Source organism: Euprymna scolopes, chromosome 10, assembly GCF_053919585.1.
Source record: "Euprymna scolopes isolate OS-2025 chromosome 10, ASM5391958v1, whole genome shotgun sequence".
NCBI classification, from domain to species: domain Eukaryota; kingdom Metazoa; phylum Mollusca; class Cephalopoda; order Sepiida; family Sepiolidae; genus Euprymna; species Euprymna scolopes.
Window position 1 is genome coordinate 55,053,044 of NC_136491.1, and position 288,358 is coordinate 55,341,401.

Below are 288,358 nucleotides of genomic sequence, written 5' to 3' on the forward strand. Positions count from 1 at the left end.
TACATAAACTATCTAAACTGGTTGTTAAAAATTATCTATTTTTTATATCTGGTGTTAATGTGTATTCACATATTTTTCAAGTTAACGTTAAACTTTGCATATTATAGGAGGAACTTTAAATTATAGTAAAATAATTTCTTTAGTGTATAAATGTAACTTCACAGAAGAAGAAAAACGAACCCAATTAAAATATGTACATATATTTTAACACATGCGGCACTATGAATCCTTCAACCGTGAAATCAACTAAACAACAAACGTAAACCGAAAGCCTTTGTCTAGACGACTCCACACATAAGATACTATCGATGCGATCTCACACGGTAAAAAAGACTTCCAACATCATGAGCTGGCAAAACCCCAAACAATTCTGTTGACAAGACCCAACACGTTCCAAAAAAACTCGGTCTACATAACGCCACACGATGCGAATAATTCCTCTCGTACGACCCAACAGGATCTTGAAAAATTCCGTCAACACGGCCTGACCCGATCCCGACCAACTCTGTTGACACGAACCGAACAGTTCCGCATATACGATCCGTTACGATACGAAAACTTCTGTTAATACGACCCGACACGACAGGAACAATTCCGTGGATGTGACATGACACACTACCAGTGCAACATCGGCAGTTACCGCTAATCGACTCTAGAGTCCTCTTTGGTAGCTCTTTGATAAATTCCTTTTCGGTCTAGATGGGTCGGATTAAGGAAGACACACATATCTTGGATGCTTCTACGCATGCTCGTCAGACTACTACCTGGCCGTTGGACGCGTAACTTTCTGAGAAACGTGTTTTTATATAGTCTTTTTTATTAGCAGAAAGGTCTCGATATCTTAAAGGGTAATCTTGTTTCGAATGGAGTAATCATTTCCGCACGCTAAGAGTACGTCTTGTATGTGGCGTTGCATTTCATTAACTAAAACTGCGGTTGCCCTATTATTTTTCGTGGCTGTACCGTTGCTAAACTGCGTCGTACATCTTCCCTGTGAATTTTTCATCCTAACAGAAGTCCCCTCTTTGTTTCGCACTAGGAACTATATTTTTAAGCGTTACTACTTCAACCCTTTGAGACAGATCTGCGAGGTGCATGTTATGTTCGTAGGCGTTGGTATTCGACGTAACGATGTACCAGTAAGATCATACAAAATGGTCGTGCAGTTATCCCCTTTATTGTGTGATAAGAGCTCCCTATTTTTCTGTTTCCTGATGGTACGTAGAAACAATGAAATAATATGCACAACCCATATCCAGCGAACTCAGTAAAAACGCAGCGTCATTGTCATTAAGCAACCCCATAGGTGTCTACTTTCAGAGAACTTAATTTCCAAGTAATTATTGACGCTAGCAGAATGTTTTCGATGCTAATGCTTACAGACAACAAAATGACTAGGGTCACAATCTATCAAGGTAAGGTACACCTGAGTGCCGAAATAGGTTATATCCATAGACACCTTGCTCTAATTTTTTGGGACATCAAACCTAACCAGCTTCCAATGCACTGGAATTGGATATGTGGATTGACATTCTTTTACAATCCAGGACTACCGTAAACATCTCGGTTTAAGTTATTGCTGGGCAGATTAAACTTCTAGAGTAGTAAGTTCTAAGTAAGGGATATCCGCTGGATTGCCTGTAATTGAGAAACGCTGTGTACTGCGGCTATGGCACACACATGTTCTGGGTTTTTTCACCTTACGGATTCATTTACCCATTGCTCTTATCCCCGTGTAAGTTAATCACCTCGGTTATCGGTAGAATTAACAAGCCCCACATAAATATTCAGGCCAACTCTGAGCGTAGGTAGGCGACCCTTAATTATCATTTCAGAAATGTTTTAGTGTGCACTCTTGTCTTTCCGGACAATGTGTCAATTATCCGCGCATATACACATGAGAAAATCGTTTGTAAATCAATGATTTTGGCTTTCGTCTGAAAAGCAAAATTGGCACCTCGCAGCATAGCATCAAGCTCAGCCAAGTTTACATGCTTGTTTTCATGCACCGCTCGGTGCCAGATTGCCTGCTCCGCCAGGAAACCATTGTTTATCTACGACCACGCCAGATGATACGGAGCTAGTGTTTATCCACACTGTGACATCTTGTCTACAATTACACCAATCAACTTCCACTAAATCCTCCTGGGCCACTCTCGAACAAATGATGTTTTTATTATCCGAACTAGGAGAAGGCATTGTAATTAATCATCCCATCCAGCTTTTACAGTGTTTGTCGCTTGTTTCACAAATGCTGTGGCGACCTGTAACTAGTCACATACCAGGAAACTGCCAGCCAATTACTCCATTCTTAATATACACTTTGACGAATAATACTGTCGAAAACTACTAAAAGGTCACTTCCACGCCGTGGTAGCAGCTTTCCTAGCTCTTTCTGGTGTGGTCCAAAGCTCGTTTACGAAACCAAGTTTGGTCCTATGCTGGTTAACCGCCTCCAAATGTGAAGCTATCCCACCGCAGGTCACCCAAATATGACCTTGCTCGTCCTTCGCAGGGAATCCTTCGCAAGGTATTTCGCCGTTGATTGATTTGGTCAGAGTCGATTTCCGTTTATATGCCACTGCTCGGTCGGTTACTCACTTCTAGCGTGCTAGAACTGAGTAAATCTGATGCACACAAAAGAAAAACCGACTCGGTTTACTATTCTACTGGTTAAGTTCAGATAAATATAAACAATATATTCTTATATACAACTGTCCCTATTTTACCAGACTCCACTGAGCAATGAAAAACAACAATACATTGATTCCCCCTCTCTCTCTCTCTCTTTCTCTTTCTCTCTCTCTTTCTCTCTCTCTCTCTCTCGCTGGCGGTAGAAGGGGGCAGAGAAGCGTGGTGGGGTGACGACCCTTCGATAATATTAGATTATCTCAAAAATCTCAGCTCGTCCGCGGCGAGGATTCGTTGAGGTAGTCAGGTGACGGGGTGGGTCGAGGCTGCTTCCTGGACCAATCTCATCTAATTACGTCACCTCAGGGGAAGCCACATCTTCTTTGGTTTGCATTTGCGATCGCGGGGCTATTTCTACCGATCGAAAGGTTAATCCCGTGACCTCGCCGGTCTGGCGACTATACTCAAAGGCCAAACAACCCTGAGTCATCACTCGTTGGCATCGGAAACGAAATTATATTTCGCTATATCTCTCAAAGTGACATCAAATTTTCGTTTTCACCAAAATAATAAAATTTATAACCCAGTCTTTTTTCAGCAAGGTTGGTTGCTGTCGCACGGGCACACAACAATACTTAACGAGTAAAACATCATATTTGCCCCGACTTCTCCAATGTGTCCGGGAGTTTCAGCCTTCCACCAGTGGGGAGCCCAATCGCTCCCTAGGACTGTCACGTCACACTGGTCCCGTAATCCCAACACATTAACGAAGACTCAACTGTTCTGAATACATTTTTCCATAGAAATCTTCTCCATAAAATCCCTTACATGGGTCGCAGAAAAAGCACACTCATTCGCAAAAATGTCATGCAATCGTAGCCGCGTTTATGATCTCATCCTGGCACAGAACGGCATTAACAATAAATCACATTATAATAGGGTCGACATTGAGCCTAAATTTTTGGTCGGTAACGCAATCTCGTTGCCCATTAATCTCCACTATTTCGAACGGCCAGAGATTTCTCAGCCTGTAATATGCTCGACGTATGACTAACACTGCAATGTTAGGCCCTTGCTTTAGTTATTCCTTTCATTGTTGTAAACAAACATTCCCGTTGGCCGTATACCCGTCTTCGTAATCATTTAGCGCCGGATAATCCATGATCGGCCGGAACCTTTGTATGTTTTGGTGCAGAACAAATAGAATAATAGAATTATAGGGTTATTAGACTCTGCTGAACCAAGGTACACTTCTGATATGATAAGAGCCAGCTGTTATCGATTCACATTTGCAATTCCCGATCATATTTGTCTGAAATGTGTTGTGGGGCTTAATAGTATTATTTCTTAACAATTGAAGGTTGATAACCGCTACTCACCATAGATTTATATGGTAATTCTTTTAGGTGAACATTTATAAACGGCAATACGCCATTTACAAAAGTTTAAGATATAGGATTGGCTCTGAATTTTTATCTCTCTACTTATTTTCCGAACAAAATCGAAGTGGCTGCGCCTATCACATCGATAACACGTGATATTTCTTAGGGGCTTGACATCAGCATCTCGAACTGTTTCAGGATCTAATAGGTTATCGATTGTCTCATGATTAAATTCATTACAATTATAACACCGAAAAGGAGTACCTATCTCGTCAAATTCTGTTGTGCCGAGCGGGCAGCTATTACAGAATGCTCTGTAAGTCTAGGGCAGGTCTTTTAAATAACGTGAGCGTTCGTCAGTACGTGTGAAACATCTAGGTTTTGCGCTCTGGGACAATGCTCGTGATACTTCTTCCGCATGTTTAGGCAATTAATGCAGATTCCATATACTAATCTAATACGTCTAACAGGACTGCAATCCTGCGTAGCTCTGCCAAAAGAAGAAAAATCTACCGGCGTGTTTTAAACTGACACGTACGACAAAGAGATCCAAAGTATTTCTTCACACCATAAAAATCAGATACTTTAACTCACTTAAGCGCTTGTACACAGCGTACTTGCCTGGCACGCATATCTGAATAACCTATTCGAAACGCTTCACCCGATACAGTTACATATAAACTCAGATATCTCTAGCCATTACACTAGTGATTCTGCGAAGTTACTACCATCAAACACTATTAACTATTATAATTTCTGGAGTGAAGGCCATTAGGATGAAATAGCTTGTAACTTCCAGGGAAGAGTGACGGACTCATGAAAAAAATATGTACGTACATATATTTTTATCATCAGCTGCAGTATGACTGCGACAACCGTCAATAAATGAAAAACAAGCATACACTGAACACTTCAATGTTGAAGACGCAATATGAACAATACAGACGATGCGATCCGACATGGTACCACAACCGTCCGTGGACAGGACACAGCACAATCTCAAGCAATTCGTAAGCGCTTCCACGCATTCCAGTCACATAATTTTTAGATAACATTCAGAGAAATGCTAGAATATTAATTTTTACAAAGGATGTTGTCCCATAGAATTTCTACTTAATATTTTTATGCCTCCTAGTTAAACAAAAAATTGCAGTTGTATGCTGCCTGAATCCTACCAATTTTCTGATGTAAAACAACGTATATGATGACTTCCTCCCAAACATATTCTGCCACTGGATTAAAAATATGAATATTTAATATTACCTTATCTCCGTGTCTCAAGTCGTAGACCTATGTGTGTAGACTCACATTAATACATGATTAATTAATACATTGTAATATAACACATGAAATAATATTTTCCGTGATTTGATAAATATTTTCGTGGTTTTTTACATACGTATATTAATGTATAATTTATGTGCATACAAAATGATTCCCAAGTTAATAAATTCAGAATAAAACGTTTAAATAAATTGCCGCATAAACAAACATTCATGCATCAGTTCTTACCATAAAGTTTCCGCAATAAGTAACGCATTGTCCATAATTGATCGAATATACAAAAGTTATTTTAGAATTTTTTATCGTCGATCCAGAATAAACAAAGACTGGCGGCCATATACCTGTTTGAATACAATACTTGTAAAATCCAATACCAAACTGACAGAAAAAATCCAAGGTAACTTTTGTCCGTTATATCGGTCAGATGACAAACGTGTGCTTGTAACATGAAAACTTATTTAGAAGGGAATCATCATTATCAAAGCCCGTATGTCACTCGTGAATACATGTTAATGACCGTAATGTGGTCATAGATACAAACGTGCAGTAATTAGTATTGGTTGAAATTAGATATAATTTAATTATTTAAGAAAACAACTCGACAAGATCTTGTTTAAATTTAACTTAGAGACGACATTATTGTAGTCAGCTAAAAAACAGGCTAGCAAAATGTATATACACGGGCGGACAGTTCTAACTTTGCTCAGATTAAGGCAAGACAGAGAGGGAAATTGTTGATAGTGTTTGTAGTGTACCATGTGTTACTTGTGAAAGTTTGGCAAGCGGGTACAGAGTTTGAAGCTCAGACGAGTACTTGCCACAAAATAACAACAGAGTATATACAGGTTCAGAACGTCTGTTGTGTGGATAAGATATTGCGTGTAAGGAGAATGGGCATAACCTACTTGGTGTCTAAATCAACTTTTAACTCTGTATCGATTGTCAGACGCATTTCTTGCCCAGATGTGGCAACAGTACCTAGAACATATCTGGCTCTTAAACGGGTCACAGATTGACAGCAGGGATGATATCTATTTTAGCGGTAATATTATCCAACTTTTTCTTGGTGATCTTGGAAACGGAAGTGGTGTATGTATTCTATTTCAAGTCAGAAATGAAGGTCACTATCAGAACCCTGTAAAAACTGATGCTTTCTAATCACGAAAAACATTCATTACATTAAGCGTCAGATGGATATCAGAGCGTTGCCGACAGAAAGAGAAAAGTTTGGGTTTAGATGCATAAAAATTAATCAACCACATTTTCCCCATTGCCCTACGTGCTTAAGATCAGACGTAAGAGTATAAGATATCTTGGTCATTACCAGCCTTTACGGTGATGCTATAGATTTTAGTGTTGTCTACATACATATCTACGAATACTCAAGAATGTGAGATTTGGAGCCATTGATGTAATTCATGAAGAGAGTTGGGTTCTGAATGGAACCCTAAGGGACGCCAGGTAAGATACTATCAGCTTCTGATTTCTGTCAATATATGACTATGCTTATCAACTTATCAGAGAGACATTATTTAATACCTGAAAGGACATATCCAACTTCTCTATAGCTGGCAATCTTAGGAAGTATAGGTTTATACTCTATAAAATTTTTCCTTTTTTTACATGACTAAGTTGTTTATTGTTTCATGAATAATCCCAGGGTGTTTAATTCTGCTCTTTTTATGTTTGCACGTTTTATGTGGCATTGCACTTACGATTGTCTAAAGAAGGCTTCTCCTTCACCATTATAAACTATTTGGCTGAGCATAGTTACCTCATCGAGTTTAAGAGTTTCTCTAAATATTTTGTTTCACATGGCTCTGTGGTTTCTTTTATCAGAAATGAGCCTTTTCATGCATCGTTTTTGTTTAAGACGTAAAGAAAAACTTTAATCTTCCAACATAACTGTAATTTATATATAATTCGGTTCTGTCTCCCGTTTATGAAATTATATTAAAGCTTTTTAATTGTATTTTCGAAACTAGTAATTTCTTTGTACTCATTGTCCATACGTATAGGATGTTAAATATGTGTAAATCTCATATGTTACACGAATGCCGTCCTTTGTAAGTAATTGAACATTATTTTACACAAAAATTAATAAGTAGATATGCGTCGATATATATTAATTTGGAATAAGTGCACATTTTCTATTATTTTTTGTAAATTAAAGAAATAAGAATAGTAGATATGTAAGGAAGTGACCGTATCGTCCATTTAATAACTGATTTGCCGGTAACGCTATCCAATGGCAAATGTTCAAGTCAATTTTTTTTATCTCCTCAAACAAATAAAATACTTGTTTCCCATTTTATCTAACACAAAAGAAGGATTTGTCTGCTATTTTCTTTATTTTTTGTTAATATTACCTCTTTGTCGATTGCGATTTTCTACCTGAAGCAAAACGTCATTAATTCTATTTAGAAATCATCATTCTGTCAACGAATTCACTTTTAAGCCTTCTCTATAGAATTCAATGCATTCATTCATCTCATGAAATGATATTAAATTTTAAACTCCTAATCCTTGCAACAGAAACGATGTTTAGAATCAGAGACTTGTAATTTAAAAATAATATTATGTTAATTTTGTTTCGATAACCTGATTTTTCAACGTGTCAGCATTATTCTGTCTCGAATAGAAGAGATTGTTTGATCTCAAGACGCTAGATAATTACTAGCTTGAAGAATCTAGCATTATATCTACAACTAATTTATTTATATAGCACTCTGTCACTACTTTATTTTACTATGTGGTTTTAATTTCAGTGACTCATTTATCCTATATATTGAAGCAAGCAGGGCACATTAACAGGCGTTGCCCAGTTGAAGCAATTCCTTGCTCGTAAAATATAAACTACGGTTATGGTTGGTGGCTAATCTCCAATATACTAATGTTAAGAACACCCCTAACCTCCTCATGTTAAGAAGGTCGTATGGAATAGACACGACGAACCTCGCAATTGTAAGAATTGTTTTCAGAATAAACATCCCATTTTATGAAAAGGGACTGCCCAGTAGTTGCCCTAAATTTAACCTTGATATATGTTGTCAGCATACCCACCCGCAACGCTTATAAACCAAATAATTTAGGAGGTGGGAGGCAGTGTCGTGCAGAGAGAAGTACACTTTTTATCGCGTTGGCGTAGAACAATGACTTACAGTGTATACTGCATCGCATCATATCTCGAAAATTCTTATCTCCGCCAAAGTTAAAATAGATTGTCGATTTCAGCATAATTTAAACCTATAAGGTCCCCAGTTAAAAGGAAACAGTGTAGTCAGTGGTAACGTAAAAAAAGTATCTAAGAAAATATTAATATCTGAGCAGTGTTGAAAATGAGTTCTAAAACGAAAAGAGAACTAAACAAAAATCAACTATGGAAATAAAGCGATAATATAACAAATAAGTATACTGTATGAATTATGCTAAACGGGGAATTCGTACTTTAGCGGCGTAAATTATTTGACAGAAAAAGGAAGTGAAAAATGTTGTAATTGTAGTGAAATACAAAACTGGTAAAAAATGATAATTTTTTTCTGGAATTAAGTCAGGCTTAGAATGTGAAAATGTGTTTTGTATAAAGAGAAATAGTGTTTTATGATTTCGAAAGTGAAAAAAGTAACAGTTTTTTGCTTAATCTAAGCAGTTTGATGTAGGAGATAACTCCCTTTATTAAGAGATTCGACCTATGTAGATGGCCTATGTAAACCCCACAATTTACATTTTTTTTTCTTATTTCAGGTTAATCTGATCATCTACTGAATTGACACGTACTTTGTGACCATAGCCGACAATAATATTGGCGCAACATTTTCTCGGTGATGGTAATACATTCCGCGTTCAATTTAGTAGAAAGTTTATGTGTAAACAATGTTAATCCAAATAATGCGTAATGACAATTGTAACTTTTAACTAAATGTTATAGCGAGTGTTTGTAAAGAAAAGGCGACGATAGTAAAGTATAAATGAATTAAAACAGTGGCGATTAATCTGACATATTGATTAAGAACTATGGTATTCGTTTTCGTATGTAAGTGTACAATCCGGATAATAGAATTTCATAGTCGCAACCAACGAGAAAAGGCAAAATGTTATTGAGGAGAAATTATGTTTTTCAAATAGTGAAGTGCAATGGTAGTTGTAGGTTTCTGGATGCTTAATTCAGTTAATAAAGGTGTCAATGTAGATATATTGGTTATATATTTACCCGGTACTTACTGAGAAAGTGGGAGTACTTTTTAGGTAAAGGGGAAAATACGAACTTCTTCGTCTATAGATCTTGGCAATCGTGATGATGTCGCTCGTAAGAAGTAAGATAAGATTTTATTATAACGAATAAATGTGTCTTTAACGGCGCTCTAAAGCTACATAAGATGGTGGGTCAAAGTTTAGGCATAATAAATTTGTATGTGGAATCTGTTATTGCAAAGATGCTGTAAATTGGCCCAGAGAAAAATTTCTGCAGGCAAATTATTAGATATAGAAGATAATATTAAATATATCTGCGAATATTACTTACTTCTGGTAATATGTTATATTCGAAAATATATAGTAAAATTTATCTGATTAGCAGTAAAACAAATAAACAGAATAAGCCGTTCATTTCTTTTTTAGTTACCTCTCTCTGTCATCTTCTAAACTACACCCCACCAGCCTGTGATTGAACCTGCTTTTGATGTTTCATAATGTCCCCACGGCCATTTATATATATGTATATATATATATATATATATATATATATATATATAGAGAGAGAGAGAGAGAGAGAGTGAGATAGATAAAAAGAGAGATGAACTCTTATTCTTAAAGCTGTAAACTGATTTATTAACGTTAGTCTACCTACGAAGAAAACACCTATATATATATATATATATATATATATATATATATATACATATATGCGTATATGTGGTAATATATAGATTAGACTGTATATAAAATAGAAATTATAATAAAGAAAAATATTTTTATATCATAATGATAATGAAACATCATAGTAATGTAAATAAGTGTATCATATTCTCTATTCTTATATATATATATATATATATATATATATATATATATATACCTATTTATTAAAACGTGTCGATTATATCCGTCTTGCACAAGGCATTATTGCTTTGAAAATTCAGAGGCAACCATAAATACTAGATGGCTAGTTTACTCGATAATATCTGATGTCGGTTTTTCGCACATTACACATCGGTTTCATGTGTTTTCAGAAATTCTTATATTAGTTCCTAAGAAAACTACATTCGAAAACAGATCATACTAAACGATAGGTGAACAATAGATACTACTTACTCTTCCTTCGAAGAGACTGCGAATTATCTAGATTGATCGCAGACTTTCACCCTCGCTTCGCCTCTTTTCCTTTTTTTTCCAATTGAATACTATTTTTTCATCTGCCAAATTTTAAAGAGTGCTCCCTGCACAATATAATGACAATTTCACTGGCTATTCGCATACCCTCAAATGAAATATCAGAAAGCATCTATTTTCAAGGCTAAAGACCAGCTTCCGCGGATTAAGCAACATAGCATTACACATCCAAACAAAACATATCCTAATTTTTTGTAATAACAAAGAAATATCTTCCAAGCATAATTTAAGACTAATAACAGCGCTTAATCAAAAGTTGACCATGGTTAGTTTATTCTTTCCAACGCTTTCGATCTATAAATAAACTTTCTCATTAATAAAGAGAGTGAAATAGAGATAGAAAGATATAAAGAGAATTGCTTTACTTTTTATTTCGTGCGCTGCCACACTTTCTTTTTGCGGGATGCACATTTTATTTAAATATTAAATAACCGGCCTCTTCATAATCTTTTGGGTAAAGATGCCATTCCGCGAATAATAATAGCTCGCCTCCAAATTGATTTAAGAAACGGGAACTTATTTAAGAACGAAAACACCGAACAGGAACTAGATAAGTAAATGTAATAATAAAGAAAGAAATCGAATCCTTTTGTTTTCCCTCTCAATTAACACCACATTCATTATTGTAACACAGTTTTACTTTTAGGCATACCCGAATTACATTCCACAAGAAATCAACACGTATACTAAAAAAATGAAACGAAATAACTGAAATAGTAAATAAAATAATACAAATAAAAACTGGAAAAATTTTTCGCTTTATTTCGTTTCAATTTTGAGTAATTTCCATATTTTTTTTAGATATTTCTGCAAAACGGAAAAAAAATAATTTTGTGATGCGATCGCTTGCCGAGTTGAGTTATTCAGTTTTTCCTGGGACTTCTCGGGAACGATTGTTCTGTCCTGGCTCCCGGCTGTTAGCGAGGATCAAATGATAGGCACATGGACGAAAAAAGCATCAAAGATGAACAACTAGGGATATTAGCGTTGACTGGACATTAGCTTTATTTGCTAATAGGACTTTTCTCTTAGCTTTTTGGTCGGCAGTATCCTGGGCAGTATTCTAACGTCGTTAATAGTAAGGACCGCTTGTTGAAATTGAATGTTGCATAGAATAAGTGAACAAGGCATTATTTTTTTTATAAAAAAATATAGCATTTTTTATTCTTAACAATTAGAAAGTAAATTTTAAATGGGTGATCGTCGACGAACGTCCTTCGTCACCTCTAACCAAAACAAAATATTTCTATCAGTGTCAGGACACGCGTTCCGTCAGCTCAATGCCTGAGCTTCAACTTGTCAAAACAATACGATCTAATTCTCTCCTCTTCTCTATTGAATGCAACAACAATGTTCAAGTGTTAGCACTTGAACATTGTTTAGTTTTTGTAGGCCTTGATGACGAGTTATTTTGGGTTTTACTTTTCAAATTCTAGTGCCCCAAATCGTTTTGACACAACCAAATTTTGTTTGTCAAACCTAGTTTATATATTCTGACATTTTGAAAATCACACTGTGCCTTAGTGATACGGGCCTGCTTTCCAACGAGGGCAAGCCTGACGTAAATGACCCGTAACATGGAGAAACGGAGTTCCCCGGAATGTTTTACTCGCCTATTGTGCCATATATTTTCTCTAATTTTCTAATTTTGGTTCAGTGTTACCCTATTTGCGATGATTCGGCCCGAGTAAGTCATTATTCAATCGTGCTTTTCTTTTTTTATAACATACTTCATTTATTTAATTATTTACTACATAAAACAAAACAAATATGCCTCAGATTACATGAATCTGTGATTCATTGAAAAACACTGGAACCAATAGCTTATAAATGATTACTGGGCTAGTAACATATGTTGTTATCAATGGGACTTCATTTCTTAATTTATTCACTACTCAACAAAACAAAACAAAGCAAAAGTAAGTAAGTCTAGAAGGATTTCTCTTTCACTGAAATTGATTAGAAATAATGGTTTTAGACTTTATTATAATATTCCTTCGCAAACGATTTATTCATTATTGGATTGTACTAAGGAGCGTGTACATATATGCCATTATGTACATTTATTTTTCGGGGTCGTTATGCACATTCTTTTGTAAAACGTTAAATCCTTTGCTATTTTAATATTTATGTTTTAAATAGTTCTTTCTTACAAGCATCACCAGCCCGATTGTGTAAGCATTTCTTATTCTATGCAAAAACACCAGAAATAATGGTTCAGTTTTAATTTAAATGTCTTTGTTTTATTCATTGTTCCTTTATTGAAAAAAAGGGAATGTATATTTACGTCGTTTTTCTCAATTATGAGGAGAAAAACCTGCATACGTTTATCAAGATGCGTTTAAAGATTTCTTAGAGTGAGCCTAGATCATTAATTTGCTGAGAATTTAATTAAACAAAACAAAACAAAATTCTCCCAGTTTACGACAATGCGCTAGATAATTATAAATTTAATTATAGTTTAATTTGTTTTAAGGCATTTTTTTTGCAATAATTTTGGTCTGGCTTTGTTTCTTTCCTTTCTCCGAGCGACGCCAATACAGGTACTTTTACATACAACGGAGGGTTGTTTGTAAATTAAAGTAGAAATATATAAATTTAGAGTGAAATCAAAGTTGAATAAATAGTAATAGTTGTTATTACACAACAGGTGACAAATGTAAATAGTATACTAGTAAATCAGTATTGATCTTTTTAGTATTTTGTTATTTTCTGTGTCTGTTCACATTTGATGACGCCCGGGAAAAATGATGATATATAATAGAGAGTTTTTAATGTATGGCGTAATCATTAAAGTAATATTTGGCATAACCAATCAGGTTATACTGATCGCATTGTGTAAGGATATCTAATAAATCAGAAATGGGATTATTAAAAACAGTGCACGTCATATGACGATTATGTCACCAAACATTTATATATAAATGAATAGATGAAAGAATAGAAGCGGGTTTATATGTGGAAAATGCATGACACTTACAAAAAATTAGGTATTTATTTTCCCACTTTTGTTTACTTAACCGATAATAATCTGATATTTTATTTTGATTACTGTATTCTCAAAATACATCTACATCAGTTAAATAGAATGCACTCATATAAATCTATATATTTTTATAATGCAGCAAAGACCAAAAGATAATGCATATTATACAAAAAATAGATTATGTAAGTAATTCAAAGTGAGATAAACTATAATTGGAATGCGAGAAATGCGAACGATACATGTAACTCAGAGTGTTTATTCTAACAGCAGGAAATAGTTTCATGAATATTTGAAACTTCAAATAGTTTTGATGTATAGTTTGAATTCACAAATAGTTATTAAAACCAATTTTAAATGCAAAATAAAAAAAAATAATACTTTGTTTTTTAATACTGCAAGCAAATATCTCCAGTCATATTTGTTATAATAAACAATATAACAGACCGAATGTACAAAAGAGATTTACTTTTACTAAGGTAACCACTGAATAATAACTGCTTAAGTGAAATACCAATTTTCATAAAAGTATATTGTATGCTATTAATCGGGTTGATATGTCGTTTATTTTACACACACACACACACACACATATATATATACATATTTATATATATATATATATATATATATATATATATATATATATATGTATATAACTATGCATGGGTGCCATAATTGCAATTAATGATAAATGAAATATATAAATACTAGTTGATAATACTTTTAGGTTTATTTTGGCAGATATTTACACTATTAGATCTTTTTGTGTCATTTTCAGAACTGTTGCTTATTTTGTAAAAGTACAGGTACATCTTTATATTTTTGACAACTGTAGTTTTTGATAACTTCGCATGAAATAAGTGAGTTTTACCAGAACATTCTAAGAGGCCTCAGTATTTTTTCATGTAAATATTCATTAATATAAACATTTGTTTTCCTTTGAGAATAAATTAATGAAACTATTATATCGTTATTTAGAAGAAATTAGTATAAAATTTTGCGACTCATATCAACCAAAATTTTAGCTCCTATTGCTTTTTAATGTGCTGGGCCCTTTGCGTGTCGTATGTAGTCTAGGGTATATATTCATTACATTATAACACATCAGAGTATGATATCCTCTTTTGTGCTATCATGAAGTCAATTTAATATGCATACATATATACATTACCTCAGACAACGCTGATGTCATCAAACAAAATTCGTTTGGTTTTGCGTGAGCATTCATGAAACCTAACTCGCACTCACTTTGCAGTATCAAAGAGATGCACTGATACCCATATTTAACTCTGTATGTATTTCAGTCAAAATTAATCGCCGATCAGCACGAATGAGTTGGTCGTGACGTAGGATGTTTTCTTGGGCATCAGTTGTGCCTCTGACAACTTTATATGAAATTGGAGAAATGATCTCCTAGCCATGCTGACAGTCCACTGTCTCAACTAAATAAATGTTCAATACTTGCTAGATTTTAGCAGAAAAGCGAAGAGCTTGTGACAGCAAATGATTTAAAAACTATGTATCATACAGCTTTTGGTTTCCATTCTAAAACTATGATACCTATTGTATCAAAAGATGTTCAAATCTATTTTTGACAATGTTGAGTGGGATTATTAAGCATTGGATAGATTTGATAGTTTATATGAAATTAATAGTCATGTTATGGACATTCTCCATCAAAAAACGGTCGTCGAAGAGATGATATCAGTATTGATGAGACGAAATCAGAAGTAAATATATTAATACAGGGAAAATACCAGTACCTTATGAGACACCTGTTGAAGTAGTGTTCTTTGGAGGAGAAATGTTGCAAACGTTATCCATGTACTCATGTTTGGCATAGCATCTCTGTTCTTGGAGATTTGATAAAGGCCATAATTATTCCATGTTATATAGTAAAAGGGAACAAAATGTTAGGTCGGTGATTGATCGAGAATTAGCTAGCTTAGAGCCGTGAAGACTTCTCTACATTCGTTTGATTAAATGGGCTACTAATATTCCCGAGAATCAATGTAATTTTAGATCTGACTGCGATAAAATGTACATAATATGCATTACGCCACAGCGAATGGAAACGTGTGGAATAACATGTGTAATTTTACGAAGTTTTTATCGATCTGACAGAAGAGTTTGAGACGATCACTCGTAAATATTGTTTTAAAACTCGACTCTCCTACAAGTTTTTGAGATGGTTCAGCGATTACACAATAACACAAAAGTCTGAATAATCTTTAATCTATCTCTCTCTGAGTCCAAATCTGTTGATGAGGGTTTAAATGAAGGTTATATGCTTGCCCTCACATTATGTTTTATATATTTTGCTATGATGCTGGTTAATGCATTTAACAATTGCGATATTTAGGTTGAAGTCTCGGTTTTGTACATCAGAAAACTTTTTACATAAGACGCAAAGTCCAGATCTTTGCAAAACGTTGTTCATGAACGTTCATACAGATGGTGCAGAAATAGTTTCATATTCAAAAGAAGACTGCAATTAATTATGAAAACGCTATCAGCAGCATATAAAACTTAGGAGTTTTACATCAGGTTCGAAATACATGTTATGTATTGAACTTTCCATTTGTGGATGGTAAAAGACTAAAGATTTAGGACAGCTGTTTATACATGTAGCTATTTTACGCCAGAGAGAAATCACAGATAGACCAATAAGTCAATTCTTTTTCTGGCAAACTAGAGATACGCATATGGCCAGATCACAGAATCACATTAAAAACAAAGCTTAGCTTAGTATTGATAAGCCATGCGTTATAACTAATCCGCTATATGCGTCAGACACGGATAGCATACAGAAAACACCTAAGCTATTGAACCGATTCTATCAAGATTGTATTTGAAAAATACTAAATATGAACAAGACCACTCTTACGCTTGACAGTGCAGTATTCGAACATCTAAATACCACATGCACAGAAGTAATAAACATTCAAAACCCTATGCGCTAAACTAGACATTTCGTTGGGAGAAAAGTCTCTTAGCAACTTTTTTATTAGAAGTCGGATAGAGGTAAATATTCAAAACATAACCGAGACAGAGATTTAATAGTACTCTGAAAAACAACAACAAATTAATTGATATCAACCGCGAACACTAAGCAAGAGATCGATCAGTGTGGCCTAAACCATCAAATAGATTTTTGAAAATAGCAGCGCGTAGTGATTGCTGTTATGAATGGTGGTCTAAGAAATGTTGATGTCAGACACTATACTAAACGAACTATAATGCGCAGTAGATGATAGATTCATTTCGCTACACGCTAAATTTGTAAACATTCTTAAATCACACGATCAAAAGCCCGGACGATAGCATTTCACTGAGGTTAGAACAGCACGAATTAAAATGCTAAGTAATCCTACTTATGGGGTAAAATGAAAATACAGAAATGAGCATGCACAGTATTCAATGATTCACAGCGAGCCATATTTAAGAAGGACATTTTCCGTGTCATATATGAGAATATTCATGTACAAAAATCTACATACACACGGCTGCAGAGCAGTTGAGTGAAAGGGCAAATTTCTGTTAAGAAAAACATAAATAAAACATAAAAGTATATATATATATATATATATATATATATATATATATATATATATATGTTAGGTCATGTTATAGTCTAATGGTACAATGTAACCCAGTACTTCTTTCCTCATAGTCGGGTCACCGGCGACTAAACTGGTTTCCCCACCAGCCTTGTTTAGTGAGGGGGGTGGTGGCTAGTCTCCCTGAAGGATAAAAAACAAGACTTGCCAAAGGGCGAATGAACCCTTTTTCGGGGTCAACCGCCAACTAGCACGTTGTGTTTGTGTGTATGAGTGTGTGTGTTGGGGTGGAGAGGGTTCCTGTAAGCCGTGGTGAAGGCAACCTTTCTAGGAGAAGCAACTCTCTGATTTAAAAAAAAAAACATAAAGCGGGAGACCAATAACCGCATTAAGCTGGTCTACATTTTAACTTGTTGCTGGCTATCTTGCTCTTGCTTGTTGCAGGATCTCAACATTTTTAACCGAGAGAGACTTAGTTGTCGTACAAAACTAAGACTCTGTAAAATCATTTGTGTACAGATACTCCCTCAGACATTTGTCTACTAAAATGGTCCTGTGGCGATGGAATCCATTTTGGGGTTCATGGACTTTAAGTGTCTGAGAGAGTGGCACTCGTCTGACAAGACGTTGCAACCATATATATATATATATATATATATATATATATATATATATGTTTTATTTTTTTTATTACCGATTTATCTGTTCAGTTACATATGTTTCGGATTCCGGACAATGTTTACGATCAAGCAGCCTCGTCAGACCTTACAAAAATTGTTGTTATTATTTGGAAGAAGCGTTTTAGAGGAAATACGAAAAAAAGGGGGATAAGAGATAAGGGAGGGAGACGGGTATCGAAAATAGTTGTTCTGAACGTTAAAATACATTAGATTGTAGTGTGTGTGGGGGTAGCAGATTCAGGACGGCGTGGGTGGAGATGTATAGATATAGGAAGGAGGGGGGGAGACGTAAAAGGGGAGAGGACAGGGGGGTGCGGAATTTCAATTTTAGGTTTTAAGATTTGGCTGCTTTTCGTTGTTTAAGCCGGCACTGGAGTATATGAAATAGATGAGAGAGAGAGAGAAAGAGAGAGAGAGGGGGGGGAGAGGGGGGAGAGGGGGGAGAGGGAGAGAAAGGACTTTTGTACGTGTCATATGCGTTTGACAAGTAAGAGGTTCCGTATCGAATGTTCGTATTAGCCACGATAAGTTTATTCGTTCATTTGCGTTGACAATGATTTGTTTTTTAGGTAGTTAAGAGTTAATACTTATGCAAACACACGCGCATATACGCATACATACACACATACGTATCTACATATCTACACATCGACACACAGATACATACTCATATATATATATATATATACAATGTACATGCAAACATACATGCATATAAACGCAGACATACATACACATACACACATACTCATATACATAAATACACACACACACACACATATATATATATATATATATATATATATATATATATATATATACATACATATATACATATACGTGGAGACATAGATCTCCGGCAAGATACTGATGTACATATACATACATACATACATGCATACACACACATGTACCCACATATACGCAAACACGATAATACAGATATACATATTCATAAAAATATCACCCAGAAAAAAGATATTGATAAAAGCGAGTTTCCTTTGAAATATATTGAGTCAAATAATTTCAAATAAGAAAAAAAAAAATTAAATTGTTTATTCAATAATCTTTGCATTGGCTTAGGTCGCTAAATGTATTATACATACGCGTTTCCATTCATTTTCCAATTCCTCAAAGTTTTTAAAACTTGAAACCAATCAAATATTCCTTTCAGCACATGTCAAGCGCATTCACGGAGTAAAAAATACATCTGTTAACAACATCAAACGGACTAATACACTTAACCCTGTCGCCATACGGCGTCCGAAAAATAATTTATTTATAAATATTTATTTTCTTATTTACTAACGTTTTAAAAACAGAAACACCAATCAAAAATTATTTTCTGCAAATGCCAAGTGCAATTCTAGACTTTATAAAGAAATATACTGTTGCACAATATGGAACCGATTCATCCCGTGTAAGCATGAGGCATAAGAAAAACGATCTTCATAAAAGCGAGTTTCCGTGTTGTATTATATTTGGTCAAATTGAAATACATTTTTTATATTGTTTATTTGATGATCGGTGTATTGCTTCCTAAACGTATTTTTTCATACGTGTTATGTGTGTATATTTCATACCTGTTATATATATATATATATATATATATATATATATATATATATGTATGTATGCATGTATGTATGTGTGTATATAGCGGGTGATTTTAAAAACACAGGTAATATCCATCATACAAAAGGTTGCTTTGTCTATAAAATTATATTTTTTGCAATAATTCCTGAAAAATCTAACGAAATTTAAAGATGTGAGGAACAAACAGCTAAGAATAATACACGAACTTAATTGATTTTTCATAGGTCATTTACGATTAGTATCTGAGACATAGGAGTCAATCATTTATCCGTCGAAAGAATACTATAATCAGCATAGCTTATCTATTCAATCTTTAAGTGGCGAAGCGGAAAGAATTATCAAATCTATTAATTGGACGGAAACGACTAGAAGTATATATATCAAGTAACTGATTTATATGTTAGTATGATGATTAATGGTGGATTGCTTATTGAAATTGATCTCATTAAAAATACGTATGAAGGAAAATGTTTAAGTCTAAAATACAAAATTAAATGACTATAGTCACAAATTAAATAAATCACTCCTTTTATAATTTGATGTTTAATAGAGATATTCAGCACAGTTTTCTTATTACTGATTCGAAATGAGATATCGGAATTAAATTGAGAAGCTGATATAACTATATACATATGCACATTCACACACACACACACACACACACACACACACACACATATATATATATATATATATATATATATACAGAGAGAGAGAAAGAAAGAGAGAGATAGGTTGGTATAATTCACTGTGAACAGACCTTTGATACAATTGAGGCAATGCTAGTAGATACTCAGAAATTGAAGTTGATACACATTCTCTCACACATACACATACATACATATGTGTACGTTTGTTCTTACGGTCATTAATCTTGTATATGATAAAAGATGTGCAATGTTTCCCCTCTGAACGAAACTAACGTATGTTGACAATAACAGATGGCACATAATTTTTTTTTCTGTTGACACCATTAGCTATTACCTTATTTACCAAACGAACGCATTTACATATACATAATTTCGTATTATTAAACATGTTTATTCCGAGGAGTGTCATGTTCATGATCATCGTAACCTATAGAGGAAGTAGCTAGATTTTCACTGCCTCTTCCGCGAGTCCTCTTACGCTCCTATCCGCAGTGTACATTTATACACAAGTAAGGGATACTGCGATTACATTGTTCTTAAAAGATTCATAAACCCAACCATTCAATCCCCGTTCGTCTATTCAACAAACAATAACTTCTCCCTTGAAGTATTCGTATCGTGAATGGTTAGATCATACCGATCTCCTATTCAAGAATACGATTGCCAAACACAAAAACGGTCACTCTATCAAGCCGTTATCCAATATGGCGAATATCGATAGGGGAGGCCAGATTTGTACATTAAGTAAAGCGATTATTTCTCAATCCCTTTCTTTTTCTCCATCCCTTCCCCCCGTATCTCTCTGGCGTGCACACGCGCTCTCCCTAAATGTCAATTACAGGGAGATAGAGAAAATGACAGAGGTAGAGATAGAAAAACAGAACCGATGCGAAAGAAACAGTGTGAGAGAGAGAAGGAGAGAGAAACAGAGAGATCCAGAGAGAGAGAGAGAGAGGGAAACAGAGAGAGATTAAATCATCGTATCGGCAGAAAGAGATAGTGAGAGAGAAAGAAAGAGACAGAGAGATACCGAGAGAGACAGAGAGATACAGAGAGATTAAATCGGCAGATTGAGGGAGAAAGTTACATTTGTTCTTTATTATTTTTTCATTGTTTTCTTACGGTGATATCTAAAACTTTACAAAACAAAAAACATAATAACTGATAAGCCGAAGCGAGAGAAACAAAGTGAAAGAAAGATAGAAAGGGATAGATAGAGAGAGATTAAATTATCTTATCAGCAGAGAGAGAGAGAGAGAGAGAGAGAGAGGGCATTAAAACAACAGTAATGTTTATGCCGTGATCCAGCGCTTTTTAACCCATAAAAATATTATGTACTCGTGCACTTATTGATCCGTGCGAAATAATAACGTTATTATTGTAAAAGCCATTCTTAACATTGGGAAGCACCAAATATTAAGATCTACTAATTTTTGGCCACGCCCTTATAAATTATATCAAAGAACTAACTTTAATAATAAGTGAAAATTTAACTTAGAAAGGTGGGGGATCACATCCCAATATATAGCTTTATCGAAAAATGCGCACCCACTTTTTGACCACTTTACAAAAATGGTAAGAGTTACATGCCTCGTTGAGCGCTATAGCGTTCAACGAGACATGCAACTCTTACCATTTTTGTAAAATTTGGTGATTAAGAGGGAGGGAAGTCAGCAAAAGATGACATTTTTTTTTTGCGATGAGGCAGGGGGGGAAGTTTACATTTGACACATAAAATAACAATAAATTATATTAATTCTTTTTTGGCGGAAGATGGTTGACGATTACTTTTTTTATGAGCCCATTCTGTACTTTTACCTAACAATTTCGTAAACAAAACTAACCCCAAAAGATGACAAATTTAATGGAGGATAGCGGATTACATAAGAAGCATAAATTAAGGAAATTTTTCATTTAATTTCTTTTTTTTTATTTAATTTTGATAAATGTGGTCTGGTAGACTAATACAAAACGCACCTTTAAAACATTGGTTTCAAGAGGAGCTGGGGGTATCTATTCCGAAAGCCGTTTGTACATTAGGAGGATGAGGGTTTGGGAGAAGCAGCAGCAGCTACAACAATAGCAACAACAACAACAACAACAACAACAACAACAACAGTACTTTAATTTTTATCGAGGGGGCACGCTTTCACGGCGCGATGCCGGTTAGCGAATACTGCTGGTTTTCATATATTTAGCAAATATTCATAAAAACACAAATTTACAATTCTTTTGGTTTCTTAAATAGCAGGTGTCTGTTCAAGTATCACGTATCAAAATCGGCAGGTTTGTGGACGCCGTTAACTAAGTGCGTCCAATAGAAAGTACGCAAGGCGGGCTTTGTTAACTGCGTCCACGAACTTGCTGATTTTAATACTCTAATTTTAATCGACCTATATTTTGGAACGACTTTAATCGATTCTATATATTTTAACATATCGCCGTTTACTGTGTATTTTAGTTTCACTTTTAATTCTCAATTCCGCTCTTTCGCATTTTTACTTTAATACCTGATGATGATTCGTGGACGAATCGACAGCGCTTGTGACAGCAACACTTATTGAACTTTTATTAATATTTTTGATTGTTATGCAAAAAAGATTATGCGGACAATCGAAAAATTAAAAAAAAAGAATCATAAACCAAAGTGTCTCCGTTCCATTTAATAATATTTGCTTGAATTAAAATGCTCAACACATTCCCACACACACACACACACACATACACACATATATATATGTATATGTATATATATATATATATATATATATATATATATATATATATATATATATATATAATAGAACCCGGGATACGGTGGGCCTGTGATACGTGTTTTTTAAGTTAAGATGTAGTATGCGATGTTTTCCGGCCCCTGGTTACGGTATGTGCCCCCTCTTACTGCGTTATTCCTAAAGTTATTTGGTTATATACATGTATAATATTTACTGTACTGTATTTTGTTACTAATTCTTAATGATGTATCCCGGATATGTACTGTATTTTGTTACTAATTCTTAATGATGTATCCCGGATATATATATATATATATATATATATATATATATATATATATATATATATACTCGGTGAACCCAAATACGAGTTGTTGTAGTTCGGTTTAGTTAAATAGTAAAAATAAAAAAGACAAAGTGTATTACTTGCATGCTTTATTTTCCAATGATTGTGGATACACAGTATTTACGTATGTTCGATTGCTTAAGATTGCCATACTTTACGACCTTATTATACCAACGCTTATTTTTTTCATATGAGAAGCAATCAGTGTACATATGTAAGTCACACACTTTTAACAAATGTCTCTTAGTTTTTATAGTGATTGAAGAATCTGAAATATATCTCTGTTGGAATTATATGTATTGGCCGAATAGGGGATTCTTTACCTTGTAAAGTCCTTCAAAGTTTGTTTAATATATGTTACTTTTATTGTTTTTTGACTGTTAATCGACAGCATTGCAATGCTCGGTGTGATTTATATTTTGCAGCTTTTGTATTGGCGCACCAATTATTAATTAAAGTGCATACGATTCAGTTCTTGGACAATATTGTAAGGTCAGAACTTATGTTGCTTAATTAACAGCATGGTCTTCTGTCACAGAAATTTGATGGACTTGTATGTGGCTCCCTCTTATTGAATAAAAAATTAAAAAAAAACTATTGTTAGGTATGTGCACATATTTGTTCTTGGCTACAAGAATTGCACATGTACTCAGCCAATTGAGATGATTTCATTAATTTGAATATCTCCAAGTACGTTTTTTTAAGTATTCTTTCGAGGTCAATAAATTACAGATGATAATTATCATGAATTGAAATTCTCTATGACGTTAGAATAGTAGTCATTTTTTCATTTCCATTTTTTAACGATGTGAAAATATCTCTGCTGATTGATATTTTTGCAGTTGGAAACGCATATTTTATTAAAATTTTATATCCTTACCTGTCGCCAAACTGAGTCTAGTTGAAGCAAGCATTTATTACATCTGCTAGTGTTTATCGAGGTATTTCACAAAACGTTAGGCTGAAATCTGCTGACAAATTATTACTGCATTCCTAAATGTGTTTGAAATTTCCGCCCAAACCTTGCCATGGTCGCTCAAAAGCCTGGAGTTATTTTTTTGTGCGCCATTTTGCATTCATGCCAAACAATGGATGTTTTGGAAATGTTGCACATGGACATTGCACTAAGTTACAAGTCTCATAGTAATTCCAAATCAGGATAAACCGTTTTTCAAACGAATAACTACATCGTGGCTCTTCCAGATGATAAAAAAAATTAAATCCATGTAAGTAATTTTGTGATTAGATAGCTTCCAAAATTGATTTTAATTGGCCTATTTTACTAGTTCCTCCTGGCGCATCTGCGATAAGGATTGTATTATTTGGCTGTAAAAGTTTTTTCGCCCCAGTGTAAACTTATGATTATTTTTAATTCCATTTTCACCTAAAAAAGCACAGTGCCACTTTGATGTGCGGGCTACTATCGAGGCCATAACTTGCAGGGAAGTATGTAGGATGTCGAACAGCAAGTTATTTTCACATTAAATTGACCTTTTGTATTTTTGTTTACATAGGTCTCACCACTTATCAAGGCCAAGATGTCACTCGAGGATAAGAGTTAAACAGTGTACAGTTGTCAATTGCACAATATACTAATCGTTAGTAATTAAATTGGGGAAATTTGTTAACTTAAGTGGAACGGTTCATCTAACTTGTTTACGTTGAACTTGAAAACAACCATATTGTAGTAAGCGCGAAAGCAAACAAACGGAAGACAGTTCCACACGTGCAGTTCTAAGAAAGAAACGTTGTTCATGGAATCTACGTTTAGGTTTTGGCACAGATAAAGAGTGGAGAAAATTACTGAGAGTTTTTTCAGCCACACGAGCGTTGATCGTAAAAGTTTGGCGCGGGAGGTATAGATTGGAGCGCAGATGGGCATAATCATGAAAATAACGGCAAAAGCAGAGACAGACTTGCAACATTTCTTCTGCGAGAAAGAGGTTGAAGGAAAGAGAAAAGGTCATCTCCTACTAGGCTTCGAATTCAAGTATTTAGACCCAAAATTGGCGGAGTTTGTTAGAGTCTGCAACGGTCAACTCTTAAAACTTTGACCTCTTTGCAGCCAAATTTTCGCCCCAAAACTCATTTAAAAGGTTGCTGCATATCTGAATAACCTTTATGTAAAATTTCAAATGTTTGGACCCCAAATTGGATGAAGAGTTTGCTAGAGACTGCAAAGGTCGAAATTTTTTGACTTAGACCCTTTGAAAGCCAAATTGTCTGAAAAAATAACGATTAAAAAGTTTGCCCTATAATTGAATAGACTTTATGTACAATTTAAAATGTCTAGACAAAATATTGGCTGAGTAATTTGGAAGAGACAGCAGGGGTCATTTTTTTTTTCATTTGACCCCAATTAGTAACCCTTAACATTTATTCCTTTGGGCTCAAATAAAATTATTAAGTTAGATATCTGTCAAAGTAATCTATAACTAAAATTTCAAGCGGAGGTGTTTGGTAGAGTTCTCAAAGATCAAATCGTTAAACTTTGACACTTTAACAACCAAATTTCTGGCCGAAAAACAATTTAAAAGATTTTCCCAAATCTCAACACACCGTATGTTAAATCTCGAGTCTGTAGATTGAAAATTGACAGAGTTATTTGATACACAGACAGATAGACACACAGACACACACACATACATTTTCACTTTTAAAGATATATAGATTATAAGTCTATATATATATATATATATATATATATATATATATATATATATATATATATAGGTACAGTTATTTGTCAATGTACGTAAAGGAAGAAATTGTAGAATAGTCAAATTCCTGAAATTTGGAGTAGAGACATTTGCTATTTATTTGTCACACACACACACACATACACACACATACAAACATACACACACACACACACATATATATATATATATATATATATATATATATATATATATTATAGAGTAATAGACTGGGGGTCTAAAAGATTCAAAGTTTAAATAATGTATGAATACTTTAAAAGTGCTGTGCCCGAATTACTGCAGATATATGGCAAACTCGATAGGTGTATTTAGCTAGTGCTATATTAATACAGAGTGTAAATGATCAATAATTGTGAAATTATAAATCAATTTCAAAAGGATAAACAAAACAAAATCATAGTAAGTATACGATCATTTCAGAACCAATATCCATTTATTTGTTTAACATTAATTAATAAATGGATATTGTTTGTGAAACGATCATACACTTACTTGAATTTCGTTTTATTTCTCATTTTGAAGCTGATTTATAATTTCACAATTATTGATCTTTTATCTCATACATGGATATGGTTGTGTGTATCTGTGTCACTGTGTGTGTTTATAAGCTCTATAATTACATTTAGCTTCATAAATTAAAGGATTCGTGTGAATGAAATATCCAAGTATAAAAGAAAAAAATCATATTTCCCCATTATATATATTAAATGTATACAAATAAGATGCTATTAGGTCCTGTATAATATTTTTTCGTTAAGTTTCAGTGGTTATATATTTACGGTTATTTGTACTGACGTATTGCTCAAAACCCGAATCTAGATAACTGGGAATTTATAAAAGAAATATTTGTCAATTAATCAACACAGACTCTTTTGCGTTTCATTCTTGTGGGGAATCGCCAAGCTGCAGATTTTCTAAGGGAGAAACGCTAAATATCTTTATATGTTTATAAATGTACAGTAGTATATAATTATAAATTATATAAACTATGTAAATTATATATATTTATATGTATATATATATACATATATATATACACACAATAATATAATATAATATAATATAGAATAGTATTAAACTCATCAATGCAGCTAGGACGTTTAGACTTAAAAAAAAAAGAGATATTACATGAATAATTATTTTGTTTGGAAAAAAGATGTATTAATATCGAGTCTATACTTTGTGAACATGGTATCACTTGCTACAACTGCAATTAACGACAGGCACTTACCGAACCATCATGCTCCTATTTACCACTACACTTTGCAAAAAATATCTTTTTTTACGATTATTCTGCCTATTTTCTCCAAGACATCGTTTTATATCTTGTCTGTTCAAATTAATGATCTTCCTATAAAAATAGCGAACGCAGGTAAACGGGTTCTTTACGTTATCCGGCAATAATTTGCCAACATTTCGTCGTCTGTATATGAATTTGGCACCAGTCGGGACTTTTGTCAGGCAATATTTCTATACACAATATTATCCCAGACCTGGGGCGTGTTTAATGTTTCGCAACAAATATTTTTCCGGTGCTTTTACATTTACAAAAATCTGCTTCGATTATTTGAGTGAGAAAAGGTCGACTGTACCGGCTGATTCTGGCATACATTATGATCAATGTGAATCTATATTTATAGTTTCTGGAATAAATTTCCTCAGTGCTTACTTGTGGGCTCCCCTATGATATTCAGAAGATATATCATTATTGTTTTTCATTCAACAAATAATAGTATCAATTTCTCACTACGCGGTCACTAAATAGCTCCGACTACCAATACGACGTAATGGCTTAGGACTATGATCGCTGCCCAAGTTATCCAGAATTGAATTGCATTCAAGTATAAATAATGCTGTATATAGATGGAAATATAATTTTGTTCTGATTGATATGCTCTGTTGTATTTTGCTATTTTTGCCCAAAATTGGAAGGTAAAATTGAATGACTTGAACACGATGATCCTTTGCTCAGATTTTGATCCTCCTCTAAGATTTATTTATGATTTCAATCTTTTAAAATATTAGGTGAAATGATTTTATTATAATTTCTAAGGTATCACACGAGGAATTCTGTGATCACTTTCTGATACGGAGAGGTGGGGTCTATTTGAGTCTCAGTGATAAGAAGTATGGTTGAATGTAGTATTACTACTTTTATTTAGCATCATTCAAATTGACTAATTTTTCTCGCATCAGTTTTTACCACTATGCTCTTCTTGATAACACCCGATGCTTGTCCATTTAAGTTAAGTCACAAATAGTCCCGTCATAATAAAACCTCTGGGCTTACTCTTATGGGTTATGTATGCTATTTGGTATCATTTTAGTTCTTTCTTATGATCAAGGAAAACACTTTTCTGGTGGTTACATCAAAGTCATTTTAAAATGTTTCAAATATAAACACTTATTTAATTATATGTGTTGTTTTGAGTATTTATTTGGCTTATTCTTTATTTACCACGCGAGACTTAAAGGCGAAGATTTCCGATTAAAATGTCTAATTATGCTGTCGGATGCAGATGCACAATAAGAAGAAATTACCATCAGAAAATAGACGAGATGCGTTTGACGTTTATCGAACAAGAAAAGTAGATTAACGAATGCTGAAGGATGGACGACATAATGAATAATTGACGAAAGGAAAAAAAGGAAGAAGGCGGATAATACATAAAGCTGCATCAAAATGCACACTTACAGACTAAGCGTGAATAGGCTTGACGTACAAGCAATTTCTAAACCTAGAAGAAACTTAAGGGAAAAAACGATACTTAAATACAATAAAGAAAAGTAACAGCACGAAAACATTCCACACTTCCGACATAACAATCATATAATACGGAGTAAAAAATATCAGAAATAATTTGAAATTTGTGAAAATGTTATTAACAATAAGAATAGTAGTCGACCTTTATGATAACCGCATAATATATAGCTTGTTTATTTTTACTGTTAGTAGCAGTTCAGCCCGGCTTCGCTCGGGCCTTATGTACTGCTCATAACTTTACGTATATATATATATATATATATATATATATATATATATATATATATATATATATATATATATATACTTTTCTTCTAATCAGAGGGTTGGAATTAGTAAAATGCGGGATCGGTTTTGCATACAAAAGTATTTGATGAAACAACAAATAAGTCAAATGCCTTACTTGATAACAAAAAAGTGAAGCAGATGGAATATGGTGGAGAAAAAGGTGATTACACTTGAATGGATAATCTGGTGAAAGATAAATAAGCCAATGACGGTAAAATCCAAACATATAACTTAAAGAAAGTAGATTGAATTTCCATTTGCACAAGGAAATGCCGTAATTGAAAGATGGCTCAAAATAATCCAAAGGCCGAACGCCATGGAATAATTCACAAATATGTACAAGGAAAAGGGGAAAATTCTAATAATATTAATAAAAGTAAAATAAGATATGCTTTTCACACTGCTGCCGAGGCATAAATATAAATAAAATTTTAGTTTATATATATATATATATATATATATATATATATACATATATATATATATATATATATATATATATATATATATATATATTTAAAAGATTAACACATGTCCAGGTAACTTTCATCTAAAATTTCAAGTGTTCAAGCCCAAAATCGCTGTACGAGTTTGGTAGAGTCTGTAAAGGTAAATTCTTCCAATTTTGAACACTTGGCAGCCAAATTTTCGCCCAAAATTGCATGTCTAAATGACCCTTATGTAAAATTTATAATGTTTAGAGCTTAATTGGCGGAATAGTTTTCGAGAGACCACAGAATTCAAATCTTTGGAACTTTGATCCTTTGGGAGCCAATATTTCGGGCAAAACCCATTAAAAGCTTGCCGTATGTCTTAATACATTTACGTAAAATTTCAAATGTTTAGACCAAATATTGGCTGAGGTATTTGGTAAAGAGCTAGAGGTCATTTTTTAAAACTTTGACCCCAATTTTGACCCTTTAACATTTATTGTTTTGGGCTTAAATTAAAGTAAAAAAAGCTTGATCCATGTCCAAGGAACATACATCTAAAATTTCAAGTGTTTCAATCTAAAATTGGCGGGGCAATTTGGTAGAGTTTTCCAAAGACAAATCGTTGAAATTGTACCCTTTGAAAGTCAATTTTTTGTACAAAAACCAATTATGAAGATTTTGCCAAAATTCGATACCCATTATGTTAAATCTCGAGTCTGTAGTGAAAACTGCCGGAGTAATTTAGTAAGGAACTTTACAAACACAGACAGACACACATAGAGACAATTTCATTTTTATGGATATATAAATTTATAATAAAAATATTTATATATGAGCTGTATATACGTTTTCGATTTCTTTCAACTAATATCGGTTTCTATTAATAATCAGAAATAGACGTTTATATTTAGAGCTGTAATATTGTAAAACGTTTCTGTATATTTATTAAAGCTGCGATTATGAAAAGTATAATTACAATAATAATATTCGTGATTTTAAAGATGTATACTGAAATAAAGAATTAGAATATAATGTATTATAATTCTAATATATAATTATATTATACATTATATAAAAATATATGAGTATAATAATAATTTACAATGAAGTAAAGATTATTATTATTATAAATTATAATTATAATAATAGTATTCGTCATTATAAAGATGTGCAGGGTGCTAAAAGTCACCGCTTTTAAAAATAGTTTAATTTTGATGAAATGTTTTTGCAAGAAATAAATCAAATAAATGTGTATATTGCTGTTGTCAATATCGATTATCTCCCTTGATTATCCAAGTCTATAAAAGCTGTGCATTTCCGCTTGTCGAGTAGTCAAGTCGTCGAATTTTAATTGAATAATAAAGATTACCATGCAGAAACTTATCCTGTTTTCATTACAATTTATTCACTTAAACAGAGAGGGACAAAGAAATGCAGTGATTTCGGTATGAATCCCAGGTTATATGAAATAAGAGGCGGATATTCTGCCTTCTTCCCAACCCCGTGTTGTTGCATCAACCCGACTCTATGGGAATATTTTCAGAGTAAAATATTAATTCAACCAATAAATATACCTACCATTTATGTGAACAAGATTTTAACCGTGAAGAGACCATGGTGATTCGAGAAAAAGGAGCCGAAGGCACTAACCATGCAAGTATCGAAAGAAATGCAGAAGTCTACGTTAAAGCAGGAACTCGTGTTCACAAAACTTGTCGGGTAAACTGCATCAACTAAAAGGGCATTGCTATTGCCTCCTGCAAGAGTGATTATGCTCGACCAGTGAAAAGGAGTGTTCGTCTTTCTCTGGGGCCATATTACAGTAGAACACATGGCTTATTCTGTGGAACTGTTACTAGGAAAAAGACGCAAAACGTAAAAGTTACGAGAAGATTATCCATGTGAAGACAGATGCATTTGTTTGATATGGAAACTCTATAGTCATGACTAATGGCCGTAGTGGCACCAAACACATTATAACACTTGGGTGAAAAAAAACCTCTGATATTCTTCCTGAATACCACAATTCACATCGGGGGGACGACAAGGAAACACAGAAACGAGCAATGTTCCAAACTGCAGCAAAACACATCAAAACTGATATTAAATTGAGTTAGTGGAGGTGTGTATCCAACAAATACAGAACTGAGACTAGCAGAGGCATTATGTTTTATGCCAGTTTACGGTTCTTGTTGCAACATCTGTTTGTTGGGAAGGACACGTCCAAAAATATTGAAGACATCGGGCAAGCAATCGTTCAAGCAGTGCGCCCAAGAACTGTTATTGCCCCTGTACAGCTAGGTGTCGCGGTGCAAATGCACCACTTGTATCGATAACAATTCTTGGTTGATAGCCTTTCAGCCATAGAATTTGCTTCATCAAATCCAGAGATATAAACGCTTGAATTGAACGCGGCATATTAACTTGCCATAAATATGAAAGGCGGTGACATGGACATTCTTGGGCGTTTCTTCTCGGAAGGAGACAACGTTGATCATAACATTATAAAAAAGGATGGAAAGGCGACCTTCCATGGACTGGGAATGATCGCAGCCATCATACTCGGGAAGCAAGTCAGTCATAGTATACCATGACAAAGTGCGTCTGACTTGAATCTTCTCGAAATGACGAAGATTGATTCTAGCGAAAGAACTGACCCAGTAAATTACCACACCATTAGCCTCCTCCCAATTTTCGTCAAAATATTTGAGTCCAAAATTAACTAAGCTCTAGTCCATCCCCTTACAAACACTGAACTTCTGACCGACCAACAATATGGATTTAGGCAAGCCCGTTCCACAGCAGAGATTCTAACTGTAACCTCTGAGCGTATATACCATTCACTGGGCAAAGCAGGGGAAGGTAGAACGGTAGCTTTAGATACATCTAAGGCTTTTGACAGGGTATGGTATGAAGGTCTTCTCAGGAAAATCAGATTATACGGCATCACTAAAAGAATACTTAACATAATTAAATACTTCTTAGATAAGAGAAAAATCCAGTTTTTTACCGATGGTCGTACATCTAAACAATATGATATAAATGCAGGCATGCCTCAGGGGGTCAATCCTTGGACCTCTAATATTCGTAATATTCATAAATTGCCTCCCTGACAAAATTGTCTGTGAGATGGGTATATATGCTGATAATACCACGCTGTATAACAGACACGACAGGAAAACAAATGAACACATATCTAAAAAATGCCTGAAACACTAGAATATGACCTCTAATCTGTAGTGGAATTGAGAAAAAATGGATATTCTGTTATATCCCGTTTTGACGGTATATAATAACATGACAAAATACGCCGAGTGGAATGCGTAACAAGAGGTTTATTCGTACTTCGATATAATACACAATACAAAATGGCTGCTCGCCTTGAAGTTGATATACGCGTAAATGAAGGTAAAGGAAAAAGGTAACTTAACGTGTGTGAGCGGAACGCTCATCCTGGGAGATTGGTTAATCCTGACTACACTTGGAGAGTGTAAGACGCGAGACGGTTGGACTAGTGCGCGCCACTGAACTGACTCCAAGACAATGCAAGACGCTCTTTTATACACCGTTTTGTATCCGGTGCTATCCGTAATTATGTCCCTTATAACACCTCCCCCTGAAGCTGAAGTCTTCCCGATTTTAGCTTTAATATCGCTTCCGTTTAGGATCAGGACTTAAACGCCTGACGACTTTCCTTTTACGTGTGCTCTTCCTTTTGGTCAGAGTTTCCTTTGGTAAAGAATTCTGTTCAGCCTGTGTGGTATGTTCAGGGGATACATTCATGGGTCCATGTATACCCACCGGTTTTGGAATGTCAAATGTGTCGCACAACGTTTCCATTGGAATTTTCTCTGTGTTTTCCGAAATTCTGGAACGGATTTGATTAACATGTCTTTTACAGACAAAACTGGGACCTTGAATAGTATAGACCATGTTCCCAATTTTTTCTTAACAATACCGTCCACCCAATAATTTTTTCCATTCTGAAAATTTTAAAAATAAACTTTATCTCCTGGGGAATAGCACTTTACATTAAAGTTTTCTTTTCTGGTAACTTTCTTTTTATCCGGTAGAAGTCTATCGAAAATAGATCTAATTTTTCTGGCGAACATAAGTTCTGCAGGGGATGAATTTACATCATTGTTTGGATTTGGGGTTACTCTGTAGATCGCTAGAAATGTTTGTATTGTCCGCTCATCCGTGTCAATGTTCATGTTTTTCCTTAATGTCCGCTTAAACGTGTCTACAAATTTTTCTGCCAACCCATTCGATCTAGGATGGTAAATAGGCGTCGTGATGTGTTGTATATCCAGTGAGTTGCAGAATTCTCTAAATTCGTAACCTGTGATTGCTGTACCATTGTCACTCACTATGGTCTTTGGTACACCAAACCGGCTGAAAATTTCGTCAAGTGCACTTACAGTATTCCTTGCTGTTGGATGTCTGATCTTGAATATCTCCGGCCATTTGGAGAAAGAGTCCACTACAATTAAGTAAAAAAAACCTTTTAGGGGTCCGGCATAATCAATATGCAGTCGTGACCAGGGCAAGTCCGTCTTTGGCCACGGGGTCGTTTTTTACAGGCGGGTCTCGGGCTGCTAATTGACATCCTTTGCACGCTTTGACACAGTTTTCCACCTCTTTATCTATACCAGGCCAATACATGTAACCTCTAATTAGGGATTTCATCCTTGAAATGCCAGGATGACCTGTGTGAAATTCGTTTAGCATTCTTTTTCTGTAATACCTGTGGAATTACGATTCTATCGGCATACATAAGCACATCTTCGCAAATGGAAAAAGGTGTAATTTCTCTTGCCATCTTATTTCTTTCCGTCCGTCTTACTTGATTTTTCATTTTCTTTATAAAAACGTCTTTTGCAGCTTCTCTTTTAATCTCTTCTAGAGTTACCGGGAGTTCACGGATCATATTGCATATTGAATTTGAGCATTCGCTTTCATCTTTAAGAGCTGCAATTACCGTCTCTTCGAAACTTTCATTTCTTTTTGGAATCAACCTTGACAGTGCATCAGCGTGTCCTAACTTTTTTGATGACACATGCTCCATCTTAAACTGATAGTTTAAGAGAGTTACAGCCCATCGCTGTAGTCGATTTGCAGTATGCGTAGGGATGCCTTTCTTCGATCCAAATATCGTGATTAGTGGTTTATGATCCGTCTGTAATATGAAGTTTCGTCCATGGAGAAAACGGTTAAACTTTTTGACTCCAAATATTATTGAGAGAGCCTCCTTTTCAATCTGGCTGTAGTTTTTCACAGCTGCAATCAAAGTTCTTGACGCGTGAGAGATTGCTTTTGTTGTTCCATCCTCATACTTGTGGAGTAATGCAGCACCAACTCTGTAATCACTGGCGTCCGTTGTTAGTACAATCTCTTTCTCTGGATCGAAATGTGCTAATGCCAGATCTGATAGTAAACATTTTTTAATTTTCTGGAAAGCAGATTCACATTCCTTTGTCTAATTCCATCTACTGCCTTTTTTTAGTAGCTCGTTAAGAGGAGCTCTCAAATTATGTACATTAGGGATGTATATCGCATAATATTGTACCAATCCCAGAAATGACTGTAGTTTTGATACTGAGTCTGGGGCAGGCATCTTATCAATTGCTTCGGTCCGTTGTGGATCTGGCCTTCGTCCATCTTCGTCAATTATTTGACCCAGGTATTTGACCCTTTTCATGAAGAAATCACATTTCTCCGGACTCAATCTGAAACCAAACCCCTCTATTCTCTTAAGTACTTCTCTCACGTGCTTCTTGTGCTCTTGCAAATTACTGCTCTTTATCAAGATATCGTCAAGGTATGCCATCGCAAATTCCAACCCTGCAGGCATCGTATCCATTATCTGTTAAAACAAAGCAGGGGCGACCTTTAAGCAAATAGGAAGCCTCTTTAGCTTGAAGATACCCTTGTGCGTATTAATGCACAGGTACTTTGAACATTCATCATTGACCTTGATTTGCAAGTACGCGTCTGAGAGGTCTATCTTGGAAAAATGTTTCCTCCGTTTAGTTTTGAGAATAGATCTTCTGCCGACGGAAGGGGGTAATTGTGGTCCTTTAAACAGTCATTAAGGCCTGTTGAGAAGTCCGCACAGACCCTGATTTTGTTATTTTTTTTCTTCACATATACCGTCGGGCTGGCCCAATCCGTATGGTCAACTTTTTCAATAACCTCTAACTGTTGAAGTCTTTCCAACTCCTTCTCGATTGCGTCCATCGATGAAAACGGTACATTTCTTTTAGGTTTGAACACTGGGGTGGCATCTTTCTTCACTTCAAATTTGGCTTCTACTTTCACACAATGTCCAAGTCCTTAAGCAAAACCCTTGGAAATTCTGCTTTTACATCGTCCAGAAAGTCTTCCACTTGGTTTGCTTTCTCTGTGTTCAACCTATTACAAAAAGAATTAACTGGTCGCTCCCATAAGTTAAACAGGACAAACCAATCCACTCCAAACAGACTTGTGTTCCTTCCTGGAACCACGTACACTTTGGGCGTGCGTGTCTGACCATCAAATGTCACGTTGCACCTCAGTTCTCCTTTAAATTCCAACTTTTTGCCGCACACACTCCTCGCCATCTTGCTGGTTTCCATTAGTTCGGGTCGACCGATCCTTCTCCAGATATCTTCATCTATGATGCTGATGTCCGAACCACTATCCAGGAGTAATGTTACAGGATGTCCATTTATGTGAACACTGACATACTTACGCTTTCGCAACTTTTCTCTTTCCTTGTGCGAAGCGCATTCACTTTGTCAGTCTTTCGTTTTTTCTTCTGGTCACAGTACGTTCCCTTGTGGCCTTTGAACCCACATTCGTAACATATCTTATTCCTGAACCAGCAGGTATTTTTGGTGTGTCTCGTACTTCCGCAACATTCACAATTTTGGTACTTGTGCATTCTAGGGGTCCTTTGTTCTTGGGTCTTGTAAGTTCTAGGGGTCCTTTGCCTTTTTACATGTTGTACCTTGTAAACGCTTTTTTCTTCAATGCGGGTGTTGTCTCTCTTGATATTAATGAGACGTTGGCATTCCTCGGTAACTTTTTGTAAAGTTATATTTGTGTCCGACTCCATAATTGTCAGGATCCGGGATCTGATATCTTTGTCCCTTGGTTCTGTGAGTCCCTGTACAAAGATTAAACATTTAAATAAATCCGCAGAAATTTCATTTAATTTAAATGATTCACATAAGCAATTCATAATACAAGCATACTCTAAATAGTCTTCAGATTCCGATTTCTGTAAATTCAAACATTTATATCGAGAGTGTAAAAGGCTATCTCTTTTATCAAATATTCTAGACAACGTATTAATTGTCTCTTCAAAGGTCACTTCTTCCGGTTTTTTGGGTAAAATCAAGTTAGCGTACTTAGTGTTTTCGTCAGTACCCAGTTTTTGGAGCAACAGCGTGACTTTTTCTTCGTCGGTCCAATCCGAACACCTCTTTGTAAAAACTGTTTCATACCTTCTATAGTATGCTGGAAATGTAACGCCAGTATCGGGAGAGTAGTGAAATTCCGACAAAGAATTTGAAATACCTTCTGCAGAAAAATTCGTTTTTTTTTTCAGTTGTCGAGGCTTGAATTAATTTTTCCAAATTCTTTTGTTGAGTCGACATTTGGCGCTGGAGTATTTTTGTTTGTTCTTGTTGTCCCTCTAAAGTTTTTTGTGTCATTTCTTGCTGTTGTTGTTGCAGCTGTTGTTGTTGCACTAAGAATTGTTGTGTCATTTTTTACTGTTCCTGAACGCTAAGAGTTAGCACTTTCGTCAACTCAGCCAATTGTTCCATATTAAAAAAAAAATGTCTTTCTAAAATTTACAACAATGATTCCACAAAATGTCGTAAGTATACGTTTTTCGCCAATTAGCAACAAGTCTTGCAAGAATAAATGTTTCCACACAGTTCATACAATTAAGCAATAGTAATTCTGCCTAAACGTAATTTTACACAATAATACTTTTCAAATTTACACAAAGAATAATGCCCGAAAATGAGCAAACTGTTTTTCAACAAAAATACGGTTGCACGAAAGAAAAAAAAATTAAATTATAACAATAATCTGTATAATTTAGAGAAACAAAAAATCGGAAAATTTTTTTTTTTCTTCCAAAAACGTTATCCAAAGGTGCCGGGTTCGAATTCCGCCTGCGTTCCTCACATATTTTTTTTCTTCAAAAAATATAAATAAAGTTCACTTTACCTTGTCAATATCTTTCAAGTACAATTTTATTACCTTTCCGAGAGTTCATATCGGAGAAATCCGTACTTTATGTAAGACAATTTCGAATAGTTCTTTGCCGTACGTGTTCAGTAACGAAATCCTTGTAAATTTGAATAGTACACAGCCCTTTTAGTACGATAATTTATCTCTGTTAAGAGATAAGAATCATCCTTGTCGCCAACTGTTATATCCCGTTTTGACGGTATATAATAACATGACAAAATACGCCGAGTGGAATGCGTAACAAAAGGTTTATTCGTACTTCGATATAATACACAATACAAAATGGTTGCTCGGCTTGAAGTTGATATACGCTTAAATGAAGGTAAAGGAAAAAGCTAACTTAACGTGTGTGAGCGGAACGCTCGTCCTGTGAGCTTGGTTAATCCTGACTACACTTGGAGAGTGTAAGACGCGAGACGGTCGGACTAGTGCGCGCCACTGAACTGACTCCAAGACAATGCAAGACGCTCTTTTATACATCGTTTCGTATCCGGTGCTATCCGTAATTATGTCCCTTATAACATATTCACATTCAGTGCTGCCACGACTAAGCTTGTTTCCTTCAATAACTACAAGAAACATTCTCTACCACCAATAGCAATATCCAAAGACTCCTTATCTGAAAGCACATATTTTAAGCTCCTCGGCCCAACGTTCACAGGAAACAGGAGTTGGAACAATAACATTGCAACAAGTGGCAAACCTAAGGAGTTGTCTGCCTCTCAGTTTAAAAAGGCTGAGATAGATCTCGAAAAATGTGCAGAAAAACTGAACAGAGTTACATCGTTTTCAGCTGATAAATCGTAACGTAACATCATCAGAGGAATGCATTCCAACATAGGCGTCAACATGCAGGACCTCTTTAAAATAAGAAGAGGCATTGCTTAAAAAATAGACGAACAATCAGTGTTTTCCTACTATCACAAACGTAGTTTGAATGCAAAAACCCGAGTACCAGCAAGAACGTTAAAGTATCTGAAGACCGTAGCATTGACCCATCACTTTTGTTTCAGAGATGTCATGCCGTATGAACTGCGTTTATACCTAATGTCTTTTTTTGGGGGGAAAGAGATCTTGCGTCAGACATACAAACCACAACTTGCCGAGCAATCAGAAATTATGTCAAAAAAAATCAGTGGTTTGCAGCAAACTCTTCCAGTCACAGAGAAAATCATATTAAACGGAGGCTCTATTCTTCGTCGTCTAAAATGGAAGGAAGGGAGCACCTACGGTTCGATTGCAAACGAGTATGCTTCATTCACTGTCGAAAATTATAGAAGGGTGACTGCGGTGTTTGATTCTTATGATGTTGGACCAAATATAAACGACTGTGCACATCAGAGGCGAAGTTGAAAGTTGAATGTAAAGAAGGTGAACATTACTGAGGAAACAATATTTTCTGAGGAAAAGGACGACGTTTTGTTGAATGGTGCAATCAAGCAGGAACGTATCCAGCTGATCATGGAACGAATAGAGCAAAATGAATGTAGGTTTATTTAAGCAGAAGATGTTTACATTGAGATTGCAAAAGCAGCCATCAGTATGTTTGCTTTCACTCTGAAAAGCCTTGTTTGAGAAGACGGATCTTGTTCTATTGCTGTTTCATGCAGATGTTTTCAAATGTACTGCACACTATTTCCGCTCTGACAAGGTTACATCCACGTCTATAATTTCAGGTTGGAAAAAAGGTGCTCGGAGAAGCAGTTTGTAGCGACCGATTGTTTCTCCAGGCCTTTACAGGATGTGATTCGGTATCCAGGGTGTTAGTTATTGGAAATAAGTTGGGGTTACAATGAATCATCAGAAGAGAAAAGACGAGAAAAGCATTCTGTCAACCAAACGCATGGTGCTGTGGAAAGCAATGGTTATAAGGCAACGAACGCACTATTCAATGGAGATCTGAAGGACTCACTGGCGTCGATTCGATACAATATGTTCTGCAAAAAGGTTTCAAGTGCAAAGATGTTTGCCACGCCAAAACGATACCATCCAACTGTCTCTGCCTGAAGACTTCGTTCTCTACGGACCTACTACGAGGTTATGGTATGGATGGGGTGTAGTGATGAAATTGCACTATCTGAGTGGGGATGGGATGTAGTAGGATGTGACGTGACCGTCGTAGGGATCTATTGGGATCCTCACTGGGACAAGTCTGAGACTCCCGAAACATTGGAGAATACAGGGCAGATATGCTTTTTTAATTCATTAAATATTGGTGTGTGCCCGGGCGACAACAACCAAACCTTGCTACAAGAAAGACTGAGTTATAAATTTTATTGTTTTGCTGGAAACGGCAATTTGATGTCACTTTGGGAGATATAACGAAACAATTTCGTTTCCGTAGCCAACGAGTGATGACTCAGAGTGGTTCGGCCTTTGAGTGCAGTTGCCAGATCGGCGAGGTCACGGGGTTAACTTTTCGATCGTGAGAAATGGACCTGCAGTCGCACGTGCAAACCGAAGAAGATGGGGCTTCACCTGCGGTGACGTTATTAGTTGAGATTGGTCCAGGAAGCGGTATCAACCAATCCCGTCAACTCAATACATCAACAACTCCCTGTGGCAGTCGAGCTGAGATTTTTGAGAGAATATTATCGAAGGGTCGTCGTCACCCAACCTCTTTTCTCCGCATCCTTTCACCGCCACCTCGAGAGAGGAAGAGAGAGAGAGAGAGAGAGAGAGAGAGAGAAAGAGGGGGGCAATCTATTGTTGTTTCTTTAGCTCAGTGGAGTCTGGTAAAATACGGACAATTTTATATATTGTTTATATTTATCTGGAATTAAGCAGTAGAATAGTTAACCGAGTCTTTCGTTCTTTTGTATACCTGAGATTTATTCACTTTCATCGTGAAAGGCCGACGAAGCAGTGGCATATCAACCCGAAGGTGAAATTTGATCCGGCCAAATCGATTGACGGGTCCTACATTTGGGTGACCGGTGACGGGGAGAGCTTCACAAATGTGGAGCCGGTATAACCAGTATCGAATTACATTTAGGTCCGTGACCGAGCATCGGACCAAAGTGGACAAACTTGTTCCAGTGATGACAAAAATCCTGCTCCTGACGAATAGATTCAGATGATTAATTGCAACTCTTTGGAAGGATGCATTACTCTAAGGTGTACCTGCAGAAAGCATGGATTAGAATGTACAAGTATATGTGGACACTGCTAAGATAGCAAATGTGCCAATGTGAAAATGCTGTAATGACACATGATGAGATTGAGGAGGGAAAAGTGTGAACAACTTTAAAGAAACATTTTAACATGTTAATCGGGGTGGGGTAGGGCATGCATAGATATGGAATAAGGGGGATTCAACATCACTGGCGTTCATTTTAGGTGAAAGATGGACACCCAAAAAATGGATAAAAATGCAAGATTTATTGGTTTATCATGGAAACTGGCCGAGTTAGAAATATAAACTTTCCGTTTTGTTTCTATAACTATTGTTATGTTTATGAATAAACAATAGTAAAATGGATGATAAAAATGAGATATATATTTAATCAGGATAGCAATATATATTATATGGAAAAATGCGCGCATGAAAAGTAATATTCTTAAGATTTTATTAAACCTGGAAAAGTAAAGGACAAGAAATTCAACCTGGAAAAGTAAAGAACAAGATATTCTAGTAAAGTAAAAAATAAGAATTTTTTAGACTTAAAATATTGCAGCTAAAAATAAAATTTGAATATTGATAAATATTTTATTTATTATTTGCATATGTCGTTGTTTATTGTTGAGTTAGAAAGGGTGTCAGTCGCTGGATTGAACTTATTTCCCCCCTATTATTTGCATATATTTATGTAGTGAAAATTGTTTGAATAAAATTAATTCATTAGTTAGTTAGTTAGTAGATGGAATTAATAATTTTATAATTTACATAAAAATTAATAATTTTATTATATCATAATTAGGATCATTTAATTCATTTTTATGTAATGAGGTGGATATACATTGCTATGGCATGTCCATTTTGTCGTATGGATGTGTTTCCTGGATCCGCGGGACAGAGAAACTGTACTTGTGGAAGAAACTCCAGAAGGCACAAAGACTTGCTTGTTTTATAACTTCTTCAGCATATCCTAGCACACCTACTGGAACATTGGAGATGCTGTTGAATATCCCTCCGATTAAAGAATTCCTGAAGGCAGAAGCGATACGGGGATCGTATAGAATAGATCTCATGGGTCTCTGGTGGTCAAGATCTGTTGGGACTACTGGAAAAGCAAAGAGTCACATGGATTTGTGTAATGAGGCTAGGAAGGAACTACCGTTCTTGCATGTGCCGGGTACCTTATGACTAAAACCAGATCATTTGAAAAAAACATTTCACATGTATGGTTTATGACAAAACACGCGCAAGAGATTATGAAAAAAAAACTGGAAAGCAACGTAATCAAATGCTATACTGATGGATCTAAAATGAATGATAGGATTGGTGCGAGTGTTTATATATAATACTCAAACCACTTCCCCTGTCAAAAATCTTATCTTGGTAAACTGAGGACGGTTTTCCAGGCAGAAGTCTTCACCATGCAGGTATCATCGGATACAACACCAAACACCAGTCATGAGCTGGCACCATTGGATGTGGTACCAAACACCACCGCTGCCTTCACCGAAGAGCAGGATCTCAGACCTTAGTCTGGCAAGTCAGCTCTAACATTCGGTAAACATCACGACAAAAACCGAAGAAGAAGGAGAGATAGCGCATGTTTAAGGCTTTTGAATCTGAGGTTCTGATCATGGAAGAGGCTCAGCAACAGGAAATAGCTATCCTTTCAGATAGTCAGGCAGCTATTAAAGCATTGGAGAATAGTATGGTAAGATCCCAAACCGTAGTGTGCTGCATTGAAAATCTAAACCATCTAGGAAAAGAAAACCGCATATATATTTCCTGTGCCCCGGTCATGAAGGGATACAGCGCAATGAGGAAGTGGATAAAATGACAAAAGAGGGATCAGAACTTCTAATAGAGAGCCCTGAGCCTTTTGCTCAAGTCCCGTATGCTATCTGTCTTTCTAGCATCAGAGAGTGGTCTACGAAACACCTAAAGGAGGCGTGGAACAAAAGGATAGACTGTAAAAAGAGAAAGGATAACGTTGGTTGGGTATCTACCTGACCATGTAAACGTATCCTAAGTCCCACTAGACAACAAAAAGATCTGGTAAATCAGATCCTTACAGGGCACTGTAATCTCGAGAAACACAAGAAAATCATAGATCTGGCATCATTACCCACGTGCCCGAAATGTGGTGAAGAGTATGAAACACCAGAACATCATGTATCTGTGTGTAAAGGTAACAAGGGACATTGATTAGCACACCTAAGCTCAACAACACATTCAATCAGGTCAGTGGTTGATAGGCTGAACATTATTTGTTGGCTACATATACAGCTACATATCTCAAGAAGGCAGCAAGACTTGTAGAGTATAATTGATATCCAGTTCAAATAAATAACCTACAGTGAATAATCGCAATGGGCCTATTTACAAGCCTTCGCGAAGTGTCTGTAAGGACCAAAACTTTATAGGAAAGTCCTTCTTTCTTTTGAGCTGTAGGAATTGAATTAACTATAATTTGTAAAGAATGTTATTCTTTTGATGGTAAAGTGTTCATCACATGGTTGATTGTATTTTCCATTGGAATTGGCAAATGAGTTGCAATTCCTTTAATAGCAGAAACCATATCTGAACTTGGTCCATTGTGTCTTTGACGAAACAGTTTTATCACATTAATAAAACATTTCGTTGTTTGAATTCAGATTTCTTCATAAATGTTCATTTTTTCCAACACTTCTGGAATTTCATCCACTCCTAATCCATTAATTGATGCTAATATAGGTATTTTATTTTTCTTCTACAACCCTCTAAAATTATTGCAAATTTTGCATGGTAATATATAATTTTTTTAATTATTTCATTAACTTCTTTTTCCCAGTCAGTCCAAACTTTCAAAAATTCATCATATTCTCTTTGTTTGCAAATGTCACATGAATTAATTTTCATTTTTTCATGTCTTTGTTAAAATTTTATATTAATGTGACAAATGTATTCACAACATTATTTTCTGAATGATGTTCTTGATTCTCTCTTTGTGCAATATTTCTATTAATTTTGAAGTCTTAAGATTATAAAATTCAGAGTCTAATAATTTTTCAAACATTGGCCAATTTCCTTCTAAGAGACAAATATCATAGAGATCCAGCCAAATGCAAACAGCTCTTAATCTATACACATGAGTGACTAAAGTTCAAGTTTTATTTCTTCATCTTCTTCATTTTCTTCATCATTCACTTTATTTTCATTTTCTTCTACAATAATATGTTCATTGTTATTATTTGGCATATTTGGTTCAGAAATTTCTGACTTTTTGCACTCACAAGCTTCAGTTTGACAATGAAGAAATTCATAATTATGCTTTGCCAAAACTCTTATAGGCACATATTCAACTGAATTTCTTGGAAACAAATAATGTTCATTATTGAATGCATGATACAATTCTTCTCCCCAATAAGTAGATAATAGTCTTTTTTATCAACTTTTTTGACAAAATTATAAACAGTGTTTGCAGTATTTTTATATTTTTGAGCAACAAATTTCTAATTCCCAAAGCATTAGAATACATTCCAGTTATTTTATTCAATCCAATTTTATAATTTTTTCTATAATTTCTCATATTATTTGTCATTTTATTATTGTAAAATAAATAGGATTTTGTCAATTAATGAATGACAATAGCTTTTTTATGAAAAAAGCTAGAAAATTTGTTTAGTTTGTTTCTCCAAGAATAAATTTTCTTCTTATAAATTTTTATCAAACTTTTCTTATAATATTTTTTCATTTTTTGTTCTTCCATTAATTTGTGTTTATTTTTATAATTAGTTTGATAAATTTTCTTTTTCTTTCTAAAAAAGACATTATTCTTATTTTTTAATCTAAAATTTCTTTATTTTTATTATTGTATTTTGCTTTATTTTTCTCTCTTAATTTTTTTTGATTTTCTTTATTTCGAATTTTAAATTCTTCTTTATTTTTATTTCTATAATTTTTTGATTTTCTCGATTTTTAACATTTATTTCTTCTCTATTTTTTCTCTATATTTTTTTGATATTCTCGTTTTCTTTTTAAATATTCTTCTTTATTTAGTGCTTTAAATTTTTTTGTCTTTTTGCATTTTTTGTTTTTTCATTTTCTCATTTTTCTTTTTCTTGTATTATTTTGAAGTTCATTCTTTTTCATTTTTTCTTCATTTAATTGATTACCCACCTTATAATTATTTCCATTATTACTATTCTCAGTCCCTGGATTTAACTCAATATCCATTGTCATCGACATTTAAAGCGACGTCTGCTTTTATCCTTTTTTTAATTTACCTTTAAAAAAATCTCCTTCAGACGTTTTTTTCTTTTTTTATAAATAAATATATATTTATTATCATTATTATTTCAAGTTCGTTGTTAATATTATATATATAAATACACGCAAAGAAAAATACAGGAATAATCGACAATGTTGTCTGTTTTTCTAAAAAAAATATTTCTCTTTCATTCCCTGAACGAATGAGATAAATGAATAATAAAATAAAAATTCAACAATCTTTAAACTATTCTCAGTATTTCCGAGTCAGTTTAAATAAAGTTGTGTTGTTTTTTTCTTTTATTTCTTCTAACAAAATAAAATAAAAACTAAACCTTTTACGTTATCCAAGTTTCATTGTCATCGAATTTTTAAGTGACGTCTGCTTTTATCCTTTTTTTTAATTTACCTTTAAAAATCTTTAACTATTTTCAGTATTTTCGATTCATTTTAAATAAAGTTGTGTTGTTTTTTCTGTCATTTCTTCTACTAAAATAAAATAAAAACTAAACCTTTTATTTGATCCATTTTCTTTTTCTGGCTTCTTCTGATTGTCTCTGCCACTTTCACTATTATTTTCTTCTTTTAGTCTTTTAAGTTTTAAGTATTATTCGACTTATTTACTTCCGATCTCACAGCAGCAGCAGCAGCTCTAAGAGTAGTAGTTATAATAATAACTTGGAACCGGCGAATTATATACCATATTAATAATAGTTCGATTTTCATCGGTTTTTAATTTTAATCGATAAATTCACCATTTTTTGCTATAAAATCATAAGGAGAGTTAAAAAAAATTAGTTATTAAAAAAAGTTCGGTTTTAAAAAAAATATTAATATACAAAAAAGTTATGCAAAATAAAAAAAAGCGTTAGTCACTTATGTACTTACTCTCCTGTTTGTGAACCCACATATTTTGTTGTAAATTTTTTTCTACTGAATCCATTTTCGAAATTTTTTTTTCAAAATGTAGCTAATGAGATGTTCTATCCAACTATATAACCTGTTTGAAATTTGGTTGCGAACGGAATTAGTGGTGGGGGTTTGAATGTGTCTCGATTCATTCAATTTCGGACTTAAGCATATATTCAACCACTACCGTGGTTGAATTATATATATATATATATATATATATATATATATATATATATATATATATATATATATATATATATATATACAACTGATTTAAGTTGAACTGCAAAAAATCCAACACAATACCTCGAACATAATTCATTCATTCTAGAGAATGTTTATTACATCATACCACTGATTGAAGACTATTATATATAATATAATGTACACGATTGCACTATATCGATTACATCTATGTAAGTAAGTTACCCAGTGTTATCGCGTCCATGAGTAAAAGTTCAGGAAATATACAGAAGAAAATTAGCACAAAAAACTGAGAATGATGAGAAAAGAGATATTAGTAATCGAAGGTAGAACAAGATTTAGAAAAAGATGAGAAAATAGCATCACCAAAAAGTCAATAAAGAGAAAAAATATAAGGAACCAAGCATATATATATATATATATATATATATATATATATATATATATATATATATATATATATATATATATATATAGTGGAATGACGAAAATGTCGCAAAAATGTCGCACTAAAGAGAGCAACACTACATCTTCATTAAAAAATTCATTGAAAACATCACGTCAGGTAGCTTGGTTATGTAGTAGAGCTGATATCTATTCAATGTAACCGCCTTCAGCCTCAATCACCGCCTTGATACAGGTCTGGGAGAGGGAGTATGTTTTTCGCACAAGCACTGGCGAATACTAGGCGAATACTCGGCGAATACTCGGCGAGTACTACGCGATTACTCTGCGAATGGTGGCAATAAGCTAACTTTGGTGTTGTGGGAGGTCATGTTGGTGATGTTTTCGGCGTATGCCTAAACGAAGTAGTCCAGCAGATTCAGGTTGGGGTGGAAGCGGCAGCAAGGGAAGGCAACTAAGTCGCAGTATTCCATCTGAATCCAAGTCTTGATTTATTTGTACTTGTGGCCGGTGCCGAGTCCTCATATAAAGAACCCGTTAAGATCTATTACGAAACACGATAACCCCTTGTTCCAGGTAATTGATTTAAACGTTGTTTAGCATTGAACTTTACACCTATATACAAAACAGAATATTTTTGCACTAAACTTTTAAAGTTCTTGCATGTAATCACATTAGAAAATAAGTGAACAGTTTTCTAGAAATGAGAGTCCTATTTTATATAAAGTTTATGTTCGTACATAATAGTAATCGCATGGTTTGAAAAACAGTCATCACTCAGCAAAATTTTGAATAAGGACTTTGTTAAGGTAAGCAATTCTATATTTACTCGTTATAAAATGATTTGTTCCAAAAGCAGAGTGTTAACGCTACCGATTAAAAAATGCGTATTAACTATGTACATTTCCACAGGTGACATATTTTTCTTAATTCCGTGTAATTAAAGGGTAATTCTTTTTACGCAGTAATAATATTTAATGGTTTGAAAATAACTAAATCGATAATAAAATTACATAGATACATAAAGTAAAGATATATACCTATTTATTTCTTAATTTCATTCAACAACAATAATTATAATTAAGGGAGAAGAAATACTGATTATTTTTAATCAAATTTGATTCTGACAGACATTCAGTAAATCATTTATTTTAAATAGCACTAAGTTATACAGATTCATGCTAAAAACACTTTAGAATATTCAAAAATGTTGATAGTATAACATAGTATACATACGTTTCGTTTGCCATTCAATCTGTAATATGTAACCGGTTTTTCAACGTCTTTTATGATGTAGATACCACACGATCTGTGTTTATATGCTATTTGATTCGTCTGTCACTCTACAGTAAAAACAAAATTCTCTAAAAATCCAGATTGAATGAAGTTCTGTATTTTTTTCTTGGTCTTTCTGCCATCCCCACTCCCACTCTCCCTCTGTATCTCCTGCTATATCTCCCGTTTTATTTCATTCATACAACGTTGTCGGGTTTTAAAACTCTGTACTTCCATCCCAGCTATTCAAAAGGATTAAATATCGTCTCCTTTACTTTTTTAACCACGCAAACACTCTCATAATACAAAGGATTATACTAACTTTGCGATATTAGGACTTATGTACAAAATACATCGTTTTGTGCGGCTAGATCGCGTCAACCACCTACAATAAGGAAGTATTTTAATATTTAAATGTTATCTTCTTACATTATCATATTTTTACAAAATGCACGTCGGCTTAAATAGATTTTCTCCAAAAAAAAGTTATAGAAAGTAAGATCATAGTTTGGATCGTTTGAATTACTCCATTAGTCTTGGATATCTGCTTAATACCATTGAATTAATTACTCATTAAAACTTTATGCTATCATTGTACATTACTCTTTTCTGTTTCTGTCTCTTTCTCTCCCTTTCTCGCCTTTTCTCTCCCTCTGGCTTGAAATATTTCGATCAATGTTTAGATTATAAGTGTAATAACGCGAAATTCCGTCACCGATAAATAAAAAAGTCCTGTATAAAGAAAAAGAGAACAATTACGTGCACGACGTTGAGAACGATATAACGTTCGAGATCTCGTGAGAGGCATGGAGAACGTTCTAGATAACGAGGGCGACGTCACAGTTCTAAGAATGAGAAAATAAATGTTGTTGCTACAAAGAAAAGCCGAGTTGGAGTTATTTCCTTTTATTTGTCTTTTTCTCCTTTGCGATGGAAACTGAACACAATGTGTATTGATCGATGTGTATTGATTTTGGTACAGCGGTACAGAATATTTTCTAGTGTTGTATTGACTATAGTGCTTTAAAAATAATCATCCTTTTGAGAGTAAAGCGAACGAGAGAGTGAGAGAGAGAGTAACAGAGGGAGAAGGAGAGTTGGGAAGAATATATGCAGAAGGAGGGAGAGAGAGAGAGAGAAGGAGAGAGAGAAAGAAAGAAGAAAACTCTTGTAGATAATGTTGACGCCGCAATTTTTTTTTTTTTGTATTTCGGCAGAAAAAGAAATGTAAAAAGCGAGCGACCGAACAGGCGAGCGAGAAAAAGAGAGAGAGAGAGGGGGGGAATAAAACTATTGTAAGTATTATTAATGTCGTTAACTGTTTGTTTTTTCTTCATTTCAGCAGGGAAAGAAATGTAAAAAGCGAGGGAGTGAGAGATAGAGAGAAGGAGATAGAGAGAGAGGGGGAAAAGGCTGGCATAGAAAAAGTTGATGCCGTAGAATGTTTGTTTTTTAATTTCGGCAAAAATGAAATATATAAAGCAAGCGACCGAGAGAAGAGGATCGGAGAGAGAGACGTAAGACGCATTTATATATATATATATATATACATATATATATATATATATATATATATATATATATATATATATATATATATATAAAGAGAGGGAGAGAGATTGAAAGAATATACAGAGAAAGAAAGAGAGAGAGATAAAGAGAGAAAATAAAATCTGTTATATATAATAATTTCACGCCGTGACATATTTGTGTTTTTAAGCATAAAACATTACAGTGCGAACAAAACCTACGTGTGTTTTTTTTATCATATATCTCTCTCTATCTTTCTATCTTCCTCCCGTTCTCTATTTCTCTCCCCTCCGCCCCTCTCTCTCTCTTTCTCTGTCTCCCTCTCTCTCTCTCTCAACTCTCTTGCTATCTCTCTTGCTTTTTACATTTTGTTTTATGCTGAAGAAAATACATTATCGAAGTCGAAAATTACGTAACATATTCTCGTAGTAGGGCAAGTATATCACAAAAACGTGCTTCTTCACAATAGGACACATGTAAAAACAAACCAACTCTTATCTGTTGCATATAAAAAAGTAAGCACGACAGATAAGTATGTAAAATAAATGAGTAGTTTAATTTTACAATGCGAAATAAGGTACTTGTACAGTATTCTGCCTTAAAAGTCAGATACTTGGGCAGTAAATTTCTCATCTACTTCCTTAAAGTGTGCCGAGCCGCGCTAAAACGACTACCAATGTCCAGCAACCTTGTGACTTAAACCGTAAGGAACTCCATAGGGATCTAGTGAAAGGGGGCCGACGACCAGCTCTGCGCGCATTTGCAGCAGAGTGAGATCCGATCCGCATGGCGTTGGGCGCTGGATTCGAGTCATCTGAACAATTCAAAGTTGTCTCTGCCCTGGTAATTGGCCCGAAATGCACTTCCCGTTAACAACATACAATGCAGTTTCAGTTTTTTGGGGTCTGGACATAGATAAGGTAGGAGGCGAAGCTAGGAGATCGGAGAGGTACAGGCCCAGCCTGGCTTATCAAATGGCTAGATGCGGTCTGGTCGACAGGTTTCGAGTCAGACATCTGGGGAGGGAGACGTGGACGTGGACCAATAGCGTTTACTCTTATCTGAATACCTATTGTGGCAGGATACTACTTAAGAAGAAGCCAAGTAGACTTCTTATCTTGTCCCACGTTAACTTGGTTAGGTTAGATGGATATTAAACTAGTTATTACACCGCCGAAGCTAGGAAATAGGCTAAAGTAAACAAGGATTTGAAGTTAAACACCTCCTTTCTAAGGATGCACAACTTCCGAGATAAGTTAAGGGAATTAATTAAAAAGGAACTAGTAGGGGCAGCTACCGGGAGTACGAGGGGCGTGCAATAAGTAATGCCTCTGACTCATTTCCCTAGCAGTAGAAACACAGTTATTAGTCTTTCTTTACATAGAGACCACTCAAACTTATGCATTTCTCCCATCGTTTGATGTGGCTCTGGAGACCGTTTTTGTAGAACACCCCAGGTTGGTCCTCCAACCACGATGTGACTTCAGAAATCGAGGCTGCATCATTTGGCAAACGCTTTCCTTTGAAAAACAACTTCATGACTAGGAAGAGCTGAAAGTCAGAGGGTGCAAGGTCAAGAGACTAGGGAGGATGGGGTAGGATTTCATAACCACACACCAGTGCTTCTGATCTGGCGACATGCGATTAATGTCACCGAAATTACGTCAGACTTCTTCGACGTGTTTCTTCACTATAATACCGAAAGAAATGCGGCTTTTCAGTTAAAAAAAAGTGTATTGCTATGTCTTAAATATTGAAATATCCCAGAATCGCGAGAAATGATAATGGAGAAAAAATTTTCATTGAAAATATGTACCGAAAAGAGTACACAAAACAGTTATTATGTTTAAAAAAAGAAACAATGTATGTAAATCAGAATTGACAACTGTCGAATCAATATACCTGAAATGAAGTAGTTTTAAACAAATTCAATGTACTTTATGTACACTTGAAAAATCCTGCCTAATTCTACTGGATATATTTTATTATAATGTATTTTAGTATTAATTGAACACTGAAGAGTCATTTTTTACCGAAATACCTTAGTTTCTCTTAAACTTGATTGACCATTTTCTTATGTATTAGTACAAATATGATATCCGTACTTTGCGAAAATGAAATCGCTTGAATGCTGAAGAACAGATACTACACTTTTTCTTAGCAAAAAAAAATCAAGTAACATTATTCTTTAGCTTAGTTTTCTTCCAAACATGATCTCTTATTTAAAAAAAAAATGCATAAACAAACTTTATGATGTACGATATTGACACTACATGTCTTATTCCAAAAACTTCATGGAAAATCTGCTGATTATACGAAACAGAGAAATGGATTAAATAACGCTGATGGCGTATTGTTACATCCCCAAAATCACGTTAATTGATCAAATACTGCTGAGTTTTATTTTCGTCCGTAATGTCCACTTTGCAGTAATTGCAAAAACTTTTATTCATTTGTCTTCTGTCCTTCTCCTGCATATCATCCTTCTTCCTCTTCACCCATCCTCCTTTATCTCTTACTCTCCTTTTTTATTCCTATGTCTTCTATTTCCCTTTCTTTTCCTCCCGCCTAGGAGTCAAAGAAACCGTCTAAAGATCCTGGCGAATCTTAACCTTTTCGAAAAAAACATCAAAATACTAAGGAAAAAGAAAAAAAAAACAGAATTAAAATACATAACAGTATAGGTTTAAAGTGGGCAGCGGGCAGACAAAACGAACACTTGTTGCAGATATCTATATGCGCAAAACTTAATTCTCAACCCCAACCCTACCTGCTTCATTCACAACCCCCACATAAAACAACCACACCTAATAAACCTTGTTCTCCGCACAACTGGACTTCAGCCTTTTTTACTAAAAACCTTCCTTTACTGAAGGCTGCATTTCGTTTTTCGTTAAGAATTTCGTTTTGGAATATAAGCATAGTTTCCTAATGAGGTCTCTGGACACTAAATACTAGAAGACCGAAAATGCTCATGACTGTATATCAACAAATTAACGCTTATGTAAAAACAAATTAAAAGTGTAACTTGCACCGCTTCAGTATTGAGCACTCTTGTGTTAACTTCATTTATTTTCACTGGTTTCCTTACCGCTAAAAAATAGCAATCTCATATATATATATATATATATATATATATATATATATATATTAAGAGAGAGAGAAAGAGAAAGAGAAGGAGAGAGAAGGAGAGAGAGCAATAGATAGATAAATAGATAAATATACTAGAAGAAAATTTGACGTTGTCAGGGATTAAATAAAATTCAACAAAAAATCTACATTATTAAGGAGACAGTCACTTTATTATCGACCGGGAACATATATGGTTATATATATATATATATATATATATATATATATATATATATATATATATATATATATACAGGTTGTCCGTAAAGTTACGAGACAATCTTATTTTTATTGTATTATATTTGTATTAATAGTGTATTTTCTGATATCTTTATAAACATAAAGGTAGGAGGCGAAGCTAGGAGATCGGAGAGGTACAGGCCCAGCCTGGCTTATCAAATGGCTAGATGCGGTCTGGTCGACAGGTTTCGAGTCAGACATCTGGGGAGGGAGACGTGGACGTGGACCAATAGCGTTTACTCTTATCTGAATACCTATTGTGGCAGGATACTACTTAAGAAGAAGCCAAGTAGACTTCTTATCTTGTCCCACGTTAACTTGGTTAGGTTAGATGGATATTAAACTAGTTATTACACCGCCGAAGCTACCTTTTTATTTCTTTTGTTACAAATAAATATTTTAATAAAATATCTTACTGTACTGTTAATATATTACAGGGTGTCTGTATTTTAACTTGTAAGACTTTATAGTAAATTTACGGACACCCTGTATATATATATACATATATATATATATATATATATATATATATATATATATATATATATATATACATACACATATATATTAAAAGAGAGAGATAGATAGATAGATGATGATTGCGACGTCTTGTCAGACGAGTCCCATTCCCTCAGACACTTAAAGTCTATCAGCCCAAATGCCTGAGAGAGTATCTATACAAAGATGATAGTACAGAGTTTTAGCTTTGTACGACAGCTAAATCTCTTTCTCGATTCAAAATGTCGAGATCCAGCAACTAGCAAGAGCATGATATCCAGCAATCAGTTAAACTGCAGACAAGCTTAATGCGGGTACTTGTCTCCCGCTTTGTGGTTTTTTTAAATCAGAGATTTACTTCTCATAGAAAGGTTGCCTCACCACGGCTTACGGGAGTCCTCTCTACCCCAACACGCTAGTTGGCCGTTGATCCGGAAATAGGGTTCATTCGCCCTTTGGAAGGTCTTGCTTTTAATTCTTCAGGGAGACTAGCCGCTCTCCTACCAAACAAGTCTGGTGGGGGAACCAGTTTAGTCGCTGGTGGCCCGACCATGAGGCAGGTAGTACTAGGTTACATGGTACCAGTAGAATATGACATGACCTGACACAGATATATAGATAGATACATACATACATAATACTAGCTGCTGACCTGATGTTTCCCGGGATTAAATAGGATTCAACATAACTCTTTAAATGATGGTGTTTATTCTTGACAACATGAGATTATCATCACTGTGATTGGCGACTGTTTTAATAAGAAAATTCTCGCAGACATTATCCTCTCCTTTTGGCTTACAAGTTTTAATATTATATTAAGTGTGATTTAATGAAATGGTGAGCGATTAATGAGACAATCGTCCGAGAGATTATATTCTTTTTGTTTTTTTCGAGTACGGGGTTACGATAATGTGAGATAATCCACGCTTGTTTCTCTGAAGCCTTTTAGTTTTATGTTTTAATATTTTACTAAATGAACTTAATGGATTGTCAGGTATAAAATGAGAAAGTATTCCCAGAAATTATCTAATTATTTCTTTCCATTACAGACGGGGAGCGATTGCAGGGTTACTTCGGGTGATGACGTCATAATGGAGGGACAACTGGAAATCATCATCACATGGCTAGTGTTTAAATGAGTCAATTCTCCCAAAACTTATGTCCCTTGTTATTCAATTAAAGGAGTAATAATGTGAGATAATCAACATTAGTTTCTTTTATAAATGGAAATAACTGAAAAGCAAAGAGTTATCTCCCATGGTTTCAAGATGGGTGACACAGCATTTCACATAAGTTGTTGCTTTAACGTTTTACTATTTTTCTGTTTAAATAAATAAATAATTTGGTACTAAAATGATGCCTTGTAATTCCCACATTTAAAAACCAGTTATATTTCGTGACGACATAGCAGATTTAGCGAAAAGGATGAGATGGACTTGGATTTAAAATAAAAAAAAGATCCGGGCGGACGAACCACATGGTGCCTTAGAAAAAAAATCCAACGGAGTTGTCTCTTCGAAAAAAAAAATCCTTTTGTCCACAGCACAAAAAGAACCCAAAATAAAAAAAATACACAACTGCATTATTTCTTTTCTCGTGGATCTAAATTTACTGGAGAAGATACTTAGAAGTCAGTAAGAACAATTTCTTGGGGCACAACACAAATTAATAGAAATATAAACGTTTCAATTGCAGACACAAATGGATTCGTCAACTGTAAATGTTGCACTTATTCTCAGTGCCACGGGTGCTAACACAATCTACAGCGTGACCGAGTAGTTATTTGGCCATATGCGTAGAGATACAAATAAATGCATCCCAGAATTCCTTTTCTAGATCGATCGATAGGTCAGCGTCACACAAGGCCAAACTATGTGCAAAGAACTTTCAGATAATTCTACCCTATGCGACGAAGGTCATCAACTCCCCATATTTCCTCCTATAACACAGAACACGCTAGGTAACATGCAAACATCCGTGCATGAGGTCGCCAAGCTAATCAAGAACCTAGATTCCAGTAAAGCAACTGGCCCTGATGGCATCCCAATTATAGTGTTAAAAAATCTTCAACCAGAACTTGCTCCCATACTTACGACACTATTTAAGCGCTGCCTTAAGGAGAAGTGCTTTCCGACTCCCTGGAAGACCTCATCAGTTTGCCCTGTATTTAAGAATTCCGGTGATAAGTCATCTCCCTCTCAGTACAGACAAATAAGTCTCCTGTGTGTTATGAGTAAGTTGCTGAAATCCATATTAAATAGAGAAATAGTCAACCACCTAAGCAGAAATAACCTTCTTAGTGACACACAATATGGTTTCTGCTCTGCAAGATTTACCGCAGATGCGCTGACGGTTATATCCCACAGGATTAGTGAATCTCTTGACCAAGGCTTTCCTTTCTAGGACAATTGCTCTGGACATATCAAAGGCCTTCGACAAGGTATGGCATAAGGGTCTACTTCACAAGATTTCCAGCTACGGTATAACTGGAAATGTTTTCCCAATCATTAAATCATTTCTCTCCGATAGGCTCATAAGAGTAGTGGTAGATGGACAAAAATCGGAGGCCTGCAATATAAATGCTGGAGTCCCTCAGAGGTTAATCCTGGGTCCAACTCTCTTCCTGATCTACATCAATGAAGCTCCCTAAACACATACTTAAATCATTCGTTGACATCTATGCTGATGACACGACCACTACGGCAACACATCAAAGGCTGTAAATGATAAAGTTCTCTCTGATTCTCTCTACTCTGATCTCGAGCGCGTGGTTCAGTAGTGGACGATGTGGCTGGTTACCTTTAATGCATCTAGAACCAAACTCCTATCCTTACATCATCAACGCCCTGATCCCCATCTGGCATCAATTGTGATGGATGGCTCTCGTCTGGGTAAGGCCCCATGTTTTGACAAGCTTCTGGGTTTGACCTTTACTCCTGATCTGAAATGGAACACGTACATCAAGTGTGTTGCCAAGGTCGCTGGAAAGATGGTGGGATACTTCTACCGCTCCAGAAGATATCTCACTACTGATGAAATTCTCTATCTATATAAAAGCCAATTACGTCCAAGGATGGAATACTGTTGCCATATCTGGGTAGGAGCTGCTAAAAAAAGACCATTCTGCCTTGACGGAGTACAAAATAGACTGCGTGGCTTAGTGGGTGATGCCCTTTTCTGCACCCTGCAACCGCTCTTCCACAGAAGAGACGTTGCGAGCCTATCCTTGTTTTATCGTTATTTCCATGGCAGGTGCTCGTCTGAATTCCAATCTCTGGTGCCCCATCGCCAATCTTTCACGAGAAACACCCGTCTAGCTGAATCCACTGTGAAAAATTTCCCCTACTCTATATCTGTGCCTAAATCAAAACGCGGATTCCATGAACAAAACTTCTTTCTTAGAACTGCACGTCCGTGGAACTCTGTTCTGTCTGCCTGCTTCCCACCGGACTACAACTTTGATGTCTTCAAGTCCAACGTTAACAAATTTCTAATGAACCGCCGCCTAAAGTAAACACTTCATCAAATCTCCACACTAACGTACTGTACTTGCAATAACCCTTATCCCTGAGTGGCTTCCGGATTGTCATGAGGTGAGCACGCATATTTCTGTCTCTACCTAAATGAGAGAGAGCACCCCCTCCCTCAACACTAATTAGGGTATGTTAGTTTGTTTTGAAGAGCCTATTGCCTAGGTTGAATTGCAAAAATTAATTATAATTTGTATAATGTATTATAATGTATATTTTGTAAAATAAATAATTAGGATTATACAATATATATGACAATTGTGTCGCGTGTCGTTGTTTTTGTGTCTGCCATAAATGCCTTCATTAACGAATGAAGTTGCCCTGAGTAAAAGGAAGATTCCAACCGGAATGCCACCAAAGCTAAAGACGTTTCCTTGGAGAAGTCACACGCCAACATCCAACATCTCATGTATGTTTTTCTTATTGATACTCAGGCCCTAATGACCGGCCCATCGTCACGTCATCATGGGATCGTGTTTAAGACGATTAGTGTAACAGGTGAAGCCAGTCACATGTCAGTGATTGACTGATCTGTTATATAAGTAACTTTTTTGATAATATTATAAATTGTATAACCGATGTTCAATTCAATCTAGAATTAAAACAGACATTGTCCGTTTGGTTTGACCAATGGAAAAATGCGTTTAAAATTATTTTAAATAAAATAACAATGACTGGAAAGGAGGTTATTACTTAGAAAACTGGGTTCTATTGAACATGAACGTATGTAAACTTCATTCTAGCAAAGAAACAAAAGAATTTCACATTTGACGAAACACTAACCCAGTTAACGGGCATTTTTGGTGAGCCATCATCATTGTTTAATATCCGATACAATTGTTTGAAGTTGACGAAAAGCGGTAATGACGATTTTATCAAATATGCTGGAGTGGTTAATGTTCAGTGTGAACATTTTCGACTGAAATCACTCACAGAGGACCAGTTTTAATGCATTATTTTTATCACAGGGCTACACTCTCCAGCAGACGCTGACGTTCGTACACATTTACCGTCTATGTTAAATAAAGACAAAGAAATGGCTGTGCAACTCCTGACCACAGAATGCCAACGCTTGATAAATCTTAAACGGGACACTGCCGTGGCTCAACAACAACATTTTGCTATTCCATCATTTTCCAGTTAAAAATCTGTACAAAAATTTTCGAGTAGAAATATAAAAAGCCGGTAACACCCTGTTGACCTTGCGGTCGTATGCATTATGCGCATTTTTACCCATTTAAAACACATCTGTCAACTTTATTCACGTCGTGTTCAAAGGGACGGATTTTGTGAAAAGAAAAACTTTAAAACTACGAGGATGAACTCTTCACCGACGAGAGGAAAACTCATAAGAAAATGACGGCGCGTTTCTAAAAATGTACCACAAAGTCAATCTTTGCTAATTTTTAATTTAGATTTTGAAGCTCGTAGGAAAATTGATATAATTGTTGAGATAAAGAACAAGCCAATGAAATTTCAATTCGATACTGATTCCGGCATAACTCGGATTTCACAGTCAAGATGGGCGTTATTAGGAAAATCAACGCTTAAAAATACTAAGCATGTTGCTTGCAGTGCATCTGGAAACAAAATAAAGCTAACTGGTGCAATGTCCCTTTCAATGAAAAAACTTTTCATGGTATGCTATGTTTCTGATTCATCAAGCCTGAATCTTGTTGGTTTGAATTTCATCGAGGAACTTAATCGGTTCAATGTTCCACTTAATACAATTTTCAATTCTTTCAATGTTAATGCAGCAGCAGATGTTGAACCATATTTTTAGAACATTCTAAATACAAAGTTCAGCAACATTTTTAAAGAAGGTCTTGTATGTTGTACGAAAGTCAAAGACAGTTTAAAACTAAAATCTAATGCAAAGACAGTTGTTAGACCAAAGTGTACCTTTAGCTACAGTGGACAAAAGACTTGGACTGCCTTCAACAAACTGAAATAATCGAACCTACAAATTACTCATCCTCGGCAGTACCTATTGTTATTGTGAAGAAGGCGAGGTATGTTGGTGTGAGGATTTTTTCACATGATTTAACGATGCACTGAAGACACACTAGTATCCACTATCTATACCAGATGATTTTCTCAAAACCCAACGGTGGAACTTGTTTTGCAAATTATCAACATCAACAACGGATTGTTGTGTTTCAGTCGTCTTTCAGTTTTGAGTCAAGTAAGTCTCGGCCATATTCCAACAAACCATGGATGTAATCCTTACAGGGCTGCTAGGAGTTTCAGCCTACGTTGATGACATCAGCGTTACAGGCACACCTCAAGAGGAACTTCTGCATCACTTGACTTCTGTGCAGAATCGAATTCAACAATATGGATTCCACTTAAGACCGGACAAATGCAAAAGTTTCCAAACTTCGGTAAAATACCTTTGATTTTTATTTGACAAAAATGGTCGAAAACCAGATCCAGATAGCATTCAAGCTATAAAACACATGCCACCCTCAATACGAACCTTTCTGGGCCTTGTAATCCATTATGGTTCCTTTTTAACTGAACTGCACAAATTACGTGGATATTTTTATCATCTTTTACAAAAAGATACTAAATGTTATTTACATGCAAAAAATCATTGAAAAAAAATAAAATAACTTCTTCATTCATACCTATTGCTTACACACTATAATCCATCATTTAGACATTACTGTTGTGACGGATGCTTCAGACTATGGAGTTGGAGCGGTAATATCACATATTTTTCCTGATGGACCTGAAAAATCCATTACACATACATGAAAATCATTGACATCCAATGAACGAAAATATAGTCAAATTGATAAAGATGCTCTAGCGAGTATCTATGCTGTAAAAAGATTTCACCAAATGCTATACGGCCGTCATTTTAATCTGATCACAGACCATAAGCCTCTAAACAAGTGTTTTTGATTCAAAGAAAGGATTTGGTGTTTCTACAGCAAACCGCTTACAAAAATGGGTAAGTATGCTGTTGGATTATGATTTCACAATAAAATACCAATCAGGCAGCCAAATTGGACAAGCAGATGTGTTATCCAGACTCATTTCTTCTTATCAAAAAGCTGTAGAGGTAGTGTCATCGCTCCTATATCTGTAGAACCTGAATTGTATCTGGACTTGTTTCCACAGTGCGGGCAGTAGCGGTCACATCAGAGATGATCCAGGAGGCTACAGTCGCGGACCCACTACTACAAAGGTTATGGACTTCCACTCTACCAGCTGGCCTATTAAATGCACTGATCAGCAACGTCAACACTTTTTTTACCGAATAACTTCTTTGCCTGAAACTAATGGAATTCTTCTTTTTGATGAACGTATTATTGTTCCATCTAATCTTCAAAATAGAGTCCTCAGACAATTTCACCATGGGCATCAAGGAATAAATCGGATGAAAGTCTTGACCCGGGTTATGTATATTGGGCAAGTATGGACAAACAATTAGAGGAACTTGTCCGTAGTTGCTCCAAATGTCAAATAGTTCCCCCCGAAAAACTACATTACATTTATGCCCAACTCGATAATTTCCTTGGTCACGAGTGCCCATTGAGTTTGTATGAGCAATAAATGGACAAAATTATCTCATGCTAGTTAATTCTTACAGCAAATGGCCAGAAGTTTTTCAGATTTCATCAAAAGAAACTGTAAGAAAACTACAGCAAATCTTCAGAAGGGGTGGAGTATACGAAGTATTAGTTTCCGATAACGGAACTGCTTTAACTTCAGCGGAATTCGCGGACTTCTGTAAACAGAACACATTTAGCACCTAAGTTCCCCACTTTTCCATCTTCAACCAATGGACAAAGAGAACGGTTTGTGGACACTTTAAAGAGAGCACTCTTTAAATTAAAAGGGAAAGGAACTCCTCGAGAAATAATACAAATATATTTAGGTAGCTACAGAGGTACACCAAATCCAAATTGCCCGAATGGAATGTTTCCTGACAAAGAAATTATGAATAGGAAACTACGTTTGCCAATCGAATATATTTTCCCATCAACAACTAAATTTTACAGAAGAAAAAATAATGGAAAACCAGTTTAATTGCCATCATGGAACAAACCATATATTGGCTAAGGACTACCGTAAGGGCAGGGAAAAATGGACACAAGGTCGCATATTACGCCGTTCTTGTAATGCCGTCTATGGCGTAGATGTACACTCATCTATTTGGTTTTGAATGCGAATCAGCTTCGTCAGTCCACAGCGACGTCCAAATAATGCAGGCACTCCCTTACATGCGTTACTGGACACATTTGAATTACCCCCAAAGTAGTCCAGTTATAAATAATAAACAAAGCAAGTATCACATCAAAGTCCCAACAAGAAGAACCCAGCGAATTTGTAAGTTAACGCCAACCTTACAAATAGATCCACATAAAACCTCTTACAAGGATCACATTTCAAAGGGGGGTTATAAAGGGAGATAACCGAAGACCAAAGAGTTATCTCCCCTCTATCGCAGGAGAAGACTTTTCAAGATGGCTGATAAAACATTTTACATAATCTGTTGCTCTTACGGTTTACTACTTTTTCTGTTTAAATAAATAAATTATTTGGTTCCAAAACTACGTCTTATTGAAATTCCGACATTGAACAACCAGTTATATTCCGTGTCAACACAACAGTTTTTCTTAGTATTTTACTTATAGGCTTTTATGTTAGTTATTGGTTGGCGAGTATTTAACAAGATAGTCCTCGCAGGCATTATCTCCTTCTATTTTTCGAGTCGATGCAATGATATGCATGTAGTTATTTTGATGATGATGCTATACCTCTTCAAAGTACAGTGTTAAGTGGGGGAAAACTAAAGGTTATAATCACATGGATTTTTGTATGTTTAAATGAGACAGTCCCTCAAAAAATATCCTTTCATTTTTTTTTTTTTTTTTTTTTGAGTAAGTGGGAAATTATCTTATTATTATGGTGGTAAGTGAGGGGCGACTTAAGATTTTTATCACATGGATTGGCAAGTCTTTAAATGTAACATCCTCTAAGACATTATCTCCTCCTGTTTATTTGCGCACGGGAATAATAGAAAGGCGGGAAGTAACTGCCGTTAATGACGCCATTCCTCTGAAAATTATGGTGATAAGTAGGGGACAACTTGATATAATCATCAGATGGAATGGAGAATGTAAAAATGAGATGGCAGGAAACCACTAGCTATTTTTCATGGATATCGCTCCAGATAAGGCATGCATTTCTTTGTAATCTTTTTTGTAAAGGTCGCTCCAGACAACGCAGAAAGCTACTTTAATTTCTTTCAATCGCTCCAGACAAGGCATAAAGCCACCTGAAATATTTTATAGAAAGTGTTTCAGACAAATAATGAAGCCACTTGAAGTTTTTAATAGACAAATTTCCAGAAAATGCGTGAAGCCACTTGAAATATTTAATGGAAATCGCCCTAGACGAGTCATAAATCAACTTGAAGTTTTTTTTTATAGAAACTAGACAAAGCATACTTTAATTTTTTCTCTCTAGACAAGGCATAAATCACTTCATTTTTTTTCTTGAGGTCGCTCCATGGAAGTAAAATATTTATGAAAACCGGTCCGAACAAACCATAAAGCCACTTGAGTTTTTTTTTTTTTAAGAAGTCGCTCCAGGAATTACATTAAGCCACTAGAAATGTTTATGGAAATCTTTTCAGACAAGGCATGATTCATATGAAATTGGTTATAAAAATCGCTACAGACAAGGCAGGATCCCACTTTATACTTTTCATAGGAATTACTCTATACAAAGCATGAATCCACTAGAAATTTTGTTATGGAATTTCTTCCAGAGAAGGCATTAAGCCACTTGAAATCGTTTTTGAAAATCGCTTTATACGTTATTTATTATGGTAATCGCTTCAGACAAGGCATAAATCCAAGTGAAATTTTGTATTGAAATGTCTCATGGCAAGACATAAAGCTAATTAATCTTTTCTATGGAAATTGCTCCAGACAAGGCATGAAGTTATTTGAAATCTTTTATAGAAATTGCTCCAGACAAGGCATGATGCTATTTGAAATCTTTTATGGAAATTGCTCCAGAAAAGGCATGCATTTATTTGAAATCTTTTATAGAAATTGCTCCAGACAAGAGGTAAGCCGCTTTAATTTTTAATCGCTTCACACAAACATGATGCCACTAGAATTTTTTTTTATTAAAGTCGCTATAGACAAGACATGAAGCCACTTGAAATATTTTGTGGAAATTCCTTCAAGAAGAAATGAAGCCACTTAATTTTTTTATGGAACTCGCTGAAGACAAAGCTAAATGCCGCTTCAAATTTTTTATATGAATCGCCCGAGACATGACATGAAGTCACTTTAACTTGTCACTGGAAATCTTTTCAGGCAAGCCATGAAGCCACTAGAATTTTTTTTTATAAAAGTCGCCTGAGATAATGGCACGAAGACACTTGGAATGCTGTATAGAAGTTCCTGCAGATAAGGCATGACGCCATCTGACATATTATATGGAAATCTCCCCATACAAGTAAGGAATAACCATCAAATATTTTATGGAAATCTCTCCAAACATGGTATAAAGCCACTTGAAATTATTATTTTTGAAATCTCTTCAGACAAGACAGGAAACCATTTGAAGTTATTCATGGAAATCGCTCTAAGCAAGGCGTAAAGCCACTGGAATTTTTTTAAATGGAAATCGCACCAAAATATGAAAAAGTCACTTCATATATTTATATAAATAGCTAAAAAAACATGACGTCACTTGAAATGGTTAATGGAATCGGTCTAGGCAAGTCATGAAGCAACTTGAAATATTTTATTGAAATCGCTTCAGACAAGAAAAATAGTAACTTCAAATGTTTCATAGACGGCTCTCCAGAAATAGGTAAAAAGTCACTTGAAATTATTTGTGAAAATCGCACCAGACAAGCCAAAATGTCATTGGAAATTTTGTATGAAAGTCGCTAGAGATGGGCATAAAGCCACTTAAAATGTTTCATAGAAATCCCGTTAGACAATGCATAAAGTCATTTAAATTGTTTTAGACAAAGTGTAAAGGCACATGGATTTAGTTGTTGACATCGCTCCAGACTAGGCAGGACACCACTAGCTTTCTTTTTCGGAAATCGACACAGATAAAGCATGGATCTATTTGAATTTTTTTGTGAAAATCCCTCCAGACAATGAAGGAAGCTACTTTAAATTGTTTTTGAAGTCGCTACAAACAAAGCATGAGACCACTTGAAACGTTTTATAGAAATTGTGGCAGACCAAACACGAAGCCACTTCAATTTTTTAATGATTTTTGTTCAGAAAATGCATGAAGCCACTTCAAATATTTTATGAAAATCGCTACAGACAAGACATAAATCCATTTGATTTTTTTTTTAGAAATTCCCCTACACAAAGCATTAACCACTTTAAATTTTTCATAAAATCGCTTTAGACAAGGTATAAGCCATTTGAATTTTTCTATGGAAATCGCTCCAGACAAGGAAGTAAGCCTTTAGAATATATAAAAATCGGCCCGAACAAGTTGACTTATTTTAAGACGTCGCCCCAGGCAAGGCATGAAGCCGCTAGAAATTATTTATTGAAATCGCTTCAGACAAGGCATGAAGACACTTGAAATGTTTATAGAAATCGTTCCAGACATGTCAGGAAGACATTAGAATGTTTTTATAGAAATATCTCCAGACAAAACATGAACCCATTGGATATTTTTATAGAAATCGATCTAGACAAGGCATAACGCCAGCAGAATGTTTTTTTTTTACTGAAAATTACTCAAGACAAAGCAGGAAGCAACTTGATATTTTTTTTTATGAAAGTCGCTTCAGACAAAGCATATAGCACCTTAAAATCCTTTAAGTAAATCGATCAAGACTCATTAAGATCATGAAGCCACTATTTTTTGTGAACATCGCCCCAGAAGGCATTATTCTACTTGAAATATTCAGTATGCACGATACTGAGAATTTATGCCAGATTACGAAAAAATCATAAATAAACTGCGGATTAAAAAATCATGTAAATGGATCAAGTAATGCTGAGTGCATCACGTAAACTTATCAAGTGATACTATGTCTTTAATTGTCACATTCAAAAATCATATATATGGATACAATTTTGATGATTTATTGTATGTAACATTCTAAAAAACAGATAAATTGATCAGGTAATGCGTACTGCGTTCTTGTAACATTATGACAGTCACGTACATTGATCTGGTAATGATCAGTGTTTCTTAGTCACATCCTAAAAGTCATGTACATTGTTGCACAATATTTTTCAAGAATACGTTAAGTTGTTTAATATATGTATGTACATTACTCGTTCGCGGGTAGGTAAAACTATTTTTATTGTGGTGTACATTACCCGTCACGGAAAGGTAAATTTATTTCAGATAGGTGCTGTAAATCATCTGTCCTAGATGAAGCACAATTATTTAATATATATGTTACTATCCCTGCCAGTTAACTTATAAAAGGCGAAAAAAAGAAAAGAAAGAGTAGGTCAAATAAAAATAATAGCATAAATTAATAAAGATATATGCATTATATATGTAACAAACTAATGATGGTGAAAATAAATAAGAACAAGCAAATTTCCTCAAATCGTCGGATTTTTAATTCATTTTTGTTCTTTTTTCTCCTTTTTATTTCCTTTTCATTTTGTTTTTATGTTTTTCCTCTGTTCTTAACACCTACCTTCTACCCGTGTTCCTTTTTTCTCATATAAATTAAAATCCGTTATTTTTTAATTCTTCATGGCACGTGATGTGACCTCCCAATATATATTTTGTGATGATGAATTATTGAATAATAATCATTACGGACTAACGTTTTGAATAAGTAATATAAACTGAAAGGGCCTCTAATTACTTGTAACTTGTGAAATGCTCATGAATAAGTAGCAACATATTAATGTTTATTAATAAAAGTATGCATATATATATATATATATATATATATATATATATATATACATATATATACATAATATATATATAATATAAAGCTGAACGTCTGTGTGTGTATGCCTGGTCACAAATAGGCTCCTGTATTGTTGACTATTTTAACAAACTGATTGCATATAATGATAGAAGATGTATCGAGGATCAGGAATGGGTATGTTTGATCTGGCAGAACGGCGGTTCATAAAAATGATAGGGTCTGCGTTCGCGCCCCCCCCCCAAACTATGGAAATAAAAAATGAAAAAAAGAACGTTTGCAAGTGTTTTTGATATAGATGTAGATAGGAATACTTTGATAAGTATGTTTCAACTTAAATAGGGATGATGTAATAAAATTTTGGGGTCTGCGTTCGCGCCTGTACTCCATGGAAATATGGCACAAACTTTAACAAAGGCTTGTCATATCTATTTGCGTAAGTATACTTTGATAATTATGTTTCAGTTTGAAGAAATATGGTATAATAAAATTATTGGGTGTTTGTTCGCGTCTGACCTCCATAGAATGTAAATATGTCAGAAAGTTTAAAAAGGTGTTTTTAAAAAGGGGTGAGGGCCCGCAATAACACCTAAACTTTAATCTTAATTCACGTTAGCTTTTATCTATTTTTTGAGTTGAATCATATTGTGTCAAATAAATTCACCTCATAAATTCACGTTCTTATTAAAGTGAATGTAAAAAAAAAGTCGGAACTTTAGACACTTTTCGACAAAAAGTTTGCATAAATCTGTTTTTCTTTCCTTCTCCACTTGCACGTGCCACTCTTAAATAACGTTACTTGTTATCGTATCAAAAGAAGGAAAACATCCTGCTTATGTGATTACGTGTCTTTTTAAAAAACATTTACATAACCTTTTTATTTTTATTTATATATCCGTTTAAGGTTTTTTGTCAGTATACTAGAAGGAATTCAGTTGATTACATCCCTTACTGCGTGTTCTTTATTTTACAATAGTACAATTTTGAATCCGATGGCGCAATACTACACCCTTCAATACTTTAAAACTGAAACGAAGCTGTTCTTCTTGAAAACGGCGCCGTTTTTTCTTATTCATATTTATATCGATTCTTTGCTTTAAAAACTAAATTACGTGTTTACTTTTATACTATCCCATTTTGCTGTTTCGGATTATTTTACTTAAGTAAGTAAAGCTTCATTATTTTTCAAAACTGTTTTTGCTTCTTTGTTTTTCGATATTTCGCCGATAATATTTAGTAAGAGTGTTTAGCAGAAAAGCCAACAAACGATTACCTGAAAAAATGAATATACAAAGAAATAAATGTTACCATAGTCAATAAAAGTCCAGTTCATGTTTTTTTTTTATTTGGAAATAGGTTTTAATGCTCTTTACTTGAAACGATTGCAGCGAACAGAAATTAAAACGAAATTTGAGGCGATAACTACTCAAATGAATTTTTATATAAACTACACATGCCATAATCGAATATTCCTCAAGCACAAAAAAACGGAAAACATTAAAATATGTGTATAAATATTTCTTACGTTGATGGAACACTCGTAAATTGTTAACACAGAATGCGCAGGTGCTCCTCCTTCGAATTGAAATCGGGGCTCTCCATTTCAAAATCGCTGCCATTTTGATTGTTTTTTTTAACCGGTTCGTGAATTAAAAAAAAATACAAGCTACTTAAAAATACAAATCAATGAACTTTTCTATCATAAAAGTAACTTTTATTTATTATGGTAACATTTATTTCTTTTATATGTATATTATCTCTATATAAATAAAATGAACTCATTTTTCCCGTATGATTTTGACCTTAATAGGATTAAAAATCAAGATATTTCATGCAAATATAATATGCACAAACGGCAGAACAATATCTGAGGTGTGTTATAGGCTTATTATTTCTTAAATTCCTCGATAATCTTAGATTTCTATACTTTTTCTGCTGATAAGGCACGGCCAAAATCGGTTAAGATCAATGGAAGTGGTAAAATATTTTCTCTCTCTAATAAATTCCTCCTCCTCCTGCCACCACTTAGCACCGTTTGGGGATCGTTCACAAGGAACAGTTGAGAAGAGAACACCGGTTTGGCTTCGTAGTTCTTTCATGTGAAGTTATTTAAAATCACTAAACTAAGCTGCAGTGCTCTGTGGCGTTGTGGGTAGCGTGTTGGACAATTAACATTATATTTTCACGTTCGCGCCGACCTACCGTAGTCGTTTTTTTTTTCCTAAACAACTGGAATGGACTTTTCTTGGTGGCTGAACTGTTAACGTTGCAGATGTTTTTTTTTCACACTTTATTTACCTACTTTTACTCATGACTCCGGGTTTGATCCTCCCTACGTACCTACCATAACATTTTTTAAAACTCCTCCCGTCCCGGAAACAAACACTCGGGCAACGCCGGGTACCCCCGCTAGTTATATATATAATAATTTCTCTTTGTAAGGAAACATCATTTTATTGGCACTCTTGACTATGAATGGAAACAAAGTTGATATAAAAAAATATATTTTCGCGAAAATTATCTTTACTTTCATCATATTGTGCTTAGTGTAAAACTTTTGATTATAAAAACCTATCTCTTTACAACCCCTCCTTTTCATAACCTATCATACTTTCATCAATCACAGTCCATTTTCTGTAGGCTGTTTTTGAACCCAGTCAACGACGGGTACTTCTGCTAGTATATATATATATATATATATATATATATATATATATATATATATATATATATATATATATATATATGAGATGATGTTCTATATGAGGATGTTTCTCGATTTAAGACATAAACTGAAATACAGAAATAAGATGAGCCAAAACTTCCGCGAGAATATCATATAAGGTAAAGAAAATCTATTTTGAGAAAGATTAATATCTACCAATGTTCATGCGTATTTACTGGACATTTCCAAAATATATTCTTTCCTTAGACCAAATAGATTGAATTAAAATAGGCAATCAATACGACCTAAAACAAGTAAGCTATAGGAATCAGAGTTAGAGAAATGTCCGCAAGTTCGTTTTTAATCAACCTTCCTGAACTTAGTTCAGAGATAGCGATACCAAAGATAGTTTCTTGGAAGGTCTTGGACCTGTCCAATGACATTAAATGTCCTTATGCAGAAAAACACATTCTTTCACGTTTATAGAAAACTGGCGGTAAAAAAAAGGAAAAAATAAGATTAATTGGCGATTCTTATTGGGAATTGTTATCGTGTAATTCACAAATCAAATATTCTCCTTTATTTACAGCAAAATTCGAGTAAGTCTTACGCCAGACGTTCACGAGAGAAATCATTAAAATGATTTTGTAGATTGATTTCTGGACTTGATTTTCACTGCATATCGACACGTTTAATACATTACTATCCAACACATTTTGAAAATTTCCAATAAGGGATTTCACTGCAGAAAAGTTTTGCACGTGATCCTGAAAATAGTTATTGCTTAATCACTTTCCACTATCAAATTAGATCGCAATACATATTTAATTCTCGAAATCAAAATTAATTAGAGCACATATTTGTTTATTCTGGAAGTGATTCTGGAGAGAAATTAGATACCTACTGGAGAGAGCCTGAATGCTTACTAGACACCATCCTCGAATGTGTAAGGTATCTTCGTACAGGTGTTTTCAGTTCAGCATTATGATACTTTTTATAGAAGTAAACCCAGACTAAATATTCAAAATCCCAAAGTAGTTGAAGTTCAAATAAGTTCTACTTTCTATAGCTAACCTACATTAGCTTTTACGAGGAATGGTGTATCTCTTCCAAGCGATATTATCTCAATCAATAGCAGAAAGCTGGATACTCCACCAGACTTGATAAATTCTTGTCCTAGAATCCAGTATGACCAAGAGACCCAAACCAAAGATATACGATGAAATGGTTAATTGGGGAGCCGAAAATTATCGGTCCAATTTCTTTAGTAACTCAATGTTTGAGAAGTAAAGAACTTAAATGGAGCATTAGAATATCTATGATATCTATGTATTTCATATAGAGTTCAAGTGTTAGCCCCAGAAAGGGGCGCCTTTTTTTCTGAGAACTTCGACTAAAGTAAACTAAAAGAAAAAAGGAAAAATAATCGAGTACATTATGCTCAATTGATTTATTGGCGTAGTTTTTAATATGTTGAAACAGTCAAATTAGATTGACAGAAATAAGTATTAATACTATGAGGTTAAGAAGCATTGCCAAGCGTAAGAATGTTGGTTATTTTTTATAATCAAAATTATATAATGAATTATTAAACAACTGATGTATTCTGCTAGATATAATCCCGATTACGCAATTCAAATATGTTAATACTCGTAACATAATAGATGTCATTGTATAACACGTGAAAATAGTGCTATTAGCACCTTTAAGTAGCAGCTTGTAAGGCTGAACTACTTTCATAACTGTTTGCTTACAGTAACATATAATAATATAAAAGAATCTTGATGTTACCTGGCAACAGTAGAGTAATAAAGCAGCATTTTGATCAACTCTCTTCCCTGTTTTGTTCGGATGCCATATTTTTTTTTAATCTCTCATTCAATAAATTAATATCTAATTATTTTAAAATTAATGAAAAATTAACAAGTTATTCGTTTTATTCTGTGCTTTAAAAAGAACTCGAATTTTAAAACTTGTTAATGCAAATTGCAAACAGAATATATATAAGTTTCACACATACTTTTCATTCAATAAAACACGCAAATCTTTATTATTACGCACAAGTATATACAGACGAAGATTAAAAAAGTAATTAAAAACCGATGAAAGAAAAACAGGAGATTGTGAATATAGTTAACACCTCATATTGTATAATATCAATAGTGCATTTGAGAAGTTTTATTACTCCGCAAGCATAAAAATGCAGCATACGAGATAAGCAGAAAGTGCTTTATATAACAAATTCACCATCCAAATAAACGTTATTGTGTAATGCGCACAAGAAAAATTATATTTAACCTTAAATTAAAGCCATCATGACCCAACAAGCATACAAACCAGGCATGGAAAATCGACAATAAGTTCTTTGATATGAAAGGACGCGTCGAAATCTTTCTGTTTAGAGCACAATTGAAGTATGATACTTGACATTTGCATTCCATTATTTATACATAATTTTTTTTTTATAAACTCAACAATGCCATTTAAACTAGTATCGATTGTAGACTAAGTCACTACGGGCAGGAATGTTAAGCTTCTTCCAAATGCAATGCGATGGGTCTCGAACTAGAATGAGTAACTGATCAATAAGTTTGAAAAAAGGGAATTTTACCGATTTTGATGGCAAAAAAATATATTTGAAACATACGTTGATCATCATTCAATCCTAAGCAACTGTTATCACCAATGAACGGCAACTGTTCATGGGGTTCAGGAGCTTAGGTTGCCATACAGGGGAAACTCTGAAAGTAAAGTTTTCGTATTTTTACTCAATAAGTTGAACGGAGACGAAGGTTAAAGCATTTAAAGTGACGTTGCGAGCCTATCCTTGTTTTATCATTATTTCCATGACAGGTGCTCGTCTGAACTCCAATCTCTGGTCCCGCCTACCCAATCTTTCACGAAAAACACCCGTCTAGCTGAATCCACTGTGAAAAATTTCCCCTACTCTTTATCTGTGCCTAAATCAAAACGTGAATTCCATGAACAAAGCTACTTTCTGTGGACCTCTGTTCTGTCTGTCTGCTTCCCACCTGACTACAACTTGGATGTCTTCAAGTCCAATGTTAACAAATGCCTAATGAACCGCCTCCTTAAGTAAACACTTCATCAAATCTCAACACTAATGTACTGTACTTGCAATAACCCTTATCCCTGAGTGGCTTCCGGGCCTTGATAAGTGGTGACTACCGTGTAAAAGAAAGACACTTTATGCACTAGATTCACTTTTTCTACATGATCTTCCATTCTCTTATAGTTTCATTTAAAGAGAACATATCTTCCGTACATTAATATCGGATTTACCTCTGCATTCCATGTTTAAAAAGGAGGTGTCCTCTATAGTACCAGACCTGACTGTCATGATTAATTGTAGGTATAGACCGTTTCATACCCTTGAAAAATTTCCAGCAAAAACCTAACAGCCAGCCATGGTTCTCTTCAGAAGGTACTGCTGCCATTGCGCACAGAAATCACTTTTTCCACTGCTTCAAACGTAATAGATGTATGGGAACTAAAGGCGCTTTATGGACTGCCAGCAACCATTGTAAGAAAGTAATAACGAACGCAAGAGTTGCATATTCAATTCGTCAAGTCCAAAGTAGCTGAGCAGCGGCTTGGTTCCCACCAGTTTTGGCAAATAGCAAACAGAATCCTGAACAGAAGCGTGCGCTATATCCCAACTATCATCAATGGACCTGAGGTAATCTCGTTAGCATCAGACAAAATCAAACTCTTTGCCAAGAAAGTTGCAGCTAATTCTACCCTTTGTGACCAAGGCCGCCAACCCCCAACATTGCCTCCTGTATCAGAAAGCACGCTATGTGATATACATATATCTGAAGGTGATGTTGCCAAGCTAATCAAAAACCTTGATTCCAATAAAGCAACTGGCCCTGACGGTATTCCAGTTATAGTACTCAAAAAACTTCAACTAGAACTGGCGCCCATACTTACAAAACTGTTTAAACGTTGTCTTAAGGAGAATAGTTTGACATCATCCTGGAAAATCTCATCAGTATGTCCTGTATTTAAGAATTCAGGTGACCGTTCATCCCCCTCTCATTACAGGCTAATAAGTCTTCTGTGCGTCATGACTAAGTTGCTGGAATCTGTGTTAAATACAGAATCAACCATCTCAACAAAAATAACCTTCTTAGTGACACTCAATATGGTTTCCGTTCTGCTAGATCTACTGCTAGATCTACATTGATATCTCATAGGATTAGCAACTCTCTCGACGGAGGCAACCTTTCTAGGACAATTGCTTTTGACATATCAAAGGCCTTTGATAGGGTATAGCATAAAGGTTTACTTCACAAGATCTCTAGCTATGGTATAGCTGGAAATGTCTTTTCAATTATTGAATCATTTCTTTCTGATAGGTTTGTAAGAGTAGTAGTTGGGGGGCAAAAATCAGAAGCTCGCGGTATTAATGCTGATGTCCCGCAAGGGTTAATCCTGGGTCCAACTCTTTTCCTGATCTTAATTAATGATCTTCAAAATCACATCCTTACATCATTTGTAGACATTTATGCTGATGACACTACCATTTATGGTAGCACATCTAAGACAGTAAACGACCAAGTTCTCTCTGATTCTCTGTCCTCTGATCTTGAGCACGTAGTACAATGGGGTAAAGAGTGGCTGGTTACTTTTAATGCATCTAAAACCAAGCTTCCCTCTTTACATCATCAACATTATGATCCCCATGTGGCATCAATTGAAATGAATGGCTTTCATCTTCAGAAGCCACAAGTTTTTACAAGCTTATGGTCTTGACCATTACTCCTGATCTTAAATGGAACAGTACATCAAATCTGTTGCCAAGGTCGCTGGAAAAATGGTGGGATATTTCTATCGATCCAGTAGATATCTCACTGCTGATGCTATTCTCTATCTATATAAGAGCCAGGTACGTCCAAGGATGGAATACTCTTGCCACATCTGGACAGGAGCTGCTAGAAAGAACTTGTTCTGCCTTGATAGAGTTCAAAATAGACTTCTTAGCCTTGTGGGGGGTGTTCTTTTCTCGTCCCGGCAACCTCTTTCCCAGAGAAGAAAGGTTGTGAGATTTTCTCTGCTTTATCATTATTTTAATGACATGTGCTCGGATGAGCTACACCCTATGGCTCCCTCGCTAAACTTTCATAAGAAACACCTGTCTAGCAGAAAACACTATCACTAATTTCCCCAACACTTTATCTGTGCCTAAGCCTAAACGTAGATTCCATGAGAAAAGCTTCTTTCTTAAAAGTGCGCACCTATGAAATTGTCTTCCGTTTTTCTGCTTTCCAGCTGACTACAATATGGTTGTCTTCAAGTCTAACGTAAACAGTTTTTGATGAGGCGTTCCATATAATTTAACATATTTACCCAATCTCAATTACTAACGGTTAATATATTGTCCAATTTCTACTGTAAAATCTTTAATCCTTATGCTTGAGTGACCTCTTTCTTGGCCTTGATAAGTGATGATCCCTATATAAAAACATATGTTCTCAACAATTAAAAGTAATCTCTCTCTTTCTTTCTCTATCTTACTCTCTCTCTCCTCCTCTTTATATATATATATATATGTATATATATATATGTATATATATATATATATATATATATATAAGAAATAAAAATTACAATAAGCTTACCAAGGTAATCAAAATTGTAAACTTAAAATATATTATAAATATTAAAGAGTTAATATTTACAAGTAAAGTAATCTCAACCAGATGTAAAAGCTCAATAAAACCGAAAAGAAAATAGAGCTTATAATATGAACAAATGGTTAATAAAACATGTAAAAAAGCATCTTGAAAAATGTTAAAAACATATTTAATTTTAAAAAGGAAGCACAAGATAAGTCGATAGTCCTTAATCCGCGGAGTTTCGAGGAAATACTCTCCTTCTCATCAGAGGGCAGGAATTAGCAAAATGCGGGATCGGATTTTGCATGTAAAAGTATTTAATGAAACCGCAAGTAAGTCACAGATCTTACTTAGTTAAACAAAAAGGGGTGAGGTAAGGGGAATAAGAGGTAAAAGAAAAAATGATAAAAAGATTTCACATTAATGGATAGTCCGGTGCAGGGTAAAAAATCCAAGAATGGTAAAATCCAAACGGTCGAATTAAAAACTTCCAATCCAACAGGTAAGTTCCAAAGGAATCGCGTAACTGGAAGATGGTCCAAAATGATCCAAAAGGCAGAATTCCTTGGAAAAATCACAAATGGAATGAGTTCCAAATCATTAAAAGAAAAGTTCAAATGTGCACAGAAAAAACACTGGAGAGAATATTTAAAACACGTCTTCCAAGGCCGGAAGAATCAAGTAAATTAAGGTTTAAAAAACAAAACAAAAAAACAAACAAAAAAAAACGGAAAAAACTTATGGTTTCATTAAATACTTTTACATGCAAAATCCGATCCCGCATTTTGCTAATTCCTGCGCTCTGATGAGAAGGAGAGTATTTCTTCGAAACTCCGCGGATTAAGGACTATCGACTTATCTTGTGCTTCCTTTTTAAAATTAAATATGTTTTTAACTCTTTTTCAAGATGTTTTTAACATGTTTTATTAAGCATTTGTTCACACGCACACACACACACACACACACACACATATATATATATATATATATATATATATATATATATATATATATATATATATACTAGCATTGCAGCCCGGTGTTGCCCGTGTGTTTGAAGGTATATGTTGAGAAGAAAAGGAATAAAAAAGCGGCCAATTTTTTAACATTGATCCCTATTATGACACCTTAACATTTATCATTTTTGACTCAAATCAAGTTAGTAAGTTAGATCTATGTTCAGGGAACCTATATCTAAATTTAAAATGTTTGGTAGAATTCTCAAAGGTCAAATCGTTAATCTTTGACACCTTGACGGCCAAATTTGTGACCGAAAACCGATCGCAAAGATTTTCCAAATCTCAGTAACTTGTATATCAAAATTCGAATCTGTAGACTTAAAATTGAGAGTTGTTGCGTAGGGAAATATACATACACACACACGGACACACAGAGAAACGTTCACTTTTATATATATTAGCATTTCAGCCAGGCATTGTCCGGGTGTTGGGATGTGTATGTTGAGCAAAAAAATAGTAAGGTGATAGTAAGAAGGCAGGCTCGAACGAACCCGTACTGCAAAGGAGGGAAACACCAGGGAAAAAAACCTGACGTCTATGCTGTTACGATCAACGTCAAACCGGGAGTTGCATTTTTTTTTTAAATTAAGGCTAGACGATCGGAACGAAAGGATGATATCCAAAAATATCGCCGAAACTAAGCGGCCCCGCTGTAGAAAAGTTGCCAGTTCAAGGTGAAGATATTAATGTTTTTAGCCAATTTTTCGATATGTGTCGTCTGAAAGGTCGACCTTACAAAACGATACTGATCTTGAGAAAATCCGTCGCCTCTGTCGAAAATGTTGGGCAGACATGCAAACATATATACATACATTTATATATTGGTAACTAAAAATTTTCGACCCCAACCGATGAAAAAACTTGCCTTATCTCTCAATACACTTAATGTAAAATTTCAAATGTTTAGACCAGAAATTGTCTGAGTAAATTGGTAGAGACCGCAGCGGTCAATTTTTTTTTTAACTTCGATATCTATTATGCCACCTTAACATTTATTGTTTCGGGCTCAAATCAAGTTTGATCCATGTACAAGGAACCTATATCTAAAATTTCAAGTGTTTAGACCCAAAATTGTCGGAGGAGTTTGGTAGAGTTCGCAAAAGACAAATCGGTTAACTTTGACCCCTTAACAGCCAAATTTCTGGCCGAAAACCGATCACAAAGATTTCCCCAAATCTCAGTTCCATGTATCTCCAATTTCAAGTCTATAGACTACAAATTAACAAAGTTATTGCGCGACTTGATGGGACATTGAGACGCCAAAGGTTTGACCTTTCTCAGTTGAATATATATGGTGGAATCTCCGTATTACTCCGCGGTCAACTGCGTGTTTAACGACTTTGTCCTCGATCATTCTCGATCATTGTTTATCAAAGACTGAGATACGAAGTTCTATAGAGAGTATCAGGCCGCGCCCAAAACTTTTCAATATCCAGCGACTTGTCTTTGGCTTCGAGAAAGGAAGTGCATAGCGTATGTGTTATGGTAGCCACCGACGATGATCTGCTTGTCAAGCGGTTGGTGTTGGGAACAGGAGATCCTTTTCCAGTGGTTATTTGGGCTAGAGTCGAGTCATTTAAGCAACTATCAGTTTTCGTTGACCTGGCGATATCCGTGTAACGCATTTCCCCTCAATTTTATATAACGCATTTCTGGATTAGGGCATACGCCTTAGTGCCATTGTTGCGGCATTTGCAGAAAAAATGCTGGAACACGGTTTCTTTGAATGCTGTGAACTCCGCCCGTATTGGGAGTATAACGAAATGACGGCTCCTCTCGATCCGAACATTCTCGTCCGCTGAAAATATCCCTCATCATCTGCCACGTACTGCCCCCGTTGGACAAAGAGAAAATGTTGCTCTACCTCGCGATCCTGGCCGCTGTAAAAATGGCTGTGTGAGTGTCGCGAAAGAATGAGAACCGAGCGGCTGAAACTTAGGCTGAATCACGTACTGATCACGTTCTTCAAACACCAAGTTAATGTGAGGATCAGATGTGATAGGCAAATATTACAACAAACAGTTTTTAAAGAATATGGATTAAAGTAGCAATCGTGTATATAAGCAGCCTAGCTAGGTTTGAGTACGTGTTAGCATAACGCTGGTATTGTCAGACCTCAAAGTCATTAAGGTAAGACAATTTTTGTTTTTAACTAGTCGAAGAAGTGTCCTCTTCCAGGTAGGAAACCTCCAAAAATCTGGGTCTAATTTGGCTTTCTGCAAAATGCATACATCTTGGAATGACATCACATACTCTTCGACACCCTACTTTATTTTTCCCATCTAGATTTAAACCCCAATGATAGATCGACTTCTATGTTTTCGGTTCTCATCAAATATGAAACAGTGAACGCTCTACGATTTAGAAAGGTCTGGGTGGGTTTGACGTACATATGTTTTTTATTTATTTGTTTTTTTTTTTTATAAAGGCATCACCACATTATCAAGGCCCAGAGGTCACTCAAGGATAAGGGTTAAAGAGTGTACAGTAGAAATTGGTCAATATAGTAATGTCATTCCAAGATGTATGCATTTTGCAGAAAGCCAAATTAGACCCAGATGTTTGGAGGTTTCCTACCTGGAAGAGGACACTTCTTCGACTAGTTAAAAACAAAAATTGTCTTACCTTAATGACTTTGAGGTCTGACAATACCAGCGTTATGCTAACACGTACTCAAACCTAGCTAGGCTGCTCATTAGTAATGAAAATTTGGTAAATTTAATAACTTATATGGAAGGGCTCATCAAGAACTTATTTACTTTAGACTTGAACACATCCATATTGTAGTCAGCCGGAAGGCAGGAAAACGGAAGACAATTCCACAGGCGTGCAGTTCTAAGAAAGAAGCTTTGTTCATGGAATCTACGTTTAGGGTTAGGCACAGATAAAGAGTGGGGGAAATTATTGATAGTGTTTACAGCTAGACGAGTGTTTCTTGTGAAAGTTTGGCGAGGGGGGACCATAGATTGAAGCTCAGTTGAACACTTTCCATGAAAATAACGATACATCAGAGACAAACTCGCAACATCTCTTCTGTGAGATAGAGGTTGCAAGGAGGAGAAAAGGACATCTCCTACGAGGCTACGAAGTCTATTTTGAACTCTATCAAGGCAGGACAAGTCCTTTCTAGCAGCTCCTGCCCAGATGTGGCAAGAGTATTCCATCCTTGGACGTACCTGGCTCTTATATAGGTAGAGAATAGCATCAGCAGTGAGATATCTACTGGATCGATAGAAAGATCCCACCATTTTTCCAGCGGCCTTGGCAACAGATTTGATATACGTGTTCCATTTAAGATCAGGAGTAATTGTCAAGCCCAGAAGCTTGTCAAAACTTGAGGCCTCCTGAAGACGAGAGCCATTCATTTCAATTGATGACAAATGTGGATTAGAATGTTGATGATGTAAAGAGAGAAGCTTGGTTTTAGATGCATTAAAAGTAACCAGCCACTCCTATCCCCATTGTACTACGTGCTCAAGATCAGAGGAGAGAGAATTGGAGAGAACTTGGTCGTTTACTGTCTTAGATGTGCTACCATAAATGGTAGTGTCGTCAGCATAAATGTCTACAAATGATGTAAGGATATGATTTGGAAGATCATTAATGTAGATCACGAAAAGAGTTGGGCCTAGGATGGATCCCTGAGGGACACCGGCATTAATACTGTGAGCTTCTGATTCTTGCCCCTCAACTACTACTCTTATGAACCTATCAGAAAGAAATGATTTAATAATTGAGAAGACTTTTCCAGCTATACCATAGCTAGCGATCTTATGAAGTAAACCTTTATGCCATACCCTATCAAAGGCTTTAGATATGTCAAGAGCAATTGCCCTAGAAAGATTGCCATCGTCGAGAGATGTGCTAATCCTATGCGATATAACTGTAAGGACATCTGCTGTAGATCTAGCAGAACGGAAACCATATTGAGTGTCACTAAGAAGGTTATTTTTGTTGAGATCTTTGATTACTTCTGTATTTAACACAGATTCTAGCAACTTACTCATGACGCACAGGAGACTTATTGGCCTGTACTGAGAGGGGGATGAGCGATCACCTGAATTCTTAAATACAGGGCATACTGATGAGATTTTCCAGGGAGATGGGAAACTATTCTCCTTAAGACAACGTTTAAACAGTTTTGTAAGTATGGGCGCTAATTCAGGTTGAAGTTTTTTGAGTACTATAATTGGAATACCATCAGGGCCAGTTGCTTTACTCGAATCAAGGTTTTTGATTAGCTTCGCAACATCACGTACAGATATACGTATATCACATAGCGTGTTTTCTGATACAGGAGGAAATATTGGGGGTTGGCGGTCTTGGTCGCAAAGGGTAGAATTAGCTGCAAAGTTCTTGACAAAGAGTTTGGCTTTGTCTGATGCTGACGAGATTACCTCAGGTCCATTGATAATAGTTGGGATGGAGCACACGCTTCTGTTCAGGGTTCTGTTTGCTATTTGCCAAAACTGGTGGGAACCAAGCCGCTGCTCAGCTACTTTGGACTTAACAGATTGAGCATACAACACTCTTGCGTTCCTTATTACTTTCTTACAATGGTTGCTGGCAGTCCTGAAAACGGCTTTAGTTTCCATACATCTATTACGTTTGAAGCAGTGGAAAAAGTGATTTCTGTGCGCAATGGCAGCAGCACATTCTGGAGAGAACCATGGCTGGCTGTTAGGTTTTTGCTGAAACTTTTTAGAGGGTATGAAATGGTCAATACCTACAATTAACCATTCAGTTAGATCTAATACTATAGAGGACACATCCTTTTTAAACATGGAATGCAGAGGTAGATCAGATATAAATGTACGGAAGCTATCCCAGTCAGCCTTAGTGTATCGATATACTGTACGATGAAGAGGTACGTCTGGGGACTTATTACATTTCATTTTTATCTTAATTGATACAACAGAGTGGTCGGAAGATCCAAGAGGCGACAGAACAGAAACTGAACATAGTTTTTGCCATTCCGCACGCCAATGAAATTATTTTTAACTAAAACAATAAAATATGGACATATTTATCATGGGGGAATATATATTTAGACAAAATAGAACGAACTCTACCATAACTGTGCTGTTGTCATGATTGCGGACTCGAAATATATTTAACAGTTCACAAAGTACAGTCACAAAGATGACGATAGATCGCGTTCCCGTCTTTTTTAATGGTATTATGCCGTAATTCTTCTGTATTTGTGTTTAATTTTCGTAAATAAATTAATTTTTTTGAAGTGTAGTATATCTTCTAAGAATCTCGGTTCCACCATGCATATCAATAATCCCTGGCCCTTTCACTAAGATCTGAGTGTAGTATCTGTTCTCAATATTCTACCGATCCAATGATTTTTTCTGAACCGTGACATAAGTATTTGTATTATTTTTTTACTGTTTCGCAAAGATCGAATATATTATCTGGATTCAGCATTTCAGCGAATTTATTATTTTATGGTTCTTTAAGCCTTTCGGCTGAGATCAAAGTGCCTGATTAATTTTTATATATATTTATTAAAATAGTCAAGGTAGGAATGTTAAGTAAACGACCATTGGAGAGAATATTGTATTATAGTCGTTGAATATTCTAGCAAGTAAAAATAAGGACAGATATAAGATTCAGTGACAAAAATAAATATTAGAATCAGTGACAAAAAAAAAAGACCCACACTTTTGAATGACCTAATGTCTAATATAGGAGTGTATATATATATATATATATATATATATATATATATATATATATATATATATATATATAATGTTTCATTTAATTTAAAGAATAGTATATGGGATAGTATATAGCGATGTCATTCCAAGATGTATGCTTAGGCATTCGAGCCAACATCATCATTTTATGTTTCCTTGGCCCTTCGGCCATGATCAAATTGTAGTATCTTTTTTCAGATTCCTAGCGGGTAAATTATTGTTAGTGTCCCTTCTAGTTTATGCTATGATCAAAGTGGAGTACCTGTTTCCAATATATTTATGATTCATATAGTTCGTTGGCATTTTAACTAAGCATCCATCGCCAAGTAGCCAGCGACATAAGTATTTTATAGTGTTTAAACTTTTTTCACATATCAAAGAGAAGCATCTAACATCAAGATTCCAACATCGCATGATTCCACAACAACATAATTATTATGATTCCCTGGGTTTTCTTTTCCGGTGTCATTTCCGGAAGATCACTCGGCGGTTTTTTCTAAATTACTGAACAATTGCATTGTCTTTCTTTAAAAATCTAAAATGTAGGAATGCAATTAAAAATAAATGAATAAAAAAGTACTTGAGATAGACACCGCAATCATACTGTTAATAACAATTTCCGCTAACTACAGCTTTAACATGGGAAACAATCTGAAAGCCTTGTAAATTAACTTAATATAACTCTATGGCTCGAAAGTGCCAGGTAAATTTACGCATTCAAATGAGACGCTATTTCGAAGATATATACTCTGCCAAAAAAGTATTTTAACTGGCTAACGATCCATAAAAAAAGACTAGAAAAGCGCAATCAACTGGGCCACCTGGTATTTATAGTATTGGAAATGTGTTGTTTCAAAGGGTGTAGAGCTATTAGGTTTTCTTTGTCGTTGATGCTCTATTAGATTTCAATTAAGTACTAGATTTTTAGAATTTGTATATTGTGGTTGATATTTTTACGGATATCCTTATTTAGGCAGGGAGATTATTTTTTTTAAAATTACTTGTGTTATTCTGATTTTTGTCTGCACGAAGATGTTGATAAAGTTTAGCGGAATCACATTTTTGAAATCATTTTTTTTTTAATTTGTTGGATAGTTGTCCTGCACATTGGAAGTCGCAACAGAGTCTTATCATGCGGACTATACAAATGAGGAATAACACGTGTTGTTTACGCAACTAATATTTAAACAACTAACGCTTAAGTATATACATAAACAGAATTTTTTAATAAAATATTAATTTGTTTTAAACTTCTTGAAAAATGTTTTCAAATATTGAGAAAGAAACACTCATCAGAAAAGCAAATACACTGAAACAGTCGACGTGGGAATGAGAAAATTAAATCTGAGTGGACGCAAAACGTTGAAGTAAATATTAGTTTATAGATTTCTATTTGGAGTTTATTGATTATCTTACACATGAAAATGTAGTTCACGAATTTGACAAGGAATGTTTATCTGGGAGGAAAACGACAACTATGAATTCGCTACGATTTATATATATATATATATATATATATATATATATATATATATATATATATATATAAATATGTTTGTGCGTTCTAACACGTATCTTCTGTACGTCAGTCGGCAGCGTATATTGTTTTAGAAACATTCGAACTCTATCAAATATAGATAGAGAAAAGTAGTATACATTTATATGTACACACAGAGGGGCATACACATTCAATCACAAAACCTCTCTCTCTCTCACACACACACACACAAGCACACATACGCAGACACACACAGAGACAAACACACACATTATATATATATATATATATATATATATATATATATATATATATTATTGGAGTGGATAAAATATCCCAAACATGCATTCGTATAAGCATATGAAATATTATTTAATAATTGCATTGTTTAAATTATTTTAAAATAATAATATTTACACATCGTCAGCATTTATAACGCTACTGCTTAAAAAATATCAACTTTAATGCATAGGAAAATGTCGGTTAAAACCTCGATAAAAAATATAATGGCATCTGACACTTCGTTATTTAATCAGCAATTGAATGATGGATGTTCTGTCCGTGCTTATTCTAATTATTAATTCAAATTCAGAGTGATTTAACTATAATTCATTAGTTATGCCAATCCGATGTTTCTTTTAGTTGCACATAATTTGGCATATGATTCTTCTTATTTAAATAACTTTACACAACCATTTATTACAAATCATATAAATTATACGTTGCCATAGTTGCTTATAAAATGTAATTTTCCTATTAATTATTCTATATGTGCATCATATCTATTAGTCAGTTAAAACTGTTATTCAATATTCTAATAACGGCTATCCGTGTTTCTTCTTCTTTATATACTGTAGCGAATGTGTAGTTTCTATTTAAAGACTTTTTGCTTTCTTAAGCACATCTGTAATTATTTCTGACAGCAACACTAGTATTTCCTAGAGTATTGTTAGTGAAAGAGAGCATGCATACATAGAAAAGATAAATAATTATCGAAATTTATCTTGTGTTCTTTGTTAAATATATGGTGTACTGTCTCGTGATATACTGAGCTTTAAAAGTTAGAGTAGACAAAATAGGAGCATACTACTCTCTCATTCGCCATAGTAAGAATGAAAGGAAAAAAATAAACAAAATGGATATCAACCTATTTAAATTGCCAAAACATAAACTAAGCAAGTGTCACATTCAAAATAATTTTAAAACAATCAATACGTGAATATAAATTAGTCAACTGCAAATACATTAAAACTGAAGAAGCGTAGAAGCAACGTGCTACTCGTTTTTATTGTCTTTAAACGAGGACAAATCTAGAAATATGATTGGGTTTTTATTTTACCAAAAGTAGATCAATCATAACTGAAAAATGAGCTACATAGTCGTAATGGCGGTTATTTACAATGCAAATTAAAGAAATTGTATCTAGAAGTGTAAGCCATGTTTAGTTTCAGAACAGTTTCCGATGGTTCGTTGTTCAACACAAGTCCTGATAGGTGACTGGTTTGCAGTAGACAGTTCCACAGAGCAAAAGATTCTTACCGTGTTGAGACAGAAAAAAAATGTGATATTGCTACAGAAATGGTTTAATATTTATGGAGCAATTCTGGTTTTGGATTGGTTGGTAGCAGAACGTGAATTAATCCGATTCGTCAGTTCCTTGCAGCATCGTTTATAAATAGAATCGCCCGACTGTGTGGGATCATACCGCATTACAACTCCAAAATATTGTACCCCCCCATTTCTCATAATGGGGAAGTCCCTTCTGTTCGTTCTGCTCAAAAATAAATATATATTTTCATATTCAATTATACATAAAAAAAAATAGAAATCATTTAGATCTTAAAATTTTAGCATGTAAAAAGACGCCATTTTTAATTGTGCTCAAATGTCAAAACAGATATATGTGTGTACAGAGAAGAGAAATAAAAGAAATGGGACCTATTTTTTACCTTTAAAAGGGGGTGGGTATGTGAAAAAGAAGCCATTTCTTAAATTTGATTAGGCAGTTTTGTAAAAAGAGGAAGAAAAACGCACACATATATACATAAAAATAAATATACATAAAATTAAACATACATGCAATATGTACCCGTTTGAAGGGATTTTTGTTGGTTTTGTTTTTGTTTTTCTGTTGTTTAGTATTTTTTAATTTGTTTTTCGTTTTTTATTATTTTTTTGTTATTAAAACAATGCCAAAAATATAGGACATTTTTGAAAAATAATGTGAAAAACAAAACAAAAACAAAAATAAAAGTCACTTGTAATTTATGCGCGCCTTAAAATAAGCATGCAAAAAAGTATTTGTCGAAAAGGAACATTACAAAGAATAGGTTTCAAAAAATGACTTTTTTTCTCTTTTTATTTTAGTAAAAATATTAGTTATCATTAGTAGATTAAAGTGCTAATAGAAACACAATGGATACAGTTTAACGTCTTGTCCAGGACTAATTTTTTAAATATAAAAATCTATATATATACATGCCCATGGAAAAAAATTATTCAGTCGAATCCACCAACAACTTTTGAGAAAACACGCTTTAACTTTATTCTTGTTGCAGGTTTCGTGAATACATTAGTAATATTTTCTTCTGGTGATATGTCATTCAAAATAATGGATTCCTTTTTCACCTTGTTTTTAAATGGTATTTTATGTCTATATGCTTAGATCTTTGGTTGATTATCGTTATCTCTGCTAAGACTATACTGGCTTGATTATCACAATTAAGTACAACGGCGTGTTTAGCTAATTTCGGCTCTAAAATAGTCTTTAGGATATTTTTTAAAGTGGAGTGCTTCCTTGGTCGTGTGTGTGACCGCGATAAATTCTGCTTCACACGTAGAGAAATATACAATCTGTTGCCTTTTAGATTTCCGTGAAATAATAGGTCCATTTTCTGAGAGTCTGAAACAATATCCAGATATACTTTTTCGATCTTCGCCATTCCCGCAATCTGAATCCGAAAATCCTTCTAAGTTTAGGTGATTTTGTTATTTTCTTAATCCTAACTTCTGTTCTTTAGTTCCTTTGAAATAACGTATGACTTGTTTAGCTCTGTTCAAATCCTTCATTGTCGCGCGTGATAATTTTTGTGACAGTTTTTTTTTACTGCATAGCATATGTCGGGGCAGGTCGCAGTCATTACATATACAAGACTACCAATCGTTTCGCGGAACAGTTTAGCAGTTCTTATTTCAGAGTCTGTGTGTATATTTTTATTAATATCATTTTCGACCGGTGTAGAGCGTTTCTTTCACTCTCCCATTCCAAATTTTAATAGTATTTTGTCGGTGTATCACCATTGATTATTCGTAACAAGTCATTTGCTTTGAGCAAATGCTATCCCCCCCCCCAAAGAACAGGATATTTTGCCAAGATCGGTCATTTTGAATCTTTTACATAATTTGTTCTTAACATCGGTTAACATTATGTCAGAATTTGATGTGATAAAAATATCATTGCCCCACAAAACCAAAATCAGTAGTTTATCGTCTTTGTGTCGGGTATATAAACAGGGGTCTACAGCGTATTGTCTAAATTGTTGTTTAATAATATAATCATGAAATACTGTATTCCAACATTGAACACTCTGCTTTAGACCATATAATGACTTGTTAAGTACCCACATGCTATTTTTATTTTTCATTATAAATCCCTCTGGAGGGGTAATATAAATTTCATAGTATATTGGGGAATTCAAATAAGCATTTTGTACGTCCATTTGATGGATGTTTAGGTCATATTGCGATGTTATTTACAGTAAAATTCTGATTTTCGTTAGGTTTATGGTCGGTTAAAACGTCGAAAAATATTCTATACCGTAAATCTGAGAGTATCCTTTAGCAACAAACGTAGCTTTGTACTGTTCTACGCCTGATGCGTTAGTCTTTTTTGTAAAGACTCATCTTGTAGAAATATCATATTTATATTTTGGGAGAGGCACCCCCATATAAGTATCATTTTAGGTTAAGGCATCTATTTCATTTTACATGGACATTTTCCATACATCACAATTTTCTGAATTAATAGCTTCGTTACAGGTTTTTGGCGCATTTTCCATTGAATAGAAATAGTCGATTTGATAACCTTTTATATTATCGACCAAAAAAAATCGGGTTACTTTCTATTTCTTTTGGGGTATATTACGACTTTATCATCATCATCATCATCATGGATACTCTTGTCTCCGTCATTTTTATTGTATTCGTTTGTTTAATAATTTGAAGAAATATAATTTCATCTTCTTCATATCACGGGTTTCCGTCTTTAAAATTAAACGTGTCTCTGAATTTTACACATCGGATTCTTTTTATTTTATTTTTCTCTGGAAAAATACTGAATTGGCTGGACTGTATTTATCATATCCAAGAAATATACTTCTGTCGGCTTTAATATTCAATTTACTCTTTTTAAAGTTCAAAGTCTTTATTGGTGAATTCCGTACCGTTGTCAGAGCGAATACACTTGACTTCACCATAGGGAGCCATGTTGGCTAGATATTGTTTAGTTGCTAGCAGGGTATCAGATTTGTGCTTTAAAAAGTAAACCATGATTAAATCTGAATGGTCATCTACGAAATTCAACGCATATCTATAATGTTCTCTGGCCATCGGTTCTACGGGACCGTTCAAGTCACAATGAACTATTGATAGGATTTTTTGACTTTCTTGTCTGGTATCTTGCTTCGATAATTTGTCATTTTCTCTTGAGTACAGACGTCGCAGTTGAAGTTTTTTGATGTTTGTATTTTCATTCCATCAGCTACAGTCGGCAACTTTTTGATATCAGGAATATTGCAATGTCCAAGAATTTTTTGCCATGTCATGGCAGGTGGTTTTCGATGGGGCTACGCTATTTAAATAATATAGTCTCTCGTTTTCTTTAATGTCGAATACAGTTCCATTCGGGTATACCAGTTTTGATTTATTGGGGCTAAAGTTTACATTTGCACCTTGTTTAGTAGCAGCTTGTACAGAACATATATTTTGTTTAAAATTTGGGATTAGAAGAGTGTTTTCTAGAATACAGAAACATAGTTCCCCTTTATTGTTCCTTAGCGAGATTTTAGTATCGCCTCTTTTCAAAACGATATAATTTACTCGACTCTATTTCGTGGCTTAAAGTTGGCATCAAAATTGATAAATCAGATTCCTTTGTAATCACATGTGCCGTGGCCCCACAATCGAGAAGAAAATTATTATTGTTTGTTGAAGCATTAAACATACACCAACATAAAAATGTATTCGCTAACAGAGATCTCTACATTTTTAATTGAGTCGACATTTTGAATCCTGTATCTACATTGGAAACTATTGTGATTAGGTCGTCCACAATTATAGCAAATAATTTTTGTACTTTTCTTAGGAGAAAAATTGTTTTTGGTAAAGTTCCGGTTCTTATTCTTGGCATCGGTATAATTTAATTTTAGTGTTTTTATGTGTGTATTTTTAAATTTCATGATATTTGTAGATTCGTTTTTTTCTTTGATGTTTTTTTCAGTTTCCTCGTAAATTCTGAGTGCTACCTTGAATTGGCTAAAAGTCACGGTGTTTTCTTTCTGGGTTATCACGGTGATAAATGGCTTGACATCACTCCGTAATCCTTTAAAGATCATGGGAATTAACAGACTGTCACGTATAACTTCACCATATATTGTTTTTAAATTTGCAGTCGTTTCGGCTCTTCAGCAATAGTTTCGACTTCCATTTGTTTTAGAGTGGCCAGTTCAGTATATGAAGAAATAATTTTGGGTTTTTCTCTCGATAAATAATGCTCTGCCAGTATGTTCAATGCTTCGCAGCCATGGTCCAGGGCTTCTATCAGTACTAGTGATAGACTTTGGTCATCTAAACACTAAATTCCGCAAAGACAGTTGCGTTCTTTTCAATGAAGTCGGGGTCGTTTTTGTTTTCAGGTTGCGTTTGTAGTACTTTGTGTAGCTTTTGGATTCGTAGATATCCTAGAAATTTAACTTGCCACAGTTCGAATTTTGATGCAGATCTATCGAGATAAAGAAGCACCTGGGCCCATAACCTATAGAAGTGTAAGCCATGTTTAGTTTCAGAACAGTTTCCGATGATTCGTTGTTCAACACAAGTCCTGATAGGTGATTGGTTTGCAGTAGACAGTTCCACAGAGCAAAAGATTCTTACCGTGTCGAGACAGAAAAAAACATGCGAAATTGCTTCAGAAAAGGTTTAATATTTATGGAACAATTCTAGTTTCTGATTGGTTGGTAGCAGACCGTGAATTAATTCGATTCGTCAGTTCCTATCAGCAACGTAATAAATAGAATCGCCCGACTATGTGGGATCATACCCCATTACAACTCCAAAATATTGTAACATTTTACATCAAGGAAAGTAAAAATAATGAAACCCTTTCCTCTTATAAAGAAGTTAGTGATTAGTTGGAATATTATCTAAAAAGTTCGAACATATACTATATGTTTATTTAAAGCTTATATACATGCCTTTCTCGCTTATACACTAATTGGATATATATATATATATATATATATATATATATATATATATATATCTATGCATGTGTGTGTGTACATGCATTTATGTGTGTATGTATGCGTACGTCGTATGTGTTTGTAACTATTTGTATATAATAGTTACTTTTATTGTTTATTAGATGTGGTCTATGGTGCTATAAGAGAAAAGTAGTCTCACATGCGGCCGTACGACTGCAGTAATCTTAGTAAACTGGACAATCAGCGTAAACCAAACGTGTCCCACTAGTCGATACGACTCCACAGTGTACAAAACACTTCTGTCAACATCAGCAGTCACGGTTTTAAACAATATCGTCACCACTATCCAGCACGGTCCGAAATATTTAGTCGACAGAGCTCAACACGATCTCGAACAACTCCGTCGAAACCTCCCGACACTAACCCAACAACTCGGTCGAAACAAGAAAGTAACAGAACAACCTCGGAAGTTACTCGCTGAACAAATCTTGCCTCGGCGTTTTGTAGACTTTCATGAACTCATTTCCGCCGAAAGTTGGCCTGACTGAAACATTGACACGCCATTCATGAGCGTTATCGCGAATGATTGTCACACTCCTCCCTAATCTCAAGATCACGCTTATGGACATTTGGAGTCAGCCGATATTCCTGGTATTTCATCTAAACGCTTTTATATGTCACATCATTGGACTCCTCCTGCGTTAGGTTCTTGGATGCATCAGTCTCTGAGGCGCTTTCTCAATGTGATCGTTCCTACGACAGTTCGGCTTCGTCATCTCAGAAAGTAATATTGTCACGGATAGAGCTATCATTTCGACACGCTGAACGCGCATGATTTATGTGGCCTACTATTGCAGTAACTGAGATTGAGTTGGTTTTCGTCACTGTACCCGTGGTAAACTGCGTCGTACATTTTCATTGCGTATTCTCAACTAAATGTGTCACCCTCCTTGTTCGGACTAGCAACTGCATTGGTGGGCACACAACTCACTAAAATCCTTGACATGGACCCTATAGATATATATTGCGTAGCCGTCCTTAGGCATTACGCTGTGCTAGTATACTGCCTCCAAATTCATGCATCATGATATTGCCACAGTGCTTTATATTGAACTATGAGACCTGTAGATTATTATGTTTCCCGAGAGTACGTGGGCGCACCGAGCTCGTATGTACACGCCCCACATCAATGTAAACTCAGAAAATCTCTTTCCGCAAAATATCACGCCAATGTTCGTAAGAAATTCAATGTCATACCCTTTTCACAGAAAACAATTTCTAACATCTTGATGGCGCTAGCAACGTCTTGTCCGCACGACTGCTTGCAGATGGCAAAACTGCTAGGGTAAAAGTGCATCAACGTAAAGTACAGTTGAGTGCCGAAATAGTTTATATCCATAGAAACCAGACTCTTCTTTTCCGTGACATCATGCCTACTTGGCCTCCAATGCACTGGGGATTGATCTATGGATAAGCCTTCTTTGCAGTACTTAACAACTATCCAGACGTAATCTGCAGTTATTACCGAATTGTTTATCTTTACAATATACCACGCCCTCTTCACATAAGGATATCCACTTTAACGAGGAATTGCTTGTATTTAAGAAATGTGTTTCGTGGCTACGGCACACACAGGTTCTGGATCCTGTCAATTTACGGCTTTCATTTAAAACATCCCAGTGCTATGGGTCTTAGTTGGTCAGCTCGGTTATCGTGAGACTTAATGATCATCACATTTATCTTTAGTGCATATTATAAGGCAAACTCTCGGAATGTGGAAAGGCGATACTTAACATTTCAAAGGCTGCTTTGCTATGCACTCTCGTCGATCCGAACAATGTGTGAGTAATCCATCGATATACATATGCAGAGCCCAGTTCGTTAATTAATAGTTTTGGCTTTCCTCCCCAATGAAAAGTTAGTAGCTGGCAGCACATTAAGCTCAGTCAATAAATATACTTATCTCCATGCAGCGCCTGGAGTCAGCTTGAGTTGTTTTCCACAACCACACCGGTGGCAACAGAACTAGCGTCTATCCACAGATACTTAACTCACCTTTCATATGATCGTCCTACGCTAAAAACATGTCTTCAATCGTCAGTGCTAGAAGAGAAATTCCTTCGTCATTCCATCTAGTTGTCATCGTGTCTGCCCATCTTTTTACAAACGCCGTGGCTACACGTACCCAACTATACACAGAGAGGTAGCCGGTCAAGTGCCTGCACACTAAAAATTCAATTCGACTAGTAAGAATATTAAGGACTCCTAGAATGTAACTTACATCACAGTTTTCCTTGCTTACCAACACGTGTGAGCCAGGTTTGGTTGCTCTAAATAATGCTTGTTAGAACAAACTTCTCCAAATGTTACTTGACACTGGCTACAGAGAACACACTCTCATTCACAAAAATATCGCTAATGTGTATAAACGTCGCTGCATTTATGATTTATCCTGGCTAAGGACGGCATTGGCAATTGATGTTCACAGTTGCAATCGGTACTGCGCTATTAACAACATGTTGTAGGATAAGGTGGCGCTGAATTCCCGCTCCCCTTCTGGTTATTGACCAATTTTCTCATGCCGCTGACATTGATAACCCGCGATATAGCTTCGGGAATTGACACCGGTCCATGATTTCGCTTGAGGAATTCAAAGTGTCTTTACATGGTTATTTCTAAAACCCTCTCACTTCTAGAGGGTGTCTTGATTCTAACGGAGTACCGGTCTGAGCCTTTCTGCTTCTCCCCGACTCTTCTCCCAGACTCCCAGACTGCATCTAAAAACTCTACTTATATTGAAAACTCGTCAGGTCATCGCATGATTAAACATGTGCTCAGAAAGCACATTGAATGACCTGCGTCACGTTGCCAAACTTGACATGGCCCCGTGTTCAGTAACCTATTTTTCAAATAACATTTTCACAAAATATGCTTAAAATTTCAATTGACGATTAAATTCCTTAACATAAACAAATTTCATTATTACACTCATTTTCCATATACATATATGTAAGCTAAACAATTTAAAGTCCTTATTTTAATAACATTCTGTATTTATTTAACCCTATGATTAGAATTTTCAATTCCAAATCTAGCTTTGACAGTTCGAATCCTTGACTATCCTATTTCATATTTATATTTAACTAATTCCCTATTTTTTACTTACATGAAAAGGAGACAGCTCTTTTATCATGTAACACGTTAACAGCGACAACAAAGAAAACAATACAAAAAAAAAGAAACCAAATCAAACAAAAAAAAACAACATTAAAAAATAAAAACACGGTCAGTTTTCTAGTTTTATTTATTCATTTGTTCTTTTACATTGAAACAAAGAAAAATAAATAAATAAAATATATTAAACTTATTTTCATTATACACGTAAAAAAAAGTTATATTTGTTTGAATTTTGGGTTTACCATGAAAAAAAAATAGATTGAAATAAACATATTTGCATTTTACGCGGTTAGTTTTTGGGAGGTTTTCTTTTTGTTTTCCTTTTTTGCCTTTGGCATTCTTTCACCTTCGCATCATATATTAGCTAAACCAGGGCCGGGGGCATCTATAAATATAAAAGCTAAAATGTGTGTGTGTATGTGTGTATGTGTATGTGTGTGGGTTCCCCTTCACCCTAAACTCGGCCTCCTCCTGCTACTACGACAATGACATCATGTTTGACCTAGAAAACGTTGACGTTAGTTTCAACCATCTGCAAGTGTTCTTAAAGGGTTAATTTTATTCGTTCTCAATTGTGTGCCTCTTTGACGTAAAGGGAACCTGTCAGGCATCTTTTCCGACTTATCCTCGATGCTTTGGGTTCTAGCCTGTCTTCCTACCTAACCCTTTTTTTCCTCTTTTACACCTTCTGTTTCCTTTTTTTCAACATTTGTTCGCGGTTTTGCTTTGTTTTGTTTTTTTCCCCCAATTTTTTATAACATCGTGTTTTTTTTTAATATTAACACAGGGTCTCCCCTCCTACACACACACCCCCAAACACCCGGGCAACGCCGGGTACCCCCTCTAGTTATGAATAAAGCATTACTGTTTCTTTTATTATTAGTTATATCAGTAGAAATATAATTGTAAATACTAATTTTATTGTTATACTGTTAGTAATAAAACGGAACTTTCCATTCCGATTTTTTTCTTATGCTACAAATTTTATGTTTAAATGACGGATTTGGTGAATCTCTCTTGTTAGTAATAGGAATCTTTAAATATATCGATCTTCGTCCGCTTCAAAATAATCTGTTCGCCAATCTTTGTTTTCTCCTACTTTGGCAATTATCAAGCCATCTATTTTTACTTATGTCTGGTTCTTATCCGAATTATCTAATCAAATTTCATCTTGGCAGACAAGATGAATATCGAAAAATATTTTACAAACATCCTTTTATTTTTTTGTCCGTGGAATTATCGTTTTTAAGCGCATAACCTCATATTAATATACACACTCTCTTTTCATATGTTGTTTTAGCACATTATCTCACTATATAAGTTAATACAAACAGAGAGATGTATAATACAGATAAATTCTTTCAACAATTTTTTTAATAATTTGTTTTAATGTGTCTCACATAAAATCGCAAAATGACCTACCTAAGCTTGCATGGTTTGGCTGTGGTATATATAACGAAAAATACATATTCCATTACCTAACCATCGTGGAACTAGTGCATGAGGACCTTTTATAATTGCATCACAACATATTTTACACTTTTTCCTTAAGTGCGGAACAATTTCTTTAAAGATAATTATTTTAACGCAATACATATTCTTCAAGCTAAACTGTAAAAAAATAAATTAATGCCAGCAAATAATACACCATAATCAAAAACATATACTGTACTACTCTTTATATTATAGTTAAGTCTGATCTTGAATGATTTACAATATATGTCATTGCAAATTCAGTCACATACGTAGTCATAGTAATGACGTAATATATAATGTCATAGCAAATGAGGTCATATATAATACACTTTCGATATGGCAACGCCGCATATATGCAGCTAGAGTAACGTATTAACAAGTCGAAAAATATTGCCAGGCAAAGGGGTTTATCCCATACTTATTTAGATACACCGAATATCCTAACATGTTACAATATTCCTGGAAGTGGACACTGTGTTGGGTTTATGAAAACATACAACATCCTATTCATCTCTGAAAATCAAACAAAAATACTTCTCATATATTAAAAGGGGCAAACGTTTCGTAGCTTATTTACGTTTCTTAATGCAACAGATGTTATAATGAGAAAAATATGTCAGATTAAGTATAAATGAATTTAAAATAAATATAATAAACTAACTTTAAATTGTATTCATAAATCTAACAAGTAAAACAGTTATAATGTCAATACATCTTAATAAATAAAGCTAGATTATATTTAATGCAATATGCAAATAGTTTATCTTATTTAATGTAGTTTCCTTCGAATTAAGAGTCGATATAGGAGTCCTGCTCTAAAAAAAGTGCATTAAAGCCTGCTTTCATTATGAAAATGTATTTATAGAAACACTGCCCGTTTTGTATAGATCATAAAATAGTGAACAAATAAACGAACAACCAGGAATACGAATTTATGATATATGCATTCATACATTCATTTACATTGTTCAATGTAAACATATATATATATATATATATATATATATATATGTATATAGTGAGAGGATTACAGAGAGAAAGAGAGAGAGAGAAGGAGATAGAATGACAAAGTGAGAACGAGTAATTGTTCGTCAAAGACATTGAAGATTAGTAGCTTTCTAAGTAAAATAAGATGAATGTTTCTTGATACTTTGTACTAAGCGTGATTAAACACTACTTCGATCAAATACTTCAAGCTTGCTACCAATATACAGAAGTTCCTCCTATCGTACCAGCGGGTTTTATAGTTATTTTGAAATAGAAACATAACAAATTATGTTCGATAGTAGGAATGCAGGGTAAAATGTGTATATTCAAGAAGGTTATGTTTCGACATATTTCCAGTTTTCTGATATAGCTGAAATCGTGGTGTTGTTTCAAAGCAAAACCGCAGCTTACTGCAGCAGCGTCGTCCGTCAGTACTTTCTCTAGACTCGTTTTCACCTCTGTCCCATCTACTCCAGTGGCCGGTTTTAAAGACAAAGTTCTCGAAATTTGCATCTTTGCATATATGCGCGAGAGCACACGAGATTCTGCAAGACTGCATTGCTATATAAGGCCGCAGGCGCTATCTTGGACCCTTTTCAGCATCATGACGCTGCGTCGGCGCACACCGGACCGTTTAAGAGGTAAGCCTGCGTTCCCACAATTTTCGCCACACACCCTCCTGATATCATTAACACAGAGAGGGCAGGGACGCGGTGGCCTTTTCTTCGTGTGCTTCGTCGGAGAGGAGGACTAGTGGCTTCGTTCTTACCTGTGATTTCGTCCTCGGTTTCAGGGTCGGTGAACCTAAGGCTGCTAATCTCATGGTCTCTGATCCAGTTTCGCCCTAATTGTCGAGTGTCGGCTTCGATTGTGATGTCGATCGAAGATCCTTGATGTTACGGGGCACCCCGTCAACCCGCACCGAGTACGGGCTGATCACTTCAGTAACACGCCTGGTTCCCTTGCGTGTGGTGCACTTGTCCCGGGGGTTCTTAACCCAGACGACATCCCCCTGTTTTATACTCTCTCCCGTTTCCTCCAGCTTGGGCAGTGGGCTGGTCTCCATGCCTCTCACCCTGACGTGGTAGATGTGCAGTACTTCGGCTCGCGCGGTAAGGGTGAAATGTCGTCCTTAGCTGTTATGTTATATCAATGGACCGCATCATGCACCGTACACCCCTTTCTATCTGCGATGGTCTCGACGGTCGTGTGATTTCTCTTAATAATTCCCGCTAGGCACATGAGCGCAGCGAAATAGCAGACGTATACCCCAGCTGTCTGCGAACTGTTTGAACTGCTCTCTAACAAAGGCGGTGCCATTGTTTGTCAGTATCTCAGAAGGGGGACCACACTCGAGGAAGACACTTTCCAGCTCATGGGCCCCCGCAATGCAAATATAGACGGTCCAAAATCGATGAGCATCAAAAAATGCCCGCCGTTGTAGTGAGCCTGTTTCAATTTTCTCTCACACTTAGTTTCCCCTTCTTCCACTTCAGGTGCTGGGTCGATCGACCGAAAGGTTTCGCAGCGTCTCACAACAAATTTAACGTCCCTCTTTGACACATAGGGGTCGACTAGCCTGGCGAAGTAAAAAGTTCGATTTACACCGGGGAGCCCGGTTTGGCAACGCGCATTAGCAACACACTCCGGGCTAAGCCGACGCCACACAACGGCGCAATCCACAGCTTCCGGTTCGTCCCCTTCTTTCGGTAGGTTCAGCCAAGGTTGTGGAAGTCTGGTCAGGCTATCCATGCGATTCTGACAGGACTGCAGCAATGTCACATCTACGCCCAGGTTGAATTCCTTGACGATCTCGATCAGGGTAGCAAGTAGTATCTGTATTAGTATTTCGACGGTTGCATTCGGTGTCAACTGTGCTTTCCCACTCAAGTCATCAGTTATCCACCGATGCACGCACGTAGAGCCTGTGATGATGTGTAGAACTCTGGCCTTCCACTGAAGCGCCAGATTTACCCCTATGAGTGGAGCATCAAGGTTTATGTGCCCGGTGTCATTTTCCTATGAGTGTAGCATCAGGTTTATGTGGCCGGCGTCATTTTCTGGCCGAAGCCAGTAGGTATTTTCTACGATAAATCCGTCGACCCCAAAAGCAAAGCCAAGGGCGAGTGAGGTGGAGTCCTCCCAAACTGCAAACTCGCTCCCGACGATTAACCAGCTCCCTCGCACGGGATCGTTCTCGGTCACTCTGGCCACAACTTCTACCAGCATGCATCGCAGGGCGGGATCGCGCACCTCATCATCCCATCCTGTTGACATGGAAGTCGCATGTCGATTTATGGCCGCTACTGCCCCCGAAGCAATCCACACCCGGGGAGTGGCCCACCAGTTTCCCGCAGACGGAAAAAAACGCTCCGACGCGTGATGTTAGATGGAACTTCCGGGATGCCACCACCTCTCTCACTCTATCTTGCAGGCGCTCTGGCTCCTTGCACGACAGCCCGAAACTCTAAAAAAGTTCTTTCACAGCCTGGGCCGACATAAGGCTCTCGTTCACAAAAATGTCGTAAATCTAAAACGACATCGCCTCTTGCACGGTTTCATCCTGATGCAGGATCGCCTGCATAATCGCTGTCATAATGTTCGCGTACACGGTCAGGCCAAACCCCAGCCTGGTCAAACAATAGCGATCCCCTTTTATTTCGACCGTCTGGAACGGCCACAACGATTTCTGGACGAGTATCTGCAGGTAGGCTCTTCGCAGGTCCAGGATTGCTGTGTACGACCCTTGCTGCCGCCACTCCTTGTGTGGGTCGACGTGTTTATTGAGTCCCCGGTAATCTATGACGGGTCGGACCTTTTGTTTATTCTCTTGCTTGACGGCCATCAGAGGGGTCAGTCCCCTTGGTGGCCCGAGCTCATCCTCTGGTACGGAACCAGCCAGCCATTATCTATCCAAACCTGAAGTTCTGTCTCGTACTGCCCCCTGAGCCACGCGAGAGCGGAATAACTCGTCAGAAGATTCCGCAAGGATAGTGGTGGCTGGTCGCTCGACCACTTACAGGACGCGTTCCACGCGTTTCTGCCCTTGTCGTATTCAGCGTGGAAGTGGGGTTCATCAAGAGTGATTGACGCGCAGACCTGTTCCTTGCGTTGGAAAAACCTCACATCACCGGCGCAGTCTACGGTGATTCCACCCAGCTGTGTAATAGTGTCCATTCCAAGGAGAAGGTCATATCCGAGAAGTCCATGTCGACCACCAACGCCTTCACAGCCACCGGGGGGGACATCGACAACGCTTATATAGGCAATGCATTGCTCAGTGTTGCGTATTGTTCAGTGTTGCTTTGGGGAAGATGTTGGCGCCGCAGCTTCCTTCTTTTGCCTGTTTCCCGGACAATTCCGTGCTACGTGGCATGGCTTGCGGCATCGGTGGCAGCGTCATTGTTTATGTGCTCGATAGCCCGGGGTGTGCTTCGCATCGCTTCTGCAGTCTCTGGTGAAGTGGTTGAAGCCGCCACATTTGTAGCACCGTGGGCTCTCTGTAGGCAATTCCAGTGCGTATACCGCTGCTTAGACCTGCTCCATATCGTCCTTTAGGATGGTTCGGGCTCTAATTAACAACTCCTCCAATCCAAGCTCATTGAGTGTCGACGATGGCCGCAACAACCGACTGGCGTCATTCGGGAGCCCATACAAAAAGGCGCATGCCAATATTCGGTCGCTTGCACCGCCGAAGAGAGCAGCAAGCTTCTTCATCTCGGCAAGATATACGTCCAAAGTATCCCCTGACCCAAGCCGATGTCTAGAGAATTGCCTCCAGGCAAGAAAAGCGTGCGCATCGAATGCGCATCGACAGCGTTTATTTAATCTGCTCCATTGTCGCTTCATTCCCGAGCTGCTGGTACACGACATAAGCCCCCTTAGTGAGCCTCAATGAGATGACCATGGTTAGCTCCTTAATTTTGCACAACCGGCAAACGCGCTCGGCCTTCTTCAGCCATTTATCCACCGAAGGGCCAGCCGGGGACCCGTCAAACTCTGGTATCAGCTCCAGGTCGAAGCTGTCCATGGTAAAAATGTACGCTGAAATAGATTTTGTTGCAAATGAAAAAAGAGTACACAAATCATCAGCAGCGTCGTCCGTCAGAACTTTCTCTAGACTCGTTTTCACCTCTGCCCCATCTGCTCCAGCGACCTGTTTTTATAAGACAGTCCTCCAAATTTGCATATTTGTATATGTGCGCGAGAGCACACGAGAATCTGCAAGAATGCATTGTTATATAAAGCCGCAGGCCCTATCTTGAACCCTTTTCAGCATCATGACGCTGCGTCGGTAAAGTGCATACCGAGGCCGTTTAAGAGGTAAGCCTGCGTTCCCAAAATTTTCGCCACACTGGGATATGCAATAAATATCTCTATGGATAATGTGCCATCAACAAGTAATTGTGTATTTCGATTTAAAGGTGATTGAACTGTCTCAGCCGTGAACTAGAACGGTTTAAGTGTCGCGCAATGATATTTTTTTTTATTTGAAAGGACTAAAGTTACAAGAGAGTTTGGTGCAATAAAAGATACTTTGTAAATGATGATCCATCGAATTTTCTTATAAACACCAGCATAATGAACAGAATTGGAAGTCTGTACAAACAGCTAACATATTAGTCGACACTTTCAGGTATTTGCTAAACATTCGTTCCTGAAGTCGAGATATTTATTTTGGATGAGTGACTATCCATCTAGTCACTAACAACGTAAAAAATTAATACAGAATATGTGAAAAATTATGATTAAAAAACACTTGCATATGAATAAGTTCTTTTAGTTTTGTAATAGTTAGATTAAAATAATGCTGGACTAAAAGAATAAATAATATGACTCACCGTACAACCCACCCTATGTGCTGACGCCTTGTTAATACATGGTAAACTATACGAGGTAAATTTCAATAAGTAATGCACCGGATCTACTTTTTATATTAGTAGAGCAACGCTTGGCACAGTAGTTAATTTTTCTCTAATGAGCACCCCTAATTAATACTATATAATGCAATGTGTCCCCCTACAGATTGGAGGTCATTCTCTAGTGTTTCTGCCATTTCTTTAGATATGTGTTCATTTGTTTTCCTTTCGTGTTTGTTATAGAGTGTTGTGTCATCAGCATATATACCCATTTCACAGACAATTTTGTTAGGGAGGGCATTTATGAATATTAGGAATAATACATGTCCAAGGATAGACCCCTGAGGCACTCCCGCATTTATATCATATTGTTTAGATGTACGACCGTTGAGGACAACCTGGATTTTTTCTCTTATATAAGGATTAAATTATGTGAAGTATTCTTCCAGTGATACCGTATGATCTGATTTTCCTGAGAGGACCTTCATGCCATACTCTGTCAAAAGCCTTAGATATATCAAGAGACACCGCTCTATACTCCCCTGCTTTTTCAAGTGAATGGTATATACGCTCAGAGGTTACAGTTAGAATGTCTGCTGTTGAACGCACTCTCTTAAATCCATATTGTTGGTCAGTCAGAAGTTTAGCATCTGTATGGTTATGGACTAGAGCTTGGTTAATTATGCAGTCAAATATTTTGGCAAAAAGTTGGAGGAAGCTAATTGTGTGGTAATTTTCCGGGTCAGTTCTTTCGCCAGAATTCTTGAAAACTGGTACTACAGAAGCAGTTTTCCAGCAGTCCCACTACACTATTTTTGACTGGAAGAATTTCCTGCAAGATATATGCCGGGATTCCTTTCTCAGGAATCCTTGGAAGATAGGAGACCTAGGCCATATGGTCCGGACGAGTTTGTCTTCAACCGCCGGAAACACAACGTTGGAAGATGTCTGATACTTGTTTGGGTCTTCAGTGGATACAACCCCGCAAAAAATGAGGATTTGTTTTTGTTAGCTTACCAAATAGGGATGCTGAAACCCTCCTTTCACTTATAATAAAATACATTTTGCCAGGGACTACGGTCGTATCAAACTGTTGGGGGCTTACAGCAAAGTGGAAGGAGAGGCGTATCACCATTTAGCGGTGAAACACAGCCTTAATGTTGCAGATTCTGTAACACAGGCAACAACAAATCCTGTGAGGAAGATGTGCAAGGAAGCAAAGCAGCGCAATAAAATAATAATAGTGCAATAAGCTTTTTGGGAATAAGCAAGATTCATTAAGGCGTTTGTTGTAAAGTTTGGACAGGATTGGAAGTAAGTCGGCGGAGCACAGCCGGTATGAGATCAGGTCCACATGCTTTGAAGTATCAAGATTTATTTATGATACCATGCACCTGAGAAGGGGTGATTTTCAGAACGTCTAGTATGGGGTCTGTCCGCAAAGGAAAGTCCGAGAAAGGGTGTTTCGCAGAGTCCAGTGTGGAGTTGAAGGTTCCTAATTTCTGTGCTTCTATGCCTTTTTTTGGTGGTTTCAGTAACTTCTTTCTTAGCTGTTGCTATTTCTTTCTTACAGTTACTTCTGGCTTCTATATACTTCTGTATGTTTGAACTGGATGTATGTCGGTTAAATCTGCAGTAAGCGTGCTGCCTTGCGCGATGACAGCTGCACATGTGGAAGTAAACCATTGATAAGAGTGGGGCTTGATATTACATTTCCACGAGGGAATATGTGCTTCAATTGCTGTTTTGAACCATTCAGTTTTCTCATACCGAAATCCAACAGCTTATAGACACCAAGAGGCAAACTTTTATCACCTGGCAGAATAACATCAATTGCAAGGTTAAAAGAGCTGCCCATGCCAACGCTAAAGCGGCTGTACAATCGACAGTTAGGAAGCTGAAGAACCTCTGGTGGATGAAGAAGGCTCAGGAGATCCAGCAGTTTGCTGACTCTGGGGACACCAGAAGATTTTTTGTAGCCACAAAAGTGGTATACGGCCCCAGCTACCGTTCTCTGACCCCCTTCGGTCTAAGGATGGGCTCACGCTGCTGAAAGGAAAGGGAGAAATAACAAATAGATGGAAAGAGCATTACGAGGATCTTCTGAACAGGGACACCACTCCAGAGATGGAGGCCCTTGAAAAACTCCCCCAACAGTCCATAATTGAGAGCATGGGAGAACCACCCAGTCTGGAAGAGGTGCGGGATGCAATTAGGAAGATGAAAAACAATAAGGCGGCTGGTTCTGACGGCATCCCAGCAGAAATCCTGAAGAAAGGTGGGCCTGATCTTCTCAGACGCAGTCATGCCCTGCTGCTCAAAATATGGGAACAAGAGAAAATCCCTGCACAACTTAGAGATGCCCTAGTTGTCTCCATCTTTAAGAAGGGAGACAAGGCAAACTGTGGGAACTACCGGGGCATTTCTCTCCTCTCTACCACAGGGAAAGCCCTAGCTCGGGTTTTGGCCAACAGGCTTACACCCCTTGCAGAAACCATCCTTCCCGAGTCCCAAAGTGGTTTTCGACCAAATAGAGGCACGATGGACATGCTCCTCACTGCTCGTCAACTCCAAGAAAGTGCAGGGAGCAAAATTTACCATTATACATGGCTTTTATAGACCTTACTAAAGCCTTTGACTCTGTGAACCGTCAAGCCCTTTGGCTGGTTCTTGCAAGGTTTGGATGCCCAGAGAGGTACATTCGGGTACTGAGACTGATACATGACAATATGTCAGCTACAGTCCTCAGTAGTAGTGGAGATGAAACAGAGCCCTTCATGGTTGACACGGGAGTGAAACAGGGATGTGTCATTGCCCCAACCCTGTTCTCCTTCTTCATTACTGCTATCCTCCATCTCACGGACAAACATTTTTCCCATGGAGTTCGGATTATGTACAGAACTGACGGGCGACTTTTTAACATCAACAGATTTAGGACCAAAGGTCGAACGAACACCATATCCATTATGGAGCTACAGTATGCAGACGATAACGCACTTGTAGCCCTCTCAGAAGAGGACCTATAGTGTACACTGGTTGCCTTAAGGAGTGCGTACAAACAGCTAGGACTAACAATTAATATTAAAAAAAAACAAATCCTCCATCAATCACCACCAAACAGTGGTCCAGTCTCACCCCCAAACATCTCCATCGACAACGCTAGACTGGAAAACGTGGACCACTTCCCATACCTAGGCAGCATCCTATCATCAAAAGCCAACATAGATGATGAAATACAACACCGTCTCAGCTGTGCCAGTGGGGCTTTCTCAAGGCTAAGGAAGAGAGTATTTGAGAACCGTGACCTTCTGGCAAAGACCAAAATCATGGTATATAAAGCTGTCTTGCTGCCCACTCTTCTCTATCGATCGGAGACCTGTACCACATACAGGAGGCACGTAAAAACCCTGGAGACGTACCACCAAAGATGCCTCCGAAAAATCCTCAGAATTAGTTGGAAGGACCGACGCACCAACACCAGCGTCCTGAGTGAGGCTGACATTCCCACTATCACCGCTACTGTTGCTCAACGCCAGCTCAGATGGACTGGTCATGTTGTCCGAATGCCGGATCTCCGCCTCCCAAAACAGATTTTCTACTCTCAGCTTGTTGAGGGAGAGCGTGTCCAGGGTGGCCAAAAGATGAGGTATAAGGACAACATCAAAGCAAATCTAAAGCGGTTTCACATGGACCTTGAGACATGGGAGGACGTGGCTGGGAGCAGGTTGGCATGGAGGAGCGCTGTCCACAAAGGTGCTGCGCTTTATAGTAGTGACCTAAATCAAGCTGCTGAGGATAAACGCAAGCACAGAAAGGGCAGATTATTAACCAGACACACCCAACCCCACCCTACCACCACTACCTTTATCTGCCCAAATTGCACAAGACAAATTGGGTCTAGGATTGGGCTCTATGCTCACCTGAGGACCCACAGAAGCCACAACGGAGGACAGTCTTACTCGGACACGAGTGACCGCCGATGATGATGATATATAATATACATACACACACATAGATATATATATATATATATATAGATAGATAGATAGATAGATAGATATACTGGTATAAAAAGTAAAACATAGTCATTTAAAACTTTATTAAATAAGCTGGAAATAATACTAATTTCATAGATGTTCTTGCTTACAGATACAGAACTGGTGCAAAATGTGACGTTTTTCTACCAGGGGATGCTAAATTACCTGACAATTATGCAAGTATTGCCATGTATTAAATCGGGAAGCGTGAGTTGAGGTACTTTTAGAATTTCAGTATACTTAACTCTTCTACAGAATGCGTTGAGCCATGAGTAAGCTAGATCACTTGTAAAAGGTTGATGAAATTAAAAATCAGTCCAAAGTCAATGAAAACTTCGACCCGAGGACCGCTTGTAAACCAAAGGCACTAAACGAACGACGATCTTGTTTCATTTAAAAATGAGTTTGCGAACCAGCGCAAATCGATGAGAACGTTTCGCTTTGTAAAATCAAAATGCAGAAAGACTTATTTTAAAAGTCACGGTGAAACTGGAAATGACATGTCTCAAACAGAAAATGTGTGCAAAGTTGTCGCAGTGGGCGTATCCCCCAACAAGGACAAGATAAGATTATTCACTAAACAATGGTTTCCATATATTACTCAAGCATCGTGAAGGCCTAATGTCATATTATTCGAGCGTCAAAAAGAAAAAAATACTTTCATAAGCACATACACAGTTCAATGTCTTTTGAAGATTCTTCGCCGGTTTTCAGATGATAGGGAGGAAGTTGGGTGGCGCATTTTCGCTAGTAGACTTTCTTACTCATCTTTATGCAAGCCACTGAACAAATATGTAATAATAAACAAGCAGATGCTTCAATCATCTTGATTTTACATTATCTAACCTGTTGATAAATTCGAGCTGGGGATGGATAATCCTACTGGATGCCAATTATTTTATCTGTTCTATTATCTCGTACTTTAAAATGGAGATTTCGTTGTAAAGATTCTAACCGCCCTCTTTAATACGATTTTTTTAAAAATTCTCCTGCAATTAGCGCAGCGGTGATATTTGTCAAGTAGTCTTTGAAACTTGCTCTCCTGTCGCCGGTTCTCTTAATAATCTATAGCTTGTCTTGGAGCGATTTCTATAAAAAATACATTTTATACAAACATTGTTATACTATTGTAAACTTCCAGTTAAATATATATATATATATATATATATATATATATATATATATTGTCCAATATTGAAATTAATAGTAGTGCATAACATAATACATTATTTTATGCTATCACAACGCGTGCTATACGTTTCCCGTCTTTTTACATTGATAAAATATATGAATGAAAAGGAAATTCCTAATTTTTCGTACAATATGATGAAATGCGGAAAGCATATTTTTCACCTGTCTGTAAACTCAACATAAAAAAAAACATTATTGCGGATTAGAATGGTGGTAGTTAAAGTAAAAAGTTACAGTTTGATCGTTTTCTGTAGATTCATTATAATATATTCTACTCAGATAAACATGGATATTTTCCATCATATTCTATATTATTACATTTTTCTATGGTATTGCTTACTGTTATACACCCCTGGAATTGAAAATTCAATAAAAACAAAATCGCTTCTGTTTCTGATTTAAACAAAGAAAATGTGAAAAGAATGGACCGACTTAATTTTTTCGTTAAAAAATTGGGCAATAATTCGGTTATATATATGGACTTAACAGTAACCCAGAAGAAAGTGTCTACTTAATGCTATTTAAATTTGTATTGAGAAGTCATAACCCACTATACAATAAAATATATCCAAGTGTTATTGTTGTATTTTTTAGCTGATATTTGTTCAGTATGTTTATATACAATTGAAAATTGTTCACGAAAAATGTGTGTCAACTTTATGAATACATCGCTTTTGAGAGCGAGAAAGTAAAAATAAATATTGAGTTCCAGTGTCCAACACATGATATAAAAGAATGAGGATCTATTTAATTTATTTGTTTTTTATATAACAAATCAATTGTACCAGGTTGGAAGGAGTTAATCTTTAATGATTGCGTAGATAAAAGACTAAGTGTGATATCAAAACAGATACAACACTTTAACGTAAAATCAGAAAATTAAAACGAAAGAAAATGTGATATAAAGAAGAATGTACAATTTCTCATGAACAGTAAGTCTATTCAAAACAAAATATAACGCATTTTTAATATTAATGGAGCAATAGCTCAGCAATTTGATCACTGTACTTTATATATTTAATTAACTTTATGTATTTAATAAAATAGAATTAACTTCTATCACAAAGGAGTGTTAAAAATTATATCATACATGAAAGTTATATTCAAACCTCTCGACCTTACACTCAAATGAATTGTCATAAATGCAATAGAGGATATTTTCAAGGCTGCTGGAAAGAACGTGGATTCTTTCCAACAAGTATACAAAACATCATGCTATATATATATATATATATATAATATATATATATATATATATATATATATATATATATATATATATATGCACAGCCACAAATCTCTAATGCATTCATTATTTTTGCCACGTCTGGCAAAGTGCCTCTTCTCTAACTCTGAGATTGAGTACAAACAAAATATAAAAAAAATCTAATAGATTTGGCACTGTGGCCTAAACTCGAACGTTTATCCTATCACTGCAATGTCATATCCTTGCGCTTGTTTTAGACGTACTTTATTAGAATACTATCTGATAAACTCCTAGTCGTCCCATACCAGTTAAGTGGTAATATATCTTGTTTGAATTAAAAATAGTAAAAAAAGGGGTTACTTATTTTGTAAAGATTAAATGAGTTTAACGAAAAACTGGCTGGCCGACATTGTTTTCTATTTGTGGAAACGAAACTTTTAATCTTGTATAAAATAAAGCCCACAAACGTAAGAAAAAAGCATTAAAGAAAGAAACGCTTATTCTGTCTTGAACAGCAAAAGTAATGTCAACAAGAAAAAGTTGATATCTTTTTGTTCATTTAATTATTTATTTACGACCTGTTATACTCATCTTCATAGTTGTTGTAGTTTCGCCAGGTTTCAACTAAGTATCATCTGGCCTTCTTCATGGTCGTGGCGTAGTGGATAGAGGCGTTGCATCTTTACTGTTTCAGGTATCAATTGTCTGAAGGTATCGGTTTTACTCCTACTGAAACAGGTCAGAGTTTTTGCTGGTCAAACATAGCGAGACAACATCAACTCTGGAAGGTAGTAATTGCTGGGAGTACATTTTATAGACTCATCATTACTATCCCGTCGCGCTTAATCATCTGAAGAAAACGAGACGTCAGTTGGCCGAAACGTCGTGAATCATCAACTAGGAACATGAGAATGGCAGTCCGCTAATCTATAAATGCATGTATAAATTACTTATCTCAAAGGATTCTATAAAAATATATAATACCTTTTGTTTATCTCATCATGATAGGACGGACGTTTAAGCGATACACTGTACACAGTGGTATGAGTAACTCCATGTATCTTAAAAGGAAGGGCTGGCGTAAAAAGTTTATTTAGCGTCATAAATATTTCTTAACGATTTAAATATGCCCCCTGCCATTGTTTTCTATGAATGAAAACAAAACTGATAATTACTTATAAAATAAACACGAGAAACATACGAAATTTTTAAGTAAATCATATAGTTACAAGAATGTTATCCTTTTGTCGTATGTGATCAATCGGCGTGATAGTCGCACAAATTAAACGATATTTATAAATAAATATTAAAAAAAGAATGACAACATTGTTCTGATTGAAATTAAATGCAAATTCTGTACATACACTGAAATAAACGTTCATTTTCGAAATCGACTATAAATGTATTTGTTTTTTATGATTCGAGATCTGTTACTGAAATTTAACTTTTCAATAGAGTATCTCCTAAAATAGATAGAATTTATATATAAACTCAATACGTTTACATAAAATGTCTTTAGAAATGCATATGTCACTCTTTCTGAATTAAGCAAGTTTATTTTCAAATCCATTTATTAAAGAACTACATATCTTAATTATGATATTCTCACAGAAAATTTATAACTCGACTTGATTTTTGTTAAAGGTTGTTTTTCAATTTGTAACGCTATTTTCCATTAAACTGATTTTGAAAGGATGCTTTCATCGTGATAACAGAATTGACAGAAACTTTATGCAGTAAGGTCTAATGGTTCTTTTTGTTACCGGAGTATTCGTGGCTTTTAAATATTATTGAATCTTTCTTTAACTTTATCCTGCACTTTTCGTGTTGGCTGTGGATATATTTACAGGTTAACAGCAATAAATGTGATATTTCATAGGATAAATCAGGGGGATTTCTCTGGAGATATTCGACGATGCCATCATTTTCTACTTCAGAATAATAAATCGAAACGTTTGCACAGCGATATTTAATGTGTTGTCATGGCGTTCAGCAAGAACTTAGTTTATTTTGACCAATAAAATCACTTTTCCTTGTCAGGAATATTTCTGGCAACTATGAAAGTTGCTTTGCTATAAGGATTGCCGCATGATAACGGAGAATTACTTGATCCAGTATTCATCGATTTTAGTGAAAGTTTTGGAAAGTCTATAGATACTAGTTGTAAAATTAACAATCTATATCCTGATTAGGGCGGTTATGGTCGGAGTTCCTTGAATGTATTTAAATAGGTATATTGGGCCCTTCTATCAAAAAAAGCACAGCCTATATTTAACATTATTTTTGTAAAACAGAGCGTCTTGTTACTTTTTTTTTTAACTTTGGGTCACAACTTATCAAGCTAAGAAGGCCACTTGAAGATAATGGCGGTAGTGCAGTAATCGTTAAATGCATAAATTGGGTAAAATTTAATTATTTGGAGGACAGCTCAACAAGAACTTGTTTGCATTGGATTTGATGGCTATCGTGTTGCATTCAACCGGGAGGCAGGTCAGCTCTATAGTGTTCAGACGCGGGCAGTTCTGGAAAATAAGCTTTGCATATGCGTTTAGATGTAAGCACAGGGGAAATCTTATATATTAGTTATATCTAGTCGAGTGTTTTCTGTAGAAAGTTTGGCAAAATGAACCTTTGGAATTTTATTTCAGCTGAGCACATGCCATGAAAATACCAATAGAGTTGAGCCAAGATAATAACGTCTCTTCTGTGGTAAAGAGTTTTAAGGAAGAGAAAAGGGCATTACCTACTAGTTTTGAAGCCGGTTTTGAACTTTATCTACGCTGGATAAGGCGTGCCGAGCAGCTCCTGCTCAGATGTGTAAAGAGTATTCTATTTTAGGGCGTAACTAGCTCTTACACAAACACAGGATTGTATTGCCAGTGAGGTATCTACTGGAGTCGCAGAGTGATCCAACCATTGTTCCAACGATTTTTGCAACATATTTTATGTATGCGTTCTTTTTCAGATCAGGAGTGAAGGTAAGCCCCATTCTTGTTATTTATTATTGTGGAAACACAATCTTAATAAACACGAATATAAATTCGTTTGGGTTGTATTACCAAACGTTGTATCTGCTCGATGTTTGATGAAATGTTGTGCATTAGTGTCAGTGAAAACTGCTGGTCTTCTTTAACAGGCTATTATCGATAATGAAACGTCGCTTTTTAAAGAAATGCAGCAATATCAGCTGCTACAATTGTACATGTTCTATCTCCTTCATCCTACTTACAAATTGTTATACTCGACTTAATTTTGCGATATAACTATTCTATTATTTGACGGGAGTATATATATATATATATATATATATATATATATATATATATATATATATATATATATATATACATATATATATATACTTACATGAAACTACAACTGCCCATTGGTATAATGTTTTCTTGACAAATATATATCAATAAACACAATGGTCACTAGAATTACAGTTATAATAAGAAGCGTTCAAACGTAATACTTGATATTTTTATTCCTCCTGAATTGATAAAAGAAGGTTGCAAATTGCATTTTTATAACTGATCTTATGCATCAATGACCTGCTGATCTCATTAATTTGTTGCAGATATTGACAATGTGAGACTCTTATCAGACAACCCTTGTCATGGGCGTGCATCAGGAGCAGAGATGCGTCCTTTATTGCCTGGTAAAAATGCATTGAGAACTAACTCTGTAAAAACATATTCCGGGACACAAAAGTTCGTCAGTTTTTATCGTACTGCTAGTGTCTTCGTAGCTTTTTAAAATAGCATTCTTTACTTTTGGAACGATCGTATGACAATACGCGCTCCAGCCACCCATGCACAGGCATCGTTCAACACTGACAAAAGTTCATTGTAAACGGTGATGAATATGTAGAAAAATAAATTGAGTACGAAAGGTGTTTCCTTCTGATGGTGCTGCTCATGTCTTTGTTGATTTAATCTTTTCTCAGTAAAAAAGGGAATATTAACATTTAGAACTACCCTACTGCATTTCTATAGTTTATTTAAATATACATGTTTTATATGTTATTTAGTTGAGTTGCGCACAACACTTTTTCAGTATATTACTAAAAGACAGAATTTCTACTAAAAATTATTGCACTCAACATTTTAATTCAATTCACTTTGAAAAAGTATATAGCTAAAAAATTAATACCATTGATTTCTTTGTACACTAGCCATCACAAGTGATACTATAGCGATGAAACATGTTTTTGTCTCATTTCTGAATGACCGTACATGGAACCAACTGTTCAGCACACTTGGCTGTTCTAATAGAGTTTTAAGTGGCTTTTCTGTCTGAGTTTTTTTGCAAACCAACGCTGATAACGACTTTGAATTTTCTTGAAATTCGCTACGAAATGTCTTTCTATAATTTTAATTGTGTCATATTGACGGTGCTTAGAAAAAGCCGGAAAGCAATCTGAACGATTATTATTACGATCCTAAATTGAATGTCAGCTAAAATAGGTTTTAGAAATGTCAACTGTATTATTTTCAAATAAAACCAACAAGTAAGGAATTTTAGCTGAATAAAATAACTTTCGAACCGTAAAATAAACAAAAACACGTGACACATGCCACGCATTCATCCTTACTTTCTACATGTATTGATACAGTATTTACAAATGAAGATAATTTCTTACATACACGTAGAGTTGCGTTGAACAAGGATTAATTGTGGAGTCAGTCGAGTTGGAGAGACGAAAGGCTGTCAGCTAGAAACAGGTCGTTATGGCTCTGAACACCCTAGAGAGTTGTCAAGCCAAGATATATCTAATTTAGGAAATTAACACAATTATGCAACTCCCTTGTAAAAGGAAACATCCGGAACAAACGTTCCCTAGAAAAAACAATACGAAACTTGTTAGTCGTTTCCCGGGTATGAATCTTCATTGCAAATTTCGGTAGATTCGTTGAACAATGCCCAAATATGGAAAAAATTCTGTCTGATATGTTCATAAGAATAATGATTGGTAGTCAGAAATAAGAAGCAAATAGTATTAATACTGGGGTCCTTCAGGGGTTCATCGTAGGCCTAAATATCTTCCTGATCTACGTCAATCTTCCAAATAACATGCTAAGATCATTCGTAGGCATTTATGCTGACGAGACTACCATCTATGGCAACACATCAAAGGCCGTAAATGACCAAGTTCTCTCTGATATTTTATCCTCTGATCTTGAGGACGTGGTACAATGCGGACAGAGGTGACTGGTTACTTTTAATGCATCTAAAACCAAGCTTCTATCTTTACATAATCATTGCTCTGATACCAATCTGATATCAACTGAAATGAATGTCCATTGTCTTGGCGAGACTCTTTTTACAAACTGTGTGTCTTGACCTTTACTCCTGATATTAAATGAACACGCACATCAAATCCGTTGCCCAGGTCACTGGAAAATGGTGCGATCCATCTTCCGCTCCAGTAGATGGGTACCTACTGATGAAATTCTCTACCTATATAAAAGCCAGATACGCCCAAGAATGGATTACTGTTGCAACATCTGAGCAGTAGCCTATATAAGCAGCTTGTCCTGCCTTGACAGAGGTCAACATTGACTTCGTAGCTTAGTAGGGAATACCATTTTCTCTTCCCTACAACCTCTTTCCCACAAAAGAGACGTTGCGAGCCTGTCTCTGCTTTATCTTTATTTTCATGGAAAGTGCTCGTCTGAGCTCCAATCTATGACCCCTCTCGCCAAACTTTTACGAAAAAATACACGTCTAGCTGAAACCACTAACTATATTTTCCACCACTCTTTATCTGTAGCTAAACCTAAACGTATCTTCCATGAATACAGCTTCTTTCTTAGAACTGTACGTAGAAGTCTTCTGTTTGCCTGCTTTCCAACTGACTACAATTGTGTAGTCTCCAAGTTCAACGTAAACAAATTCCTGATGAACAGTTCCCTTAAGTAATCGAATTTACCCAATTTCCACTACTAACGATTACTCCAATTGACTACTGTAAACCCACTAACCCTCATCCTCAACTGGCCTCCCGGACTAAATAATTGGTGACTCCCATAGAAAAAAGTATGGTTACACTATTGGCTATATGTAAAACTCCGCAGAACTGTTATCTGTCCCTGGCTTGTAAAGACTTATAAATTGGCATGCCTGCGTTCTTGGATTGTATCCATACGTAATACACGCGTATACAAGCACACACACACACACACACACACACACACACACACACACACACACATATATATATATATATGTATATATATATATATATTTCAGGTTGTTATTCTTCACAGGTAAGGTAACCAGCAAAGTATAAGGAGGTTAATATAAGAGTGCTGATTACAGAAGTAGAGCGAGGTAAAATTTTAATTTGTTCTAACATAAGCAGTAATATATTGCTACAGAGTCATGAGCATATTTCGGTCAGCTAGTTTTTCGAAACTGAAGACATTTTCAGGCGGCCTTTCCTATGTATAAGCAAATTTTACAATGAATAGTTCAAGCCGATTTACGATGAAACCTATTTATAAATAGAAACAAAGCATGAAATAAATTTATCAGTGTGTAAAGCATGACTAAAAAGAGTGTGGCAGTAGAGTGGGTATGCTGGTGGTCTGAGTAATAAAAGGCGGGGACAGGAACGGTTGATCCTGTCAATGTGGGTGCGTGCTACTTATTTAAGACATTAAGTATACTCGTGTATGTTAGTTTGAATTTAAGGGGATGGGGATAGTTTTATTAGTATTTCAGAATCTTTCGGAGAAATTTGTTTTAGGTTTCAAGATAGGTCATTTGATATTCGGGTGTTCGTAATATGATCTGCTGAACAGCGAGTGTGTATCTTCATCGTTCCCATCACTAGTAGGTAAAACGAGAGTGCACACTCCGTTTACAGCAGATCATATCACGAACACCCGAAAATCAAATGAATTATCTGGAAACCTAAAACATTTTGCAGAAGGATTCTGAAATACCAAGGCAATCCACATTAACCCCTAAATTAAAGCGAATATACACCAGTGCATTGGTGTCTTGGATAAGTAGACACAATGATAGAATCAACCTGTCCTGAATGTCCCAACACTTAATTACTCTACTCCCACACATTTTTTAACCATGTTTTACACAAAAGTCCGGTTTTCACGCCTAAAACCTGATTTAAATAAATTTAAAACAGGATGCATTTACAGAATGTGTCTAGGTTGAAATCTAAGTGTTAAAATAATGTTGAATTTCATACTAAGATTTTAACATAGGGCAGTAAATAAGTAAGTTTAAGACCATCAACTTTACACATAGAAACTAAATCTATTGTAAATTAAATAGGTGAACAAAAAGTAATTTGTATTTAATAATCATTATAGAAACACCCAAATTATCTCAGTAATACAAGAATGAAATAATTTAAAATAAAGTAACTGCAAGATATAAACACGAGCATATTAAATTTGATTAAAATAAATTTAATCAAAATAAAAATTTGAAGAAAACTAAATGAGAAATTGAATTGTACTTGCAATAAATATAGCTTGATCAATAAAAGTAAAATTAAATAAAGACGATTAATGAATACTAAGGTCAACATATTAGTACATGAGTGTATGAAAGTTCAATAAAGTTATTAAGTGATAAAAAATGACAAAATACAGTTATCTCCCTTGGAACATAAAAATATTACGAATGATAATAGAGAGAACGAAAAAATATAAGATGAAATTGGTAATGATGAGAATTGAAAATATGAATTTAAAATGTTAATTATTTATATGACCAGTATAAGATAGACATGGATTTTTAACATACTATTTAAATTAACCATTTAATTATTGTGCATTCTTCAGAAATATCATATTACTCGATATTAACTACTAGAACGTATCATGTAAACAACGTTTATACGAAACTATTATATATTGAGGAAGAAATACTCTTACATTTTAATTTAAACTAGAATTTGAGTGTGTAGATTTGTATTTTAGATATAAATCAACTAAATAAATAAATCTAAGACAGGAAAATTATTATAAAAATAAAAATATACAAAAGATCAAATTAATATTAAAATAGGTAATAGGATGAAATGTCATTTAAAAAGGAAAAATACGAAAATGGGGTTATTACTAAACTCTACAGGTATCGAAAAAATTAAAAATAGCAATAAAAGTAAATATATGTGTGGGTGATATGGAGGCCAAACTGCTTGATTACTTAAAATTGAGATTATGAGTGTATTTATTTGTCTATAACTAATGTATTTTGCTGTCTGAAGAGTAGCTATTTTGAAATATTTTTTTTTAAATTTGAGATTGTCCAAATGGTTATGAAACAATTGTAATGCATGAGAAAATACACAATGTACTGTTCTCATTTTATATTAAGTTGTTCGGAGATTTGCGAAAATATATGCACACTTGATTATGGAAACTGATAATCATAAGTTGAAAATATTGAGTCAATTAATTTTTACTTCGATTTTATTGGTATATATAATTTACGAAATTTTAATATATTAAAATGTCGTTAATTTTTTTATAACGTATATATATATATATATATATATATATATATATATATATATATATATAAATTATTTTTTCACTATAATAATTACAGACACTAGTGATTCATCCTTTCGGGAATCTTCAGTGCAAGGTGTCACGATTAACACCAGTCGAACGATTCGAACCCCGAAACACGAGACATCTCTGGATCGATTAGCGAAGACTGTATCAATTCGGATACCATTTACCGCGTGAAATAACGTTGAATTTAATCATTTTAATTTTAAATGTTCATTTACGTGAGTCAGACAGTGATCTAATCGTTATACGATGATCCATGTATAAAAGCTAAATATATATATATATATATATATATATATATATATATATATATATAGTAATCCACATACACAACTGTTTCATTGACAACTGTGACTAAGGGGACCCTGCGACTCACTTTATATTCAAATTTCAGGATGCCATAAAACGTGTAAGAACATCAAGCGACTTCGTACTTTATAAACAATATATATCAAGTTGGCACCAGGTAACTTGATATTTTGGAATAACATGATGCTTATATAAACAACTTAAACAACTTTCTGCAAAGCAGAAATCTATACACCAATATTCTAGTAGATACATACCTACGAATAACCTTTTTAGGACTTACATACGTGTCTCGCGCTTTTAATCATACAATTAAAATGTTATTTTAATTCGTAAAACATTACACACAGATATAATGGCATATATTATAATTGAGTTTGCCGTTGATCAATGTAGATCTGCTATGAGGTATATCAAAATGTTCTCCTTAGTTTTTGTGAGCATCTACTTAGTTACAAATGTTTTTACATCTATGTTGTTAATCTGGGTGTTCATTCTTTTTTGTGTTTAATGCTTCCGCACTGGTAGTGCCAATCGTGATCAAAAGCGGTAAATGGTCAGTGCGTAGATAAACTGAATCTTTCGTTATTAATAATATAATTTGTTTGTTTTTTTTAATTTTGTGGTATATTCAAATTCTCCCAGATAGAAAATCGAAAAACAAAATAAATTTGTGTTTAACATACTCATAAGTTAGTCATTACTCTATTTTAAAGACATATTAAAGGTGTTTGGAGAAATAATTATAAAATACGGTTTGACGCCGAAAATAATCATGAAATTACTAAGAGGATGGAAAGATCAAGGACTATAGCGGTATTCATTAGAAGAACAAAATAATTAGCGGTGCGCTTAGAAAGTTTATGTTCAATGAAACCATGTGTTTTATCAGTAAGAATCGAATTATTTAGTCTCCTGGAATAAAAGAAATAGATCTCAAGCAACAATACAAAAGAGACAATACTCGAAATACTAGTAGATGTTTGTAACTCACACTTAGGAATGAAATCCTTGATTTTATTATTGTTTGATTAATAATAATTACTCATTTGATAATTATTATTCAGTAAATAAACGGAAACGTATTGAACATTCAAAACACTTAGTAATTTAATAATTACTAATAGCTATGCCTGACTATCTGAAAGGCATTTTTCGATTTATTGTAATTGTCAAGTTTTATTGTAATGAATTAGGTTTATCGTCTTATAATAAGATACATGCAATAAAAAGCAAAATATAGCCATTTATATTTACATAAAGTTGTATGGTTGCTGGATTCTTGACAAAAGTGTGCATCTTTCCGATTTGTATACAGGCATTTCACATATAGATGTCTCGTCTTGGATCTCGAGTTGATCGAACTATTCATGCAATTCGCACCACGGTGTAACCTTATTCAATTAAATCGATTCAATATTGCACGATATTTCAATCTTTGTTTGGCTCAGGGCCCGCACATGAACGATAGATTTGGTCGGCGCCGGTGCAATTCTCGCTGTCACACGAACCTAGTTCATCATAACAACGTGCAAATCTGCCAACTTTGACTCTGAAGGCACAACATGATGCATTTCTCTGTATCGTGTTCATTTGGTTGTGTAATTAGAATGAATTTGAAAGATTCGGTCTCAAACCTGGTACAATTCAGCGATTACGCATATAACGCACGCACCCTTAAACAACTTCTTATTTTTAGTTATATTGCAAAGTTTATTCAATTATATATTACAATCGTTTATTAAAGGGGACTGGTCTAAACATGTTCACGTATAATACATTGTGTCGCACATAATTTCCTGTCTATGAAAGAATATGACCACCCGCTACAGTCTTGTTTCTATACCGTATCACTTATCATAATTTTTATTTTTATTATACCATTAATTGTAAGGCCCAAAATATATAATAAAGATGTGCATTTCTTGTGTAGATCACAAATATTATAATATTTCAATAAACCTCTTCCAATGGATACAGATTCCGTTTTATTCCGATTATAGTTCTTTTCAATTAAACAGTGGAAAACACATAAACAAAAAAAGGTATACGTACCAGGAATATCTATATTATTGATATTTTTGGAATCAGAAATCGGGCAATATCCTTAAATCGAGTCAAAAAAGAGGGATACATAACAGATATTTTTATATTATTGATATTTTGGAATATCGAACAGCAAATCGAGCAATATTCTAAAACCGAGCTGACAAAAAGGAAATACAGACCAGATATATTTATATCATTGATATTTTCGGAGTCACAAATCGTGCAATATCCTTAAAAAAAAAGGGGGATACAGAATAGGAGTATTTATATTATTGATAATTTTGGAATCTCAAATCGGTCAATATCATATAGACCAGACATATGCATATTATTTATATTTATCGAATTACAAATCGGGCAATATCCTTAAACCGAGCAGAAGAATGTGATACAGACCCGGCATATATATAAAATATTTATATTTATCGAATCACAAATCGGGCAATATTCTTAATACGAGAAGAAAAAAAAAGGGCTACAGACCGGGAATATTTATATTATTGATATTTTAGAACCAAAAATCGGGTCATATATTAAAACGGAGGAGAAAAGGAGAGATACAGACAAGTAATATTTATATTATTGATATTTCTGGAATAAAAAATCGGGTAATATCCTTAAACTGAGCAGAAAGAAAGGCATACGGACAAGGAATATTTATATTATTGATATTTATCGAATCACAAATCGTGCAATATTCGTAAACCGAGCAGAAATAGGGATACTATTCAGGAATATTTATATCATTGATATTTTAGGAATCACAAATCGAACAATATGCTTAACTTAGCAGAAAAAAGGGATACAGACCAGGAATATATATATATATATATATATATATATACATATATATATTATATATATATATATATATGTGTGTGTGTGTGTGTGTGTGTGTGTGTGTGTGTGTCGGGAGTTAAAAACCAGGAATAACTTTTTTTAAAGAGGAAACCTATCAGTATAATACAATACTTATATAGAGACAATAATGATAGATATACTTCACAATAAAACCTTAATATGAATATATATATATATATATATATATATGTATATTCAGTTATTGTTTAAGGGTATACATCAATTAGTGGTCTTAGGGAAAGACCTTGGTATTTCGAAACCTTATGCTTCTTATCAAAAGAGTATAGAAGATACCAGATAACATAATGAGGATGCGACGTAAAGCGAACGTTTTATTAGGTTATTTTGGGGGAACTATATTCATCCCTGTGATTATGGAGGATCGCATCTTGTTACATATTATGTTAGTAGTAATATAGCATGTCTATCATAGTGAGTTTAATGTATGTGGCCAGGGTGATATCTGTTTACGTCCCGAGGAGAATATAGGGCCAGTTACAAGTGTTTTTAACAATATATTTAGATTTAGCTATAGAGGTGTTTTCGCATTATATAGCGTATTTATGCTCAGTCGATATTTTATAGCAGAGGTATCTGAAACCATAACAGGTTTTTGAAGAGATATATGCTCTTAGTCGTAATATTATGATAATTAAAGTAAGGGGACAGATTATACGGAGTGCAGTCTACTTAGTTTTTAATTAAGATAGAGGAGAAACAGGTGATATAGTAAGGGATAAATTACCAGATAGTCATAAACTTATAAGCATTATAGCATCGTAATATATAATAATAGTTCGACTGGGTAGGTGGTTATTAGATATAGGAGATAAAAAGAAATGTAGGATGCTTACGATAAAAAATAGAGAAATACATTGGATAGAAGTGAATAAAAATACAAACATAATTAGGATGAAACGCGTCAAGTGACAAAGCGAAAGAAGTAAAATTAAATTAAGAAATAGAGATTAAGATATAAAATAAATAATCATAGATAAATATAGAACATACAAAACAAAACACTATGTAGAATGATATCAAAAAAATGAAAGTTCGATAAATGAGAGCTTATCCAGTTGGAGTCAGTTCTCTAAGGTCTGGTATCGAAATGTAACTGCCAAATCCTTATTGCATGCAGAGTCAGTTGCGAAATATTTTTATGAAAAAACAAAACAGATAAATAAGTGCATGTAGTTTCATTTGTGAGGAAACTGTCTTCGTCCAGTTTAGATAATAAATAAAAACAGCGTGTTACTTTGATTTTAAAAAGTGGCAGATTTTAAAGGTATTCGAATTTGGACGGAAATAAAGCAGGAAGGATGAAAATTACCCTTTCTATTTTCGGAGGACAAAACATTAGAATGTCTGCTAATTCCAAGATGTGTATTAATGTTCTCTCATTTTTCATTTCTGGATTGAGAAATAAATATTTGCTGTGTATCTTTTACATATGCAAAAGAAAACAAAAAAAAAATACATATTATGTGAGAAGTTTTATAATTTGACAACAATCTACCTCAAATTTTTTGATAATTTATCCCTTTAATATACCATCTGGTAAATCTCTATCTTATTCAACTAAAATCTTAGTACACTGCACTCCGTTATAATCTGTCCCTTTACTTTAATTATGATAACATTACGACTAATGATATATATATATCCCTTCTAACATTTATTGAAGACTCAGGTACCCCTGCTAAAAATACCAAGTTTGCATAAACCCGTTAAACACACCTACACTTACGATTAAAAATGAAACTTCTTTCAACAACCCCATATTCTCCCCGAAAGGATTTTAAATACACATACTGCCGATATACATTAAACACACTATGAGAGACATGATATATACCTACTTACATTTTATATTACAAACTACACACCTCCTTTATCTCAGAGATTATATATTTTCCGCAAACAGCCCCGGTAATTTATTTCGCTCTCAATGAAACTGTTGCTAGGCATCGCACCCCCATTATGTTATCTAGCATCTTCTCTACCTTTCTGATGAGAAGCATTAGGCTTCGACGTACCATGATATAAAGAGTTCTTCTTTATCCAAACAAATTATTTGATATATACCCTTATTACATAAATGAATATATATATATATATATATTACATTTTTTGTACTTGAAGATTTTTTTCTCTCGTTTTTTACCCCTATATATCTGTTCAATAACTCATAAACATCTGTTTCCGTTTTCTGAAATGGAACAGCGTCACACTTCGCACATCAAACATTTTCACATATTTTGTACTGGTGTTTTTATTTCTTAATCTCCTTCATCCAGAGGAAGTCTCGAAATAAAGACGTTGATGAACAAATAACACGGTTTGTTCCTTTTTATTTTCTCTCTCTCTCTCTCTCTCTGCCCCCTATATATATATATATATAAATATATATATATATATATATATATATATATATACTCCTATAAATTCGTTTTACTTTTGTGTGTATTGATATTCATATAAAACACCCTCTTTTCTATGTGCTTTTCCACCAAAGCTAAATGTGACACGAGGTCGTTTTTAAAGTGGAGTCAAACCAGAGAAAAAGGAAAAAGGGGCACTCTGGTTGGGACCAAAAATAAAAATTGTTCTAGTATAGACGGTTTCCTCTCCATTGACTGGGGCACGTTACCTTAAGTGCAGCATGCGCAGAACAGATACTACATTTTGATCCCGACTCGAAGGTCAAGGACAACAGTGTTGTATTTATTTGCTTCCCCACTGAGCAAATTAGGCACAAGGTCATTTTTTAATGTGGAGAGTGAAGGGGAAATAGGGGCCAGCTTCCTGGGGAGTAGGGGAGCTGAATAATGACACTTGGTATGAATGATTTCCCCACCATTGACCAATAACTGATTGCCAAAAGAGCAATGGTTATATATGTTGGGTTGCCCCCACATATGGTCTTTGCTAGCAATATCTGCCGGAAGAGATACTGCACTTTGATCCTGGCCTGAAGGCCAAGAACAACAGAAAAATGGCAACCCTCTATTCTATTAGTATTTATTTGCTTCCCCTCGAAAGCAAATTAGACACAAGGTCGTTTTAATGTGGGGTTAAACCAGCTCCCCTAAAACAAGCGTAAAAAAGGAACTCTGGCAGTATCCAAAAAATAGTAATTGTCTCAGTATGAAGGGTCTCCCACATTGACTAAGGACCAGTTAACATATGTGCAGCATCTACAGACAGATGCTACACTTGATCCCGGTCCGAGGCCAGGAACAAGAGAAAAAAGGCAACCCTCTTTTCTATTAGTATTTATTTGCTTTCCCACCAAAGCAAAATGTGACACGAGGTCGTTTATAAAGTGGGATTAAACAAGCTTCCCGAAAAAAAGGGAAAAGGGGCACTCTGGTTTGGACCAAAATAATAATTGCCCCAGTATATAGAGTTTCCTCTCCATTGACTGGGACAAACTACCTTAAGTGCAACATCTGCATATCAGATACTACACTTTGATCCCGGCCCGAAGGCCAAGAACTACAGGTTATTTATTTGCTTCCCCACTGAGCAAATTAGGCACAAGGCCGGTTTTTCTTTACCCTATATTGACCAAGGTCTTATATGTGGGGTTTCCTCCCACATATAGTATTTGCTTTCAATATCTGACGGAACAGATACTACACTTTGACCCCGGCCCGAAGGCCAGGAATAACAGTTTATGTGTTTAGCCCCGGCCCTGGCATTTTCTACTACCAGAGCCTTATTTGGGGTGCAAATCACTTAGGCATGAAGCCGGTAGAGGAGTGGGGGTCGAGGGTCATTCTAAACTAAGAGGTAGGTATTTGAGAATACTGTATTAGGTTCCCTACAGTACGACACTATCGCCATAATACCTCATGATTACCATGGAATTTATCTACTAAAAATCTCCCCAGCGTATGAGTCGGCTTTATATACAGTTGGAAAAATGAATATTTACATGTAAACAAAACAAAATTGTATGTACAAACAAAATGATTTTTTAATGAATAAATGAGGGATGAGATGATGGGGAGGGGGCAAGCTAAGATACACCCAAAGAAAGAAAAATAAAACAACTAAACAAAATGCCTACGGGGGCGGGTTAGTAAGGTATCCCCCCAAACTACTTCTAAATGTGGAGCGGCCACTGTCTTTCGGTTCCAAAGATCGAACGCAAGCAGGTTATTCCCTAGTGGAGAGTAAGAGATCTAGGGACGGTATTTCGAACACAAATTAGATAGGGATGGGTAACACAGGGAATGGGCGGCGTCTTCCAAGATAAATGTGCGTATAGGGGCAACAGACCGGGGACAAAACAAAGGGTGAACTGGGCATCTTTGAAAGCTCTCCTAGTGCCTATGAAAAATAAAATCGGAGACAGGATCAACTATCATACTTGCCCTAGTCTAGTACCTAATAAAGTAATTTCCACTCGAATTGGTTAAAACCTTACTAACCCTACTCAGATGAACTTTGCTCGGGGCTGAGTTCCGTAGAACCTTAGCACCGCCAGACCAATACTACTAGGATGGGAAAACAAACTTAAACCTAGCGAATCGTCGGATGCACAAACTAGTGTTGTACACCCATCTCCTATCAAAGTCTATGCAATGTAATGTTTTCTAATCTCATCTGATCTTTACTTTATGCTGATGCATACATAAGCGGCCATATCCCGATCCGAAACAGATTCAACACCGTAGACAATGTTCAGACGTGTAACCCACGTCACTAACCTATCTACAGCTAGGATCGCGAGAAACACCAACCGTGTCTCCCCAGTAAACGGCGGGTCCATGTTGTCGACGACGTACGTCAAATGAAGTGGCACCAACCGCTCGGCGTCGATGCGAGCCGTTACCTCTCCGAGAGCCTCCGAAATTTGCTTCAAAGAAAAAGGCGTGATCTCTTGTTTTATCCCCGTTATCCTCGCACCGGTGATAAAAGAGAACATATTCATCCCTCTTGCAGTCCCTGGCAAGCACGCCAAAAACTGGCAGCGCATTCCAACAAGCCTCTATGTTATTGAAAACTCTGAATTATTTTAAAAAGCTTCTGGCTGTGGGGGGACTGGTCCGTCGAGGTCAGTTCACGACAGAGTTGTTAACTGACAGCATTGGTCAGTCCTCCGGCGTTCTAACCCCTGAGGATTTTAGACCCGCTTTCGACAAATATTACTAGTTAGGGAATTATAGCAACAACCTTAAACCTAGCTTATAGGTGCCTTTTCGTCCTAGCCCTAGTTACCACGAGGCTTTGGCTATATTGGACGCAAAAATTCCTAAGGGCAGCCTTCGGTCTATCCCACCAGCTTCTCTCGGTAACTGTCCCCACAAATTGCCGGTGAATTAGTGTTGTCAGCTGTTCCCGGAAGCTGTTCATTTCCAATAAGGAGGCGTTCAACTTCCAGTAGTCATCCAACCTAGGCCTATTATCTACTCTCAAACGGACCATTACTAGGTTACGGTCCGAATGGCCTAGCCAGTGGAACGTGGGGCAAGATAAGAAATCTATGTCACTTCTTCTAACTAACATCATATCCAAGTAGGTACATGAACAAGATGCCTCACTTTTTTTGCCACTTCCACATCTCCCTCCCCGGGTGATCCAGACGGAATCTGTCGACAAGATCGCACGAGGCCATCAGGTCAGAGAGGCTATTTTCACACCTCTCCGAACCTCTACCTCCTAACCCGATCTTATCTATCTTGGAGTCCAGGATGGCATTCCAGTCTCGCATTAACACTACCCGCTCCGGAACCGCCAATATGATCACCTCCACCTGTCGAAAAAAGGAACCCCTCTCCACAGCGATATTGGGCGCATAAACAGCCAACATCCGGAACTTACCGCTTTTAACGGCAACATTGACCACGACCAGCCTTCCATGAGCGTCCGCGTAAAGTACATTAACCGCCGCAGCTAGGATGCGACTTACTAGCACAGAAACCCAACGGCTACGAGAATTGCCATATGCTGAGTAAACGTCAAAGTCGTTCACCAGCACATCGCAATCCCCGAGCCCAACAAAGTGGGTCTCCTGAATCGCAGCTATATCTACCCCAAGGGCCAAAAGATCCTTCAGCACGCGAGCAGCCTTGCTTCGGGATCTCATGACCTTTGCATTTACACTAACTAGGTTTAAGTTTGACATTACTCCTTCACCAGTAATATCTGTGGATTACGGGTCTAAAAGGCCTGCTCGATACTGCTACTTAGCAATTCTGTTTTGAACTGACAGTTCCGGGCAAGACCCATAACGTCCAGGGGAAATGTTGTTTTCAATGCTCTATACAGGGATGGGTGAACATAAAGAGGGACCCTCACTTCGCATTTGGTTACAATTTGAGTCAGTGATAGGTGGTCGTCCTCCACTAATTTGAGACCCGGTAGTACCTGCTTAGCCTCCCTGACCATCCGCCATAACGATTTTCCCGTGCCCCTTTTCCTTTCGCATGATCATCATGGTTGCATCTGCGAAATTGGTTGGGTGCCTGGACTTCTTTCTTGTCCACGTGGTTGACGTTTGCCAGTTGCTTTAGATAGCATTTATGCTTAGCATTCAGCTCCGTTTGTGCGTCGCAGCTATCCGCCTCGCAGATTCGTTTTTCGGGCAAAAATGGTGTCTTCCTGTTCTTTTCTGTTCACCTTTTCCGTGGAGCAGATGTGGGTCCGACCTCAACGACTTTCTCCACTTTTTCATCCTTTTTTCCCCTTTGCTACTTGTTCTTCTCCGCGTTATTCTTCACGTTCTTCTTCCTGTTTTCCGTCAGCTTCTTCTACTTCTGGCTCTTCTGGCCCTTTCATCTCTTCTGGGGGGTGTTAAATAGGAGTTGGATTTGTTCACCTTTCTGTGACGGGGATTGGGATGTGGGGTGAGCAATAGTGTTGTCTTTACCTTCCAATGTTTGTCTTTCTTTGACTTTTCCTTGACTTCCGAGGGAGAGTCTTCTTCTGACTCTGAGGAGTGCTGTAAGAGCTTTCTTTTTACTCCTGACTTTTCCTCCCTCATCTTCTCTATCTCTTTCCCTTTTCTTGTGGCGATGGCCTTTCTCCGACTTGCCATCTTACTCCAGCCTGTTTTTGTCTTTTCCAGTGAATCTGCCTGCGTTTTCTGCGTCTTTTCTATGGTCTTTGTAGTTTCCTCGAGAGGAGGCGCTGCTGCTTGAACTTTCTTAGGACAAACCTTCGCCACGTGACCTGGGAGGCGGCAATGTCAACAATGCGGCCTCCTCCCTTCCACTATTATAGACATGGTCCACGAGGTTTCGCATGTCGGCTGCGCGGGTTTATTCACTCGCATGTCCAACATTTTTCCTTTAGGATTCCTGCTTCTCTTCGAATGAGACTAGGGAGATTGTTCTTTCTTGCATTCTCTCCAATGTCCAGGGGGCGAATATGATATTGTTGCCTTTGGTACATATTTCTCCTTGTCTGCTTTTTTCTGCTGCTGAGCTCCTCCAGTTGGCCCTTTCTCAAACTGCCTTTTTTTGTCTATACTTGCCTGCTCGATTTGTGTCATGGGAGCTCTTACTCTGCTGGCCTGATCGTCTACAAGTATGAGTTCCGCCGACTCCCACTACCTTTGTTCCACCGACGTCTTCCTCGGGCTGACTTGGACGGACCTGGAGGCTCTCGTATTGGTTGTCCACTTCTCCCAATCGTCAGCCGAACGAGGGATTCCTCCTCGTGGCGTTTCCCAGATTCCTCCAGGGGAGTTCCTTAGACAGTTTTTGAGTTTGAGCCTCTCCTGGGCGGTTGCTACTTTTTCGGACATCAGGATGTCGCTTTACATTAAAAATGGTGGCGTTCGTCCAGGTTGCATTCTTCTATCTCTGATGCAAGGGTGTCCCCTGAAACTCTTCGGGAGGCTCCTGCTACTGCGCGATGTACTGTGGCAATACCGGGTCTGATACCCCTATCTCACCCCCTGAAGATCTTCGGAGGGTACTGACCGCTATATTGGTGCACTACTGGGTGTGTTACTCCCCATTTCAAAAAGAAATACTGTGGGTGATTCAGATAGGGTGCCACACCCGGTGGCACCCCCGACACTAACACTGGGTCACCAAGGGGTGTGGTGCCCCACGAACCGGTCACTGGGGTACTACCGGGTGTGGTACCCCCCGCCGCGAACATTGGCCCACCTCCCCACGCGATGATCACTGGGGTACCACCGAGTGTGGTACCCCCGCCACGAACACTGGAGCATTAGCGGATGTGGTGCTCCCCGCCACGGACCCTACACCAGGGGTGTCCCCCATGGTTCTAGGAGCAGAGGCCTGCTCCCTCTAGTGATAGCCCAGTCTCTTCGCTAAACCCGCCGATTCGGAAATAGGGGACCTTCGCCTAAAGAGGCACGTCAGTTTCCCCTAAACCTGCCAACTGCTTAAGTCGATCTCCAACACCGGGCTGCCGAAAAAGGAAGAGTTAGTAGGGTACTGAAGAGGCCACTCACCCAAAGAAGCAGTCGGTCCCTAGAGCGAACAAAAAACTCTTGAACTTGGCCAACGAGGGTCAAGTGGGTAAATCTTCTGCAAAAGAGAAAGCCAGTATACTGCCGAAAGAGATACTACAATTTGATCAGCATATTTAATTGATACAGTTTAAAGAAAAATTAGTTTAAATTTTTTCAGTATAAAATTAATAAATTCAAAAGCTAAAATCTACAAAATACAAAATAAATTTAGGCACAAGGCTCTATAAGATCTGGGAGGAGGTGAGTGTTGCAGGGTCATTGTAACTAAAGTAAAAATGGCGTCTTTGGTGACTTACTCTTACTGGCAACTTTTACCACAATACTTCATTCACTCTGTGGAAGCTAAACTAATAAATCCCCAGCGTTTTTGCAAAAAGCATATATTTACAATTTCTCTCTCTGTGTGTGCATTTTTTAAAAATAAAATAAATGTGTATTTGCGTGTGTGAAAAAGTTCAATTTATTGGAAAAATAAAAGTTCTTAATTTGGTAACAAATAGTTCGTGTTGAACTGGGGAAAACAACCTAGAAAAAATGATCAAATAAAATTGCGTTGTTAGTAAGGTCCCTCCCTGAGCTAATCTAAAGAGTTAGATCGCCTACTGGTTTCCGGGGTACCGAAAACAAGCGGGGAGATCCCTAGTGGGAATTGGGGTGGATTCTTATCAGGCACTGGGAGAAAAAATAAATAAAGCATCAACAAAACAAAAAGTGGGGGGGTAGAAGGTGACCCCCGATTAAGGATTGACCAGAGGTGACAAAAAAGGGGAAAGGGTAATGGCAGTGTACCCTCGGAAGGTTCTCAAGTGCCAAAACAAACAATCGGGGTACCGGATCTCATTTGTACCACCAGTCAAGAGTCTCTTTAATTTTCTATTGCTAACCTAACGAGATGGGTTCCGTAGGACCCAGTAAGGCGTGTGCTATGCCTATAGTGGTAACACGAATTAAAACTTGGCGCCTCGTCGGATGCACCCCCTCCTGTCAAAGACCATTCGATGCAACCTCTTCCAATCGCATCTGATCTTTACTTTAAGCAGATGTTCAAAGTAGACGATCAGATCCCGATCCGGAACAGATACTCCTTCGCGCACTCGCTTGAGGCGTATGATCCATATGACCATTCTCGCTACTGATAGGATCGTCAGCAAAAAAAACACTCTTTTCTCCCTAGGCAGGGGCGGATCAATGTTCTCCACAAAACATGAGTCGTCGAGTTCAAACAAGCGCTTGACATCGAGGCGAGCCAGTACCTCGTTGACGTACCCAAAGAGGGTCTTAAACCTGCTGCAGCGGAAAAAGAAGCATGACCGACCGTTTCCATCATGCCTTTGTCGAAGCGCAGACAATAGACCCGGGTCTCTTCTTTGTACATGTTGAGTTCGTCAAAAAGGGGCAGTGCGTTCCAGACAAGTCGCCAGATAAGGGAAAATTCCGAGTTGGTAAGAAACTCCCGTCCCGGCGACCATCTCTACTGGGAGCGGACCTCCTCCAAGACATCCCCATCCGCTTCAGTAGCGGTTCCTTTTTGCTACCTCCACTGGCTCCCGATAAATCCTGTTCTTAGATTATTCGAGGATACTGCTTTAATTGCGGACCGGCATTCGGCGTAGAATGTTTGTTCGCCCCTCGGTCTCCGCCAAGCTTCGACCGCGGGTCCGGGTGTTCCAACCGCAGTGACCCATGGAACGTTTACGTACAGCGAGCGGCTCAGAAAGGCCAGCAATTCTGGGTGCTTGTGACGCAGGATGTCGGGCTGCCCAAACCTCCCTCGCTCGGACTTCGAACCCAGACATCTCTGCAAACATAATTCTACCCTCGTTCCACAAGAATGAGTCGAGGTGCAGGGAGGGGAAGTACAGACAGACGGTAAAGGATGAACGGAAAGACATATGTAGCACACGCCCCCGCCCGACCCTTCAAGGACAATTTCCTTCGAACCCAAGTCTTGACAGTGGATTTGAACTTGGTCTCTACTTCCGGCCAGTTTTTCCTCAGCTGGAGACCCGGCCCGAATCACACACCGAGGATTCGGATCGGACCGTAAGTCCAACTGAAGATGCCCGAAAGTGAATTTACCCTTACACTTTGGTCTTCGCCAAAAGGGTATTTATTTGGTCCCCCACCGAGCAAATAAGGCACAGGGACGATTTTTAATTTGAGGAGTGAAGGGGAAATAGGGACCAACTCCCTGGGGAGTAGGGGAGCTGGATAGTGACAATTGGTATGAAGGGCTGCCCCTACATTGACCAAGGTTTTATATATGGGGTTTCCCCCACACATGGCCTTTGCTTGCAGTATCTGCCGGAACAGATACTACACTTTGAGCTGTTTATATAGTTTATTTCCGTAATGAAAAGAATTACAATTAAATAATGAGAAATTCAAAAAATAAAAGCAAAAAATTAACATTTGTACACAAACTTAGGCACAAGGCCATACAAGAAGTGGGATGGAGAGTGTTGTAGGGTCTTTGTTACTAAAGTGAAAATGAAGTCTTGATTTGAGCCAAAAACATTAACTGTTAAGGTGTCATAATAGGGATCAAATTAAAAAAAAAACTTGACCTATTCGGTCTCTACCAAATTACTCGGACACTTTCTGGTCTAAACATTTGAAATTTTACATAAAGGGTATTCAGTGATAGGGCAAGCTTTTTAATTAATCAGCATACACCTTCGAATAGCCGGGTAACGCCGGGGACCCATGCTAGTATATCTATAAAAGTGAACCTGTCTGTGTGTATGTGTGTCTGTCTGTCTGTATGTATTTCTGTGTGTCTGTGTACACTTCTCTACGCAATAACTCTGTTAATTATTAGTCTACAGACGCGAAATTTGATATACAGGGTACTGAGATTTGGTCAAATCTATGTGGTCGGTGTTCGGCCAGAAATTTGGCTGTTTAGGGGTTAAAGTTCAACGATTTGACCTTTGAGAAATCAAACAAACTCCTCCTTAAGTTGTCATAATAGGATTCAAAGTAAAAAAAGTGACCGTTTTTTCGTTTTTGTTTTTTTGCTCACCATATACCTCTAAACCCAGCAACGCCAGGCACCCATGCTAGTATATCTATAAAAGTGAAGGTGATTGCGTTGTTTGCTGTGCGCCTGTGTGTCTGTGTACATTTTCCTACCAAATAATTCTGTCAATTTTCAGTCTGCAGACACGAAATTTGATATACAGGTTATGGAGATGTTGAAAAATTGTGTATTCCGTTTTAGTTCTGAAATTTGGCTGTTAAGGTGTCAAAATTCAACGATTTGACCTTTGAGAATTCTTCCTAATTTCTCCGACAATTTTGTGTATAAACACTTGAAATCTTACATATATGTTCCTTGGACATGGATCTAACTTAATAACTTGGTTTGAGCCCAAAACAATAAATGTTAAGAGGTCATAATCGGGGTCAAACTCTTAAAAAATGGCCGCTTTTTTGGTGCACCTCAGTATATATATATATATATATATATATATATATATATATATATATATATATATATATATATATATATATATACGAGCATTTCAGTCCGTCGATGCCCGGTTGTTTGGATGTGTATGTTGAGCCAAAAAAAAGGGGGTAGCAGGAAGGCAGGCTCTAACCCGTACCGCAAAGGAGGAAAAGAACGGGATAAAAGCTAACGTTTATGCTGTTACGACCACCGCCAAACTGGAAGTGACATTTTTTTAAAATTAAGGCTAGACACTCTAAAGGAGAGGATAAATTTTAAAAATATCGGCGGAAAACGTGACCCACCACTGGAAAAAGTGTCTAGTTGAAAGGGAAGATAATTATGTTTTTAGCCAATTCTTCGATATTTGTCGTATGAAAGATCGAACTTTAAAACAATAGTGATCTTGCTAAAATCCGTCGCCTCTATTGAAAGTTAAAGGCAGACATGCAAACAGACATACATACATACATTTATATATTGGTAACTAAAAATCTTTGACCCAAACTGATGAAAAAGCTTGCCCTATCTCTGACGTACATACATATGGACATACATGCATACATACATACATGCATTTATATATTTGTAGCTCAAAGTTTCGACGAAAACCGATTAAAAGCTTGCCCTATCTCTGAATACCCTTTATGTGAAATTTCAAATATTTAGACCAGATATTGTCTGAGTAATTTGGAAGAGACCGCAGAGGTCATTTTTTTAATTGGCCCCTATTATGGCCCATTAATATTTATTGTTTTGGGCTCCAATCAAGTTATTAAGTTAGATCCATGTCCAAGAAAACTATACCTAAAATGTCAAGTGCTTAGACCCAAAATTGTCGTAGGAGTTTGGCAGAGTGTTCAAAGGTCAAATCGTTGAACTTTGACCCCTCAATTGCCATATTTCTTGCCAAAAACCGATTACATCGATTTCCCCAAATCTCAGTACACTGTATATCAATTATTCCGTAGGGAAATGTACACATACAGACACACCCATACACACATACACGTTCACTTATATATATATATATATATATATATATATATATATATATATATATATATATATATATATATATATATATTTGAAAATTTTCCGGAGGGTACAGAATTTTATAACGGCTAAATACAGACCAAAAAGCATGCTGAATTTAAAAAATAAAAAATGAAAATAAAGGTAAGCTTACCAGGTTTCATTCCTCACTTATCCAAGCTAAATCGAGGAAAAGACGACTTAAAACAAACAAAGTAATGAATATGCCGGAAGTTAGAAAAAAAACAAAAATAAACGGGGGAAAAATTACATAGAGACTAAATTAAGTCCTAGAAGATTTCCTTTTTCCTTGTAAAGAGAAGGTCTCAATGACTTAATAAAAAGGGTCTCCAAAATTTTCAAATGATAGGGAGAGAGCGACTATATATATATATATATATATATATATATATATATTACCTTTTTCAATTTTTTTTTGGGGGGGGTCAAAGAATTATAATTTTGTCGGGTGCCAGAAATTAAATCGCTATAACATACATAACACCACAGATAGTTTTCAACATTCTAACAGACTATAAGTGGAACTTCTAAGTGAAATTTCTAAGTGAAATTTTGAACGTTATTGCTAAGTTATTGCAGAGTGCACATTAATTCAATTTTCTATCTTTACTTTTTGATAATATATATTATAAAATAAAATAAAATATAAATTGCACAAAACCCTGAAGTAGAGATCCTTAAGTATTGACTACATGTTTAAAGAAGTAGAAACGTAGTTGGCCATTATTCTGAACACAGCGTTTAGTAGAACCTTTCGTGAACGCCAAGTATCTGAATTTTAATTACTTACGTATTACTAATATTGAAAGTTATTGATTATTCACTTAAACTTTCTTCCTACTCTTAATATCTGGGGCTTCCTCACTTATTTTTTCTTTAATAAATTATCATTCCTTGACAAAGGACATGTTTTAATATAAAACCTATACTGGCCGTAAGATATGGTTACTTATGTAGGATACTTAGATAAATAGAAGACGTATTTTCCAAATGTTGAGATAACAGGGCTAATTACTTTACGCCCAAGACGATTGGCTGTGTGTATTTTGCATGATAAACTTTATTATAAGTCCTTATCCTCCTGTATTTTACCCCAATCTCTGTGAAACCGAATGTATGCCAATAGTGTATTCTTGTAAGTTAGATAATCGCTTCTGTTCCAACAATTACTCTTCTCTCCAAGCTGCTATATAATCACATACATCACACTGTGCACATACCATTGGAGTGGGCATTTATCTTCCGGTCCTTTAATTTAGAACTGTCAAAATTGACACTAAACATCTGTAGTTATTTATATTGAGAAGGGATGCGCTGTTTATAACATACTTATGATCTATAGCTTTTCTGTAAGGTAGATACTTATTAATCATAGTTTGTACTTGTACTTAAAGTTATCTATATTAAGTAGAAACTCTATATCTTTCTTTTCTTTAAATATGCCAAAGAACTAATGATTCTTTTTACATGAAAACTAACATCTTAAGGTTTCAGCTCATTTTTAATCGTTCCCTACTCTTTATACTACACTTTTTCATTATAGTTATTAATACGCGAACTATATTTAATAGTCGTATGATTCTAGTAGATACTAGCCTTTTATCTACACTCCATACTCATACATGCTCGCCGACCCGCTCAAAATTGTGAATAACCATATCTCGTTACATTAATGATATTTAGAGTAGTTACCTCATAACAAACTAATTATCTTTGATACTAACTCGATTAAACACTACGGTCACGGAGAAATACCAGACTCTGAAACAAATCCTCCCAATGCTAACGAACCCGGAGTCAGGTCACTAATCTAGGAGAAAAAAATCCATTGCTAAACCTGCTCTATTGAGCTCATGCGTCTTGGCACCAAACGGAAGATGGAGGCTTCTTCAAGCCTGGTCAACAAACTCCCTAAAGCTGGCCAATCGACTAAATCACTGGTTTGCAGCCTTCGACTGCTTAAGAGGTAGGTAGGTGTTATGGGGTTAAATGGTAATAACAACGAAGGAACACAGAACGTTTAAGAACGAACGTGTATTTACATATATTACAGGCAAAAACAGATGGAGCAATACCCTTCCTCAACGGTTGAGTGATTGCATCCGACCGCCTTGGTCGCGTGCCAAACTCAGACTGCCGGGCACCGGTCTCGATATCGAAAGTGATGTCACCAGAAGAAGTTACATCATGAGATAGTCCATTCATCCAAAGGAGGTGCGTCTCCAACACCCCCTCCCAAGCTTTTTGTTCGTAAAAACGCTGTCAGTACCTCTTATTTATGTTTTACCATCAATGGCTCGATACACTTTCTCTTACCGAACGACCACCGTAGTTCAGCTGTTGGTTGAGGAGGTTTAAAATCAAAAGTTTCGAAGACAGTGTCTATCGGCTCATCTTCCAATAGTGGACTGTTGCTGGTTTCAACTGGTCGACATCTTTTTTTTGTTCTGGTGACGTTTGTGGGTATATGTTGGTCTTTGGATGATATCACCGACTCTCTGAGTAATTGTACCTACCTCCCAGAATGATATGTTGTTTTTATAACTTAAAAAAAAACACTTTTTCGCCTGATATGAAACGTTTACTGTGTACACAAGTGGGCACTAGTGACCTTGACTGTTTGGGTAAGAGCTTGTCAAAAAACGGATCTCACTTTCCGCGCAAACATCGTTTCTGCAGATGAGACTGCTGTTGGCGTGTTCGGGTTGGGTGTAATCCTATACATGGGTAGAAATTGGTGAAGTGCTTCATCTGTTGGGGTTGCTTGAGCCTTCTTAGGTTGCTTTGACTTAGGGAATTCTTTTGGCGCGGGTTTTTTAAATTTCGGCTTTGCAGTTTCAGTTTTTTTTTTGCCTCCTTTGGTAGATTCCGTTGAAGTTTTCTTTTTCGATTTCTCTGCTGCTGCGAATGGGGCCTTTAGTTTCTTCTTGACAATGAGCAGAACGTTTTCTTTGCGTTCGAATCTTGCTATAGCCTTTGTACATTTTCCTAGTGCTGGTGAGAATACTTCTGGCAATTCTACTTTTAACTCGTCCTTCACTTGTTGCGCTTCCGTAGATTCTACCCTAGGGCAGAATTTATTCATAGTTTTATCCCACAATTCGAATCGCTCTATCAAGTCAGTACTGAGCTGGGGTTCGGATGCCCTATGTACATCACTTTCACTTTTTTAGTAACCCCATTTAATGTCATCGGGAGTGGTTTCCTTAGCCTTTTCCACGTCTTAAGGTTAATGATGGGCAGTATGATCCGGAATTCAATTGTAGATACATAGTTTTATTTGCGATGTTAACTGTGACATATTTGCGCCGGTTCTTATCCGAATCCAAGTCAAATCTAATCTGACGCTGTTTTTGACCTTGTTATTCCTGCACTGGATCGCTTTGTGGCCCTTCCTGCCACATTCGTTGCAGTACTTATCTTTGTAAAAACATTGACTTGGCCAATGTTTCCCGCCCAGCGATAGCACGGGATTGTAGGGAATCACGGTTTTGTGACCGAATGGTACTTATTAGATGTAGACTGAGTTTTCTTACTTCCAGCTTTGCTTTTTCGGGTTAAGTTTTTTTTTTCGATCTGAAGGTCGTCCTTCTGATGAATGTTGCGCGTGACTCCTCGATGTGTCTCGAGTTGTTCCTTACGCAGACTACCCGTTGACAATCCCTGACCAACTTCTGGAGAGTGAGGCCCTGTTCGGTCTCAAGTCAATCTCACCGTTTTTGCGTGAGACTAAACCCTGCGCAAAAATTAAACACTTGAAATCATCTGCCGATAAGTCAGATAGACGGAAATCATCGCAGTGTCTATTTACCAAGGACGTGGAGGTGAGGTAATTGTTGTCGTCGCTTTTTTTTGAAGGTTAAAGCACTTCTATCTTCTATGAAAGAGCGTAGAATTCGGACTGAACAGTTCGGATAAAAGTTTGATTGCTTCAGAAAATTCCAATACACTCGTCCTCTTGGGGAGAATATAATCCACAAACTTGCTATGTTCAGTGGTCCCTAATTTCCCCAAAAGTAGGCGAAAGTTTTTAGCGTTGCTCCACTTTTGAAAATCCACGGTGAGTATGTCCTCATATCTCCGATAGAAAGCGTCAAACGTCCCCTCCAACTCCGCTTGGTAGTTGAACTTTTCTATAGGGTTCCATATTCTACTTCTTGAAAAAGCAAAACTGTCGTCACTGTGTCTCGTTCTATCTAATATTTTTAACTTCTTGTTTCTGTTGTTGAAGAAGCATTCTCTACTCCAACGCTTGTATGCTTCTCTTGAAATTGTAACTAGAGCTGTGTCTCACGTTCTTTTACATTTACCTCGGCTTTCTGTTGCTGGTACATCTGAGCCTTTATTAGCTGTATTAATACTGATTTAACGTCTTCCACTTTTTAATGGCTTTTTTTCCAAAGGAACGAAAAAATATTTCCGTTTTTGACTGGCGAAGAGAAATAAAAAATAAAAAAAATAAAAAAATGACCTTTCATTGAGTGTATGCGTATGAAAAGGGAGCAATTTATCCCTTGCTTCTTACAGATATTCCAATATGAGGTTGGACAAAAAAAATTACTAGCTAACCAAAAAGTAAAAAAAATGTACTGTGATGCAATACACTTGCAGAAGAAAAAAAATTGCGGAATTGTTTGGCAGTTAACGAAAATGGCTAGTTTTCTTTTGTTTGTTTTTTTTTGGGGGGGGTCCTACGCGGAAGAAAAACAGTTTTTCACTTTAGAACCGACAGTTAAAAATAGAATATTTCAGAAAATTTTACTCAATTAAAAGTATCTTTCTTTTATTCTCAGTAAAACTAGAAGAAAAAAACATCTCTCCAGTTAAATATTGTATAAAGTTAGCAGCACAAAACAAAGGTAAAAAACCCTTTTCACTTCATTTCAATGTTCCAATTTGCATACAAATAAACAGTCGACAGTTTACAATAGAATTATTCTCGTGGTGACAATTATGTCAACATTTTCCTCTTTTTGTCTTTCTTCTTTATATATATATATATATATATATATATATATATATATATAGTATTTATATAAAAATTTAATTCAGAAAAAATATAATTGTTTGGACAAACATTTCAATTTTTCCAAACCATACATATTTGTTTTGAATCTTATATTTTTCTCTGAATGATATGTAAATATTGAAATAGAAAATATAAATTTGCTCTTTTTAGTGTACTTAGCAATTTCATTTGGCTGCGATGGTCTCATGTAAAAATTTCCCTCACAAACTCTTTCTAAGACTTGAAACCACAAGATAATTCTGTGATCAAACTCACCTTACTATTCTGGTATATATATATATATATATATATATATATATATATATATATATATATATATATATATATACATATATATATATACAAACACGTGCATGCATGTACGTACATAACAGAATAAACACGCACGTAACCTAACACAAACATATATTCAGGCTTAAAATGCCAGAATGTATTAATATTGTAAGAAACACGAAGCTTATGTACATATATTTACGTATTTGCGTATATACATAAACGTTTATATATACATGTATTCATTCACACATACACGGGCATTCTTTCATGCATATAAATATTGATATATAATATAATATATCCACATACTAAAACAGAGGATGCTGAACAAAAGTATACATGTTTCAGTTGTGTTTATTAGGAATACTTACACTTTAAACTCATGTGTAGTATGAAATTGATCAAAATGAATTTATATACAAATTAATTTTCTAATTATACTAATATCTTAAATGATCGGACACCAATGTGACCACATAGTTTTACGAATATGACAAATATAGGGAGAATATAAATATTATTATATATTTAATGTTTACAAAACACATATACATATGCGTGAATACCATAGTTATATGCATATAGACATAAATATAACACAGTCATATATAAATACATATATATACACACACACATATATATATATACTTGAATTATTTATAGAAACACATATATACACATGAAGACAGATTCATATTAAATTTAAGTTTTTCTAAAACAAAATATTTGAAACGGTTTCACTTTCCACGTAAAACATGGTCAAATATTTTGTACTGGTGTTTTGTTTTCTTTATCTCATTCATCCAGAGGAAGTCTCGAAATATAGACAAAACGTTGATGAACACGTAATACGGTTTGTTCCTTTTTATTTCTCTCTCTCTCTCTCTCTCTCTCTCTCTCTATATATATATATATATATATATATATAGAGAGAGAGAGAGAGAGAGAGAGAAAGAGGCAGACAGACAGACAGAAAGACAGACAGACAGACAGAACAGCTTATATTGAGGAATTTACTAATCAAGAAAAAGCAAATTCAAAAACCAAAAATAAATATAGTTATTTATATTTTATTCCCAACCAAATGAAAAAAGCTCAATACATTTACTGAGGGTAGTAGTGATTTGGATAAATAATAAGAACAGAGTTGTAACGTAGAATTTTACAAAAAAGTTTAATTATGCGGTAGAATACTCCAAAGTTTGGTTTCCTTAATCCGCTGAATTTCAAATGGTGCTAGGAAAAAAGAATTTAAGCGAAATTGTCAGAAAGTCACGTTAAACGTTTTTACATTTCTCTATATTTGCTGATTGGTGCATAGATTAAAACTTAAAGTGTTTTAATTTGTAGTCACAAAATTTTAAAATAACATAAGATGTAAATATGTAAAAGAGTTCATGGTGACAGCCATTCAGAGTTCAGTGTTACAATAAAAATAACTAACTGTATTCAAAGGTGTCTGTTCTAATGGAAGTTCAACATTTGCAGGTAAATGAAACAGCCAGCGTTCGCCTCAATGGTTGGAAAGTGAAAAACAAGTCGTCAGAAAGTAGAGTTCAGGGAATTTGAAGGCAACCAAAAAAAACGCTTCCATTTTTTATGGGTTGAGGGTTGAGAGTTATTAGTCAAAAGATAAGAAGAAGAAGAAGAAAAAGAAGAAGAAGAAGAAGAAGAAGAAGAAGAAAAGGATCGGACACGTAGCGTTAAATTTGAGTCATACGTTGTCATGGCAATGATTGTCAGCGGAGTGGAAACGAAGCGGGCAGAAAAAGTTTGACATCTGAGAACGTTATGGAATAAAAGGATTAAAATGATAAAGAAGGGAAATAATTAAAAGCCATAATATCGACCGTAATGGTAGAAAGGCTAATAAGAGCTATGATAAAAAATTAGTGTGCGAGGTTGTATTCCTCTCAAGTAAGGATATCTTATATAGACAATGGATTTACGTGAATTAGGGGAAAAGACACTTATTCAAGTTAATATCAGCGTTTGTATAAGGAATAAAGAAATAGCAAAATGGCAAGAAGTGCAGGGAGCTAAATAATAATTAGGAGTAAAGAAGTGAATAAATGGGTGGCTTAATATACAAGAGCCTTATATCGCATATATCTTTAATATAGAGCTGAACGTCTGTGTGTGCGTGTGTCTGGTCACGAATAGGCTCCTATATGGTTGACTATTATAGAAAACTGATCATATATAATAATAGAAGATGAATCGAAAGACAGAACTGGGTGTGTTTGATCTGGCATAATGATGATTCATTAAAATTGTAGGTTCTGCGTACGCGCCTGGCCCACGAAATATGGAAATAAAAAAATAAAAAAAACGTTTACAAGTATTTTTGATATAGATGCACATGATAATACTTTGATAAGCATGTTTTAACTTAAATGGGGATGGTATAATAAAATTGTAGGGTCTGCGTTCGCGCCTGGTCTGTATAGAATGGAAATAGGCACATACTTTAATAAAGACTTTTATATCTATCTGCGTAAGTATACTTTGATAATTATGTTTCAGTTTGAAGAAATATGATATAATATAATTGTGGGCTGTTCGTTCGCGTCTGACCTCCATAGAATGGAAATGCGTCACAAAGTTTAACAAGGTTTTTTTTTAATATGGATCCACAGAATATTTATATAATGTTTCAGTATGAACAGGTATAGTATAATAAATTATTGGGTTTATCTATTTTATTTTTACTTTCATCATATGTTGCTTTGGTTTTGATGCCCCTACATTCGAAGCTATCTCTTTACAACCCTTCCTTTCATAAACTATCATACTTTCATAAATCAGAATCCATCTTCTGCAGGTTGCTTTTGAACCCAGTCAACGATGGGTACTTTTGCTAGTATATATATATATATATATATATATATATATATATATATATATATATATATATATATATACCTAACTCATTATTGTATCCCCCTTTGCCTTACTCACTCCTTATGTCATTATTTAAAGCCTAAATCCCAACCCTTATCATTCTTATCACAATAACTGCCAAACCCCTTCTAACTTTACCCCCTAAGCCCCTTAAGTAACATCCCCTTAGCATGAATACTATACACCTATATAAGATGCCGCAGTCATATCTACCACACATTTACAACCCATAACGTCTGGTAATATGTCTATCCTTATTATCTGCCAATTATTTAGAGTTCTCGCCTCATAGTTTCTTATTGGCTATTTCCATGGCTAGGTCTTGATTTCTAATGTTTTAATTACGTACTTATCGCAATTGGTATCCTCTGCCTTGCTTCCCGGTCTATTATCTACTTGTTAACAACTAATCATTTACTTACCTTCTACTTTAATTAATTATTTAATTTACCATCTACATATAATATATATTATATATTTTTCTTTTATATTTACCTCTCACTAATTCTCTATATAATAATTATCATATTTTTTAACACGAAGCTTATGTACATATATTTACGTATTTGCGTATATACATAACTCAAGCACATGCTCCTCCCCCATTGATGTGTGTACATATTTTGTACATATGTTTTCATGTGTATGTATTTGTTGGTTTTCGTTATGTACTTATTATTAAGATTATTTTTTATAATTATATTAATTCTTATTTATTATTTAATAAACTTATCCTTACTTATTTTTATTTTATCAAAATAAACCTATAACGAATAATTCACCTATTTACCCTCCTATTTTCCCCTTCTTTCATTCGACTAAACGCCCGACCATTAAAAAAATCATTAATAATAAATAAAACACAAAAAATATTTTTTCAATCTCTCCCTACCCGGCTAATATATATATATATATATATATATATATATATATATATATATATATATATATATGTGTGTGTGTGTGTGTGTGTGTGTGTTGTATGTGTATGTATATGTATATATATACATATCTTTGTATATGTATATATGTATATGCATGTATATGTGTATATATATGTATATGGGTGTATGTATATATGTATATGTGTGTATATATATATATGTATTTGTACTTGTGTGCGTATTTTCACATGTGTGTTTTTGTGTGTGTGCATTTTTGTGTGTATTTGTTTTATTCACTTATCACAAACATCTCCCTAATAATTTTATTAATTTATTATTTGATTAACTTACTGATTTACTACCTACCTCTGTATTATCGATATAAACCTGTAACTTATATTTCATTAACTCATCCTACTATTTTCCCTCTCTCTTTCTATCAACTACAACGCCCGGAAATTAAAAAAATAATAAATAATAAATAATTTATAAAATATTTTTCAATCCCCCCCTCCCAGCTAATTTGTATATATATATATATATATATATATATATATATATATATATATATATATATATATATATATATATATATATATATATATGTGTGTGTGTGTGTGTGTGTGTGGGGGGGTGTATTTGTATGCATATGTTTTTGTATTTATATATATGTTTATATATGTATATATGTATGTAGATTTACGTATTTGTGTATATATATTTATATATACTCAGACATGTGATTTCCCCCCATTGACGTATATGCATATGCTGTACATATGTATGCGTGTGTCTGTATCTGTTTATGTGTGTTATTTATTATCACGATTTTCCTTAATTTTATTAATCTATTATTTAAATTACTTACTGAAATTTTCACATTTTTATTTTATTAAAATAAACCCGTACTGTATAATTTCTACCTGCCCGGCTAATTTATATATATATATATATATATATATATATATATATATATATATATATATATATATGTATTTGCGTGTATGTATGTGTATTTTATATATATATGTGTATATATATGTGTGTGTGCATGTATATGTATGTATATATGTATGTTTATATTTTTATATTTACGTATCTGTTTTTTTTGTTTTTATATATATATTTAGGCATGCGTTCTCTCCCCCATTGATGTGCCTCCGTACGTTGTACAGGTGTACGCGCGCGCGTGTATTTTATTTACTTATCATTAACAATTATTAATAATATTTTAACTTTTAATTTATTTTTAATTTATTTTATTTACTTACTGATATTCTTACCTATCATTATACTATCAAAATAAACCTGTAACGTATAATTCATTAATTTATCATTCTATTTTCCGTTTCTTTTTCTTTTCTCTTTTTTTATAAACAATAAATAACTTTCAATCTCTCCCAGCCCGGCTAAATCAATTTAAACCCCATTTTCAACCCGTTCCTTCCTCTTCCCACCACACCATGCCCACTAACATTAACTCTCGAACCTGTTGCCATGATGATCCTTTAAAGTATCTGTCACTTATGCCGTTATGAATGTGAATAGCGTCTTTTAATTTTAAACCGTTATAAACTAACAAAACGTTTATAAGAATTAACACATAATTAATATTTAATTATAAACCCCTCTCTTATCGTATACACTCCTACTACTTTAAATTCCAACGTCCTCTCCCATCCAGTCCATCTTCTTTTCTAATTCCACTTCATCTACGATTTTTCCATTCTTATTTGATTTTATAACCTAGTCTATCTATGAATTCTGACGATGTTAGTTTGACATTTCCTCTTTTTGGGGATCTTCCTCTAGTTGAAACAATATGTAAACTCATTCTGGACTCAAAATAATAAATTTCTTATATATATATATATATATATATATATATATATATATATATATATATATGCACACACACACACACACACATATATATATACATATATATATATATATATATATATATATATATATATGTGGGTGTGTGGGTGTGCGTATGTGTGGGTGTTGCTTTATACATGTTTTATAAGCAAATCTGAGATATTTTTCTTTTCTCTCCCTGAGAGCTTTTGATAACTTCTGAATAATTTTTATGCACATAAAAAATGTTTAATACATATTTGATTAGAAATTCAAATATTTAATAGCACATATATATATATATATATATATATATATATATATATATATATTATATATTATATATAATTATAAATGGTATAACGATTAGTAAATAAAAAAGGAGTATCAGTTGGTATGATGAAATCAGCGTGTTTTAATTTTCTCCCGTGTATACAAATGAAAACAAACTTTGAGAGAGTATTTTAAGTGGGAAAGCCGACCTTGCCTTAGATTGAAAATGAGACAACCAATGTTTTCCCTATGATAATGTATTGCCATCGTAATTGGATAAATCGACTATTTTTCATCGGCTTGAACTTCTCAAGTAATGTGCTTCGTCGCAGTGTTTCACATGCTTTCTCTGCACTGACTTCGTCCCAAATGTATTGTAGTCTACATTGTACTGTAGAAAATCTGCTGTCTATTATCTGGTGGCAATCGTTGTACAAACTTTACAAAAGGCAAGTATCATGCTTTCATTGTGCCTCAGCAGAAACATTAAATTCAATCATCGACCGAGGATTGTATTAATTTATTTTTACATACTTACGCCGATATCATTTCTGATTTTATTTCTGTTCTAAAAACTGTTTCTAGATAATAATATATCCTCATCGAAATGGTTGTGCGAACACGTAGACTGTAATATATCTCGAAGTACATACCCATAACACATCTGCTTTACATACAATGTTATTGCGGTTTTTATTTTTAATTTCAGAAAAACTTACTTCGGCTCAACCAAAAATTATTGAGTGAAAAATGCACCATCAGAATCAACACAAATGCAATGCAAAACAAATTTATTCATGTCAGTAACGTAAGAATCGTGAGGTCTGATAACAATAACGTCGCCGAAGGCGTTTTTGATATCGCTTCGGTTTTTAAATCATTTCTCACGCGGAAACTCTTACAAGGGGTAAAAATCTAGTAGTCGGTAAGAGATAGGTCTGGAGAGTATGGCGGATGAGGCAGCGTTTAGTATCCCAATTGGTTTTATTTCTGAAGCGTCGTATTAAAAATGCGCGGTAGGGAATTATAGTGGAGGAAAATTGAGCCAATTCTGTGGACTAATGCCCGGTGTTGTCGACGTTTCTTATCTATTTTATACATTTGTTGGCAGTACTTCTCCGCCGTAATTGTTTTGCCTGTATAGAAAATACTGTAATAGGGGTGACCGGTTACAGATCACTAAAGAGCTAGCATTCAATGTTCCCAAAAGAAGGCGTACTGGTTTAGCAATGTGTGTAATTAAAACGATTCGATAGAGCGAAAAACACTCTTTTAATGATATCTAAAGTAAATATATTAGAACGAAATGTCTTTTGAAAATACGTCGAGTTAATATATATATATATATATATATATATATAAAGAGAGAGAGAAAAATAGATAGATAGAGAGAGAGAGAGAGAACAACAATATATTTAATTATTTTACATTTTAGATTTAGTATTTTATTTTAAAATTGTTTACGTAATTTTATTTTATTCATGTCTTTTTATTTAATTCTATATTTTCATTTTCAAGGTCACATTGAGATATGCACCAACTGCGAAACTAATCAAAGTGGAATATTGCTGGAGTATGATCTTAGAGTAAAGAAATCGTGCTGCGCATCTAAAGGTTTTGAGGGCATTAAACTCATAGATCTCAAAAATAAAATTTAAAAACTTGCAAATGCATGTTTAGAAACCGGTATTGAAAAATATAAAATAATATAAAAAAAGTCGTGGGTATCTTTTTCTTATCATTTTTAATTTAATGTTTTATTTTTTTTTAGTACGTGGTAAATCGTACAGAGTACTATGCATCTTTAATTACTGAGAATTATCTTTAAAAGCAAGGATTTTTTATAACATAGCATCCAATGAGTTTATGTAAAAGCTCAAAATTAGTATGTTTAATTAAATAATAACATGCTATTTACTATTAGATGCATCAGTCATTTTTGCTTGGTAAAAAATATGAAGAAATAAATATTGTCGAACTCAGCTATCGTGTTGCATTTGTCTCATGACCCGCAATTGAAGAGAAAGTTATATGAGTTCCTTCCCCATGCCGACTCTGACTAGAACTGAAAGAGAAACAGGTTCAAAAGTTCGGCAAACTGTCTAGAGTGTGGGCGTTAAAATTAACCAATAGGGATGTTCGTTAGAAAACAATATACAACATTAATTAGCCAATGGGGCGACCGGATGCATTTGCAGAATTTCTAATAGTAATGACACTTTATCAAATTCCCAATACTTACGAATACTACAACACTATCCCATTGATTACTATACACGCAGTAACCCTTCTCCCCGAGTCGCTTCATGGCCTTGATTAATAGTGACCTCCATATAAAAAAAGGTTCCAACATCTCGTTGATTGGAGAGAGGCTGAAGCTTTGATGGCAGTTTAGGAGCTATCAGGTTGACGAGTCTCTTTTAAACCATGTCCATGAGCGAGAGATTAGTAGCAGATGCATTAGCCATAATGTGACAACAACACTTCCCACAAAGGTGAATGGTGGCCTTGTAGAGATACGGGATAATTTCAGGCGTAAGTAGCTTTCTAACACGGTAGAAAGAGCCCACCTTCTTCGCAGAGTCCTTGGCCATGCTCTCAACGTATCTGTTTCATCTCGTGTTTCCAGTGAACGTTAAGCCGGAGAGTTTGAAAGTACAACTTTTAGGTGATATATCTTTAGTCATAGCTATTAGTTGTTGAGAAGGTTCGTTTAATTATTGAACGGAGCATGCTTAGTCTAACCAGCATTGAATGTGACCATCTATTTTCTCCCATTCCACTACAGATTGGAGGTCTTACTCTAGTATTTCTAGCATTTCCTTACATATATGTCCATTGTTTTCCTCCCGTACCTGTTATAGAGCGTGGTGTTATCATGAAGCCATTTATGAATAGTAGGAATTATAAAGATCTATGCTAGACCCCTTGAGCTACATCCACGTTTATATCATATTGTTTAGATGTACGACCGTCGAGGACAACCTCAATGCTTCTCTTATTCAAGAAGTATTTAATAATGTTAAGTATCTGTCTACTGATACCGTAAGGTCTGATTTTCCTGCAAAGACTATCGTGCCATATCCCGTGAAACACCTTGGATATACAAGGGCTACCGTTCTACCCTCACCTGCTTTGTCCAGTGTATGGTATATACGTTAGGGATTACAGATACGATATCTGTTTTAGAACGAGGTCGTCAACATCGATATTGTCGGTCAGTACTAACATTTAGCAGATGTACGGTGATGAACTAAAGCTTGGTTAATTATGGACTGAACTATTTTGGCGAAAAGCGGGAAGAGGTCAATGGGGCGATAATTTAATGGGTCAGTTGTTTCACCAGGATTCTTGTACACTGGAACCACAGAAGCAGTTTTCCAGCAGTCAGGAAAGCAAGATTGGTTAACGCATTTGTTGTCAAGTTAGTAGAGGACCGGAGCAACTTCAGCGGATCATATCATATGAAACTTATTCCAGGAAGTCATAGTATCACACGGTACCTGCTGGTCCCAGGCGACACCTAATTTCCACAACTGACTCAAAATAATTTCCCCCTTGATAATGACGGGCAACAAAAGACCAAGTTGATAAAACAGGGATGAATTTACTGACAACCTTTTTAACATCACTATTAATCACCCTGATCACATCCACCACATCCAACACAGGAGCATATAAGTAGCCTAAAACTTTTTCAAAAGGCATACCATGAGTAGAATTATTATCTAGGTTGATGTGATGTGATACTAATTCGCTATTACTACAATAGGTTTTCAGCTCGGACCCACCCTTTAACATAGTGGTTGTAGCTTCAACATAGAGTTGCAGCAATTCACAGGGTGACTGATGCGTCTTAACCAGGTTGTCAACATAAAACTTGTTTAACAACATACTCCTACAGGGATTAGAATCATGTCTTTCTACGTGATACTTCACAATATAACTCCAAATAAAAGGACTCGACACGAATTCGAAAATGAAAGATTTGTATCTAAAACACACCAGATGATCATTCAATTTTAGGAAAAAGCAAAATCTATTTTGATCAAATTCATTCTCCAGCTTGATCATCAGAAATGCCTTCTTTATGTCAGCTAGGAGGACAAAACGGTCAGTTCTAAATTTGAACAAGATTTCCAGCATATCCGTATAGAGGTTTACGCCCGAGCAGGCACTCTCATTCAGGGATGGCTGTCCTCCCGTTCTCAGTGAACAGCTGAAGACAGGCCTTATTTTCGTGCTTTGTAGCTCCTTTTTAAACACCGGACGACGCGGTATCCATGTGTACTTGTCCCCTGGGTCTATATTGATCATCTCTATTATATCTTCTTTTTCTTGTTTTAAGATCTTTTAGCAATAATCCGTGTACAATGCTCTATTTGATAACTTGTCACAGCCCTATCTAACACAGCCAATGACACCTGATGATTAGAAGGAAATAAGCTAGGTTTGGCCAAATTCCAAGGCAAACTCATATAATAACAGTTATTCAAGTATTTGAGAGAAGAACGAAATATCTCGATTTTCGCCTTATCGTAATCGCTAGTCACTTCGTCGATTATACCTAAAGGTTCCAAGCTAAGTATTTTATCGACGTTTCTTTCAGCCGCAGATTCGTCAAAGCAGTACAAAGGGTCGAACTATTCAGATTTCGTATCCATGACAAAGTCGATGTGCGTGATGTCGCAAGAAGAGAATTCTCCTACAATACGATTATGATTCAGCTTGGCCTGTTTCTACACATACTGACAGGGTTTAAAGTCATTTATGTCCGCGAACAAGACTATTCCTTGAGACAATTCAAACGCAAATCCGTCTCTAAATTTGATTATCTGCATGGGTCCCATATATTTTATGGTACCAACACCTACCAGACCATGCACAGGAAGAACGTTATCTCTGATATTCGAAAAATCTGTGGCTAACTTTACATTGTGATCTTTCAAGTCAGCGACCACTTTACAGCCCTTCAATCTGAAAGGACAGTCCAGACGCTTGCCTATCAGAAAAGGCACCGATCTTGATTTATCCGGAAAATTGACGTCTAGAACTATCTCGCTAAAGTGTTTTGTCTCATTACCAAGGAATGTCTTAACATTGAATTTACGATTTTTCAATGGGAGTAACTCATTAAAAAAACTCATGTAACAATTCTTTACACAAGTAAGACTTTTCACTACCTGCATCTAACAGGCAATTAAATGTAACTTCTTTGCCATACAAATTTGCTGAAATGTTAACTACAGGTAACAAAGAAGAACCGCTAGTCGACCAGCTGGCGTTAGAAGAGACGGTTAGTTTAATCGATCCAGGACACATAACACTAAGTTGAGCAGCCCCATTACATGACCAGCACAATTCAGATTTTTTTCTTTTAGATGACAGACAATATCCATATGTTTTGTGGGTTTTTTTACATGGGGGACACCACTTATCAAGGCTTGAAGGCCACTCAGGGATAAGGGTTATTGTGTGTGCAGTAAACTGTGAGATAGTATTGTAGTAATCATTAGTATTGGGGGGTGATAGAGTGTCTTAATTAAAAGGGCAGTTTGTCAGGAGTTTGTTTATGTTGGACTTGAAGACCAAGTTGTAGTCAGGTGGGAAACAGGCAAGCGGCTGAGAGTTCCACTGGCGTGCAGTTCTAAGACAGAAGCCTTGCTCATGGAATCTACGTTTGGATTTAGGCACAGACAAATAGTAGGGAAAATTATTGACAGTAGTTTCAGCCAGACGGGTGTTTCTCGTGAAAGATTGGCGAGGGGGGACGAGGGACTGGAGCTCAGACGAGCACCTGCCATGGAAATAACGATAAAACAAAGACAGTAGATTACTAGTACATCTAAAACAAATCTTCAATTCTCTACATCTTTTTATCTTGTCGGCATAGGTCACATATAAACCATGTGCCTATTAGATCGACAAAAACAACAACCATATTTAATTTTAGACGCATTAACGTGAACATTTTACAAGGTAGAGGGCTTCCTATTTTGTAAAGGAAGATTAATTTTAGGAAAAAGTGTTTCTTCCATAACTCACTACCTTATGATTTCTAGAGTCGTTCCTGCAAAAAAGGTTCTAAGGATATCGGTGCTGTTGACATAAATTTGTACAGGGGAGGGATAATTATTATCCAATTTATGAATCAACTCTGATTTAAACGAGGCAGGGAGCGTGTTAAAAATTATAAAAATCAACGAACTATTCCCTGGGGAACCATCCTTTAGAAAATCTATTTTAAAAGAATTGTTCATCTCATGTACTTGAGTTTTCACATCATTCAAGTATTTTTTCACTGGAGATCTGCCGTATAGACAGTCCACGTCTAACCAGAAGAGAAGATAGACTCTACTATACAGTTTTCATCTAGAAATTCTTTACATAGAAGATCTATAGCTACAGAATAATTCTCATCCGAAACAGAAAGATGCTTTATCAGTTGGAAGGCGTAACCCGACAAGTGTTTTTTTAATACCACCAGCTTCAACGCGTCGTTGTCCAAATTAGAAACTGTTTTGTCTACACAAATAATTAACAAGAAGACGAAAAGTAAAGGTATAACAATAATATATTAGGCAGGAATTTATATACATATTTGTCCTATGATATACTTCAGTTGGAAATATTCCAACAGGTGGCGTTTTGCATGTCTTACTGGAGGCAACATAGGCGTCTTGCCTATTTGGCAGTCGTTGCCGAACTCTCCCGGTATTGGTGATCGATACCTTTATATATCTCACTCACACACCTATGTTAATTAGTGGGCGTCTCCACAACAGAAACACAATTCCAGAACTCCCTATGAAAGTTCAAGTAGGCTAATTTGTTAGACTCCAAGTCTCTACCGTGGAATTTAGGACATTCAATTTTCGGGGTCAAATTAATCCCTTAGTCTTTTTTTAAAGACTTTAGACAGAAGTAACCATTTAACTTAATAGGAGAAAGTCCGGCCAATTTCTCTAGAGGCTGTAATTCGAATATTGATCTCTGTTTGTTGAAAGCTTCCATTATCTCATCCTGGATATTTTCTTCCAGGTAGGCATTGGCCAACTTCTCTTCAAGAAAGGCCACCGATGCCAATTGCTCATTTACTTGGGTCTTACACAATACATATCTGGATTCATCAATTTCCTTTTAATCTCCTAGAGACTCAACTATAAATCATATTTTCTCTCGGGTATACTTCAGTTGCTTTAACAAGAAGTCCACATACACAGTATCCATGTTAACTAACTAAATCTAAGCAGAACAGTGGGAAAACGATGGAATAGCGATCTGGTCAGGAAAGATCATAAACAAAGACATCCTTTTTACAGACAAACGTCTCTAAAGTTCGCCATAACCCGACACTGAACAAGACAAGATGGCAACTCAATGAGGCAGAATATAGAACCAAAATGGAGAGATAAAACAGCCACAGTCAGGTTGACATGCTTTTTATATAATTTGGATAAAATAATTAGCAATAATTACGTATAGAGAAATAGTTAAAGAAACAACTAAACTTTTGTTTTAAAAAGAAAAGAAAAAAATGGGTTTACATAAATCTTAGTAAGACCGGTGTAAAAAAAAACATTCAGGGTAGGAATACTACTAGTACATAAGACATGTAGTATTATTCACGTGATTAGGCAGAGTTAGGTTCAACGAATTTTATCCCGTTGTACGAGACTAAGAGTTCTAAAAGAAATTTAATGAAAAATAAAGAGGCCAAGGTAAACTGGTATGAAATTTTATCGAAAAGAAAAATAGAAAAGGAAAGAATGATAGAAAAGGAAATGTTTAGTTCAACTAGGCTGCCAAATCAGTCCCTTTTGTAGTTTTTAACTCGTTTAACAATTATACTTTTACAAAAAAAAAGTCGGCGTAGTTAGAACACATCAACACGTCTTACCCCTTTTTTGTGTTATTCAATGCAGAATTAAGATGCATAAATGATTATCAGTTTCCAATTGAGTTTATTTGACTTCTCAACACTAGAACTAAATCGATACAGGGGTCGTTACCAAATTTATTTCTTTTACCTTGCTTTTTTTCACGGCATATCAACCCTTTCCTGGGTTATTTAACATCGAATTAATATCAATCCTGAAATAACGTGTAGATACTATTTTATCGAGTAAAATAGTAATTCCAACTGTTGTCATGGAAAATTCAAAACATACTTTGTTTTGCTTGTTTCTCGAATTTATAATTTAATCTGATTTCGATTCCGTTCAGAATTTGTTTGGTAAGTTTAATAATCTCGATAGTTAATATTATTTTCTTCTGTATTTCAAACGTCGCAACACCGCTCTGGTGTAATTCAAAGGTCGCAAAACCGCTCTGGTTCTTTCAGTTCGTCGCAACACCACTCTGGTGTTCCCCCCACCCAGCTTCTGCTGGTTTAACCCTTTTTAAAATGGCGCGTTCAATGTTTTAACCAATCGAATCCCGCGTTAAACAGCAAGAAGTATTAGCACCAGATACATCGAGAGCGGGGGAGAAAAGAAGGGGAGAAAGACAGAAGAAAATACACCAATTAGCGGGGGAAAGAAGGAGATTGAGAGAGTAGTAATACACTAATAGTAGAAAAAAGGAACGGGAGGTAAATAGAAAAAAAGGAAAATAAAATTTCTACATTTATAGTAAAGCCCTTATGAGATCGGCTTCACATGCTTTTGAAGTGTCTAGTATTTTTATGATTTCATGCATCTGTGAAGGGGCGATTTTCAGATCATCTAGTGTGGCGTCTGTCCAAAAAGAAAAGTTAGGAATAAAGTGGTTTGCTGAGTCTAATATGGAGTTTGATGCAAATCGACTGGCAAGCATGTTGGCCTGCTCGGTTTCCGTGCAAACAACCTCCTGATTATTGTATTATTTTCAGAAATCACGGGTTCGTAATTTCTGTGCGATGCGTTTTCTGGCAGTTTCGGTATATTGTCTCTTAGCTGTAGCTATTTCTGTCTTATAATTATTTTTATCTTCTATAAAATTCTGTCTGTTTTACTGGACTTATGTCGGTTAAATATGTTGTGTGTATGCTGCCTTTGAGCAATGTCAGTTGCACAAGTAGAAGAAAACGATTGGGGAGAGCGAGATTTGCTACAAAATTCCTATGCAGGAACATGTGCTTCACTTGCCGTTTTGAACCATTCAATAGTCTTATTTGCGCATTGTTTACCGGGAAGAGAAAATATGTTCCCCCATGAGGCATCTCTTATGAGATCCTAGATGTCCTTATAAGCGTATTCGTATATACATGATCTTCTATGAATTACACACACACGAACATGCACACACATATATATGTATATATATATATATATATATATATATATATATATATATATATATCATGCATCGCGTTTTACTTCACCAGTGTTAAACACGTGGGTAAAATTACCTTGTAAGTTATGAAAATAGATAGAATTTACAATGTTACGCATTCCATCCTCGTCGTGTTGCGATTAGGTTCTGAGATGAAACTCGGATTATCTTGTATACCTCAATTGCCATATGTTTTAATAACATACATGTATATATATATATATATATATATATATATATGTGTGGGTATGTGTGTGTGAGTGTGTGTGTGTGTATATGTTATCTATCCATCTATCTATCTATCTATATCTATATATATATATATATATATATATATATATATTAGTGTAAATATTGTGTACGCTAGTAATAATATTTTTATAATTATAACAATATAAAGAATTTACTCTTTGTACTTAACATTTTTTACATATTGAAACTAAAGAAAACTGACAGTAAAATTATTTATATTTGGTCCATTGATGGCGCAGAGTGTTCCAGAATTTCAACAATATTCCCTGGTTGCAACATTTCTTGTAAGTTTATAATAAATACGAACTAACCATTACCTATTAGATACATGAAATTGGAATTCCAAACTTTATTCATTTATGTCATTTTGCTCCCAAAACAGATTGCCTTGTAGTATTGCTGAATAATTATGCGATGCAGATGTGTAATTGTACGGTACGTGAAATTATTTATAAATTTGTCCGTAACCTCACGTGATTAAGAAATTATGCCGAAAACCTCCGATGACATCAGGTTCAATACCAATTCATCCATTGCCAATTTTTGAAAAATTTTCCTATTGGTATTTTTAAAAGTATGTGCGACTAATAAACAAACCCTAAACGTAACCCTTATCGATCTGTACACACATACGAGACAAAACGTGTATTATTAACACACTCTCTCACGACTTATTTCCTTTGTAAAGTATTAATTACATACACATATTTGTATGCATATACTTTATGAGAATAATATTTAAACCATAATATGCGTCTTTGATTTCGCTACGTAATACAAGTAAAATTAAAAAGACTATACGAACAATATATTCGTCAACACAATGTCATATTCTATCAATAAAGAATGTACAATTTTCTTTTTAGTATTTATTAATTTTTTAATTCGGGCTGTTATTCTTATCTTGTTTAGTGGTTCTTTTCATCTTTATTGATGGTTATTTTTCACGACGTTTCGGCCAGCTATTCCTCTGGCCTTCGTCAGGTAGTAACCGCGACGGATAGGAACTTCGAATCTCCTTTCTGCATTCTCAGCAATCACTGCCATCCGTAGCTGTTGTCGTCTCACCCCGTTTTGGTCAAGTAAACCTCTGGCACGCTTTGGGTAGGATTGAAACCGCTATCTTCAGACAATGTCCATCTGGAACCGTAGACATTCAACGTCTCTATCAAATGTGCAAAGGGGCTCGAAGGCCGATCAAGGTTGGATTCTTTGATCTTATGAATCCACGTTTATTTATTATCTGCAGGCTTAGATAACATACCTCCTAGAGGATGGAAGACAGGTGGTTTCAATGGCATACTTTTTAATTCATGCAATTCTGTATATAATCAAAAATTATTAATATATGGAGGTAAGGATGCATACTTCCCTTCCCCAAGAAGGGTGACATAAGCATACCAAGCAACTACAGAAGAATAACACTCACTCCAATTGCAGCAAAAATCTACAATGCTATGTTTCTCAACCATATCCAACCAAGGATCGAAGAAGTGCTCAGGAAGAACCAAAATGGATTTAGAAAGAATCGCTCTACTACTAGTCAAACACTTACTGTTAGGAGACTGATTGAAGGAGTCAAAGCAAAAAACATTGAGGCAATCACGATCTTTGTAGATTTCTCCAAAGCATTCGACTCTGTACACAGAGGAAAAATGGCCAGCATATTAAAGCATTCCAAATGAAGTCATTAATGCTATCACGATGCTATATATATACATTGGAGTTCTCCAAGGAGATACTCTTGCCACTTTTTTTTCATTGCCTGTCTTGACTTTGTACTTCGCACCTCTTTTGATATACACAACATGCTAGGCTTCACCCTAAATAAATCCAGAAACAGACGTCATCAATCAGCAAACATAACTGATGCAGATTACGCAGACGATATTGATTTGTTCGTGAACAACACTGCTGATTCACAAACACTGTTACGTAAGCCAGAAAAGTCTGCAAATGAAATTGGTCTCCAGATAAATGTGGATAATAAAAAGTGTATGACTTTCAATGTGAAAGGAGGGATCAGGGCTTTGGTTGGATCAACACTGAAAGAAGTCGCTGAGTTTACATATCTGGGCAGCAACATAGTTTCCACAGAGAGAGATATCGGAATTCGCATACCAAAAGCATGGACCGCATTGGATGGGCTACATTCAGTATGTACTTCGAGACTGGCTGACAAACTGAAAAGGCAGTTCTTCAAGGCAGTGGTAGAGCCTGTCCTTGTTTACAGTGCTACAGCCTGGACACTCACCAAAAGATTGGAAAGAAAACTAGACAGCACATACACCCGTATGCTAAAAACAATTTTAAATATATCTTGGCAAAATCATCCCACGAAGCAGCAACTTTATGGCAATCTACCTGCCGTATCTAATACCATCAGAGAAAAACGCCTACGATTTGCCGGTCATTGTCTGAGGAGCAAGCATGAATTGGTGCGTGATGTATTGCTATGGATTCCACGATGCGGACGCGCAAGCATAGGACGACCTAGACCCACGTACATCCAACAAATAACACACGACGCCAACTGTGAACCTGAAGATCTGAGGCAACTGATGGAAGACAATAAACTCTGGAGAGAAACAGTCACATTGGTCCGGGCAAGGAGTCTGTCATGATGATGATGAGGATTGATTTCGCCTCTATAAATTAGACGTCAGTCAAAATATTACTTAAAATTAGAATTTACTAATAACGCAAAAAAACCTGTTGCCGAGATATAGTTGGATGTTTTATAAACTTTACATTAGGGAATAATTTGTTTTTCAATTATTATACGATGAATTTTTATTATCAAATAAAAATGTATTCAGTGTCAGTATTCTCTTAATTTCTTCTATTCATCATACATTTATATCTTTATATCTTTTTTCTAGATTCAGAGTATTTCTCTTATTTTCTTTATAGCAAATACGCCTCTCCTTTACTATATCCCAAACTACACGTGTTCTTCTGATATTTTCCATTCTTCGGAAATATCTTACAAATAAATGTATTTGTATAATCTGTTCTGCGATTGGATCATTAATTATTCATACACAGAAAGCATCAGATTATGTAGTTGCAATGGACGTCAGCTTATCTAATGCAGCTAAAAATAAACTATGAATATTTTTAGCAATTCCTTATGATTAACCTATACTTCTAACATATATGCTATCCAGCAATATCCAATTGAAAATATCAGTTTAATCAACAATACTGCCCAATCACTTATACAACGTGAGCCCCCCCCCAAAAAAAAACACAGAAAATATATCAAGAACATGTGCTGTAGAACGGAGAAAAAAGGGCCCAAGACCCAAGTGTTTTGATGTGATGTTTTGAATATAATAAACTAATTATTACCAAAGTTTCATTTCATTCGGACAAAACACTAAGAAACAGGGCTAAATTAGAGTTGGGGGCCCGTTTTTTGTGTCACTCTATATGTAATATTCTATTTTTGATATCTTACTGTGCTGAACAAGAAAAATGCGCTAATTCGAAATAAACATACGGAACTATACTAATCACTGATAAAATCACATGTTTTGCATTTAGCGATAGGACGATTTTCTACAAAACAATTGTAAATTACTTCAAGATTTGTCAAATCACGAAAAAACTTGAATTTATTCATTAATTTTATGTAATGTATTTTCATTATTTGCTTTAAGTAAAATCTAGTGTATATTCTATTAGTGAGACTCGTATCATAGCAAGGAAGTATCACACTGCGGCAAAATATTACATCCATTTTTGTATCAATATTTTATATTTTCTGCATTGACTCAAAAGGTACTACTGTAGTGTGAATGCACGAAAGTCGTTCGAAACATATTCTAACTTGATTCTCCTCCGATAAGAAGCAAAAATATTAAGTACTAATTATTTGTTTAGTTAAGAAAATATTTCATAATTTGCGAAAATTGTAGATTAAAATCAACATTAAACTCAATTAAAATATCGCTTTTTAAACGATTACGTGTAAATGTCTATGTAGTATAAGAAAATCAAACATAAATATCATTTGAGAATTTTAAAGGGGACATTAGTTTATTTTTCAGCCCTCCAAATGTATAACATTATGTTTTCGTAGTGGTATACACGTAGGATGCATCCAAGTCAACTTAATAAATGTGCCATTTCTCTTTGAAAACGGTGTGTGTGTACAGTGATTTTTGAATAAAATAAATTCAATGAATGTTTTATTTCATGCAATTTCGTTACGATTCACACTAAGTAAGCGTAATTATAAAATGACAGTCAATGTAAGCAATATTTTTAGAGAATAACAATGGATTAAATGAAAAATAATATAATCTAAGAGAATTCTCCATACATACATAGTGACATTAGATTTTAAAGATAAAACTTTTGCAGCGTGCACGTCGTATAATATTCTAGTGAGACGAAATTATTGTTGTTTATGTTTATATATTTAATTCCGAATTATCAAGCATTAAAGTGGAAACCACAATGTATGTGGTAATTGGCTTAATAAAACTATGGGAGTTATTTTTTTATTAAGAAAAGTATAATAAAAACATTTGCAGAATGTTAAGCCAAACAATTTGAAAAATAAAATCACATTCGAAATAATTGTTTGGTTAAAATTACGTTATGATATTTAAATTGAGACAGTAGGGAAACCATGTTAAGATGATTGATAATACACCGAAAGAGAATTTAAAGTGAAGTAGAATATGAAAGACAAACATTTAAAAAGAACAAGACAGACTTTTACTTTTATTTCTTTTTTATTATTGGAATTCTTTATCAATACTTTAAGTACAGAATTTTAAAAAGGCGTCATTTAATTAAAAAATATTCCAATACAAAATCTATCACATTTCTATGACCAATGAATAGAAAATACTCTGCAACAAACGATAATTACAACTTTAAGACAGATTCCTTGCAAAGGCCTGCATAGGCACCATTTTTCAGTGGTGATATTTCAACCGACTTGATGTTAATTACAGTGTCTGTACTTTAGATTAATACTAAAAATATAAAAAAATGCAATTTGATAATGAATAGTCTGCTCGAATTAGATGCATTTTTTTATGTGCACTCGATTTTATTGGGTCGAATTGCACGTATTGATTGAATGCATAAATCACTAAATAAAATAAAAAGAACGTGTAGTTAATATGCAATTCAATTTGCCTGTTTTTTTAATTAGCATACTATTTATAAACCATAATAATATACGTTTTCCAAGATTTTGAAAATTTGATGATTAAATGTATATATATATATATATATATATATATATATATATATATATATATATATATATATATATATATAGTCATTCACATACAGTACTGTTTCGCTGTTTCAAACCTTATCATGGCGGCTGTACGGGTAACTCCCTCAAGCCAGGATCGAAACCCGATTGCCCAAATGACAGTCAAGGCTTCTCGCTATTGCGCTATATGGCTGTTGATGTGTGGGTAATGAATTAACGATGTTTTAATATAGGGTAACCAGTGAAATATAACCAGGTTAATACAAGAGTGCTAAATACGAAAATTGAGCAAGTTACATTTTAATTTTTTTACATGAGCAGGTATTTGTTGCTACACAGTCATGAGAATGTTTAGGTCTTCTAGTATTTCGTAACTAGATACCTCTTTAGGCACAACGCTTATTTTCAAAAGCGGAATTCTTAATGAAAAACGAAAATCAACTTTCAGCAAAAGAAGGCTATTTTCTATAAAAGTGTCATGGGGGTGAGGGATGTGGCGTTAGTGATTGATTTCTTTCTCTCCTAGATGGGTAAAATTGAGAGTGAAGGGCGAAAAGAAAAAATTGCAGATAGGAGAGGGGATCTTACAGGCTTCCTAGTTGAGGAGGGATGAAACATTCACTCGGCTAGCTAAGAAGGTGAAAATTGATTACACTTGACGGAACTGCGCGTTCCACACCTAGGAGGGGAGCACGTATTTAAATTTGTATCCTTTTCGTACACACATACTTGTATCCTTCTTCTGTCAAATGCCGCAGGATGCAGCCTTCTTCTATCTGATCTTCACCCGTAGTTGGTGTTTAAAGAAATCGCTCAGATCCTGATCAGAAAAACACAATACCCCCAGCCATCTTGCAGACGCGACGTCCAAATCACCATTCTCCCCACAGCCAGGATCGTAGTGTAGACCATTTGTCTTTCCCTGTTCCACGGCGGTCTTAGGTTATCGACGACATTGGATAGGATAATCGGGCAAGAACGCTTGTGATCGATGTGTGTCCTCACCTACGACCAGTACTGACGGAGTTTCCGGCAATCGAAGAAAGCATGATCAGTCGTTTCTTCGGCCATTGTTCCACAACAGGGGGCAAGCAGGCGACTCCAATAATCCGGTATTGCAATGTATGTTGTTGACTGGGAGTGCATTTCCGGCCAATCGCCAGGCCACAGAGAACTCCAACTTGACTCGAATCTGGCGCCCAACTGCACGCGGAGCGAATTTCACTCTGCTGCCAACCCAAACGCGCGCATAGCGAATCGTCGGCGGCTCCCCTCACAAGATCCCTGTGGAATTCCCTACGCATAACAGTAACAAGGTCGCTGCACATTGGTAGTCGTTTTAGCGCGGCTCAGCACTTTTTCGAGACGGCAGATTCTCTCCGTTGCCTGCAACTGTTCTCGATAGAGGGGTCGAGAACAAGGTCTGGAAATACGGTAGTAATTGCGGGGAGCCACGGTTGATCCTTTTGGATATAGTGGTTTAGAAAAGACAGTCTCTAAGTGTCTCGATGACACTTCCAGTCCGGCATTCCCAAGTCTCCCTCACATAGACGTTGAATACAGACCTGTCTGCTCACCCAGTGCCTTCCAAAGGAGATAGGATAAGTGTTTGACGAGGTCTTGTAAGTGTTGTGCGGGCAGGGGAAGTACGGCCGACTGGTAAAGGATGAGTGAAAAGACGTACGTGGTGCAAGTCTCAGCTATGCCCTTTAAGACAAGTTTCCTAGAAAGCCACGAGCTGACCGCAGCCTCTACCTTTGACCGTACCTCCGATCAATTTTTATCAAGCTGGAGACCTGGTCCGAACCGGGCCATCCGTTCAGCGCATGGGCGCCGGAAAGTTTGTGTTACCACTCCAGGCGCCCAACTGCAGTCCGACCGATTGCTGCGGTTTATCTTGGCTCCTGTGATTCTTTCATACCGAACGAGCACCTCTGGCACGATCTCGATATCTCGGAAGCTCGACACAAAGAGCGTGACGTCATCGGCGAACGCAGATACCTTGGCGGCTGGGTCACCAGGTATAGAAATTCTGTTCAGGGTCGAATTTGCCTCCCCACGTCTCAACTAGAGAAGCAGAGGCTCCAACGCCGGACATATACAAGGAGCGGCAGCGAAAAACATTAACGAACCGACCGAGAAATAACAACGGGTTTTGAGCGCTTTCTGTTGACTTGCACAACGAAGCGCGGCTTCCGCCTCGTCTTCTATCCGCCCTCTAGGATCGTGCGGATCAGGTGCAAATTGCTTTAAATCGATCTTTCTTTCTCAGTATAGTTCCGCTCCGGTACGACCAGGTCGCCGATAACAACCTGCAGCCGATTTGACAAGATCTTGTCCAAAATCTTCAACTCTGTGTTTAATTGTTTCTAACTACGTGGCCTTCGTAACGCTCGTTAGTCTGGCGTAGAAGGTCCTGCTTAGCTAGTTCCTGACTAATCATACAACCCTTCCCTGTAGCCCTGGGTAGTTTCTGCTCTAGCTGCTTCTTCGTCTTGGTTTATCTGTTTCGAGGCGCTGGGCATACTAGACAGAGAAGGCTTTGGTCTTGGTTTTAAGACCTAACCACCATTTACTCACGGTAACCTCCAAACACAAGTGCTATTTTAATTAAGTCTCTTAACTGATCTTGTGTAACGTGATCGACCTGAGGATGCTCCCCATTGGGGAGGTTGATACTTCCCTGGGACCTGAGGAATATGCTAAAATTGTTAAATTAATCCCGGACGACAGCGGACATCGAAAGGCTTGAATTGAAATATATAGATATATTTTGTTTTATTGTTTGAAAAATCAGATATATTTTGTGTTCTTGTCAGACCAGAGATATAATTGTTATTTTGTGTTAGATAACAGGACATGCCAGACAATTTAGAAACGAGAGTGTACTTGTTGACTCGAAGAACCTCGGGACAGGTGTTCTGGTTCCAGACGGGCACATTCTGAATGAGGTGGATGACCTCCAATGTCATGGGGATGGATATTAATTTTGGTCCCAGATTACAAAATTGGTAATAGGGCTGAGCTGCACATTCGCAATCTGCATTTGGCGGTTTGCCCCCAGATGCGTGTCGTAATTTGATTGGCTTAGGGGATTTTTCACCCCGAGCACACACTTTACTATATAAGGCCAGTGCTGCTCAAAAATTTGTCAGATTCCGGATTGGCGCAGAATCTTGAGATAATAAGAATCTCTCCCTGGAGACGTAACAGACCCCTCTCCATTTCGCCTGAGTGACATCCACGAAGAAGAAAAACTTGAGACTTTTAAAAAATGTGTTAAGAACTTGAAATGTACATATGTGTAAAAAATCTATAATTTTTGTGAAATTAATTTTTTTCGGAGAATAGAACCCAGTTATCCTCCGTTTTTCGCTTACAGGCTAAGTTTACACCAAGGCGATCGTAATATCAATGTGACGACCTCTCGAAGAACCAGACATCACGAGCCGAAGTTTCCCGAAGACGATCAGAGGTCCTTGCGTGACCTCACCAAGAGAGTGTGTTACACTCGGAAGTCTTGTATTTTCAGAAGGGAGGTGTTTAACTTCCAGTACCTCGCTAACTTAGGCTTATTTCCTATTTCCGGCCCATAACCAGTGTATGGTCTGTCTGGCCTAGCCAAGTGAATATGGGGCAGGACAGAAAGTGTACTTCGTCTCTCCTGACTAACATCCTGTCTAAATAGGTGTTTGGATAGAAGGGAACTCTATTGGTCCACGTCCACATCTCCCGCCCAGAATGGTCGACTCGAAATCTGTCGACCAGTCCGTATTTAGTCATCAGATCAGCCAGGCTGAACTCATCCTTCTCCGACTCTCTGGCTTCGCATCATACCATATCTATTTCGGGGTCTAAGATAGCGTTCCAATCCTCCATTAGCACTACCCGCTTCCGACAATCTACAAACGCGTCCAGCTAACTGAAGAATGAGGTCCTCTAATGAACAGTGCTGGGCTCATGAACTGCAATCACCCGAAACAGAATATTTTAGCGCAACATTGGCCACGACCAGCCTGGCCTCAGCATCCCTATGAACAATGTCGATCGTCGCGAACAGGGTACGTTTTACCAGCAAGAAGACTCCCTTCCCCCGTGGGCTGCAATATGCTGAGAAAACCTCCAATCTTGGGCCAGTACCTGACAGTCCACAGAAGAAACGAAATACATCTCCTTAATCGCAGCCACATCCACTCCCAGGGACAAGAGGTCATGCCGGAGGCGCGTCACCTGGCCCGATGATCTCAAGTCCCTCGCATTCAGACTAACCAAATTTTAAGCCATTGCACCTACTTTAAGATGTGTTACACTCAGCTCCAAAATCGGCCGGGGAAAAGACGCCGACGGTGTATACAATGCTCATGGTTGTCTAGTGTGTCATGTTCTGACCTTCTCTTGCAGTGCCACCAACATCCAAAGGGAAAGTCAATGTAAGGGCCCTCTAGAGTGGCGGATGAAACAACGCTGGGACCATTCCCTTGCATTGTTTTGTCAACGGAGGGTCATTTTTCCTAATGAGTTCAATTCACAGAACAACGCCTTCAGCAGCCTCCAGCATTGCCCCAAAGTTGGTCTTGAAGGCCTCTGAAAGCCTGACAAAAGTTGTTAGCAGTGGGGTGTCCGGGAAATTAGAGGGGGCATTAACGTCTTTTCAACCTATTTGTTGACAATCCAGCACAGGTTTTTAATTTTTGCTCTTCCGGTGGTGTAGATCCGTTGCCACAGACAGGGGGTCTATAAAACTCAGTTTCTACCCCATTTCAAGGGGAAGAGTCTCTGTTGCAGTAAGTCCGTGAGCGGGAGAAGCTGAAGGGTCTCTCTCCCACCCTTGTTCACTCTTTACTTTGTGTGGGGACAGGTGTATGTGTGGTGTCTTGTGTTGGTGTTGCTTTTGGCGTTGTGTCTGGTGTTGGTGCAGTGTCTTGTGTCGGTGTGGTGCCTGGTGTTGGTGTTGGTGTTGGTGCGGTGTCTGGTGTTGGTGCAGTGTGTGGTTTGGGGAGGACCGGGTTATGTTGTTGCTCGGGGGGTCTATACACACAGGGAGTGGGGACCACCATTTCCTCCCCTTCTCTTCTTTTCTTTTTTTCTGCATTTCGAATGAACCGGGGAGTGGTGAGGTTGGTTTCCTCTCCCTCTCACTAGCTCATTCAGAGGAGCACTTTTTTCTCCGCTTGGTACTCGTCTCGATTGGTCGTTGCTGTTCCTCTGGTTGCTGTTCCTGCTGTTGATGTTGCTGCTGCTCTTGCTGCTGCGGCGGTTGTTGTTGCTGCTGCTTATTTGGCTGTTGCTATTGTTGGTATTCTGGCAGTAACTTGATACCTGCACATTTAAGTTTGTGCATGAGAAATTTTCTGCTTCATCCTTGTTGGGGAGCAGTATGTCCCACATCGCAAAGCATATACTTGGCAGGTATATTCAGTTTCTGAAAGAGCTCTGCCATCTCTTCTTTTTTCGTCCCCTTGAGACGATTTTCCCGGATGTCCGAAGTGACGAAGGACAGGATCTTGTCCTCCATGGCCTCCCAGTCCCCAGGTATTGGCTTGAGGCCGTTCTCATGAATATATATTTTATACTTGGTAAGGCACACGTATTTATATTCCTGTGGGAAGAGTCTCTCTTCAGCGGTGTTACTCCATACAGATCCCTCTGATGTCTTGCGCGAGGGGTATTTTGTGGGGTTAGATGATCGTTCCGCTGTCTTGGAGGTGCTTTGTGAGACAAGTTTCCCTTTATGAGTTGATTCGGCCGTGCTTTGCTTGAGTGTGTCGAGTAGTGCTCCCTTATTTGGAGAGTTTCCCTTTGGGGGAGCATCTCCCTTCATCATGTCTCTTGAGGCGGCTACCTCCTTGCCAGCATTCATTTCTGGTCGGTATGCCTCTTCTTTTTTGGGGGGGAGCTGCCCTCGCGAAGAGCTTCTCCCCTGGTAATGTCTTTTCGGGCTGCTGCCCTTGGTTTGGAGGATCTTGTGGGTGTGCCTTCTCAGTTTGGTTATTTGGTCCCTCTTTGGTGGGGCTGCTCTCGTGGGGATCATCTCCCCGGACAGTCTTTTGGGGCTGCTGCCGCTATTTCTATGTTTTCCGGGCGCCCCTTTGGTTTTTAGTGTTACTCGCCCATTTGGGGAGTCGTCCTTTGAGGGAGTTATCATTTCCTTGTTGGGGGATGTTTCTTTTTTCTCTCTTCCCGGATCTGTGAGTTCCATGGTCCGTCAAGGTGTATGGTAAAATCCTAAAAACTCACTGTCTTGACTGACGTGGAGACGGCGTCCAAAGTGGGGAGCCGACTTGGCGCCAAAAAGAAGTGGCGCCAAAGGCAGCAAGAGGCGAGGTAGAACTGAGAGAGGGAGTGGGAAGTTACTGGAGGGAAGAGAGAAAGTGTTTCCGAGCCTCCCTCACGGGAAGCTCGTAAATTATCAGCTCGAATCCCCCCCCCGCGAGGAGAGAGCAGAGAAAGATGGACAAAGAGGAGGTGCGGAGAGAAAGCTCACCAAAAGCTCGACAGGTGTTCCGAGCGCGAAAATGTGTCGCCAGAATAGCACTGCCTCGCGCGATGTGTGTATCAGAACAGATACTACATTTTGATATTGGCCAAAGGCCCCTTTTGATATTGACACTAAAGCCAAGAAAGCAGAGTTAAGTTAAAGTACATGTTTTGAAACACCCTAAGGCTCAATTAACTTCTTGTAATGTACTGAGAGTGAGGTATCTGTTTATGCGCCAAACCTCTGGTCTTGATAGAGGGGGGGATTAAAACTTACTTCTATGGTTTCAAATGACACCGTATTTACTTAGGCATACTTAGTTTCCGTTGTTTGCTGGAATCTGTGTTATATTCATGTAGTTTTGATTTACTCCCGATTACATGTGGTTGCTCGCTAATTATTCTAATCATTTCACTATTTTTATCATTTTGATGGTGTCCTCCTTTTTCTAGATTATAATCTGATGACGTAATTTTGCTTAGTTGAATTTGTTCGTATATTTATTCCACTATGTGATTTATACTCCGTTACCGTGCCAATTGTTTGCTTGTTTAAAGTGCAACAGTTTGCAGTTTGAACTGGAGTAGTTAAGGGAGAAATATTTATTTGTCGTTTATATAATCTTTGTGCTAAATGGCTACACAATTTTATCATATAGTATATTATTTCTTTTTCTTACCCTCGTAGTTTATCTATATTTCCAGATTCAGTTTATCTGGAACACAGTGGTTTATCTTTTCTGCGAGCAATAATTTGGTTTGTAATTATAGCTTTATTCATAAAAGTGCTCACACAAGTTATTATCAAAAATTGTCACTGATTATGAGTGATATTTCTACTGGTAAAATCTAGTTTTCCCCTAGATGTTCTATATATTATAAGATTTTCTACACATATCTGCACTGTTCTTATTGGTGCTAATATCATTCATATTAGAGAAATCAAGGGTTGTGTTACATAGCCTGCTTTATCCTCAATCAAAACCCTGTATGTGAGCACAGTATTTTTACTTCTTACAATTTCATCATTAGAATTACAAGTACGGAAGAATCAATTATTTCGCGTACGTTTTCCTACGTGTTGAATAGTGTCCAGTCTTCTTGCTTTAATATATGCATTCGTTTGCTGGCCAATTTTTCTATATTACTTTCCAATATAATATTCCGCTGGTGCTTGTGTCGTTGTTTAGATGTTATAAGTGTATTTGTTTGCATAAGTCGCACACTTTTCACCAAAAAGTTCTAAGCTACATTAATTTTTGGTGTTTGTATCCTTTTACTTCGTTGTCCAACGTGTGTATGTATGTATTTGTGTATGTATGTATGTGTGTGTGTATGTATGTATGTATGTATGTATTATTATTATTATTATTATTATTATTATTATTATTATTATTATTATTTGTTATAACACTAGTTATCCTCTAAGATTGCTCATTGAAAACAATTGTGGTATTCTCTTTAGTCTACCTATCCCCAAATTTACAGTATTTTTTAACTTTTTTCTATAAGCTTTGCCACTGAATTTGCATTTATCGCAACATTCGCTTTCCATTGATTTCTCTCTGTCAATGACTATTGGATATCACTGCCAATTTGGTGGAAATACACTTCTTCAAAAACTCAGTCATCTTTGAACTCATCTGGTGGGAGTATTTTCTCACCTGAGACTTTCCATCCCCTTCGATCTTTTTCAAATATTTTGTGTGGTCCTTGTCGAGTCAACAGTGCATAAGTGTGCGAGCGTAGTTAATTTACACGTCTGCGGTTTGAGGTACTTTGGTTGCATGTGGTGTTTCTCTAAGTTTTTTTATTAGTCCTCTTGCAGTTTTACTTTGGCCGGCCAGAGTTTAAAGCTCAAGTAGGTAAGTCGTTTCATTCGAGGTTCACCTTAACATTTTAGCCGTTTTCATCATTGTTATCCATTTTATATTCTCACCCTTCCTTTGATTCTATTCTGCTATATTCCTTTTTCGAAGGTTTTTGGAAGTGTTCTTATTGCTCCTAGGATTATTCATTTTATTTTGGTTTACTTCGGCTTCCATATTTTAAACTATTATAACATACCGTCCTCTTGTTTTTATAGGTTTATACGCATACATATGCCTGTATTTGGATACAGCTAATTTAAAATTTACAACTCTATTTGCTTTAATTGCAGATTTGGTCACTATAGGTGACAATTTCTTATGAGGGTACTGACACCAGAGCGGCGTTGCAAATTATGCAAATTTGATGAAAGTTTGCTAATTGTTCAAACATCATGAACGAATACTTTCATGAAATGAACCTAAACTGGTCATCTCGCACATGATGTTTAGACGTATTAGATTATCTTTGAAAGGGTGTGTAAGTTATCATGCCCACACTAATAAACGAGGCACAGTGCACAAAGTAGAAGAAAATATGATTGCTGTTAAACAGCCTACTTAAATTACGTCATATAAACAGACACCTAAGATGGACATCTGCCTGACATCATTTTAATTACAAATGCAGAAATATAAACTTTGTGATAAACCACATGCTTTTTATGAGTTTGTTTACAAGCATTTACGAATTACGAGTTCTTTTTTAAGTATTTGTCTGGGTGTTCATGCTGTAGGTGTTTGCATAGTTCTAAATGTACTGCTTTTTCAATTTGTTCAGATTTATGTGTATGTTTATTTCGCTAGTTCGCCGCATTTACTTATTATGTGGGTTATATGTTCGTTTCTTTGTCAATAGAGTGTGCATTTGTGGTATCCTGCGATTTAAACTGATATTGTATGTTACAGCCGTGTTCCAATGTAATAGTATATGTAGATACTAAATCTTTAGGTTAGGAGTAAATTACGTAGCCATGTGCAAATTTCTTCATTAGTCTAAGTGTTTGTCTTTTTAATAAATCTTTTGTATAACTTTTTCTCTTCCCTTGTTTTCTTTTCACGGGTTATCCATTGTCTCTCTGTTTTTTTTTCTTCTCCGTTTCTTCTGTATTGATTACCGTTTGTGCGTTCGGCGTTATGTATTTTCTAATTCATTTCCGTGTCATTCATACACTCTTTTATATTAAGTAGTTATTTTTCTCTATCTTTCCTATTCCTGTAGTGTCGCTCAACACCATCCTTTGTGTATATATATAAACAGCGCTTTTTTTAATATGCGGCGTCCTAGTGCTAACAGACCATGCTGTCTGAAAAACAGTCACTTCCTGACTAAAATGCAACGCACATGTTATTTTTCCTTCTCGTTTGCATAGCTCAGCCATGTTCTGCAAAATCCCCAAACAAAAACCTATGCCCTCTCATCTTACTCTCTTTCCACCTTTCTCCTTTTTTTCCGCCTTCACTTCCCCACTGGCGTCCTGACTCACAAAACTCCAAATAATAACATTATAACTTTGAAAGACTCAATCACTTTCAGAATTGCTGGATTCGGCATTGAATAACACGAGACGGGTTTCTATAGACTCCAAAATAACATGCGAGCTCTTTAAGAGTGGGATCTGACCCTTATACGTGTTTAACGTGTGTGTTGTCGTCTGATCCTCTCTAAAGTGTTGAGTGTATATACCACTTATGATTAAACATATAACGACACAGGCAATACAAGGAAAAGAAGGCGGTTCTCTGGGGTTTTACATCAGGCATAGGGAATACATTTTTGCCTTGCTTTGCCGGCCTCGGAAAATATGCAAGAAAACTCTACCTATCTATACATCTATAAAAGTGAAAGTGTCTGTCTGTGTGTGTTTCTGTCTGTGTATATTTCCCTACACAATAAGTCTGTCAATTTTCAGTCTACAAACTCGAAATTTGATATACAGGGTACTGAGATTTAGGAAACTTTTTGTAATTCGTTTTCGGCCAGAAATTTGCCAGTAAATGGTCAAAGTTCAACGATTTGATATTTGAGATATCTACCATACTCCTCTAACAATTTTGTGTATAAACAATTGATATTTTAGATATAGGTTATTGGACATCGATCTAACTTAATAACTGAAGAGGAGGTGTCTGTCTGTGTGTGTGTCAGTCTGTGTACATTTCCCTACACAATATTCTTGTCAAATTTCAGTCTACAGACTCGAAATTTGATATAAAGAGTACTGAGATTTGAGAAAACCTTTGTAATAAGTTTTCGGCCAGAAATTTAGCTGAAATTTTAGATATAAGTTCTTTGGACATGGATCTAACTTAATAACTTGATTTGAGTCCAAAACAATAAATGTTAAGGGGTCATAATAGGAGTCAATTTTTAAAAAAATTACCTCTGCGGTCTCTACGAAATTACTCAGAGAACGTTTTGTCTAAACATTTGAAATTTAACATAAATGGTATTCAGCGATAGGGCAAGCGTTTTAAACAGTTTGGGTCGAAAATTTGAGCTACCAATATATAATGTATGTATGTTTACATGTCTGCCTAAGACTTTCGACAAAGGTGATGGATTTTCACAAGATCAGTATCGACACTTCAGACGACAAATACCGAAAAATTGTTTAAAAATATTAATTTCTTCACCCTCAACTAGGCACTTTTCTACAGGGAGGGGTCGCTTTTTTCTGATATTTTCGAATGTCATCCGCTCTTCTCGATTGTCTAGCCTTTATTTAAACCTACGTCACTTCCGCTTTGGTGGTGGTCGCAACAGCAAAGACGACATGTTTCTTCACTTCCTTTCCTCTTTCGCGGTACGGGGTCAAGCCAGCCTTCCTACTACTAACACACACCTCCAAACACCCGGACAACGCCGGGCACCCATGCTAGTCCAAAAGAAACCTGGAATATATGTTGTATTTACAGCAACTTTATTCCAGGTATTTCCTCATTGAAACGTTGCACGCTGTCTTAATATCTACACCATATTTACATTAATCCGACAACTTCCTCGGGTATTCCGAGCCATTATCGACGAATTGCCAACTCCTACAGTCTCGACTGTCTCAAACCTGGATTCTAAACTTACTAAAAATTTATGTGTAGAAATATATATTCCTTCATATGACGTAACATCAGTCATTACCATCGCTTGGTGTCTGTCACTTATTCTTGTTTTTCAAATTATCAATACAAAATTCCTTACTTATTTCTACATCCCACTCTATTAAATTAACATTATTACGACATAATCATTCTATTTTACAAACATACGTTCATGTTACTCAACATTGGCTCGAAAACAAGAACACAACCCATAGTCTTGCCTTCTGGTTGAGATGCTTCAGTTCATTAGGTCCAGCCTAAGAATTATTCATAGTATATTACTATTGGCACTGCCCATGAGTGTATTCTTTTTATTAGGTCCCTAATTTATAAGTTATTATATGTTCTTATTCTTCTTAAGTATTCGTTTCTAATTTTGTTTTTCATTTCTATTAATTTGAGGGGATTTGCATCCAGATTGCTACAATTTACTTTAGTGTAATAACCGTGTAGTCTTCGCGCCCCCTGTTAGTTAGGTAGTTTCGTACCTCCCATTGAATTCAGTTGTCTTTTTTGCAATAGCTTTGAGTGAGCACTTTTCATTCTAAATTCTGTGTAACTATCTTGGCTGAAAATTCCGGTTCTTTTTTTTAGAGTCCATGCCTATACTTATCTGCACAAAAGTGTCAAGCCGTTCATATACATTGTTCATTCTCTGGGCTGTATTAGAAAACTTGGATCCGGCTCGGCATTTCCGTAATATATTTTATAAGGGTATCATAGCTGATATGAACAGTGGTGATGATTGGGAAGCTCTTTGAAAATGCCTCTTCGTATTAATCTCCGTTAAATATGTTATGTCAACTGTCAGCTTAGCTCTTCTGTTCTCAGTGTTTTTTTTTTCATTCAAATTTGTAATATTCACTTGTATCTTTATGCACTCTTGGTTCCATGCTTGAGAAATCCTGTCGTGCGCGTTTTTGTATTCGTCCATGCCATGACTATGTTTATTATTATTTGTACTCACAAAGAGTTTTCATGCATGCTCTTATATAAGATTACATTTTATATATTACATTTAATTTTCCTTTCAATTTTTTGCATTACTTATATTCATTCATTTTTGTGCCGTTAACACAATCTTCTATACAAACTACCTCACTTTCTCTGCCTTTCTATTCACATAAAGTCGGTTGAGTTGAACGCATTGTGCCTGATGATAAGAAGTTTCTACACATATTAATATCAGTTTTCCAATGTTGTTCTCAAAGCTTTCTTCTCAGATCAACATGGGTTCCCAAGAGTCTGAGTGACAAAAAGTATTCCCGGATTTCCAGTGTTCATCAATTACTTGGAAAACCATTATTAAATTAGTTTCCGTTATCGCATTACCGGTTTACCATTAATTTCTACTTAGGTTGCAACCATTGATCTTCAGTGGAATTTAGGTGGCAATAAGCTTTCTCAAGGTCTCAATCCTCTTCGTGCCCATTCAGTGTTTTTTTACCCTCTCCCCTGTTTCTTTGTTGCACCGCGTCATGATAACCCTAGTAAAAACATGCAATTATATAGTTTTCCAGTTGTAGTTCTCATAATTCTATGTAATGTTTTAGATTTGTAGAAAGTTCTACAGGGTGAAACGATTAAATTGTCGCCGTAAAGGAAGCATAACTCCAGCCTTATTTTAAAAGTTTATTGAAAAAAATCAATTCAGGTAACTTGATTATGTAGTAGAGCTATTAAATGTAGCTCCCTTTAGAATCAATTACAAGCTCGATACGGGTAGGGAACAAGGCACATTCCTTTTTCTACGTGCACCGGCGGGAGATCGGCGAATACTCGGCAAATTGTGATGATCAGAATGGCTTTCATGTCGTGGAAGATCATGTTGGTAATGTTCTCGACGTATGACGAAAGAGAGTAGTCCAAAGAGTTCAGGTTGGGGAAGGAGAGGGCAGTGAAGGGTGGGTACAAAGCCTTAGCACTCCTTCTGAAGCGAAGCCTTTGGAGGTGTAGGCCAGTGCCGCGTCCTTCTGCCACAGGTTATGGCAGTTGCCATATGATTGCACAAGTGTATACTAACAATCTTCAGTGTATCCACGTACACTTTGGTGTTGACTTTCCAGGCGACTTCGAAGATGTAGGGTAAAAGGATGTGGCCCTTTATTGAAACCAAACCCAAAACCATAATATTGGTTGAAATCTTAGTGTAGATGTGCCCGCAAGCGTTGAACTGTCAGGATTGTCATATTGAGGGTGGTGGAAATGGTCCTGTTGTCATAACTTAAATCAATAGAGAACATGAGTTGTACAGCGGTACAAATCGGATTTCGCTTGTTGAGCATTGTGTCATTTTCAGACTTGATAGAAGGCTTCTATCTCTCTTGAGATTTGTACACAACTGGCCAAATAGTAAATTGGCTGCACCAAAAAAAAGAAAACGGAAATTTTTCTATGGTTATAATTTCATCGTTCCACGCTGTATACGTCCCGTTTTCGCCTGTAGCTCATGAGTGTTATCCGTCGGATTTAAGGGTGTTCTTTATATGTCAGCAGTTTTTAATATTGTAATCTGTCTTTTCAGCCATACGATTATGGCAGGCTTCCCAGTTCGTTTTTCAGATTTTGGCGGTATTGTTCTAGTGCTTATTATCTTCTTTATCTTCCGTACCCCCGTGGGCTCTCTTCCTAGCTCCGTGTGTTTAACATGCTTCTCTGTCTCCTTGATCTTTACTTTATGCTCTGCTAGAACGGCAACATCTCCAATTTGGCGGGGCTTTTCCTACTTTTACACTATTACGACTTCCGGTCTTTTTGCTTGGATGAGTTTTTCTGTTTGTATACCAATGTCGTAAAATATTTTGTTAGTTCCATTTTCAGGTATTACTTCTGGTATATGCATGTACAATTTGTCTGAGTATTCAAGATGCAGTTCTCTGCATAATTCCACGCGTGTAGTCTTCCAACTTGACTGTGTCAATTTTTATATTTTTTAGGTATGTTTGATTATATGTGGCTCATTGGTTCGTCTTTTCTCGGGAAAATCTGAATTTACTGTTTCCTAGTGTCTTGTCGACCATGCTGTGATGTGGTTGTTCTAATTGCATCATTTTGTGCATCCGTTATTTAGGATTTAGTTTCTCTTTTTAGGGTTCTTCTTTTCTTAACTATGTCTAAGTGTTTTTGTTAGTTTCATTATTTTTAATCCTTATAAATCATCCGTGCAGCTGTTTCTTTTTTATTTTATCATTTCCTTTCCTTTTTTCCGTAATTATTATTATTATTATTATTAAGAAACATTAGTATATTATTAGCATTATTATCATCATTTTTAACATTATCATTATCGTTATAATTATCAACTCACTAAGAGTATATAACGAAATCATAAGTGATTGTTGACTCTGGATATTATGAACTAATATTGGTGGCTTACTGGCAACCAATACATTAGATTACCAGTACAACATATTTTTTAAGGAATTACTTTCTCTTTTGTGATTAAGACATTTAAGTTTCTCGACTAATTTGATTGACAAAGGCTTATGCAAACTTTCAGTGCAATTTGAAATATTTGGATAAAGCTCTGGATGATGCGGTTCAATTTTGTAATTCCACCTTCCTTGTCCTTTCACATGCAGCTTGCAGAGTACCATCAGATACTGTTGCCAATATACTTTAGAAGCGGCATCTACACTGGTGGGTTTTCTGAAAGTTTAACTTTTCTTTGGATTCCTGTAATTTTTGTAGTCCTATTTCTATTTTGAAGTTTAAGTTGGCTCGTAATAAATCATAGAGGTAATATATAGGCAGGTTTATAATCCTAACATATTGGATTGTTATCATAAGATAAGAAATGGAATTAGTATTAAATATAGTAGATGTATAAGCATTGCAGAATGTTATAGTAGAAGCATTAATAATACTAGTAGCAGTAGTTATAGCAGTAATATTACTAGATTATGTTTGTCAAAGTACGGTATAGTCACGTTAACACACCGGTTCCAGCGAATTTAAGCAATGTTGAACCCGGTTAATGGTTGAGAATTTGGGACTTCCAGGTGGTGTATGTACTCTCCGTTTATATCGATATTTTTTCCAGTCCTCCTGAACATTTCCTTGCCACTGAAATCAAACAGTGCCGATTCAAAAGAGGTGTTGTGGAGTATTACGCAACACTTGCCTCACAAAACAACTCGGAACTGCTCCATCAAGAGGTATTATTTGTCTTTCGAGACTGGATGTAGGCATCGATTAATCGATTTTAGTCATCTATTTACTTACTTTTCCATTGGTGAATGATTTGGAAATAAATACTCATCATATGAAAAATATACATCATGACTATTTTATCTGGTAAATATATATTGTCTCTGTTTTATATGGTAAATATATATATGTTTTATTCCATATGTAAATATACAATATTACTATCCATATGGTAAAAATACATGACGACTATTTTATATCGTTAGTAAAAATCTGTCAGTTTAATATAAAAACCAAGCATTCTGTCTATTTCATATATTAAGTATACGTTGTGGTTATTCTATATTGTAAAATATACGTTATGTATATTTAATATGATAAACATACGAAACATATTTCTTATGGTAAATATACGTTGTTTTTATCGTACGATAAGTATATATTATGTGTATTTTATTCAGTATATATACATTATGTCTATTTAATATTGTAAACACACATTACTTATATTTCATTTAGTAAATCTATTTTATGGGTTATTTCACATGGTAAATATATGGTAGTTAATACAATACCATACAGTATGTCTATTTATATAGTAAATATACATTATGTGCATTTCATATGGTAAATACACATTATGCATTGTATATAGTATGTCTTTTTCATATAGTAATTATTAAGTATACATATGGTAAATATATAGTATGTATATTTCATATCGTCAATAAATATAATATCTATAACATATGGTAAGTATATATTATGTCTATTTTATATGGTAAATATAGTTTTTGTCTACTTGATATGGTAAATATATATAATGTCTATTTAATATGGTAAATATATATTATGTTGAGTTCATATGATCAATAAATGTTATGCCTCTTATATATGGTAAATATGTATAATGTCTATTTCATATGGTAAGTATATATTATGCCTAATTCATATGATAAATATATACTATGTCTATTTCATATAGTATATGTATATAATGAATATTTCTACATGATAAATATATATTATGTGTATTTCATATGGTAAATATAGATTATGTACATTTAATATGATAAGTACATATTATGTTTATTTAATATGGAAAATAAACAGTATTTCTATTTTATATAGTAAATATGCTTTATGTCAATTTCATAATGTATATATATATATATGTATATATATATATATATATTTATTTATTAAATATGGAAAACAAACATATTTTTATATGGTAAATATAAATTATACATGTTTGCATGATAAGTATATAATAGGTATTTTTCAATAGTAAATACTTATTGTATCTATTTCATATTGAAAATAAGCATGGCTACTTAATATGGCAAATATACAGAAGATCTATTTCATATGATAAGTATATATTATTCCTATTTAATATGGTATATATAATTATGCTTATTTCATATGGAAAATATACATGATGTGTTTTTTTATATATCAATACATATTATGCCTATTTGATATGATAAAATTTTATCATGCCTACATCATATACTATTAAACATTATGTTAATTTCATATAGTTTATGTCTATTTCATGTGGAAAAAAACATAATATATCTTTTTTACATGGTACATAGATATATATATATCATGTGCATTTTATATTGTAAATATTGATTATGTCTGTTTCATATGGTGCATATATATTATGTGAATTTCATATTGTAAATAAATATGTTTATCTATTATGGTAAATATACATACTACTTCTTTCATATGGTTTGTGTACATTATGTCTATTTCTCATGGGAATAATGCACCGTGTTTAATTTATATGATAAGTATCCATTATTTGTGATGTCTATGAAATGTCGGCATGATCAATTTACATTTAAATTGTAAATCTTGTACGTCAACTTCTCGTTTTTTTATGTTCCCTGATTAAATTTGAAAAGTTATTATTTAGAAAAGCACTTTCCCATATTAAAAACAATGAAACAAATTTAATAAATCAATTTGATTACTTCATTCAATTTTCTTTTAATTAAATAAGATTTATTTCAATTTTCTTGATTCAAAACATCAATCTTTACTTTGCGTTAATTAAAACGTAAGCGTGTTGATGAAGTTTCACTGTACGCTACTAGATATCCAAGAAAATGGCGGCGTTTTCTCGAGTTAAATTATCGAACAACTTACTTTTGTGGAAAGCATGATTATCAGAAATCGTGTTCAAGACATAATTCATCACTGGTATAAGTGTATTTTTATGATCGTCTCACAAAATATAAAATGATGCATATACACATGGTAATGGTATGTGTATACATATATTTATATGAATGAATATGTGCATATGTAGTCATACGTATGCATGAAGACAAATATATATATATATATATGTGTGTGTGTACACGCAATGCATAGACGTATATAATGCTGTTTGAACGTATATGAGTATATACATGTAAATAGTATTGATTCTTATATATATATATATATATATATATATATATATATATATATATATATATACGGCCACAACACTGGACATGACATGCACATTCTTCGGAAATATTGTGGGTTAAAACCATAAAACCATAATATTCGGTTACTTTCGTCCTCAAATATAGAACAAAAAGAGGTTGCATTTACTTAAAATAAAATATTGTAAAATTACTGAAAGGGGGGGGGAGAAATTATGTGACATATATACCTCAGGCAGTGAGAACATGGCAGAGGCTAAAAACAAAAATAAAAACGAGAAAGAAGATAGAAGGCGTAATTCAAGGTTATCGGCGTGGAGAGATGGGAGCTACTAGAAAAATACTTAGGCGAAGATTTGGAAAGAGGAGTGAAGGGAAGCGGTTAAAACAGAGGGTTCTTAAGGTGTGCAGAAAAAAAGGTGGGTTCAAAGTTCCCTAAGGAGAGTCAACGTTTTTAGAAACTCCTGCATGCACAGAGAAAATTTGCAATTAACAATAGAGAAAGAGACATATTTTTTTAAATGGTTTGTTCTAATCTGCATCACGTTGTACTTCAAATCACTCCATTTTATACTTGTGCGCATGTATTGTCGAATAAATGCTGGGCCGTGAAAGAGGATAAATTCAAAGAAAACAGAAGATTCATAGATTCTAACGCATCCTTTATAATCCTAGATAAAATGTGCTCGTACACACGAGACTGCAAATGCAAGGAAATCAACTCCATATAACTGTCATTTAAATTGATAAACAGTATTCGTGTTATGGATGTAAGGTACACTATTTTTGCGAAAGAAAAACAGAACAGCTCCTGTTATATATACTGAACGCAGGGAAACAGAGTAGAATCAATTTATAATACTTTAATCATCCGTTTATTCAATTTTATGTTATTATCCAATACTCCTGGTAAACTTTAATAATCATCACATTTTAAAGACGCAATCATTTTAGAAGGTCGGGAATTTGTCAACAATTTTGTGTATATTGTAATTATGATGTGTTCTGGTTGACCATTATTAATGAAGATTCCCCGTATCTTGTCCAATTCAGAGACCAATTTACAAATAAATGTTAATTTAAAGCATTAAATAAACCAGAGATCTAAGGATGATTATCTAACTAGTATGTGCACTAATACATATATAACTCTGTGTGTGTATGTGCGTGCGCTTGAGTGTATGAAGTGATACAGTTTACGAGGTATATGTATATATAATTTTTTTTCCAAATTAAAATGTTAACAAATATCACAGCCTTAAAAAACGCAAATATAATTTATCTGACCATAAGAGAATAAATGAAAACAATTCCATGCTGTCACCTCTTTCATTTCATTAAAACATTTAATGCAATTAATCAATTATATGCAAACATCTCTTATTATTTTTAGTTTTGTATGAACGCGTAAATACATATTTATTGTGTGCTAATAGTTATTTAGAAACTAAAGAGGAATAGATAGGTTTTCAGAGTTACATATTTAGAGTTACATTGTTAGATGTCCTTCTCAAAACTATGATAGACAGTTTTTGTATTTGGTCGGTCCAATATGATGTGCCGTCTTGAGGAGCAATACTGCTCCCCATTGGGGAGGTTACAATCCCCGATAAATCCCGAGTAAGACCGGGTAAATATGCTGAGATTGTCCGTTAAACGTTAATTGAACCCCAGACAGCGACAGATGACCTATAAAAAGTGACGAGTTTATTGCGTTTGATAAAATAAAGACATATATTTTTATTGCTTGGAACAATGACAGAAACAGATTTTTTTATTATTTAAAACAATGAAAGGAATGATAGAATAAGGAGTGATGACATCCGTCTGGCCTGAGGGACCCTAACCCTAACGCGTCTGGCCTGAGGGACCCTAACCCTAACCCTAACTCCGGCTCAAACTTTCTGGGTTTCTGAGTAGAGAAAATTGACAGATTTTGGCCCTTTGAGGTCGTGTGAAAAGGATTTCATTTTAGTCGCATATTTACAAACTGCGGACGAATTGCTGAAATGCACACACGAAAAATGTATCTGGGAATTTTGCAAGAAAGCGTTCCGGACCCTGATTAGTTTATCAGACCGCCAGACCCATCCCATCACCTTAATATAAGAGCGAGTACTCGGGTCGAACGAAAGTGATTTAAGCCAGTCTCGAGAGAAGCACACGCTCCCGGAGGACGTCGAACACCCCTCAATCTACCCTTACCGCCATCGTGAAAACGAAGATTTTGGGAATATTTTGATATTTTCTGGTGTATTCGAACTGAACTTTGTATATATGTGAAAGAAAAAAACTTGAACTTTCGTTAAATGAACTTTTTTCGTAGTTAGAAACCCTGAGCCTGTCTTTCTCTTTCTGACGTGCATGCGAAGCTATTTGCTTTTCTGTAGAAATCAATACGGAGCTGAGCCGCTGAGAAACCATGTGGGGACCTTCCAGGCAGAATAGGCAGACACGAACAAGGCCAGAGGTCAATTGCTGACCTGAGCAGTAGATCCTTTCACAGCAAAAACAATATCGTTTTATTACACACGTTATTTTATATATGATTTCTAAATTAATTCATTGATATATATATATATATATATATATATATATATATATATATATATATATATATATATATATATGTATGTATGTAGTAATCTCGTATATCATTTTGAAGTGCGTTTTTCTCTTTATCGAATCGTGTTGTTCGTGACCGCTCGTACTCTCTTCATATATTTTTTCTGGATTTTAGTCAGCATGGACAATTTAAAATCCGCACCATTTTATTTTCAAGTTCAAATTAGGCCGAAATCTGCCGAGATAGCTCATGATATCAATTATACGTTTAACCCAGGCACTACTAACGAACGTGTGACACATTTGTGCCTCGAGAAATTTCGCAATGGTGACGAGAGCCTCGAAAAGGAAGACGGTCACAGCCGGCGGACTGCGATTTATAACGAACATTTGAAAGTTTTAATTGGAGCCAATCCCCGCAAAACCACACGAGAAGTTCCTGTTGGACTCGACGTCGACCACTCAACAGTCTTTCGCCATATAAAAGCAAATAGGGAAGTCCAAAAAGTTTTATGAATTGATGCCACATAAATTGAGAGGTAATCAACAAAATTGTCGTTTTAAGAGTTCGTCTACGTTCCATTCTGCCCAGTAAACACGACCCATTTCTTCAGCGGATTGTGACGTGTGATGAGAAGTGGATCCTCTACGACAACCGGCGACGTTGAATGCAAAAACACTTCCCGAAGCCGAAATTGCACTAAACCAATTAATGGTGTCTGTTTGGTGGTCTTCGGCCGGTCACATCAATCACAGTTTCTTGAATCCGGGCGAAACGATTACGACGACAAATTGGCAAATGCACTAGTAGCTCCAACGTATGTTCCCAATTGGTCAATATCAACGGACAAATGCTCCTCGATGACAAAACTCGCGCGCATGTTGAGAAAATGGCCCTGCAAAAGCTGGAGGAATTGAGCTAAGAGATGCTGCCTCATCCGCCATATTCAACGGACGTCTCGCCCACAGATTATCGGGTTTTCAAGTATCTCACCAACTTCCTGGGCTAAAAATAATTCAAAAGCCGAGATGATACCGAATCGGCATTCAATGATTTCATCGCTTTCAGAACTCTTGAGTTCTATTGTAATGGGATAAATAAACGTATTTCTCGTTGGCAAAAATGTGTTGATTCTAATGGTTTTTATTTCGATGAATAAAGTTTATTATAAAAGGATTTATAATCTTTTAAAGTTGAACGCATAAAACGACATTATATTTGCACCAACCTTATATTTCCAGAATCTGGGATTTGAAAATATTGATTACATTGTGAATTATTATATTTACAAACAATATTTTAGACATGCTGTGGCATAGATGTGTGAAAATTCTGTTGTGCACAAACCCGATATATTCAAACAGTTCTTACATGTTTTTTTCCATATTTTATGGTATCTCCTGTAATTTCCTAGCATATATAACCGTTATTTTATGTTTGCTACACTTATTAAGCCATTTTAATTTCCTTGAAAAAATAAGATTGCCAATAGTTCTTCATCTAGATATAAATAGGTATTATCGAGTGATTTAAAAAAAAAATATTTAAAAAAAAAAATTCCAAAAAAGCTAATCTACATCGTGTTTCTATTGGAAACTTGCTGTAATTTTTAATGTTAAATAATTATAGCTCAATTGTAAAAAAATCTGTTACATAAATAGTAATACGTATCACATTATGAACCATGGATTTCCTGTTTCTATTTCTATGCGATATGAGTGAGTCTAGAATCGTATGACTTTGTGTATATATCTGATCTTATGATTGCATGATTTTCTCTTAATTCCTCTTTTATGTAAATAACCATTATTATTAAAGTGTGTTTGCTTACAGAAAAATCAACAAAATAATTATTTCGAAATAAATTCTATACATATATATTGTAATCTATTGGTTGTCAACCAGAATTCCCGAGTAAAATGATGTCTGAATCAGCATTAGGGGTAATATTGCTTTATAATAAGTTTTAGGAAACACCGACAAAATACTTTCTAAACAATTACCAGACTGAAAGAATAGCAAAGATTGATAAACCATCAGTCTTTACTTAATAGAAACACATATTCAGAATATCTTATTTGATTTACTATGGAAAATCTGTTGGCGTCTTTTATTTAATTTAATTCGTGCTTTTTTTCTATTTCCCAGGCAAACGCAAAAAGTCATGTTTACAGCAGATTCAACGTGTGCTTATCTTATTTCAATGATAGTGTAACTAAATTATACAAAAAAGTTTTAACTCTGAATTATTTATCAACATTCCGTTCTTTCATTTTCTATTTATTTTTTCACATATGTTGAATCCAATTAACATTTCATTTAATTGATTAGTGACTTCATGAATAAGCTTTGCAGTTTTTAAGGAAAATGTTTTATTGAGGAGGGAATGAGCATGTTCAAAACACAGTATTTTTTTCTTATTGACCAACTTTTTGAAATAACGATTTAATTAACCGAATCACGTGGACCGTAATCATGTGGCAGGTAATCGATCAAACGTGAGATTTTTATTAGAGGTGGAAGGGTAGTAGAAATTAGTTTCATTTCTCAAATTCGTTTTTCGTTCTTCACTCAAGAAAAACAATAAAAACGTACATTATCAACATAAAAAATTGGCTCTTCCGAAAAAAATTGTTTAAGCATTTATTATTTATTATTTTCGATCCATTAGAAAATTGGTTTAGTGTTGCATTAAAAAAGTAAATGCTAAGGCATATCTATCCGATCTTCAGTTGCAATTTGTGGATAAATGGGTTCATAATTCGTTTTATCTGTTCACCGGTGTGACACGTGACAAAGCGGAATTACAAATTTGCGTTATTTAAATTCTGTAGTAATAGGTTGTAAGAAAGTAAGATCGGATGTTAGTTTTAAAAGTTTCTTGTTTTGAAATTTTCTTGTTTAAAATTTTCTTGTTTTAACATTTTCTATATACAAACTAAATCTATATACAAAGGAAGGCCATCAACTGATGACATGGTGAAGTTAACGGGAAAGGACTATGATGAAAATTATATTTCACGGTAAATAAAAGAGACAGAAACTTCTCGAACCGTAATAAGAATTACGCTTTCTAATACGTTTAAATGTACTTGACGTTATTCTCATTGAGTTACATCATGCTAGCTATTTTCTGCAAATTCACAATGAGAAAAAGACGCCCCTTTGAAATGCGGCATGTCTAATCATTCATAAGTTGAAAGTAAATTGGAACAAAACGATTTCAAAACTGATTTACAAGGAATATCGACAGGTGCAGACTGCTGTATTGATGGCGAGTATTCGATAACGTAACCACTTAGTATAAACGACTCATTATCTCAGGGAGTTAAAGTGTGAAAAACAGTAATGGGTCGAGATGATTTCTTGCGAGGAACTAAGGAATTTTACGCTTAACAAGTGTACTTTTCTGTAGAATCAAATTTCATATGTAAATTTGATCAAATTTCCGAGTCGATAGAAGTATTGCCTAGTTCTACAAATACCCATGTATTAGTTAGAGGTCACATCGACTGAACAGTTGTAAGAATAAGATAAGAACAATAGTCCGAATACTTTAAATAATAGGAAAAGTCAGAAACATAGTCCCAAAAAGCAATTAACATAATAAATTATATCGTGACTTTTTAAATTATTTTCTCATAAGTTTTATTTCCATTGCTGAGAATTAAAAGTAGCATATTTCTCATAAGTAAAATGCATAATCTCTGGCGGAACATCAACTTTATTAATTTGCTATCTAAAACAATATGATATATTTCAGAACAAGAACTATAATAATTCTATCACAACAACCGTTATTACTACTAATAATGATAATGCTGATATCGGTATTCATACTACTACTCTTACACATATATATTAGTACGAATAAATTCACAAAAAACTGATAGTGCTAATAATATTACTAATAATACTCAATAAATATACAATGATTAATAATAATAACGATTGTAAAAATCCTTACGATATTACTATCGATATTACTAAATATTAGGACTCGTAAATGGACATTGGTCACGACAATTAAATAACACAAATTCCGTGGCAATATGTTATATTTGAAGTAAATTCATACAATAGTTAACTACTTTAAAAATCACCAAATATTTTTGAATTTGGGAAATGTTTGTAATTGTTGAACAACTATTGTTAAACATCCACAAAATCTTTAATTATCAGACGTTCAATAACTATGTCTATGCCTTTGTATAAAACCTGTCTAAGGAAAATATTAGGCACACTACGACGATTGACGCTTTGCATTTGTCTCACAGTATTCATAATAACAGTTGAGTATTCAAGGAGTTATCCTTTACATGAATATATGCACATCAATCCATCCATCCATCCATCCATAGCCTTGAGCGCCTGGATACGCATAGTCCATCTACAATTTTTGTAGATGCTTTTGTAGCGAGGAATTCTTTTTACAGAGTTAGGGTGCTGGCCCCACGCCCAACCATTCCAGAAGGTAATACAGCGCCTAGCCTTCCCAAATGGTCAACCGTCTGGTACTGGACACGCTCAACTTTGCTTACCTTCGGTGATCTGGCGAGAACCGGTGTGTCAACGTGAATGTGCCGTACAATATATGCACATATACATATATTATTTTATATGATGAATATTTTAATGCTTTTGTCATGTATAAATATGTAGTATAATCAATCCAGCAAATTATCCACGAATAGTAAAGCATTTTCTTGAACTCATTTTTGGGGGTTAAATTATGGTAGGTATATACTAGCACTTAAATGTCGAAAATATTAGAGAGAAGTAAATAGATTTCTGTTAAAATCTTTTAAAAAAACAGTCTTCAAGAATTTTTTGATTTAATTGTAAAATTGATTATATATTTAGTTTAAAACAATGAATAAACAATTTAATCTAGTTGCAGTTTCTTACGATTAACGTATGTATGTAAAAATCACTTCTATTTTCTTCCAGCGCACTGATCGACTTGTGAAAACCGTCGTTTTCTTTGCTAGTTAGGCTGAAAGAAGTGATTTCTCCTCGACAATAAATTAACTGCTGCTCCTAGGAATACGCACCTTTTTCCTTCATAACGTGCATATAAACCTTAGCAGTAAATGTGATGGAAAATAGGGTGTAATGAGTTTCGATAAACACTCGAGTACCTGAGCATACAGCAAAGTCCTGAACTTAACTATTTGCCCTTGATCTAGAAAATGGCGTGTACTATTAGGTGTATCAGAATGTGTGTAGGAATCTTTGACACCCCTAACACTAAACTGCGAATAAAATATAAAAATCTCGTAATTTCTCCGTTAAAAGTGGGTTATTTATTTTCTTTATGAATTATACTTCCACAATAAAATATTCAATTGTTTTAACAGTAATAGAAATGTGTTTTTTTAAAACAGTAATGAATTTTAGGAACTCAATATTTTTCAATTTTTAAACTTTAAAAATCTATCCAAATTTTTCTATTGATTCTATTTTTACGATATTTTCAGGGTCAATGTGTAATTTTATGTTCTTTCCAATAAACCGAATATACTATTTTAGACAAACGTTTTTTTAAATTCACGCCCCCCCCCATTTTCAAGTTTATTTTAAAAAGTAAATAATTAATTTACTCACCGAAAAGTAAATAATTAATTTACTCACAAATTGAAGAGAAAAGGTCAATAATAAATATATTCAAATTTAAAGAAAACAAACGTAGTGTTTTTTTTTTCAGAATTTTACCTGCAAAGTTTGAAGTTTAAAACCTGTTTTTTTAAACCACGTTATTTGTTTTTTTCTTTTGTTTTTTTTTAATGTAACCTTGGTCCTTGCTCCTTTAATTGAAAAAAGAATTAGGGCTTTAATTACATTTTTCTAGAGGTTATAAGCTTGGAAAGACAGGGGGTCGAATAATTCACGCCTCCCATTTTGAAATGTCTATTAAAAAGTAAATAATTAATTTATGTACCAAAGTCTTCTATATCACAAATTGAAGAGAAAAGGTCAATAAATAATATATTCAAATTTAAAACAAAAAAAGAACTGTTTTTCAGAAATTTACCTGTAAAGTCCGAAGTTTAAAACCTTTTAAAAGAAAACACGTTGTTTGTTGTTTTTTTTAATGAAACCTTTGTTTTTGCTCCTTTAATTGAAAAATAATAGGGCTTGAATTAAATTTTTCGAGGAGTTATAGGCTTGGAAAAATGGGTTGAATTATTCACTATTTTCACGAAATTTCTGACACACCTAGTGTACCATCCCTAGGTAAAAGACCATCTCATGTCAGGTGTGGTCATGATCAGTACATTGGTGTGTGTTGTATGTTAGTATATATACATAAGCAATGAGCATGACCATTACATTGAAAAATAGTTGACACCATCCCTAGGTGGGGGGGGGTCATTATCATGGGGCGTTTGGTGATGATCATTTCAGGCGTGTTGATTGTAGGAGATACACACACACAAACACACACACACAAACACACCAACAAACACACACAAACAAACACACACAAACAAAAACACTCAAACAAACGTTACGATTTTATATATTGTTGCGCTCTAATATATTCGCTTGTAATTTTAATCCGTTTCATTTTGTATATTTTATTACAACGGGAATGATATGGGGAGACGCTATCAGTCTGTATTCAGATTGAAAAGCATGGTATATTTGACTCTCTCGTGTGTCCTAGAACATGGTAGCTCCTAAGAAGAACTAAGAATATATATATATATATATATATATATATATATATATATATATATATATATATATATATATATATATATATATTACCAGACCAAAAAATATACAAACTATTTATTTTTATATAAAACACATTATTAGGCCCAATGGCGGAAACAAAACGAGAAAAAAATTCATTTTCATTATTTTTTTATCATTTATATTTATTATTCGAGGCCGCTATATTGCTTTTAAAATTTGGCCATTTTCACGTTTGGCGGATTGGCCTTTTTAAGCTCTTTTATGAACTATGTTTTTGGCCGCCATATTTATTTTGTAATGAAAGAGCGAAAAAAGGCCAAATTTGGCCTTAAAATCCAATCTGCCAAACCTAAAAGGCCAAATTTGGCCTTAAAAATCCAATCTGCCAAACCTAAAAGGCATAATGTTAAACGTGTAAGGCGTGTACATGTAGTCTAAAAAAAAACAAAAAAAAAACGTTAAAATTATTTTTTTTTGTTTTACTTCAGCCTTTGGGTCTAATAATGTTTTATATTAACATAAATAGTTTTTATAAATTTTTTGTCTGTCAAATAATTTACGCCGCTAAACTATACATTCACCTTTATTTTTTGTAAAGCACTTTTTTACTGGCTTTTCGTAAATAAAGGAAATTTTACATTTGCTTTTTTAAGGGGGCTTTTCGATTTGCTTTTTATTTGTCGTTTTATGTTTCTAATGTAACCTCCCCCCCCAAAAAAAAAAAATTGAATTTGTCATATTGTGGACTTTGTTTTGTTTATCAAATTGTTAGGTGGAAGTGGAGAATGGTCTCATAACAATAATTAAATTCATCGTTATTTTATGTTTCCAATGTAATTTCCCTCCCCCCCCAGTTTTTCCCTCCCCTTCAATCACCAAAGTTTAAAAAAATGCTAGAGGTGAGATGTCTCGTTGAACGTTTGGTAGCCAAAACGTGGGTGCTCATTGTACGTTAAATTTATATAGAAAAGTGATCCCCCACTCTAACATGTTATATTTTTTCAGAATTTCTTCTTTCATAAAATTTATAAAGGTTGTTTAAATGTATTAAGCTGAAAAAATGTTGTGAAAAGATTGCATTATTGTTTCTGTTCCACGTAGGCCCCTCTCGGCAAAGAAATGAAACTCAGTTTATCTATATTCCCCACTCCCCTGGCAATCATATGAAACTGAATGTTTTGTTTCTAATTGTATCTGAATGTTTTTGAGCGGAAATTTGAAAGAAACACTAATTTTGTATATCAAAATCTGGTAAAAAATCCCACATTATAAATTATGGTTTCATTCTCCCCACTCGCTGGCGAATAAGTGAAACTGAATGCATGTTTTTAAAGATAATATTTGAAAGGAAGGAAGTAGAAAAATCTCTTCGCGTTTTTAGTCAACAGTTAAAATAAACATAGTTAACGAAAAGGTGGCATTCAGCTAGTTTGGTGCATGTTAGTGTATTTCATGAAAGAAAGAAAAACGTCAAAAATTATTGAAATCCGGCGTTCTACAGTGGAAAACAGTGAACGGGGTAAGCCTAAACGGACTATACATTTTGTAAGTGCGTTTTACGTGAATGGCGTAATCGATAGAATTACATGGAAGAAGTTAACGGTTGTATAATGAAATGTGATATAAAAGTCCATTTACCTGAATATCGGCTGCTAAGTGTTATTCGATGAGGATACGCTGAAAGAGAAACAAACGTGCCATAATTAAAATTGGATACGTAAGTAAGAGTTGGAGACCTACTGAGTTTTTAGTAAAAGATGGAATCAAAAGTTAGTTCGTTTCGGGTTTTTTAGTAAACGCGATTTTCTATGCGTAAAAAGAAGTTGTATTGCAGAACATGGATTTCTGTAAGAGAGTGGTTGAATAGTATGCTATGCAATTTGTTGAAGTAATGGTAATTAAGCAACGTAAAAGTAAGCGTAGGATAAGAATTAATGTTTATCGAAATATCGGTATCGGTTAATTCCGTGGTGCGTTTCACCCAATACGAAGCTTAGAACGGAAAGGCATTGTAAAATTCCATTTCAGGGTTTTTTAAGCAACTACGAATTAAAGAAAACACAAGCCGGTGTTCCTTCGTAACTGACCCTTGTGGTCGATTCCGGAAACAGTGTAAGTGGTGGCGGGGGAAGGAGGAATTAATTGGAGATAAAAGATTTTACTACTTCTATTGATTTTAACTGATTGTGGCAGTTAAATCTCAGCAGATAAAATATAGGAATCTACGATTATCGAGGACGTGGAGAGGTAATACGCCTATAACACACCTCAAATATTATGCTGCAGTTTGTGTATATTACATTTGCATGAAATGTCTTTATTTTTAATCCTATTAAGGTGAAAATCATTGGGGAAACATGAATTCATTTTATACATATAAAGGGATTATATAATGATCTCTAATAGTAGTAGCACAAAGAATGTTAATATGTAAGTCTCTTATTATACACCGTTATATAAAATACACTAGCAGTCAGAGTGTGTGAATTCGCTCCTATAATTTTTAGTTTAAATCTATATAAGGGAAACGCAGTCTTATTATAGCATAATTATCTAGTCTGGGAATTTTCCAGAATAAATAGAATTTATCCATATTGCATTATCTTGATACATTCCTTTTTTATTGTCGTGCAATTCAATTCACATTTACCCTTATATAACAGAAAAACTCAGAACTACACATAATACACTTACTTATATTATATAAGCAAATTCAGTGCGATTCCAAGAGAATATGATTATGGTACAAAATGTTTAAATTCTTGGCTCATCCCAAACAAATAATATACTACGTTTCTTATAGTTACAACACAGCGGTGAAATTAGATAGCATAATGATTCAAGATTCTTTTTTATATTTTTATAATTTGTTTTCAAATATGGCGAGGAGAGGGAGATAAAAAGAGTGAAAGAGAGATGTCATCTGTTGAATTTATTTTCTAAAGCGACTGTTTATTTTTAGAAGGTCACTGTTAAAGTTTTATTCTTCTCTCATCTATATTCCTCATGGAATTATTTTTATTTAAGCCTCTTAATGTTTTTTTTTGTTTTCATTTACAAATAATTGATATAGTTATTATATTACGTAAACGAACAGATTGGGAAATACCTTTTTTGTTTTTGTTTAAAAATAAATGATCTTTTGTTTTCCTCAAAATATTTATTCGTGTAAAAATATATTTTAAAAATATTATTTTTCTTCCTATTTCTTTAAATCTGAATACGTTCAAGCCAACGTATTCGAGTGAGTCCCTAATTGAGAAATACGCAGTCACTAAAATATTGTACGCAGTGCGTTGAGTCAGCACACAACGTTGTCAAAGTCAGAAAAGGATCAATCTTAGTCAAGATTTAGTTAATAAAAATGAATCCGTTATTTGAAAAATAAGATTTTGTAATATTGCGCGTCTTTTATTACATACAAGATGTAATTCATGGACTGATTTGAATTTAAACCTAATAAACATGTTTTTGTTTCATTTACATATAATTGATATTTTCTTATATTATGAAAATGAAGATTGGGAAATACTTTTTTTTTGTTTTTCTTTAAAAATAAATATTGTTTTTTTTTCACAAAATGTTACATCTGCTTATTGGTGTAAAATATATACCGCAAAATAAGCTTGTTCATTCTATTTGTTTAAATCTGAACACGCCCGGGCCGAACGTACACGAGTTAAGCCATCATTGAGAAATACGCCGTAACTATGATGTTGTACGCAGCGCGCTGCAGGAATCGTTCCCTTTCTGGTCATATCCTAAAACTGTGAATTTTTAAGTTAGTGACTCTCAAAAAAATGCAATCACAACATAAATAGGAAAGCGCAAGTTCAACAAAAAATGCAGGGGTTCAAATTGTACATAATTACTTGAATTACATAAATAAAAGATGAGAGTAAAGTTTACGTACGGAAATGGCGACTCGTATTATAGTGACAAACTGTTCGTTTAATGGTGGAATATCCGAATAGCGAAATTTTGGAATGTATACCCATCAGCCAATCAGGTAGACGGGTTTCATGACAGGAGAAATTATTATTTGTCAAGAATGTATTAGATAAGATTATGCGATTTTGTAGGAATTGCGTGGTCAGTAAATGACTAATAACAGCCAGGAGAGTAAGATATAGTATAAATGCACACGGGGTAGAAATGGGGCATAAAAGGACTTGTCGATCTGTGGGTGAAAATATAGTGACTAACTCTGTAGGTTACGACGATGATGGTAGTGGCGCTCCTTAAAATAAATTAAATGTGTTATTATTACGAAATAATGTGCCTGAAATGGCGTTCTATAGTTAAACAATGTAATGGATAATGGCGTAAATTAATAATTTTTTATGCGCCATCTGTGGTCTTCAAACAACGGCAGTTTCGTCGAGAGGGGAAAATTTGTGCCTTTTTATTATATATATACAATATATATATATATATATATATATATATATATACATATATATATACATATATATGCATATATATATATATATATATATATATACATATATATATATATACATATATATATACATATATATGCATATATATATATATATATATATATACATATATATATATACATATATATGCATATATATATATATATATATATATATATATATATATATATATAATAAAGAATAGTGAAATACAATAAATCCACTGGTGTGCAATTCAATTATTGTCGGTCTTACAAAATATTATTGCATGTAATAATTTATAAAGGACTATTGCAGCGTAATAAAAAATGTTCAATATACTAGATAGAGCAAATAACTCATAATTTAGGAATGTTAAATGTGTGATTTGAAAAATTTAATTTCAAATATAGAAATACTATTGTATATTAGACAAAGCATACAGTATAGTAACCTATATTTCCTTCAGTCATGAGTTTTCGATGCTTATACATCTCTCGGAGGAAAAATATTAGCAAATATTATAAAAGTTTGCACCTACTTTGCTAAATATAATAAACATTGAAAATTAAATTAATTTTTTTTAAAGATTTAAATCATTTTAGCTACATAGAATAAGGAAAACCGGATATCGATGCAGCAAAAAAAAGAAGGTTATTGAACTTCAAATCGAAAGTGTATGCTAAATCCTGTAATGGAAGCTCTTGGTATTCGGCAGGTAAAACGACCCAACGCGTATTGTAAAAATTTTAAGGAAGCTGGTAGCAATCCAATATATACATATTTGCACAGGTTCTTTAGTTTTATTGGATATCCAGCACATCTTTGATTATATCAATCCGGTATTTTTTTTCCACATATCAGTTTCAAAATTCAGTTCAAGTGTTCAATCAATTTATGAATAAAAACAAAAAGACATCCCTAGATAGGCAAATAAAATTAAATTGAAATTAAAATTAAAATTAGATGAAAATGCATATAAGTAAATAAAAATAAACATAAAAATAAATAAAAGAATTGCTTATCAATCCAAAGCAAAAATCGTCTTTAAAAATCAGATGCAGTTTTTATTACCAAGATTATATTTGAAAATATTATAATGTTATATTGTTAAATCTCAAGATTTAAATCCCGTCTTTTAAAATAAGGAAGGCGGATTTAACTTTAACAGATCGGGAGAAAGGATGAAAAGGAAAAATAAAAGAAAAGAAACAAAATAAAGGGGGCGTCTAACTTATTAATTTTGAATATGAAATGTCTAGACAGGATTTGACACGATAAAAAAAAGGTTAAGAATTATGCTAAGAGTTAATTGGCGGGAAGGAAAATAAAATAAAATAAAAATAGAATGAAAAAGAAAGAAAAAAGTCTAGCTATGTTAAAAACTTAAATATGTTAAACTAGTAATATTAAAGAAAGAAAGGGGGAAAAATCATATAGTGCTGAAATTTATACTTCTAATACATAGAGTAAAATCCAACGCATATACTTAATGAAAATAATATTTAGTCCAAATCTTAGACTTCGATTAATCTGTGAAAATATTACATATAGTAACAAAGTGTATTCTCATAAAAAGATGTTAGATTGAAAACTTAATACTATGAATACGAAAAATAAAAATGAAACAAAGGAACAAATTCATCACCCAGAAACCATTACAAAGATTAATTCAAACAGGGTAAAGAAAAATGCAAAGAACTGCTGTTAAATTTTACGGCCTTTAAACAAATTTACACCTACATTTAATCCGGAACTTAAGAAATTTGAAAACATGATGATAAACCTAATAAAAAATATAACATTTAAAAATCATAAATACCTACCTAATTCCACACCTAGGAAAATAAAAAATGTATTTACAAACAAATGATAATATTCAATTTTAAAATTTTAAATTATCATTTGGTTATAAATAAAATTTAATTAGAAAAAGCATGTGTATGCTATTGAGCTATTTTTATATTATTGTAAAGTCACTTCTTTTCATTTCATTAATTTAAAATATACACTATAAATTTAATTCATTTAAAATATACACTATAAATTGAATTCATTTAAAATATACACTATAAATTTCATTCATTTAAAAATATACACTATAAATTTCATTCATTTAAAATATACATTATGAACTCTCGTATATATATTTGGAGTGTTTTTCTCTAATTTTGATGATCTTATGAATAAACATTAATACGTGCATACAAATTTAACCCATTTGAATAGAAAGGTAAACCCGACATCTTGTTGTTGGTAAGCAAGAATAATTTTATCAATTCAGTAGTTGGATATGGTTTTCATTATCCAATCAGAATGTTGATAGACATTATCTTATCAGCGACACCATGTTTTGTGTTATTACCCATTTGAATATTTCATTTCCTTTTCAAAGTCTGATAGCCATGATAACGGTAGAATCAACGGGCATAATATTATATAGATGATAATATTAAGAATAGTAATAATAGTAGTAACAACAACAACAACAACAATAATAATAATAATAATAATAATAAGAAGAAGAAGAAGAAGAAGAAGAAGAAGAAGAAGAATATCTATTGGCTAATTATTTCAGAATACAACTCAGTTTTAATGATGGATCCATGGAATAATGACATCAGAAACCAAAACACCTTCCAAGAAAATTAAAAAGAAACATTTCTAAACGAATAATTCCAAAGAATGATACGATAATATTCTAAGAGCACACATGTAGGAAAAATATTCTAGAACAAAGAAACGGAATACTCAGACAGAACAGTTCCGTTAGGACTTACTCAGACAACTGTAGTATTGTCGCACTGTAATAGTGTTAAGATTAAAGTTGACACTAAATGATCAAAATCATAAAATCCTCACGCATATGGATATACAACCAATTAGACTCAACTAGGCAAGAAGACCAGATCTAATAATAATCAATAATACAATAAGTTCTGTCAAATCATGTAGAATTTTATGTCCTATTCCTTTTCAAGGTGAGGATTTAATTAATAAATGAAAAAAATAAAAACAGAAGTTATTACAGAATTGAAAGGGGTATTGAATAAAAAATCAATATAGTACGGAGAAGCTTCGAGGAATTGTCAAAAATGGGAAATACTGGGGATAATTAAATTAAAGAAAAGATTATAAAACAAATAGGAAATTTCTGAAGAAAAACCTTTGAATAAGCAAAACCAACTGGTGCAACATGTGTATATATAATAATAATAATAAAAGGTATGATTACAAGAACTTGAATTTGAAAAGTATGATCACCAAAAAATGATATAGACAGAGGTAGAGAAACTAATCAATAAAATTGAAAGACACTCTACTAATGTCCAATCAGAAACCGGAATAACTCCATGAAACATAATGTATATTTTAAAATGCTGCACATAATGGAAATGGCATCAGTCCATCCTACACAACATAGTCGTGCGGTTGAAAATATTGCGGAGAGGAGTATATTAATAAGACCTAAACTTGGAGCGTGCGAAGAGTCTGAAGGCACTGCAGAAGGACATATTGCCAGCTAAATTCAAGAAATCAGCTTTTGTATAGAGAAAATTGCAATTGTTATCGAAATAATTTTCGATTACTGAAAATCTGTGAGATTTTCTGCCACACTGACCTAATAAAAATGAATGAACACAACATTATGGAATAAAAATAACTGAAATTGCTTGAAATCTAATAAACACTAGTATAAGTGAACATACACGCTCACGTGCTTGACCTATCCTCGGATACAATCACATAACATAACTGTTAATATCAAGAGTAATAGAAATGCTTACAAAGAAAAACACCACCCATACTTCTAATAAAATTGTAATAAATCTAGGGTATGTGGCAGCGAAATCTCACTGGCAAACGTGTGTGGAAAATAACGATTTTTTCGCAAAATGCGGAGACATTTGATATCACTCTCTAGAACACAACTTGTGAACCATAACTGATCATTATTTTTGCGCGAGCACTAAGTAACAATGATGATATTAATAATATACTACTATTACTACTACTACTACTACTACAAATAATATAATAATAATGATGATAATAATAATGATAATAATAATGATGATGATAATAATAATAATGATAATAATAATAATGATATTAATAATAATAATGATAAGAATAATAATGATGATGATAATAATAATAATGATGATAATGATGATAATAATAATGATGATGATGATAATAAAATAATAATAATATAAATATTAATAATAATAATAATAATAATAATAATAATAATAATAATTCGAAGAAGAAGAAGAAGAAGAAGAAGAAATCATACTGCAATCGCAATCGTTACTCACTAGAACTAACACGCTTTGGTCAATAAAAATAACTGTAACAACTACTGTGGTCGTTGGACTTTTGTAGTTGTTTACAGTCGAGGAACAATCGCATTTTGACAAACAAGAAACATACTGATAAATATTAGGAGCCATGAAAGTTTCAACAATTAAATACTAAAAATAGTATTAATAATTCAACAATTAAATACTAAAAATAGTATTAATAATTATTATAATAATGAGCAACGGATGTTCACAACAAAAGTTGAGCACCTCATACTGATATCCGATATAAAATGCGTTTTTGCGACCTCTACTTCGATAACGATGCAAAACAAATATAAAACTTGATATTTAATCGTGATACATGGAAGCCATGATGAAGCATCAGTATAATTTCAACATTGTTTGTTTTTGTTTTTTTATTATTGTAAGGATTATTATTTTTTTTTGTATTATTTTGTTTTGTTTTGTTGGGGATAAGGGTGAGATTTATACTTAAGAGTTCTTAAGTATAAATTTCATCCTCATCCCAACAAAACCAAACAAAACAAAGAAATAATAATTCCTGACATTAATAATAATAAAAAAAAACAATGTTGAAATTATCTTAACGTGCGTTCCACTGCACGGTCGCTCCGCTAATTCTTTGATCGTATTGTTCTTTATTTGTTTATTAGTTTGGGGTTAGTGTTACTGAGAAGCGAACGAAAAATCATTTGCTCGCCAAAATGGTTTGATTATTCTGATAACATGTGGAGATAACGGAAGTATTTATCGCAGTTGATTAATGGAATAACAGACGTAAGATGTCAGACACCGAAAGATATGCTTTAATTAGCCAATGATTACAAAATCTGACAACAGATTAAACACACCGTTTCCAATTAAAATATAATGATAAGAGAAAGAGAGAGAGAGAGTAAGAGAGAGAGAGATAGAGAGAGAGAGAAGAAAGACTGTTCGCGCGTAACAATTAAAGCGGTTTTGTGAACAAGGGAATCCTTCTAGTTCATAAGAATAGAGAAGGTCAGTCAGTAAAACGTGAGATGATTTTACTTTATGCCTTTTCAAAATATTTAGACAATGTTACCTGGTGTATATATATATATATATATATATATATATATATATATATATATATATATATATATATATATATATATATATATGGGGGTGGAGAGGGCTCCCGTAAGCCGTGGTGAAGGCAAACCCTCTAGGAGAAGAAAATCTCTGACTTAAAAAACATAAAGCGGGAGACCAGTACCCACATTAAGTGGGTCTGCAGTTTAACTTGTTGCCTGCTATCTTGCTCTTGCTTGTTGCTGGATATCAAAATTTTGAACCGAGCGAGACATTTAGATCTCGTACAGAGCTAACACTCTGTAACATCATCTTCATATAGATACCCCCTCAGGCATTTGTCTATAAAAATAGTCCTATAGCAATGGAAAATTGTGACGCGTGTAGGCTTGAAATGAGGGAAGCATGTAATAATTGATCTGTCATCATTATATATATATATATATATATATCTGTGTATGTATATATGTATGGATGTATATATGTGTGTATGTTTACATATGTTCATGTGTGTGTATATGCATATATATATATGTATATGTATGTATATTACGTATGATTAATATATATATATATATGTATATATGTGTGTATGTTTATGGATATATGTGTGTATATGTGTGTGTGCATTTATGCATATATATGTATGTATGGCAATTACCGTCTTCAGTGGCATGCCTGCTTGAGTGTGTGAATTCGCCAGTAGGACTAAAAAAATCATGTTTGGGCTCATGGACTTTAAGTGTCTGAGGGAGGGGCACTCGTCTGACAAGACGTTGCAGTCATCATATATATATATATATATATATATATATATATATATATATATATATATCAGTTAAATCGTCTCTGTGTTTCGCTACAAAACAACTGTCAATTTTAAGACTACAGATTCCAGATTTGACATAACGGGTATTCAGATTTAGGAAACTCTTTTTAATTGGTTTTCGGCCAGAAATTTGGCTATTAAGTGGTCAAAGCTCAACGAACTCCTGCGCAAATTTTGGATCTAAACACCTGATTTTTTTTTAATAAAGAATAAAACGTTTTAATTTGCTTTCAGTCCAAAAACATAATTGTTAAGGGGTCAAAATTGGGATCCAAGTTTTTAAAAATTGACCTCTGCGATCTCTAACAAATTACTCAGCATATCTCTGGTCTAAACATTTGAAATGTTACATAATGTGTATTCAGAGATAGGCAACCTTTTTAATCTGTGTGGGTCGAAAATTTGATCTGCTAATTGTTCAAAGTTCACAAGATTTGACCTTTGCGGTGTCTTGTAAACTACCTAGCTAATTTTGTTTCAAAACATTTGAAATTTATGCATCACGAATATTCAGACATATTCAAGCATTATAATCAGTTTTGGGGTGAACATTCGACTGCCAAAATGTCAAAGTTGAAAGAGTTGAAGTTTGCAGATTTTACCTCATTCCTCCGCTAATTTTTGGTATACAGACTTGAAATGTTAGTAGTAGGTAACTTGGACGGGAGTAAAACTTAGTATTTTAATTTGAGACCAAAATAATATATGTTAAGGGGTCAAAATTGGGTTCAAAATACAAAAAAGTTAACCACTGCTGTCTCTACGAAATTACTCAGACAAATATTGGTCTAAACATTTGAAATCTTACATAAAGTGTATTCACACGTAGGGCAAATTATGAACAGTACATAGGGCCCGAGCAAAGCCAGCCTGGACTGCTAATATATATATATATATATATATATATATATATATATATATATATATATATATATATATGAAATTCCACGGTCTGACTTGGAAGGTATTCAGGGCACCACGGCTTGGACTCGGTCATCAGTGGATCTGCTGCACTATAGAAGGTTCATAGAGGTAACCGGCTGGTACTTGCTGCTACTTGCGCTCATGTTTGAGTCACTTGAGCTAGAGATATATTACGTAATGGCAATACTTGAGAACGAGTTGTTGTCATAATATATATATATATATTATACATGTTTATTGTTTTAAATATTGTTAATTTCAATGTATACAGTTTTCGTTTAACGGGCGGAGATTGTTATGATTAAAACTGAATCGCTGTTAATTTGGAGTTACGCTCCATGTATCTATTTAGTATGTCCAGAACATTTAAAATACAACACACTGTGGAAAATAAACAAAATTACTGAAAAGAAAAAAATGCAAGTCTTTGAATTTCAACAAGATTTTGTACTATATATATATATATATATATATATATATATATATATATATATGTATATATATATATTTAAATAGAATCGTAGAAGGCGGTACAATGCAGAAGTAACGGAAAGACACAGGCTGAAGCAGGTGAGAAATTTATTAATACAACTTATAAATACATGTGTACATATTCATATTTCATATACGCAGTATTTTTTATATTTGCACAGTGGTTACCTGGGAAAGTCGGTCTGGTAGTATATCCGTGTAATATAATATTTCGAGAAAGATCTCTTCGTCAGATATTTACTTGACTTTGACAAACGTGTTGTTGTAGGCAGTAACTATACCGCAGCAAATCATTGCTCGGGACTTGTGGGTAGTATATAGTTAGGGTTTTTTTTTCTCAATTCTTATTGTATATTTCTAAATCATTTATTTTATATTATATATTTTTTTTATTTATTCATTTATTTATTTTTATTTTTTCTCCATAATAGTTTGTCTTTGGTTCAAACGTGTTGTTGTAAACAGTAAATAGTAACATTATCGGGCTAAATAATTGTCCGGACATTGTTGGTGGCTTTTTAATTTAATGTGATTTAGTTTGTTTGTTTTTCTTTTACTTATTTTTATTTTAATTTATTTATTTTATTTATTTATTTGTTTTTTTATAGTAGTTTATGTTTATATTGAGGAGATTTAATTAAGTAATTTATTTGTTGTTTGTGTTTCTGCATTCTGTTTGGTGGTGGTGGGCGTAGACTTAGAATAAGTCGGTTGGTCAAGGGAGACTATTCGATGGGTTGCTCTAAGGGGGATATTCGTTACCGATATTTCTTCTCAGATGTATAACGTTGCATTACTTTTTGTGTGTTTATTTGTTTGCTTATTTATTTTATTTTTATGATATTGTTTATTGTTATATATATATATATATATATATATATATATATATATATATATATACTTGAAAATACATTCTTTCTTCGGTCACTTATTATTGCTAGCTTGTGAGGACAATAGTTGGTGATGTATTAAAAACTAATATGCATTACACTACTTACACCGACAACAACAATGTAATAGCGTGACTTTACTTCAACTATTAAATGGACATGGGATGCTTGCAATTATGATACTATGCTATTAAAACACATTACATTATCTAATACTCTAAACGGGTATATAAAAGCTGATCAGTGAATAAACAAATAGTCAAGCGGGTTCAAGTCTGAGAGGAGAGGAGTCAGTGAGAGAACGGTACAAAACCATAGCACTCTTTCTGAAGCCAAACCTTGGCCTCTTTGGACATGTGGGCCGGTGCACTGTTCTACTGCCAACTCATCGCTCTGTCAGCTGATTGCACCAGAGGATCGCCACACTCCTTATCACATCCAGCTACCTGTTTCTGGTGAATTTCAAGCCGATTTCGAAGATGTAAAATCGCATGATGTCGCCATAGCCTGAATCCACACTAAATACCATAACTGTAGACGGAAACGTTGTTTTCCTCACGTTGGCCATGCCCCTGTTATTAGTGGTTATCCAAGGATGCATTTTGTGGGTTCTGGCAATGGCCCTGTTGTCATAACTTAGATCAGTAGAGAGCATGAGTTGTACAAGGGTCGATCTCAAAGCTTGTCCGTTGAACATCGTGTCACTTTCAGACACGATAAAAACTCCTATCTCTCTTGGGATGTGTACAAAACTGGCCAACTAGTAGATGTTCTGCAACAAAAAAAAACGGTTTCTTCATCAAACGGAAATAGAACCATAACGTTTTTCTAGGATCATAATTTTATCGTCACACACACACACACACACACACACACACACACACACACACACACACACATATATATATATTTATATACATTTATATTTTTACCCGCTATTGCTACTTCTTTTACAATTTGATTGTATGTCTGCATTTATTGAGTATAATTACTTTCCCAATTGCATTGCGTACATGTAGTATTTTTTTCATCTTAATGTTTATATTAAAAAACTGTAATAGAAAACTATAGTAAAATAACACAATCTTCGTATTCCAAATTCTACATGCTGCTTAAGTGGGTATTGTTATTTTTGTTTCTCAGAACGCTTCAACCGATTTATTTTGCGTTTGAACACACTTTTAAATGCAACTTTCTTTGTGATGCTTTGCATATTTGTTCACTTTTTAATTCTTGCTTCGGTATTTCTGGACATATTTTTGAATTATATGCGTTATTCTTTTTAGTGTATTTCCTTAATATGAAAATCTAGAGCTGTTTTTTTTTATAAACAGCTTATTTAAAAGGAACGTCGTACTGCACGCTTTCATATTTTTTACTTATCCAAACGTTTAAAATTGTTCATTTAGTTTAATCCCAGTAGATTAGCAGATTTTCTATAACGTACGTCTTTGGCTTTTCAATAGTTCCGTTTAAATTTACAAGTACATAAGAGTAATCTTATTGCCAGTCACCTTGCGTGCTGGATTCATTTTTTGCTTCGAAGTTGTTTTTATTCGTTTTTTACTCGTATGTACATTTATAATTAAAAGTTTCGCACAATGTTCACCTGTTATTTCACATTTATTAATATCGTGACAATTCCCTAGTTGCGTCCATTCTCGTATTATTTTCACTAGATTTTGTCTCTCTGACTTCATTTTTGGTTTGCGCATGATTTTATAATGCGATATTTTGTGACAAGTTCGCCACAAATTTTACAATTTATTCGAACGGGCAGAAATTTCCCAATGTAGATCCCCGCATCGAGTACAATGTATTGGAGTTAATTTTACTTGTTTCTGACTAGTCTGTTCGTCTTAAAACTCTGGGTAGTATTTTTTTTTCTTTTTATGAATCATACAGAGATTATGAGGGAACATATTCGTACTTGGGCATTTAATTTTCTGTAACGTATGCTACGCCTCATTCATCTCTATATTTAGAATCGCTTCAAATGCTTATTTCTGTCTGACAATCCTCGGCAAGTTCTTATAAAGTCTAATTATATTCAATTTCCATTTATTATTATTATTATTATTATTATTATTATTATTATTATTATTATTATTATTATTGGCTCACATGGAGCTTTCACACATGTCAACAAACGATCTGATTGGAAACCTGTGGTGTTCTCTGGAGGCTGGGTGACAACAAGTCTACCCAGACGTCCAGTTCTCTCCACCTCCTTCGATAGCATTTGCAAATGAATTTGCATCATCGCAACAGTCTCTTAACATTGATTTCTCGCTGCCAGTTGTCATTGGTTTATACTGGAATTTGAGTGGCACTAAGCCTCCCCAATGTCCCAGTTGTCTTTGCACTTTTCCAACCGAGGTGTGACTGGCGCTCTCTCCTCGGTCTTTCAGTCCTTATTGACCCTTCTCAGCTCTTTGGTGTCACTTTTTTATTGGTAGGGGTGGTGGTGAAACTATGGGGATGCATGATGGGGGTGTAGAACTTGTAGATATGCAGCTTCGGCGTTCTTCATTCTCTGTAACGCGTATTCGTTATATTGTCTTGTATTATTCTCCGCATTCAAGGGGTTTCCATAATATTTCAGTCGTTTTCATTATCGTTAGTCGTTGTACTTTTGCAGTTATTCCTCTGATTCCAATTTCTGACATTCTTTTTTCGAAGTTTTTCGGAATTGTTCCGAGTGCACCTACTATTATCGGTATTATTTTGATTTTCTTCCTCATCTAAATCCCTTTTAACTCTCTGGCTAGCTCTGTGTATTGGCTTCGTTTCTCGTTTTCTTTCATACTCACCCTGTGGTCAGCTGGGACAGCAAAGTCTACGATTTGACAGGACATTTCATTCTTGTTAATTATTACGACATCTGGTCTTCTTCCTTGGATGGGTTTGTTCGTCTGTATGTCAATGTCCCATAGGGTTTTGTGGTTCTCGTTTTCGAGTGCTGAGGCGGGTTTATGCTTGTACCATTTGTCTGTACGCTAAAAATGCAATCGTTTGCACACACCGCCCTCCCCACTTGGACATTCCTGTTTTTGTATTCCTTTTGGGTCAGTTTGATGCATTCACTTACTATATGGTTTATCGGTTCGTCTCTTTGTCCACAGAGTCTGAATTTGCTGTTTTCTTGTGTGTTATCGATTCTTGCTTTGATATGGTTTGTTCTTATCGAGTTATCTTGTACTGCAGTTATTAGATATACAGTTTCTCAGTTTATATATCTTTTCGCATCCACGTCCAGGTGTTTTCGTTATTCTCATCGTTTGTCATTCTTATTAATCTTCCGTGGAGTTGTTTCTCTTCCCATTTCTCTTTTCTCGTTTTGTCGTTTGTCTCTCTGTTTTCTGTTTTGTTGTTTTTTTTTCAGTGTCTCTCGCTGTCATAATTATCCTTTCAGTGGTTTGCATTACGTATTTTTCTAGTTCTTTTTTCGTATCCTTCACACAGTCTTCTATACATATCACTTCTCTCACGTCGTCTTTCCTTTTCATGTAGAGTCTGTCAGTGTCGTCCTTTGGGTTTAGTGCATTATGCATGGTCATGAGTTTCCTGGTTTTCGGGTCGAGTAGTCTCAGTTCTTCTTTTCTCCACCATATAAACGGTCCAGAGTATCTTACTAGTGATACTGCCCATGTATTTATACCTTTTATTAGGTGTCAGCTATATAATTTCGTTTCCAGGAGATTTCTTGTTCTCCTGAGGCATGCCTTTCCAATTTTCCCTGTCATTTCTGTTGCTCTAATGGTGTCCGCTTCCAGATTTTCCAAGTATTTATAGTCGTCTTGTTCCCCTAGTACCCTCATTTCTGTTTGGTTGGGTAGTTCCATGCCTTCTGTCGTTTCCAGTTTCCCTTTACTTATAACTAGTTGTGCGCCCTTTTCCATTTCATATTCCATTTAGATATCTTGGCTGAAGATCCTGGTAATGTTAATCAGTGTTTCTAAACCCTAACCCGTCTCGAACTCCTTTTCGGTCCTTGCTAAAAGTTTTAGATCGTCCATGTACAGCAGGTGGTTCATTTTTTCCTCTGTATTGGAGAACTTGTATCCGGCTTGACACTTTCTCAGAATACTGTTCAAGGGTATCATGGATATGATGAACGCTAGTGGTGATAGTGAGTCTGGTTGGAAGATGCCTCTTTGTATGTTAATTTCTGTTATGTGCTGTCCATCAGCGGTCGATTCCAGTCTCCATGTTTTCATTGAATTTTCTATTAAATTGGTGATCCCGCTTGGTATTTTATACATTTTTAGGCATTCTATTATCCATGCTTGGGGGAGCTTGTCGTACTCTTTTTTGTATTCGATCCATGCCATGGCTAAATTCTTTCTCCTCCTTTTTTACCTCCTTTATGATTTTTTATCTATATATATAACAGGTCATGTGTTCCTCTTTTTCCTTTTTGACATCCTTTCTGTTCCTCTGGGATGAGTCCAAGGTTATTCAGGAAGTGGTGGATTTGTTCCCTCAGTTGATCTGTCAGTATCTTCTCCATAGTCGGTAAGCACGTGATTGACCTATAGTTGCTAGGGATAGGGACAGTTCCTTTCTCCGTGTCCTTATGTAGCAGTGTAGTTCTACCTTTTGTCATCCAGTCCGGTACGCTTGCTTCCTGTATACATCTTCTCAGGTTTGGGGCTAGTCTTTCGAGTAAGATTGTGATTTTTTCGAACCAGTATGCATGTATCCCGTCGTGGTCTTGTGCTTATTATTATTATTATTATTATTATTATTATTATTATTATTATTATTATTATTGCAATTCCAAAAGAGTTTGTACAATTAAAAATCCCCTTGTTATTGACCCTTTAGGCACATGTATGCTTAGGATTCGAGGCGAACATCGCCCATGGATACATACACTGGTCTCTTCTAGTCTTCTACTATCTCTATCTCTGCTTTTTACCCCCTCGTCGTTTCTACTTTAATCTTATATCTAAACAGCGACCCTAATTAACATCCTTTTTAGTCTTCTTTGTATACAAATAAATCTTTAAAAAAAAACATTTACCGGAACCTCCTAATATTAACCCCCGGTGATGTAGACACTCTAATATTTTAATTGAAAATATTACTTTCGTATAAGCTGTATTGCCTGAAACGGTCTCTAGTTATTAAAAATTAGCTAGCCAAAACATGTTCATTACTTTGTAGAAACACATTACTGCATTTGTAAAAACAAATAAAAAGTATAACTAGCTCTTCTTCGTGATTGACCACTCTTGTGTTAACCTCGTTTTACCTCCTTGGTTACTTTCCATATTCAAACACACGGCGCGATTCTCAGTCAAACCATTGTTTTGTTTGGTTGTGTTTTTTTCTGGTGTACTGCGTGTGAAATACCTTCGACAAGCCGACAGAAAAAGGGCGAAAAATAAAGAGTGGGGGTTGTGATTGGTATAGTCATTTATTTTGTATGTGTTTTAAAGAGAAAGGAAATTGTTATGTGAAACTTTGCATTTTTATTTTTTAATTTTTGTGTGTATTCAGAAGAATAATTGTATAACTTTCTTTTTTCCATTTTGCAAAACACCAGCCCGTTTGTGATATATTTGGCATCGATCATTCAGCCCAGATATTTGAACGTTGAGCTATAGCGTGTGACTTACCTCCGTGCTCATTCGTATGGAATGATAGTTTAAAGAGGCGACATCTAATTTATGTCTTGGTCTAATTTCCACCGGCTAGATATATCAAAAATTAACAAGTTGTGACATCTCTAACTCGTGCTATCATCCCTAAGTCGTTACGTTTAGTAAAATTTTCCCACGGAACCGTGAAATAAGATACACTCTCGGAAGTCTGTAATAGGAACATCCAGCAAGCTAAGACCTACCTAAACAACCTCGTAATTAACTCGAAGATTTCGTGATATTTGCTAGAAACACGTCCCCAAACTGACCAATATTTCAGTCGATGGTTTTGTAAAAAATTTAGCTGACTCCCTTGGTCTTAAATTTGCTAAGACAGTTTATTTTAAACAGAAGTTAGAGGGTTCGAGGTATTAGTTGTGTTGGAACAGGTTGGTTTATATAAAATCGCCAAATCATTATGGTATTCTCGATATATTATATGTGAACTTGGTGAATTTATTTGAATTAACTCTTGATCAGAAATATATTAGTTAAGGGAAATCAAGTCAGAACAATTTGAATCTGATATTTTTTTGGTGTATCAACTGTTTTCATAATCCAATTTAAACACGCGTCGTCATACAGACGTGAAAGAGAAATGTATAGAAGATGACAAAATAAATAATCTATCTATTTCTATATACTTAAATAAAGAAATATAATGTTTGTATGTCATTATACGAAAGGCAATATAGATAAAGACAACGATTTTAGTTATATAAGGACTATTGCTTTAAAAAATTATTGGTTTTAAAAATTATTTCTAAAGACAGTCGAACTAAATTTTTATCTTCTATATTATTTGTCATTGACATGTTTCAAGTTTACTAGAAAATAATGTTACGATTATTATAAAAAGATCCTTTTGACTGCATTCATATAGGTTGTTTCAGTATCACCCCAATTATAAGTTTGAATACTAGCAGAACATATCTGTAAGGTGCTCTCATTGAATCGTCAGGTTCTTCTAGGATAATACCAGAAAAAATCCGTGCCTCGTTTAGTAATATAACGGCATTATCATCAGAAAAGAAATATATTGAAAGTGTTAGCGTTATCTGCAGTAATATATTATACGCAACAATCTTTAACAAATAACGTTGTGTTTATTTTGTAAACTTTTTCAGGCTCAACAATCGAAATTCCTTGACATTTTACCTGTCTGTCTGGTTAATGTTTTGCAAAAGGAATTTCAGTTGCTGAAATGACTATCGGCTAAAATCAATGCGAATATGTAATGACAGGAATTAAAAGCAGCAACTAAAATTGGCAATATTAACGGAAAGCAAAAAAATAATCGCTTCCGGTAGTAAAATGAAAATAATTGTAAATTTACATAAACTTACAAATTCACAATTAGAAAGCGTTTACTTACTGAAAGTTGACGTTAGTTCCTTTTTTATCAATCGATAACCCATAACGCATCTAAATGCTCCTATATACAAATCAGACGAAACTGCAATATAGTTTCTGCATGTTTAGAACTGCCTATATTATACATATATGTGTGTTCATTCATAAAATTATATTAGAGGTTGAGGGAAAGACACGGGTAACCACATATAATAACTTACGAAGCAATGTTACTTCAGATTTTCTTTATGAATCGGGTAACATTAATTTATATATATATATATATATATATATAAATATATATATATATATATATATATTGGTTCAATCTCTGTATTTACAATTTGCACAATATTTACTTTATCGCAACAGAATCTGAGTTTTAAGAACTCTATACACATATATACACAACTATACACACCTATATAAATATATATATATATATATATATATATATATATATATACGTGTGTATACATATTTAAGTGGAACTTTAATTCAGAGAGATACACCTTATCCGACCGAGAAAAGAAAATTATATTCGAATATCGCTTCCATTCTAGGTCAGACGAGGTGGGCCCTTCGGAATTAAGATCCCACTGAAACATGTATGCACATATGAAACCACCAATGTATCATAAACACACAGTATACCCGCTCTGTTTCCATAGAGCTCGAGCTCGCTTATATAATCACGTACGTTTCAGTGGATTTACATGTAGGAAGTCAATTTATACAACCAGTATATATATATATATATATATATATATATATATAAGTTAACGTGTCTGCGTGTCTGTGTGAGTACATTTCCCTACGCAATAACTCTGTCAATTTAAATTCTACAGACTTGTAAGATTTGGGAAAATCTTTATACTCCGTTTTTGGTCAGAAATTTGACTGTAAAAAGTCAAAGTTCAACGATTTGACCTTGGAGAACTCTAGGCACCTCCCCGACAATTCTGGGTCTAAAAACTGAAAATTTTAGATATAGGTTACTTGGACACTGATCTACCTTTCTAATTCGATGTGAGCCCCAGACAATAAGTGTTAAGGGGTCATAATAGGGGTCAACATTTAATAAAATTGAGTGCTTTTTTAATGCTCATTATACACCTCTAAACACCCGGACAACGCCGAGATGAAATGCTTGTATATATATATATATATATATATATATATATATATATATATATATATATATATATATAACAAAAGCACATTACACAGAGTACTCGAATAAATTTATAACATTTTGATAAGAAAAAGAAACTATATTTTCATAACGTCTGCTTGGACACTGGTCAATAAACTTTACTGTATATATGGCCTACCAATACATAACAACTAAGATAAACAGTTACATGTACATTCATTCTACAAGTCTACAAGGCATTACTCAGAATATTAGAACTCTATATTTGATGTTAATAAAAATAGAATATTATTATACAATATTCATGTGAACTTGTCGCTGTGAAAACGAAGAAAACAGCACATAACTGTATTAATAACTTAAATATTATATATTATATTAATACTTATGATGATACTTTTAGGTTGGTTGGTTGTTTTTGTTTTACGGCATATCAAACCTTTTCGGGTTATTTAATGCCGAATTCAAAGATTTTGAAGAAAACTTTTTTTAATAAAATATATTTGTTGTTTTCGAGTCGGTTTCTATTTAACCCATAGTTGGCACCCTAACAGGCACTACCACTCCGGGTCAGAGTGGACCTGGGAGCAATGACAATTAAAGGGTGGCTCCACACCCCCTAAAGCCCGCAAGCTGGGGACTCACCACTGGATATAGTTTAAGGTCATATCCAGGACCGATACTTTTTGGTATATTATGGATTATTAAATTCTTTTCTATTACCTTGGATCCTTACTGAACAAAATGACCAAAAAGAGAAGCAAGAATAAACAATGTCGTAAAAAATAGAGGCATGCCTCACACAACATCAAGTGAGTTTGTAGCTACAAGAAAAAGTAATATACTCCTTGAGTTAGTTGCAAATACTAATGTATTATAAACTAAAATGTAACATAAAAAAGTCCAATCATATAAAAAAATATGTAATAAAACGCCTAATCTATTAAAAATTATATACAAAAATAAAAAAAAACGTTCACCATGCGTTTGTGAATCATATCTCTGTCTCTCCTATTTTTTTCTCCTCCTTACCGATCAATCTCTATATGTATCTAACTCACTCTCTCTCTTTCTCTCTATCTGCTTGCATTACTCTCTTACCTCTTTCTCTCTCACTCTCTCTCTCTCTCTCTCTATATATATATATATATATTTCTGGGTGTATATATGTATGTATAAAACCACACACAAACACACACACACACGCACACACACACACACACATATATATATATATATATATATATATATATAGTAAGTTATAAAATGTATATGGCGATTAAGCTACACTGAATATTCCGCGTTTCATCCACTCTAGGACTCTTCAGGCTTATGCATAAGCCATATACATTTAATCGCCATATACATTTTATAACTTACTAACTCGCTCTACCAACGTATTGAGCACTTTTGAAGTAAATACTTAAAGTTTACGCATAACTCTATACTTTCGTATATTAATTTTTGTGAGTGAATTAGGTATATATATATATATATATATATATATATATATATATATATATATATATATATATATATATATAGGAAGACAACGTATAGCAGACATGCACCTAGAAGCCTATACTCCGCCATAATAAATGCAGATAATCTGTGTTATTCAAGTTGCTCTACAATTGAGAGTTTAAGTATACCGTGTTTAATCTATCTGAAATTCGGAACCCAAATCACATTTGTTTAAGAAAATATTTTCCAACTTATTTATTAGAGTGAATTGCAAGACCGCCTTTACGAAGCCACATATTACTGCAGCAACTACAGACTTCATCAAGGATAATGTCACCAATTTTATTTGTCGTGTCTGACACCTGGTTCCTAAGTGCTTCAATATTTGATGTGTCTTCTCTAATATTTATTAAAATCAATATTGATATTTTTTCTCAATTTTCGTCTATTTACTTATTACCGCTCCTAATGACAGTTTATATTTCAACATGTGTTGGATATTTAGAGTGTTTTTAGTTCGAACAATTTTATTCGCAATTTTGTATTGGCACTAGAACGTCATAAGTAAACAACTTCGTAAAACTACAAAATCTGTATATATATATATATATATATATATATATATGTATATATATATATATATATATATATATATATATATATATGAAAGTTAACGTGTCTGTCTGTCTGTCGGTATGTGTGTCTGTGTGTCTGTCTGTCTGTGTACATTTCCCTACGCAATAACTCTGTCAATTTTTAGTCTATAGACTCGAAATTTGAAATACCGGGTAATGAGATTTGGGAAAATCGATGTGACGGGTGTCAGCCAGGAATTGGCTGTTAAGTGGTCAAATTTCAACGATTTGACCTTTAAGAACTCTACCAAACTCCTCCGACAATTTTGGGTCTAGACACTTGAAATTTTAGATATAGGTTCTTTGAACCTGGATCAAACTTAATAAAGTGATTTGAGCCCGAAACTATAAATTTTAAGGGGTCATAATAGGGGTCAAAGTTTTAAAAAATTAAACATTTTTTTGTTTTTTTGCTTTTTTGCACAGGATACACCTCCAAACACCCGAGCAACGCCAGCCACCCCTGCTATATATATATATATATATATATATATATATATATATATATATATATATATATATATATATATTGTGCGTTAGTTTTAAAAAATGGGTTTAGGACGAACGGAAACACTAAACCAGAACATAATTCCACAATTTGCCGTCCCGTAAAAGAAACTACTGGAAAGAAGCTGTATTACAATGAAACATTGACACAATGAATTGATAAAGATCTCCAGATTAATGGGAAAACAAATTGGAATACAAGAAACATAGAATAGATCAGGCAATGCTAAAAAAAAATTTAAAAACACACCGTAATAGTATTTTTAGAAAAGACTGAGGCTGGCAAAATTACGTCTGTAAAACACTAATTGAAACGAATAAGAATAAATGGGGCCAATCAAATTACATATATTGTTCTCTAATTTATCAAAAACTTTCGAATGGAAAAGATCAGCCCAAATACGACAACAGTAATGTAAACATGGTCTAATAGTAGCTTTTTAGAGATAGATAATGGGCTTAGATTTGAGAAAATGTTTAGAGCTTACCGAGAACCGGTTTTTGATAAGAAGAAGCAGCAATGTAAGACAGAAACCAATATGTGTTTGACTTTGTTTCCTATCGAGAACAAGGTCATTCATAAGAATCTCAGAAAGCGCAATTGCATAAGTATAAAAAGAACAATCTCTATATTATTAATATTTACTGAGACCTGTTATGATAATACCCTTTATATAGATTATGTTGAGCCCTATAAATTGAGAATGGAAATGAAAATTAACTACAAGCATTATCCTTATATTACGTGTTTGTTCGCAAATTCACACTAATGCCAACATTATGACAAGAGCTTCATAAGTAAGTAAATGTGCTTTCATTTAAATGTTAGTTTTTGAAGATTGGGCGAAAGAACGCTACCTTTTTTATGACTGCGTGGGAGAACACGAGTTTGTAAAGCTCAGTTGTATTTTTTGTTCCAAAAAGGCTCACGTCCCACAAAAATCAGTAATTAACATTGATTGAGAAGCCTGAAATGCTAGTGTCAGCAAGTTTATAAATTATTAATATTTATTAATATTTATTAAAAACATGTTATATATATATATATATATATATATATATATATATATTTGTTTGGAGGTGTATTTAGATAAAGTGCCGCCAAAAAGAAAGCCCTCACTTGTCATTTTCAACAAAAACCGCAAATTTAACCTAAATTGTGTAGCAAGTAACCCAACGTATACTTCATTCGATTCGTCTTTTATTCCGCTAGAATTTTACCTCCTCCTATGTGATTTATAATTTAAGTATCTTGATAATCACGTCAATTTAAAAATAATACTTTCAAATCGCGAAGGCAAAAAAAAACTTCACAACATATAAAAGTGTAATTTAAATGTAACTTCAGAACATTAATTCAACACAAATACAACAGGAACACAACGAAGTTCTAAATATTTAGTAGCATAACCCGTCTACAATTTCACCGCCTGCAATGTTTTCTTCAATCGTTTAATTAGTTTGCGGAAATAATCTGGGGAACATGCACTCACTTCTTTTTAAGTTTTTGTCCAAAGTTCTTTGAGATTTGAAATGTATCATTGCTTAGTTGTTGCTTGATACTTGCAATACGTTTCTGATATGATTGAGGTCTGGGGATTGTGTAAGCGAATTTAAACACATAATATTATGATCAGCTGTGTGAATGTGTGAATATCCTGACTGAAGATGAGATTATCGACCAAAGTAGGGTAGAAAATGCTCAGTCAACATATGAATGTACTTGGTCGAATTTATTCGACTTTGCAAGCAAACTATCGGCCCTGAAACATTGGCAGTAATAAAGCCCCACACCCAAACTTAAACTCTGCGATTTGGAGCCTTGAAATTGTGTCTCTAGAGTTAAATTCTTCGTCCTTCCTTTGACGGGTGTGCTTCGTCCTTCCTTTGACGATTGAACTTGGTTTGGTCGTTAAATATCACTTTCGACCGAAATGAAGAATCATGATTTTCATTCAAGCTGACGAAGTCCAGATGGCGTTTTCTGTTCTATCCAGAAATCATTGAGTTGCATCTTGCAACAGAGCTTCGCAAATTAATATCCTTTAATCGGCTCTTAGCTGTAGAAAGAGATTCCTTTTAATACACAAAAGTCCACTGTTGTTGGATTTAAGGAGAAGTTTTAAATCTGTTGCCGAGGCTGAAAATCTTATAGAAGTTCCTTCCATGCTAGAAGTAACTCAAGGACTACCAGATTAAGGGGCATCTCGAACACCGCCTGTGTTTTGGTGCTTTTGAACAATCATATGTATCGTCTTCTGATCGTATATCAATTTGCAACCGATTTCCCAGTTGGATAAAGCAGAAAGATAGAGATTAATGAGCTCCTCACGATCATCAAGAAAAAGTCGAAGCATATGAACTACATGTTACGTTGTATAATTCGGGAACAACAAGAATTACGATTAGAAATGATTTATTACCTAGCGAGTTGAAGTTCATTTGTTACTGTGGAGTTTCTTCTTACTTAATTTGACGTTAATTATTTTTAATAGCTGTGTACACTAGCATATTTTTATTAAAAGTCAAATATAAATAGTTTCAATTATAGAGCAATAAATGGTAAACACAATAAGGTATAGGTAGTTTAAACAGTTACTTTTAAGTCAGCTAAAATTTGCAGTTATTAAAGTGCAGACTGTATTTTTGCGCTATTTTATATATATATATATATATATATATATATATATATATATATATAACAAAAATTAATAAAACATGTGAAAAACACTTTAACAATAGTTTAAAACATTTATTTTTCAAAAGGAGGACAAAAAAATGTGAATTGTCCTTATTGCGTGGAATTTCGAAAGAAATACTTTCCTTCTCATCAAGGGATGGGAATTTGAAAAATTCGGACCCTGATTTTGCGTGCAAAGTATTCAATTAAAATTGCAAGTGAGCTTACTTGTAAAAAGCTAAAAAAAGTTAAGCAGAAAGAATGGGAAAATTAAAATAATTTAATATGAATGAACGGTCGAGTGAAGAGTTCCAAAGACATTAATAATTAATACAGTTCCAATGACGATAAAACCAAAAAATAAGTTATTAATGCCCGGTGTCCAAAAATAAAAATCCAAAGGCAAGTCGTTACTGTAAGATATTTTGAGGTCATCCATAACACACACACACACACACACACACACACACACACACACACACATATATATATATATATATATAAGTTAAATTGTATGTCAGTCTGTCTATGTGTGTGCATTTCCCTACCGAACTCCTCGGTCATATTTCAGTCTACAGAGTCGAGATTGGCATCAGGGGTATTGAGATTTCGAAAACTCTTTTTAATCGGTTATATATATATATATATATATATATATATATATATATGTATATATATGTGTATATGTATATATATGTATATATATATGTATATATGTGTATATATTCATATATATATATATGTATATATGTGTATATATATATATGTATATATAAACACAAAAAGATATAATGGACATCCCTCTGTTTTAATTATGAAAATTAAATTATGGTCATATTTTTCTTTAACAAGATGTATATTTATAATTCAATGTACGTTAATAATTTTGTTTTTATTTTACAAACTTTGAGATTCTTTTTGACATAACTACTCTTTTCAATCATGCACTACGAAAGGACAACTAAACAAATGAAACGTTTCATCGCGTAAAATTGAGTATTTTTGTAATTTTACTCTTTATAATATCATATCGGAAATGCTTTATTTTTTTCAAAGAAAATGCCATTTTTATAATCCAATCATGTAATACAATTCATTCTTAAAATTATACAAATAAAAGAAACAACTACTAAAATTTTAATAAGTTTTCGCTATCAAAAAGAATATATTGCGAAACTGCCATAAGTAAACAAGATTGATGATTTCTTTTTATTTTTTTTTGTTTTCTACTTCAATAATTCATCATCTTCCCGCTCGTCCATTCCTGACAGTTTAATCAATATCGTTTTTACCGGAAAGTTTTTTAGCTTTTTGTTACTTCCTCCAATTTCGTCATAATATTATTTGCCGTCAGAGTTCTTCAACTCTCCGCTATGTACGAAAATATAGCCAACAGCTAAAAATATTTGTTTTTTTCTGTAAACTGTAAACGCAGTGGTGTTGCCATTTATATTCCGCCAACTAGTTTCGACTTAATCAATATAATGCCTCTATTTGCAGTGAGGAATTAAAAAGAAATTTTAATTAAAACCTAAAAAGTTTACAATACATAAAGCACACACTTATATATATATACTAGCATTCAACCCGGGGTTACCCGGGTGTTTGGAGGTGTATGCTAAGAAAAAAAAACGGTCAATTTTTTTTTTTTTAATTTGCCCCCTATTATGACACCTTAACATTTATTGTTTTGGGCTCAAATAAAGTTATTAGGTTAGATCTATGTCCAAAGAATCTATATCTAAAATTTCAAGTCTTTACACCCTAGAGTGACAGAGGAGTTTGGAAGGTTCTCAAAGGTCAAATCGTTGAACTTTGACCCCTTAACAGCCAAATTTCTGGCCGAAAACAGATTACAGGTATTTCCCAACTCTCAGTACCCTTTATATCATATTTCGCGACTTTAGACTGAAAATTTACAGAGTTATGGCATCAGAACATGTACACAAGTTCACACACACACACACGTTCACTTTATATATATATATATACACACACACACACACATATATATATATATATATATATATATATATATATATTGAAGACGAATATCGTGAGTATTGATTTGCTTTATCGTTATTTTCATGACAAGTGCTCGTCGTAGCTCCACTCTCTGGTCCCTCCTGACCTGAACTTCACGAAAAACATTCGTCTAACTAAAACAACTACCAATGATGTTCCCCACTCTTTTACTAAACCTAAACGTTGATTCTATGAACAAAGCTTCATTCTATGAACGTCACGCTTATGGAACTTTGTTCCGTGTTCTAGCTTTCCAACTGACTATAATATGGGGTTCTTCAAGTCCAACGTGAACAAATGATTGATGAGCCTCCTCTTATGTAATCAATTTACCACATTTCCACTACAAACGATGACTTACACGTTCCCTTGACTACTGCACACTCATTAACCCTTTTCTTCGAGTTGCCTCCTTGATAAGTGATGTCTTTGTATATATATATATATATATATATATATATATATATATATATATATATATATATATATATAATTATTTTCTACTATAATAATTAAATACCTACAGATACTAGTGTTTCATCCTTTCGGGAATCTTCAGTGCAGGGTGTCACGATTACTACCAGTCGAACGATTCGAACCCCGTATTACGAGACATCTCTGGCTCGATTAGCGGAGACCTAATCCATTCGGCTACCATTAACCGCTTGAAATAACATTGAATTTTAAACATCTTAATTTTAAGTGTTCATATACGTCAGTCAGACAGTGATATAATCGTTATACGATGATCTATGCCTAAGAGGTAAATTGACCGACTTTTAATTGAACTGAAAGTGCTCAACGATAAGAAACGAATTTCTTAAAGGGGCTGTCATAATTATTTTCTTCTATAATAATTAAATACCTACAGACACTAGTGTTTCATCCTTTCGGGAATCTTCAGTGCAGGGTGTCACGTTTACTACCAGTCGAACGATTCGAACCCCGTATTACAAGACATCTCTGGCTCGATTGGCGGAGACCTAATCCATTCGGCTACCATTAACCGCTTGAAATAACATTGAATTTTAAACATCGTAATTTTAAGTGTTCATCTATGTCAGTCGGACAGTGATCTAATCGTTATACGATGATCTACGCATATATATATATTGACTTTAGCAAATAGGGTGCATACCTTTATAACTATTTGATAATATTTTCACTCCTCTGATGAGATGGTAGACATCGAAACCCTATAGGTTAAGGAGATAAACTTTCTAAAACATTCTTTGTCTTGCTTAGAATAATAAAAATTCTTTGATATGAAACTCAACCAATTCATTTCATTTCAATGAGAGTTTTTTAGAAATTCATTGAATTACAATTTAATATATATATATATATATATATATATATATATATATATATATATATATATATACATATACGGACAAGCATACACACATATATATGTATATGCATATATATATATATATATATATATATATATATATATATATATACGGCTAAACATACACACATATATATGTATATACTTATATATACATATATGTATATATATATATATATATATACGGCTAAACATACACACACATATATATATGTATATACATATATATGTATATACATATAAATGTATATATATATATATATATATTATCTTCTCTGCAGTCCATCGTACATTTATTTAATTATTAATAGAAATCTGTACCACGTTGAATGTGCAAAATGGGCGACTTATATCCCCGACGAAATTATTAAAATTACCACTGTAAAAAAACAAATAAAACACAATCAGAAATACGTTTAAAATTTATTCAGAAAGATTACATTTAATTCATGATAGTAAGTTCACTGTGAGAATGTTTGCTTTAGGAAAACGGAAATAATAAAAATACGAAGAAGAAGAAGACAGAAAAGAAAAGAAAAATGGCAAAAAGAACACTACCGAAAAGTTTTGAAATGCGACAAACAATACCGAAAAGCTTTGAAATACTAGTAACAATACCGAAAAAAATGTGAGAAATCGGAATCAGTCGTATGAGTTTGAAGGTACAGCGTATAACACAAATTAAAACGGCGGAAATATTAAGAAAAAGTTTGAATGCAGAGACTAACACAGATGAGCTACATGCGCAAGCCGGACGTACAGAAATTACTTCATGAAAATTGAAACTGTATGATTATATGTTACCCTGCCACCTTGTTTTTTGTTCATCTGTGTGTGTATGTGTGTGTCAGCATAAAGTAACGCCACACCTGTAAAGTGAGGAGGATATAGGAGGATGAAAACACCAAGAAGAGAGAGAACTAACAAGGCTCCGCTGAATTAGTGCAAAGAAGACCGAGACGTTGAAGAGACTAATTTCCATTCAAATTTTTGCGGAAGCTAATAGTCGCTACCCACGAGATATCAATGGTAACCGTCAGTTGCAATAACGCAAATTGATATGCAAAGTTTAACTAAAGAGATTGAGAGTACTAAAAGTCTGCAGAGACTTGTTTTGTTTAAACTCAAAAACTCCCCAAAGTATTTTCATAGAGATATCTTTGATGGTGACTTGTCTGACTACGCCTAGTTATAAATAATACTTCTGATTTCGTTTATGAACGTGTCTCTGGAAAGGGATGGGATTCATTTCCAGAGGATTTCCCTTAATCCCGACTCTAAGCCAGGAGCTTCAAAGATCAAGAGTTTTCCTAAGGATGTTGGTGGTACCTATAATTGCAGAGGTTTGAAGGCCGCCTAAAACATCGGGGTTTGTAGTTTTTTTAATTATCCTTCCAGACGACTTGATACTACTCCTAGTGTACCAACTACTACATGGATTATTTGTGTTTTAACCCCGTACATATGCCTTATCTCCAAGGCCAATGGAGCATAAGTGCTCCACTTCTCCTTCTCTCTCAAAGTCTTGTCCCATGGTTCTGAGAAGACTACTATCTGTCAGTTTTTTGAGACCTTGTCAATGACGACCAAATCCGGACGATTATGTTCCAATTGCTTGGTTGTTATATACCATACCTCTACCTTGCCATCCTCATTTGTTCTCACTTCATCAGGCACCTCCTCAAACCATTTTCCAGCACAATTCACCACAACCCTCTTACACACCTCCCAATATATCCGGAGTCCCATGCGATTGTGTCTTTTGCGGTACTTTCTCTGGGCCAGTCCACTGCACCCTGCTGCAAGGTGCGCAATTGACTCTGAGGTCTTACCAAAAATCCAGCATTCTGCAGCAACTTCCTCTCCTAAGACCACTTTTTTAACAATCATGTTCTTAATGACTGCTCTTGTGCAGCACACACAAAAGCTTCAGTACTCTTAGCCAGACCCCAGCTCTAAGCCATTGCCATGATTTTTCATCAGCCACTTCTGCTATATCCTGGACGACCCTTCCATGCAGTTTCTACCTAGCCAGTTCCTCTGCCCTTTCTCTATCCATACATTTCACTTAATCAACCTTGGTATCACATACCTCCACTTCATTGGTCATAACCTTAAGCATCCACTCCTCACTTTTAACCACATATTCCTTCAACGACATCTCCTCGGTTCTAACACAATCTTTTACACTTTTCTATCCTCTCCCACCGTCTTTCCACTTTTGATACACCCTTGCTACGCTACTTCGAATGTGAAATATACCAAACATTGCTAAAACTTTTCTTGTTTTATATCCATGGCATGCAGACCATTCAAAATTTCCCGCACTGTATCTCAAAACACTGACTCTTCATGCATTTACTGTTTCATCAGGTTTCCTCCATACAGTTTCGACTTTGCAATTGGTTTCACACTTCTAAAATACTCCTTCCTGACTTTTTCCTTCATTTCTCTGTTCATGATACCTACACCCTCCAGCACTCTCAAATACTAATATACTATATCTTCTATTTCTTTTATGATTTCTCCATTTGGCAGCACTATTCCATTCGAATGAACGTTTACTCCTCTTTTCATCACCAGCACCGCACATTTACTAATCCTAAACTCCATCCCAATGTCTTCTGAGTATGTCCCCACAAGTTCTACCAGTCTCCCCATTTCCTTTTCATTTCTACCGAATATTTTCAAATGATCTATAAACAGTAGATGGTTGAGGCGTCTGTTACCAGATCCAAAGTTATACACCAGTGTTTCTCTCTTCAAGAGGATGCTCAGTGGCATCATTATTATTACCAAAAGAAGTGGCGATAACAAATCTCCTTGAAATATCCCACGTTTTATGCCAACCTGCCCGATCTCCTCTCTGTTTGCCGTCAGCACCGTTTTTCAATGAGACATACTTGTCTCCAAAAGCCCTACCGCATTCTCAGCAACCTTCATCATTGATAGTGTTTCACGTATCCATTAATAGGGAACCATGTCATAAGCCTTTCTGTAATCGATCCCTGCTACGCTCAGATTCCTCTTCTTCTCATTCACATCCTGCATTATTGCTTTATCAATTAGTAGTTGTTCTTTAGTACTTCTCGAGCCTTCCCGGCACCCCTTTTGTTCGTAAGGAAAAGCACCATTACTCTCTAGATGTTCATAAATTTTATCCGCAAATATTCCAGTCAACAGTTTCCACATCAATGGCAGACATGGAATTGGTCTATAATTGTTGGCATCTGTTCTTTTTGCAGGACATTTCCTACTCAGTGTTGTTCTACCCTTCACAACCAATCAGGAACATCTCCCGACTCTACAACCCTTTCCAGCTATAGATGGATACAGGCTAGAAACTGTCTAAACCAGACGCCCATCACCCCATGGTGACCAGGTACTTTCCAGTTTGTCGTCTTTCGTATGCCAACCTTGTCATCGATGGCTATCTCAACGTTTTTCCTCTGCTGCATTTCTGATAGGCTTTCTCTGATATCTCCCATCCCACTAGCCTTCTACTTATATCGCCCTTCGACAGACCAAATCCACCCCAGAACCTCCTTGGATTTTTTGCATTTTGAATGTTGTTTTTTTCCTGCCTTTTTACTACCATTTTATTATTTATACAGCTGAGACTAATTGTTCCGGAAAAGGTTGTTCTGCAGAAATGCAACACTTTTTCCAACAAAGTTCCTAATTTTAATACCACCAGTATTGACCTTCTCTTTCAACAGTGTTAGAACGTTCATCGTTCCCTTTTCCAGCGATCTATGCCTCCTTTCAAGCTCGTCCTTATCTTTCTGTCCTAGTTTAACTCCTTTTCTTATTTCTTCGATTCTACCAATGTCTTTCCGCTACCGTTTAATACTTTCTTCAAGCCGCTCCTATCCTTAAATTTTCCCTTTTTCTTCTGTAATAAGCCAAGACGATTCTCAATAAGGTATGCCTATCATTACTCTTCATACTTGTAATCTCTATGATATCGTCTTTATGAAGAACCTCTCTTAACTTCTGAAGTACTTTTTTTTTCTACAGAAGTCAAACTTCATCACCACTTCTCCATACATCTGCTCCTTTCACTGGCTCCATTGTCTCAGAGTCAATGATTTCATCTGTCTTAGATCCTTCAAACTTTTTTCTCATTACTTCCCCTAACCATGGGATTCCATACCTCCTCTGTTGTCCGCCTCCCATCATCGCTTAGATTTCCTTTCTGCACGTCCACTCTCTCAGTTCTTTCATCAGAGCTAGTTTCATCAATTTTACTTTCGTTATTCATTTCATTTCTAACGATCCATTCAATCTCTTCTCTTGCAATCACTGAAAGTAGGTTGTTATTTTTAATTTGTTTTAACTGGGATACAAAACCCGCGACATTTCTAGCTCCTACTCCATTCGATTGCCATTATTCCTTCGTTTTTCGGATATATCCACCAGATTTTGTACTTCCACTTCTTACAAAGTATTCCCAGCACGCTTCTTTCCTCATCTGTCCACTTTTTTATTATTTTGTTTTATTTTTTACATTCCCTGTTCCAACTCCCTTCGTGTCTTGGGACCCTCTCTGGCACTTCTCATCCCCCTATATCCAGCCATATTCTCAGAATTTCGAACAGTTGTATGATGAGGACAGAACCTACCCTGTTTACCAATGAAACACCTACCTGACATGTGGACCATCACAAGATGTTCTAGCCTCATTCACGTTGTTATTTTCAATATTTTGATTTGACATTCTCCATAAATGAGGTAAGTGAGTTAAGGTTACACCACCACCGATAGTTTTATCAAGAGATTATCTCTAGGAGGGTACCCGACGAAGGTCAAACATCCTCTCCCGACCTTTTCCCTCCATCACCACCACTATTCCCATTACCACCATCAACAACAATAGAAATAAAATCTACAATGATAATGGCAACAATAATATCGGTAGCAATTATATCAAAAGCAAGAACAACAATAGCAATGAAATAAATAATAATAATAATAATAATAATAATAATGAAAATGATAATAATGATAATAATAATGATAATGATAATAATAAAAATAAAATAATAAAATCAAGTAGAACAATAATAATAATAATAATAATAATAATAATAATAATTTCAGTTAGAAAAAGCTTACTTTGTTCGTTTGTTAAAACCTCCTCTGCCGATGTTGCTTTTGGCCAGAAAAATTTACACAAAAACAGAAACATAAAACATCCAAACATGTGAAAGATAATTCCTCGTTTAACCGTGAATTCAAGTTTAAAATTCCAATTTCAGTTAGAAACGCTTCCTCCCCCCCTCTGCTATTTTTTAACTCCGCCGCTAATGTTGCTGACGACCGGAAAAATGTACACAAAAACAGAAACATAAAAGAATTCGAACATGTGTAAGACAATTCCTTGTTTAACCACAAATTTCAAGTTCAAATAAAATTTCGGTTAGAAACTCTTACTTGTTTCGTTTGCTATTTTTTAAACTCTGCCGCTGTTGTCGCTATCGGCCGGAAAAATGTACTCAAAGACAGAAACATAAAATATCCGAACATGTGTAAGACAATTCATTATTATTATTATTATTATTATTATTATTATTATTATTATTATAGTAATAATAATAATAATAATAATATTAATAATAATAATAATAATAATAATAATAATAATAATACAGAGACTAATATGCATAAGCAACAAACAGTCGCACACCATATAGAACCTGCATCAAAAGTAAAACGAAATGAACACCACAATGAATTTAAAAAAATGAAACTGTATACTATAAATTATAAGATAATTTTACCGGGTTAATTTTATGTAAATATTTTATAAAATTATTTTGTACAATGATTTTTAATTAAATTTTAAATACAAAATTTGACTACAATGATTAAAGTGTGCTCTTAATAGGAACATTCATTTTGAGCGCGACCCTGTCTTTAACTGTTGATTTTATACTACGTATACTACTGCTGATGCATAGATGAAACTTCCTGAATAAATTCTAATTTTAATAAAATCGATTATTGCCTGCTCTAGTTAGGAAGCCACCACAGTCTATTTTGAGGAAGACTGACATGTCTCCCCGCAGTGACTTAGCCGATAAAATATTGAAGTTTACGTTGCACAGTAGAAAATCAATTGTTGATTTTATGAAATTATCTGTAAAAATGGCTTCACTTCAAGTTTAAAATGCAAAGATCCAATATAATCCTTCAATTGTGCTCGAAACACAACGTTTATTCCGAATGCGTCCCTGTCTTATCAAATAATAAAGGGATGATTCTATGAAATTATTATTTCATAATCAATTGAATTAAAGTTAAACGTACAAAAGTCAAGTGTCAGAAATAAACGTCTATCTAAAAAGCAACATTCAATTTCGAACGCCTTCATGTCATAAAATATTCGATAGTTGAGTTTATAGGCTGGACATTTGTGATAGCGCGATGATACGTTATGCTTGCGCGATTGATACATGATACTTAGCTTTTGCATTATGAACTTTAAATGGATCTATTATTTACATTTGTTTATATTTTCGATTACTATTTAATATTTCGATGAAAAGTTGTGAAGAAGTGCTGTAGTATTTACTTTGTGCATGAGAGCATACTCTTACCCTGTATCTTTTGTCCATTGTACAAAAGGTTTTTGTGTTGTATTTATAATGCATTTATGATGATACTCTCGCAGAAGATTTTGAATGTAGAGTAGCGATATATTAGATAAAATAATCAATCACACACCGCATATCTTGGAAGTGTATTTATTTTTGGAGTTTGTATATAATTTCTTCATATTTTATATAACTTATTAATATATATTTCGTTTACATTTTTCATTATTTCATATCGAGTTTTCGCAATAGTTTCATGATGGCTTTTATTATTTTATTTAACTCATCACATACTCTGTTTCGGGGTAAAAATTCATTCGATTCAATCATTCTTTGAGAGGAGAATTTTCAACAATGAAATATTTGATTTCATGATGCAACGCATTTTCTATTCGTTTGCAAATTCCTCGTTTTGCCTGCAGATATTTTAATTTGAATTGCAAAGCTCAGACTTTCCAGACTCCGACGACTTAAACAGGAATGGAATACTTTTTCGTTGGGAAATATGATAACAATTTAAAATACTTTACATGATAACCGATAATAATGATATGGGTGTACTGATGGTAGTTTAATTGTAGGGCTTTATGTTTGCATAGGACATTTGTCAATGTTTATTTGCGTTTTTATTTGAAAATAAATGGGTATATGTTGTACAGAATGGGAAGAAATTAAAAAAATATACTCCCATACGCGTATTGTATTATATCAATCGTAGATATTTACTTGCTGTACGCCATAGGAATATGTGATACAAGAATATGGATGTGCGGAAAATGAAGTTACACCTGTAATAAATAGTAATCTAACCTTTTACAAATGCCCAGGCAAAGTCGAATGCATTGCGCGGCATTAAGCAATACACTTTTTCCACCCGGGAAAATGGGAAACAAAGACTTGAGAGGTTGAGCAACATAGAGCTACTTAGAATTATACTTCGACCCAACAGATAAAAGACCATTCTCTATTCCAAAATAACCAAAAAACTATCAGATTGCGTTTACATATTATCAAGTATTATTAATATTACCATACGCAGGCAGTGCCAGAATTAGTTATTAATTTCATACTGATCCAGATGGTTCTATATCCTCCACTTTGTTTCTATATATTTTCACGTTAGTCAATGTTAACGAAGGCTAGATTACTTATATAAGTTCATTTCATGCTCATATCATGCAGAAACAAACATTTTAAAAATTGCAATGCCAGTAATGAAGTAAATTCCACATGGAGCATCCTTTAGTTGAACTCCAATCATTCAACTTTTCCTTATTTCGCTACTTATTGTATTGCTACTAGTATACATCAATTATTTTTTATAAATAACTGCTTTAAAGATATACAATCGAATAGACTACTTGAATAGTCAGATTTTACATGGATTTTTAATGAGGGTAAGCAAATCAGAATCGATTTGAACGAAATTGATGGCGTCATTATACAAATTTAACGTCAGCTCATATTTAAGGAGAGTATTATTTTCTTTTTTTTTCTTAAAGTTACATATCAATAGTTTTACAGGTGTGTAAACATATTAGGATTAAACCTTATCTATTCAAATTCCAGCAAATTGTGCATGAAGAATCATTAATTTGTCCTGGGTGACATGGAAGGTTACTAATTGATATTAACACTCATAAAACCATCACCACTGTTACTAAGACTAAAACCACAAACAAACACATCAGAACACCGGTTGTGGATGAACGTAAATGTGAATTCAAAGACGTAACTCAAGTGTATTTTTGTATTCTTTTTTATCCTTAACAACCTTGCTGCTTATTCACTCCTATCATTGCCTTTTTCACCTTCACTTAAGCTCTTGCTATTAATTCTATTACATAATTTCGAATATCTCGCATATAAACGTTTTATTCTTGCTCTCATTAGAGAGAACACCGGATAAATCATCGAGATCGAAAGCAAACAAAATGATTAGAGTTTAGTATGATGTGAACAATATGTTGAACTGGAACTCCTTCACTCGTACCAATGCACTAAGTAGCCGTATGTCTTGTAACGTCACCTGTTTATCGTCTGACCAGCTAAAGATCTCGCAACCCCTTAAAGCGGCCTGCTTTATATCATATGCATCCACGTGAATCTCGCGAGATTACACAAGACCGTTTCTGTTAAATATCACAGACGCCATCTTGCTTTTTCTTGTTCCTGTCCAACGCGCATGGCAAGCAGACACATTAGCGCTTCACAAGTAGGTCATGTGTATGTCCGTTTCTATTTTCCCCACACAATATCCTAAAAGTATTGTTCCTTTCTGTAAAATAGGTTAAAATATGTTCTTTTAAGTTTATGGTTTAATAATCGTATATCTTGTGTAACATAAATTAATGTTTCCCATTTAATACGTTTGTTAATATGCTAGAATAAATAAAGGCGTTGAACTAATCCACTTCATAAAACTAGCCGTTTTATATGTATGTAGTTTTAATTAATATAATATTTAAATATTTATCTGGACATTAAATTTATCCTGTAAACAAAGCAAGCGTAACTTCATAATATCTTCTTAATAAAAAATTCACAAATATGAACAGAAAATTTAGAACGGGCATTAATTAAATTGTGTGTCATATTTTCTTAATGTGTTCATACTTTCTGGAGACGATGTGTCTTGCTGATTAGATAAGCAACTAGTCCAATCAGCCCGGTTGAGAATAAAACACGACTGAACATTTATATTTAAGTATAATAACCAGATTGTTTATATTGATTTATTTTAAGCGACGGTTATAAAATATTATTGCTTTATTGTCAAAATGTCAACATTTTTCAACTTGTGTTATCCCTGTTGTATACAAACAAAACCGAAATTTAATAAGTGATGGCAAATTTGTTTTCAGGAATCAATAAAATATGAAGTTGACTTGGTTTTGATTTGTTCCGACCTCAAAGGTGAAATCACCACTAAGAAAATATAAGGTTACTATCTGATTGTGTAAACAGTGAATTCTGCAGCCAACGCAACAGGAAATAGGAAGTGAATTGCAAATCTAGCTGAGGGAATAGACAATTAAACTAGGTTTTCCAGTATGTAAGGAAATAATTACATCTCTCAATTCTTGACGTGTTACTTTATCAGGGCAAATACATTAAATTTCTTGAAAAGCAATGGATGCAATATTGATTTCATTGAACAAAGGTTAGTTTTTTTTAGCAATAATTACACAGCTATGAAATTCGAGACCTTCTGAACGCTATCTAATAGTGGGAGACTTGTTTTAGATACCAGATGTCAGATTTGACTGTTGATGATTTAGCAGAGGTTAGAAACATTAAAAAGAGCTAAATTGATGATTAAATGACGTATTTTCAAATGGTTATATCATTTAAAAACATTTTTTAAATACTTATTTACAATATTGTATGTTGAAGTTGTCTCTTAACAAATCCATAGATAACATATTCGCTTCTAATGACAAGGAATAAAAACATATGTATATAAAGTTTTGTACTGTGTTTGAATATACATCAGCCATCAATCATTTATTTGAGCGTAAGAACTCATTTTAAAATTTTACCGTCTTCATCCTAAATTGCATATGTTCTATACTAGATCCTCAAACTGCATATATTTCATATTCGATAATGCAAGACTTAATTAATTATAGCATTTGTAATACAAATATAAGATAATAAGGGCAGAGCTTATTTGTTGGTATGTAAGAAAAGCTTCTTAATAAATATGGTATAGTTTATAATTTTTTCAATAGAATTAAAGTTAAGCAAATAAAACTATATGATCTAATGGATTCGGGATAGTATGCACAAACATGCACACATATGCACACATATATACATACGTATGAAGCTTGATGTGGATACCGAGATGAGAGCCATAGAATAGCAAGAAAAATACAAATGTCTTAGTATAGAAGAAAATGATGCGATTAAACATGGGAGAATGAGAGAAAAATAGGCGAAGACTATATGCGCCGTGACGGGAAAGTTTGCAGAACACAACTGAAAAACAAAAACAAACTGTCATTAACCAACTAGCAATGTGAGTGGTGACGTATAGCTTTGACATTGGTGGCTGGCCACAAAGAGACATTAACAGGCTAGACACTAAAACAAGAAAAATGTTAGTATTATACCAAGCGTTATACATAAACTAGCGTCCACCAAGACTGTATCAGCCAAGGGGAGTAGGAGGTATAGGTTGGTTTGAGATTGACCATCAATACTGAGCTACTATTCTAAGCATTGGGCAATATCTGATAAGCTCCCAGAATCTTAACTTTTAAATGGTATGTGAACAGCAAGAAAAGAGAGCCATTAGAACTACCTCCATCACATTTTGCACAAGACTTTATTTAAAATAAAACATAAACAGAAAGCAAGCCCGCAACAGAAATAGCCCAAAAGGGTCGGCAAAAACACTAAGGCTTCCTTAAAAAAAACTGGAAACCATCAACAGCGTGTCAATTATTTCTTCGATAAACTATCACAGTAATATATAGACAAAAAGACTTAACTATGATCAGGAGAGAGTAATAATAGCCGCTTAGGATCAAGGCTTGATGACGAATGCTTTTTAAAATGAGTGGGTTCAGCAATAACGATAAATGCAGATACTGCAAAAAAAAAAGCAAAAAGTGTGAGCCATCTGGTATCCAATTATAAGGTCCTCATGTAGGGCGGCTATTATACAATACGACACAATAGGGTGTGTAAATATCTGCACTGAAAAATCTGTAAAAACTTGAATATTCAATGTAGACGTAAGTCTTGGGAACATGAACCAGAAAGAACAGTTGGAAATAAGCCATACACTATCCACAGTGACTACAAAATGCCTACAGCTACATATATAGAAAACGATGCTATTAAACTTGACACATTGATATGGGACAAGAGGGAGAAAGTGGCACCCCTAGTTGAAGTAAGCATCCCTAATGATGCTCGTGTTAACAGATCTGAGAGGAAGAAAATAACAAAATACCCATGACCAAGATACATGGTCACCAGAAGCTTAAGAAGTTATCCATCATTGCAGTTATTATAGGAGAAAGTGGATTAATAAAAAAGAATGCCAAAAATATTTTGCGATTATACACAATGAGACAAGTGCAAGAAAAATACAAAAAAATGCACTTAAAGAGACGGTTACAATCTTAAAACGATGTTTCGGTTTGAGTAACTAGATTTATAAGAAAATGTTTGGCATCCGATAGAATGGCCCATCTTCAGCAAAAATAATGCGATGAGAAAATTAAAGAAAAAAATCATACACGGACACACACACGCGCAAACACACACATATATATATATATATATATATGATAAATTAATATGTATATATATATGTATGTATATATATATACACACGATTAATACATTATCAAAAAATGTGCTATGAATTCTATACAACAGTATTTAACATTAAGAGTCCTATTAAAGAAATAAAATGTTATTTGCTATCCTTTATTATACTTAGATATTAACTACTTGTTTATTAAAGTTGTTCAGAGCAGAAACAACGACATTTAGTAAACTAAACTCAACATACACACACAGACACTTGCACGCACACATTGTATATGTATATATATATATGTATATATATATATATATATATATATATATATATTTAAGAAGAAGTGTATACGAATATGAGATTATGATCTATCATTAAGGAATATGCAATTCAAAAACAGCATATCCGTCAATATTATAATTGTCAAGGACCTTCTGTAACCGACTTCAATACTTCTGAATTTGTTCCAACAACTTTCTATTGACAATAACGCAATATGATATTGCTTCTCAAATTCCATTGAAATATCAACTCGTTCATGACAGGTTAAATTATTTTTCTATTTTCATCATGCATATATTTTCAAAGTAAGGAACATTTTGCTATTTAATACGCATATTTATTTCTATTGTATTTGATTTATATGTGATACACTATCATGGGAATTATATAATATAGTAAGCTCAATCTTAACGTTGGTAGGGAATCGTTGCTTCTCTCGATAGTTAACAGCATATACCTCATTATATAGTTGTTACATTATCAGAGAAAATTATATTAAAATGCTTAAATAACAATGGATGCAATATTGTTTCCATCGAACAGAAGTAAGGTATTAACCATAACAATGTTTTTATTCAAGTCCTATGTAAAATAATCAGTATCCTATTCAGATAGAGTAACTTCTGCATTATAAGCTGGAAAAATAAACTGCCATCCAATTAGTGTAATATAGCGTACGAAATTTTTTCCAGTTTAATATGAAGATACATACACATTTTGGCATTGCATGTTAGCAATTTGAAGGTGGAAGCAAAATATAACTTGCTTTTTCTCTTTGAAGATTATCCTCGAAATATATTTTATAAGCCAAGTGAGTTCGTTAAGCTCAATTGTAAGCATCAGCACTAGATGGTTCTGGCTTGCCGGACGCTGGATGCTAATTGCAAAGCAAAACACATGCTCATTTAAACTAGAGTTCGTGTAAAGCCAAAAAATAAAACAGTAAATAAAATAATGCTATTTTGTTTGTTTTCGCCTATGATGAGCGTTAAGATCACTTTAGTCTTATTTCTGCAACGCTCTAATCTTTTATTGATTGTCATATAGTGTTACCGCTTCTCAAAGATAAGTTTATTCCAGTGTGTTCGTGGAGATAGCATATTGTCAAAGAAAAGATTTTCTGCGGCGTCAATTCGCTTAACACAAGTCTGTTATAATGGATAAGGTGTGTATTATACCAGCAATCATGAAAAGTATTTTGTTGTTCATCTAAAAGCCAGCTCTTTTTATACAATGTTATAAGAATCTCTTTCTTCACGCACAGTTAAGAATAATTCTGTCCGTATTTTCTTCATTATCGTTTGAAAATGTACATATTTAATAAATATGTTTTGAACAAGAAATATTTGCTTGCGACAAGTCTAAATAAGATTTATTGAAAATAGAATACGAAAAGAACAAGGAAAATACACATACGCGCCCACACACATACATATATTTATATAGACAAGAATACCAAACAATCACAAAAATTAACACACCCACACATGCACACACACACACACACACATATATATATATATATATATATATATATATATATATATTAATTAATATGTATTATCATAATCTAATAATTTTTGTAATCAATTTTACGATAAAAGACACAGTTCTGGCAGGCTTATAATAAATTGTTGATATTCTCTCTTTGATTAGTGTAATATAAATTTTTCATAATGAATGTTTATAAGATACCAATATTTGTTAGTTCCCATGATCTATTAACTATTTATCCATCATATAAGCTTAGCCCTAATGAAATGTATATTAAGAACCATAAACATAGGATAAAATATGTGATTCTTTTGTTTTTTCTATATTACTTTATTTCCACTGAAAACGATTAGAAAAATATTTATAGCCTATAATTACATAACATTTAAAACATTAACCTATTCATAAAAAAATAGAGATATTAAAATCAATCCTAATTTTTGTTCAATCATGTTTTCTCTCAACACATTACAAAATGATAATTTTTGATGAATTAGAGTACATATCGACTGATTGCAAACCAACGACACACGGTTAAAAAACACCTCACAACTTTCCACTTTCATATTCGACTTTCCTTTTATCAATTACTAGACTATCCTTTACCTGTTGGGTCAGTATGCCATATCAGCTAAGGAATTAATGTATGAGCCTGACACTCGCGACGTAAAGAAAATAGTTTGTTGTTCTATGAAAGTAAACAAAAATGAAAAAAGAATATCGATAGGTTTCTATGCATCGTTCTATTTATACTTGTTTCTTTTTGAAAAAAAAACTTATTAATATTTGTGGTTTGGCATACTTATGAGAAAATGTTCAAAGTTAAATTCAAATTTTGATATATCGTAGAAGAAAATATATGAATGTTTTTTTAAGAAAGGTGTAATAAAATATGGAGAATAAATTTAAAAAAAGAGGAAGGCGGTGTGTAAATCGCCGTTGTAAAAAGTTGTTATAGTTGGCACTTGGTTAAAATAGATTTATTTGTAAGCAAATTGCGTTAAAATAACTTAAACGTAACGCGGAAATGATCGACACAGAAAAATGCAGAAAGTATTTACAATTGTTTATTTGGATAATTTAAATGCGAAAAACAAACGAAAAAACAAATGGGACGCTGAAAACGTACACAGTAAAACAATACGTTTTATTGTCGAGTTGATTATGTGTTTATGTATGCATGCACAACCTGAGTTCGTAAACCGGATGTTGGGTTACAACACCCGTTAAAAGGTTATTTGAGTGTTATAATTATATAGATTTTCACCTAACGGACATAGCCGTTTTCATATGATTTACGTCTTGAAATATTTCTTCTTTCTAATTGACTAAAAGAACATTCCATTTCTGACAGTTAACATGTGTCTACTCATACAATATAGGATGCATTAGCGTTAAGCCCACCATAAAGTTTTTTGTTTTGTTTTGTTTTTCAAGTTGTTTTTTATTTGGTGTTCATTTTCCTTAAAGGAGTAGCCACGAATAATATCGTCGACTAACAATCATCCTTAATATAATTAAACAATAGATTTCTTGCAACGATGCATGGTGATTTTGCTCACCAAAACACAATAGAAAATCCTGATATTTTTATAGGGCACTATCCACAACCTCGTTGTAATTTTTTTTTTTTTTTTTTTTTTTTTTTTTTTTTTTTTTTTTTAGTTTTGGATATTTTAACCTGGATCAAATATACAAATGTGTGTATACATATATATATATATATATATATATATATATATATATATATATATATATATATATATATATATATATATATATGCTATCTGTGTGTACACACACATACACACATATGTATATATACATATATATGTGTGTATGTGTGCGCATGTGCGCGTGTGTGTGTATGTGTGTGCGTGTAGGTATACACTCTGTGCCACTGCCAAGATTTCACTTTGGGGAGTTGTCAGAGCCCAGGTTTCACTACCATAGATCATGTCAGGTAGCATATATTCATTGAAGATCTTACTTTTTATTGGTATGTTTGTTTTCCGGATTTTAATGATATTTTCCACTTCTCCGGTAGCTGCCCCTCCCAAAGATATCCTACTCTTTACTTCAGGGAAGATATATCCAGGTAGATGCAGCTATCAACTGCCTCAATGGTCTTTCCAAGAAGATGGAGAGGGGTCTTTCTAAAAGACAGAAAGTCAAATATCTGAATCCACCCACAAACAATCAATACTGCCATCAAAACATCCAAACCAAAATGGGCAGGACACGTAGCCAGACAACATGACAACCCACTGTCTATCAGAATAAAGGAATGGACATCTCGCGAACATAAGAAGAGAAAAGGGAGACCAAGAACTAGATGGAGGAACGACCTGATACAACGCATAGATCCTACATGACAGCTGATAGCTCGGAACGAAGATAGATAGCAAAAGTCCTGGGAGCGGTTCATCATTGACATATAAAACCCGTATTGCTATTGATATCTTGAAATTATTATACAGACTTAGGTTATTGCTTTGCAGAGGGTAAGTAACCAATAAAGTTTTGCGGGGTTAATACAAGAGTATCGAAGTAGAGTAGGGTATGATGTTTATTTGATCTTACAAAAGCAGGAATATGTTGCTGCACAAGCATGATCATGTTTTGTTTAGCTAGTTATGAGAAACTAGAACGTCTTCAGGGGATACAGGTTAGACGAAAGCAAAGGTAGCGATGAAAATATCGGGACTTTCTCGTCACAGGGAGTTAATATAACACATAAACTCCCTGGGGGTACTAAATAAAACATAAGAATAATATTTGTATATATCTCAATTATATCACCAGAATATTGAGGAAAATTGCCTTTTTTATTCAATCACATTTCGATGATTGATCCTTCTCATCAGAATAGGAAAATAACCTCTTTTAATTCTCCTTATTTTCTGATGATGCAATACATTTATAGCTTTTATTCTTCACATTTCGTTTAATATATTTGTTTGCTGTTTTTTAATTATATATTCCTATAAATTCTCTTTAACTCTTTGCTTCTGTAATAAGAATTCGACTCAAAAAACGAATAACCTAGACAATAGAATACCGAACAGGAGTGAGGATTTATTGTTTTTTCTACTATAGAAGATAGAACTATAAAGCTAAAAAAAAAGGAAAATTATCATACGCATGTGCGCTCTCTATAAATATATACAAAATCCGGGAAAGGAAACGAATCCCCACCTACCCTCTCACCTAGAACATGGTTACGCTCGCTGGCAGACGCGTCAAATGTAGATGGCCAAAGAAATTAAGCTAAGTGAAATTAATCAATCCTAATTTTACCAAAATGGCAACTGTTTTTTTTTTAATTTTATTTATTTAATGTATTTTAACTATATGCACATATATTGATCTTTAACTCCTTGCTTCCATGCGAGCTGTTTTCTATTATTATTTATTTTTTTAGCTTTTTCATGAACTGTTTATACCTACTCTCTTTTAAATTTGTTTATTTAATGTATTTTAATTATATATGCGTATAAATTTTCTTGAACTCTTTGCTTCCATGCGAGCCGTCTGTAGTTAGAACTCGACTCGAAAAACGAATAGCCTAGGCAAAATAATACCGAACAGGAGCGAGGATTTATCTTTTTTTTTTCTACTAAAGAAGACAGAAGAACTATATTTAAGTACTATACTTAATATCTGCAATCACCGTACGCTTGCTTGTATTAAATACCAAACCACTGAACTTGGCTTATAATTTAACTATCCATATATTTGTAACTGCAATATACATAATCTTAGCTGTGATACTAGGGCTAATTTTCTGAGTAGATGCAACACTCTGTGCCTGACCTTAATGACTACAATTCCGAATCCCAATGAACTAGTTGTTCCTCCTATAACTGGGGAGCCCTAACAGCTAGCTACGAAATCTTAATACACATTTTACATCCATGAGGATTGCGTTTGTCTTACCTGCATGCAAAAAAAAATATCCCCCTTTCTTCAAACTAAACCTTACCTGTAACTCAAAAATCCTAATGGAGATCTATCTATAAATAAATAACTCCTTTTCTCTTGAACGCTAACAATCTACTCCTTCCCACCTAGCCGCCACTAAACTCCCACATTGCACCGCATTTGTAGTGGAATCGCTAGCTTCCAACCCTAACCCTCACATGCAAACTGTTTTAATAGCCATCACTAAACATCTATACATTTCTACCTCTAAGGCATGCATTAGAGACCATTCCTATCCAGTAAGGGATTTAATCGCCTAAGCACTCAGATGCAGGTATTTAATAGCCAAAGTACTCAGAAGCAAAGCGATCTGCATTACATAACTGTCTCCTCGAGAGTTTTGCAACGATTAATATGAAATTGAATCGACACTCCTTGGTATGCAAAATGTTCCATGACTCTTACTTGAAAATACCTACAACTATCTATTCACCTAATTACGCATGACTCAAAACTTGCTGTTTTATCCATACTATATTGCACTTACATCTTAACCTTCCTAAAATAGTTTTGGCACAACTCGTAGTTCAATTCTTAATACCTACTCATAGTGTAACATTATCCTAGACCTAAAATAACATAAATAAAATAAATAAAAAGGGTAACACTCAAACCATATTATCTCCTCCCTAACAAGCCTTCTTACAATAATAGATGTTTACACTGCATGAACTCCACTTTATCCATTAACAATTAAATAGCAATGCCCCTAAATCACTTAGAGGAGTGTAACTAATCAGCAGAGATATAACCTCCACAAACTAACCCAGTAACACTAACTAAGCACGCGGGGTCGCAGAAATACCTGGATTAGAACCTAGGCACGGAGCAAACCCTCTCAGTGCTGACGGACCCAGTAGGGCTTCCTAGATCATTCGTCTAGGAGAAGGACAACTCTGAAACTAAACCAACGGGGAGGGACCCTCTTCAGTCTTGGATGACAACCTTCCTAGAACTGATGACTCAAACAAATTCACCATATTGCAAAACTAAATTGCTTAAGGTTCTATCTATCGCCCGGCTTCCATACTCCTTCTTTGCTTATTAAAGCGCAGAGACACTATCTCAGTGATTCGACAGAAACACCCAGCGGTAGATCTTGATTCTTGGCTAGAGCAACGAACGCCGTTTTTCCCCATTCACAGCACACCCCACCCCTAAAACTGGGTATTTGGGAGTGCTTGAGTACGATATATGCCTGAGCAATTAGATTGCTAATGGGTTGAGGGTACCGGATTGACAGTTCCTGGTTGCTGTTCCCGACTGGTAGTACAGGAGCCCTAACTCTTTGGTAGCGCTTAGAGCGGCTGCTACATCAACAGTTGAATAATATTGGGTTGTTTGTAGTGCCATGCCGCACATGGAAAGGGACTCTGCACTCATCCCCGGTGGGCTTTCCTGAGGCCACAATCCTAATTGAAGAAAGATCACCTGATTGTCTACTTGTGATGCATGTCTGATGCTCTGCATAACCTCTTGTTTAGCTCGTCCTTATCTAAACCGAAACTCTTTTGACGACAGTAAATCTAAAAATAAGCTTAAACCAGGCTTGGGGACAAACAAATTCAACTTGCCTCCTCCCTTAAGGCTTGCATTCACAAATATCCGTGGGCTTAGAATAAATTTAGCTGATGTTGAAGCATTTCTCTTAACAAACACCCCGGATATCTTAGCACTAAGTGAGACTAACCTACACTCCTCCATCCCCTCTAACCACTTTAACATGCCTGGATATATCCGATTCTGCCGTTAGGACTCTGACAGACACATGCACGGACTTGGAGTTTACATTCGTAATACCTTCCCCCTGACTAGAGAAACAAACCAATAAACAGATGATCAAGGCTTTATGTGCTTTAGACTAAATATGCAACACAATATTAGCTACTTTTATTTTCTCTACCGCTCTCCCTCGACTCAGGACTGCACCAAAGTCTCTGACAGCATAGACACGGCACTGCCCCTCGACACTAGCGCACAAATACATGTATTTGGTGACTTTAATGTCCACCACAAAAACTGGCTTGGATTCTCTACTTACACAGATGCAGCGGACAGCACAACGCATAGCTTCACTATATCTCACTCCCTATCACAAATTGTTACGTTTCCAAATCGTTTCCCTGACCAGGAAGAACAACACGCATCACTTCTAGATCTGTTGTTGACCACAGTTCCCGATGACTGCATAACGAAGGCCCACAGCCCACTAAGGAACGCTGATCATGCAGTGATAATGGTTGAAATCACCCTAAACTCTAGAACAAAAACTGAAGAGCCAGTGCTCAAAACAACGAGATATTATAAAAAGGCTGATTGGGAAGCCATCAAGGAACTAATCAGAGATGCCCCATGGAGAAATATTTTTTCTCGCTTCGGAACAGTGTGCAAACGAGACCAATGTCTGGTTCAAAACTGCAATCGGAGCGCATGTTGCCATGTGGAAATTTTATAGTAAGCCTCACTCTCCCCAATGGTTTACGTCGACTTTCGCAACTGCCATTGCTCAAAAGCAACATGCATACCGTAGGTTTAACCGGCATAAGTCCAGTTCAAACATACTGAAGTATATAGAAGCTAGAAATAACTTTCAGAAAGTAATAGCGACAGCTTAGTGAGAATTTACGGAAACGACTAAAAAGCGCATCGAAGCACAAAAATTAGGAACTCGAGACTTCTGGAAAATCTACAACAGTGCAGTAAATAATTGGCAATCAACAATTCCCCCACTAACCAGATTGCCTCCTCAGCAACCGACAAGGCTAACATGCTTGCCAGTTGATTTGCCTCAAACTCCACACTGGACCCTTCCAACCACCCCCTTCCTGACTTTCCTATGCGGACAGACGCCACGCTAGACGATCTGAAAATCACCCCTGCTCAGGTGCATGCAATCATAAAAAAAACCTTGACACTTCAAAAACATGTGGACCTGATCTCATCTCAGCTGTGCCATTAAAAAAGTGGTCAGCCGAAGTAGCTTTAGTTCTCTCCAAACTCTACAACGAATGCATTAATGAAGCTTGCTTTCCGGGCTGTTGGAAAACTGATTCTGTTGTACCAGTATTCAAGAATTCTGGTGAAAGGACTGATCCATCAAATTATCGCCCCATTAGCGTCCTCCCACTTTTTGCCAAAATATTTGAGACCTTAATTAAGCATGCTCTAGTCCATCACCTTACAGATGCTAAACTTCTGACTGGCAAACAATATGGATTTAGACAAGCCCGTTCCACAGCAGACATCCTAACTATAATCTCTGAACGTATATACTATTCTCTGGACAAAGCTGGGGAGGGCAGAGCGGTAGCTCTAGATATATCTAAGGCTTTTGACAGAGTATGGCATGAGGGTCTCCTCAGGACAATTACTTAACATAATTAAATCCTTCTTAGATAAGAGAAAAATTCAGGTTGTCCTCGACGGTCGTACATCTAAAGAATATGATATAAATGCGGGAGTGCCCCAGGATTCTATCCTTGGACCTCTATTGTTCCTGATATCCATAAATTACCTCCCCGACAAAATTGCCTCTGAGATAGGTATATATGCTGATGACACTACACTCTATGGCAGGCACGACAGGAAGACGAATGAACACATTTCTAAAGAAATGGCAGAAACACTAGAGGAAGACCTCCAATTTGTGGTAGAATGGGGACAAAAGTGATTGGTCGCGTTCAATGCCGCCAAGACTAAACTAGTTTCATTCAATAATTACAAGAACCCCCCTCTACCACCTATAGCAATGGCCACCGACTCTTTATCTGAGAGTACATCTTTCAAACTCCTTGGCCTAACGTTCACAGGAAACATGAGTTGGAACAATTGCATTGAAGGCATCGCCAGGGCCACTGCAAGAAAGGTGGGATCTCTCTACCGTGTTAGACAACTACTAACACCCGAAAGTATCCTGTACCTCTATAAGGCCACCATTCGCCCATGTATGGAGTCCCATAAACGAAATGTTGCACCCCTCTGCCTTTTCTACAATTATTGTAGTGGTGAATGCTCTGAGAAACTGCAATCACTTTTGCCCCCACGACGTGAGCACCCTCGACAAACTCGACAGGCTGCTAAATCCCACCCCCACACTGTAGAGATCCCTAGATGTAAAGTATATTTTTACTCCAATAGTTTCTTCCCTAGAACTGCTAGACTTTGGAATTCCATTCCAGGTCCCTGCTTCCCCAACAGTACTGACGTGCAGAAGTTCAAGTGTAACGTGAACCGACATCTTGCTGCCAAAATCCCTACATAGTACCCCAGTAGTTGTTGCCCCTGGTAGTAGCCCCCTACACCAAAGTGGCAATTTGCCTTGTTTAGGGTGAAGATGTATTAAAAAAAAATATTAGCTTTTCCTCTGTTGATAAGTTTTGCTTCGTTTACGATATATTTTTCGATAATGATTGCATATATATATATATATATATATATATATATATATATATATATATATATATATATACGTATGTGTGTCAAGTTAATTATTCAAATATATGAAAATCAAGCTACACAGATTCTTTGGTGTTTCATCACGGTAACATTCTGCGTCGATTTAGTTCCATATGTTTTCACCATTTATCACGGAGTTAAAATCAGTTGTTCAGTAAATTCTAAAGTGAAAACTTCCACGTAATATCTCCTTGTAATATTTAATGTGATCAAATAAAATAATATACTGACATACGTGTGTCTGTACACATCTTCTAAAAACATAAAAATTTGTTATTTATCGCACTAGCATTATTTCTCTATTGAAAAATATTAAGACGCACTTTTTTAAATATACTCAGGTTTGACTATAACGAACGTTTCTATCCATGTATATTTTCTACATTTACAAAATATGTGGGTTATATATATATATATATATATATATATATATATATATATATATATATATCGTCTATCAGTTTCTAATAAATTACTATGTATATATATATATATATATATATCGTCTATCAGTTTCTAATAAATTACTATGTATATACATATATATATATATATATATATATATATATATATATATATATATACATTCTGACAGTTTCTACTAAACTTTTTGGAATATGACCTTTTAGTTCCCTGTCGGGTATGTACAATGTACATCGTAAAGATTTCTCTAATTTTTTCTCTTTTTATGACGTTAATTATGTTAAACTTGGATTTTAGCAACAATTATTATAATAGATATGCGGGAATTGTAACATGTAAAGTGTTTAAGATCTGTGTTTATTGAGATGACATGTGTGGATAGTATCTACACGAAAGCTTCTGAAAGAAAATTAAATATAAATTGGATGTTTTAATAAATTATTCGTATAAGTTGCAATCAGGAGACCAAAATGTATGGGGATATTTTTAGTCATATTACTACGTAAGAAATTGATCTTAAACCTTAAGCGCTTGATCGCTCTCTCTTTCTCTGTATGCATCTGTCTCTCTTCCTCTCTCTTTCTCTGTTTAGCTATATTTCTCTCTGTAAAAGCAATGGGGCGATGTTTGGTAGTGGTGGTGGTAGTAAAGACTGGGGCGTTGTGCTGTTGGTAGCAGTTTCTTTATAACTGCGGCCGACGTTTTGAAAGACACTTTATAGATATACTACTAATATTACGGCTATTATTATTATTATTATTATTATTATTATTATTTTTATTATTATTATTCCTACTATAATAAGTTGTATTAACACTGTACGACGACGAAGATGACTGCTGATGCTACTGCTTCCAAGACCGATTCCATTTTCCAGCTGATGGAGGTGGAGGCGTAACGAAAAAAGAGAGAACAAGAGCCTTTCACGTCTCCTTTTCTTTACATTATTATGTTGTATTCGTTGTAAGTATAGAACGTGTCTACACAAAACCATGTGAAGTACATTTTTTTTTTATAAATTATATATTTTAATAGATTAATCTCATAAATAACTACCAGAAAGACGGAAATATATAAAACCAATGTATGCGTTTGAATGTGTGTATTTGGAATATGAAGTGTCCGTTACATACATCAAAAAATTATTTTGTATTCTTTAAATAAATGATGTCTTGTAAGATTTTTTTTATATTAGCATTTAAAATCAACAATAGCGGAAAGGAAAAGGAAATATTATAGCTCTATACCGCTACAATGTTATTAGTAGCAGGCCACACTGTCTACTACACCAAATGGACAGGTTTTTTGATATGGTTGTAAAATAACTACAAAAATGTCTGTTTTTACAGGAGGTACGTATGCGCAAGACGAGGCCATAGCGCTTGACAAGTCGTAATTTATTTCAATTTAGATCACCTTTGTGATCCTTTAGCAATTATTTTAACCGGATAAGTACCTTCAATAAACATCCGCAGCAAAAATGCAATTGTTTGAGCAACAGCACACCGTCCAGCGACTTTCCGTCAGAGAGTAGATACAATTTGACAAACGGAGACAGGCACACAGATAGACAGATATAGTGAAATTCTATATTAGATTATATGTTGTCCAATATGTAGTATAGATAGGAAACATTACAATTTTCCTCGAAATTAACTCATAAATGTATGTTTGCCCATGCGTGCTAAAGCATAGCGTACGTTATGCTTTAGTTAACGTATGTCTTTAAAATTCCAATCTCTTTTCACTTTTCCCATCTTACCAGCTAGTTTAGTAATTACAATGCATTCGTCAAGTCCCAAACCTCTCGTTCTATGACTCATGTGTGCATAACGGTGTCTATATAACAGCCGAGTGCTCGTCTAGTAATATATGCTACAATTTTCTGTTATTGGTTTTATGTGTGCGCCGAAATGTATACACTCGCGCTTGACAATTCTTTCGGAAACCTTGTTGAAATATCTGTGTTCAAATAATATTTTCTCAAATATCAAAATCACGTTTATTTACACAAATCGGTGGCTTGTGGCGGACGGACTTAAATTGAAGGGCGGTGAATAGATGTGGCGATTTTAGGACGGAATGCTTACACGACTCTCTACGTTTTATTTATTGTCGGTCGATGACCTCTAATTTTATTTATGTCGGAATTACATTTCATCGATCTAAAAGTTCACTCAATTGTCTCGTCCATTGTTTATTTTCTTACTCTCGATTTACGTCACAAGTCGGAAATTGCACAGGACCATTTACAATCACCCATCAAGGTTACCGACGTTGCCCGGCGCCAGAAGCGCATTCTATCAATATCGAGTTTCAAGTCTGAATAACAAAGAATAAGAGTTTCAAGTCTGAATAACAAAGAATAAGTTGTTTTGTAGGATCCGTTTCTCAGACAGACAATGACATTTTATTAATATAGATAGAAACAGGTATTTCTTATTTTGGATAACTTATAAGAGTCATTATTTAATAACCTATTCCAAGTTCAATTCCGTTCTGTAACCGACTATTCACTAATGCGATCCACATTCTTTAAAATTACACAAAGTTCTCCCACGGGACATACGACATCACATAAAATATTAATATAAGTTTCATATTAATATGTGTCTGCACTTGTTTGAAACAGAGGAAAACTCACTTCGATAAACTAATTCATTTGACTTGAATTTGAGTCAAATTGCAATTACAACATGAGTATCGTAGCGTAAATCTTCATATATATATATATATATATATATATATATGTATATATGATGATGAAAATAATGGAAATAGTATTCCGACAAAATATAGAAATAAAGAGGAACAAACCGTAGTATGTGTTCATCAACGTTTCGTCTTTATTTCATCCAGAGAAAGTCTGGAAATAAAGATAACCCCAAATAGGAGATATAGTAAATAGATGAAACCAATAGGAGATAAGAGCAAATAGTCAACAAAATATGTTAAAAAAAACTTTGAAAAAGAGTTAAAAACATATTTAATTGGAAAAGGAAACACTAAATAAGTGGATAGTCCTTAATCCACGGAGTTTCAAAGAAATACTGTCCTTCTCATCAGAGGGTAGGAATTAGCAAAATGCGGGATCGGATTTTGCTTGCAAAAGTATTTGATGAAACTTATAGTAAGTCAAATATCTTACTTGATAACAAAAGTTAAGCAGAGGGAATGGGGTGATGAAAAAGGTGATTTCACGTGAATGGATAGTCTGGTGAAAGGTAAAGTATCCAATGACGGTAAAATCCAAAAAATGTAAATGAAAAAAAGTTAGTTAAATTTCCATTCGCACAAGTAAACTCTAAGGATATCGCGTAATTGGAAATTGGCCGAAAATAATCCAAAAGGCCGAAATCCGTGGAATAATTCATTTATAAGTACAAGGAAAAGAGGAAAGAATTCCAATAATATTATTAAAAGAAAAAGATATGCGTTAAATTTAGCTGCCGAGACAAGGTGTAGTTAAGAAGAATGAGTGTAGAAGACGAAAAAAAGAGTGAATGTTGATTGAATAAAATATAAAATAGAAAAGCGAATGTGAAAATGACGCAGACAAGATGACGTTAAAAGGAACCAAAATATATGGCAAGAAAGAGGTCATCTGAAATGTACAGGTTAATACTTAAGAAATATCAGCAGGAGTTATTAAAAGACATTGCAAAAAAGATTTCGGCCTGTTTTAATTTTTTTTAATCATAAAGCAAAGTGTCTCCGTTGCATTTCATAATATTTGTGTGAATGAAAAAATACTGCCTAAATATATATATATATATATATATATATATATATATATATATATATATATATGTATGTATGTATATATATATAATTTTCAGCGCCAACTAATTCTAATTTATTCGATCCTAACGGATCAATTCAAATCATGTGGCTACAATTCTAGAACCGTACAACCATATATTAAGGATATGGGTTCCATAAGTGATCTGTAATGCTAAGTAATGCAAACATAATAAAACTTATCGTTGTGCATAAGTAAAACTAAAAACTACTCCATAAATTTATCATGTGATGTCTTCGGTTAAAGAAAGATGTAAAATTGAAGTAGAATCCTTTGGGATGATGAGCTGATCGCATGGAGAATCAGCGAAATAATGACACATAGGGATAACCCAAGAGAAAATGCTTTTGGAACTGCTTATTCTGCTTCGCTGAATACTTATCCGCGAAACAAGACATTGTGATTTCCATTTGAACATTTTACAAGGCTTTATTCACCCGAGATTTAATAAGATTTTCACTGTAAGTAGAATAAGGAGCGAGAGCCAACAAAAATGCATTTATTATAGAATACGTATTGATGAAATTAAAACAAGTTGTATATAAATATAAAAAAGAATACAATGCGTAGCTTTTAGATTGAATATATATATTAATGTTTAATTTTTTAATTCTAGAATCAATTAAACACTTCTCGAATAAAGAAATCATTTTGTGTCCAAACAATAGTATATTCTATATAAATAAAACTAGATGGGTGTGTGTGTGTGTGTGTGTAAATATCTAACAGGTAAACTATTAAACTACTGGTCACATAGCACTGAAAATCTCAGGAAATATTATTCATGCACCAAAGGTGGTTCATAGCGAATAATATATTTGCTTACACGCGTGTATATCACATACAGACATTGTCAAATTTACATGTAAAATTAAGCATTAACTTACATTTTGTTTTTCTTTGTGTGCATGCGTGTACATTTGTTTTGTTTTTTCTCAGACTGGAACGCTCGGTTCGTTTTAATTTCAATTCTAACTGATGACACCAACTCATTTTTTTTTGTTTTTGTATTAAAAAACAATTAAAATTAAAAACAAAATCATATATACATTTGACTCGCGGTTTGAAATTCTTAAATATGAAAACAAACCTATATATCTGTTTTACGATCTCATATTTACTTAATTTAATACATTATTTTACGAAGGAAAAGGGAGGGATGACACACGGAATACGGACGGTGCTGAAATAATAAAGTTATTAGTTAAAAAGGCATTCTTAATATAGGGAGGGGGAGGTATATTTAGACTATTCTGTACTTCCACCTAACTATTTATTAAATAAGAAACTGACATGTCTTATCTCTTTTTTGTTAAGTATTAGTTAACATTAAGTATATGTTTCTCAATCCAAATCCTAAAGTAGTTCACTGTAAAGCAAGTGTTGCCTAATCACTAACTGCACATTGAAATATTTATTTTTTGAGTAGCATGAATTATAAGTAATGTGCTTCTACAGAGTAGTACACCTATTTAAAAATACATACAATTTATAATGAAATCATGTATTGCGAAAAACTGCTGAGTCATTTTCCGGAAGTGACGCAATGTGTTAGTGATAGGGGGGAGCACGATTATGTTGCTTTAAAAAGTACTCTGGAGGCCGCCAGGTATTACCAACCCTTTTTTAGGTGAGGTTGGGGTGTTTATGTTTATGGAGAGGTAGGCCGAAGATGATTTCGCATCAGCAGAGCTACTATACTTTGATCTTAGCTAAAAGGCCAATTAAGCGTTACATAGTTTTCTACCAGGCTTCACCAACTTCTAAAAAAAAAGTACAAAATAAAATATATTTTTAGATAATAGTGGTTAAAATTATGAAAAAAATATTGTCGAAATTAGTAACATATCCAGGAATTGTGAAAAATTATGAAATGTGAGTTAATTGATTGGTGTGTTTGTAATGAAATAAACGGTCTAGATAAAATATCAAAGTTATTATTTTCGTAAGGGCGGGCCATAATGAAGTTTAAAGTTATGAAAAATTGTTGTCGAAATTAGTAACAGATCAAAGAATTATGAAATATGATCAAATGTGAGTTAATTGATTGGTAGGTTTGTAATGAAATAATAAAGCTAGACAATATGTTAATATTCCTATTTTCGTACGGTAGGGGGTGATAATGTTGATTAGAATTATGAAAATTACAGTCGAAATTAGTAACATATCCAGGAATTATGAAAAATGATGAAATGTTAATTAATTAATTGGTGCGTTTGTAGTTAAATAATCGGCCCAGACAATACATTAAAGTAAATACTTTTCGTAAGGTGTAGCCATAATATGGGTTAAAATTATGAAAAATGATTGTCGAAATTAGTAAAATATTCAGGAATTATGAAAAATGATGAAATGTGATTACATCGATTGATGTGTTTGTAATGAAATAAACAACCCAGAAAATATATCAAAGTTATTATTTTTGTAAGGATGGTAATAATGCGGATTGAAATGAGGAAAAAATGGTTGTCGAAATTAGTAACATATCCAAGAATAATGAAACATGATGACAGGTGAGTTTATTTATTATTCTGTTTGAATTGAAATAATCGGCCCAGACATTATATCAAACCTATTATTTTCGTAAGGGGGGGGGCGATAATTGGGTTACAAATATAAAAAATGATTGTCGAAATTAGTAACATATCCAAGAATTATGAAAAAATGATGAAATGTGAATGAATCGATTGGTGTGTTTGTGATGAAATAAACAACCTAGAGATTATATCAAAGTTATTACTTTCGTAAAAAGGGCGAGGGAAAATGTGGGTTAAAATTTTTAAAAATGGCTGTCGAAATGAGTACCATATCCAAAAATTATGAAAAATTATTAAATGTGAGTTAATTTATTAATGTTTTTCAATGAAATCATCAAACCAAAAATGATTGTCGAAATCAGTAATATATCCAAGAATTATGAAAAGTGATGAAATGTTACTCAATTGAATGGTGTGTTTGTAATGAAATAATAAACGCAGACAATATATTGGAGCTATTATTTTCGTAATCGTGGCGAGATAATGTAGGCAAAAATGATGAGAAATGGTTGTCGAAAACATATCCAAGAATTATGAAAAATTATGAAATGTGAGTTAAATGATTGGTGCGTTTTTTAATGAAAAAATCAACCAAGAAAATATATCAAAGTTATTACTTTCGTAGGTAGTGAGGCGACAATGTGGGTACCAAATATGAAAAATAATTGTCCTGATTAGTAACATATCCAAGAATTATGAAAAATAATGATATGTGCGTTAATTGATTCTTGTGTTTGGAATGAAATAATCAGCGCACACAATATATCAAAGTTATTATTTTAGTAAGGTAGGGGCAATAATGTAGGTCAAAATTATGAAAACTTGTCGAAATTTGTAACATATCCAAGAATTATGAAATATGATTAATTATTAATTAATTGATTAGTGTGTTTGTAATGAAATAATCAACCCAGACAATATATCAAAGTTATTATTTTAATAAGGTCGGGGCGATAATGTAGATCATAATTAGGAACACTTGTCGCAATTAGTAACATATCCAAGATTTATGAAATATGATTAAATGTTGGTTAATTGATTTGTATGTTTGTAATAAAATAATAAGGCGAGAAATATGCCAATGTTATTATTTTTGTACACATTGATTAGAATTATAAAACTTACTGCACAAATTAAGTAACATATCCAGGAATTATGAAAAATGATGAAATGTTAATTAATTGATTAGTGCGTATATAATGAAATGAAACACAAACTAGACAATATATCAAAGTTATTATTTTCGGAAAGAGAGGGACGATGATATAGGTCAAAATTATTAAAAAATGATTGTCAAAATTAGTAACATATCCAGGAATTATGAAAAATGATCATATGTGAATTAATAGAATTGTATATTTGTAATTAAATAATCAACTCAGACAATATATCAAAGTTATTATTTTTATGAGGGGGTTATAATGTTGGTTAAAATTATGAAAAATGATTGTCGAAATTAGTAACATATCCAAGAATTATGAAAAATGATCACATGTGAGTTAAATGCTGACATGTGTGTTTGGAATGAAATAATTGGCCCAGACAAAATATCAAAGTTATTATTTTAGTAAGGGAGTAGGCGATAACGTGGGTTACACATATAAAAAATGATTGTCGAAATTAGTAACATGTCCAAGAATTATAAAAATGACGAAATTTACTCGCGGTTTTAATAGCCAAGTTATTATTTTCTTAAGGGGTGGCCATAATATAGGTTAAAATTATGAAAAATTGTTGTCGAAATTAGTAACATATCCAAGAATTATGAAATATGATGAAATGTGAGTTAATTGATGTATACATTTGAAATGAAATAATAAAGTCAGACAATATCTCAATGTTATTAGTTTCATAAGGCGGGGGACAATGTTGATAAGAATTATAAAAATTACTGTCGAAATCAGTAACATATCCAGGAATTATGAAAAATGTTGAAATCTTTATTAACTGATTGGTGAGTTTGTACTCAAATAATCAGCCCTGGCAATATATAAAAGTACTTTACTTTTCGTAAGGGCTGGACATAATTTGAGTTAAAATTATGAAAATTGATTGTCGAAATTAGTAACATATCTAGAAATTATGAAAAATGATGACATTTGAATTTATTTATTGGTATGTTTGAATTGAAATAATCGGCCCAGACAATATATCAAAGTTATAATTTTCATAAGGTGCGTTATTATAAATATTAAAAATGATTGTCGAAATTAGTAACATATCCAGTATTTATGTAAAATGATCAAATGTTAATTAAAAGAATGGCGTGTTTGTAATGAAATAATCAACTCAGACAATATATCAAAGTTATTATTTTTATGAGGGGGTGATAATGCTGGTTAAAATTATGAAAAAATGATTGTCGAAATTAGTAACATATCCAAGAATTATGTAAATGGTAACATGTGAGTTAATGTATTATTTTGCTTGTAATGAAATAATCGGCCCAGACAAAATATGAATGTTAAAATTTTATTAAGGGAGTAAGCGATAAGCTTGGTTACAAATATGAAAATGATTGTCGAAATTAGTAATCTATCCAAGAATTATGAAAAATGATGAAATGTGAATAAATAGGGTGGGGTGTGTGTAATGAAATTAAAAAACCTAGACAATATATCAAAGTTATTGCTTTCGTAAAGGAGAGGGCACAATAATTTGGGTTAAACTTATGAAAAAACTTTGTCGAAATTAGTAACATATCTAAGAATTATAAAAAATGATGAGATGTGAGTTAATAGATTGGTGTGTTCGAAATGAAAAAATAAACCCAGACAATATACTAATTATTTTTTTTGTTAAGGGGGGGTGATAATGTAAGTTTAAACTATGAAAAAATGATTGCCGAGATTAATAACATAATAAAGAATTGTTAAAAGTTATGAAATGTGAGTTAATTAATTTGTGCGTTTAATGAAATAATAAACCCAAATAATATATCAAAGTTATTATTTTCGTAAGGGGGTGCGATAATGTAGGTTAAAAATTATAAAAAAAATGATTGTCAAAATTAGAAACATATCCAAGAATTATGAAAAATGATGAACTGTTAGTTAATTGATTGTTTTGTTGTTTTTTTTTTTTTTTCAATGAAGACATGAAACCAAACAATATATCAACGTTATTATTTTTAAGGGCGGCGGGCAATAATTTGGGTTACAATTATGAAAAATGATTGTCGAAATTTGTAACCTATCCAAAAATAATGAAATGTGAGTTAATTGATTGGTGTGTTTGTAATTAAATAATGAGCCCAGACAATTTATCAATTTAGGTGGGTGGTTAACAATATTTTTCTTAATTTTCAATGTTAGCTTCCAGCAATAACGTCAATGTTGTAGCTCTGAGTAGAAACACACATGAGTATGTTGCTTCTAACATGCTCTGGAGTTGTCTATGAATTAACAAACCTTCACTTTTGGGGTGGACTGGAGAGAGTGATGACGAAGCAATCGTTTACAATGTCATATTCCAAATGTCATATTCCAAAATATGGAATAACTATGGAATCATATTCCGGAAATGACATCGTTTCTTACTAATGTGTTGTTGGTGCTTGTAGTAGTAAGGGGGGGAACTATATCAATATTGAAAATTGTGGTAAAGTAAAAGTTGCCTAATGATCATTCGCGTCAATGCATTTATGTAATTATTTTAAAAACCTGCTCTATTATGGTGAAGAAATGATATCATTTCACTGAAAATGATGTTGTCAGTAGTAGGGAAGGAAATACCACAATAATATGGAATTCTGTAGTGAAGCAAGGGTTGCCTAATCACAAAGCTTCTCAACATATTTGTTTATTTGTTTGTAAAACCTGCTGAGTAATATTCAAAAAATGATGACTTTTTCCCAAAAAATTTTGTTGTCGATAGTGGTGAAAAATAAAACAGAGTAATGTGGAATTTGATAATGAAGCAGGGGTTGTCTAATCACTTAACTGTGTCAATGTATTTATGCATTAATTTAAAAATCCGGCTGAGACATCTAAAAATGACATATTTGTTTCACAATAATAGTACCGATTGTGAGGAAGGAAAGAAACGCAGTAATGTTGAAATTTATGATGAAGCAAGGGATGCGAACTCATTAACCAACACAATGTATTTATGTATATCAATATTGGAAATCCTAATGATCCATCTTCTAAAAATGATTTCAGTTTTCTGAAAATTATGGTAGCCTTGGTCGGAAGAGAAATTATTTCATTTATGTTATGTTGAGATTATGTTAAATTGTTTCATATATGTATATAAATTACCCGTCCGAAGGTAGATGAACATATTTTAAACATATGCTGTATATTACCCGCCCCCCAAAAAGTTAAAATTATTTCATATACATTCTGTAAATCACCTGTCACAGGAAAGGTACAATTCTTTCATACAGGTGTAATAACCATCCTAAGGTAGGTAAAATATTCTTTTGCTCGAAATAGCAAATGATACATAGACATTAAATATTCCTCTCTCCAAAGCATAATATTTATATTCAAAATTTTCTCATTGTTTATACGGTCCCGAGCAACGCCGGGTAGCCCCGCTAGTTTAATAATAATACTACAGTAATAACAACTAAACAATTCAATGTTTTTATTCTTTCGTAATAATTCGCAAATACCGAATTCGTTTGAACTAATGGCTAAATGTTAAGTTCGTGCATTTTTTTTCATTTCACAAATACGATAAATCTGTTTAATTTTTTTGTTTAAAATAGTTTTATGAGTTACCTACTACATACATTATTTTACCGATTTAAATATGCCAATGCTTTTACTTATTTGTAATTATTAGCCAGAATAAATTCAGATAAATAAAACTCAAGACCTGATTAGTTTACTGTTTATTTCATGTAATTACTTGAAAGTTTTAAATGATGATTTTTCGCTCTGGTATTTAAAGCATATGGTGGTACTTGTTAATAATGTAACTAATATATATTTCATTTTACCAATCACTGTATGTTTCAAGTTACTATATTTTGCTTGGATGGAAAATTGCTTAGGTAACAAGGGCGGCACAGATGGCTGCTGTTTTGTTTTCTTTTAAATAATTTATAGTTTACATGATATAAATAAAATAAAATAACAATAATTTGAAAAGTGATTTAACTTAGGTTTGGCAATATTTAATACACATAAGGAGTTTCAATTTTCAAGACTTTCAAGATATAAAAAAAACTTATTTCTTGCGAACAAGAAAAAGGAATAGAACATTCTATTTCGCATCTCAAAGCGTGTTATGAAAGAGTTTATCTGTGTATTCAGTATTTTCCATTTCAAGATGATTTTAATTGCCGACACTTTTTCAACTTAATATTTACCGTCCACGCGAATTTCCGACTTAATCAATAAAAGCACCACCTCGTACGACTCCGATAAATCAATATGTGGATACACTTTGTAGTCTTATTTCCGTGGAAAACAAATTAAACTTAAGATTTATCTCTCTGATGAGGCATTTTTAATTTTAAAATTATTAGATAAAATAATTTAAAAAAATTGTTTTCGCATCTAAAAGCGTGTTCTAAAACAGTTGGTTTGTTCTATATTTTCAATTTTAAGAAGCTATTTAAAATTCTATTTGGCATGTGCACACCTTTGTGGCTTTAGAAATAAAAAAGAAAACTGAAGAGTTCTACATGCAATACCAGCACGAGTGATCTCGATAACACAACATGAGGATGGACATTTTACATTTACTTACGAGGAAATAAAAGACAATTTCTTTTTTTTTTTTGTTTGACGATTAATACTTTTAATCCGAAACTAATAACGATAGGGATAAAAACTTTGACAAGCGATTTTTTAAAATCCGAATCTTATGAGAAAATACATGAAAATAAAATTATTCTTTCGCATTTAAAAGCAAGTTCTGAAAGAGTTTACCTGTGTGTTCTGTATCTTCCATTTTAAGATGATTTTACTTGCAACTGCTACTTCAAATTAATAGTCTGCGTCTGAGTACCTGGCGGGCTTACAAAAAGAAAGAAAACTTGTTTTACGAGGTATACCAGCTATCGCGACCAATAGAAGGCGGAAGTGTTAGTTTTACTTCAAAGGAAAGAACCCAACAAAACGCAAGAACTCTCTATCTCTCTCTCTCTCTCCATCTATCTCTTTCTCTCTGACGAGGTATTTTTAAATCCGAAATTAATTAGATAAAAAGAACTGTTGGCATTTATAGGTTTGTTTGAGCATTTTACCTGTTTATTCTTTTTTTTTTTTCATTTCAAGCACCTTTTACTTGCCGACAAATTTTACTTTTATATTTAGCGTCCGCTTGTTAGAAAAATAAAAATTCTCATCTTACGAGAAATCTTTTAATTGCATATAAAAAGGTGTTCTAAAACACTGTTCTAAAATATGTTCATTTATATTTCTCGTTTCAAGATGCTTTTACTTGCCGACACTTTGTCAACTTCATATTATGCATATGTGCATCTTTCCAACCTAATAAATAAATGTTCCGTCTGCCTGCTTCCCTCCGGACTACAACTTGGATGTCTTCAAGTCCAATGTTAACAAATTCCTAATAAACCGCCCCTTAAGTAAACACTTTAGCAAATCTCCTCACTAACTTAATGTACTTGCAATAACCCTTATCGCTGAGTGGCTTCCGGGCCTTGATAAGTGGTGAGCACTGTGTAAAAAAAATGAATAAAATAAATGGAAGAGTTCTACGTGCAATACCAACTGGCGCGACCTCGATAACACAAGGTGAAGGTATCGTTTTTATTTTTACTTCAAAGGAAAAAATACCAACAAAACTGGAGAACATTTTCTCTGGCGAAGGATATTTGTAATCCGTAATTAATTAGAAAAACATCGCATCTAAAGTCGTGTTTTTAAACAGTTTATTAGTTTATTCTATATTTTCCATTTAAAGATGCATTTACTTGCTGACACTTTTTCAACATTCTATGTGGCTTCGCACGACTTTACGGCTTAATAAATAAATATATACAATGAATTCTACGCGAAATATCAGCTAACGTGACCTCGATAACACAACACGATAATTGAACACTTTACTTTATTCGAGGGAAAGAAATACAACGACATTTAAGACATTTTCATCTGGCGATAGATTTTTTAAGTCCGTAATTAACGCAAAAAAAAGAAAAAAAAATTAAAAAGGACCATTTTCAAAACTAATAGCGTTTTCCAAGACAGTTTATTCTATATTTTTCATTTCAAGATGCTTTAATTGCTGACTTTTCAGCTTCAGTTGGAGTCTGCGTGCCTTCCGGCTTAATAAAACAATAAAAATAAAGAGTTCTACGTGTAATCCTAGCTAGAAAAACCTCGATAACACAACATGAGTATAGACTTTTTACATTTACTTCCGCTGAGAGAAAAGACAAACAAAACTTAAGAACTCTTTCTATGATGAGGAATTTTAAGGCCGAACTTAATTAGAAAGAAAACCCTTTATCGCATCTAAGAGCGTAGGTACCATCAAAACTGGTTGCAAGTACTTTTTGACAAACCGCCCTATTAAAAATCTACCAAAAATCAGGTAATTATCCAATCAATACGAAATTTTCAGCGATCATTAAGAGAAGAATGTACTTATTTTTCATAAAAGATATTTATATATATTTTTTTGTTTACAAGTGGGGTTGTTTGAGGGGGTTCTAAATATGCTTAAAATAATAATCTGAAACTGAACAAAACATATTGTGTTGGTGTAATGGACAGGGTTATAGATTAAAACAAAACGTGTTTGCATACCTTATTTTGACGTCTGAATATCAGAAATTCGCTTGTGTTTTATTATCCCGCTGTTGAGTTTTGAAATGTGAAATTCGGTGAATATGTTAAGTAAAATAATTAATTTAAGTTAAGCAAAACAAATACAAAAATAATATTTATACGAAAAAAGCCATTTTGAAAATCTTTGATAAAAAAATTAACAATTTTTTTAGCGAGCCGAATAATGCATGACCATTATTAAACAGGGCATGCTTTGAAGAATCGATACAAAACAAAATCGATAAACATAGTGTCCTTTGTGTTAAAAATATCATCATTTTTTTCGATCATGTTTGAATACGTTTGCCGCCTTTCGACTACGGTAGACCAAACGCGCTGAAATATTTTTTTTATTCTGCTTTAAATTATCCCCCCATTTTGGGGAGCCTGGTCCCCACACACATACACATTAAAAAACAAACTCATACAAATGGTCACCCATCTGGTACTGGCCAGCCTCAGCGTTAATAATATTGAAATTTACGTCACTGAAAAATGAGGGTTTTTTGGCTTGTTTGGTCTTCCGTAGTTTGATTTTTATCAAGTACAAATGTAAATATTGTAATCAAATCGGCGCGAAGTAACTGGTTGCCTATATGAATAAGTGGAATTATTTGAAATCAAGATACTTATATTATAATATTTTTGCATATTTTCATAGAAAATCATCCTAAATCTTAGAATCAAGAAATAAACAAATTAATTCTTTCAAAAAAATTTTTTTAACTATTTATATACGTTTTTTTTTTTTTTTGTGCAAAACAAAAAATGCCAATTGTTAACTTTGGGGGAAAATTTAACATTTAAAATTTGATTAAAAATAGTAGAATTTTTTTTACATTATTCTGTTTTCTATATGATAAAATTCAGGGTTTTATCTTTCTGGAAAATAGTTGCTCACAAATAATGGGTTTTATTAAATGTAATTTCGTTTTAAAAAAACACAACAACTTGATTTTGCGGCCATTTTTGGCGGTATCTATAAGAGCGTGTTCTAAAACAATTAATGCTGTATTTTTATTACAAGATGCATTTATTGCCGAACCTCGGTCTACTTATATATATATATATACATATATATATATATATATATATATATATATATAGATAGATGTGTGTGTGTATGTGTGTGTGTGAGAGGGATCATGCATAATAAATTTCAAAGCCAAACAAGATCGCAGCCCCCAACAGCCATGACAGTCAACGAACCTGAAGTCCAAGACTCGAGTTTCGACCTCATTTAAACTCGTCAGTTAGACACATCTGAACTCAGGATTCGAACCCCAAGCCTTTTGCATGCGCGGCGAGCAATTTGCGAACCGAGAAAACGACCCGCACTCAAGAAATTCTATTATCTTATACAGTTCAAGCAAAACGCGCCGAAATCCGACTGTGAAACTAATAATTATATAACATTATATTATTTCCAAGAATTTATGATCAACAATTATTTTGCGTAGGTTTTCCATCAGACAACTCATAATCAAGAATCAACTGTAAATTCTTAAATTTGACAAGTATGCGTTCGAACTTAACGTTTCTGTTTAATCCATGATGTACCGTGAAAAACAATATTCCACTGAAGGATTCCTGTTCTGAAGAACTGAGATAAACTTTATTAAATCGCCTGACAAGGACTTGTAATTTTAAGTGACCACTTGTCCGAAACTTTTACATGCCCAGTGCAGTGTAGAGACTATGTAATTGTCTATACTCATAAAAATATATCTTGCTTTTTTATTTATTTTATAACTACGTTAAATTCACGAATTACCCATCCTGAATATATTTAATATATATATATATATATATATATATATATATATATATATATATATATCATGCCTGTATACATACCAATTTATAAAAGATTTAAAAAGTAAAAATACAAACGATCACTTCACATTAAAAGCGCTCGCTCAGCCGAAATTAAGGTAAATTACGATAGTATTACAATATAAAAAGGAATAGAGAAAACAAAACAAAGTGTAAGGACATAACAGGCAACGAATAAAATATAAAACACATTAAGTTATAAAAGAGTCTTATTGTTTACCTTTTTAATCAATTATGCTAGATAAAGTTGGCCCTTATATTGCTATTATAAACACTGTGCACGAAAAAGATATATCTATCAATCTATTTATCTATCTATCGATTACTTAAATGGAATTTGTTTTTCTATTAGTGTATGTGAGTTCTTTCCTTATTTTCTTTTAAAACACTGCACCTCTTTTTTTTATAATTTTCACATAAATATATTTTATGTTCCTAGTAGTGATCTTAAATATATTTCCGATCAAAATGTATCAATAATCGAAGAAATCCGATGAAAATTAATGCTCGAAATCCGATGAAGACAAGAAATAGGGGATTTGGACAAAAGTTGACGCATTGAACAATTTAACAACACAAGTGTATTTGAGAAGTTTTATTACCGGACAAGCAGAAAAGCCCGGTATATAAAATTAAAGGTAGGATCTGTGACATGGATGCGATAGAAATTAATGTTTCCATTTAGAGCACAAGTCTCTTTCATTTTACACTTTAATTCAAGTAATTATCACTGCAGAAGTAAAAAAAGATGTGCGTATATATATATATATATATACATATATATAGAGATATAGATATGTAGATAGATATATATAGTAAGAGAGAGAGAAAGAAAGTAAGAGAGAGAAACGGAAAGTTTTATGTATATATATATATATATATATATATATAATATATTACGCTGTTGTAATTAAAGACTTACATTTTGATTTTTATATAACTTTTGCTTATTTCATCTTTGATCTCTTTATGACGGCCGTTTTTTTTTAAATGATGATAATTTAATGATTTTATGTTTTCAAAACAATTTTCTTTCTCACCAACTGGTCAGATATGTTTCTCACGTACAAAATAACTTTGTGTTGGAAATATCAAATGGAAATCAGATCTGACGAGTTGGTGAGAAAGAAAAGTTTTATGAAAACATAAAATTATAAAATTGTCATGCCATTAAAGGAACAGCTGTAATGAAGAGATCCAAGATGAAATAAACAAGAGCTATATACAAGAAAAAGAATAAGTGTTTGAATTCAAACTAAATGTAGTATTATATATGCTCTGCGACTATAAAATAGATACATTGAGCTTTACTAGGGATTCATGATGATCCCGTTTTTATCAGTACAGTCTCAATCCCTTAAATGAAAATTGTATACATTGAAATTAACAATATTTCAAAAAGAAACGGTTCTAATATATATATATATATATATATGTATATATATATATATGTGTGTGTGTGTGTGTTTGGGTGTGTGTGTGAATGGGTGTGGGGGTGTGGGAGATGCGGGGGCTGTATATATATATATATATATATATATATATATATATATATATACGTGTGTGTGTATATATGCATACCTTACATAGGCCTGAAGCATACTAGAGTGGATGAAACGCGGAATATTCAGTGTAGCTTTATCGCCATATAGATTTTATAAATTACTAACTAGCTTTACCTATGTATTGAGCATTTGGAAGTAAATACTTAAACTTTACACATAAATTTATACTTTCGTATATTAATTTTATGTGAGTAAATGAAGTAGTTATATATATATATATATATATATATATATATATATATATATATATAATGTGATAAAAGTCAACTATATAAATATCATCGAATTTAATTTCAGGTTCTTCCTTCTCTAATAATACTGAATGGAAGCTAAATTCACTTTCATGATCTTTGGATGACTATGTGAGCATATAAATATAGAAAGTGTTTAAAAACCGAGATGTATATCCTCGTGCGATATTAGATATTAAATTATAATATGAGGAAATACCTTATTATTTCAACAATGACATATGTTCACTATCATTAGTGAGACACTTAATCAGGTGCGTTTCCCCATTTTCATGCAGGATATAATGATTACATTCATATTTTATATTATAACGGAAAAAGTCATCTCTTCGCCAATCAGATAATTCAAACCATCGTCACGGCCGCATGTTCTGTCGGGACTAATTTGCATCGGCTTAATTCACTATTATAGCTATATATTCCATTGCTAAAATGATATTTTCTTTCGCTTCCGTCATGCGCGTATTGTACACGATATTTGCAGATTATCCATCAGGAGAGATTATTTTTCCGATATTAATGAAAAATCTAATTGACCAAGACATGTTATATTTTAAAGTAAAAAATAATTGAATACAAAATCAACTATGTGGAGGAAAAATGTAACCGATCTTAAACATTAAAACAAAATATCACTGATCACAAACACTGTGTTAACGTTAGTCAATCTAATGATATTTGAAATCGTAGCTCATTGATACTTATAAATTACGCGTAATGGCACAGTTATTCTATTGCTGATAATAAAAAAGTGCATAATTTATATATGAGTAATACATTAGAATTTCAATAGTTTTTTTTCGGGAAATAATTTTAATAATAGATTGACGCATCAATCCTGAAATTGCTATCTAAATACTTTACGGATCTGATGAAGACATTAGATATGTAAAAAAATATTATTGCATGCTAAGGAAAACTATTTGTTCGTTATTTAATATTCACAAGTTGGGGAGGGGGCTTGTCCCGGGGGTTAAATATGATATTTTAATTCATCCACATTTAGTATATATTATTATAGAGTAGAGATTTCAAAAGTAAAAAAAAACATGTTTGGGTGCCATCAGCTAGAATCGAAACCAAAACTGTTGTATTCAAAGCTGTACTACCTTGCAACGCATATGAACTGATTAAAAATTAACATATTTAAAATAAATAAAAATTAATGTATCAAATGTATAAGGATTTTTTTTCAGTTTTACAAATTTCTGACCTCTTAAAAACTGCGGTGTTTTTTTTTTGTTTGTTTACTTTGCGTTATTTCGCCTTCTCAAAGTCGCTGATGAATTTGCGTTGATTCCAAATTACTGGTACGCCTTTTAAATATGTATATATAGTTTGGAAATTAATATATATATATATATATATATATATATATATATATATATATATATATATATATATATATATATATATATATATATATATATATGCACACATATATATCGGGGTGCCTCAGGCAACAAATAATAAGCTTGCCCCACTCGAAATCCAGGTGGCAATATCAGTGAGGTTGGACCTCCTAATTAATACCCAGTTGACAGGTGTTTTGACACATCCAGCCCCCGCTTCTGTCGGGCTGATTGTCAAGAACGGATCCTTGACAAGTACTCTACCCAGTCTTGAAACCGACGAAACCGCTAGGAGACTTATTTCCATCATTAATAATGACGGTATTACCCCAATGATTTGGATGATCGTATTTATTACTACGCGTTAAGACAGTCAACCAATGAGAAGTATCCAACCTCATTATAAAAATATCGAATGTTAGATGCAAGTCACTCTACGTCTTGAAACGACTGCATCCAGATTTCGTTGATTCCGCACCACTATCTTTGTTATTAAGCATTACTGAACGCTCGAGATCGTGACTGCATTGATTCTACGCCGATTCGATTTACTACCGCCATCTGTGTTCAACATAATATCTCAACACTTAACAGTGCACTTCTGGAATAATATCGATTGGAAATAGATTGTAGGTATATAATTTAAATAAAAGTTGTCGCACCCTTTCAAAAACATACTGCAGTTTTTAAGCAACCAAAATCGATTTTTCCAAGTGTCTGTTTTAAGAACATTGTAATATTTCAAATTACAGTATTAATAAAAGCTAAATACAATCCCAAATTTTATGCTATTGTAATGCATATTGGCATCTTCGTTAATATATCTGCCATTTTCATAGCTTGTTAATAATTCAAAAATCAATTACTTTGTGCCATTTAATAGGAAACTGGAAATCTTTAAACTGGCGAATAAAATGGCAATTCGTATTTTAAAATCTTGTCACTGTACCTCAGCATATATAATGTAATTTACTGGTATATGTTACGCAATGACAGTTATGAGCACTATTCAAATAAATACTTGTAACATTTATGATTTGTAACAGATTATATTTCGGGGCATTAAACATAATTTTGATAAAGGCAAGTAAACGTAGATTGCATGTTGCGTAACCATTCCTCAAACTTAAGGGCTTGAAATTCCATTTCTCTGAACTCCTGGAATGCTTAGCGGCAGGCAGGTCTCTCTTCAGAGTCCAACAGATGTCAGCCACCATGATTGCTCCCCAGTTACCCTGATACCTTGTCTCCATTACTTTCGTGTCCTGGTGGAATCTCGTCCCCTGCTCGTCACTCATTACATCCAGGTTCTCAGAGAACCGGTCTATATGGGAAAATAGGTACTTCATTTTTATGCTCATGTTACAACTCTGGTTTCTAAAAGCAGTCAGCATGTTCTTGACAAGTTCTGCGTCAATTCTGGCCTCATTGTTACTAGGAGCATTCTTCACTTCCAGAACCAAATGCCTTCCACGCTTCCAGTTCCACTTCGTTCATTGAGTTTTTGAACTCTGTATTTCCAATAAGCTGAGGAATCGGATGACTGTCAGAGATGCCAGCTTTTAACTTCCCCATAGTTAATCCTGGAGAAGTCTAGCACAATTAAGTGAAACAGTCACCAAACGTGTCGAGTACCTTGGTAAACTGCTTGATCAAGTCGAGCTTATTGTGCAACGGTGGGAAGAGTATTCTGTCTCTGTCCACCAGAAGATCATTGATAAGGCACAAGTTACTCCCACACAGGCTAGTTCTCCTTTAAGTAATACTGAACACGGCCCTTACCATCCCACGTGCAGGGAAATATGGATACTAGATGAAGCCAGTATGTTGTCCAACCAAAAAGTTCATTAACTTCAGGTCAACACTAATAAACTTATGCTGATCATAACCAAATTTATCCAGCACATACTTCACCGCTTCAGATTTCTCTTTTAGTGTAATCGAGTGATCGATGGGTACAGAGGCAAACTTGTTACCGTTGTGTAACAGAACACATTTCAGTGATCGTTTGCTCCTCTCAATGAATACTTCACACTCTTTAGGTTCGTACTATGGAACCCCAAGCTTGAGCAGTGGGGACAAAATATCTGCATAGAACACCTAGTCATTTTATTCAGAGAAAAACAGGGGTATTGTGTATGCCTGTTGCGGAAGAAGGTGATACTAGTGCTGTCAGAGAAGAGATTTTTTCTCTTCAATTTAAGTGCTAACAGTTCGTCAGTTACTTGACCAGCTGAGGTCGTGAACTATATCATGAAACTCCTGATGGGGAAAAAGATAGTGAACATCACCTTCAGAACCCACTTCTTCTCCTTCTGGTTCTTCTTCTTCTTCTTCTTCCTCTTCTTCTTCTTCTTCTTCTTCTTCTTCTTCTTCTTCTTCGTGTCCATTCAAACTTGCGGTGCATTCGTCACTAATGAATTTCTCTGAAGATAGGCAGCGGAATTTCCTCACAATGAACTATAGAATGACGTGTTGATTGAAGATCAAGATACTTGAGGCTGCCCCAGTTCTTTCTGTTCATCCCAGTCAAATCAACAATGCAGAAGTAGCACTCAGTGACATGGTTTGTCAATTCCCTCTAAACCATAGGAATTCCAAGATTCAGACTCTTCTTGTCATTGGTCCACCCATGCGGAGTCTCGGTGCATGCCTTGCATAATGTGTGGTGCCGAAACTTTATCTTGGTAACCAAGTTTAACACCAAAAGACGCATAGCAAGCACGCCTTATGAAACTGCTTTTCTTATTAGTAAAAATCGTGTAGTTTCAACATATGTAGCAGAACACGTGGACCTTATTTCTGCACGCTAGTCTGAGCGAAGCCATCTCATTCATCTGCAAAAGCAATATAGGTACACAGATGATAAGAATACACACAAAACGCTAAAGTATCAATGAACCCCAGTCCATAAGCAAAAAATTAAAATAAAACGTATTCCACACGGTATTTTGCCCTCACCAACTTGTCATAAAATGCTTCACACAAAACATAAAACATCTAACAAAAACATAAAAATACGGCATGTGGCCATACCTCAAACACTTGACCTGACTGAGCAAAATAAATGTGATTCACCCTAAATCAACTGAAAAAAGCAGACAACAAATTTGTTGTTGACTAGTGTTATTCTCATGCTATCGAAAAACGAAGTTGTACATATTAGTTCGAGTTGAGTCGTCCGTTTTTACTATCTCTTATTCCGAACAGTAATTACATGAAAGATCCTTTCTATTCTGTCATTCTATTAAACCATTAAGAATAAAGGAGAGTGTTTTTTTAATGAATAGCGTATGCATAAAATAATAATATGTCGAAAGTCAAATAATAAATCGGCTGCATACGAAGAAGTAAATATATGAATAAAAGTAAGCGGTAATTTTGGGTTACGGGAGAAAACTGAATTACATCAGGGTGAAATCCATTGTACTCTCTCAATGAAATTACCTATTTTAGACAGTACGTCCACTAGGAAAAATAATAATTATAATATGAGAACAAGAGACATGTATTGTTAGCTAAGAAGTTGCTGTAGTTGTAAGTGTAAGTGGTAAATTTTAAAATTGAAGATAGGGAATGTTTTTTCATTATTTCTATAATGTCGAAATCATTCTTTTTCGAGTTCGAGAGAGAGAGAGAGAGAGAGAGAGATTGTTCAGCTCAGTTCAGCACCATACCGAGATATTGTAAACATGCTAATTATTGATTAATATGTTTTTATAACAGAAAAAATGAAAAACTTGAATTAAATGCTATCTGCAACTCAACTCAATCCACCTTCACCGAGTAGTCTTGTAGCTTGAATATTTATAATAATGAAATAGTCTCTTATTATGAAGAATAAATCCAAAGCTTACCAACTACCAAATCGTTGTGTGTGTGTGTTTAGTGGTCTAGAGGAAAAGATGCCGTTGTAGTTACAAACCATTTATTTGCATATGCGGATAATAACTACGTTTAGAAATAGAGATAGAACGCCAAGAGGAAGGTGAATTTTGCAAAACTCAAAAACATGCAGTAAACTTTTAATGACTGTTGCTTTATTGTTGAAAAGTTACTTGCTTTCATATTCACAAACAATATTTGTGCGAAAGAGTCGATCATACCGTTTGGTATGATTTACCACGTAATGCTGGCTGGTTTACATCTCTCCTACCGATGAACTTGCGAAATGTACAGCATATTCTAGAGTCCATCTTGATTTCATTACCTTTTCAGATAAAAAGAAAATTAGGTTAAAGGTAATTATATAAAGCTCTTAGGTAGAAAGTGTAAGTTATATTATCCGGTTACATTTTAAAACCATTGTGAACATGTAACGTAAAAATATATACTTTTATTTATTTACCACAATATATAATCATATTAAATTATCCTCTTCAATAATGTGCAAGATTTCGTAATTATCGCAATGAATATGCATATATTTGACATAATTCGACTGACAGATGGTCGCAGACTGGCCGGGGCATTGATTTTGCTAATCAATACACGCCATGCAATAGTTTAGCTACATTCTGGTTAGGTAAGTAATCCGATGAGTAGAGTACTGAATTCTGATTTCATGCAAAGGAGGATGACAAAGGTCAGTGGATGTGAGTATCACATTCTTCAATTATATCACAATATACGTCTAAGCCTTACCACATTCTGTCGACAAGGCAGTACCTAACATTCAGCACTCATCTCGTGTAACCGACATCTTGTCTCCGGATTTAATTTTAAATGAGTCTGATGCCAAATTTAAGTACACAAAATCTCATTAGTCATTCAGAGATTAAATTTCGTATAGTTTTGAATGTAAGATCTAATAAAACGGACTGATATTTTAAAGTTGTTCATTTAGATACACAGAAGGGTCGAAAGAAGATGAAAGCTAAAATAATTCTATTTGATGTATTGCAGGGATGAAGTAATATAAAAAAGAACGTACAGATTTTGTAGCAAAGTTACATATAATTGTTATTGCTGTAAGTTGGGTATCATAGTAGACAGCATATTAAAAACAACCGACAGGATTAAAGACAATAAAACTTGTTTATTCAACAATATATATAACATGAATATAATAAATTAAATGCACTTAATTTAATTAGTCATTATTCTATGTATTTCTGTGGTTTATGGAAATTACAAAGTAATACAGTAGAACCCCGGGTCACGGTGGCCCTATGATACAGTTTTTTCAGGTTACGATGTGGAAGACGATGCCTTTCCATCCCCTGATTACGGTATTCACCCCGGCTTACGGTGTTATTTATAATGTTATTTGATTTTATACATACCTATTTTATAGTGTACTGTATTTTGTTACTAATGTTTAATGCGATACATCGGGTACAACTGTGCTAAGAAAGATAGTAAATGATCGAATTGTACATCGAAAATAATTAAACATAAACATAGTTTATAATTATAAAAAAGTAAAATTGTCAATATAAGTAATTATAAAACATAAAAAGGGTATATTCAATCAATAAATAAATATATAATTTATAATAACATGAACAATGTTTTATCCATCTCATATCTCATGCATGCACCTATTACACAGTATAATGTGTGTAGATTAAAAAATCCTTAAATATCAGTAGACTGTATGGTTGGCATTTACCAAGAAGACTTTAAAGTTGCACCAGTAGAGGTTGTTGTACTACCGTTTTCCGTGGCTGAATAAACATGTTTTTGCTATACATTGTCAGTTGCAGACGTCGCAGGTGAGTGCATCAAGTTGGTGGTTTGTTCAATTTTGCTGGCCTTTCTAAATAGTTTGTTGGTCTCCGCCCGTTTTCAATGAACTTCCCTCCACTGGTCAGGCCTTTCATTACCGTTTGTCTCCAAATGTTGCAGACTTTAGCGTTGTGCGCCCAGCTGGTAGGGTCAATCTCATATTCTTACCTTTCGAGATAGCGGAAGTGAGGACGTATAATTTTCCTTTGCCAGTGGTGAGGTCACCGTAGAGAATATCTTATGGGATTCGCCCATCGCTCATGCTGTGCACATGGCCTATTCTGCGAAGGCGTCTTTGGCGAAGAAGAGTGAACATGGAGGGAATACCAGCCGCTGTGAACACAGCATTGTTTGTAGCTTTGGCCTGCCAAGAAATTAAAAAAACAACTTCTCCTCAGACTACGCAAGGGAAATGTAATCAGTTTCCGTTCCTGACTGTAGGTTGTCCATGCTTTGCTACCATACAGAAGGGTGCTGATGACAAGCAATGTAAACGTTCACTTTTGTTGAGATGATGAGAGATTTATTTTCTTACACCGAATTGTCAATCTAGCAAGTGATGGACGCCTTTCCGATGCGCTCGTGGAGTGCTATATCAAGAGATAGGTTGCCTGAAGCTGTAAACCCTAGATATTGGAATTGATAGACTACATCTAAGCACTGACCATTTATATGGGAGATGATGAAGTTCCTTGGTTCATTTTCTAGGTTTTCTTCAAGCTTATGGTGAAATTAAATTATTTGCAAGGATTGGAAAAACCTGCTTATAAATCTTAGAAGTCATTCTTCAGCAAAGAGCAAAACCCTGATGCTAACTTGTTGGACTATGGTACTGGTCCGATGTCTGTTGATTCTGAAGAGGTGACAATCAGATCTGATGCAAAGGTAAACTCCGACGAATTGAAGAGGTTCAGACGTTTGGGAGGGCAGCCAATGATATACATCATCTTCAATAATCCATCTCTTCTGACTAGGTCGAAGGCCTTAAGTAACGTAAATTCAGGCAAAGTAAAATGAACTGTTTTGTTCTCTCCACTTCTGGAGTTGACGTAGGGAGGTGATCATGTAAATGGTGGAAGGTTGGGAGCGAAAGCCACACTGTGATTCAGGGTATATTCCTTTGGCAAAAACGTGCAGTCTCGTCAGATGATGCTGACGGACAGTTCACCAACGATTCTGAGTAGAGAGATACCACTATAATTATTGCAGTCGCTGCGGTCCATTTTATTCTTGTACAGGCTGACTATGTTTGCACTTTTCATATCCTTGGAAATATCGCCTGCTTCCCGACAACGCAACAAGAGTGGGTATAATTGGTTTGCCTGAGATGGAATCAATAACTGGAGCATTTCCCCAGTGGGAGTTTGTCAATCGTCTTGGAGACATCATCGATAGGATGGTTGTATGCCCAGCTCAGGAAATTGTGCATAGCGTGGGATTCTATCAAGGACACTCTGGCTTACATTGTTTTCTGTTGTATAAAGCTCAGAGTCGTGTTTGACATATATGAGGAGCAGTTTTTACAGCGCTTGGACCGATTGCTTTCTTAATGCCGCCATATATTGCATTGGTGTTTCTAGTATTTGTAGCTTGTAAAATGGCACAGTCTGTTCCAGTACTCATTTGATAGTCGTGTATTGTTGACGTTATCTTGTTGCGAGCTATTCGAAGGGATAATAGAAAGTCTTTACTTGTATTCCTGAAGTAGACTAATCATTATATAAAACAACATAATAACCAGAATTTCTCAATATCTGGAATCGATTATTAAGTATTTAGAACCTTAAATACCTCAATATTTGTATAATAAACGACGTTTTAAACTATTACATAATTTATTTTATGAATCTATGTGCAATATAGTACATAGGTAATTGAATGTATGGCCGGCTGGCTCTATATCGAATGCAACCAATGTAGAATTATACATTCATTTTTTTAAATTTCTGGATTGATCTTAAAATCACAGTTTATGTTATCTATAATATTAATCCTATCTGTCTGTTTAAATATATGAATGTATGTGTGTTTGTATGTCTGCCTAAAACTTTCGACATAGGCGACAGATTTTCACAAAATCGGTATCGTTTTAAAGGCGGCCCTTCGGACGCCAAATATTGAAAAATTAGTTAACAACATTAATTCCTTCATCCTCGACTGGATACTATTCTACAGGACGGAATCGCTTTTCGCCGATATTTTCGAAAGTCATCCCCTATTTTCGGCTTTACTAACCTTCGTTACTTCCGGTTTAGCGATGGACGCGATGGACGCAACAGAAAAAACGTCACTTTTTCACACTCTTGTCCTCCTTCATGAAACGAATTCGAGCCTTCTTGCCAACTACCACTATTTTTTTGCTCAACACACACCTCCCCAGAAACTCCGGTCAACCAGGCTAGTCTATAATATAAATCTCACATATCTTTTTAAATGTATGTATTTATGTATGCATATTTGTTTGTCTACCTACAACTTTCGACAGAGTAACGGATTTTCACGATATTAAATTCGTTTTAAAGGATGACACTTCGGACGACAAATATCGTAAAATTGGCTAAAAACATTAATTCTTTCACCATCAACTCGACACTTTTCTAGGGGGAGGGTCGTTTTTTCGCTGATATTTTCGAAAGATAATCTTTTTTCGATAGACTAGTTTCAATTTGAACCTACGTCCCTTCCGGTTTGGTGATTAAAGTAAAGACGTCATTTTTTTTTCACGTTCTGTTCATGTTCGAGCCTGCCTTCCTACTACCAATTTTTTTTTAACCACAGACACCTCCAAACACCCGGGTATCGCCGGGCATCCAGGCTAGTCTATAATATTTAATCTTACCTGTCTGATTTAATGTAAGTATGTATGTATGTATGCATGTGTGTATGTATCTATGTGTGTATGTCTACCTAAAACTTTTGACAGATCCGTTGGAACGTGAAAAAAAAAACGGTAGCGTTTTAAACCTTAGAACTTCCAACGACAAATTTGGAAAAAATGGCCCAAAACATTAATACCTTCACACTAAAAGAGGCAGTTATCTGCAAGGGTTGTCGCTTTTTTAACCGATATTTTCGAAGGTCACCACATCTTTTTGATTGCCTAGCCTTAAGTTTAACCTTCATCACTTCCGCTTTTACGATTGACGCAACAGCAAAGACGTCACGTTGTTACGTTCTATTCCTACTACGCGTACGGGTTCGAGCCTGCCTGCCTACTACCATTTTTTGTGCTCAACGCACACTTCCAACCCTCTGGGGCATACCGGGCGCACAGGCTGGTCTATAATATGAATCTCACCTGTCTCTTTAAATAAATGTATGTATGTATGTATGTATGTATGTATGTATGTATGTATGTCTGCTCCAAACTTTTGATAGAAGCGACTGATTTTCTCGAGATTAGTAGTGTTTTTAAGCTTGACTCTTCGGATTACAAATATCGAAAAACTCCTTAAAACATTAACTTGGCACTTTTTTTTTCCAAGGAGGAGTCGTTTGTTTTTCGCCGTTAATTTCGAAAGCCATCCTTTCATTTCGATTGACTCACCCTAATTAAAACGTACGTTACATCAGATTCGGCGATGGACGCAACAGTAAAAACATCACTTTTATTTTCACGTCTTTTCCTGCTTCGCGGTGCGGGTTCGAGAGTGCCTGCCTACTACCACTTTTTTATTTTGTTCAACACACGCCTCCAAACACCCGGGCAACTAATCTATAATATAAATTTCAGCAGTCTGTTTACATGTATGTATGTGTGTTTCTATGTCTGCTTTAATCTCCCGAGAGAAACGACAGATTTTTATGAGGTTGCTATCGTTTTAAGATCCACCCTTCAGACAACAAATATCTAAAAACTACCAAAAAACATTAATTTGTTTACTCTAAACTGGGCACCTTTCTAAAATATATGCATCATTCTCTTTTCGATTAACTAGTCTTAATTTAAATCTTCGCAAATTTCGGTGTTGCGATGGACGCAACGAAAAAGACGTTACGTTTTTCAGTTTTTCTTACATGTTCTGTCTGCATACGTCCATATTTTTTTGCTCAACGCACAGCTTCAGACACCCTGGAAACGCCGAGCACCCAGACTAGTCTATATTTTTAAATTTCACCTGTCTTCTTCAATGTGTGTTCATATATATTTATGTTTATATGGTTGCCTAAAATATTGACCGAGGCAACGGATTTTCACAAGATCGGTATCATTTTAAACCAACCCTTCGGGCGACAAATATCGAAAGATTGGATAAAAAACATTTATCCCTTCATCCTCAACTGAGAACGTTTCTACAAGGAAGGGTGTCTTTTCTCGCCGATAGTTTCGAAAGTCATCCCTCTCTTCAATTAGCTAGGCATAATTTAAACCTTCGCCACTTCCGGTTTGACGTTTGACGCAATGGCCAAGAAGTCACGTTTTCCCCATTTCTTTTCCTCCTTCGCAGTACGGCTTCGAAACTACCTGCGACCATTTTTCTTTTTTTGCTAAACACACACCTTCAAACACCCAGGCAACGGCTGGCATTCAGGCTAGTTTGATATATATGCAGAAGAAAATGACCGGAGAAAAAAGTAGAGAATAAGAAGTGTAAAAGTGGAATCTGAACATAAATCAAATATATAAAACACTCTATGTATGTCTGCCTGTCGTTCCGTCAGTCTGTCTTTTTGTCTGTCTCCATATTTTAAAATTCTATCTCTGAGAAACTAAAAGTCACACAACAGCGATAGGGTCTCAAATGATTGGATTTTTTTATGGATATTTGTTTTATGGTCTTTATCCAGTTAAAACTCTTTTTGAGTGGTTCAAATTCGGTAAAAATTTAAAAAAAACGTTATAAATTCTGTACATTATGAACTCTGACCCCGTCCAGGTCATACACAGTCGTGATCGTTTTCCTCCGAGAGCTCTCTACAGGATTCTTTCGCGCCGCAGGCCTCATATATCGGGTTGATATGCCGGTTTCCGCTTAAAATAATTAGTTTCACGTGCATCCAAAACAAAAAAACTTCAGATATCTCTATTCTACTCAATTAATTAAAGCGAATTTTACAAAGGGTGTTTACGTATATACAATTGTTCAGTTCGAACTCATACTAAACACTTTTAAGTCCCAATTAGATTTAGTCTCTCGGTAGTGAGGACGGCGGAGAGATCGGCGTGTTGCGACGATCCTTTAGTCTGGTTCCGACTCACCCTAACGTGGCTCCAACTCTGACGATTTCAGCGCGAGCCTTCATTATATATTGAGGGGAAAGGTTGGATCATGTAAGCCGCCGGGTAAATCGGCGGCAGATACGTAATTTCCGGGGCTGTTCTGATTTCTTACACGCCCCAAGAATATGTGATCACAGCTGAACACCGTTCACACCGTAACCCCGGTCTGGCCTTGTACTAAGAAGCCAAACATCCTTGAGATGGGTCTCCCCAGGCTAGGACCGAAATTACACGTGATGTAATTTTGAAAGCTATAAAGCTTTCAAAATGGCATCACTTGTTATTTTTCCAAAAAACGGGCAACCTCCGCTGTCCGGGAACATAACAATACTTAATCATATCCGCCCCGCTTTCCCCCGCGTTTCAGGAGCCCAAATCATCCTCAATTAGGGAGCCGTGACGCTCCTTGGGGCGGTCACTCCACACATCTGTCGTAGTTTATTTTTTTTTTATTTTCAGTTCATGTGCGTGTCACGTTGATACAGCGGTAACGTTACCAGCATGCAATGCTATAGTTTTACCTTTGGTTTCGATTCTAGCTGATATAACCCAAACAATATTTTTTTATTTTTACTGTTGAAATCACGACTTTATGATAATATATACGTATTTTCTGGACAAATAAAAATATCTTATTTAAGCGTATTCGACGAGCGGGCAAAGCCGCTCATCCCCCATTATATATATATATATATATGCCACGTGATACCGCGAAATATAGAACAATGGCAAACTCTGCGGCTACTTTGTTCTATATTTCGCGGTATCACGTGGCAAACTCTGCGGCTACTTTTCCAATATATATATATATATATATAAATATATATATATGTGTGTATATATATAAGCCAAAAAGAAAGTCCGCACTTGTATTTTTTTCAAAAACTGCAAATTTAAGCTAAATTTAATGTACCTGTGTATACAAACTATACCTCATTTGATTGCCTTTTTATTTCTCTGTAATTTTACTTGTTCCTGTTTAAATTTTTATTGAAATATTCTATATTTCACGTCAATTAAAAAATACTTCATATTGAGGAGATTAAAAGACAGGGCGCAAAATGGAAAATTGTTATTTAAATGTAAATTTAGGACATTAATGCAACACAAATACAACTGGAACAGAATGAATTAATAAATATTTAGCAGCATAGCCCTTCTAAAATTTGACAACCTGCAATCTTTTGAAAATTCCTTGAATTAGATTGCTGCAATACTTTGGAAAAAGGGCATCCCACTTATCTTTAATTTTTGTCTAAAGTTCTTCCAAATTTGACATTTTTTCATTGCGTACTGTTCCTTGATGTAATGCGATACATTTTCAATAGGCGTGAGGTCTGGAGATTGTGCAGCCCAATCCAAACACGGAATCTTATTCTCTTCAAGGAACCCATTGGCAATGCAAGCTATGTGAATGGTGGCATTATCCTGCATGAAGATATTATCATCATCAAAATTCAGACCAAAATAAGGTAGAAAATGCTCAATCAACATATTAATGTACTTGGTCGAATTAATTCAACCTTGCAAACGAACTACAGCCCCTGAGCCATTGGTACTAATAATGCTCCACACAAAACCTGAGCCGCCACCATCTTGCAGCGTTGAAACTGAGCATTTAGGATTAAATTCTTCCTCTTTCCCCCGACGGACGTTCTGCCTACCGTCACTGCCTAACCTATTGCACTTGCTTTCGTCGCTAAAACGCACCTTTGACCAATATGAAGAGGCATGGTCTTCATTGCATCCGACGAAGTCAAAACGCGCCACCTGTTCTTTCAGAAATCATTGGCGTGCGTCTTGCAACACATCCCCGCAGATTAAATTCCTTTAATCTTTTCTTGACAGTAGAAAGAGAGCACTTTTTAACAAGATTGCACTGTTGTTGGATTTGGGGATCCGTTTCAACTCTGTTTCTCAGGCTGCGGATCTTGACTGCATTGTCTTCCCTGGTAGAAGTAACTCTAGTACGATCAAATGTTGAGGCATCACGAACACTGCAGGTGTTTTGGTGCTTTTGCACAGTCTAATCGTACAGTTTTCTCATCACATTTCAATCTGCGGCCGATTTCTTAATTGGATGAACCAGGAGGGTGGAGAAAAGTCGTGGTATATGGACTGAATGTTACGTTGGATACCATGGAACAACATCTATTACGATTAGAGATGCTTTGTTGCCTGATGGCGAATATTTAAAACTGATTTAGGGGCGATAATTTAAGCTGGTTTTAAGCGAATGTATTACTGCAGACTTTCTTTTTGCCTCCCCAATTTGAAATTATTTTTTTAATTGACATGAACACTAGAATATTTCCATTAAAAGTCAAATATGAACAGGTAAACTTACAGAGGGATAAAAGGCGAATTAAATGAGGTATAGGCTGTTTAAACTACTACATTACATTTAGCTTAAATTTGCAGTTTTGGAAAAAAAAAGTGTGGACTTTATTTTTGCCGGCAGCATATATATATATATATATATATATATATATATATATATATATATATATATATATATATATATATATATATATTAATATTACAATAGGAAAATAATTGTGGATTGTTTCAATACTGCAAACTTTGCATAACAGGTCTGTACTTTCTTGATTGTTAAAGCTATTTTACGGATTTGTTTAAACAAGCTCCATATTCTAGGTCAGCTATTGGCATTTTCGTTAATAAACTATTGATATTATTGCAGTTTAAGAAGCTTTCGACTCATGCAATGGAAATCTGGGACTTGTTTCATTTCTGCCATTAGGATCATATATGCTTTCTCAATGCTACCCCTAAATATATTATTTGCTATCCCAATCATTTGAAATATATTCTATTCCAAATTCTATCCCAAAATAAATTATTTGAAATATATTAGAAAATGTATATCAATTATTAAATAATATTTTCGGAACCAAGTAATATTATTTAATGACCTTCATAAACCTGTACTACAACCTGGCATATAACACCACGCTCGTGGTTTATTGTACTGAATGAAACGGTTCGTTTTAAGAGCAGAGATGAAAGAGTTCAGTTTCTGTATTGCGTGATCTTTTCGCTAGGTATTTAGTATTCACAAGTATTATAGTAAGAAGTGCGTGTTCAACTGTGTTACACTGATAAGATATAAATCGTAATGTAAATCTCATTTGCTTGTGACCTAGAAAGGCACATACATGAAAAACTGCGGTCATTAGTTTGATTTGATATAATGAAAGGAACCAAAGGCAATCGTGAAATTACGTCTCGTTTTATGATCGATGCCGTCCATCGCAATAGACAATTACGACAATTCTTAACAAAGATCAGAACACTTCATTTTGGCGAAAGGTAGCATCGCTATTAAAATCCTAATAAAAACATATTTTATTCATTCATGAATTATCAGATAAGGTGAAAGTAGTATTGACTTTAATCAAGCAATCAGTTATGTTAGCGAACTCCTAATGAAAGTATCCGTATGAACAGTTTATATCTCCCAAATCTTTCGATCGCAGACATTAACTATAGGACCGTACAGCACTATTTGAAATTATTTGCCAATAAATATTCATTAGACTACACACTTTATCTTATAAATTGATTTGTAGGAAATGTCAGATCAGCAAATTCGAAACCCTTTCAAAAATCAAGTTCCTAATAAATGCGAAACTTGTAAAACAATACACTTCCACCAGTGTTGCTGCATGCGTTATAATTTGTCACACGAATTTTTAATAAAGTTACATTAGAACCAAAGACATAACGCTATCAAGGTAGTTTTCATAATCTCGTGTCAGTGATTGTTATTTTTTTCTATATTTTAAAATATATTATTCCAAAACCGAATATGTAACCGATTGAATGATTTCTTCCGAGAGTTCAAAGTGATTATGTTTTTATTTATTTAAAATTTACGCGAACATTATATTTATTACGCAGGTAAAATAATTCTTCCAAGTTGTTTAATGAAATAATTAAATTTTTAAAAGTATCTGTTTCATAAATTTAGAAAGTATTAATGTAACATACGTGTAAAACAAGAAAATACAAGACGATATTAGAATTTACACCGGCACCATCTTGTTAGCAAACAGAAGATATAATTAATATTTACCAATTAATATAATCCATGATTAATATATACCGTGTTGAAATTTCTACTGTTATATTAAAGAATAGCAACAATTATAATGTGATTAGTCTAGGTGCCCGGCGTTTGTAGGTGTTTGTTGAGCAAAAAAAGTTTAGTAGATTGGCATGAGGTGTGTGTAATTGTGTTGGTTGAGTAAAAAAAAAAGGGAAAATTGCAAAAAAAATTGTTAGTAGTAAGGCATGCTCGAGCCCGTACTGGGAAGAAGGAAGAGAAAGTAAAAAAAAAAAACGTAACACGTAAGCTGTAGAGCCCATTGCCAAACCTGGAGTGACGTAGGTTTAAATTAAGGCTAGACAACCGAAAAGAGGAGATGATATTCGAAAATATCGGCGAAAAAAGCGACCCGTCCCTGTAGAAATGTGGCCAGTTGACGGTTAAAGATTTAATGTTTTCGGGCAATGTTCGATATTTGTCCTCCAAAGTGTCGAGCGTCAGAACGATACCGATATCGTGAAAATCCGTCGCCTTTGTAAAAAGTTTTAGGCAGACATATATAAGCAGTTTTCTACATATGATGATTAAGAAAGGAAGAATTTTATAACAATTATATCCACAGCAAAATGGCAATCTATAATATTTATCTCACCTGTCTGTTTAAAAATAAAATATAGATGTATGCATGTATATATATATATATATATATATATATATATATATATATATATATATATATATATATATATATATATATACATACATCTATATTTTATTTTTAAACAGACAGGTGAGATTAATATTAGATTGCCATTTTGCTGTGGATATAATTGTTATAAAATTCTTCCTTTCTTAATCATCATATGTAGAAAACTGCTTAATTTCTATTGTTAATCGTGTTACAATGATATTTACAATAAAAAATAAGCATGATTTATATTTAATTTTATTTACATTAACATTCTGTATATGAATACACCTCTTGAAACATGGAGACATTCACCTACCATGTTCAAGTGACGGGAAGATCATTTTTTTATTTGTTCCTTATTCTGGCGCCACCAATCGGCTACTTTTATACTATTACCACTATTATCATCTTCTAACCATAACATACTTTTATTTTTCTTTGTTATTATTCATTGAACATTAATTTGCCACTCCATGATTAATTTTATATTTCTCATAAGACATCTTATATTCCGATCATCCTAGACTCGACAAGTAGATTTAAACGAAAAAGTTTGGCTTTTCTTGATGTAATAGTTTTTTTTTTTAATAAAATCTATTTATTAATAGGAGAGAGAGATTGTCGTTTATTTATTTCGTGTGTCGCGCTTACATCCGGCTGACTGTCATCTAATGTGTATGGATTTCCATTTCTTGGTATAATTAGTTTTACCAAGAATTCTTCATAAGTTTAGGTTTAAGTTACCATTATAACTGAAGGAACTGATTATATATATATATATATATATATATATATATATATATATATATATGTATATATATATATGTATATATATATGTATATATATATATATATATCATATGTTTTAGTTTCGGTTTCGAGTTAAGCTGATACGCCCAAGTCACATGAAATATTTTTGAATTTTTTACACCGCAACACTATAATATATAGAAATCGAGAGAAAATGTATCTATGATAATAATAATAATAATAATAATAATAATAATAATAATAATAATAATAATAATAATAAATGTATATATATGAAATCTGCAAATATTAAAATATCATATTTAAGTCTACTTTACGACTATAGCTTAGATAAACACTTTTTTAACAACAGTTTTAACATTGAGCTACAATCGGGACAAGATCAAAGTGTAGTATCTGTTCATCAGATGCTGCACTTCTATTTCTTGTTCTCTTTCGGTGGAGGAGAAATCCTTCACGACTGAGACAATTTTTATTTTGTACCTTTTCTTCACGTTAAAAAACGACCCTGGTGTCTAACTTTGTCCCGTTGGGAGGCATAGTAAATAGATACAATAATATCCGATCGTATCCATTCATGCTGGATATCTACAGAGTATGTGAATTAGTACCCTGTGGAATTTTCAGTTGTCTCGCTAGTTAAAGTATTATAACACATGTGTACCATATTGTTAACTTTTATGTTCAAAGACATTTAGTGATTTTTCTCTCTATAATCTAGTCACTTATCTATATATTTATCTATCCTTCTCTCCCCCTCTCCCTCTCTCTGTCTGTCTCTCTGTCTGCCCCTCTCTCTCTCTCTCTGTCTGTCTCTCTGTCTGCCCCTCTCTCTCTCTCTCTCTCTCTCTATATATATATATATATATATATATATATATATATATATATATATGACTCTCTCTCTTCCGATCTCTTTGCCAAAAGTTTCAATTTCATAGAATGCAATAATAACTTATTTATTTGAAGTTAAATACCCAATCGCTTTTTAGTGTTTTAAAGAACGAACAACTTTCAGTAATATTTCTATCAATATTTTATTTGTTTTATATACCGATATTGATTTTCTGTACATGTTAGTAGTGAAATTTATTTTAAAATATTATTTTCCTATTACGCGAAACTGAACATTTTTGTGAGAAATTCAGAAAGAAGATTCAGTCTTCCTTTTTTCAGGAGGTGTTCCTTGTACTGAGACAAAGGAACTGAGAAATTCACGGGCAAAGATACTCCTTGTACCCAAGTACCAACTCTAATTTGTAGGTAAATATCTCTATCGTCTTGTAGAAAAGGCAAACACAAAAGGGAGTAAATCCTGGCGAAATTCCGGTTCGAAGTTCTGATGAGCAGACGGTGAATTCCGGCAACACGTTTCCGACAAAACTTGTAGCCGCACTGCACCCGATGTATTGGCTTACTTTTCCGATGAACTTTGTCTGCTATACTCAGAAAGTGTATATCCTGGTAATTGGGAAAACCTAGGTCTTCTTATCATCTTTCAGGTCTGCATCTGGAGAGTTTACTCCAGTCTCTCTACATTAGCGTGGAATCAGCAGTTAGTAGTTATAGGCCTAAACGTAATCAGTAAAATAGATAAGATTAAAGCAATGGGAAGGACTGAAAACTCGCAAACTACAGAAGATATAGTGCACTCCAGCTACTCCATTATCCCTACCACTGATTACACTTGAAGCAAATGTTAATGAATATGCAAATCCGGAATTCGACTATAGTTCCATCAGAAGTTGTACTGCACCAGACAGGATTTAGAACGTCACTGCATCATGGAACAGATACTTGCCATGGTGTGATATGGTAGTCGGTTATTAAAGGAGTTTTAAAATAAATTTCTGGAGTTTATCCCGATACACACAAACGACATACGTTATTTATTTAGATAATAGAATAGATATTTACTATGTCTGTGCGTTTATACAAATAAGTGTGTGCGTATATTTTACATTGTTAATACTTCTGAAAAGTTTGCACGACATACATTTTAAGAGGAATGAATTCTTGTTCTTTTGTTGTTTTTATGAAAATCATTAGAGATACTCTTTTTTGTTTCATATAACTATATTTGTAAAATGGAAAATATCTTTATGCATACTATCCTCTGTCTAGACGACGCATGTTGATTGGATTAGGTTTCACCTTTAAAGATATTTGTCGAAATTATACTGTGCCTAGATTAGATAATATTTCATTTTTTTCCATAAGTTATAGTTGTGCCGTGACAAAATTATAATGCATAGAACAATTGAACAATATAGCTGCACTGTTTCATGTAAAATTTTATCTGGCGATTTATCCGTTACAATTTGGACTTTTTAATTCTGATATCTACAGAATGACTAGAAGTGTACAAATATACTCACAATTCAAATAACGTTTAAATATTTATTTACATAATGCTATTTGAAAAAAAAACCTTCCAATACACAGAATAAATTAATTAAAAAATCATTGTTGCAAATGTAAAATTGATGATTTTTATTATTCAGATAACGTTGATAAGTTTTCAAAGGTGACTACACTTTTGAGTCACCCTACATTGTCTTTTTGTATGAATTCAACGCAATTTATTCTCTAAACCATAGCGATTTCTATACGTTTTAAGTACTATTTTCCAGTAGCATTAGACCTATGACATACACACATCCTTCTTAGATTCGGTTTCCAAACTCTCAATATTCCTGACAATATGTAACAAATTTTGTATAAATATATATTCCAAATTGCATTCTCACGACTAGTTTAGAGCTTTATAATGACTAAAAAGTATATATACATAAACATTTAATATAGCATGTATGGAGAAAAATTGATAGCTTTGTACGAAAAAGTTTTTCTTGTATAAGACACGTATTCTATTCTGAGGAAATGCCGGGTCAAATAATCGGGTCAAAGTTCTCGTTCTGTGCTTCATTATGTAGTCTTAAATACCAATTACTTGCACTGAGGTGAGCGCTGCTTTTCAAGCGAGGTGATTGCAGACTAATAAGCCATTCTTACGCCGTTGGCGCGCATTGTTTCTGCTTCATTTCTCTATCAGAGAAATTGAATCACACGAGCGCAAGATAAGTCCGGTCGTTGTAATTAATCTATAGGAAATTTTACATTTTACATGTTCCAATTTCTACAAAAATTAATATAACAGACATGACGACAAAACTGCATTGTTAGGCGGAGAAAGTTCTGGAAATAAGATTGAAGTATAACTTTTGAAATCTTGCTATTAAATATGTTCATCCACATCTGAAAACCAAAGACTCTATCATCACGAATGCACTTAAAATCAATATTCTATATTAATATAAAATGCTGTAAATTTTATAACTTAACAAATAATTTCATGGTGTTAACGATTTTGTATTTTGAAATATTAATATAATAGTAAATTAGGCGAGATAGCAAATATGTAGTCAGATTCCATTTGTACTGGGATTTTAGGACAAAAAGATACTATGTAGTTGTCTTAGCGAGAATGGTGAATATCTGTTGTCATTTAACTTTCTTCATACGTAAAGAATGACTTATCTTTAGTAACGATCGTGTAATTTAAAAAGACTTATAGATAAAATAATATAAAAATTCAAGAAACTTATTGGTATAAAGTAAGCTCGGGAATTGTTTATATTCATTAAACTATTAATAAACTATATAACCACAATCAAAACCTATGTTTAAGTACTTATTTTTCTTGAACTATATACTAAACGGATTTACATGAAAAATGTTCAATATGCAATAATAAATATTAAAACGTGCATATATGTATATATATATATATATACATATGTAAAGTATTTTTTTATGTTATAAACGTGCATATACATAAACTATCACACACATATATATGCATGTATATATGCATGTATATATATATGCATATATATATATATATATATGAACTAACATAAAAAAACTTAACCCAGATTTAAAACAGGTCAAGTCAAATGGGCCTTTGTCATGTAAGTGCGTGCCAATTGGTTTATTAGGAAGGGTGCGGTGGATACTAGAAAGCTGATTGGCTAAGGAAACCCCCAATAGAAGGTGCGTCGCGAGACAGCCACAAAATTCTCGCATAAGCCTGAATAATCCTAGGATGGATGAAACATGGAATATTCAATGTAGCTTAATCGCCATATATATTTTATACCTTAATATATATATATATATATATATATATATATATATATTATAATTTACTATATATATATATTAGGTGCTTACCATGGGATCCCAATTTGGAATCTCGCTAGAGTCAGCAACTCTGGCGAGTCGTAGACGAAGATGCACGTGTCAGTAGATAATTATATTTTAAAATTAATACATATGCCGCTTCCCATTTGGGGGTACCAAAATTGATTAAAAGAAAATTTATTCCGACCGTAAGTAAAAATGCATTTTCGTATATAGAATTGAATTCATTCGAAAAGTATCGCAAAAAAACAATTAACATCTACATAAAAATACGCGATACATTATGTCGTGCGAGGTAACCCTTATCCTTGAGTGGCCTCTTGGCCTTGATAAAAGGTGATGCCTATGTAAAAAAAATCCTAGTGGTAAGGCATTACGCTTTTTTCCATGAGGTCCCAATTTCGAATCTCGCTAGATTCAGCCACTCTGATGAGTCGTAGACGACGAAACACGTGTCAGTGGATAATTATATTTTTAAAATAGTACCTATGCCATTCCCTACTCGCAATTTAGGTTGAATTGCATTTTCGTATATATAATTGAATTCATTCAAAAAGTATCGCAAAAAAAAACCCCGAATAACATCCACATAAAAAACGCGATCAACCCTGTCGCTCGATTAAGCCATTCCGGTGGGTCGTACCCGACGAAACACGTGTCAGTGGATAACTATATTTTTAAAATTATACATATGCCGCTCTCGATTTGGACGTACCAAAATTGGTTAAGGGAAAATTATTCCCAACTCGCATTTAGGTAAAACTGCACTTTCGTATATAGAATTGAATTAATTCAAAAAGTATTGAAAAACAAAACAAATACCAATATTTATATATATATATATATATATATATATATATATATATATATATATATATATATATATATACAGAGAGAGAGAGAGAGAGAGAGAGAGTAGAATACCCGTGACGCGTTGGGTCAGTATATTATATTTTTTATGGAATTAATGTATGAGCGTGACACTTCTGACGTAAAGAAAATATTTTTTGTAACATAACAGAAACATTTATATGAAAATATATTAAAATGAAAAAGAATATATATATATAAATTTCTATAAGTTATTTTGTTTATAATTGTTTATTTTTGAAAAGAAAAACAACTTACAGCTATTAATTCCAAGTGGGTTGCCATATTTGTAGGTAAATGTTCACTGAACATATACCATAATACTTAAAGTTACATTCAAATTAGGATATACCTTTTAATTTAAACACGAAAAAAAAAAAACAATTGGAACGCTGAAAACGTACACAGCCAAACAATATTTTTTATTGTCGCGTTGCTTATTTATTTTTAATGCAAATAAAAAACATTTTGTGGTTATTTATTTATATTGGTAGTGTAGAAGAAAGTGTATGACAATATTTATAATAAAGGTGTATGAAAAAATAGAGAATAAATTTATAAATAAGAAGGTAGTGGGTAAATTGCCCTTATAAAATGCTCTTATGGTTGTCAATGGGTTAAAGTAGATTTATTTGTGAGAAAATTGTGTTAAAATAACTTAAATGTAATACGAAAATGAACGATGTAAAAAAGATGGAAGTATTAACAATTGTTTATTTGAATAATTTAAACGCGGAAAAATATTGGGACACTGAAAACGTACACAGTAAAACAGTGCGTTTTATTGTCGCTTTCATTATTTAGTATAATATATATCGTATATATGAATCAGGTCGATGATTATGGGTATTATTTGTAATCACGTTTTGCCTTTGATTCCTATATCTTGGAATTTTTTATTCAATAAATTTAAGATATTCGCTTTTCTAAGGACGTCTCTTTCTTCGAACAAAACCAGGCCGGCGATTTTTGTTTATTTCTTTTAGCTGTTATGGGTTTATGATTATGTACGCATGCGCAACCGGAAGTCCGTTATAAGGTAATTTATATAAATATATATATATATATATATATATATATATATAGTAATCGTGACACCCTGCACTGAAGAATCCCGAAAGGATGAAACACTAGTGTCTGTAGGTATTTAATTATTATAGTAAAAAAAAAAATAATAATTATGACAGCCCCTTTAAGAAATTCGTTTCTTATCGTTGAGCACTTTCAGTTGAATTAAAAGTCGGTCAATTTAGCTCTTATGCGTAGATCATCGTATAACGATTTGATCACTGTCTGTCTGACGTAATGAACATTTAAATTAAAATGTTTAAAAATTCAACGCTATTTCACACGGTTAATAGTAGCCGAATGGATACGGCTTCCGCTAATCGAGCCAGAGATGTCTCGTGTCGCGGGGTTCGAATCGTTCGACTGGTAGTAATCGTGACACCCTGCACTGAAGAATCCCGAAAGGATGAAACACTAGTGTCTGTAGGTATTTAATTATTATAGTAAAAAAACAATTATTATATATATATTTATATATATATATATATATATATATATATATATAATTAGTTATATTTATTTTGGAATAAGGATTACAGCAGAGTGATCTATTATTAGGAAAACTCCGAAAAGTAGAGCATAATATTTGTTTTATTTCCAAAAAGTTTAGATGAGATACGTCATCGGTAACGTCGGTTTTTAACCTGGTAAGTGAATACCGTTTTAGGTATCTATATCAAGCTATCTTCAGCCGATACTCATCCGCTTTATAACCTTTCTTTTATGTTTAAAAGATTTCTGTTATTTATTGTTTATATATATATATATATATATTGCCTGTTTTTTTGTTTTTTTTGCATATTCAATGAAAATGTTGTTTTTTTTTCCTACGATCTCAAAATCTAAATACATCGGTTAAAGGGAGGTCATCTTTACGAGTTTTCAAACCCTGTACGAATTTGACAATTATTTCCTTATATTTTTCTTTAATTTAAATTCATCTTATTGTAAATCATATATCACACCTATATTTTTATAAGCTCTATCTAATATGCGTAAAATCTGATTATCTTTAAATAATCTGAAGAAGCCTATCAGATATAAAATGATAAAACTTTATTATCTGACAATCCCTCTGACTTAATGGATCGGAGGTTTTTACTAAATTAAACTTCAGTTTACTTTTTAAAAATAGCTTTAATATTAACTGAACAATTAATTTCCAATTAAAAACTTTTTAACTGAAAATTTTAAATTCATCTCATAATCAAGTTAAAAGTCTACTTAATTATATTCGAGTCCATGAAAACATTTCAAATATTTCAAGGTAGTCTTCTTTTTTAGGAGGTGGGGGATACTTATCTATTATGAGGGATTTTTCTACAATATTAAACTTTTCTAATTTTTTTTCGATAATGGCTTTAAATTAATGTGAGAAAATTATAAAATACATTTTATAATGTATACATTTAAAATATAAATATAAATTAAAATTAAAAATTAAAATTTGCAAAAACCTAAAAGATTAAAATTTAAAATGAAAATAAATTAAAAAATTACAAATAATATATATATTTTTTAAATTAAAATGTTTTCTCTTTTACTGCGTTTAGTGCTTTCCTTCTGTGTATACGGTTTTTCAGGGCTTCGCTCCTCACATTTAAACAGCTTATTTCTGGGTCATGAATTGACCGTAGTATATGGTATTTCTTCGCATTACAAAGTGAGTATTGTTTTTTTTTATTCTAGGGTCTATGAGGGGTTATATTCAATTTCTGTTCATAAATTGGTCAAAGGTGCATCATTTTTCCTTAAGTTTCGACACGCGGGTTGTTAAGGCAGTTGTAATCCTTGTTTCAGCTCTAAAGAAGCTTATATGTTTATAATATCTTCGCTTAAATAAACCTTGTGTCATTCCGAGTAAGTGTATGTATGTTTGTAGATGGGATCGCTATTGTAGCTTCATAAATGTTATGGGATGCAAATTCCCCCTATTTCAAAACTAACTGGAATCAACCAGTCCTACGAATACCACTGGTTTCAGAGAGTAAATGGAGACAGTCATACAAACATTTTCCTCTTATACTACTTAATTGGCTCCTGTATTCTTTATGATAAATACATATTATATTTTATACACTTTACACTACTTATTGTTTCTTTTATTTATAACCCCTAGCACGTGTCTACAAAAACTGGCTAACGATGACGATTCAAGTACTTCCTGGATCAATCTACAATACTTGCTAACAAAAACTGAATGACGAACATTCACGGAACGAAAATATAGAAATATAACAGCCATTGGAAGACAGCCTTTGACAACCAAAAGAATTCAAGAAAAAAAGAACATGCGCGGATATTCGAAATATTTTTTCCTACACTCGGGGTAAATTCGAAACTTCAAAAGTATTTATTTTTCAAAAGTTCACTGACGAACAGGAAAAACTTCTTGTCTACGTTGGGAAAAACAACATTCTAGCGTAAAACTCCACTAATACGGGAAGTAGAACACTTCGCAAAAAAGGACAAAAATTCTTGCCGAAAAAAGGATTTTACAAAGACGTCGTCAAAAAGCCTTATCTTGTTGTTAAAAAACTACTAAAACGCGAATAAGAACCGAAACAGAACTTATCAGACGAATTGCGTGGAGAATTATTATTACTGAATTAACGAGATCAAATTTTCAATAAGTACAAAAACACGTTGTCGTTTTAAAAAGCATGTCTTGCTAATACGTCTTATGGTTAAAAGGCATTAGCGTTGGAAAAACACCTCCTGCAAAAGTAAGTGATATATTTTATTTTATTGACTAAGCAAGTATTTGCACAAATAAAAAAACGTCGGATTTTAATTCGATTAAAATATACTTTTCACTGCGCGTGAAAGAAGAAAATAAAACGATTTCGCTAAGCACGACAAATAAAGTGTTAACGAGAAAAGGCCAATCTTTTTCGCACAGAGATCAAAATGCATAAAATTGTCACACGAGGAAATAATTATATGAAAGAAATATTCGTTAAATAACCAGGTACGAATTTTGTATAGTTTTTTCCTATAGAGTTGGTACTATAGCAAAATCGAAACATTGGGATGTTTTGTCGTATTAAGTAATTCCATGGTAATTGTCTGTATTTTTGAGATGACGTGTTTTCATTGATTGATATTGTCCGACTTACTTTCTCATCTTGGTTCTTATAGTGACTATAAAAACCAAGATGAGGAAGTCAGTCCGACAATCTCAATCAATAAGTAATTCCATGCCGTAAAAAAAAAGCAAAATGGACGAGTTCGCAAAACAAATTTTGGACATGGTTAAATTCGAACAAGTCTACTATTAGAACGTGAAAAGATGTTCGGAAAAGAACAATTGGCAATACAGAAACAAAACGAAGAGAAACAATTGGCAATACAGAAACAAAATGAAGACAAATAGTTAAATTTAATAAAATATCTCGAAGAAAAACGAGGAAGAGAAAGGAATTAAATGAACGAACAAATGACTAATATTTCTTCAAAGAAGCTACGTTTAACTTTTAATTTATGCAGGTTTATGTTATTGTGGAGTCTTCGTTTGCAACTGATATATATATATATATATATATATATATATATATATATATATATATATATAACATGGACTCTCTCGTCGTGTTCGACGCTTGAGGGCCAACAATTCGCTCCGTTTCACTCTGCCTTCAATGCTTGTGCCGCAAAAGTGACACGAGGCCAGTCCTGCTCCCACAAACCAAGCCGCACGACTCACAGCGTACAGGCTGGGAAGGTGCTGTTCCTACTCTTGCTCTACGAATATTTGTTTGATTCGATAGCCGTGTGTCAATGAATGTGTTAATGCCCACAAAAAAATTTTCCCTCCACAATTTTCTATCCGCAGCATCTTCTTCAAAGGTTTTTGGGCTCAGGGGTGCATGCTTAAGATTATCTTTCAGCTCATCCCTGTACCTCAGAAATGGACGACCCACATTTAGACTACCATCTTTCGGTTGATTATATGCTAGTTGCTTAGGAAGACGGTTTTCATCCATGCGAACAAGGTGACCAGCCCACCAAAGCTGAGACTTCATCAGGAAGGCCTGACTACTTAAAATGTCGCACCTAGGAAACAATCCCGAGTTAGGGGCCTTGTCTTTCCATGTTAATCCACATATACTGCGAAGGCAACGCTTATGGAATGTATCCAGTTGCTCAATCTGCCTACGGTATTGGGTCCAGGCTTCCGATCCATACAGGAGTATCGAAACAATCACTGCATGATAAACTGAGATTTTGGTCTTTAGAGTCAAACCTCTTTCATTCCATACTCTTGACCGCTGTTTGCCGAAGGCACCAGTCGCCTTTGAAATTCTGCTCAATATCTCATCATCAAGTGATGCTGACGAATTCACCTTACTTCAAATATATGCAAAGGATTTAACATACTTTAGAGGCTTTCTATTCACTAAGATTTTCTGAGGCGGTTCCACATATTCTGGTCTCGGAATATTCACACCACCTTGCTGCAACGGGGTGGGCTTTGGTTGGTAGATAACTTCTATCTTTTTTAATACTAATCGTCAAACCAAACGCTTTTGTGGCATTGGAAAACTTGTCAACTAATTCTTGTGCTTCTTCAAATGAAGTGGCCACGAGTGCAGCATCGTCTGCAAAAAGAAAATCACGAACCATTTTGCTTCTTGTTAGTGGTTTAGCCTTGAATATTTGATGATTAAAAAGACCCCCGGTAGTTCTAAACTCAAAATGAATACCTTGCGTGTAATCTTTAAAAGCATGCTCGAGCATGATTGAAAAGAAAATGGCAAAGAGCACAGGTTCCATAACACAACCCTGTTTCGTACCGGTTTTTACCTTGAATGACTCAGAGAACTTTCCGTCTGTTCTTACACGTGAATCAATATTCCTGTGAAATGATATTATTACATTAAACATTTTTCAGGCATTCCAACTTTATTCAAAACCTTCCAAAGTGCGACTCTGTTGATAGAGTAAAACGCCTTGCTGAGGTCGATAAAAACAACAAACACATCCTGATTTTTCTCACGTGCCTTCTCTGCAACTTGTCGTAAACAGTAGATCATGTCGATGGTACCCCTTCCAGATCTAAAATCACACTGCGTCCCAGGATAAATTGTGTCTACTACATGAATGATTATCCTGTTCAAAATGACCTGGATAGTACTTTTCCAGCCACAGAGAGCAGTGATATTCCACGGTAGTTATCACAATCAATGCGGTTTCCTTTATTCTTAAAGAGATGGATTATTGACGAGTTCCAGAAATCCTGAGGTACATAACTGCTTTTCCAGATCCTGATGAATACCTCCAAAGGTTTTTTCAAAAGTGTGTCTCCCCCAAACTTGAATATTTCAACCGGTATACCATCATCACCGGCACACTTTCTCATTGGTATTTGTTTTACAGCTGCGTGAACTTCAGAAAAATTATATATATATATATATATATATATATATATATATATATATATATATATAAATATATATATATATATACACAATCGGGGGGTACCCGGCGTTCCCGGATGTTTGGAGGTGTGCGAATTAAAAGAGGTGTAAAAAAAATTGGTAGGAAGGTCGGATTGAACCCCGAAGCCTTGACGTGAAGGGAAAAAGCCAGTCATCTAACCATCTAAGGCAATAGGGAGAGGAAATGATAAGCGCTATATGAAGATTTATAAATGAACAGGTGCGAGGAAGTCTGACCTAGTTTTGCGCTGCAAATTAAATCATTCGCGGGCATACAAAAGAGGAATCGAACACACATACATATTTTCGCTTATATATATATATATATATATATATATATATATATATATATATATATATATATATACTCCCTTCCCCTGGTTTAGCTACAATATGCCGGAAGTAAATTTTCTTTAAATGCAAACACCGGGCATTATTTTGTAAACGAAATAAACCGGTAATGATTTATGTTGAATTTTTTTGTTTGTTAGTGTCCAATCTGGCGAAAAAATGAAACTTTATTTGCCTCGCCCCTGGAAAGCAAAAAAACTCAAATATGTTTAATCTTATTTTTATCTGTCTGTTTTATGCGCGTAAAATTGAGAGAATTAATGGCAAAAACTGGGGAAAAATGTAAGAAAAAAATGTAAGAAAATCATTTGTAGGTGTTTAGGGCCCTAGAAAAAGGAAAAAAAAGAAAAAAATTAAGGTAATCCTGCATAATTTGACCCGAATTGTCGTGAATTCCCGTAAAGCATTGATCGACAGAGACCGGCAGTCATCGGTGTCAGCCGCAGACTACCGGAAAAAAACAAAATAAACAAACAAACAAAGAATACAAATGGGGAATATAAAGAAAAACACCAAAAAACTTAAAATGCAATTATGTTATTTTTTAGTTTTGGTTTGTTTTCTGCAATAAAATCAAAGAAACGAACCAAACTGAAAAAAATACGAATGTATAAAAAAAAAAATAATAAAGTCAGTAAACTGACCGTGTATAATGGCCATATGTTTAGTAGATTTTGCGCATTTGTTTTTTTTTCTGGAAAGAATTATTTTTAACTATATAATTGTTAGGGATCAGTACAACGTTTTGTTTTTTTTATTGTTTTCTTTGTTGTCGCTTTTTACCAAATGGAATGTCGTCTGATTACATATCGATAGCGTAATAGTAATTGGGGTTATGAAACTCCTAGAAATTCAATGTATAGAAATAAAAAAAAAATGAATAAGTAACTAATCCGAAAATGAGAAATCAGCTCATCCCCTGGTATCACGAAAAACAATCACTACAAACATAAAAGAAAGAAAAATACAGTAAATATAATATAAAATTCAAGTAATTGTTAAATATGTGAAGAACGTTCGCAGCTGACTTTTGGAGTTTTTTGTAAAACATGGAATCCAGGCTTACTTCGTTTTGTTTAAGTAACCATACCCTAGCCCCCTCCCAAGGAAAAAAGAAAAAAAGGAAAAGAAAAAAAAGAGAAATAAAGAAATAGCATAAGTACCCCATAGAATAGCTGTAATCGAAAGTTGCGTTTCAGCCGACGGTTAAATGCCAATCCATTTATTTTAATCAACTAAGAACTCGAACCGGTGTTTCCTCGTAAATTCCAGTGGACGTAACCGCAACGGTGTTAAGTGGTCACGGGGGAGTATGAATGTAATAGAGAGAAAAGATTTTACCACTTCCATTGATTGTTACAGAATTTGGCCGTGAACTCTCAGCAGAAAAATATATGGATCTAATATTATCTAGGAAGTGGATAGTTAATAAGCCTATAACACACCAGAGATATTGTGTTGCAGTCCATGCATATTACATTCGCATGAAATGTCTTGATTTTTAATCCTATTAATATGAATCTCATAAGGGAAAAATGAGTTCATTATAGATATATATATATATATATATTTATATATGTATATATATATGTGTGTGTGTATTAAAAATAAGTTTTACTTTTTATTTTTTTGTTTGTTTTCTCTCTTTCAGTTGTTTTCATTAAGTTATCATTTATTTATATTAAGTTTTCTTCTCAGTTAATTCATTCGTTTTAATTCATTTTGACATTCAATAATTTTTTCTAAGTTCACTTATTTGTCTTCATTTGTTTTCGTTTATTTTTTACCAGTCGTTTTTCATCTTTCAAACACGTGTATTCATTTGTTTAATTCATTTTCAAAATTCATTTGGTTCTTCAGATGTTATGACTTATTTTATATATATGTTAACAAAGGCAATATATGAGAAGCGCGTACCTTATTGGAGGACATCTTTTAGCATCTAATAACATTATTCTACGTTTTTGTTTGCTTGTCTGTATCAAAGAAAACAATGAAATAATTTGGGGAAAAGCTTCCGAATCATTACTCGAAACTTGTCGAAAATTACATAATTTATTTTCAAATAACAGTGTCGGGAAGGAAAGCAACATGTTAAATTAGAAGGTCAATAGATGACCCCTTAGTTCAGGTGGATGTTTTCAATAACAGTGGTTCCTATTATTGTTTGGTAAGTCCTATGCATTCGTGAATTAAAGTGTTCAATATCCTGGAAAGCAGGTAGGTTTATAGGCTTAATTGCTTAGGAAAACAACATGAATATATTTTATTATACTATTTTATAAAAGAAAAGCAACATGGTGTCATCATAGTAATTATATTATTATCATTATATATGCATATATATATATATATGATTAATAATTGCATATTATATTAATATATTAATATATGCATATATATAGATATATATATATGATTAATAATTATATTATTATAATAATAATACACTATTATATCTCGGGTGATGAGCATTATTATAGAAACTGCTTTATATATGACAGAGAATGTGTGTTCAATGGAAAATATTTGGAAATGTTAGTTTTTGTTAATAAATCTCTGTTATCCATAATCTGAAAATTAGAATTTAGACAGGCTTGAATTTTCTCAATTTTTGTTAAGCGGAACCTACCTGATTTCATGCATCGTTGAAGATTTTGCTATCGAAATTAATCTAATAACTACATTTCAGATTAGGCTTATTGGCGCACGAAATTAATTATTTAATAGTCCAGATAAGTCGACACATATTAGGTGACCGACATAACGTATAGAATTGTCCAAGTATAGAATTATGATTTTGTAACTGATAAGACTCCCATTACACAGTTTTCATGAAGCTATCATTTTTTAAAATCTTTTTTCATTAAAATGTAAAATAATACAGACACTAGACAGAATATAACATTCAAGTAACTTAGATGAATGAATGAACACAAAAAATCTCTTAAATATTTAAACGTAACCGTTCTATGCAAGTACACGTTTTAATTTGTGTTCAGGTTGCATTAGAACTGAAGCGTTATAAGTCGAGAAATTGCGTTTCACAAGGACGATTCCTTACGTCTAATTACAACATTACAACAGTTGCTTTTGTAAATACTGACACTAAAGCTAATTTATTAAACTAAGTACGTCTGACGCTGTTTTTGCAAAGTACATCTCCTTCGAGACGCAAAGAAGCAGCGCTGCGCGAAACGATTCAAATGATTGCACACTTTTGTGGGCCGCTGTTCTATGGTTTTTAAACCGGTTAATATAGCTGCTAAACGGTCAAATTTGAAAAAAAAAGTTTGAACTTGGAAGGCGTAAGTCGACTTAAAGGGTTCTACTTTTATATTCTAAAATTGGGTGATGCTTCACTATTGCTGATGATAGCAAAAACGGTAACTTAAATTTTAAATGATGTGTTTTCGATTCTAGTCGTAATCTCCTTTACTTTTGAAATTCAGTCTTTATTATTTTGCAGAATATAATAATTATCACAAAACATGATCTTTATAAATAAATATGAAATATGCCTACATTAAATATCATATGTAAGCGTATTATACGGATGGGTAACACCAGAGGGTCTTATAGTTCTCTATTCGACTTTATTAGTTTTCTTATAAATATTAATAATTTTTTAACATCGTTCATGTGAGCGCGTGAAAAGTACCAGCAACAGCAAAGTGTAGTCTGTATGCGAAGAGATTAGCAGCAGCAATGGCAAAAAATCGGACATATGCAAATTAGATAGTGGGCGCGAGGAGAGGAAGGAAAAACAGAAGAAAAAGCAACACGAGCTTCAAACAAAGTGGGCGCCGAGAAGCATGGACATGTAAAAACGTAGGAGAGAAATGACTTGCTATGGCCGGCGCGAAGGGAGAGAAAGAAATACGACATAGAAGGAAATGGACGTGTGAAGTCGCAGATGAGAACTGCCCGGCTGTGACCGTCGTGCGGTGGGAGGAAATAGCAACGCGTACCGAGCTAAAATGAAATGTGTTAGCAAGAGACGTTTAAGTCAGTGTCGAAACAATTATGACGGGAATGAAACACATTGTAGAGAAAGATAACATGCTGATCCAGATATTTATTTAATTGTTTTCTTTTGTTTTTATGTAACGGCTACTTTATATTGTAACTGAAATGTTTAATTCTTTTCAGATGTAAATGCACAATGATAGTGTTTAGCGAGTTCTGACCTTATTAAAGAAAACATAATTGTAGATTTACATTATTATATGCTTTCCGATTTTTAGTAAACTTAGAAAAAGTAGTAAAGGGATTTTCACATTCAATTAACGGAAATCACTCTCGATACAGATTTTTAATGTTAGCGAATAATTACCAGTATACAGTTTTCCTATTAGGACGTTTTCCATATTAATGCAAATTCACATAAGAATATATATATATATATATATATATATATATATATATATATATATATAAATATATTCACTTTCATGTCTACCCTTTAGAAATATGCGAAGATAAAAAAAAACAATAACGTTTTTCGGATGATTCATACCATTCCATCAGACAGAGCGTCGAGAAACTACACAGAAATTACCCAATTTGAATGCATCGATGTACCGAATAGAAATTGTTTCAACGCGTCCCCTTATTGCTTTTTTCAAACTTTATAGATAAGGACATATTGACGATATTTGTTACATTTGATTGAATTCCATTTAATTCATAATCTTATGACACAAACATATAAATAAATATAATTTTCTGAAAAATTACAAGCTAAATAGAAAAATAAATCAATTCCCGTAAACAACTATTTTGAATGATTTATTT

General features: G+C 34.6%; 2 protein-coding genes across 2 annotated transcripts; one reads left to right on the forward strand and one right to left on the reverse strand.

Moving 5' to 3' along the window:
- Positions 1-145,117: 145,117 nt before the first annotated feature.
- LOC145286454 (uncharacterized) lies at positions 145,118-145,942 on the reverse strand. Its single transcript, XM_080135364.1, has one exon. It carries the CDS (start codon positions 145,940-145,942, stop codon positions 145,118-145,120), a length of 825 nt encoding a protein of 274 aa, XP_079991490.1.
- Positions 145,943-177,228: 31,286 nt separating this feature from the next.
- On the forward strand, positions 177,229-177,564 carry LOC145286455 (histone-lysine N-methyltransferase SETMAR-like). Its single transcript, XM_080135365.1, has one exon. The coding sequence runs from the start codon at positions 177,229-177,231 to the stop codon at positions 177,562-177,564; it is 336 nt and encodes a 111-aa protein (XP_079991491.1).
- The last annotated feature ends 110,794 nt before the right edge of the window (positions 177,565-288,358 follow it).

Coding starts and splice junctions, on each gene's coding strand:
- LOC145286454 (XM_080135364.1), bottom strand. CDS start 145,942: ATGATCAATATAGACCCAGGGGACAAGTACACATGGATACCGCGTCGT.
- LOC145286455 (XM_080135365.1), top strand. CDS start 177,229: ATGGACAATTTAAAATCCGCACCATTTTATTTTCAAGTTCAAATTAGG.